The 271,275-nt window shown below is 59.2% G+C and overlaps 20 protein-coding genes across 26 annotated transcripts in view; 13 read left to right on the top strand and 7 right to left on the bottom strand.

Annotated features, from left to right (window-relative positions):
• The window catches only part of CTNNBL1 (catenin beta like 1), a 55,922-nt gene extending 2,024 nt beyond the window's left edge, over positions 1–53,898 (bottom strand). The window contains exons 1-15 of the mRNA XM_059827163.1: positions 53,869–53,898; positions 45,554–45,742; positions 43,005–43,111; positions 41,635–41,774; positions 37,452–37,549; positions 34,999–35,092; positions 34,006–34,097; positions 30,656–30,728; positions 30,314–30,372; positions 29,472–29,620; positions 23,250–23,431; positions 12,045–12,142; positions 10,852–10,932; positions 4,312–4,449; positions 3,618–3,690 (exon numbers count right to left, since the gene is read on the bottom strand). Of these exons, the coding sequence (XP_059683146.1) occupies positions 3,618–3,690; positions 4,312–4,449; positions 10,852–10,932; positions 12,045–12,142; positions 23,250–23,431; positions 29,472–29,620; positions 30,314–30,372; positions 30,656–30,728; positions 34,006–34,097; positions 34,999–35,092; positions 37,452–37,549; positions 41,635–41,774; positions 43,005–43,111; positions 45,554–45,742; positions 53,869–53,898 (1,603 nt within the window). The remainder of the gene's footprint in view (positions 1–3,617; positions 3,691–4,311; positions 4,450–10,851; positions 10,933–12,044; positions 12,143–23,249; positions 23,432–29,471; positions 29,621–30,313; positions 30,373–30,655; positions 30,729–34,005; positions 34,098–34,998; positions 35,093–37,451; positions 37,550–41,634; positions 41,775–43,004; positions 43,112–45,553; positions 45,743–53,868) is intronic.
• A 23,551-nt stretch (positions 53,899–77,449) lies between these two features.
• Positions 77,450–79,178, top strand: LOC132318787 (WAP four-disulfide core domain protein 2-like). Its single transcript, XM_059827378.1, has 3 exons — positions 77,450–77,537; positions 77,806–77,940; positions 79,027–79,178. Exons 1-3 carry the CDS (start codon positions 77,450–77,452, stop codon positions 79,176–79,178), a joined length of 375 nt encoding a protein of 124 aa, XP_059683361.1.
• A 2,182-nt stretch (positions 79,179–81,360) lies between these two features.
• Positions 81,361–83,219, top strand: LOC132318791 (WAP four-disulfide core domain protein 3-like). The gene is given in 5 exon segments (XM_059827386.1): positions 81,361–81,396; positions 81,487–81,679; positions 82,519–82,694; positions 82,696–82,732; positions 82,981–83,219. Coding segments are annotated over 5 exon segments (681 nt in total).
• Positions 83,220–109,273: 26,054 nt separating this feature from the next.
• On the top strand, positions 109,274–113,958 carry DNTTIP1 (deoxynucleotidyltransferase terminal interacting protein 1). The gene is made up of 13 exons (XM_059827050.1): positions 109,274–109,360; positions 109,430–109,500; positions 109,714–109,810; positions 110,015–110,113; positions 110,629–110,697; positions 111,067–111,123; positions 111,371–111,432; positions 111,904–111,949; positions 112,422–112,480; positions 112,665–112,725; positions 113,132–113,203; positions 113,571–113,626; positions 113,819–113,958. The coding sequence occupies exons 1-13, from the start codon at positions 109,274–109,276 to the stop codon at positions 113,955–113,957; spliced, it is 975 nt and encodes a 324-aa protein (XP_059683033.1). The 3' UTR covers position 113,958.
• Positions 113,959–114,451: 493 nt separating this feature from the next.
• Positions 114,452–115,767, top strand: UBE2C (ubiquitin conjugating enzyme E2 C). Of its 2 annotated transcripts, XM_059827051.1 has the most exons (6): positions 114,452–114,552; positions 114,639–114,666; positions 114,743–114,829; positions 114,991–115,195; positions 115,336–115,395; positions 115,559–115,767. In XM_059827051.1, the coding sequence occupies exons 1-6, from the start codon at positions 114,452–114,454 to the stop codon at positions 115,615–115,617; spliced, it is 540 nt and encodes a 179-aa protein (XP_059683034.1). In that variant the 3' UTR covers positions 115,618–115,767. The 2 variants fall into 2 exon arrangements, with proteins under 2 accessions (XP_059683034.1, XP_059683035.1); XM_059827052.1 differs by lacking the exon at positions 114,743–114,829.
• A 2,136-nt stretch (positions 115,768–117,903) lies between these two features.
• TNNC2 (troponin C2, fast skeletal type) lies at positions 117,904–118,756 on the bottom strand (the record flags this gene model as incomplete). The annotated part of the gene is made up of 5 exons (XM_059827385.1): positions 117,904–117,935; positions 118,015–118,151; positions 118,230–118,344; positions 118,425–118,568; positions 118,687–118,756. Coding segments are annotated over 5 exons (498 nt in total), but the record flags the coding sequence as incomplete, so codon positions are not given.
• A 2,994-nt stretch (positions 118,757–121,750) lies between these two features.
• SNX21 (sorting nexin family member 21) lies at positions 121,751–123,755 on the top strand. Its single transcript, XM_059827320.1, is given in 4 exon segments — positions 121,751–122,044; positions 122,047–122,107; positions 122,195–122,349; positions 122,667–123,755. Coding segments are annotated over 4 exon segments (1,182 nt in total). The 3' UTR covers positions 123,339–123,755.
• A 380-nt stretch (positions 123,756–124,135) lies between these two features.
• On the bottom strand, positions 124,136–126,765 carry ACOT8 (acyl-CoA thioesterase 8). The gene is made up of 6 exons (XM_059827274.1): positions 126,620–126,765; positions 126,403–126,539; positions 125,702–125,927; positions 125,268–125,425; positions 124,685–124,876; positions 124,136–124,555 (listed from the first exon to the last, which is right to left on the bottom strand). The coding sequence occupies exons 1-6, from the start codon at positions 126,763–126,765 to the stop codon at positions 124,437–124,439; spliced, it is 978 nt and encodes a 325-aa protein (XP_059683257.1). The 3' UTR covers positions 124,136–124,436.
• A 329-nt stretch (positions 126,766–127,094) lies between these two features.
• ZSWIM3 (zinc finger SWIM-type containing 3) lies at positions 127,095–130,409 on the top strand. Its single transcript, XM_059827384.1, has 2 exons — positions 127,095–127,249; positions 128,528–130,409. The coding sequence occupies exons 1-2, from the start codon at positions 127,095–127,097 to the stop codon at positions 130,407–130,409; spliced, it is 2,037 nt and encodes a 678-aa protein (XP_059683367.1).
• Positions 130,410–130,834: 425 nt separating this feature from the next.
• On the top strand, positions 130,835–132,946 carry ZSWIM1 (zinc finger SWIM-type containing 1). The gene is made up of 2 exons (XM_059827302.1): positions 130,835–131,764; positions 131,837–132,946. The coding sequence occupies exons 1-2, from the start codon at positions 130,835–130,837 to the stop codon at positions 132,536–132,538; spliced, it is 1,632 nt and encodes a 543-aa protein (XP_059683285.1). The 3' UTR covers positions 132,539–132,946.
• A 2,061-nt stretch (positions 132,947–135,007) lies between these two features.
• On the bottom strand, positions 135,008–138,445 carry NEURL2 (neuralized E3 ubiquitin protein ligase 2). Its single transcript, XM_059827308.1, has 2 exons — positions 137,770–138,445; positions 135,008–135,397 (listed from the first exon to the last, which is right to left on the bottom strand). The coding sequence occupies exons 1-2, from the start codon at positions 138,443–138,445 to the stop codon at positions 135,282–135,284; spliced, it is 792 nt and encodes a 263-aa protein (XP_059683291.1). The 3' UTR covers positions 135,008–135,281.
• A 1,028-nt stretch (positions 138,446–139,473) lies between these two features.
• On the top strand, positions 139,474–143,852 carry CTSA (cathepsin A). 2 transcript variants are annotated; one of them, XM_059827203.1, is made up of 14 exons: positions 139,474–139,632; positions 139,738–139,849; positions 139,962–140,012; positions 140,268–140,354; positions 140,458–140,613; positions 140,990–141,081; positions 141,437–141,521; positions 141,658–141,749; positions 141,971–142,049; positions 142,186–142,334; positions 142,408–142,483; positions 142,593–142,682; positions 142,837–142,938; positions 143,133–143,852. In XM_059827203.1, exons 1-14 carry the CDS (start codon positions 139,475–139,477, stop codon positions 143,214–143,216), a joined length of 1,413 nt encoding a protein of 470 aa, XP_059683186.1. In that variant the 5' UTR covers position 139,474; the 3' UTR covers positions 143,217–143,852. The 2 variants fall into 2 exon arrangements, with proteins under 2 accessions (XP_059683186.1, XP_059683187.1); XM_059827204.1 differs by lacking the exon at positions 139,962–140,012.
• A 523-nt stretch (positions 143,853–144,375) lies between these two features.
• Positions 144,376–147,948, bottom strand: PLTP (phospholipid transfer protein). The gene is made up of 15 exons (XM_059827265.1): positions 147,840–147,948; positions 147,530–147,629; positions 147,321–147,449; positions 147,003–147,158; positions 146,746–146,809; positions 146,549–146,612; positions 146,357–146,448; positions 146,041–146,217; positions 145,799–145,858; positions 145,537–145,698; positions 145,250–145,317; positions 145,125–145,167; positions 144,859–144,922; positions 144,693–144,769; positions 144,376–144,578 (listed from the first exon to the last, which is right to left on the bottom strand). Exons 1-15 carry the CDS (start codon positions 147,946–147,948, stop codon positions 144,438–144,440), a joined length of 1,506 nt encoding a protein of 501 aa, XP_059683248.1. The 3' UTR covers positions 144,376–144,437.
• Positions 147,949–152,034: 4,086 nt separating this feature from the next.
• PCIF1 (phosphorylated CTD interacting factor 1) lies at positions 152,035–164,539 on the top strand. Its single transcript, XM_059827121.1, has 16 exons — positions 152,035–152,053; positions 154,933–155,071; positions 155,245–155,369; positions 155,832–155,969; positions 156,391–156,521; positions 156,759–156,913; positions 157,149–157,296; positions 157,505–157,588; positions 158,462–158,561; positions 158,771–158,933; positions 160,176–160,348; positions 160,848–160,934; positions 161,433–161,617; positions 162,128–162,221; positions 162,445–162,620; positions 163,456–164,539. Exons 2-16 carry the CDS (start codon positions 154,948–154,950, stop codon positions 163,703–163,705), a joined length of 2,133 nt encoding a protein of 710 aa, XP_059683104.1. The 5' UTR covers positions 152,035–152,053; positions 154,933–154,947; the 3' UTR covers positions 163,706–164,539.
• A 3,849-nt stretch (positions 164,540–168,388) lies between these two features.
• Positions 168,389–169,114, top strand: LOC132318789 (E3 ubiquitin-protein ligase RNF182-like). Its single transcript, XM_059827383.1, has one exon. The coding sequence runs from the start codon at positions 168,389–168,391 to the stop codon at positions 169,112–169,114; it is 726 nt and encodes a 241-aa protein (XP_059683366.1).
• A 4,886-nt stretch (positions 169,115–174,000) lies between these two features.
• On the bottom strand, positions 174,001–184,022 carry ZNF335 (zinc finger protein 335). 4 transcript variants are annotated; one of them, XM_059827209.1, is made up of 27 exons: positions 183,792–184,022; positions 183,144–183,417; positions 182,626–182,703; positions 182,050–182,379; positions 181,772–181,903; positions 181,533–181,691; positions 181,158–181,419; positions 180,874–181,051; positions 180,678–180,790; positions 180,453–180,471; positions 180,131–180,247; positions 179,966–180,042; positions 179,687–179,847; positions 179,319–179,548; positions 179,132–179,240; positions 178,953–179,047; positions 178,520–178,803; positions 178,269–178,410; positions 177,808–178,197; positions 177,575–177,717; positions 177,073–177,212; positions 176,424–176,527; positions 176,213–176,290; positions 175,947–176,030; positions 175,705–175,770; positions 175,428–175,509; positions 174,001–174,837 (listed from the first exon to the last, which is right to left on the bottom strand). In XM_059827209.1, the coding sequence occupies exons 1-27, from the start codon at positions 183,990–183,992 to the stop codon at positions 174,719–174,721; spliced, it is 4,167 nt and encodes a 1,388-aa protein (XP_059683192.1). In that variant the 5' UTR covers positions 183,993–184,022; the 3' UTR covers positions 174,001–174,718. The 4 variants fall into 4 exon arrangements, with proteins under 4 accessions (XP_059683192.1, XP_059683193.1, XP_059683194.1 ...); XM_059827210.1 differs by having other exon boundaries at positions 181,158–181,416; XM_059827211.1 differs by having other exon boundaries at positions 178,269–178,407; positions 181,158–181,416.
• Positions 184,023–196,466: 12,444 nt separating this feature from the next.
• Positions 196,467–200,110, top strand: MMP9 (matrix metallopeptidase 9). The gene is given in 12 exon segments (XM_059827233.1): positions 196,467–196,633; positions 197,012–197,160; positions 197,432–197,560; positions 197,643–197,816; positions 197,893–198,066; positions 198,205–198,378; positions 198,494–198,660; positions 198,663–198,964; positions 199,101–199,240; positions 199,354–199,504; positions 199,610–199,713; positions 200,001–200,110. Coding segments are annotated over 12 exon segments (1,926 nt in total). The 5' UTR covers positions 196,467–196,481.
• Positions 200,111–201,632: 1,522 nt separating this feature from the next.
• SLC12A5 (solute carrier family 12 member 5) lies at positions 201,633–231,233 on the top strand. 2 transcript variants are annotated; one of them, XM_059827288.1, is made up of 27 exons: positions 201,633–201,741; positions 216,114–216,208; positions 216,460–216,591; positions 216,805–216,951; positions 217,599–217,653; positions 218,693–218,823; positions 219,023–219,264; positions 219,341–219,552; positions 221,899–222,066; positions 223,091–223,189; positions 223,372–223,429; positions 224,197–224,371; positions 225,262–225,380; positions 225,690–225,788; positions 225,916–226,035; positions 226,211–226,315; positions 226,402–226,570; positions 227,497–227,692; positions 227,775–227,944; positions 228,024–228,155; positions 228,522–228,629; positions 228,801–228,923; positions 229,004–229,191; positions 229,532–229,546; positions 230,142–230,275; positions 230,824–230,934; positions 231,074–231,233. In XM_059827288.1, the coding sequence occupies exons 1-26, from the start codon at positions 201,633–201,635 to the stop codon at positions 230,913–230,915; spliced, it is 3,393 nt and encodes a 1,130-aa protein (XP_059683271.1). In that variant the 3' UTR covers positions 230,916–230,934; positions 231,074–231,233. The 2 variants fall into 2 exon arrangements, with proteins under 2 accessions (XP_059683271.1, XP_059683272.1); XM_059827289.1 differs by lacking the exon at positions 201,633–201,741 and adding an exon at positions 208,753–208,804.
• Positions 231,234–236,719: 5,486 nt separating this feature from the next.
• Positions 236,720–257,047, bottom strand: NCOA5 (nuclear receptor coactivator 5). The gene is made up of 10 exons (XM_059827045.1): positions 257,016–257,047; positions 253,391–253,577; positions 252,754–252,861; positions 248,694–248,760; positions 244,769–245,146; positions 244,298–244,413; positions 244,020–244,146; positions 241,537–241,736; positions 239,146–239,469; positions 236,720–238,720 (listed from the first exon to the last, which is right to left on the bottom strand). The coding sequence occupies exons 2-10, from the start codon at positions 253,551–253,553 to the stop codon at positions 238,065–238,067; spliced, it is 2,139 nt and encodes a 712-aa protein (XP_059683028.1). The 5' UTR covers positions 253,554–253,577; positions 257,016–257,047; the 3' UTR covers positions 236,720–238,064.
• Positions 257,048–259,094: 2,047 nt separating this feature from the next.
• Positions 259,095–264,867, top strand: CD40 (CD40 molecule). Its single transcript, XM_059827257.1, has 9 exons — positions 259,095–259,142; positions 260,612–260,693; positions 261,520–261,645; positions 261,744–261,887; positions 262,122–262,221; positions 263,213–263,274; positions 263,543–263,641; positions 264,071–264,096; positions 264,399–264,867. Exons 1-9 carry the CDS (start codon positions 259,095–259,097, stop codon positions 264,534–264,536), a joined length of 825 nt encoding a protein of 274 aa, XP_059683240.1. The 3' UTR covers positions 264,537–264,867.
• Positions 264,868–271,275: the final 6,408 nt, after the last annotated feature.

Raw genomic sequence — 271,275 nt, 5'->3', positions numbered from 1 at the left:
CTCGACAGCTCAGGTCATGCACGTGAGGGACAGACATGGTCTCTGAGCCTGGCACAGCGCTGGGGCCGGCCAGGTCAGCCCCGGCTGCAGGCAGAGCTCTGTGCTCAAAGCATCCGCCTGGCAGGCAGCGGGCTCGTGGCCCAGCTCCGGTTTTGGCTTTAAGGACTGCTCAAGTACTTGAACATACAACTCAAGCAGGGAAACTGCCGAGTGCCACTAATGACACTGCCCTTCTATTGTCCCAGTGAGATCACTCAGACAAGAGCAAGCCACAAACTCCTCTAATCTGGTCCAAAAGCTCAGCGTTTTTCCTTCTAAATATTTAGGCTTCGTAAGACTAAAATCCCAGTGACTCCCAAGGCAGACTGTTTACTGGGTTACCAACAGTTGCTAATGCTAATTTGAAGAGACCAGATAAAACCCCCAGAACCAGGCTTAAAAAACCCACCCCTCCCACCAAGGTTTTATGCATTTACTTTTTCATTTAAAATTCCACCACTTCAGTGAGACAGCAAAAAAATCAAATGTAAGCTCCCCCTGCCAACAGTTAAACATAGCTTACACATTGCTGTAGCTATACAAAGGGAAAGGACCTAAGATTGGTTTCTGCTTCATTAGACAAAATACAATGGTTACAGAACAGTAAAAATCAATAGGGAAATATTGAAGCTTGTAATGGATATTGGAAGCTATAAAGCCTGCACATACTGAGGGACCACAGGCCAAATTTAGCACAGTCCTCATAACATATCTACCTTTTGTTTTTGATTACCCATGCTAACAGGTTTGGTTTATAACATTCAACAGACATTCCACCTTTCCAGCTCCCTGATGTGCCTATTACCTTCACTGAAACCAGATCTCTAACCAGGCATCGCCTGTCTGCTTCTGGGGAGGGACCTCTCCACCTCAGCTCCTGCAGGGCTCCTCTGAGAGCAGCTCCCCAAAGGCAGCAGGTACCAAAGGCTGGTCTCTCTGGATCAGTAAGGAACGGCGTGCTTTCCCATTCCAGGGCCAAGTATCGCTAGTTAGAGAGGTCTGTGCCTCACTCTATTCCCAATGAGAGAGATGGAGACCAAGAATTGCCCCAAGATACAGACACCACTTGCTGTCATGAATACCAGTCTCCATCCCAGAAACATCCCCCCAGCCAAGGCGCACACTGTTCAGTCATTTTCTTCCAAAGGATAAACTACGTGTCCCGTTGCAAGTAATGCTTCATCTTCAAGAAAAGGGAACTGTGGGAGGACTGGTCAGCCTGCAGAAGTGCATTTAATGAGCCTTCAGTTATTCCATGCCCACTCCTCCCCCCTGAAAGCCCTACCATAAGAAAACAGTCTTGCTTCCTCGCTTGCATCGTAAGTAATTCTGAGCAACCCCAAGGGATCCATCAGCTGTCAGGTTGCCAGAGAAACATGGAGAATATGTAGGCCATAAAAATCAAACTAAAAACCAAGCACCTAATTAGTATGCAAAAATAGAAAATAAAAACTGAACAAGAGCAAAACACTGAACAAAAAGCAAAAATAAACCAGCCCTCATCTGTCCTGAGAGCAAGTTGGAAAGTGGCCTGGAAACATTTCAGTAAAGGTTCAAGGCTCCCAACCTCTCAGTCATTTGGGATAGAAAGTCCTACAGTCCAGACACCAATTAAATTTCGGAAATCCCTCGCTGGTCCCCCAGCCCCCCCAGGGAGGCATGCTTCCAGGGTCCACAGCCAAACCCACTACTCCAACAGGCAAGCTGCATTCAACAAACCAACTCCTTTGGAGAGGCAGGTACTTGTCCGTGGTGTCAATTCTGTTAAAAGACGGTGAATCTACACTGACAACATATTTGGACACAGGTGTGCAACTACTGAAAAACTTAAATTTCACCAGCACAGACTGCAGATAAGCTCAGCGCTGCTCCTACCTGGGAGGAATCTTCTGGGCCCCACTGCGGTATTTCACAAGGGCCCACCAACAAATTTATTTCTAAGGTCATTGACAATTGTGATGGCAAGCATGGGGAGAGCTGAAGACAGAGCCCCAAATACTGTACCCATCACCTGTATTATTAACATGCCATGTGTGGCCTCTTCGGGCAGAGAATGCGCTACTGCTGAGAGTACTGAACCTGCTGTACAATCCGCAGCTTGCAAGACATGATAAAACCACTGAACAAGTTTCACAATGCAAGTCACTGTTTGTGAAAGAAGGAATCAGATGAAATTTTAATGCAGCTGCCCTCCAATTCAGCTTTGTATGTAAATCAACAAACCAAAGACATGAACGTGAAGTGTGTAAATGCAGTGAGATGTGCAGACAAATCCCTGAGGCACCCATGGCCCAGGTCAGGCGTGGGAATCTGAAAATGGATGTGAGCCATGCCCTATGTTGGAAATGGACAGTCTGGAGGCAGGAATTGTTGAGTATCACAATTAAAAGCAGAAAAGAGCTATCCAGTCCACCCTGTTCATCAGCAGCCATTAACTTGCACTTGCTGGCAAAGGACAAGGGCCAAAGAGATTGCCTATAGCTGCAAGTAATCTCACACTGTTAGAAAATCACTCTTAATTTTGTCATATGAGCCATCCTTCTGATTTCCTTATTTCCTGCGTATGGGAATGGAGAAAAACAACAGGATTCGCAAGAAAAAAGCTGCCTGTACCTGCCGGGGGGGGGGGGGGGGGGGGGGTGGGCACAGAGAAAGGGCCAGGAGAACATCATTGTTATTCCCAAAGAAAGCAGAGACATCAAAACAACACAGCCCACAGCCCAGTACCCCCGGAGATGCTGCCAACCTTCCTTTCTCTCCAGAAGAGAAAAAGAGAGAGAGATTCCTCACCCCTCACCGAAAACAAGGCAGCAAAAGCAGAAAACCACAGGAGCAGACACGTCCTGCACAACCCTCGGCTAAATAAAGAGGCACCTCCTGCGGGCAGCAGATTACCAGCTCTCCAGCTAAGCCTCGCAGCTCAGAGGGGGCTGTGGGGAGAGTCTGAGTCCTGTCCTCTTCCCCCGTTCAGTTGGCTGCTTCTGCTGAAGGACAGCAGGCTACAGATGAGAGCCACAGCTCAAATAAGCATTGCTCTAATTCAACATAAGCATTAAAAATAACAAGCAGTACTTTAAAACTGGGGTTGCAAATCACAACAGCTACATTTTAAAGCTACAGAGGATACTTTAATGCTATAATCCATATTAATCTGACACTAAGAACAAGACAAATACACCACGGATACTAATATGGTGCAGATGGTAAAGTGCAGGGCCATGTTAATGAACGATGAGACTCCACTATTCTTCCCTCTAGCATGCATATACACTTCCCTTAAATATTTACTCTAGCATTAATGTCAGCAGCGCCTTCCAGCCAGTCTGCAGCTGATGGCAGCACGAAGTGATGTGCTGTCCCATGACAGCAGACAACAGCAAGTGTCCTAACCCCAAGGTAAAGCATGCCTCTTATCAGGGTGATTCCAGCCCTGCCCAGATCTCAGAACACTACTCAACTGCTGCCTGAAGATGCTCATGAAGTCAAGGAGAATTACATGTGAAGGCTCACCCTAGAAAGTCATGACCAAGCTGTTGCTGGTAGAGATGAGGAACATGAATAGGAATATCTCAACTCACCCTTTAGGATGTGTCGAACAATTTTAATGGAGCTGCCTCTCATGTTCAGAATCTGATGGACTCTCTGACGAATCTGATCAGGGACAGCAAAGAGAAGAAAGTAATATCCAATACAACACAAAACCATGCACAAGCCCTTATTCCCCACTTTCTCTGACGGAAGAGCAGGAAATGCTGAGCACCACAAAACCCAACACAGCCTTGCTAGTCCACAGTCCCAGAGCACATATTCAGAAACACTCAGGAGGGCATGTGGCACAGGTACAAGTAACCACATAACATATTCACAAACCCCAATGTATTCACACCCGCAGAGATGCAGTATTTTGCATGAATCAAGAAAAGTCACCTGCTGCAGCCTGTGCCCTTGTGAGACCTCTGAGAGAACGTCTCCTTCCACTACTCTCTCAGCAGTGGCAGAAATAGGGCCTTTCCATTTCAAACTGTGACCTCGCTCATGGCAGATTGTATGAATTCAGTGACAATGATCAGCTTCTGTACCCACTAATGCCCTCCTAACTGCTGTAACTTGATGAAGCTGTATGGACACAAGTGCAATAAGCAGGAGGTTTCCTCCCAAAAAGGGAATTAAAGAGAAGATTATTCAACGAGGCAGTATTTGCAAGGATTTAGAGTCTTGTTTGTATCATGGATGGAAACACAGGTGATCTGCCAACCTTGTATACAGCTTTACCTGGGGAACATTGGCATTACAGATCTCTGCCATGATGTAACAAATGAGCTGTAGAACAAAGAGACCGGCATCCAGGCGACGAAGATAGAATTCGTCTTCCATGTCATCGTCTATTATCTCTCCCCGACGCACCATGTCCTGTAAAGCAACACAAAGAAAAGGTGTGATGGGTGTCTCTCAAAGTACTTCCCACTAGTAGTGGCAAAACGTTGATGATATTTGCGGTTTCTTAAGAAACACTTTGTTCCCCAAAACATTAACATCCATATATTTCTCGCCAAAGAAGTACTGCTTTTAATAATTCATTTAAATTCACAAAACATTTCATTCAATTTGGAACAGGTTTTGCTTTTGCTGGTTGTGAAGTGTGTCCATCTGCAAATTAAAATTTTAATTTAAACATACAAATTACATTTCTAAATTGAGCGATTAGACTGTGAATATGGAACAAACCAGTGTATCTATTATTTATATGTTCTTTGTCAAAATAGAACAAAAAACCTGCTCTTTTACTGGCCATTTGAGGGTGCTGTTAAGCAGTGCAGAACATGACTCCAGCAGACTCAAAGACCTGTCAGACTTCCAACTTTATCATCGATTGATGAATGAGAAAACAAGTCCGAAAATTCTGCACAAGTACAACATGCCCAGCTTTGCTCTTCCAGCTTTATGTTAGGGACACTGACGGGGCCAAACCCCAGGTGGGGTCTGGTAGCAGAAGACCACTGGCTTCTGCGGGAATGCCGATGGTTCATTCTTCCTCTGCACATACGGCGTTTCACTAGCGAGACCTGCCCAAACAGAGGCCAAAGGTGGAAGGCAAGAGGCCATTCCACTCGTCATGTTCAGACAGAGCACCTGCTTCAAAACACTGGGAAAAGCAGCCCGGCAGTAAGCTCAGAGCAGTTTGCCCCTGGAGAAAGACCGGCGACGTCCACCAGCTGAACCTGCCATCCATTTTCATGGAGACCGACAGGCCAAAGTAACTGATGTCACGTGTGACCTTTTGCATTCTGGGGTTTGTTTTTTGGTTTTGTTCTTAAACAGAGGAAGCAGCTTGTCAGACCCTGCTAGCTCGCCGCAGCTTGTGTGATTTATTATGCAGCCGGCTGGCAGGTGGGCACACACCAGCGGAGCAATATTTTCTCATTAGAGCCATCACCAGCGAGAGCACTGGACCTGTAATGCTCAACAAGAAGCGCTTCCTTGGGGTGCACATGCTCCAGGCAAGCACATGCAAGGTCACCAGCACCAAAGCTGATGTAGGCTACCAAATTTTCCTGTTCTGTCAAGCCAAGTCCTCGCATCTAATCGTAGGTAGAGTCTTTCAGGCATAAGAAGGTAAATTAACTCTGTGCACTTCTCACTGGAGAGAATGCAATGGATGCTTACCATACAGAAATCTGATTAAGTGACTTAGCAGTACAGCTGTTTACCACTGCCTCCCAAAAGTGATAGAGGAAAGCACAGGTAATGAAATACTTTTCCTTTCCTCCTAGAAATCTAGTTTGCCAGTGAAAGAACAAGTTAAATATAAAAAACAATGCCTAGTTACCATAAAGTCAACTGCTTTGGCTACATCCCAGGATGCTTTAGCATCAGATCCTGTAGACTCCAGCATTTGCACAACTGTAATTTACTCCAGGTTCTCAAAATCATGGGCGCAGGCATGACGGGGCAAGACTTGCATGCAAGCTCTTGCCAGTAAAAAAGAAAAATCCAATTTTGTGCAAGGAGTGACTTTCCTCACCCTAAATCCATTCCAGATTGCTTGAATCTGATCAAATCTGGTCTAAAGCTAAGCAATGTTGAGTCTGGTTAGCAAGAGATCAGAATATTGACTAAAATATCCAAAAACCCCATTCCAGAAAGGTGACAAGGCACTCATTCCCAAACTACTGTTTACCCTCCTCACCACGCACAGGCTTATTGGCTACTCTTCTCAAGAGTGCTAAATTCCTGAACAGAAAAACACGAACAGGCCAGGATTTTGAGTCTCCAGAGCAGGAAACAAAGACTGTGTCTGTTCTGTATTCTGATCCAAGCACGGAGATCACAGGAGCTGAATCCAGGCAACTGCTGTCTTGATTACACAGAGAAGGCAGCAGTTGTAACAGCCCCTCTTGACAGAGAAGCAAGATTATTTTGTGCCAGTAAATTAAGCAGATATGAATTAGAAGACAAGTACAGTTTTAAGGTGCCTTTTCACAGTCTTTTTTTTTTTAAAACCGCAACCACCCTTTAAATGCTAATCTGCCTCCCAGTACAGTACCAAATAGCCACCTTTCCACTTTGTCTCTCTTTCAAAGCTGTCAAGTCGCTAACCTCCAAATGAGCACTCAGATGCCATTTCTAATCTGCCAACAATATGTACTGAGATGCCCCTTGCTGATGGGAGAAGACAGCAATAAGATGGGCTTCTGTGAAGCTAAAATGAGCTTCTCTCACACTAATGAGGCAGGACTGACAGGCCTCGAGGTGTCAAGTAGAGACTCAAAACCTAGACACAATGGATCTGCCAGTGCTATACAAAAGATCAGATCTACTCCACATAGTCACTGGAGTAGAGCCCAAAAGATTCTCCGCATCCTCCTTACCTACCGGTCACCTTCCCCAGCACACACAGCAAGGCTGGGCAGAGCAGAAAGGATGGGCACTGATCGAGAACAAAGAACACCGCCAGGATCCCTGTTTTACTTCCTCACTGGGTGGGACGGCGAGGCCACTCCATACACCAGAAGACTCCAAATGGCCGTGCACGAAAACAACTGTCCTAACTTGTCTCCTACACCAAGTACAGATTCTCCCCCCTTACTACTTTCTGTCTGTATTACTGGGGAGGGGCAAGTGATGCAAGCCATGCTCAGGAGGTGCTTTGAGAACACAGGCTAATAGCTAAACTCAAGGTCATTGCTAAGCCCTTAGTCAAAAAGGACATGCAGGAGACAGGGACCGACACTTGCAAGAGGAGAGGAGCAAGCAGAAGCCTCAGGTGAAATCAGAGCATCATAACAAGGACTGCCCAGGACCATCTGCTTCCAGCTCACAGCTGTGACAATGATCTCCCCAGGAGCCTCTTTCACATGCAGAGGCTGCAGTCGACACGGTCTCTTCAGCAGACTGACCACCGTTTGCCTTGAAACACGGAACGGTTAGGAGTCAAGTCATGGACTCTACTGCAGCCAGGAGAGCAGGCAGGCATCCAGGTCACACCACGGTGACCAAGAAGCTCCCAGAACCACACAAGAAACCATCAGAGCCCTCTGCCGTGGGAAGAACTTCCTTCATTTCTGCCTTACAGGCAGAAACACGCTTGAATTTCTGCAAATTGAGCCAGCAATCTGCAAGAGCTGAAAAGCATACCATCACTTCTGACTCAGGAGAAACAGAGCAGCAGCTCCTGCAAAACCGTGAGCACAACTTCAGCAGCAAGAAGTGGGAACCATGTTAGGGCAGCCATGACACCTAAAGATCCACCAGTCTTGGCAAGAAAGTTCAAAGCTTACCTCAGCTTGCTGGCCATTAGCTGGAAAAGCGCGCCGTACAGACAGTGAGAACTCAGCCGCACTTCGGAAGTCGCACGCCCTCCCACGAACACAGTTGTGTTCGCACTAACCCAGCCCCTGCCAGGACGCTTCGTCCTGCCCCCAGTACAACTCCAGGCAATTCAGTCTTTCTAAACCAAACTGAAATGCTGGGCTAATACAAATTCCTGTTTCAGTTATCCAAATCTGTGGATGCTGCTCTCATGCTAGGAGTTCCACCTCTCCCTTTCAAGGATAGAATGACTTAACTGTAGCACAATTAGCATGTAATTTGTAAGTCATTATAGTGCAAAGTGTCTGGTGAGAATATTTTATCAGATAAACCTGCTGAGCATAATTTTCTGTGGAACTATAAAAATATTAAACCATCTCCTGTCTTTTCTACCATTTTTAGAGATGCTGAGGCTATTGTTGCCACCTGTAATTATGCCTCATTTTAGAGGGAGTTAAAAGCCATAGGGTTTTGCACCATTTCCTACAGAAAGTATTAAAGAATTTGAGAGGGCGACAAGATATTTTCTAGGTTTCATTAACTAAAAACTCTGAGAAAAGTGCTAAGATAGGCATCAGGTGTTGGACACAAATGCTCACATGGACTTTGTTCCTGGGTTTCACATGGCAATTAGGGTAATCACCAAGTTATCGCCTCTGATCACTTCTGAATAGATTCCACAGAAGCAAATAAGCAGGTAACACTGAGAAGAAGAGAAGCTCTCCCTCCAGACCTCATCCTGTTTCATTGTCCAGATTCAGGGTGCAGTTTCATTACAACCGATCTTCCTCAGAAACAGCTGGCTTCAGAAATTCCTCCCCTCCCTTCTGCCCTCAACTATTCCCACACCTTCACCACCACAGGCTTAAGAGCTGGGCTATAAACCAGATCACTAAAATGAACGAAGCTAAAAGAAAGAAAAAGTAAGAGAACTGCAGGAGCTTCTTATGCCAGCTGCACTGCTAAAGATAAAACATCAGGTATGATACACTCAAGTCATTCCTTGTATAATCAGGTTTTAGCTTCTTGTAATGCAAGACTTACACCAGGATACTCTGTCCATCAGACCTGAATCTCGCTCTCAGTATAGGCTGAACCTGCAAAATCTCATCAGGTATCTTTTTTTCTTTGGGGCAGGGAGAAAGGTGAGGATCTGTATTCCAGATTTTTGGGGTACTATGTCCTTTACTGCAAGAGAAAGGTCAAAAGCCCTCAAGTGACATAGCACAGTTTCTAAAGCACCAATTGTTCATACCATCCACTTCAATGATTCATGTGCCACAACTAGAAACATTAAAGTGCTCCATAAATCCTGTCACAGCCAGACAATGCCGTGATTCGACAGAGAGAATGATGGCTTTTGCCTACTTCTGCGCGGGGAAACTGCTTGAGCTGCTTCAGATCTCAGCAGACCATTTCCCACTGACCATTTGAGGACACTACAAAACAAAGCAAATGGTAATTCCAAGAGTGTTCCAGGCTAGGAATGAACCTCAACATTGTATTGCATACACATTGCGCCCAATATATTGCACATGAGATGTTTCTGCCAAATCCTGTTATCAGCTGTAACAGGAGTGAAGAATTGAGATCCATTTATTCTAGCCATTCCAGCTTACAGAGCCCGGCAGTGGGGCAAAAGCACAGTGGCCTTCTGGACACAGGAGGAAAATCTGAGATTCTTTGGTTTCTCTTCTCTTGTGCATCAATAAACATGAATGGGTTAACATTATTAATTGAAGAGCTTCTACACAAGCTGCTTCACTCTCAAATTCCCTTCACTCCTGCTTTGTGCTGGCTGCTTGCTACAGGTGTTAACATTTGCAGACTGCTTCAGGAGCTTTTTGGAGAAAGGGCATGTATACTAGCTCTGCATGTTGCATTTAAGGGCTTTATATAGGAGCTGCCCATACATCACAAGACTTCAGCCAGAAAAATCCATTCTGTTTTTTGAGTTCTAAAACCCACACACCAACACTGAAATGTAAAGAATAAATAATTTCTTGCTCTGTTCCGAAGAGGATGAATGGAGCGTGGAGGGAGAGCAGGAAAGGGTAAAGGCTGTTTTTCTTCAGGCCACTGTTCATTTGTGAAGCTGCAGCTGTCCATATGGAGCCTGAATGCTGGCAGCAAAAGCAACTTCCATTCATCACTCACCCCCGTGTCTTTTTGAGCAGCAGCAGCGTGCTGAGCTCCGATGCCCTCGGAATGTTTGCCAGCGCCCAAAGAAGCAGCCTTGGCCGTGGGCAGACAGCTGTTTGTCAGAGCCTGGCAGGGGGCTGCAGCCCATGGCACACTGAGCTCGCCCGCGTGCGGGGACGGTGGCTGCAGTGATTACTCTCCGTCAGCGCTAATCAATCTCACACCCTCCTCAGTGCTGATACAGATTATCTTGTGGGAAGCCGGCCAAGCTCGCTAACAGCTCTGCAAGCTGCTTCCTGACTCCAACAGTTGGTTCTCTTTCAAAAAGTCTGTTCCAGCTTCAGTTCCAAGAAAGTACTATGTGGTACCAAGGCTCATGTCATTCAAAACGATTCACTGCTGGTGTGCAGAGAGCTCACCAGCCTTTGGCTGCAGCCTCATCTAGCTAATCAAAATAGACGCTTTCTTGCAGCTGATCAGAACTCTAAAGACCGGGGTAGGAGGCCTTGCACATTATCATGTAATTGTCTCTCTGCATTTCACTTACTCTCCATCTGCCGAACCAAGCAAGATTTCAGCCAAGTAAAAGTGAAGGCAAACTGAAGCACAGACTTAGGCCCTCCTAGTAAAATTCACTCTAAGAAAAGGCCAGAAGCACTTGGTGTAGAGAAGTTCTCAGCCCATTTTATCTGAGGTTAACTGGAAACTGGAGAGCAGCGCAACAGGAATTAAGAGGTAACAGCATGGGTATGAAGGCATGGCTCAGAAGAGTGACCTGGCTGAGCCAGAAGTTCTGTGCAGATGACATGCCTGTGCAGAGGTATTGTAGACATGAGCTGGCAAAACTTAAGCAATACATACATGTTTCTCTCCATCAATCTTCTTATCAGCTGCCTGCATTGCATCCAGGTACTTAAAATACAGTTCCATCAGCCTATCAACCTGCAAGGGCAGAAGAGAGAGACCTAAGCAAGAAAAAAGAACAATGCAATCATCTTTAATCCTTCATGCTATGATGTTTTCCTCCCAGCTGCAGTCTTTGCAAAGTAACAGACAATTCTGTCACTCACAGGAAGGAATACATTACAGAAGGATGGTACAACCATTCGTTGGATGAGCACGCTGCGTCTGCAAGCATTTGAATGCAATCCTGTATCACAATATGGTCTCATCAGCTCCAGCTAAAAGATAGCAAATAGACACGTGTCCCTAGCTTGCTTGCTCTCCTGTGCTGTGGTTCTCCAGTTCTCCTGGTTTCTTCAATGGACCTTTCTGTGCTGTATGCAGCTGAGCTTATGTTAAATGTATCAAGACGTGTTACGGCTCTCCTGCTCTCCTCCGAACTGTATTAGGCAACTGAAAGCCTATTTAGTAATGGGAAATTTTCTGCAATTGGTAGAACAGGTTATGAAAAACACCTTTAAGACACACTAATGAGGAATCCTAAGGAATCAGTATTTCCCCAGTGGCAGAATTTACAAATCCCTTGGGAATTACTGGTTTGCAAAAGCTGCTGTTTCTGTTTTGCAGCTGTTTGATCTATCCACCACCATGTAAATATTTCAGAAAGAACTTCCCAGAGTAAACACCACTAAAGGGACACATTCTAGGAGAGGAATGGGGAACATTAAATGTATACTATAGCAATGCCTGAACTCTCTGCAGAAGAGCTTGACTAGAAAAGACCGGCACCTTTCCACACTGCCCTGGTCTCACAGAGCCAGCACAATGTAACACCACACAACACCTGTTACATGATCAGGCTTCAGCAGAGAGCCACTGCCCAGGGCTGAGAATCGCTACTACCATGTGCAAGAACACCGGATAACAAGAGCACATGTGATGTGGGAGGCCAAGCACTAAAGGTATTTCCAGTTCTCCAGTTTGTAGATAACAACATGAATGGGAGAACGATGGCCTGTGAGAGTACAAGTACAGGCAGGTACAATAATGGCTGTTCAGTAACTTAGCGAGAGCACACAGGCACCCTGCCGTTATCAAGTATCCTCCCAGCCTGGTAGCCCAGAGACTGCACACACATATTCAGCACTCACCTTCTCACTGTCATTCTCTGTGAATTTATTCAGTAACCGTGTCCTCTGCTGCCCTCTCAGGTTTCGCAGAAGAGAGGCCAGGATGGAACAGACATGTTCTGGAGATACAAAATGAAAATTGCATGCTGAGATCAGGAACAGGAGCTTATTTTCTCTGTAACATGCCATTAAATTTACTACTAGCACTCCCACATGTAGCTGTTGATAAGCAGAACCCTGGTTCCTTCCCATCACCGGTGAGCGGAGGCAGAGCGGCAGCGTGAGCAGCAAGCCGTGTTTGCAGGGAGCACAGACAGCTCCTCGCCCATCGCAGCCCAGCTAGCGAGGTCTCCTCTGGCTCTGCTGCACTACTCCTGCTAATACGGATCCTACTTTTCCTTGGTGACCTGAAAAAAGAGCCTTACATAAAGCACAAATTCTGCTCCAGTTTACCCCCCCAGGCCTTAGAGCACACACTCTTTTTGGCACCCCCATCACAGCTAAAGGCACAGCACGCTGCCTTCTCCCTTGGGGCTAAAAGGAATCCTGGCCGAAGCCAGCACTGTCACTCAAATGACCCTTAGTTTGTCAAACAGGAACGGTCACTGAAACACAAAAGCTTGAGAAAGGAATAACTGTGCCAGCATGCAGCTCCTACAGACACTTAACTGGTACTAGCTAGAGGGAAAAATCCTCAAACAAACCACTTATTTACAGAAAATCCCGTGGATTGAATATGAACATGCCACAACAAACCAGAAACGATAAAATAAATGTATTCTACAGTTTTCTCAGTTGCACTTTGGGAGTCATATTTTACAGCACAAACCTTGGAGCCAAGTAAAAAGTCAACACTGCAAGTACACAAGAGACAACATTGGTGTTAACGTCCAGCCACAACTTCACTCTGAAAGGTGACGGAACCAAGTGCCTCAAACCCCCAGCAGTGCTGGTCTGCTCCTGAGGAGCAGGACTGAGCTCTGAGGATGACTTCTGCAGGAACACAGATGTCCATCGGTGGGGGACCACCAAAGGAGGTGCCGAAGGGCCGTGTGGCGTTCACAGAACCACAGAATCATTAAGGTTGGAAAAGACCTGTAAGATCATCAAATCCAACCCTAACCCCAACCCCACCATGCCCACTAAACCATGTCCCACAGTGCCATGTCCACACGTTCCTTGAACCCCTCCAGGGATGGTGACTCCACCACCTCCCTGGGCAGCCTGTTCCAGGGCTTCACCACTCTCTCAGGAAAGACATTTTTCCTAATATCCAGCCTGAACCTCCCCTGGTGAAACTTGAGGCCATTTCCTCTTGTCCTGTCACTTGTCACTTGGGAGAAGAGACCAACACCCACCTCACCACAACCCCCTTTCAGGCAGTTGTAGAGAGCGATGAGGTCTCCCCTCAGCCTCCTCTTCTCCAGACTGAACAACCCCAGCTCCCTCAGCCGCTCCTCATCAGACTTGTGCTCCAGACCCCTCACCAGCTCCGTCGCCCTTCTCTGGACACGCTCCAGCACCTCAATGTCCTTCTTGTAGTGAGGGGCCCAAAACAGAACACATTATTTGAGGTGCGGCCTCACCAGCGCCGAGTACAGGGGCACGATCCCTTCCCTACTCCTGCTGGCCACACCATTTCTGATACAGGCCAGGATGCCGTTGGCCTCCTTGGCCACCTGGGCACACTGCTGGCTCATCTTCAGCCGGCTGTCAACCAGCACCCCCAGGTCCTTTTCCGCCGGGCAGCTTTCCAGCCACTCGTCCCCAAGCCTGTAGCGTTGCATGGGGTGGTTGTGACCCAAGTGCAGGACCCGGCACTTGGCCTTGTTGAACCTCATACCATTGACCTTGGCCCATCGATCCAGCCTGTCCAGATCCCTCTGCAGAGCCTTCCCACCCTCCAGCAGATCAACACTCCCACCCAACTTGGTGTCACCTGCAAACTTACTGAGGGTGCACTCGATCCCCTCATCCAGATCATCGATAAATACATTAAACAAGACCAGCCCCAAAACTGAGCCCTGGAGGACACTGCTTTTGTGGCATTGCTGCTTTTGTGCCTCGCACACCTTTCAGAAGCTCCTCCTGAGCACCAGCGCGGTGCACGGCCTCACTGCAGCCAGCTGCTGCAAAGCACCGGGTTCAAACGGTCTTCAAAACCACAGTGTTTCTGCATGGGGCCTTGAGCTCTTTGCTCCTTGAGGAACAGAAAGCAACATGATCTTCTCCAAAAGCCCGCCTTTTCACACAGGGTGTCTTACACTTCTTTAACCACTAACGGTTGTACCAGGCTTCAGTGAAGTACAAAAGCAAGTGCCTCCTGTGTCCCTGTTTATTCAGAAGGATTCACCAGTTTTAAGTGCAATTTATATACAATATACTTATAAAATCATGCTGGGTTTGAAACAGTTTGAGTCAAGCTCTCGTTACCGCTCTCGTGCTCTGGCTCTTTCTCATTTTGCCCATGAACACTTCCCAGGGTAGAGGAACCGACTCGTCCCTGGGAGCCCATCTGAGGTGAGGGAAGGAGCCCCGGGAGGATGTCCGCCTTTCCTTTCTTGTGCTAGGGAAGCAGAGCGGCCACACACCCCACTTCTGCGCCCCCGGTATCACAGGAGATGCAGAGATGCAAATCATTTGCAAAATGTATGCCAACACCAGAAATTATGTTGGCAATATCAAAGAGTATATGGTTTTAATATGGGGAAATAAAGCCAAGCACCAAGGCACAAAGCAAATGAGAGAGGCATGAGTTTATCTCCCTTGCCAAATCATTTGGTATTGCTTCCTGCCTACAGGTCGGCATTACACACAGACCTTACGTTTTAGATATCTCAATATATTTAAAACTGTAACTTCTTGAAGATGTCCTCACTTTAGTCTTGCTGGTTAAGACTGATGAACAATAATGGCCATAAACATTTCCTCTCCCACAGTGGTGGGGAGAGGATAAGGGCTGTCAAGAGTTGTTATTTTCAGAAAGGAAAACACAACGTGCAGAGGAAAGGGATCACCATCTTATTGCCGTCAAACCATTTTAACGTGCATTTCCACGGCGCTGCCTAGCCTGGAGCCACCAGAAGCCTTGATCAATTGCACCAGTGTACAAAGAACAAGCGACACCGTCGTGTTTGCAGGGAGCTTCTGCACTAACTGCCAGCTTACGCTTCCACGGAAAGGCGAAGTCACACAGGCTGCTTGTCCAAGTTGTGTCTGCCCTCTCCGCAGCACAGATTATCTGCATACTACACAGGGGCAGCAAACAGAAGAGGCTGTACACATGCACGCACCCACACCATTTCATTAGCTACTTATAAATGTAGCTTCCTTAGAAACAGATTTCTGCCTGAGGTGGTGTCAATTTTTCATGTACCAAAGAGATTGGGAGAGCTGCTGGCAGGAGGAGCAGGGGAGATAACAGGTTTATCGGGTAGCCAGTACTGTGTGGCTGCTCTGTCATTTTGACAGGATAACATGGGGGTGAAGGATGGCTCTGGGTATGTCAGTGCACACTCTCGCTGCAGAGAAACAGTTATTCCACAAAAAGTGACACCAAATTAAGTGTCTACATTAAAAATACTGTAAAAGCCTCCAAAGTCCTTGCAAGATTCTATTTTCTTAAGGTGAAAAAAAAAATTAAAAATGAAGATTTTTTTTTTTTTTTTTTTTTTTTTAAAACATCCCAACAGATGCTCTGCTGTTTTAGAAAGAAGCCAGCGTTCTGGATTTCACACTATTTTTTCCCCAAACCTTCTTTTTTTGGAAGTGTTTAGAGGTGTTGACACAGTATTTTAGTAGTAATATTCTCACCAATGATAGATCTTCATTGCTTTTTTCCAATACTCCTTTACTAGAAAATGTATTTTAGCCGTCATTTTTGCTTTGGTGCTCATATGCAGATATCTATCCATTTTATCAATAAAATCTTTAAAACTACTGAGAAGTCTAAAGAAGCTGACACAGGTTTTTTAAGAATGAGGTTATTCTTTCAACATATCACTCCAGAAAATCCGGGAAATATTTAGTTGCCTGGTCAAAATGTTAAAAAAAAAAAAAAAATGTACAGAAATATTTCTGAACTATGTAAACCTTTTTCTGATCAGCTTCCTGAAAAAAATGCACTAGTGTGTTTCATACTCCCATTATGCCATAATGCAGCTCCTGGCCCAATAAACACCAACATCCATGTGCAAGGACACCAGCCAAAATCGGGACAAACCATGGGGTAAGAGAAGTGCTGCGGGATAAGTGGCTGAATCCATTATTCAATGGATTAAAGCATTTACACAAGCAATCAGAAGTGAGAGGTGTTAACCCGGGAGTGAAGGTTTCTGTGGACGTGGGGGTCTCACCATCTTCCCACGGACTGCACCAACATATCTCTTCCATACACAAAATTGTAAAAGTCTGTCATCACAATATTCACTCAGGGTCGGACCTTCTTTGGAACACGATTAGTGGCTGGTGCTGTTCTGAGTCCTCAGAAAGCAAAACCTGCAGCTGCCCAGCTTTGATCTCAGCTGACAGGCAGAGGCCACAAGCTGCACATCGCCCTCGGGTGACACCTCGAGCGGCCCGCCTGCCTCTGAATATTTCGGGAACTTCTCAATAATCGTGCCAACGCTCAGCCAAAGTCCGCATCACCTGCACAAAGAGAGTTATTTTCAAGGAGGGCAACAGACAAGACCAGAGGCAGAAGTGGCTGCCTAGCCCCCATTTTGAAGAACGACTAAATGTATTTCTTTTGAAAAGCAAACGCCAGAACGAGCCAAGCCGAGCACCACCGAAGATCCCTTTAAAGGAGTAACAGTTATCAGCTGGCAGCTAGTATGCATCAATAACAACTGTTTTTCATATGAACATCCCAAAATCTCACAAATTCATGTATATGGGAAGACAGAGGCATCTTTCTTATCAGCAGATAACACCGTTTTCTGCCCCATTGGCTGGTTCACCTGCACGTACCCGTTACTCTCCACAATGCTGATGCGGCAGTGCCGCGCACCGTGCCAGCCACATCCCTGGTTCTAGGCAGGTCACATCGTGTGTGCTCACCCAGCCGCACCAGAGTCCTGCTTAGACCAGGATCACCTCGAGCTCTGGGGAGCCTTTCCCTTTCCAGACAGGCACGAAGACTTCAGAATGCAAGCAGTGTTTAAAATACCCTAATTAGATCGATCTTGACTTCAGCTGCGGCGTGTTGGAATACAGATTAATCTATTCCATGGCTGGCACTGGCAGCTGCAACAGCAGGAGGTCCTGTCAAATCAAGCTGTAACATTACACTCCTCTGCCTTTATTCCCCCCCCCCCCCCCCCTTTTTTTTTTACATTTCATTATAACGGACATCTGCCTTGCAGGGGAGGAAGCTCAAGCACGCTCCCCTGCAATACTGCTGCAGATGAGGCAAGCATCCTCCGGGAGGAAGGGGAAGGCGTGCACTTCTGGGTGCAGGGGGACAGCACCTATTCAGTGGAGGAGCAGGATATTCTGGTGCACCCAGTAGAACACATTTAAGAGCCTTCTGTCTTGTAAAGAACTCAAGATAAATTGTGGTTTCTAATTAGGAGCAGGAAAGTACCAGAAAAAAAAAAAAAAGCCAGCTCTTTCAGAAACTTCTACCCTTCCTCCACACAAAACTCTGCGGCTTCAGGTCTGTCTACCGGACAAAGCCCCCGGCACATCCTAAGGACCAGCAGCTCCCCAGCTCCGGGAGGGCGGATGCTCGCACCGAGGCCATGCTGCCAAAACACCCTGGGACCAGGCGTGTGTCCACCCCAGCCTAAATCCACAGCAGAAGAGAAGTGCCAAGAGGTGACTTCTGGAGTTTCTCCTCTGCACAGCTTTCAGATGCATACGAAATGCGTTCAGGCAGAGGTTTTACAATGCAGCTTGTCAAGTCACGGAAGACTGACCGCTCCTGCACTCCACTAGTGTTTTGGTTCGTTACAGGGTTACAGGTGGAACCAGGGACGTGCGATTCCAATGCTGTGGCATCTAATAAGCTTACCTGTTTTCACATGCATTAATACTCTGCATTTTAAAAGAGTAACCCACTCAAGTATCACAGTATTTTGCCAAGAAAAATCTTATCTTAAAATACTGACAACAGTAAGAAATACTGATTTTACTGATGGGTAAAGTGGGGCCTGGAAAGGTTGAAAAAGCTCCACGCACAATGCCCCTGGTGAGCTGGAATCCAACCATCATGCTGAAAGCAAAACAAAATTCTTTCTATCAGCTGAGAAAGTTTATTTTTGTGACGTTCTTCTAACTGATAATGCTAACTTTAATTGAGATAAATTTAACTCTGTACTCAGCATCATGGCTCATTCAAATAACAGATTCTTGTCGTATTCTAGAGAGTTGATGGTAAAATAACATTGGCATAATAAAGTTCTGTTTGAACAGCCTGATGCCTTCCCTAGGTATTCACTTCAGAAGACCACCAAATTAAAAATATTTTCTGCTGGCTGGCAGAGGGTGTTTGGTTAATAAAGATAACTCTTTATCAGGCCATTTTTCTGTTGCTGCCTTTTCACTTTTCCATGCCCAGGGAACTTAGTTCTGCAGCAGGTATGCATTCCAAGGGCTCTGCTGCATTTCAATGTATGTTACAAATAAGTAAGAGCATACTTACTAAGAAATGGGTTTTGCTGTTGTTGTTTTTTAAAGGAAGTGTATAGCTGAGCATCTCCAAAAGAGGCTTCCTTACTGCTAGAGAGCAAACAGGCAAAAAGGCACAGTGATAGGAATTCTCTTTTGGAAATTGGCTGAACTAATTCTCAGGTTATCAAATTAAGCATTCCTAAGTAAAACTGACATCTAAGTCAAGAGAAGGCATTTAAATGAAGATGAATTGGACAAACATCCTTTTATAGTTCATTAGACTCTCCAAGTGAGCAAAACTAGACTGCAAATAACTGTCCTGAGAAAGAGCAGGCGAATATACAGCTATCAAGCAACTTATGATTGCTTCACTACAGACTCTCTATTTCAGAAGGAGTTTGTGTTTTCTCCATTTTTAGCTCACTGAGACTGTTCAAGAATTTCAAGTTATCACCCAACACTTTGATTCGACTGTTGCTGCGGGAAGTCCAGTACCAAGAGCCTTGCACCCTTATGGACAGCAAAGACAAGCTGACCCTCAGCCCTGCGACGGAAGAGTTTTTGGAACACAGACACTCGTACAGCATCCCCTGCATTTCAAAATTCACAATACGGAAGCATTATTTCAAACTTTACCCTCTATTTATGCCAAGAACCACCCAGAGCCAAATTCCCGTTCATCCCCTGCAGTCACACACACTAGACACTTGCCTCTCTGCCCTTCCAGCTCAGTTCCAATGAATCCACGAGGCAGCCGGGCTCCCCTCAGCGTACCCCATCAGAACGCACGAACCCCTGTAACACAGCAGATCTCACCATTTTAGACGTATCATGTAACCCCCAGTCTCAGACTGACCAAGAGCACATTTTCTCCACAATTTGGCCTTTACCATTCTACCAACGCTCGCTATAGGTAGGCTACATTATACTACCATGTGTTACTTAGCACGTAGATAAGCCACAACAAAAGGCTACGGCCAAGCTATGCTGTACCGAACCTTGCACGCAGTGCTCAGTCTCTGACTGGACACCCACCTGGATGACACTACTAGGATCACAATCCTTAATAGAGAAGATTACAGGGAGCAGTCAATCACAAAAACAAACACTGAGCATCTAGTGGAGTTAAATGCATTTCTGCAGCAATACTTGTCATTAATTCTTCACCACCATTCAACAAACTCACAACAAACCCCTATCCAAGACACACTACTCTCCACAAGGACGGGGTATTTCTCTTTAAGGCTGGCCAACCCAGCTGGATACTCACAAGTATTTTGAACCCACAGACACAGGAAACCTCTAAGCCATTTCTGTCTTCAACTGCAAAATATTTCTGGTTTGAGTTGCTTCACTGCCTCAGAAAAAGGGAAGTTGCTTCAAATGAGACTTTTCTCCCAAATCTAATACCCTTAGAAGTATATCATGATCTGTACAAAGTCAGACAAAATTCAAGTGTAGACAATGTGTAGTCAGTTAGACACCACTAGCCCAATCTTCAGGCTCAGATCATCCACAAAGATGGTTAAGAAATTTTCTCTTTCTTTTTTCCTAATTACATATATAAAGCATAAATGTGTGCAGTTTGGATTTAAATTCTTCACGGGCTCCCTAGAGGAAAATAATTTCTAAACACTGTCAGTGTTTAAAATTTAGCTAACCAGCACTGGCACCTTTATGCTAGCTTTTAAAAAAAGAGAGAAATACATTACAGAAAAGTTATTTTTATCAAATTTAATTTGGATTATAAATTTCTGTAATAAAAAAAGCTCGCCAAGTCAGTCACACTGAGATTTTTTTTTCACCAGGGTATTTATTACTTTGTCACATTCAGAACACTGCCTTCAAGACAATAAAATAAACATTATTTTATAGACTCTCTCTTAGGTAAAAAGCAACACTACTATAAAATAAAGACAAGGGGAGTATTTTCCTACCACCAGACACATACGAAAGACTCTGTGCTCTAAAGATGGAGCATCGGATGCCCAATGAGAAGAGTGTCTCTGCCACTAGCTACAGCTAAAGCATCCTCGAGCCCCAGCTGGTGCTGGTACCTGCAGCCTGGCGGCACTTCTGCAGCTGCAGACAAAGAGACGCCCAGGACAGGCGGAGGAGGCAGAGTCTGAGCAGACAAACGCTTCTGGCAGAGGTGTTGGTACCTCACCCAGTGCTGAAGCATTTTAACAGGGTTGTCCGTTAAGCAGTTGTAATTAGGCTCCAGGGTTAATAGCCCATTAAGAATTTCGTATTTTGCAGCACGAGTGTCTGTCCCGACGCAGTCTCAATGGCATTACAGTGAACACGTTCACAGCACAGCTCCTTAGAACTGCTTTTTAATAAATACTGATGTGTCTGTCATTCTACTTAATCCTTTAAAGGAGTATGTTCCTCCATTTGACGTATACATGAACACTCTCCTAGCAGAAGAGGATCATTTTAATTAATATATTTTTTAAACAGTTTCAACACAGGATAACGTTTTTACAAGAAAAGATGACAAGAGAAGACTGAATACTGGCATTCTTTTTGATAAATAAACAGAGAGATATGCAGAAAGAAGTGTGTTCCTAGGATCAGCACAGAGGGCATCGATTCTCCATCACACTGGACTTGCACGGTTTCCTTTAAAACCAGCAGGCACCAAGGAGTCTCTGCAGTATCCCTGTGCAGCCAGTGGCTCACAGGAGCTGACCATCAACCAGCAGTGCCCCCGAACACAGAGTAATTACTGTATTGCTGGTGAAACATTTGGCAAAGTAAAAACATATACTATGCTGCTTATACATGTGTCAGGACAATGGCTGTGACAGGCTCCAGGGGAACCCTATTAAACATCTCAATTAACTCCCATCGTTAGAAATTCAGTAACTCACCTGCCCAGTGATGCAAAACAAAGAAAATTGGACTTACTACCACAGCGTTTTAGGGAGAGTTTTTTAATAAAACTGATTTCTGGACTCATCTTAATGTCCTCCATTTCTTTTGAATATTAATGAGACAGAGATGTGATACGAAGACTGTTTGCACGGATCACTCCATTTTCCTGAGGGCAGATTTGCTTTTTTTTCCTATCACAGAAATAGTTAGGAACTGACCCCTTTAGGGCTTTCCAGACTGCTACCTAATCCTCACAGTAGCCAAGATTGCACACAGATGTCATCTGCAGTCTCAAGACAAAGCAGATGAGACAGAGATTAACTCACTTTCCCAATGTGAAAAATTTAAGTCAATGACATGAGCCACAGACCCAGATCCCTCTACTCAAAAGCTCGTATTCTAGCTTGAGCTTTCGCTCAGTAAGAAGAATTAAACAACCTTATTTTCATACTGCAAATGAAGACTTCAAAACATCCCCTAAATCCATCATCTAAGCACAACTGCACTCTGCAGTTTTATTGCATAAACCCCAGAACACACGACAGCATTTCTTCCTCACCATTATCTATCCAAGACAAGCAACACAATACAAGACAGATAAGACAGCCAGAATTGGCAGCCTGTGTGTGAATCATTCCTACGGCTGGCGCTGGGCTGCAGGTAAGCCCCTTCTCTCCACCCATGCTAGGAAAGCAGCCGCCAGTGTGTGTGTCCACCCTGTCCTCAGGAAGGACGAGGCCAAGCAGATACCCACTGAGCTGCCCCCAGCTCTGCAGCTCTTCCAGAGAAAGGGGCTGCTCAGTCCCAGCCAGCGCCTCAGCCCAGGGCCCAGCAAGGTCTGCAGGAGGCAGCACCTCCCTGGCTTTGCTTTGGAGAACGTCGGGACGTCTCGTTCCACCTGAGTTGCGAGGACAGTACCAAAGCAGGGTATTTGGGTCTAGAGCTCCCATTTTGTTGCCATTTCCTTCATTTTCCCTTGGTTTGCTCCAAGAGTTAAGGATGGATACTAGGCAAGCCTGAGACCCACTCCCACCTCTTCAGCTTTTGACAATATTCACCCTTAATAAAACTGAGATGAGTAATGAACTGGCACGAAACCTCAAGCATCACTATTTGAAGTTTCTTCCAAGACACAGACAATTATTAACAAAATGGAAAAGGTAATGTCACCAGAAGCAAGAAGGACTGACCCTAGATTCAGTTCAGCATAAGGTCCTGCAGTAATACTCCACAGAAGATTTCTGTTAAAGCAGAGTTTTCCAGGGGAGAGAGGAAAAAAATAGAAAAATAAGAAAAAAAAAAAAAAAAGCAACTTCAAAAGCATGCAGTTTATTTCTGCAATGCCTGATGTTCATCGAGTCACACTTCAGTGCTCAGAGCCATGAAAACACTGCTTTTGAGGTGACATTTGTAGTTGCCTCATTACTCTTTTCAAAAGAGTTTTGCATCAAAGAGTCAGAGCCTCAAAAAACAGACCCTACAGGAGTAAAATAACTTATTAACAGCACATGAAATGGAATCGCCAGGAACTGCTGATACCAAAACAAGCAGGGCAAGTGTGTCATCAACAGCTAGCCTGCGATAGCGGGCGGGCAGGCTGCCTGGACCTGAAAGCTGCAGGAGAAGCCATTAAAAGGTGATGTGCCATTCCCTCCTCGTTGCAGGTAGTTTTCAGACACTTGCCTTCCATTCACCTCCTCCACCACAATAAGAAGGATCTGGAAGCATGCCTACCTTCGTGTTCTTTTTCAGTTGTTCCAACTTTCTTTATCTTTTTGGGTGATTTCATGAAGAGTGGAAAGATGGTCCTCAGACCAAGAATGTCAACAAACTTGTGACAGTTGTCTGTGCCCTCTGGTCCGATCATGGCATGGTCCAGTACCTTCAGGGCACTGCTGCGGGAAATCTTCTTCTCTCTGTGGAAAGAAAGCTGCAAGTTAAATTTTTCAGGGACATGAGCAGCTCTGGACCACACTACGTTAAAGAGACAGCATGAACACAGAAACGAATGTGACAAGGAAAGTATGAAGAGTCTGAGCACAAGCTCTAAGCAAGATTTTCTTCAATAAGCCCAAACATTATATCATCAAATACTCTTTTAAAAACTGTGGTTGAGAATATTCTCTTGGTTATTTATTTTTTAATGTCTTTTATTTCTTTTTATTGCATTTTATATATTTTATTGTTATGGGTTTATTTTCTTGGGTTTTATTTCTTGGCTATTGTATAAGTTATTTCTTTACCACCTTACGACAACTAGCACAAAACGGCAGGGGAGACTGGGTTGGGTACACAGGGCAAATACTGTGACACCAAAAAGATCAGGATTTAGATCTAGCAATAATTCAAGTTAATAAAGGCGAGTTTGGTACGCGGAGCGTGGTGGTCAGCTATAATGGAGAAAACCCCATCTCCAGAAATCATGTTTGGAAGGATGCAGATAGATTCTGGGCTATTCTGTTTTAATGCGAGTTCAGAACGCTGATGCTGGTAAGTCATGCTGTAACACACAGATGGTCTGAAAATGATCTCCAAGAGTCCTGTACCTCTCAAACCAGAAACAGAGAAATTTGTAATTCATCCAGGAAAAAAAGGTAAAATATCTTGTGAAACGTGAACTGAAAAAGTGGTCGCTAATACAGCCCAAAAAACCAACAGAGCAGGTAAAGGTCAGCAGGAGCTAACGTGAGCTGAAGAACGAGAGCCCCCAGTGTCCCCAAAGGCCAGTCCAGTCCAGCAGAACATTCCCCCCGGGGCAAGATGGTCACAAGCCCCACCAGCCTCCACCCCAAGGGCATGGCAATCTCCTCTGATTTTCTCTTCTCTGAGATAATTTACATAGCTACATGCACATAAAAAAAAAAAAAAACCAACCCAGAAACAAGCTGTGCTCTTCCCCTGGAGAGACGACGAGAGAACAGTTCTCCTCGAACACACACTAGTTGCTCCGCACTACCATGCGGTGCTTGGGTATTACTGTGGACCTGGAATAAGGATCTATAAAGAGCAAACCACTGAGGCAGTTCAGCCCCCTCCTCTTTTCCCCCGTGGAGGCGGCAGCACCCACACTGCCCTTGCACACCCCTGCCAAACCCAGCAGTGCGGGACCAGCCTGCCCACCTGCAAACAACACACGCTGAGCTGGCCAGCAGCTGGCCACCCGGACCTCACGGCCATCCATCAGCAGGGTCTTCTCGCCCAAGCTCCAGAGAGCTGTGGAAGACACCTGCCCTTTAGGGATCAAACTTTGTGAACCCCTAAACCCATGCAAACTGAAAAAAACTTACATTAACATCCTAGCCTAAAAAGGTGACTTTGCCCAGTGCAGCCACGGGTGCTCCCGAAGCGCACGAAGCAGTTGTTGAAAGCACCACGTGCAGCTGGGATCTGGTGCAGCAGCGAGTTCTACCCATGAGCGAAGAGCAGTGCAGGAGGGTGGCTCAGCACCCCCACCTCCCCTCTACAGGGAGCTAAAAATAAAGTACTTCTTAGGCCAGACAATATAAGAAATGTTTTCAGGGGAAGTAATTGCATATTGATCAGCATTTAGGAAGGTTGCACAGAGCTGATCTCTGGAATATTCATTGGGTTTAAGTTCAGGGTTTTAGAGATCAATAGCTGCTTGACTGGACTGTCTAGAGTTGATTTTATTTGAAATATTTATTCTGCTGGAGGGCAAGCAGTTTATCTTAGTCTCATCTGTGCTTATTGAGGTAACTTTTAGCTGAACACTAATTCAAAGACAAGCATACGTGAGTATCACCAAATAGGGAGTGACCTCAGTCTTCATAGGGAACTCTGAATTACAACTTTATTTGCTAACCATTGTTTTCCTCCTTTTAATACCTTTCCATCTGAGAGAACTCTTTTGGTACATTTATCATTTCAAAAAGAAGAGGTGCTAACATTATTTGGACTTTCCACATTAGCATAACACAATCTCTCACTTTCCAAAATACTAGCAAAAGCAGAATACTAGATTTCCCGGAAAAGTGCGCATAAAATGGTTCAGTTTAATTAACCAGAAGATTTAGTAAAGAGACAGTCTAAGTTTCCATGGGGTCATTAGGAACAGCAGGACAAGAAAACATAAAAGGACTTTAATAATCATAAAAAATATACCCTGAAATAGCTATAGTCAAGCTTTGGGGAGCCGTACAGAGTTGTCCATTTTCACCTTGTTTTTGCTGTATAGGAGCAAATGCTTTTTTGAGGGTCAAGAAAAGCCACTGAATAGCTGCAGAACAGAAAATCATGTTGCCCAAGTGATGCACGTTTCCGTAAGATCCCTTTGCTGCATTTGTCTATGTGCATACACACGTGCCTTCAATTTACAGCTGGGAAAGCCACACGTCATTTTTCCTATGCAACAGAGAATCTTCTTGACACATCCCCTGGGAACCAAGTGGCTGCATCTCCTCCAAACCTTAACACCATTTTATAGCAAAAGCAATAAGCTTCCTGTCAGTGTGCACAAGGAACTGACGTTACGAGCCTGGTTTCCCCTCTTCTGGCGTTGTAAGGTAAACTGCATTTAGGTTACCAAGGCGAGGCTGAGGGACTGTGACTAAAAAGTGCTTCCTGACCTAAAAAAAAAATTGTATTTCATTCTATGTGACATTTAGAAACTTCCCACTGGTGGCTACCACCTTGATAAACCATCTTATTTTTGGTAAAAGACACTCCATAAATAAATGAGCCTCCACTGCTGCAGAGACGCAAATCAAATAATTATATATACCCGTGCTCTCATCCTACTTCAAAACTTCCTACTTCATTTCTGCTGTCACAGGCTCTGTCCTTCTCAATCTGGCCTTCTCCCAGACCCCTCTGCTCACCTCCCACATACCTTCTCAGTGAAGCTCCACTCCCAGCGGCCAACTGCAAGTCCCCCTCAACTCTGCAAGTCCGAGACCACAACACCAAGTCCAGGACACAGCTTGCTATGGACATGCACATAAAGCGCTTCAGCCACATCATGCTCATTTTCAGGTGTAACCACTGTCTCCCCATAAACTAGTAGAAGTTTGCACAAAATGACAACATCTTTCACTGTTGGCCATATGCTTTAAGGCTCGGCATAACAGAAAGTAGTCCTGTTTTCATTACTGTCTATAGGAACCTCTCAAGCATGTTAAATGCTTAGCTGAAAGATGCTATACTTCTCTGCAGGTCTGCGTGCATGACCATTATTAACCGAACAACTTGGCTAGATGTATTGGGTAGTACCAGATACAGAATGCGATGTTCTCTAAGACAGTAATGGAGATTCAAGCCTGATATCTTTATTCTCACACAGCTTATCTATCTCACATCATGTCAATAAACTTTCAACTTTGCTTATTTGTCCTTTCATCTGCACAGACTATGGTACAATGATTAACCGCCTTCAAAGTAAAACCAAAAAATAACAGATCTCCCCCCCAGACTTCAGAGGACACTGACAGGAGAGAAAAATATTCTGCCCTGTTTGTGGGCGACGTGGTCAATCACAACTGAATAGCATTTCCTTTCTTGGTTGTTTATCATGAAAGTATCAAGAAGACACAGAAGTGTAATACTCCCGTGCAGCTCCCTAGATCACAACTATCAAGGTTCACTCCCTATTTACAATGCTAGCCTGCAGTTACTCAAAGCAGTAGTGTCCAAGAAAAACTGAGCACCTGTAAGAGCTTCTAAGCACACACCAAGAGAATTCCCAATGATAACAGAGGTTAACAGAATTAATAGCCATTTAGTATTTTCTGGATATTAAAGTATGTAAAAAACCCACGAGGAAACAAACACCAAAACATTGCAGCACCAGTTCTCAGACACTTTGCTTTGTTTGGTGGTTTGAAAGCTACAGAAACGTGCTCTGTTTTCCTCACCAAAGCGCTAAGTCCAGCAGAGCTGTCTACCTTCAATCACACCACGACCTGCAAAAGCACATACCCCACCACGGCAGCAGCTGAGCATGCCCAAAGCTTCTCCTCCTACTGTAACCACCTTCTTCCAGCATCCATTTTCATCACCACAAACCAGTGCTTTTACCTTAATCATCTCCTGTGCTCCCCATAGAGCACTGGACTCTAACGTGATTCATTCTCTTGCTACCTACTACTGACAAAACACCAAAACTTAGAACCCAGAAAGTTGGTTTTCAAGAGATGCCAAGAGATAGCAGAGCTAAGCGCCTCATTCCTGCAGTTCTGAAGATCTGAGTTAGCTACTTAAATAACACATACACAGTCACGTCTGTGTCATGCCTACCAGAAGCAAGCTTACACCACCGATAAGGAAATACCACACCTACCAAAAGCAAGAGCTTCAGGACAGCACTGCGGCTCTGACCCAGCCAGTCGGTCTGAAGCATGGAAGTAGCTTTAAGCATGTGCTGAGTATCACTGATTTCACATGTTCTCCGTCACATGCATGATTACCTGTGTCAGAATCCTGAAGTTTCATTCATTAGGAGTATTAAGACAAAAAAAGAAAATTGTGTATAGGAATGAACTGACATGTCAACAACAGGGATAGCGTGAAATACTAAGAAAAGCAGTTGACAGCTCTTCAAAAGAGGAAAAACATGAATCAGCAATAAAAGTACCGCCTTAATGCTTTCAACTCTAGTCTGAAGACATCATTAGAAGCAAGAAGTTTACTCTCTGTCCAGCTAGGTACTGCTCTCTCTAAATGAGATTTGCAGTGTAGGACAAGTCAGGGCCAGAAGGGAGCTGGTTTGGGGAGAAGACTCAGTCAACTATCAACTCATGTTATTTGCTCAAACAGCCAGTTAAGAAGAACTTCAACCTTTCTTCTATCAAAAGATTGAGGTCTTGGAAACTCCTTCCATTAGACATAGCTGCTGCTGGCAGTTAAGTCATGCTTTGTCCCTCCTAAACCCTTCACAATTACTGGAGCGGGGGTGAGGGAGCGCGGAAAATATGCATCCAGGGAGACATTTTCCCCTTGTCATAATTTTCCAGCTGGGATCCTGGTACAGAGAGTGGTAAACAGTAGAGTCCAAAAAATGGGGAAAAAGCTATTAAAAATCCAAACACTGAGTCCCACCCACATGGCACAAGAACTCCAAGTAATTAGTTCTGCAAGGCTAGCTTAGCAGCTTAGTACTCGAGGCAGAGGGAGGCTTCCCTCTCGTTCTTAGTTTTGGAGCTTTTCTTTAATTAGCCTCAAGAAGACCCAGTGTTCCTATTTGAATAATCCACGTTTGGTTATTTATTCAGTTCCCTGCTGCTGCACATTACCCAGCCATGCACTGCAGGAATACATCATTTCTTGTTGGCGTTTGCTAACCAGCCACGGCACGCAGCCTAGCACACCAGAGAAAGCCAGACAGAGCCCCGCTGCGCCCAGTCCTGAGGTCTGGAGGAAGCCAGTCAGCACAGAAGACTATTCAGTACCAGGCTGGGAAGTAAAAGTGAAGAGAGAGCAGAGAAGCCCTGGAGATTCACTGTGTGACAAAACATGTCACAAGAAGAAATGCCTACTTATGCCCATTTCAGAAAAGCAATTTTTGTATCAACATCCACAAAAATTCACCAGCTCAGAGGATACACAGCACAGTGAAACTTGAACTGGGGAACAAAAGGAAAAACGTTTTCCCTAGACACATCCAAAGGTTCTCTCTTACCCTCATAGGGATCTTTTAAATCCTTAGAGGATTAGTGGCCTGACCTACAGCATTCTTTTATCTGAGTGTCTGCCACACAGATCTGCACTGTTACTTTCCAGCAGCTATTGTAGTAACCCCAGTTCTCAGGAAACAAAGCTAAAGACAAAAAGTGGAGCTTATAGGTCTGAGAATGTCCAACTTACACACTGGAAAAAAAGAAAGAGAAGACAGACGAATATGCTAACGCAGAACTTGTTTATAAACAGAAAACCACAAATATCTAGCCAGTACGTGCATTGGTACATCAAAAGCAGGCAAGAAAATCGAAGTTATCTGGGTACCTAAGCATCAGATTCATCAGCTGCAGACCCTCGCCTTTCAGGAAGCGATCACGATTGGAACTGAGCATTAGGCAGGAGCAAAGGGAGTCAAACAGGTTCTCCATCATTTCCTGTTCTTCTGCTGTACTAGGGTTGTGTCGTTTAAACACCTGCGTGACAAAGAAAGCAAAATTACCCCAAAACGGAGGGCCCAATTTGGTCCACACTGTTGTAGAGTATAAATGAACATTTTATATCACAAGCCTGCAGCATCTGATATGCATAAGCCAGCAACCACACACATCACTGATGCATTCTCCCTTGTAACTCTGCTGCCCTTTTTACTGCCCTGTATACCAACAAATGTGCAGCAGCCTAATGCATGACTTAAAGAGAACACAGGGCCTCCAAAGGGAAAGGCAAATTCACCGACTGCACAATTTGCAAAAGTATGTGGATAAGCTTGTTACCAGAGAACTCCTAGGCACAACGCATACCGGAGGGTGCTGCAGACAGTACTACCTCAAGAAATATACCTGAACTAAGAACACATTATCTTCAGCTAGCTCAAATGTAGGTACAATGCAGCCCAGTGCTTGGAGTGGAGAATGCTGAAGATGGCCAAATTCCAACCCTGCCTATCTCCAACTTGCTATGCAATTGTAACAAAATCATTTAACTTCTGTGTACCTCAACGTTAACATCTTTAAAACAGGGATTATTGTCACTTACCATGGATGATACACTTGCGTGGAAATTATTCAGGAACTATGCCACCACTAAATATAAAGCACTGCTGTGCTTCAGTATCTACAGGTTGCTAAGACAGTACTACACCCAGAATCTCTATGTGAATTACTCACAGATAACTGCTGAAGCAGCACATCGATCCCATCCAGCTCCCCAAGCAATTCTCTGTTGTCTAGACGGAGGTGGGGGGAAGGGGGGAAAAAAGAGAGAAAAATGAAGCTAACTGTCAGATTTTACAGCCATCTAACACTGATACATCAGCAAACAAAATCAATACGGCTTGGCAGAGTACAGAAGCTGCAGAGAAAGAGAGGGCGCATGCGTACACGGGAAAGCACACGCACGGAAGAGAGAACACAAGCAAAAGGAAGCTGAAGGCAGAAGAGTGCTGTTGTGATCTGAAAGAAGCCTGGATCCTACCCTAACAGAATATCGATACCAGAGGCATGTCTCACCATCGTTATTCTGGAGCAAAATAGCCAGCACCTCACTGCAGTACAGCTTGTTGGCATCAAAAGGCATCTTAGCCTGTTGGTGAAGAAGGAACAAGAGGCTCATCAGGGCACAGCTCTCTGTGTTTCACTGATTTGAAGAACTCATTAATCAAATCACCAAATGTGTGAGCAACACTTAAGCCGAAATACAACAGCGGTAATTTTGCAGTATGCCTCAATAACAAAACAGTAGTAATTCTCTCTGATTAGGGGGTGACGGGGTGTGGACAGGGTGGGTGTGTGTCTCTGTGTTTGTGGGCTTGTGCACGCACATGTGGAAACTCAGCTCTGACCCTTCACGCTGTCCTCCATAAGTAGATTTGACCAAGGTGGCTCAAACCCCCCAAGAACAGTCTCCAATTGTTTGCAACACAGAATCTCTTTCCTGTGATAAATTTTCTGTGATGTTATATGAGTGCGTGGGCACATCCCTATTCTGAAAGTCTGAACCTGCCACCAAAACCAGAATTTCAGAGAACACATCACCGTAACATTAAAGAGCAACTGCCAGAGTTTTGTATGAGGATCACAATGTCACAATCAGAAAGACATGACATCAGTTTAGCCTGCATAGTCACATAACTTTCATTTCATACATTCCCTCCATATTCAAATATGTTTAAAAAAAAAGTCATAATGAAACCAAAATGCTGAATTTTTTTTCCCCTCAGAGGAAAAAAAATAATGAATGCCTGAAGTGGGATTCTGAACCGAATCCAATATTTTGCATGCTGCCAGGCTGCTTCATCTACAGAAACAGACTAAACATTAACCCATCAGATAATAATGCAAACTGGTTTGCTGAAGAAATTTATAAAAGAAACAAAACAATTTTAAAAATCATCAGTTACCAGCTATTTGTATTCCACTGTTCGGGGGGGCGGGGGAAGCAAGCAATGAGTACTAGGCTTAAAACATACCATTTGTCACCCACAATTTTTTTCCCCAAATGCACGACTGCCTGCAGCTTGACTGAGTGAACCTGCCTGCACAAGGCTACGCGTGGGCCAATTATCCTGACCTGCTACCAAAGAAAAGGTCATGATACACAAGCACCGTGCAACACAAAACCATGAAAAGCAGAAAGATCCCAAATGCCACAAAGTACTGGCTTTAAAAAAAGCTCTTCATTCCAGACGTTCCCCAGCCACTCTGTAGATGATGGTATTTATAGCGACCACATAACACTTCCAAGCCATCAGTGGCACGAGAGTGGGAAGGTGGCAGGCGCCCAGTGCCGTACAGCTCTGCTGGTTCCTATCACGGTGCGTACCAACTGCTGTCCTCCAGCAAGAGTTAGGAAACCACGCTCTGTTCTCTCAAGGCTGCGCACATCATCATCAAACCCTGCTTATGTTCGGAGAAGTGAGTTATTAAGCTCTCCATCTGAGCTTTCCGAGGCAGTTCTGACAGTCAAAATACAATTATGCAACCTGAAATGTAGTCAGAAAGCAGAAATTCCCACTCGATGCTGTGTGCCAGATGTCCTTACCAACGCCTAGACAGAACCCTGATTTTAAAACTCATCCCATAGACATTCTTCAGCAGCACAACACTCTACCCAGATGCTGAGATCCTGGTTTAATCCTAACCACATCTGTCAGGGCGAGAGATTCAAGACCAAGCGCTGCCAGTAGCATGCGGCGCCTGGGCGAGGGTTTCATTAGCCTGCGGCTCCCCACAATGACAGCGTGTAAGCAAGAAGAACTGCCTGATCGCACATCCCCAAACCCAGACAAAGTTAACACATGCCAGTGCAAAGGAAAGACACATTCAGCACCAAGTTTTGAACACCTTGAACATTCATTTTCTGCGGCACCAAGCAGGGGAATCCAAGTTGTGACTATTTTGCTTCCCCAAGTTTCTACGTTTGTCAGCTGCAGGAGTAATTACAAGGCAGGCAGCGGTACATACCCGCCTGGAATAAAATTAACTTCGTTTTTTGTTTTTAAGCAAAAGGAATACAATTATGTTACCACCTGTAGCGAGAAATTATAGGTTACTTCTGCTAACAAGTATATGAGGTGCACAGAGAGGTATCTGCACACTTACAAAGCTAATAGAGTATTTCTGTGATTCAGAAACCTTCTAACCATAAAGACATTTAAGTACGGAAGTGCTAAGGCATTACTAACAGGATTAGGAAAAAGCCAGAATCTGTTTGCTAAATTTCCTCCACTAGTCTGTAAGAGAGCTGAAATATCCATTCCTTTCCTACTGCATTTTCCAGGGAATGTTTAGGCATCTTTTAACACAAGACAGAGTTAAACTGTGTAACTCATTGCCACAGGATGCTAAAAGAGTATCAAAAAGTAATTTTGAATTCAAAAGGCAATTAGATGAGTTCAAAGAAAAAGCCACCACCAGCAGCAGTTAAACAAAGACACCACTTGAAACTCAAAAAAGTGTTAGAAATGTGGGAAGCAAAGGCATAAAACGGTCTTTATTAGTTTTCCCGCTCGCTGCTCAGCTTTCACATTCCTACGGGTCTCAGCCATGGACCAGGAATCCACCATACAGGAATCATACAGACAGAAAAAAAAGACACCTTCTACTGTAAGACATTTACAACATAAAGACAAGGCAGAAGTACGTCCATTTAAACTAAAACCACAGAGGATACAAACCCTGAATTCTAACTTTTTGTCCTTAACTTGGCTTCTCCAACACCCACAAATGCACAAAACTGGCTTATTTTAAGTACGAACTTAAAACATCGCTAACTGGTCTTTAGAAGGAAGGTGGGCGCTGGCAGAGCTCTAGCACTACTGATGCCTGAGCTAGGAACGTGGTGATATTGCAGCTACTGGGGACAACCACATCAGTGGCTGGAGCCCCAGTGCTGTTTTGTAGCGCTGTGAAGGGTCCAACGCTGCAGGAAAAACCATAGTTCTCACGGCAGGATTAGGGACATGTTAACAAAAAGCACTCCCATAGAAACAAGTAAAACCCAAAGACGTTCAAGAAGACTCAACATTAGATACTCCTCCAGGCAAACACTACGAAAATGCGAGTACTTCTACTCACAGACTTGCATTGCATTGTGTAGAGCTTCTTACACATAAAGCCAACTCCTTCAATTTTGCTAGGTTATAATAAAAGGGACATACTTCCCAGTTTGAGGAGAGTTTTGAATCCACTGTATTCACAGATGTTAGAACTTATCGTAAAGATAACCTGTACACACAGAAAATAGCCTTGGGCCTTTAACATTGTGCCAAACACCATCTCAAGCACACCAGCTTCCAGATCACTGGCCTGTCAGTTTTTATTGTGATATCCCCCAAATGACAAGAGGAAAACAAGCTTACCTTCAGCCTCTTGAGCAACCACTGCATTAGGCCTTGCTGCGCAGCTTCTGTGCACATCTCTGGTCGGAACTCTGCCATGTTCTCAACGATCGCTGAGAAGACAGACACAGAAAACAGATGTTTTTCCCCACCTGCAGTTCAACTCAGGCCTGTATCAACGCTGCTTTGCCAGGTCCTTCTTAGGGCTGCACTGCTCTTCTCAAAGTTACATCTTATTCACAAAACTACCTTTTTTCTTTTTTTAAGTGAGACTTAAAGCTCAGGTGTACGATACCCTCTCAGTTTTTACACTGCCCACATGGTCCATCCTCAGCATGACACCAGCTCCTGCTGGAAGAAGCCTAAGATACTTCCCTTTACTCCAGCAGCAATTCTCACAGTGCAAAACTAAACTAAAAACAACAGCGGCAGTAAAAATTCCAAAACTCAACGTTTCCAATCTCTCTCATTCTTCCAGTCTTCGGGAAGATACAATCTCAAATGACTGAAAGGAGTGGATGATGGTCTAAATGCTAATAGTGGCAACACACTGCAAAGCAGTTACTGTGCTGTGCAAAGACTGGGGAACAGAGAGGTAATGATGTACTTATATGAAACGCAAATGTTTTACTACCTGAAAGTTAAATATATTGCTAAGATATAAACAGCTCTAATGGAGTAAGTATGGCTCACAGATAAGTACACGGTAAATACACGGGCAGTGGAGCACTCACTCTCGTGCGGTGCAGTTTCGTCCATGTACCAGCACCTCCCTATGTAACCACTTTGGGAAGAGGCACCTTACCAGCAGTCAGGAGACAAACGCTGGCTCAGGGGACCAGGCTTTACCGTGAGTTAAAGTTGTGCTTGAACGAAAGCTGCACTAGGTCCTCTACCCTAGTGTTGGCAGTTCGAGAGGAAAGAAGGTAGGGAGGAAAGGCAGGGGAGGGATGACCCACCCCCCGTTTGTACAAAATACAGGAAGAAGCGAGAGGCTGTGCAACAGCCACTTACCCAGTGTGTTGTGGACACCATCAGCTTCCTCTTTCACACTTTCATCCAGGCGCTCTAAATTCTGGACCAACAAGGCCACGACCTGGCCCTCCACCTAAATCACCGGGGTCATGGGAAAGATAAAAAGATAAGAAAGACGACTGAAAAAAGATCGATGAAGGAGAAAGAACGAGGGTGGGGTGGGGGGTGTGTGTGTGTTAATAAATAATAAAAATCAAATAAGCCCTACTGAAACATCCTGCCAGACATGATCAGAAGACATTAACAATCGTGCTCTAAAATCTCAGAGGAAGTGAAGGAATCACCAAGTAAATCTGCCACTATGTTTGTCCCAATTAATTAAACAACTTTTGTGTTTCAGATTAAACAGAAAAACGTCTGGAGGAAAACATGCACCTTATCACAGTCTTATTTCCTGAACCAGCCTGACTGATTTATAATCCCTCAGAATTCTTAAGTGTGAGACACCACAAACCACCACGGATGGGCTAGCTGTCAGCTCTGCAAGCCACTCCACTTTCAACTGTTTACTCCTGTTCTGCCTACGTTTTTGTTGTATCTTCCACCTTAAAAGGTACAAAAAGCTGAAGGAACAATACTCACACAGGCAAATTCAAATCCAAAAGCTGAATTATCACCAGTCGAAGCCTTGCATTTATATTCTAGCAAGACGAATGTACCAAGTTGACTTCAGCGAGCTAACGAAACCCAGACAAATGAACAGCAGGAGCAGGAACCCATATCTGCAGGTGGAGCCTCCTAATCAAAAAGCTAACACAAGAAGTATGCTTTTAAAGCTGCAATTGGACAGAGTCCAGCTTGACTTTGGCTAACTTTCCATTGTGGACATAAGCTTGGAAGAGTTAAGCAAAATAACATTTCCAATTCAAACACTGTTAACTAGCTTTGGGCCCAGTGAACACGTGGAAAAAAATACAAGTATCAGCTGCTGTGGAAGGTAGTGCAACAATCTTCACAGATACCCTACATTATATCTACTTTCCTCCAAAAAAAAAAAAAGTAATCTAAAAAGCAGATACCTAAACATTTCTCCCAAGATATGCCTGACCTGTTTCTTTCAAAGAGGACAATAAAACCTCTAAAACTTGGCTATTATCAGTGGGCTGGTGACAAGGAAAACAGAGAAAGAACTTTGCTTGATTTACTACCTCTCTGCACATTTTATAGAAAACATCTTCTCTAGCAGTTCCTCTCTACCACTTCCTTCATCCAGCAATCTTCCCACGAAGGCAGAGTAATTAAGAACAGCCCAGAGGCCAGCTGGAGGAACTCGGCTCCGGGCCACTGTCATTAACCTTTGGAAGGTAACATTATAGTGACTGGACAAGAAGGATTGTAGGAGAAAACAGAGCAGCCAAACAAAGCAAACAAAAGAAAACCTGTAATTCCCCACCTTTCAATTTCAACATAATAGTTACAGAACAGGACACAGCCACTGTGATTCACAAACACAGCAATTCACTAGCAGAAGCTGCCCAAAGGTAGGACAGACATGTAAATCTCAAGTTTTGCTGGGCATCAGTTCTCCAGAGGGCTTCTGCTCAGTTCAGCATCCTCCTCCTGCAGCCAAGGAGCAGGAGGCATCCAGCACAAATGCCAGGAAAAGGGGAAGTCCACCACCGCGGAGGCCAAGAGGCACTCAAGAGAGTTAGCCAGGCAGGGAGCACTTAAGACCGAGCAATGCATCTTCTACTGCCGTTAGATAACTTTCTGGGGTTGTTTAATCTCTATGCCAAAAAGGATCGTTACCTCTAAACCCTCCTCCACCCTTAAAATTCATTAGCTTTGTCACATGAAAACTTTCACGCTTTTACTTCTTAAGAAAACCACGTACCCTCACTATAACAACAGATGTCCCAGTTCAAGCACAGATTTTTGGGTTCAAAGCAAGAGTTACAGGGTAGAAGACTACTGGTCTCCCGTGCAACAGGTGATCTTTCAGTCTAACAATAGTCCCGCTGTCCTTCAGATAACAATCTGAGCCCTGCCACAAACTTCGATTTTTCACGGGTGAACAGAGGTCACCCTTTCCCGCAAGAAGGAAGAAAAATGCAAATTAAGCTCCTATTTTCAATAGGACACTGTCCAAGTAACAAATATTACTTCATTCTCCCTCCCTGCACAAAAAAATCTCCCAGCCTACACAAATTTTGCAATATGAGCGTGTTCCTTCCAAGAAAGAAGTGGTAAACATGGTGCAAGAAGAACCTACTCCCCAAACTCTGGCATTCCGTTAAAAACACCCATCGTGGTCCTCAATACAGCATTTCAGCTACAAGAGAGAAGGCTCCTGACCTGGCTAACTTCATTGTGGTGTTGGCAATACGGATAACCACAGCTGCAAAAAGCGAGGTAGTCCAGAGTATTCGCTGCTGTGCTGTATAAGGTAGATGTTGCTCAGGCATTAAAATAATCTGGAGTTTACTACTTACTAGAGCGTCTATGAGGACTTCAGCTCCTTCTTCACTCTCATGGAGAGTATCTATATCAGTCAGTTCTTGAAGCAAGTCTACCACAGCTATGGAAACATGTGCTAGGTGTTAAGGACAACCAACACAGAGGCAGACACATTTAATATCAAAAGCAGATTGCTCATGACACGATCCAAAACAACTGGTACTACATTACAGCAGAGAGGCACAGGTACACCAGAGCCAAGAGCACAGAGACTACTTCAGCAGACAGCCCTCATAAGCACCAAAATCAGGGAATCCTAACAATTAAGAATGATAAAACTAAATGTGATTGTGTGCTTACTGTATCAGGCAATTTTACTGTTTCTTGATGATACTTATTTTTTAATTTTTTCAAATCAAAATTGCTACAGTTGATATAACTAGGCACCATCTTGCATTGTCAAGATTGACTATAAGCAAAGAGAAACGAGTTACAATAATCTGATTTGGGTATTCTGCTCTCAGAGATACCCCTGCTAACCTGATACAGCACACACCTAACAAGGCCACTGCAGGAAGCAGAAGCGATCACCTCCTTCTGCCTGGCCCAATTAGGACAGCATGCTCCTCTAACCGCTGACCTCGCAGGAACAGCATAGCTTCTGCCAGCCCAATTTTCACTCATTAACTCTGGGCTGCATAACACACGGTTCCCCTGACTGCTACACAGCTCTCTTGTACGGCAAGACGTATTCCACCTCATTAGACCCACTTTCCTATTCTCTCAGACACGCTGATCAATCTTGCCCAAGTCCCACTGGGGCAGAGCAGGATATGCAGTTTTCTGCATGTCCTATATAACAACTTTGTGATGTGTCTCTTTAAAATGCACAGGCTAATTTTCCAGCCTCCCAGTTCTCCTATTTGTGCATTTGCTCAGACACACAAGCAGCAGTAGGAAAAGTATTTTCATCTATCTTTTCTTAGCAAGGTTTCAGTCGTGACTTGTCCAGTCTCAGGAAAGGCTGTAAGAGAGCTGCCTGTCCCAGTTGCAAGCTAACCTGTGTCTAGGTGCTGCAGAAGACGTGTATCAGTAAGACTACCACTTTCTTTATACTCTACAGCACTCCTTAACCAAGCCAAAGCTATCTGTACGTTTTTTTGATGGGTAGATGTCACTTCCAGTTGTAGCTGCCATCAGGAACCAAACAGAAGAGTGGTTACTCCTCACTGGGCAGTCACTCGTGCTTATACAAAAATATGGTCAAAGGTGCCAGGGTACAATTTTTAAAAGCAAGTTGGAGCGCAACTCAATAAGCAAGTTAAGAGAAAATAACCTGCCTTACATTTATTCTGCAAGGAATAAACTATTAATTAACAAAAGCTGGAGGAACGGGCCAATAGGAACCTCGTGAAGTTCAGCAAATGCAAAGTCCTGTACCTGGGAGGGAACAAGCCCACGCGCTGGGGCTGACTGGAGAGGTAAGCTCTGCAGAAGAGAATCTGGAAGTTCTGGTGGACAAGTTGAAGGCGAGTCAGCAGTGTGCCACTGCAGTGACAAAGGCTAATCACAGACTGCACTGCATTAGCACGAGCAAAACCAGCAGGTCAAGAGAAGGAATTCTTACCTGCTGCTTGGCACTCATGAGGCAACACATAGAATATTTTCTTCAGTTGTGGGCTCTCCCAGTAAAAGAGAGACCTTGGCATACTGGACTCAGGATAGTGGAGGACCATTGAGATGGTCAGGGGGCTAGCACATGACGTATGAGGAAAGACTGAGGGAATGGGGTTTGATCAACCCGTAGAAGAGAAGGCTAAGGGAGGAACTAACTGAAGACTACTGCTACCTACTGGGTGGTATAAAGACAACTGAGCCAGATCTTTCTGAGAGTGCACAGCCAAGAACTCTAGCAGTCAGAAGAGTTCATCTTACAGGGCACTCCTGTCTAGGGAGCTTCTGTGGAGGTTTCTAGTGAGAGTATCAGTTGTCCCATAAAATTTGGGAGAAAAGCAAAACCTCACTTGAAGCTTTCCTGTCTTTCATTAATAAAATCTTGTCGGTGATCATCTTTCATTCACATGTTTTGTGTAAAACTGCATTCAGCAGATTATTTGCTCCCCCTGGACATTGCTTTTGTCTCCTTGCATTAGTCCCTCTAGACACTACATTTAAATCACATCTGAAGAGCCATTTGTTTAGTTCTCTCCTTGGAAGAACTCATTCTTAAAATCTTTTGCCATTTGTTTTAACAAAAAGTCATTAGAAAACTTGAGCTATATCAATTTAGTTTTACGTCTAGATGCTTCACTTAATAGCATTTCTATCCTGTACATAAGCAGCAGCAACACAGTGAAGAGGCATTACTACAGCCTGTGTCCTGCTTCCAACAGATCTGAAAACACTTCAGCAGTTTTATAACAAGTAATATACTTTTCCCAAAATTGCAATTCACAGGCCAAATTTCTACCCGTAAACTGACAGGCAAGGTGCAAACCAATTAAAAAGAGTTCACAGTGGAAATACCGACAAGTCTTTGACAGCAGCAGTGACCCTAGGACACAGCTTTTCATGGCTGAAAGGACAAAGCAAGCTTACTCCCGTGCACTCCAGCTATGAATCAGCTCTGCTATTCCAGTCAAAATCCCCATAGTTTATATTTTCCCTGTGAATGAGAAATTCAGTATAAGATTTTAATGCCATGCACATAGTACACAAAAGCCTGCAGAGTCTGGCAAAAAAAAAAAAAAAGTAATGAAACTATGGTAGCCGTGAAACTGCTTATGCACAGTAGGTGTTTCCCACTGTACAACAGTAAATTCTTAACAATCATTTACTTGAGAGTAATTTCCATTACAGATCACCGATAAGTAAAGCTGTGGTGTTTGCTGTTTTGCAGGGACCAGCATTCACCACATCAAGGTTCAGCTAGATACAAGTCAAAATAGCCAAACACGTAAGCAGTGCTTTCTAATATAAACTGGTATGCAATAAAATATTTACTTTTTGTTTTTATCTTCAGATCACTGCACCCACTTAGAAAGAATGAATTATGAATTCTTAATACATAGTACTATAAGGAAAAGCGCTAAAAAAGAAAGCCAAGATCTGTGCATCAGACCACAACATTTAGCACTAACAGTCCTTTTAACATTGCGCATTTCCAAACACCTCAGAAAAGCTGGTACACATAAAGAAAAGAAGTAAAGAATAAATTACTTCCCTAAGGTCATGAACCAATAAAAAGAGAAAAAGAAAAGCCTGCTGTAGTCCCAAGTCTAAGCCCAGTGCCCTTTCCACTGGGCTTCACTGCTCCCTCCATTCACTAATGTTTGTCAGGACACAGACACACGATCTCTCAAATCATGTCACAATTTTTCAGCTTAATCTACTGTAGAATATTTTACAAGCAATGCAGGCTGAGCTTTACTTTTAAAGACTGCACAATGGTAAGCCAGGCATAGTTCTATTTATCTGCTGAAGGCTAAGCATCAAGGTACCAAGATACTCAAAAAATGACACTGTTTTTCTTCAAAACTACCAAAATCTTTAACAGTATAGACAGAAAACTCTCTCTGAGATGTCCTCAGATCTTCAGAGGAAGAAGAGACAGATGTACATAGGGATCAGGTTCAGTGACACAAGAACTGACTGAGCGTGGAAACGTCTCTGAATATTTACGTAACCAGAGGGGCTACCCACAACCTTAAGCTCTGAGCACACCAAATTAAAGGTATGGACACACAAAGAATTTACCACATTTACAAACTAAGGTGTAGCACTGTGGTGAGCTAGTCCATGGCAAATAGCTGAAAGCGTGACAGCTCAGGTCTCAACAAAAAGGGGTAAATGGATTTCATTTTTACTGGGGGCTACTCCGGACAAAGTTTGCACACAGTTCAAGGCTATACACTGCTAAGCCCACACCTTAGCTTTTCCTGTATTGTTCATCTGTTCACACTCTAACACAGCCACTCAAACCTAGATGAAAGGGTCATAAAACAAGAAAGGAGAATAACAGCACTGAAAAAATTCAGAATCAATATTACTTGAACAAAGAAGGCTTTCACTTGGAAAAAAAAAAAAGACATAAATTCAGTGCGATGGGAAAGAAGATAAAAACACATACAGGAGCCTGTGAAAGCAGGATATAAGAGATTACAGAAAAGTCTGTAGAAAGCCTCTCACATGAGAGTTGCTTTAACAACTGAAGGATATCTGTGTTGTCGTGTCCCAGCAGCCCGAGGAGAGACTGCACAGCATTCAGCTCCACCAGCAGGTGATACAGGTCTGGCATTGTCGCAATCACATGCATTTCCTGAATGATGTCATTTAAATCCAGTTCGGACTCCATGAACCTGAGACAAGACAAAATGGTTAATAAAAAGGCAAAAAGTACATCAGTTGAGTTCAATGCACAGCCCTTTTCAAAGCATAGACCACCACTTTCCAGGAGATAGCAGGTAAGACTTGTCAGCCCAGCTGCACATGGCCCCGGCATTTCTGATCCGCTGTGGTCACGTCAACGTCACCGTGTCCAGAACTCCTAGAGGCAGTCTGTGCCTCATCCTGTCCTACGCCTGCCCCTTAGGATAAGCATTCCTACTACAGAATTTACATAGATAAATAAGCAGATTCATTCCAATTCTGTCAATCAGTTCTAGAACTTAAAATAATTTTTTTTTTTTTTAAATCAAGAGATTGTAGCTACACATGAAAAAAAACCTGCATATAAACTAAATTCTCCAGAGCAGTACACCTTCCCTAGCTACCACATATTAGTATGTGGGTTGTATTAGTCTGAAGTAAAGTCCATAAAAAGAATTTGGGTAAGGGAAAGAGAAAGAACTGCAAACTGGACAAAAAATAATGGCACTCAAGCATAGGAAGAAATTAAATTAACGTGAGTAACAAAACTCCATGAAAGGAGGAAGATGTTCACTAGAACTGCGGGTGTAGAAAGAAACACGCACAAAGTCTGGCTTTCAGACCCCATCCAGCCATCTTGCTCACCACAGCATCTGAAAGCTCCATAATATGAAACTATTTTCCTCCCACACAGACCGCTGACTGCATATGCAAGCACAACACCTTCACACAAAATGATGGCATGAAAACTTAATTCTTTGGAAAGCAAAACTCATCGATCCAGGATCTCAGTCCTTCAAGCCCACCCCTCAAACACCTACCACCCGCCTATCAGCGAGGAAGAGACCGCTGCTCAGACAGGGTGCAAAGGGGGAGCCCCCTGAAAAAGGAGAGAACTGCAGCGGGGCTGGTGACCCTCCGATGCCAGCTGCCAGGGGGACCGATGTTGGGAGAGCTCGTTAGCGCTCACTTTTGAGAGCCAAGCCACTTGCTTAGACACCTAAACCAAAACTAACGAAACCTTACCAGAGTCTCGATAATGCCATTTTTAATTAACAAAGTTAGTTTCAAATACAATTCAGAAGAACTACATGGCAATAAGGGCTGTTACATAAACCTTATGTAACTGAAAACATTTGTATATTCAAGAAATTGATTCAGGCTGACACCTAAAATCAAAGGAAAAAACAGTAACAGAAAGGGGCCGAGCATAATCTTACTTCTCTGGATTGTCAGGAAACTTGATCCGCAGCTCCTGGTTTTTGTAAGATCTCTTCTCAAAGGTGAGAATCATCTTCTTCACTGAACTTTCATCCAAAGGTTCCTCCTAACCAAATCGGAAAGGGCAGAAAACAGAGCTTTGGATAGTTGGAACAATTACCCAGCAAAATGCAGAAGAGTGAGCACAGCGACGCGGCGAGACTGCAGTCGAGCCCAGACCCTTCAGGAACAACGGCAGCCCCTGGAAGCCTCACTGCAGACAGCTGCCAAAACACTCATACACCATTGCTATTCATTTATTGACTTACTCCAACTCTGACCTGAGCAAGCTCCCCAGAGCAAAACCTTGTAAGTCAGGTTTTTATAAACCAGGGGTTTACCAATGGAAGGTTCTTTGGAAAAGAACCAGAAGAGCTTCCCTATGCTTTCCGAAACCACGTATCAATGAAAAAAAAAAAAAAACAAACCAAAACAGTTTTGCAATGGCTTATCTTCCTTGAGCTGTTCTTTTACACCTGTTATTACCTGGCACCATCAGCATGTATTGAGGCTTTTTGCTTCTGACATAGTAGAGTAAATCTGCATTAGCAGTTTACGCCCATGGACGGTTTCTTTTCAGAAGTCCATTGTGCTATTTCTTTTTGTAGGTTTACATTTAACTGCCCTGAGTTTATGTTCTTTTGTATTTTCCTCACTTGGATAAGCTTTCACTTCTATTTTAAAGTCTTTTTCTAAAGAAAGAAAAAAAAAAAATCAATATTTTGCTCTAGTACTTTCTTTTTATTTTTTAAATTCTTCTAAGGTGTTTCTCAGTTGGCATTATACATTTACTGTACAGCAGTAATATAACTTTAGCTACCTCCCTGTCACCTACAAACACGATTCTGTTATTTTTCTTGTTTCACAATTTTAATGCACTTCTTTTAATAAAACATTGATGATACAGATTTTCTTGTGCAACCTCCTCCCTCTCCTCTACTTGACTACGTTACAGTCACTATTAAAGAGACGGTCTCAAACCAAAAAACAAACCAGACCCCTTCGCATCTTAAGCCAAGTTTTGTGTCCCGTCTCCTGTTCAGGATTAAATCAAGAGTTGCTTCTAGTGTTGAAGATTGCTGCTTAGAGTTGCTAACCGAAGAATCTTGCACGAGATAGAAAATTTCTATTTCTTCAGCAAATTCCATTACAATAATAACACCAGTCCAAGTCTTCCGTTATTGGATTTCCTACATTCTCAAGCTCAACCTGTCTTAGCACCATCCCACTCATGTCACCATCCCACTCATGTAATCAATACTGCAGTGCCCAAACCATACTCTTCCTGCAATGGGATTTCACAAAGATATTGTCACACATGCTGACACTGCTTCCCTCTATTTCGTTTGATTCTTTGCTTTCTCTAACATATATCACTACCATATCTCCATCAGGAGGGGATCTGTATCTTGTATTTAATTTGCATTCAGTGTTACAGTGTCCTACAGATTAGCTTCCTTCCATCGAATTTACTGGTACAAAGCGCATTTTGATGTCGCTTACATTAACTGCATTCCAAGATAACAAACAAGAGATTTTGGTTCTAAAGAAACCTTGGACTTCCAGCCCTTAAAATGTTTGGATGGGAGAACTCCACTTGACAAAGACGAGGGACTTGTACACTGCAGGAATCCACAAGACTCTAGCCAGTCCAGAGGACTTTTGGCTACATCCATTCATCCTCACTGGAGCTCAAATGCTACAGAAATCCCGCATTTTCTTTCTCTGCTATCAGCAACAACTGTAATGGCAATAGCTCAACATCAAAAAAACGAGGGAGATTCTGTATACAACGGACAATGATATTTTACAAACCTACATGATTCTGCAGTGGTGAACATCACTTGTTTTTTTATCAAACAGGACACAGGCAGGAGGAAGGCAAATATCTTCTAGATTTATACCAATCCATGTGTCACATTTATAAAGTGATCTTTTCCCTGGCCCTTGGCAGAAAGGCCAATGCTGCATTGGATTTCTGTCTCCGAGGCTTGAAATCATTTACCCTTGACAGCTGCTACCCCCCTCCTCTGACCCAAGACCTTTCTTATATAGAAGAATGTTTGCTTATTTGCTGCTGCTGCTGCACAGCTACAAAGAGGGGGAGAGTGGGAGAAGCTGCATGGCTGGGGGTACTGATGAGAACAATAGAGTTAGGAAACTGGTTAGACTACAGAAACTATTTCCTAAAAATATATTTTAGAAGGCGATTTGGGTATTCTCAGCTTAAAACAGAAATTAGGCTTGAAAGCTTTCCCTTCTCCCTCCCTGTTGCCCCCCCCCCGCCCTTTAAACCTTCAGATGATGTCTCCGAGAAGCCCGTTTGAAATTAATGAAAACCCTGTGGGACAGGAAAGTAAAACCATAACCTTAAGCTGTACGAGGCATGTGAAAAATCACCAGTTAGTCTCATCATCTAGATGGTAAGAAATGGAAATCACAGAGAAGTGATTTATTGTTTGCTTATTTCCCACTGCCTCCCCTTTCCCACAGGACACTAGTGATTTACCTCCTCCTCTTCCTCTTCTCCATCCCTCTCAATTATCTGAAGAAGTTTCTTCTTCTCATCATCGGTTTCTTCCAGCGCAACAGACTCCTCTTCCCTGTGACGACTGTGCTCTCGTGCACTAGCTTGTTTCCGACGTGCTTTGATTTCTTCTTCCTCTTCATCACGGGGCCTTTTTGTCCCTCTGTTAGGCTAAAGTCAGAGAAATAAGGTGAATGAATACAAGTCTTTTGTGACCCCTGCAAACCAGAACACCAATGTTACAAGACTTACTGAGGAAATTCTTACAAGTTGTTTAAAACATTTGCTTACACAACGCTTAACAATTCTGAAAACTGGAAAGGAAATTAATTTAGTGAAGTGGAACATCACATGAGTAGATGAATGGCTCTGCCAAGAGCTATGTCAACATCCTACCTTGTTTCATCTATGAACATGATTCACGGGAAAATATCTTCATAGGCAGCAAAGACTAGTGTTTCAAAGACAAGAAGTGGCCAAACTGAACTGCTCAGTGGCTGTACAGCTGACCATCTTAAGAATCTGGAGTCAGCTAAGTCAGCTGAGACAACCTCAGGTTTTACAGACAGAAGACCAATGTGCTCAAACAGCACTGAAAGATAAATTCTTACCCACCTAGTATATGAGATTATATTGAATTCTTGTGTGCATCCTAACTCACCTTGACTTCCCCCTATCACTAGAATGCAGAATCAAAGCCTAATTTAGAGTACGCAGGACAGGAGTATTGTTGCTTGCTGCAATTCTGCAGGGGCTTGGCACCAGATTAAGCGGTGCCCACACCTTTATGTTTTGCTTGGAACAACTTATTATTTTATTCCACATTTTATATTTAATTGTCAAAATGAAAGGAAATTTGCCAGGGACCCGAAAAAGTCCATTAACCCTAATCCCATGTTTTAATTTAGGCAAAAAGGGATGAAAGCATTTGCAAGAGAAGGAGAAACTCTCTCCCTTCAAAAACTACAAGGATATCAAATTTGGTCTCTCATATTTTTCTGAAGGACAACTGAGCTGGAACAGGAGTACTCCATGCTCTGTAACTACAGGAAAACAAAGCTTAATTCTTTACTATTTAAAAGGAGCCTGTGTGCTAAGAACAATGAAAACAATAAGAAAAATATTTTTACTTTCTATCAGCTGCTCAAGTTGCCTGGGAGATGATTTCGTAATCCCATTAGGTCTAGCGTTTGTCCAGCCTATTTCATAAAGCTTTATCTGGCAGGAAGACCCCGCTCTTCTGCTTTGTGGGACTCTTTGTCTAAAATCATAAAAGTCACACCATGCTTTCATGAACACGAGGCCTGCTTTTTAACTGAGATTTGGATTCTCCTCGGTTTTGATTCAAAGAAAGAAAGAAAGATGCAGAGGGAACAGGTGACGGTATCATTCTCCTGGCAGGTCCAGCACGAGTGTGGGTGTCAAGGGGGGAACTTCCAGCTCCCCAGCAGGTTGGGAGCTTTTGGTCCCCTGAGGCCAATAAATCTTTCAGGCTCATAAGGCAATCCCGCTGTGATTCGATTACGATGCACATGCTGCAGACCAGCTACAACCGCTTCTCTGCACAACCCAGAGAGCATTTACGTATTTATTTATTTCAATATCAATGAAAAGCTAGCAAATTAAAGCTCTGCTCTCAAGAAAACTCTGCTTTCAGGAGAGATGTGAAAAAAAAAAAAACAAACCACCAAACCCAAACCAAAAAGAGACACCCCCCCGAAAAGCACTTGAAATGATAAGTTTAATGAGAAGCAAACTGGACAGCAGACTGACCACGACCACGTTGTTTTCAGGGTTACCATGTTGTAAACACTTTGAGGAAGATGCAGAATCAAGTTTCCCAGACAACATATTAGCACAAATCAAAGCTCTAGATGCTTGCTCCCAGCTAGACCTCTTCAAACTCGGTTAGCTATCTCCTTTCTGCCTACATCTCCTCTGCTGTTTCCATTATGGATGGTACATTCCTGACTTCAAACTCTTCTAAAGTGCTCCCATGCACTTTTAAAGCAGTTACTCAGCTCATAATTCAATAGCCGTGAAGTAGAAGCATACCCAGAGATTCTCTGAAATGAAAGATTTATTTGCTTGGAGGGTTTTGTGGGTTGTTTTTTTTTTGTTGTCGGGGTTTTTTTAAAAGCAGATTCCTATTACTTATCTTCTAGGTACATTAAAATACAATTTCACATAGATCCATTCGGAAACAAATGTGTCATTGTCAACAACCAGTAATTCAAACCCTCCCCAAGCAATCAGCAACCCAATAAAGGAAAGAAAAAGAAAAAAGGTGCTCTTCTAAATGACATCATCTAAGGAAGAAACTTTGCTAAATACATATTCCTTACTCGGTGCCCTTGATGGCACACGGGTCTCTGTCTTTCCTATGTCCTTCCACTCACTCCTCGATAATACCCAATTCATCCTAAATCACCTTTGACAGATTAATGTTACCAACACAGATATAGAAATTAGTGACATAAGAAGTCCTGAAATTTACAGCAAAAAGCCCTACAAGATCTGCCTTGGATGTTCCTAATTTAGGGAGTCAGAATCTCATTCCTCACTCATTTCTAAACATTAAAAAAGGAACAGAAGCCTCAAGGAGACTGCAGCTGTAACGAGGGACCAAGGGAGCTGGTGGTTTGTCAGATGCAAAGTAATGTACCGTGGGAAGGGACTATATCACCAGAACAAAATCTAAATTAAAACTCCATCATGAAACCAACCCCATTTCCTCTGAGTACACAATCCTTAGTATCAGAATTTACACTCTGTTTCAATCTCAATTATTTTATCCTTTTTTGTATTTATGCATTGTTGGGGGGGGGAGGAATCTTCTGTAATACATAACAGAAATCATTATGATAAATTATGGAAGTGCCCCGTGTGCAATTATTAATGCTGCCAACATATTGGCAATAGACAGTAATTGAATTCCCAGGCAAACGCTATTAAGCAGGCATTAAGGTTTTTCCTTTCGTTATTGATGTTATGCAAAACCTTACTAAGGATATTGCAGTTTTCCAACCAGCACTATTAAAACTAAGAAATCAAGGCGTAAGTGAAACACCTGGGCTTCTGCTCATTTCACAAGAGATGCACAGTCATGAACAACTGATTTAAGGCAAGCATTATCTTCTGTTCATTGATTTTCATCTTTGGCTTGCATTTGTATTTGCTGAAGGACTGTTACCAACTAACAAGAATTAAGCACATACATTGTTGCACTGAGACTGGTGCATTTTGCTAAGCAAACACACACATTGTGTCTAAACACATTTATTGAAATAATTTCATAGCTTCACACACATCTACACAAGTTTTGCCTTTCTAGTAGAAAAGGGAAAGTTAATCATTTGATAAATAAAATGTGGGGTTTTTTGCTCAGTTGTGCTAAGGTGCATTTGGCAAGAAGATGGAATTCATTACAAAATGCACAAGAAAAGCATTTTTAAATTGTTCTGTTAGTTAAGCTTAATTTTGTTCCTGTTGAGTGCAATGCATTCATGGTAATTTATTCAGAAGACATTTTCATTTAAATCTAACACTGATATCACCACACAAAAACCCAACAATATAAAAGGGTTTAAAAAAAGCTGACATTTATAAAATACAATAACGTAAACAAAAGCTAGTGATTGGTAAAGGGAGAAATATCTTCCTGTTTCTCTTCTAGCCTTCCGCTGTACTTGCCTTGGATGTTAACTGACATATCCTAACCTGTTACAGCCTGGGTCCCAGGCTTCGGGCGGCAGACCCCCTCAAGAAATACACACGGACAGAGGTCCTCATCTGTGCACGGACACGTCACGCACAGCCTGCCCTTGGTCCGGGCAGCGGAAACAACAGCACCCGCCCTGCACGCGGTGAAGGTGAGAGACGATACGTCCTAAATCAGAGAACAATGGTCTGCCCAGGGCCCCTGCCTGGTCTCCCTCAAAGCAGTGATTGCACATTAATACCAGGATTAAATATCCCATAAAATCTGAAAACATATTGTTTAGGCCCTTGATTGCTTCCAACCCTCTGCAAACATCAGGAAGGTTTAGAGAAGTCTCAGTAATGGAGTTGCATATTACTAAGACATCTGCTTTGTAAGTAACCTTGTTACTGTGAAGCTCAGAAATTATTTGTTAATGAAATCTGAAATAAATCTTCATAAGAGATGCAGCTTCTTTTGTGACCACATCTCAGCCGGCTGCTGCCTGCTCAGAAGAGCCACTGCAAAAAGCTATGCATTAGCTGTCAATTTAGGACTCCTGAAAGCAAGCCCCAAATCTCCAGCGCTACTATCAATCTTACTTTCCGTTGTTTTTTCTTCCTGAAGCATGACACTTCTAGACAGTGCAGGATCTGAGCATTAAAAACTGGTACCAGGAAAATCCAGAAATCTCAGGAAGTCCCGAGAGCTCCAGAATCACACAAACTGAGGCAAATGAAATGAAAGATGTGCACAGTACCTACCCGGATACAGATTCTTACTTTCAGAGAGAACGAACCCCTGTCCTCTCCAGGCTCGCTCAGGAGGCTCCAGATCGCCCCGAGGAGCGTGGCCATGGGCACCCCTGCCGGGAGGTGCGCAGGGCACGGATCTGCCTTGACAGACTTTGACACACTCCGGTTTGGTGGCCAAAAGTAACACACCGAAAAGTAAACTACAGATTCGCTTGCAACCCCATTAGCGTACCAACACAAGTTACATAGCGTGGGGTCTCTACTCCGCAGGAGCTGAGCTGAGCGCTGCGGGCTGGTGGCTGAGCCGGTGACGGCTCCTCGTTTTAACCCGCAGGCAGGACAAGAGCTACCAGGGTAATAAGGCTGTAAGTAGTCAATAACCTGCTCAGCTGAGCTGCCTCTGCCATCAGATGCATCCATTACATTGCAAATTTACAGCAAATTACCTGTACCAGCAGCAGAAATTATGATGTGCCTCCACCGATACGCGGAAATCCAGCCCACTACAAGCTGCACTCAACCCATTCAAACGAGGAGATCGCCCAGCTTGGTGAAGTCAGACCTTATCCCATTATTTACTGCTTCTTTTGTTATTTGATTTTACTAATATTCCATTAAAAATTGGCACTTTGTAATGATCACTCACAGTGGTGAAATCTGCACTTAATGAGAATTAAAATAATCTCCCTTATTCCCTCCCAAGACAATTGAAAGAGATCTCTGAAAAGAACCAGAGTTGGCTTTGTCCCCTTAATTACCCTCTGTCATCAGAGACCAGGCACAGAGGCTCTGGGCACAGTCCTTCTGGGCAGAACAGCAGCAATATTTAATCATCACTTTAGACCATCTGCAACTGTTTTGCAGCAACACATAAAGTTTATGGATTCCTGAGCTTTGTATAAACTGCCAGGTGCTGTTTAATCGTATTTTTTGTTGCAAGAGGTTCCTTTTCCCACTCTGACAGACACTTGGTGCTGAATTGGTGGCACAGTGCCTGCAATCTTCCATGCCAAGTCTGGCACTGAGGGAGAACACCTTCTTGATTAAGCAAGGGCACAGATTAGGCATTTAGAGGAGACAAATTCAAAACAACGTAAGAGAAAAGCAATTATTTTGGGTTGTGCTGAGGGAAGCTGAGAAGACCGGCTCATTTGCAGCAAGAGATTAAAATCAGAGAGTAGAGGTGCACACCACCCATCATCCAGCCCACCCGCCTGACAGCCGGTGCCACCCCTGCACCCAGGATGGATGAGGAGACCTCAAGCCAGCCCGCCCCTCAGCCCAGCGCAGGAAAGCACCCAGATCTGCGCTCAAGTTAACCTTACAGCACCGGACAGAAAACTGGAGCCCAGAAAACTGGAGCCGTTGTATGAGCCACCGAGCCGTCCTCCTCCCAGAAGCAGCAGCCCGCCAGCTGGCTACAGCAGGCACCTGGAGCAACGCTCGCTTCATTTACCTGCCACGCACAAGTCAGCACCCTCTCTGTGGCACAGGCAGAACAGAAGTCTGATTACTCTGAATTTTACTCATTCAGTGGACAAGAACGTACCTTTCTAAAAACGATATAGGAGGGCACCTGCTTCGCCTGTCTCCGAGAGCTGTGGCAAACACCTGACCCGTGCAGGATGGGAGGCAGCGAAACCTCTTCTTCCCAACTTTTGTTTCTATCTTTCAGCCAGAAGCGCCCTCACAGAAGGGAATCTCATTTTCTTAGAATCTGAGCTATTTATCTGCCTTTTGCTCCTCCACTCCTTTCACCTGAATTCACTATTTTACCTAGTTCTGGAGGTCTGAACTCAGTGACACTGAAATCCAACACTTACTCCGAAGCATTATCTCATCTACTAACACAGGAACCATTTGTATTTGGTGAGAGACCAGAAGAGCACAGAGCCAGGACAAACCCCTCAGGAACAATTTCAGTAGTCGGTTGAAAGCTGCTGAATGTTTTGTCCCGCAGCTAAGAATAATTTCAGCAGCAAGAAAAGACATTAAAATTGTAATACTCAGCAGCTAAGCAGCACTTCTTTCCCTCTAGCCTCATCGCAGTATAGAAAGCTCATCCAACGGAAAGCTGTACAAAATCAAAGTGATCAAAGCAAAGTGGATGCGCACTTTCCTTCAGAGCAGAGGGAATCCTGCAGACTTCATGTTTGCAGAGCAAGAGAAAAACCAAGAAACAAAAACCCAAACTAGAGCCTCGTTAAAAAATGACAACAAACAGAAGTTCAACACAGGTTTACCTTTCTGCACCTTAAGTATAAATTGCATCACAGGACAAGTAAAGGACAGCGTCATTAACCATAACTGAGGCAGAGAAGACCAAAGAATTAAAGGAACACGAGAAATTATCATTCTAGTTTGCTATTGAAAAATCACAGAAAAAAAATGGTAGGTAGAGAAATACAGAAGTAGAGCAGATCTCAGAACGGCAGGACCACGCTGGCAGCACCACACAAAAGGATGAAGTAGGAAGGATGTTAGACAGAGCAATCCACAGAAGAAAACCTCCTGGAGCTGAATCAAGTAGGAATCTAGTGGAGTGCTCAAAGAAAGACTATTCTTACAGCCAATCTCCAGAGTATTTTGATACCACTGGGAAAAGAAGATGGGAAATTTCTCAAACCCAAAGGTAACTTCCCCTCTTTCCCTGTGCCTCTCAAAATTACACACTCTGAAAGTACAGACATGTCCTGTACAGTAGGATGCTCTTCTCACCTCTGAACACACACGGTGCCCCCACAGAATAACGCGTACCAGGATGGCACACAGGAGTTCCATAAAGAATCTTGTATTCTGAATTAAAATGCAGTAATTAAGAAGCCACGTAACTCCCCTACTCAATCACTTACAAGGTAAATAATGTCTTAGAGTGCCTTTCTTACCCACTGATTCGGCAGGGAAAGGCCACTGCTGCAGTTTATCCAAGAACTGAAATACAAGTCAACACTGTCGTGTGCAGAAGTCACAGCAAAGTATCAAAACACTATTGCAAATCAGTGCTCGTGTTCCCCAACCCACAGGGGAACACGCTAAATCCACTCACGTTACAATAAATACGCAATTCACCACATTTGCTTATAAACTGACCTCCAAACACCTAGTAGGCAATGACCAGACACCGAGAGGAGAGAAACGCTCAGCAGACAAAGGGAAACTTTTAGAAGAAGGAAAACTCTTTCAAAGGACTTTAGTAAAAATCAAATTAAATGGGTTTTGTCATAAAACAGGTAGGAAAAAAAGAACGAGAACGCAAGCCACGAAACAAGCGCAGGCTTTGCTTCAGGAACAGGCGCAGGCCAGCAGAACATCGAACCGTGGCCGTCTGTGGATGAAGCAGCGTCAGCAGAGCCACGCTCCCGAAGAGCCCCCGGTAACCGGGTCCCACTGGGGCGCCGCTTCTCCGAAGGCGGGGAGAGACCCCGAAAGTTCGCGACACCGTAACCGGGTCCCGTGAGAGCACACCGAGAGCGGCTGGGCAGGCTCTGCCCAGCGGCCCGCCCCAGGCCCGCGGCCGCACTCGGAGCTGGAGCGGCCCCGGGCCGGGCGCTGCCGCCCCAGCGGGGCTACGGGCGAGGGCACCTCCGCGCTCCCGGCCGGGGCGCTGGGGGACAGCGGCCTCCGCCACCCCCAGCATGGCCCAGCCAGGGCCGCGCTCGTCCCTCCCCAGCGGGGCGGCAGGAAGGGCCGGGGCTGGCCCGGGGCTGTTCCCCGCGCACCGAGCGCGGGGGCCGGCCCAGGCCCCGCGGAAGCAGCCGGGCCCCGCCGCCCTGAACGGCTCGCCACCGCCGGCCCCGCTCGGCGCCCCCCAGCGCCCCGGGAGCCGCCGCGGGGCCGCTCACCTGGTAGCTGAGCAGCTCCCCCACGTCCATGGCACCGACCGGGCCCCGCCACCGGGAAACTGTCGCCAACAACCGGGGCCGCGCGACACCGTGCCGTAAAGCAGGGAGCGCAGGCGAGCCGGGAGGGCGCCACTCCGCCGGAAAGCGAGGCGGGAGGGCCGCTGCCGGAAAGCGAGAGGCGAGGCCGTACCACACTGCCGCAAAGCAGCCCCGGGATGCCTGCGGCCGGGAGAGGGCAGAGGGCAAAGGCCAGAGGGTCAGGCAGCCCTGGCGCGGCGAGGGTGAGGAGTGGGCGGTAGCCGCGTCCCACGGGCCGTGCCGATCCCCGGGGGCCACCCCACAGCCCCACGGCTGGGGCGGCGGCTCAGGGGTCCCAGGGCTGGACCCTGCTTTGCCCCCGGCCCGGCCACCGCGGCCCTGGGCCGGCCCCGAGACCTCCCGCCCGTCCCACGCAGGCTGGGCCTGCAGCAGCGGCCTGGTCAGGGGAGCCGCTGGGCCCCAGCTGAACGTGGCTGACATGTACCGAGGGAGTCGGGGGGAGAGCGGCAAACGGTGCAACCTGCTGCAGAACAGGGAGAGGGCAAGTCCCCTCCCGGGTGGCAGGGGCCCCCCGAGCCCTTGGGGACCCTCCCTGCCCCGAGCTGCTGCCCCGCGGGGCGGCCGGGCCCTGGAGGGAGCAGCGCGAGCGCCTGGTGCCATGGGCGAAGCAGGGAGCTTGGGTCCCGTCTGCAGCGGTGCCACCGGAGCTGGGCGCTGCGTGGGGCCGGGGCTGCCGTCACCCAAGGTGGGGGAGCGCAGCGCCCCAGCAAAGCCCCCCGGGAGCTGACCCTTCACCGCTGCGAAGCGGAGGCACCGCAAATCAGTGGTTTCTTTTGACACGTTTTCCGTAACGACCTGCGAGGGGCTGAGGCAGGCTTGGAAATGCAGAAGGCTGTTGCCAGCGTTTATTGACAACACACTTCTATTTATATACAGCGTCATTAACCGCTGTCACCTTGAAAAGAGGCCAATAACTGAGCACGGAATGCAGCAGGAGGGGACTTGACGATCCCTCTGTTTGCTGAGGTCGTGACGAATAGTTCTGTAATTCAACAAGATGCAGAACCACAGAGCGAGAGAGCCATTTTTCAATTTAACAAATACGAATAATTAGAAGAGACTCAACTTGGCCAAAATCTTACTGAATTTGTTTCAACTATGCTTTAAAAAACAGCTTTGAGCTAAAATAATTTTTCATAACATAATGATCATAGCTATTATGCAGTTATCTCAGTAGGAGTCTGGTTTGAGAACACTCATGAAATTAAAAATATATATAATGTTTTCAAAGAAGTCCCTTGCATCCCCCGTTGTTTCAATAAAATACAGGAGAGATCAGTCATGACAAAATTAACTCAACAAATCTGCATGTTAAAGATGAGATAAATAGAAGATAATTATTGGATCATCTGGCTTTCCTTTATTGAGTGTTCAGATAATTCACCAGCTGTGAAACCAGAACATCGCAGTCACTCGGGAAGTATTGACACACATGTGCGAACATGGTACAGCTATTGGGAAGCCTGAGAAGCAATGGCAATAAACACAACAAGCAGTTGTAAAACACGTGAAGTGCAGCGGGAGATAAGAGCTGACCCTCCATCTACAGACAGAAACACCAGGCGTGGCGACCTTCGCCTGCTCCGAGGTTTCTCCTCCCTGTTCCCTTCCCTCGCCATTGTTCCTGCGGAACGATGTGATCTCCCTAAAATTGTGTTTTTCCTTTCCCTTCATAACAGCACTTTCAACCTGTATCTTCCCCACCTCTCAAGGCGGTTGATGCACAGAATGAAGCGAGCCTTGCGACCCCCACGCAGGGCAGGGCACAGGCTGCCCGGCCACAAACCCCAACAGCTCCGGGAGTAAACGGGACCCTCGGCATGGGGCCAGGAGACACAGCGGCAGGACCTGGCATGCGGCGCTGGCACGGGGAGGGGTGAGGCATGGCACAACCACGCCGCCAGCTCACGAGCTGCAAACACCCCTTTGTCGGGCCTTTGACTCGTACGGGGCTGCTGGCCTCGGCCCAGGAATGCCGAGGGTTTGCTGACAGCATCAGTCTGCAAACGCAGATGGGAAAACACGCACGGCGCTGGGGAGGGGAGTTGGGGGACAGCAAAGGGAATAATCTTAAAATTGGAGAAAAGAAACCTGAACACAGCTAGCGAGGCCAGCACCTCCTACCTGAAGCTTCTCCTCATTAAACAAAAGGACAGAAAATGGTCGATTCGCTTCGCTGGCAGGACTGTGAGGCCAGGGGAGGCATTCAGAAAAACAAAGCCAGGAATTTGAGAAGTGGCTGCTGCATTAACTGACTTAAATAAAACTTGGTAAGCCAGGAATCTATAGCCTCATGGGAAAGACACAAAAGCTCAGGTGCCATTTCTCACACAGACAGCTGGAAACTGGCAGAGGCAGAGACCATCACCCCACGCCTGCAAAATCACATTAATTGTGAAAACACCAGGACTGAAAGGAATGAATGCAAACCAGACAGTGGGCGCCAGCACCTCCATCCCTTTGACCCCTCCCTTCCACCTCCCCTGGAACATGGCTGGGGACGGAGCCAGAGCACCGGCTGCGGCAGGGCTCGGCAGGCAGCAGCATTGGGAGGCCAATGGCGGCAGAGGGTGGGTGGGAGCCCCACAGATCTGCTGAGCCGTCGTGCTGCCGTGGGAAGGGTCCCAGCCCACACGCGCCCGGTCCCCAGGTCATCTTAAAGACCCTCTGTATCTCCAAACGGCATCTAGAAGTAACGTGCAAAGGCTTTCCTTTTGCTGTGATGTTTTTGCCCAGCGCTGTGAGCCCTCGGGGTGCTGGGCAAGAGGGAGGCAGCGTGGGGAAGTGCAGAGCACAGCACAGTGCAGTTGTTACTGAAAGAGCCACCAGCTCCGCCAGCTCCTTCCGTACCCCCTCCCATCCCTGCTCCGAAACAGCCGTGCTGCTGCCCGGGAAACCCAATTCTCACCAAGCTGCTGCAGGGCAGGATTCAATAACGGAGAGGTTTTATCCAATAAGGGGAGTTGGACCACAGGGACAAAATATTGAATTAAAATCAAAACCAGGAGCAAAATCAAAGTATAAAGAAAGCTCTCAAGGAAATGAAAGGATGGGGACAAGCCGGCTGCCCTGGGCTCTGCGTGGGGGCCACACCAGCCTCTCCTGGGGAGCTGCGGGAAGGTGCTGGAGGCTCTGGACAGGCTGGAGCAAACCCTCTGACTTAGCTGGGTCAGGAGAGCAAGGACCCCAGTGGAAGGCTGGTTCCACGTCCCCAGGCACCCACCCTCCGCAGGGGCCGGGGCATCACTGACCGTGTCCCTGCAGCCCCAGGACTGCCTGACCAGAGGCGATGGGACCTACAGCGTCTTCCCCCGCTTCCTCGGGGACACCCGCAAGACTCCGGGGTGTCTTGGGACAGCCCAAACCAGACCTTTACCGAACCCCTTCCCCTAACCGCACCAGCACAAACGGGCAGCGATGGGCTGCCAGCTGGCACCACGGCCTCCCCAGCTGCGGCTCCGGCCCTGGGGACGGGCTCAGAGGAGCCAGGACCCGACAGCCATCAGTGATGGGGAGAAGCCTCAGCCGCTGCGACAGTCCCAGCAGTGCAGCACGAGTGCTGTTACGGAAACAACGGTTCCTCGGCTCGGCATGGCAGGGCCGCAGGGTGATGCTTAGCACCACAGCTGGGAGCAGCGGTGGGAGGAGGGAGCGAGGAGGAGAATCCCGGTTTAATTTTATTCCGAGTTCAGGTTTCAATCCAGATGCCTCGAGATCTAATTCCGAATAAATAATTGTACTGAGTAACCCAGGTCCCCCGGTGATTAACTAAACACACTGAGGCTCGCTGAAATTGAATTAGTGGTGTGCACTCAGCCATTATTACCCTCCCCACATCATGAATATTAATGAGGGGTTATTAAGAAATGTAAATGATGCCTCAGGGGGTTGGGAGCACGGGGGTGCAGGGCGGTGTGGGCTGATATGACAAACCATTAGGAAAACAGCCTGATTGAAGCCACTTTTTAATTATGTCAGATCTTGCTCTTTCTTGGGTGCAGCAGTGTTTCCGGATGCTTTCATTTTTATTAAAATGAGAAAAAGAGAACAAGTTATAGCTGGAATGTAAAATGAGCATTTGCAAAGCCAAAAAGCTGCAGCCACTAAGCACCCTGGCCACAGAGCGTGGCAGTAGGGCCATGCCCGCGGCTGCCTGCACCCCACAGGCTCCCACCGCCACCAGCCTGGGCCAGCTCCCAGCCGGGCTCCCCCAGAGAGGGGGACACTGGCACCCCCACGGCACCCGCACCCCAGCCTCGGGGGTCCCCGCAGCCCACGACACCCACACCACAGCCCACAGCTCCCTACAGCCCCTTCCCTGCAGCCCCTTCCTTCCCAGTTCAGCATCGCTGGCCAGGAAGGAGCGGCTGTGATAAAACTCATGCATTTTAACAGGTTCTTGCAGGCGCTCCCTGCGCCGCTGAATAAAAGCTGACAGGTGCAGCTGAGTTAATCAGAGTGGATAATGGAGGGAAAGAAAGAAATCTCAGACCAAATTGCTGCAGAAATCATGAGCTGGGGCTCAAAACTATCCAATTAAACGGGGATGAAGCTTAAAGGGGAAGATAGCCATTCTCCAAGCCCGGCGTCCCACCAAAGAGGAAGAAGGGGAACAGTCCCGGGGTGTCCGCAGAGCCCCCGTGTCCCCTTGGGAGGGCAGGGGGCTGCTGAGCGCATTGGAGCCACCGTCCTGCAGGAGGGGTGTCCCGCCGGGGCCATGCCGGCCGACTCGGTCCAGCCAGCACTGCCACAATGGCTGTTTGCTTGTAAAAGAGACAAAGCGAGCCTGGGGCTCCTCTTCCGGAGGGCAACACCAAACGCTTTGCTTTGCCAGGGTGCGAGGCAATGTACGGCACCCGCACAGCCCCAGTTCTGCCACGGCCACCATCCTGCCGCACCAACACCCGCTCCCCTCCATGGCCGTCTGTGCCGTGCCCGCAGCGAGCACTGAACCCATCGTCTGAATGGCTTGGGGAGGGCTGGGCTATCAGGCAAGTTAAAAAATGTGCATTTAACGTAGTCGAGGCCCATTACTGTGGCCGGTGGAAATCCGCTGGCATTACCGTGGTGTTATCACGGAGAGATCAGATGGCCCGGGATGGGAATGCACACGGCAGTTTGTTAGTATTCAGGTCTCTCTGCGCTGATAGCTTCATAACGCCAGGCTTGCCTCTTAATTGCACCCGTAAGTGTTGAAATTACTGAAGGGTAAAATGCAAATGGGCTCTAACCTTTCCGGAGCTCACCCCAGCACCGCCGCGCCAGCTCTGCACCGAAAGGGAGGCACCTGCCTTTCCTCCCCTTTTTCTTAATTGCTAATGGAGCTGCCAGGCGATTCCCTCCCAAGGCCCCATTACGGAGAGGAGAGGCCCCTTTCTGGGGTCACACACCAGTTCCACCAAGCTGGAGGCACTGGAGGTGGTGGGGCAGCCCGGGGAGCTGCCCCCCGTCCCGGGCTGGCTGCGACGCCTGCTCCCAGCCCCACGGCACCGCGGCCAGCCGAGCCGGGGCTGCGAGGGCTGGGCACCCTGGTGACAGAGCAGAGCACGGAGCAAAACTTGCAGGCTTTGCCTTCCCTCTCTGGTGCTGCCTTCCCAGCCCGAAGGGTTTTGGTGTAGTGCCTGCCGCGGCTCCTGGCCAGGGTCCCGGGGTGCTCTGTGCTGGGTCCTGGCGTGCCAGGGTCCCAGGGTGCGGAGTGCCGGGGCAGAGTGCTCGCCGAGTTGGCCAGCACCGCGGGGGCTAGGAGGTGCGGGTGCTGGCAGAAGCCAGCTGTGGGATTAAGATTAATGAGATTTTCATGAACCTGCCAATTTGTTTGGCAGGCGGGGGGGGTCGGGGAACAGGGGGGACGGGTCCCAGCTAATTAAAGGGAGCTGGCCTGTGAAATCAGGCTGCGAGCAGAGGGGAGGGTGGGCAGGGGGGAAGAGATGCAAGGGGAGAGGGCAGCCAGTGCCCACGAGTCCCGGTGGGGTGGCCATGGCCATGGCCGTGGCTGTGGCTGTGGTCGTGGCTGTGGTCGTGGCTGTGGCTGTGGCTGTGGCCAGACTGCTCCCTCCTTCCCACCTGCGCCAGTGCCACTTGCTGGCTGGGCACAGCTGGAGCCTCGGTGCCAGAGCAGCACCTTATTTATGGCTCTGCTTCCTCGAGTTAAACTCCACAAAGTGTGACAATCAAAATTAAAGATTTCTCCAGAAAGCCAGCCTGGGGGGAAATCACTGCTGAGGCCGACAGAGATTTCCCAACGGTGACTTTTAAATTAAAGGGGAAAAAAATTTCTTTAATTTGGCAGCATGCTTGGGATGCAGCTCACTGGGCACGTTATTATCCAGCTCAGCAAATGCTCCCAGAATTCACTCGTGCTCCAAATTACCAATCTCTCCACAAGGCAGCACGTCCCCACCTGCGACGGTGTCCACCGGCACCGGGGGCCTGCGGCACAGCCCTGCGGGTGGCGAGCAGGGCCGGGGCCAGGCTGCGTCCCGCCACCCTGGAGGGTGCCCCCTCCCCACGCCCTGTCCCAGCTCCTGGAGGGTGGAGAATGTCCGGATCCTGCTCCTGTGCAGGACGAGGCCAGCCCCAGCTGGCACAGCCGCGGTCCGGGACCCCCATACCAGCGCAGCTGATTCCCATTCCCGCTCCCAGCCCCTCCTGGCATTTAGTGCTGCAAACCCAGATCGATCAGGGCTGGGCGTATCGGCACCGCCGGGCGCGCGTGTCTGCCTGCCTGCGGCTCACCCACTAAATATGCACCAGCACCGTTGGCCCCGAACAAGGAGCTGGGGGGATCGGGGGGAGACTCGATGTTTTAAGACTTTCTTTCCAAGCAGAGCGCGAGCTCTTCCATGCTGCCGAGAGCCCCGGCCCAGGTGCCGGCTCTGCTGGGGCCTCCTGCGCTCTGTGGTGAGGACGGTGGCTGCTCCAGCATCACCGTGACACTGCCATGCACAATGTGCCCAACCATTGGGGCAGCCGACACGGTCCCTTCCCAAATGTAGGGCTGACTCGAGTGCTTGCCCCAGAGCCCCAGGAGCCTCTGCAGACCCACCATGTCGGCACGTCCACGAGGCCGCGGGTGCACAGCTTAGCCAGATGGATTGCACACTGGACCCAAAGCACCAGCAGAGATCATCACCGTCAAAGCCTCCTCGTTAGGATTGGAGGCACCCGTGCACCCGAGACATCACACCTTGCTTCCACGCTGCACGGTAGCACGGTGAGCACCACAGCACAGCAGGGCACGACAGCACAGCGAAGCACTGGGGCACGACGAGCACCAGGACACAGCAAAGCACCATGGCACAGCAAAGCACCGTGGTGCCACACCACCGCTGTGCTACTCCAGGATGTTGCAGGGACATGACAGTGTCCTGTGTCCCCACGGGGATGCCCCGAGGCCTTTCCCGTGCCCCACGGGTGGTGACGCAGGTCCTGCCACCCTCCTTGCCCCCGGGCATGTGCCAGCAGCTCCTGCCAGGCTTGGGCATGGGGCACGGCAACAGGGTTTTACTGCCTGAGCCAGAGAAGCTGCTGCTTGTCCCCGGTGTAGGAGCTGCCCAAGGCCACGGGCAACGATGGCACGGGGCTGGCCCTGCCCCACCAGGGCGCGGAGATGCGGGGGGCGCAGGCAGCACCAGACCTGCCTGCCCTGTCACAGCTTTTCCCCTTCCTTTGCCCCCGCCCCTTCAAGATGAAGCAATGAAATTATTTTTCTACTTGAGTAGTTTTCAATTTAGATTAAGAAAAATCTGTGCTCCGTTAGCGCCGTTGCAGTAAATCACAAGCGAGCGGCACTCCGCAGCTGACAGCCCGATCGCTTATCGGCTGCAAACCTTTTTTCACGTTGACAGGCTCCAAGTGTGACATTGAGCGAGGGCAGCAGCAGCCTGGTGGGGACACTATGTGGGGAGGCGGACCCCCGCCCGGCACACGCCCCGGGGCACCGCAGCTGGCTGCGGGCAGCACCCAAAGCGGGCAGGCAGTCCCAGGCAGGATCAGGCCCTGGGCATCACAAGCTGGGACAGGCCTGGAGACGCAGAGGGCAGCACCGGCCCCTGCCCGGCTGCAGCACCAGCTCTCCCGGGGCCGCACGCGGGAGCTGTGGAGGGGGGACGTGCTGGCTCGCTGCCATCCCATCCAACACCTGCCTGCACCGTCACACCTCATTTGCACGCCAGGGCTGCATCGAGCACCTGCCACCAGGGCCACTTGGTGCTCCAGCGTCTCGCCGAGCCCTCGCTCTCGCCCATCTGTCACCACCAGCAACACGGGGCACCCAACGCGGCTGTGACGGTGCCCATCACAGGCTGCCCCGCGGTGCACCAGGAGCAGATCCCCATCCTCGCGCCCGTCTCCGTGCTGCTGCCGTCCTCATGCCAGCACCATCAAAAGGAACATGTGACAGAAAACAAACCTTTTTTTTCCCTCTGGTTCTTCCAGCTCGTTTATCGCTTGCACGGGGCAGGCAGAGCTGTCAGTGCCTGAACCTCAGTCATCCATTTAACCTTGGGGGAAGAAACACATTTGTGCCGGATAACGTGCATCAGATGGTGGCACGGGGAGCGCCTGTAGCTGCTGTGCCTGATGGATGGGCTACACGGGCCTCGCCTGACCTGTGCTTGTATGTTATCTGCATTGCTGCGGGAGGCTTTTCATCACGCCGACAGCTCCAGCATCACCTGCCTGGCAGGAGCTCCTCGCCAGGGATGGCTGCCGGCGGCAGCGGCCAGGAGGGGCCCGGCCACACGGCTGTGGCTGGCACCACGGGAGGCGGCGAGTCACCGTGCCAGGGGAGGGGAGAGGCCGCTGTGCCAGGGGGTTTTCAGGCTGTGCCCGTGCCACGTGCCCGACTGCGGCAGGGCTTGGAGGGATGGGGACAGCCCCTCTGGGAGCGGAGCTGCTGCCCGCAGTGCCCAGGGGGATGAGGACGCCCTCACCGCCGGCAGAGCCGCCAGCCCGGGCGGAAGGGAGAGGCCAAGCTGTTGCATCCGTCCTTTGGGTGACATTTTGCCAACAAGGGGTCCTGTGACAGTGACAGAGAGGGTACAGAGCTGGGCAGCCCAGAGCCCCGGTGACGGATGAGCGCTGCCAAGTGCCGACACAAAAGCCATTTGGTGTGGGGAAATGATAGATGCTAACACTAATTTTAAGCACAGGCAGCCGAATTCCTCCAGACAGTCGCGGCACTCAGGATTTAGGGCACAGCTGCTGGGTTCAGATAAGGTGTGAAATCAGCCCGGCGTGCAGGGTGTTACTTAATAATGAACGTCTCGTGATGGATGGGGGTAGCTCAGCGATATAACCTCCACATTTGGAGCCTTTCAAATCTCTTGCCATCAATCCTGGTCCCTGCTGGGCGACGGGAGGGGGAGCCGGCAGTCGGCAGCGGGCGCACGCCCCGCGGGGCTGGCACCGTGGCTTGGTCTGTGCGACTCCCTCCCGCACCACGGGTACCTTCGTGGCTGGCAGCAGTGCCGGAGGGGGCAGCAGTGCCGGAGGGGGTCTGGGGCCGGATCCTGCCCGGGCTGGGGTGGCCATGGCTGGTCCCTCTGGCAGCACGGCCCCGCACACCTCCTCTCCTCTCCTCCCTCTTCACCCGAGGAGCATTGCTGGCTGCTCCCACATGCCAGCGGAGAGCTGGGCTGTCACGTGAAGAAGGGGACAGAGAGATGTCATGCCCTCCCTGGGGACGTCCCTGCTTGCCCAGCGCCGCGCTGCACCGCACCTGGAGCAGCTCTCGCCCCGCCAGGGCGAACGGGCTCTGACCCACGTGGGCAGCGCAGGGACGTGGCGCCAGCCCAAAATATTTATGGTAAAAGCAATACTGGAAACGGCAAGTGCTGTGCTTGTCTGTAGCATTTAATCTTTCTTTTGACCTTATAAAAAAAATCTATTTGTGTTGAGGTTTTAAATTCGCTTCCTAAATCACCCACTACAGGCTTCACACCATATTAATTTCTCCTCAAGCAAATGAGTTTGGTATTTGCTCTTTTCCAGTACCACCAACGCCAGAGACTGGGGAGGACCTGCGCCTCGTCCACCCCCCACTCAGACCTGCAGCCTGCGCCCTCACCGTGCGCTCGCTCACCCCGTGCATGCTCCTGTGTGCACGCTCACCCTTGCACACGCTCACCCCCATGCACACTCACACCCCCCATGTGCACACGCAAGCACCTTTGAAGGGATCCTCTCTCCTCCAGCTCAGGGGGGAAGGTCTGAGCAGGACAGCCACTGCCGCCACCTGAGGAGGACTCAGTTGGGGATGAAGGCTGGAGGAGGCTGGCATGGGGCAGGAGCACCCAGCTGGGCTCCACGGAGGCGGCAGTGAGCTCACTTGGGCACACGGCTCCTGCGCACACCAGCCCCTGGCTGCCCCCAGCACCCCCCGGCAGGTCCCTGCAGCCGCGCAGCCCCTGCGGCACGTGCCCCTTTCCGCGCTGCGGTCTGGGGGGTACAGGCATGCCGGGGTGGCCGGGGCAGAGCAGCGCCGGGGATGCATGGCACCACTGCAGCTGGAGCAAACAAGCTTTCAGATGAGCTCGCTGGCACAGTGCCATCGATCCGGAGGCGGTCGCTGCCAGGGTGAGGCATGGTCAGCTCACCTCGTTATTGTGCAAATTGCTGGGAATGCAAATCTGGGTGCACCTCGGGAAAAATGTATGGGTAATATTACTCCTGATTAAGATCGCAGGGCACTTTCTGCTTGTTCAGTGAAGCCCAGGCTTCCTGTCCTCTTTTGAATCTAATGGTTGGTTTATTTTTATCTCTGTGACTGGGGGGTCCTTGGGAGATATTTTATCAGGCACTTTCAAACAGCGCTCTTGCAGTCACTCAAGATCCCGCTGGCAGCACCGGCTGCCCTCCTCGGGGTGTGGGATCAGAGACGGTGCTGGAGCCCGCCAGGGTGTTGGCTGAGCCCCAGGGTTTACCCTGAAAACGGCCCGGCCGCGCCGTGCCGCGGGAGGAGCTGTGGGGACCACCCTGCCAGGCAGCCCCCTTGGGAGGGGACGGAGCTCGGCCCCCCAGCTCCGCTGGCGCGGGAGGAAGGGGCCGCTGGAGCTGAGGACCGATGTCGCGTGGCAGCTCCTGGCACGGGCTGGGGCAGCCCTCGTCCATGTTGGGAAATCACCACGATGGACACCGGCACCCCTCCTGGCATGAGAGAGCTCGCGGCTCCTCCAGCCCTGAAACCCACCTGCCTTTCCCCATCCCGAAGCTTGAAACTCCTGAAGTGGTAGCACCGCCGGCCAAGCACTGCCAGCCCTTATATCAGCACAGCACGGCATGGCACGGCACGGCATGGCCCCAGGCTGCCGCGGGTCCCGTCCTCTGGCAGGCAGGGACTGGCCACGGGGCAGGCAGGGAGAGCTCGTGATCTGCTTAATGGGTGTGAGCAGGGTGCCAAACCGACTCTGATTGATTGCCGAGGAAACGCTTAATTTAGGCAATGTATTTAAAGGAACTAATCAGAATTGTATTAATATTTATAGGCCTTATGGAGAAGTTGATAGTCGCTATTTGAGGGTATTAACTGTTATCTTATACTGGGCAGGACCATGGTGTTTGGAGGCAACTTTAATTGTGTTGAAAGCAGTCGAGATCTCACCAGAAACCGGTGACAGCAGCCCGCCCGACGCTGCACATCCAAACCACGTTCACAGCATTAATGAATATCCCCTGGAATGAATAACCCTGCCCACGTGATCCTCCCCCCGCGAGCGGCCAAGCATCCCCCCCGAGCATCCCTCCAACGAGGAATGGGTGCAGCCGCCCACTCAGGGCCGTGCTGCGGGCGATGGGGGGCTGCGGAAGCCAGACCCTCCCCGTCCTCCAGCCCCATGGAGCAGCAGCATGGTCCCCACGCTGGACGCGGTGCTCCCGGTCCCACTGCTGCCAGTGTCCCCATCCATCTGGCCTGGAGAAGGGGGCTGGGAGGGCCTGGGGGCAGGCGGGTCCAGCAGCCCCCGGCGCATCCATAACCAGCTCCCTGCCTGCGCCTGACCTCTCGCTATAGCAAAGTTCACATCAATTTTCCTTCCCCTCATTTGTCTGTAAACCATGAAGAAAAATCACCGCCGTCTGCCCACATCAGGCCGCCGCGGTGATGTATGGCTGTAATAAAAACCCCATTTTGGGAGGCTGCCTTCCCCGTGCCGCCAGCCGGCGCGCCATGCGTGGCCGTGCCGCCAGCCGGGCTGTGCCGCATGGCTCAGGGCCGGGGCTGCCGCCTGCCTACAGGCAGCCATCGCCATCCCAGCCCTGGACCCCCTGCGCCTCCATCCCAGTCTCACCACAGCCAGCGGCCAGCGGTTATGGATAGGAGCTATTGGAGCAATTAGAGCTGTTATGGAGCAGCAGCCTCTGTGCCGCATTCAGGCGGATGGTGCCATTAACCCCTGAGAGCCAGATCCTGGGGGATGGCCCGAAGGGGGGCTGAGCGGGGGGCTGGAGCAGGCAGCACCCTGCCTGGGCTGGGCACCCTCCTCGCCCCGAGCTGGGGGACAGCCCCAGGGCCATGCGCCATGGCCTTGCCTGAGCTCCCGGTGCAGCTGCTGCAGCCCCCACCAGCTCCGGGGACAGGGTGCTGAGGATGGGGTGCTGGGGACAGGGGGACGGGGTGCTGGGGACAGGGTGCTGGGGATGAGGTGCCACACCCCCCTGCCTGCCCCACACGGGGACTTTCATCTCGGCAGCCAGCAGCAGCCATGGTGCTAGCTTGGGTCCAAGCAGAGCAGGTGGGGAGGGAGATGAATAATAAATCGGCACTTTCAGGAGGTTTTCACCTTTTCTGTTTCAAGTTCCTCGCTGTCTCTGCCTGCAGAGATCGCCAGCAGCCATGGCCAACAGCCACGGCCAGCAGCACCTGGGGAGGGAGCGTGCACCGCACTGTCCGGCTGCTGCAGGTTTGACACAAAAAACTGCTTTCCCGGAGCAAATGCCGCCCCTGCGGCACCCCTGCCCGCCCCCCCAGACCTGTCCCCAAGGCGCTGGGGCAGTGAGGCATTGCCAGAGCGGGTGGGCATCACCAGCCAGTTCAGCACCAGCTCCCCATGACGCCCGGAGCGATGCCCGGAGCGAGGGCTGTCCTGCGGCCGCTCCATGATTCATCACACCCGTGCCTGGCAGCTGCCACACCGGACGCAGCGGAGGGAGGCAGTGCCAAACTCGGACCCAGTGCACCCCCCCTGCTCCATCCACCCCTGAGCCCAGCCCGAGGGTCCCCACGGTGGCAGGCAGAGGCTGGGGTATCACCGCTGCGGCACAGCGATGGAGGTGCCGCTGCCCCGGAGTACACCAGGGTGCTCTGCGCCCTCACTCAGCCTTCCCAGGAACGTCCCCAGCATCTGCAGGCAGCGCACTCATCCACAGCCCGCTCCCCTCTCTGGGCTCTCGTTAATTAGCAAATTAATAAGACAGTATGAGCACTGACGGGAGGTGTTTCTGGGGAAGACCTGCAGGTCCCTGGCTTGCAGGTGGCGGTGCCTGACAGGGACGGTGCCACCCCCATGGGAGCTGCTCCTGTGCCTGCCCTGGCCGCACCCTGCGCCCACTGCCTGCACCAAGACCAGGCTGAGCTCCGGGCAGCAGCGGGAACACGGCAGCTTCCAGGACGGGCACCAGGCTCAGGTCGATGCCGAGCAGGGAAGGACATGAGCCCTCGGCCCCAGCCCAGAGGCCAGCTGGCGGCAGGAGCGGAGGCTGGCACAGGGATGGGCACCTGTGCCCCATCCCACCCCCGGCACAGCAGCGGGACCTGCAGCCCCCCGGCCATGCCCTCCTCAGGGACCAAGCTGGGAGCGAGTGGCTGTGGGTGCTTGGCCAGGGCAGCACCGCGGGGCCATGCCCGCAGGGCCCCCACGGACCAGGGAAGGGGCTGTGTCTGGGAGGAACGTTTCACACCAGGGCCAGCACTGCCCGGCTCTGCGCAGCCATGCGAGGTGTCAGGGGCCCCACACCGGCTGCCTGCTGGGGGGGTCCGGGCTGAGAGCCAGGAACGAGGGGCTGGCTGGGGCCGCCTGCCACCGCGAGCAAGCCGGTACCCCGCATGCTGGGTACGGGGTTCCTGGGCTCAGCCAGGGTCTGGGCTCGCAGCTCCAGCGCAGGTGGATGTGGCCAGGAAGGGAAGCGGGAAGGTGCTGGGCAGCATGTGGAGCCGCTGGCACCGCGGAGGCGCCGGGCAGGAGAGACAGTGGAGACTGGGCTGCTGCAAGCCAGGCATCCTGGCGGCTTTATTGCGTGGGACAGAGCGCAGCAGCCAGCACCGCCACAGACCCCGGCCCCTGCGCTGCCGGCCCCGCAGAGGGGGCCAGGTCCCGCTGCCGCCTTCTCCTCGGGGTCACTCCTTGGCTCTCCCTGGGGGACAAAAGGGGATGGTGAGGAGGAGGGTGCAGGCAGGGTGGGGGAGTGGGGGGAGGCAGCAGGATGCTGGCGCTGGGGAGCAGAGCTGGTCCCGGACCAACTGCTGCACTCACCCCCAGTGCATTCACCCCCCCAGCATCTGACCCCCAGCCCCGGGCATGTGCTGCCTCCCCTGACCCGCACCCACAGGGACGTGGCACAGCCGGGAGCAGCTCTTGTGGTTTCAGTGTTGCATGGAGATGGAACCACCATGCCAGGGAAACCGAGCAGCCTTGGCGGCTATTCAACCGCCAACGGCCCCAACCGCCCGTGGCTCCGCTCAGAAACGAGTGTCACAACTGCATGAGTGTCACAACTGGGTGAGTGCCCACACAGTGCCAGGGCCCCCCCACCCCACGGGGGCCACTGCGGCTCCAACAGCCACCTGCTCTCCCAAGGCACAGCCTGCGCCAAACACACTTGGCAGAGACGTGGGAAAGCAAATTGCAAAAGCAGGCTTTTCCCCTGCCCGTGCAGGCAGAGCGCCTCAGTGGTCAGGTTTCCTACTTTGATAATCAGGCTGCAAAATTGTGATTACTAACACTATCGCCTGGTTCTGACCAAAGATGACGCCACCTCCCAGGATGGAGCTGCAAGCTGGTGGAAATCACCCAGCATAAACTCCCGGAGGCCCCCATGCCACGTGCTGAGGCCCAGGAACGCTGCACGCCCGGGCAATGTGGGATGCTGCCACTCTCCCTGCTGCAGGGAGACCACCCTTGCTCCGCGGGGAAGGTAGAGCAGACCCTCCGGGTCCGGCCGCCTGGCCCCTGCCTCCACCCGGGCAGGGGCAGCCCAGTCCAGCCCCTCCTCTCACCCGGTTGCTGGCAGACCCGCTGGCACTCCTCCACTGTCCCGAAGTTGTTGGGGTTCCCCCCGCAGCCGCTGTAGGTGAATGGCTGGCAGGTCCCCGTGGCAGGGTTGTAGGCATAGTGATGGAAGCGTCCCCTGCACGGGCCAGGCACGGGCGGGAGGTGACAGATGTCACCCGAGGACACGGGGCTGTTGGAGGCAGCAGGACCCAGCTGGTGGCCCCAGCCACTGGGCAGGAGCTGGGCTGCGGTACCTCTATCCGGAGGCAGGCAGCCGCGGCCGCAGCCCGTGAAGCAGCACTTCTCGTGGCGGGGACAGTCGGTGTCGTCGCTGCAGGAGCTGTTGCAGGGGGCGAAGGTCTGCAGCACCCTTCTCTTGGGGCAGACGCCCGGTTTGGCTGCAGGTGAGAGAGGAGACCGGCTCACACCTGGGGTCTGCCCTGGCTGTGGCCCCCCTCGCACCGAGCCCCCCGGCTGCCCTTACCTGGCACCGGCTGCGTGCAGCGCACGTGGCAGCCCATGCTGCAGCACTTCCCGCTGCCTCGGCACTCGCTGTCGCTGGCGCACTCCACCAGGCAGATGGTCACCAGGCCGGGCTCCGGCCGCGGGCAGAAGCCCCTCTTGGCTGGGGGTGCCCAGCAGGGTCAGAGCCCCACCAGCCCCTGCCCACTCCCACCGCCCGGCCCACCCCGGGGTGCCCACCCCCGGGTCCTGCGGGCAGGGAGCAACGGGCACCCCTGTGCCCTACCCCAGAGGGGCTGAGAGCGGGGGGATGGGGTGCAGGGGCCACCCACACCGGCCCCCGCGGGTGATGCACCCCGCAGGCGGCGGCTGTGCTCGGGGGCGCCCGGACTCGCGCACCCCGTCCACGTGCCAGGACGGGGCGCGGGCAGGGCCCGAGGGCCCCCTCCCCGAGGTGGCTGCAGTCACCCCCCCGGGGAGAGAGCACGGGCTCGTTCAGGGCTGCTGGGGGAAGGGACCCCTCACCTCCCGTGGGGAGCCGGCACTCCCGTCCGCAGCCGGTGCTGCAGCAGCGCTCGCTGCCCGGGCAGTCCCCGTCCGAGGAGCAGAAGTTGCCGCAGGACTTCAGGGGGCTCCTGCTGGGCGGGGGGCACTCGCCGTGCTTCCCTGGGAGGGCGGGCAGGGCGTTACGGCGGGCGGGCAGGGCCCCCCCGCCTGGGCAGGGCCCCCTCGGCGGGGTCGGCACTGCCGGCGCCTGCTCTGCCCTGGCGGGGCCGCCCGGGGGGACCCCTCCCCGGGCCCCGCGCTCTTCCCGGGGCGTCCAGCCCCGCCGGCTGCGGGCTCTGCAGCAGCGGGGACGCGGGGCTGAGCAGGCTGTCCCGGCGGGGTGCCCCAGCTCGGAGCCCGCCCCCTCCCCCGCGCACCGCACGGCGGGGCGGGGGGACTCACGCCGGGGACACCGGGGCCGAGCTCGGAGCGCACCCCCGGGCCGGGGCTCACCTGGCAGGCGGCGCCCCGAGGCCGGCCGGCAGAGGCCGGGGGGGCCCGGCGGGGCCAGCAGCAGCAGCAGCAGGAGCAGCCCCGGCTTCATGGCTCTGCCCCCGCGCCGCCCGCGGCCGCTTAAGTAGAGCCCGGGAGCCGCGGCCCCGGCCCGGGCTGGCGCAGCGCCCCGCGCCGGTCCCCGCCTTCGGGGCCGGGGGGCCGCTCCCCGGCCCGGCCCGCTCCGACGGAGCAACAGCCTCCTCTGCCGGCCGCCGCCCGGGATGCTGCGCCGGGATCGGGCCCGCAGCCCACGGAGCCCACGGAGCCCACGGAGCCCGCGGAGCCGCGGGACACCGCAGGCGGGGGCACAGGCGGAGCTGCGCAGCGCCAGCCCCGGCACCGGCGCGGCACAGCGGGGAGGGGGCTGCAGGCAGGAGAGGGTGCAGGCAGGGAGGGGGCTGCAGGCAGGAGGGTCTGCAGGCAGGAGGGGTCTGCAGGCAGGAGGGGTCTGCAGGCAGGAGGGTCTGCAGGCAGGGAGGGGGCTGCAGGCAGGGAGGGGGCTGCAGGCAGGAGGGGGTGCAGGCAGGGAGGGGGCTGCAGGCAGGGAGGGGGCTGCAGGCAAGAGGGGGCTGCAGGCAGGAGGGGCTGCAGGCAGGAGGGGGCTGCAAGCAGGAGGGTCTGCAGGCAGGGAGGGGGCTGCAGGCAGGAGGGTCTGCAGGCAGGGAGGGGGCTGCAGGCAGGAGGGGGCTGCAGGCAGGAGGGTCTGCAGGCAGAGTGAGAGCTGCAGGCAGGGCGGGGGGAGGCTGCAGGCAGAGTGGGGGCTGCACAGGAAGGGAGGGGGCTGCACAGGCCAGAGGGACCATTCCCCAAGGCCAGAGCACGGCGTCGGGAGGACACACCAGGTTCACACAGCCGTGTGCCAGCAGGACTCGAACACGCCGTCATTAATGGCGCGCAGCTATGCGCTGTAACACGCAACAGGCGTGCGGCAGCCAGGGCAGGAAGGGTGCGAGGCCAAAGCCCCGCAGAGCGAGGAGCCACCAGTGCCAGCAGAAGGACCAGGCGCTTCTCTGGAGAGGCTGGCGACTCTCCACATCGTCACCACGGCACTGTGGCAGGTGCCCCATAGAGGCAAAAGTGTCACTCAGAGGGGCCCCGTGCACATAAACGAGGGACGGGACTGCTTTCACAGCCCCTGGTTTTCTTGCTAAAGGCTCCCTCTGTGTCGGACCCGGAGTTTCTGTAGCAACAAGCGCATTTGGCCACTTGGAGCCGAGATGACGCAAACAGGAATTTCCAAGCGGGGAAATACGATCGTTGAGCTGTAAAACCCCGTATGAGACCGCAGAGGTCACGTCGGCCTCAGCACAAAGACGCCTGCTTCCAGCCGGTCTGGCCTTGTGACAACCCCCCCAGGCAGGGAGCGTCCCTCCCGCACACCGGGCCTCTGGCCGAGGCTTTTCTCCCCATCTCCAGCCCTGGCAGAGGACCAGCCCCTTCCACCAGTCCCTCGAAAACCCAGGTCTGGCCCCTCTCTGCCCACCGCGGCCACGGGCTGCCCGCCCCGTGCCTTGCTGCCGCCCTGCCAGCCCTGCCCTGTGCCCAGCAAGCCAGGCTGCCTCTGCCCGACCTGCCGGCAGCGCCTGCCCATGCCCTTCGCCATTCAGCGGGGCACAGCCAGCTGTGCTGGCATGGCCCCAATTAAGCAGCGAGAGGTGCCACAGTGCAGACCCTCGGCAGGGACGTGCACAGCCCGGCTGTGCCCCCGCATGGTGTGGGATGGGGAGCAGGGAGCAAAGGTCCCGCTCGACGCAGCCGAGAGGCACGTCAGCGGCAGTGCCGCAGGGTCCCCATGGGCATGGAGCACACCTCGCCCTTGGCATGGTCACCCTTCACACGCTTGGCTGTGCTGGGCTGTCTGCGACCGCCCCGCACCATTAACCTTGGGCTTCCCCACCCCGTCCAGGGCTGCCTCTCACCGGTCCTGGTGCACGGAGAGGTGAAAGGCAGCCCCGGTGCTGACCCTGCCGGAGCACCTGTCTGCCGGGACACATCTGAAAGCCGGCTGACGTGACAGCACCCAGCTGCCCGCCTGTCCCTGCAGAGGAATGGTGCTCGGTGCACGGCGCGGGGCAGCGGGTGCGCCCAGCCTGGCACGTCACACAGGCTTCCCATGCTCTGCTCACCCTGAGGCCACACTCGCCCGCAGGGACCCGGCTGGCTGTCACCCGTGGCTCCGCAGGCAGCCACAGCGAGACGTGGGATTGGGCCAGGGCAGGCAGGTGCCGTGTCTTCACAGTGGGCATGGCTGGGGACAGACCCCCAGCTCTCCGTCCCACAACGACCCCGTGCCGTGCTGCCAGGATGGCCACCACCCCGGGGGAGCACGCTCCTGCTCAGTCCCCCCTGGGTTCCTGTCCCATAAATCCATCTAATCGCTTGTAACACCTGGGCAGTGCATTAACGAGTCTGCATTAACGAGTCCCACAGCTTGGTGAGGGGACCACCCGCCCTCTGCCCCTCACCTGCGGGTCCCCCCCGGCACCCCCAGCTCCTGCGGCCACAGGAATAAAGTCCCATCCACATCCTCTGGGCCACTGTGGATGTACCAGCCTCCCTCCTGTCCCCTCTGTTCCCTCTTTCCCAATGCGGAAAGCTCCAGCCCCTTCCTCTGGGCTCCCGGTGCCACAGGGGAGACCCCGGCCCATGGCCATGTCTCCCTTTCCCCCGGGGAGGGTGCTGCTGGTTGCTGACGTCCCCACCCTGGCTGCAGCCTGGCTGCTGGGACTGGGACAGGGCCGTGGTAAATGATTTCTCAGGCAATAACATGTTGTGGGGCTCTCGCTGCCTCGGGCACAAATGTGAAATGCAGCGAGAGTTTCGGCACCCGAAGGTTATGTGCGTGGCAGCCCCTCCCCGGCCCCACATGGATATAAACCCCTGCCGACCCACGCTAGCCATCCGCCACCCGCCAGGAGCACCATGAAGACCGCTGGCATTTTGCTCGTAGGCATCTTTGCCCTGTGTGCCCAGCTGCAGCCGGCTGCCGCAGCTGCCAGGGACACGGGTGAGTGCTCAAGGGAGGGTAGGGGGTGGCTGCATCCCCCCGGCTCTCGGGGCGTTGTGGGACTGTCTTGGGCTGGGGGTCCTGCATGGGACGAGCAGCTAAGACCGATCTCACCAGCACAGAGCCAGGCGCTTCCCCGGCTCTGGGGCACCTCACGCAGCACCACCGAGCCGTGAGGCTCTGGCTCTGCAGCGTGGAGAGGGGCTGCCGAGGTCTGCGCCGTGCAGGCAGCGCGGGCAGGCGGGGGGACTTGGTGGCAGCAGCAGGACACAGCAGTGCGGCAGGAGCCCTCCTGCCCATGGGGTGCACCAGCCTTTGGCTGCCAGCTGGTTGCACGACTGGGCCCCAAAGGGGTCAGATAATTCCCCACGCGTCAGCCCGTGCACACAGCACGGGGACCCTGAGCTGCTGTCTGCCGGGGCCCGATGTCTCCTAGAGCAAGGGGCTTCCCTCTCTATCACTGTCCCCTGCTTTTCCCACTCCGTGCTGTCAGCAGGAGGCTGGCTAGCCTCCCAGGGGCACCTTGCCTGGCCCAGCAATGCTCCCCTTTTAATCATTGACCGCCCTCCCTCAGCGGGCAGGGAGACGCAGACGTGACTCCAGCACCTTCCCTGCTGCCATGAAGGAGCCACGGTCACCCGCGGGGCTTGGGCAGAGCCAGTGTGACCGGACTCAGTGGCAGCGGGCACTGCCACCCAGGGATGCTGCAGGGAAAAGCCTTTGGGGTTGGGCTTGGGGCTGCTGATCCCGCGTCCTCAGCCAGGATCCTCCCCTGGGACATGCCTTGGCACAGGGACAGCTGCCTGCAGCCATGCTGGCAGACCCCCACGCTCCCCACAGCCATTCTCGGCCTCTGTCGAGGAAGCACCTGGCAGAGCCGGAGCGGGGACAGCAGCATCCCAAATGCCACACATTGGGATCGGGAGCCAAAGCATTTCTGTCTCCTGGAAAAGCGATACCGACTGCACGGGCTGGAGCCTGGCAGGGCTGCTGGCTCTGCCAGCAGCATGTTCAGTCCCCCTCTAGCTGCTCCGGCTGGCTGGGGGCAGCTCCAGCTGGATCAGCCGCTCGGCAGCCTGCCGGGCATGCCAGGGCCAAGGCATAACCTTGGGCAAACCCACCGACACCCACACTGCTCCCCGCAGCTCTCGCCTTCCTCCTCGGTTTCCCCCTTGTCTCCTGCCACAAGCCTGTTTCTGGGCTTCCGTCGGCTCCCGCCTGCTCCCGTCCAGCTGCTCCGGTGCAGCCCGGCTGCTGGCATCCACGCTCACAGCCTCCCAGCTCCGGCTGTTCACCACCAGCACCAAGGACATCCCACACGCTGGGGCAGAACTATTACAGGGTCAGACCAGGGCAATAACTCTCAAAGGCAAGCGCCGCTGGCAGCGCCGGCACAGGAGCAGCAGCTCAGTCACGGCGGGACACCGGGGCAGCCCCCTGCCCTGGCAGCGGGGACAGGACTGCTGGGTGGGCAGCGTCAGACCGGCAGCAGCACTGCTGCTCCAGGAAAGCTGCCGCTGGGTCCGGGTGGGCTCTGTCCCTGCGCTGCACAGGCAGGGACAGCACAGGTCCCTCGCCTCCATCCTGGAGGGCAGTGCTCACACCACCCAGCCAACGCTCATGACTGCAGCGGCCACGCTATCACCCCCACCCTGCCCTGGCTGCCGGAGCAGCGTGCCCCGGCCCTGGCACGGGGGCCACCGGGCTGCAACACAGCCGTCTTTATTCAGGGAGTCCTGGCATTAGCCCTGGACTAGAAACACTAGTCCAACCCAGTTCCCTGAAGTCCTGTCCCCAGTGGGGCCGGCCACACAGGCAAAGCAGGAGCATCCTGGGCAGCCTGAGCGTGGCCACGTCCTGGCAGTCTCACTGGCAGCTCCCCGGCACCCAGCCGCTGCGCACCCCAGCCCAGAGGGTGCAGGGACAAGGACTGCCCTGCCACTCTCCCCACCGCCCCGTGCCTGTCCCCTGTCCCCACGTGTCGGCTCCCACTGTCCCACTGCCGACGGCGGTGAAGCGCGGAGCAGCAGCTGGGCAGGCAGCTGGGCCATCCGTGCCGGCTCCTGTTACTGCATAAACACCCGCGCCGGGGAGGGGACCGCAGGCAAAGGCAAACAGTTACTGATTTACTGCCGCTCCACTCCGTGCTGCATTGTTGACTGTGGGGTTAAATTACCTGGAGACAGACCCTGGCAGAGCGGACACCAGCTCATGACACGGGGCAGGGACCGTGTCCCCTGCCCCACATACCCTTGGACCACACAGGGCTGCGGGATGCTCCAGCCCAGAGCTGGGGCTGCCCCTGGAGCCTCTGCCAGCGATGAGGGCACATCATCACTGGAGACGGGGCAGGTTTCACCCTCCTCCCCACACAGGAGAGGCTCAGCCTGCGACCGTGCCCAGGATGGGGCCCAGAGAGCCGGGATGCTTTGGGATTGCCTCCCAGCAGAGGGGCCCAGCCCGTGCCCCCCAGCCAGGCAGCACCGGCACTGCGCACAGGGACCCATGTCGCGATGGCAACCGAACGACCCAACGTGTTGAGCCAAAATCGGGAGCCGCGAGCAAAGGGGCTGGTGTCCTCGGGGCCTCCCCAGCGCAGTGCTGGGCTGCTCCCCTTCCGTCAGCAGCCCTGGAGGAATTGAAGCCACTGCCAACAGTGCCTGTGGAGGAGACGGGAACTGACGGAGCGGCAAACACTTATGGGAGCAGGGCAGCCACTGGGCCGGGGATCTGAGCTGCTTGGCTAGCTGGGCCTATCCAAACAAACCCCAGCTCGCTGCTGCCAGGCGCCGCAAAGCATCCTGGCCTGCCGGAGGGCAGTGCCCGTGCCGCGGGAGGGGCATCCCGGACAGCCGCCAGGCCGAGGGGGTCTGGAGTTGTATGGCCCCCGGCACCACCATGCCCCGGAGCACTGGGCGCGCAGCCGGAGCATGCCGGTGACTTGCTCCCCACTGGCCACTCGCCCGACCAGCGCTGCCGGCTGGTCCGGGCCACATCCCCGTGGCTGTTGGAGGCTGTGAGGACAGCGGGGGCCACGGGATGAGGCTGCAGCCAGGCAGAAGGAGCTCCCGAGGCTGCCAGGGAGGCGTGGGGGAGCCCCGGGGCGGGCGCCTGCCCGGAGGCGCAGGCAGCCTGGAGGGCCCTTCAGTCGAGGAGCAAAAGCTGGAGGAGAACAAGTGGCTGGAGCAGAAGCCGGGTGAGCGGCAGCTGCAGTCGAGCCGCAGCTCTTGGCTGCACCGCCGGCTGATCCCGGCCTCTGGGCACCAGCGGCTCAGGCCGGGGGCTCCGTTTGAGCTTGCAGCCATGGCTGGGGACGTGGCCGGGATGGATCGTGCCCCGTCCCTGGCACACCCATGCCTGCCGTGCTCCCCGCTGGCGGTACCAGCCGCATGCCCACGACCTCCAGCAACCGAGCCCCGCACGGGGCCGCGACAGCCCTGCGCCCCAGCTGCCTCGGGGGCCGGGGCCAGCCGGGGTCCCGTGTGCGGCGCACAGGGGCCATGGCTTGTGGCGCTTGGCTGCTGTTCCTGCCGGGCAAGTTTTCGGCGTGGCCGCCCGGTCTCCTCGAGGCTCCCCCTCCCTGGTCGGCAGCCAGAAGCGGCAGATACCTGATACTAGGGTTGTGCAAGCGCGAAGGGGGAGCCTGGCCCTGCCCGGCCCTTGGGAGCCACCCGGAAGACCGAGCCCTCCCACCCACCAGCCCCACCTGGAGAGGAGTTAAAGGCCGGCCGGGCGGCCCCGCACGCGCAGCGCCGTCTCCCGCACCATGCCCAAGGCCCACAGCGTGCTCGTCCTGGCGGGGCTCCTGGCTCTCTGGGCAGAGCTGCCTCCAGCATCCGCCCAGAATGTCACCAGTGAGTATGAGCGCACGGCACAGCACGGAACGGCACGGCTCGGCACACCCCGGGCGAGCAGCCAGCATCACTCCCAGCCCCAGGGCCTGCCGGGCTGGGGGCCGGGGCCGAGAGCCAGCCGGTGCCTGGCGCGGTTGGGCTCAGCAGCATCCCTGGACCCCGCCCTGGGGCTGGCGGCAGCATCTCCCGCCTTGGGACGGCAGCCCTCGCCTTGCCGCGGAGCCGGCAGCCCCAGCGCCCACCCACGCCCTCCGCCTTTGCCTTGCAGTGAAAGCCGGTGTGTGCCCGGACCCAGCGACGGAAGCAGTGAACTGCACGGTGGGGTGCCAGTCCGATGGCGACTGCGAGAGCACCCTCAAGTGCTGCCCGGCGGCCTGCGGCAAGGCCTGCCAGAAGCCCGACGGTAACGCTCCCTCCTGCTCCTGGCCCCACTGCCCGGAGCCGGCCGCGCTGCCGCGAGCTGACAGCCCATCCCAGCCAACGGCACCGGTGCTCCAGGGCGTGGTAGCAGCCGTGGGCCCCTTGCGCGTCTGGCTGCAGCACGGTTATCAGGGGCTGCGTGGGGAGGCCGGCGGTGTCAGGGTGTGCTCCCGCGGGGTGGCCTCCTGGCACGGTGCACCCTCGGCCCGGGCTCACCAGGGCTGCGCTCACCCCTTCCTCCTCCCAGTGACATGAGGGTTGAGCAGATGCCTCCAAATGACGCTGGGGCGGGTGCAGAGGGCCCGACCCCGTGCCTGGGAAGAGTCTCCCAACAGCGTCATCCCCAGCCCTGCGCCCGACACGGCCCCACAGCCACCTGGCTGAGTACACTCACCATGCCAGTCCTGCTGCAGAGCAGCCCCAGTAGATGGGCGCAGGATTTGGGATCTCCAGCCGCAAACACGTGGATCTGCAACAGAGGGTCCCGTACCTCCATCGCCGCCTGCAAGGACAGAGCTGGCCTGGCTGTGCCGCAGTGGAGGACGGCACAGTGCCGAGCCAGGAGCCCAGTGCTGGCGGCAGACAGCAGCAGGCAGCCGGAGAGCAGGGCAGGGGCCCGGACAGCAGGGCAGGACCCCCCACAGCCCGGGCACAGGCTGCCTGGGGGGCACGTGCCCCGCACCAAGGCCTGAGCTGAGCCCATGCGCCACAAGCGCACAGCCGGGGCTGTCCACGGCAGCTCTGGGGAAAAGTGGGGCTGAGGCTGCCACTGGGGCCGTGGCTGCGTGTCCTGTGCCGGCCATGCACCCCTGAGTGGGAGGCTGAGCACAGGGACCACGGGGGACCACCATGCCATGTGGCCTCCCCAACATGTCCCCATCGGATCAGGCTGGCGGGAGTGCCAATGGGCAGAGCCGTGGGGTGGGGGAGCCGCCAGCCGGCACAGGGGTCCCTCCTCCACAGAAGCCAGGGGCCAGGGCCATGCCTGCGGCTCCGGGAGCTGCAGAGCCGGCCCTGCCCCTTGTGCCGGGGCTGACGGGTCTCAGGCCATGTCCCTTCGCCTTTGCAGAGAAGCCCGGCACCTGCCCGCCCGTCAGTCCGGGGATCCCCATGCTGGGCGTCTGCACGAACCAGTGCAAGACAGACTCCAACTGCTCCGGGAGCCAGAAGTGCTGCAGGAACGGCTGTGGCAAGGTCTCCTGCGTGACGCCCCTCCACTGAGGTCAGTCGGGCACCCGCCGACCCCGGGGATCCCGCAGCACCCGCGGCGCAGCACCCGCACGCCTGTCCCGCTCACTGCCCTCTGCTCCCTTTGCAGGCGCAGCCACCTCCTGCCAGCCCGGCCACAGGGAAGCTGCTGCCCGACATGAGTCCCGCACGCCCAGGCCCCGGCCCCACACTGTCCCCCCTGGCCTGGCCGTGCTCCCAGCTTGGAGCCTTCAGCCTCAGCTTCCTCTCCGGGGTCCCCTTCTTGGGGTGCGCCGCAGCCCCCCACACTCTCACCAATAAAGCAGCCTCTCCCTGCCACGCTGGTGGCCGCCTCTCCGTCCCGCTGCGCTCCCGGCTGGGCAGCCACTCTGCCCGCTCCCAGCTGCATCCTGCCCACCACAGCTGCCGCTGAGCACTGATGCCGGTGCTGGGGCCACCTCGAAGGGCTGCACATGACAAGTGCTGGCACCGACGGGATGCACTGTGTCTCTAAGGGTCCCAAGCCTGTGCCCCTGCCCGAGGCTGCCCCATGACCCCATGGCTCGGGCTGCCCCATGGCCCCATGGCCTGGACTTCCCTGGCACACCGGCTCCTCCACCTTTGCCCAGATGTGCTCAGGGTGGGACCATCGCAGCACAGCAGCATCCATGTCCCATGGGAGCAGAGCTGCTCTCTGCTCTGCAACGGCCAGGGGACGGGGAGGCTGCTGGCATGTGCCGTTGCACAAGCATCACCCAAGTGCCCTCCTGCCCCACGCGCTCCCAGCCCAGCAGTGGCACGTCACCCACGGTAGGAGCCCGAAGGGGCCGTGGGCAGTGAAGCCCATATGCCCCTGCCCCATGACTGCCCCATGCCTGCCCCTGCCCCGTCCCCCCTCTGCCTGCTCAGAGCTGGGCCCCACTCTTGCTCCTGCCCCACTCTCCCTGGCACCTCCTGCTCCCCGCAGGGCTCCTGGCGCCCCGGCCCTCCTACATCTGCCCCACTCCCACCCCCAGCCCCCAGGACCAGAGCAAGCAGTCCCACGTGCCTTCAAGGGGCCGGCACCCCCAGGGCCCCCACCTTTGCAGGGGACAGAGCACAGCTGTCCCCCCAGGTAGAGTGAGCCCTGCACCCTGCCCAGCACAGCCCGGTGCCCGGTCCCCGGTGCCTGTTCCCCTTCTCCATGCAGTGCGGGTGCAGGCTGGTGCGCCCTGGCTCAGCACTACGGCTCTCCGCAGCAGCGCTTCCCACTCCGTGTGTGCCGGCAGGCAACCGGTGACGCTCCCGGGCAGGACCGGGTGGACGCTGAGGACCAGGGACAGGACACTGCTCCCCTCTGTCCCATCCCTGCTCGCCGTCGGGGAGCGCAGGCAGTGGGGCTCCCGGAGCACTGCCTGTCCCCCCAGCCCAGCTGCTTGCGGGTCACTGGTGACCTGGAAAGGCCGCACTGCGGAGGATGCGTCAGCCACGGGCCTCGAGCCCAGCGCTGCCCCAGGAGTCTCCCCCGAGCTGGATTGTTTGTGCCTGGCACTCCCACGGTCTCGATACGGTGCTGCCGTGGGAAGAAGCAGCCCGGTTCGGCCAGCCCCCGCCCCAGGAGGGTTTAAATCCCGGCCGGCAGGCCCAGCAGCACGGCCCCCCAACAGCAGCACGATGCCCTGGGAGCGCACCCTCCTCCTGATGCTCCTGGCACTATTTGTGGAGCTGCCGCCCACCCTGGCCCACCAGAACCACACCGGGGACCAAGGCGCTGCCCCCGCGGTCACCCCGGCACCACGCCGGGCCCCACGGGGACGCTGGCCCCCCGCTGCCCTGCCTGCCCCCGGCAAAGCGGGCGAGTGCCCAGCGGCGGGGAGCAGAGCCCCACGCCCCCCCAGGCTGTACTGCCTCTCCGACCACGGCTGCCCCGGCGCCGAGAAGTGCTGCCAGAGCGGGCAGGTCAAGACCTGCCTCCTCCCCACCACAGGTACCACTGGCTCCCCCCGAGAGATGCCAGCGCGGAGACCGGGCGACGGGTGGGATGTGGGCGGGTGCCGGTGCCCGGGGTGGGTGCCCCTGGTGCGAGCCCCGCTCCCTGGGCACCCGGCGGCAAGGAGCATCTCCTCTGCAGAGAGCCCGGGCTACTGCCCCCGCGCCGGCAGCGCCAGCGGGGCAAGCTGCAGGACGAGCTGCCACAATGACACCACGTGCAGCCCGGGGGAGAAGTGCTGCGCCCATGGCTGCTGTGCCCGCTGCGTACGCGCCGAGCCAGGTAAGGCAGCCTGGGAGTCCCCATGCCGGGCTGAGGATGCCATGGGACAGCCCTACGGGTCCACAGCCCCCCCATCGCTCTGTGGGGCAGCCACAGGCACTGTGGGGCCAGGCCGGCTGCAGCCTCCCCACCCCTCCAGCCAAACCCAGCCTCTGCCCACGGAAGCGCGCCCAGAGGAGCACTGCTGCCTGCCCCAACCGCTGCGCCGATGACCGGGACTGCCCCGGGGACCACAAATGCTGCTTCTCCGGCTGCGGGCTGGCCTGCAGCCCCCCGGACACAGGTACAGCCCCGCCATCCCTCCTCCCGGGACTGGGCGCCCACAGGCTCCGCTGCCCCCAGGGCTGGGTCTCACCAGACCCACATCCCTCCACCCAAGTGTGTGCACCCCTGGCACTGCCCATGGCTGCCCCACGTCTGCCCTGCGGCCGCCCTGCATCCCTCCCACATCCGCCCCGCATCCACGCCGCAGCCGCACTGGTGGTAGCACGGCTCCTCCTCCGCCGCAAAGCCCGGCGTGTGCCCGACTGTGCCGCCAGACAAGCCCCAGCGGCCGCACCCAGTCAAGTGTGCAGCCGGTGGCAGCCGTCCAGGCCCTGGGGAGCGTGTGCCGCCGGCTGTGGCTCCCAGTGCCGCACACCCACCCCGGGCACAGCCCCAGCCCTTGTGAGCCCCTGGGCAGGAGCAGGCCCTCGGGACACTGCGGGAAGGGGTCCCCGTGACCAGCTCTTCCATGATGGGTGGGCGATGGCCCCAAGCACGCACGGGGCTGCACCCCATCCTGCACCCCCTCCTGACACCCCCATCCTGCACCCCACGTGGGCTGGGTGCTGGCAAGGACTGCAGCCAGGGTTGTCCCTCACCCCTCCAGCTGCCAGCTGGCATCCCATATTGAGCAGTGACTGGTCTCACTGGGTCAGACTGGTGTGGGTGTGAGGCTGGTGGCTGAGGGCAGCACGGGGCTCTGGGAGGGAGGATGGGGGCAGGACGGGAGGCAGGACTTGGGTGGGAGGGGGTGCAGGATGAGTGCAGGATGGGGGCAGGATGGAGACCGAGGCCGTGCCAGGAGCAGGGCTGGGGGAAGCAGGGTCCCGGCACAGCTGCCATCCCTGTCGTCACCAGGGAGCCGCCGTGCTGCAGCGAAGCCTGGCGCTTGCCCTGTGGTGCTGCGGGGCTCGCTGGGACCCTGCCTGGAGCTGTGTGACACCGACGGCGACTGCCCCGGGTCTGCCAAGTGCTGCACCACCGGTTGCGGCCGCATCTGCAAACCACCCACTGAGGGTAAAGCCACCGGTGCCCTGTGGGGCTGAGACCCCCCGCATCCCCTCCCTGCCCTGTCCCAGGCTGAGCCCCCCCAGGCAGGGCCAACACCCACTTGGCTGTACCCGCCCTCCCCAGGGGCTGCCCCTTGCCATGACCCACCCAGGTGGCGATGGGAGCGTGGGGACCCAGCTGCTGTCCCCATGGGGCAGGAGCCGGGTGAGGGGCTCAGCCCCTGCGGGCAGGGCAGCTCCCCCACCCCAGAGAGGTGCCCTGCCCGCGGGAGGTGAGCCCCTCACCCCTCCCTCTCTCCGCATGTGCCAGCGCGGCCCGGGCTCTGTCCCCCCGCGGCTGATGGTGACCGGGTGGCGGAGTGCCTCCTCCTGTGCCTGCAGGACAAGGATTGCCCCCCTGGCCAGAAGTGCTGCCTGCGGGGCTGCGGCCGAGCATGCGTCCCCCCGCTGTGGGGTAAGGCCCCCCCAGGCTGCCACCGCCTGGGTCCCAGCAGCCCGGGGCACCGCCGGCTCTCGCCCCTGCAGTGGGTCCAGCCTGGCAGGGACTGAGGGGGGCCCTGGGTGGGGGTACCTCAGGGCCCCCCATCCCTCGGCGCAGGAGCACCCTCCCTGCACTGACCGCCTTATCCATCTCTTCCCCGCACAGCCTAGCCCTGGCCGGGAAGGGCTGCACCAGGAGCTGCCAGTTCAGGGCTGCTCCCCACCCTGCTGCCATCACAGCCCTGTGGGTGAGCAAAGAGATGATGCTGCCAGCGGCGCCCGCCACACCCCACGCCTGTCCCTGTGCCGGACCCCCTGCACTGCTGGCAAGATGGCACCGGCATTGCTCTCGTGGGTCCTGGCTGGGGTCCCCAGCACCCCCAGCCCCTCCCAGCCGTGCCGCTGAGGGCTGTGCACTGCCTGCACCACCCTACGCCAGGGCAAGTCTCCCTGCAGCCCAGGCACGGGGGCAAGCCCCTGCAGCCCTGTCAGCCCCAGCCGCTTCACAGCACCGAAACAGAATAAACTGGCCCATGGCCGCCTTCTGCTCTGGGTCGCCATCCCTGTGCTCTGCTCTGGGTTCCCAGGAGGCGCAGGCAGCCCTGGGCCGCGCACAGGCAGGGAGGTGCAGGCAGGCGCCCGGCAGCTGTTCCTGCGGGCAGGGGCTGCCCTGGGGCAGGGAGAGGTTCCTGTTTCCATGCGGGTGCCCTCCAGCCACCATCGTCCCATGGTGACTGTCCCTCTGGGTCCAGGGGCCGCACCAATGTCCCCTCGGCAGTCACGGACTGGAGTGCAGAAACCAGTTCCCTCGGATTCCTTGCACCAAGGAAGGGCTCATTTGCATCCCAAAGTGTGAAAATCTGTTTGGAAAAGCAGTCACGGGTCGGGGTAGATGAAGCACCCAGACAGGGAAGGGGGTAGGGAGCAGCACCCACGTGCCGGGGCCACGGCAGGACCCGCTCGCTCCCCAGTCCCAGCCCAGCCCCATCACCGTGCTGGGACACCGAGCTGGCCCAGGACACCTCTCCCACCTCGTGGTGCCGGGTCCCGAGCGGTCCTATGCCCGGAGGCTACACCTGGCTGAGCCAAGCCACAGCTGCAGGACAGCACCGTGGTGGCAGAGCTGTCAGAGCCCCTCTGGCTGCTCCCGCTGCCGTGCCGGGGCTAAGCCGTAGGGTCTGTCCGCAGCCCCCACCCCGGGGAGGCGAAGGGCAAGTGGGGCTAGAGGGAAACCCAGGCAGGGGGTCACAGCCGGCTGTGGCAGGGACGGGGCTGTGCACCGCAGGGGTCAGCAGCCACCTGACCCCAGCTGCCCTCCCCAGCCCCACAGGTCGCCCTGACCCAAAAGCATGGCATCAGCCAGAGATAAGCGGGATGGCTGGCGGGGCGCCGGTGGGTTCTGGGAACTGCCCCTCCTCCTGCCCCTCCTGCCCGCGGCATGGCCAACTTGCCACAGCCAGCAGTCCGGCTTCAGCTGCCGCGTCACCCTGGGCACCCCCGCCCGAGACTTTAAACCCGGCCCTGGCTCAGCTCTGGACACGCACGACATCCCAGGCAGCACCATGAGGTTGGGGGTTTTCCTTCTCCTGGGGCTCCTCGTCCTCAGGGCAGAGCCGGGCACTGCACCAGAGGAGAAAGGTGGTGAGTACTGGCAGGCAAACCCAGCAGCTGCCAGGCACAGGCATCCTGGGGCCAGCTCCTTGTGCCTCGGCCCCCCATGCCCCTGCCATGGCCCCTCTGTCCCTGCCTGGCACATGCTGCCACTACCCGGCACATGCTGGCGGGGACCATGTCCCAGCCGGCTGCAGCGCCTGCGCCGCAGCCCCGCTGCCTCAGAGAGCCTGCTCCCACCCTGGGCTGCACAGGCATGCGTGCATACCCTGCACCCCCACGTGCACCCCCTGCACCCTGCGTGCACAGCAGCTGTCAGCACCCAGGGGTGCCGTGCGCGGCAGGGGCCCTCCCAGCCTCCCTGGGCACCCCTGCACCGACACTGGCAGACCTGGATTTGGGACGTCTGTGCCCGCAGAGCCCAGAGCCTGCCCCGGCACCGAGGAGGGGTCTCTGGGCAGAGCGGGAGCTGCATGGCGAAGGCGGGAGCGAGGAGGGTGCCGGCAGGGGCAGGCAGGGGCTGGGCGGGGGTCTGGGCTGCATGGACCCCCACACTTGTGGCCCTGTGGTGTCCAGGCTCTGCTCCTTGCACCTCCCATCCCTTCCCCACCCCTGTGTGCAGCCCCTGACCACGCAGATGGACCCAAACCCTGGTGGAGGGGTCTGGGCTGTGGGTGCCGCTTCCTGGGCACAGACCCCCGCTGCCGGGGCCCCCCTGCCATGGGGGCGATGCTGGGGGCGGTTGTGCCCAGCTGCAGCGCTGCTCTGCCCACCGCAAGACAGCGGCCGGGTTCCTTTGTTTTAACCAAACAGCTGCTGTTTGGAGTGAAACCTCCCGGCAGCATCTCTGTTTGCAGCCCAAACAGCGCGGCCCTGCCAGGAGCCGGCAAGGGGTGTTTGCAGAAACTGCTGCTCCCCCGGCATCTCCCAGCTGGCGGGCAGGAGCCGGGCACAGGCGCCAGCTGGAGCTTGCCTGCGCCTGTGCCAAAGGCAGGGCTGTCCCGATTTTCCCAGTGCGACTGAGAGGAGCGCAGGGTGCCAGGAGGAGGAAGAAGAGGAAGATGAGGAGGAGGACGCGGCAGCGGCAAGGAGTGTGCTGCTTGCAGTGAGGATGCACTGAGCAGAACGATGCTCAGGGACGGATCCTGACCTCCAGCCGGTGCTGGCTCGGTGCTGGCTTCCCCCAGCAGGGCTAGCGGCAATCCCTGCAGCACTCGTTGCCTTGTGAGGGTGCACACAGCCCCGTGCGGCGCCGTGCTTTGCAGGTCTCATTGTGGGGGTACGGCAGCCCCCGGGGCCATGCCGCAGGGCAGTCTCCAGCCCCGCTCCAACCAGTCCCTCTCCTGCCACGACAGCAGGGCTGCCTGCACCCCTGGCTCTGCCCAGCAGCCCCGAGCGTTGTCATCGGCCGGGCACTGCAGTGCCAGCGAGGGAGGGTCAGCGTGAGCCAGGGCCCTGGCCCGGGACCCCAAGAGGCAGACCCTGCTCCCCCGGGCTGCGCTCCCCTCTCCAGTCCCCTGTCCCCCACGGGGGGGACCCATGCCCCGCTGCCCGGGGATGGAGGGTGAGGAGCTCTGCCACCCAGAGCAGCCCTGACACCGCTGTCCCACCACAGGGGAGCCCCAGAAGCCGGGGAGGTGCCCACGGGACTTCACGCGTTGCCTGCGCCTGGAGCCCCCGCTCTGTGCCAACGACTCCAGCTGCCCCGGCTGGCACAAGTGCTGCCCCCGGGAGTGCCGGCTCCGCTGCACCCCGCTGGCAGAAGGTACGGCACTGCGGCACGGCCACCAGCACCACCTCTGTCCCAGGGCAGCCGGCACCCTTCTCCCCCGTCCCTGTCCCCATCCTTGTGCTGTCCCCATTGCCACGGAGCAGCTCTCTGTGCGCTGCTGGCAGCCTCCTGCCCACGGCTCCCAAGGCTGGCATGCGGAGGGGTCCAGGACAGGGCACGTGGCGGGGTCCATCCAGGGGCAGGCAGAGGGGTCCGGCAGGGGCAGGTTTCCCAGTGCTGCCCTGGGATGCCACTGGTGCAGCATCACCTCTTGGCCCCATGCCACTCGGCGTTGCAGAGAAACCCGGCGCCTGCCCAGCAACAGCGCCCGAGGGGCTCTTTTACCCCTGCTCCTTCCCCTGCCTGGAGGACAAGGACTGCCTGGGAGCGCAGAAGTGCTGCCCGCTGGGCTGCGGCCCTGCCTGCCTGGAGCCGGTGCAGGGTAAGGCCTCCGCAGGGGCTGGCTAGGAGCATGGCAGCGGGAAAGCCCCCGCTCACTGCAGGGCGGCTGCGGGGCCCCTCCATGCTGTAGACATCTGTCACCTCCCCACCGCCATGGGCCCCTGCGGCAGCTGCACAACGCTTCCCCTACACTGGCAGCTCCTGGCAGCTGCCAGGGAAACCCAGTGCCAGGATGTGGCTGCTGGGCGCCGGGCATGTGTGGACCACGGCGAGGGGCTGGGAAGCCCCAGGGCGGGCAGGGCAACCAGTTGGGGATGCTGAAGCCTCACACCCGCTCTGCTCCGCCAGACCAACCCAAACCCGGGGAGTGTCCTGCGGCGCAGCCAGGGCCAGCGGGGACGTGCCGGGAGCAGTGCCGAGGCGACAGCGACTGCCCTGACGTGCAGAAATGCTGCAACAGCAGCTGTGGCCACCAGTGCCTGCCTGCAGCCCCGGCCGGTGAGATGGGATGGGACAGGCAGTGCGAGCAGGGCCATGGCTCACGTACCAGCGGTGATGCCGTGGGGCCGCAGCTGCCCCAAGGCAGAGAGATGTGGCACAACGGGGGCCCCCTTGTCCTGTGCTCCCCATGGTGGGCTCTGCTGGGGCTGCCGGGGCTGGCAGCAGAGCCGCTGCCTGTCCCCAACCTCTTGCTGCTGTCCCCAGTGAAACCTGGCGCCTGCCCCGCCAGTCCCCCGCCGGGCACCAACCCACTGTGCCGGGACGCCTGTGCCCAGGACACCGACTGCCCCGGCAGCGCCAAGTGCTGCCCCCTCGCCTGCGGGCTCGCCTGCCTGGCCCCGCTGCATGGTGAGCCTGGCTGTGCCAGGGGCCAGTGCCACCCCCGCCCCACACCCTTCCTGCACCGGGGCCTCCTGGTGCCACAGGAGGCAAGCGCTGCCGGCAAGGCTGCAGCTTCGGCCATGCACCAGCATCGCCGGACACGTACACAGGGGGACACAGTGCTTGGGGCCACAGTGCCACCGGCACATTACCCATGACAGGCAGAGAGGGGCCGGGGTGGGAACCCACCGCGCGGCTCCCAGGTGGGTGCTGGGGCGGGGAGGGGAGGGGACAGCAAGGCCACCCTCTAGCAAGGCCACCATCTCGCTCTCACCTGCTCCCTGCCGGCACCGCCGGCCGGGCCCTGCTCCGCGGCACAGAGGACACCAGCTCTGCCCCAGCCACCCCACAGCTGCACCACCAGCAGAGGTGCCACCAGGATCAGGACTGTCCCCCATCCGAGGTGTGCTGTCACCAACAGTGCAGCCGGCAGTGCCATGCACATGGCCGAGGTGAGGGGGGTGGGAACTGTCCCAGAGCTTCAACAGCTCTGCCCGCCCTGGTCCCCACGGCTCTGCGTCCAAGCAGTGCCAGGAACCAAGGGGACGGGGACCCTGGTGAAGCAGAAGAGAAGCGCTGCGGGGACCCACCCGGGCTGGGACCCCTGGGGACCTGCACTGCAGCTGCCTCAGGGTCCCCAGCGCCAAGCTGTCCCATGCCGCGGATGGGACCCCTCGGCACGTGCGGGGCAGACGCTGCCCCAGCCCCGCTGCTGCCTGCATTGCAGAGTGGCACCTGGGGAAGAGCTGCCGCGGGGATGGGGACTGCCCACGCCCGGAGAGGTGCTGCCAGCACCGGTGCAGCCCAGAATGCCGTGCCGAGGCAGCAGGTGAGTGCCGCAGCCGGGGCAGGAGCTGGGCATTGCCACGCTGACTCCTCGGTTGCTGTCCCAGTGAGGGCCAGGGTGGGAGGGTGCGGAGCGGGGCTGGGTGGGAGCCTGGGACTGACGGAGGGGACAGATGTGTCCTGGTCCCCGCTGGAACCCCAGCCCTACATGCAGCCGCAAGCCGTCTGCCTCACAGGGGCCCCCACGGCCGCACCAGCCTGGCAGGAAGGCGCAAGGTGCTGGAGCAACGGAGACTGCGGCAGCGGGGAGACGTGCTGCGGCGGCCGGTGCGCAGGGTTGTGCAGTGCTGAGCACCAAGGTGGGACATGGCGGGTGGCTGAATCTGGCAAGGCACGGGGGCAAGGGCAGCTCCTCTCTGCAGTCCCTGTGCCCCCTGGCAGAGGGGTCTGTTTCCAGCCCCATGGTTCCCGCAGGAGGACATGCCGCAGCATTGCTGCGGGGCAGAGCCATGCTGCAGTGCCTGGTACACCTGGGGCTGCAGTGCCGAGGGGGCCGTGTTCCCCATAGGGGTGGCCGGGCTGCCGTGCAGGTCCGTGCAGCCGTCCTGGGGGCACCGCAGTCACCCCACATCATGCCCTGCAGGGAAGGCCGGCTTCTGCCCAGCCCGTGCCGGGCTGTTCCCCAGTTACGACTGCAGAGCCTGGTGCTGGCGCGATGCTGAGTGCCCCGGCGAGGAGAAGTGCTGCCTGCATGGTTGCGACTACGTCTGCCTGCCCCCGTCGCGAGGTGTGAGCCACTCAGCCCTGCACTGGGCAGCGCAGGGCAGGGAAGCAGCGGGCAGGTGTCCCCCACCAGCTCCGGGGGCTGCGGGTCTGGGTGGGAGAGACCTGCCATCACCCCCCGCGCCCCCAGCCCCGCTGCCTCCTGCCCCCCAGAGAAACCGGGCATCTGCCCCCTGGCCAAGGAGGTGCCGACGACCGCGGCCCCGTGCGGCGCTGCCTGCACTGGGGACTGGCAGTGCCCAGGAGCTGAGAAGTGCTGCAGCAGCAGATGTGGCCATGTGTGTTTGGCCCCCGAACGAGGTGAGGAGACAGTCACCAGGACAGCAGTGCCACACACCATCTGGCACACTGGCAAACCTTCTGTGGGGCAGTGCTGCTGCAGGGCAGGTGCTCAGACCCCCTGGGGTGCAGCTGTTAGGGTGCCCTGAGGCTCCAGAAAGGCGGGTGCATGCAGCGTGGGGGGTGCTTGCCCCTGCTGCCCCTTTCTGCTTCTCTCAGACAAACCCGGCGAGTGCCCGAAGGTGAGGCCACAGCAGACGCCGGAGCCATGTGCAGATGAGAACTCCTGCGCCCACGACAGGGACTGTCCCCGGCAGGAGAAGTGCTGCTTCTCTGGCTGCGCCATGCACTGTGCTCGCCCTGCCCGAGGTGAGCGTGGGCAGCCCGGCCACTGGCATCGGGCAGCAGCACGTGAGCGGGGCTGGGACCCCACGTCCTCGCCTGGGTCCCCTCCTCCCGCAGAGCACCCTGGGGAGTGCCCCCGGGCAGAGCCGTGCTGGGACCCCCGGCGCAGGCATGGGAACCAGTGCCTGGATGACAGCATCTGCCAGCAAGAGGAGAAGTGCTGCAACACCGGCTGCGGCTGGGAGTGCACCGCTGTGCCCAAAGGTAGCGGGAGCAGCCTGTTCGGGGGAGCCGGCAGCAGCCCCCCGAGGGCAGCCAGGTGACAGCAGGTTGGCATGCCTCTGCAGAGAGCCGGGACAGGGCTGGTGGCCGGTGCGTGGAGGAGTGCGAGGCTGACTCACAGTGTCCCCGGGGACAGAGGTGCACCAGCACCGGCTGTGGCCGCATCTGCATGGACATCCCTGGAGGTGAGAGCCAGCCAGGCCCCCCGGGAGCCATATGGGGCCACGCTGGGGTGCCCTGAGCCGGGTGCCACCCAGCCGGGTGCTTGCCTTGCAGGCAGAGTGGGAGCATGCCCCATCCCCAGAGAGGGAGGGACGTGCCTGGACCTGTGCAGCTTCGACGAGGAGTGTCCCTGGGGCCACAAGTGCTGCAGCAACGGCTGTGGCCACGTCTGCATGCCAGCCTCTCTGCAAGGTCAGCCCCTTGCACTGGGCACTGGTCCCCGAACCCGGCTGAGCCCAGCAGGGATGGAGTCCGGGGTCCCCTCGGTACCAACCCTGCAGGGGCATCCTGGCCCTCGCTCCCCAGTGAGGACGCTGTGCCATCACAGTGCTGGAGCCCTGTGCCGAGGGCTGCCAAGACAGCTGTGCCCGCAGGGTCCCGCACCCTCCCCACTCCAGGGACACGAACTGACCCCATCCTTCTTTCCCTGCCTCCCCCTCTTTCTGTGCAAGTGATGAGCACACACAGCCTCAGCTCAGAGCCACCACATTACTGACTTCTCCTGCCCGCAGAGCGCGACACCGCGGTTGTGCCGCAGCACGATGCCAAGCAGTGCAGGGAGGAGTGCGAGGCAGACTCACAGTGTCCCTGGGGACAGAGGTGCACCCACACCAGCTGTGGCCGCGTCTGCATGGACACCCCCCAAGGTGAGATGCGGCTCAGCCAGCCAGGACCCAGGCGTTGCCCCATGGGGCGGGAGCCATGGGGTGCTCTCCAGCCAGGTGCCCCACTGTGGGGTGCTGTGCCTTGCAGGCAGAGAAGGAGTGTGCCCTGTCCCCAGGGGCCGCGGGACTTGCCTGGACCTGTGCAGCCTCGACGAGGAGTGTCCCTGGGGCCACAAGTGCTGCAGCAACGGCTGCGGCCACATCTGCATGCGGGTGCCTGGTGGTAAGGGGGCCCAGAGCTACCGAGCCAGGGCCGGCACCAGGGCTGGCACCGGGGCACGCGGTATGCCAGCCAGACCTGCATGAAGGTCACAGCCCTCAGCATGGTCCTGGCTCGGCATCACCGCAGGGCCAGTTCCTGCTGCTGCTCCCAGCAGAGATGCGCTTTTGGGACGGGGGGACCCAAAGGGACGTGGAGTGGGATGAAGCTCTCGCCAGAGCAAGCCATGCTTAGCTGCAACCGTGGCCACCAGTCCCTCACCCCCACAGCCTCGGGGCTCCCTAAAAGCACATCCCTCTTTTCAGATGCTGCGTGACAGGAGAGCAGCAGCTCCATGGCAGGAAGACACCTTCACACCTTCGTTAGGGGACATGGGGCGGTCACAGGCCACAGCTGGCCTGTCCCCTCCCACCACCTCCAGCAATAAAGCGCATGTGTGGCCGCCTCCAGCCACCCCTGACTCTCTGCAGCACCGGACTGGCCCCCCCAGGCCCTGGGATGGCCCCTCGTGCTCCCGGAGCAGCCCCAGCATCGCCTGGGGCTCTCCAGGGAAGGGATGGTCCCACCAGGGCTGGGGCCAGGGGGCTCAGCCCACAGTGGGGTCGGTGCCACCAGGCCAGCGATGCAGTGCAGGCACAGCCCCGGGTCTGGGGCAGGCTGCGGGATGGGCACCACCCCAGGCATCCATCGAGGCGGGGGCCGTTTCTCCTCCATTATGTTGCTTTAGCTCCCAGCCAGGTCACGCCAGCAGCTTGAGGGCAGAGCTGGGATCCCATCCAGGGGCGGCGGGAGCTGTGGGGTGGTGGCCGGGGCGAGCCCTGGGGCCACCATGGGGTGCTGCTTAGGGCACCCATCGATGGGTTCCAGCAAGGGGGGGGTGGCCCAGAGGGAGGGGCACTGCCTGCTCCTCCCGACACGGGCAGGAAGAACAAGACCCAGGTGTGCTCATCTAAGGACCCGTCCTTGTATTGAAGTGTCACAGCCCCAGGGGAGGGCCGGGCTCCTCTGGCCAGGCACCATGGCACAGGAGGGGGACACCGCACTGCCACGGGCGCATATCCCTGCCCCTGGGCCAGAGAGCATCCCTGGGAGAGCCGCAGCCCCTGCCACGGCCTCCCTGGGCAGCAGTGCTGGTCGTCGCCAGCCCTGCAGGGAACAGCTCCCTGCGGGGACGGGGACGTGGCCGCCAGCAGCAGCTTCCCCGGGGAAGGGGCCGTGCAGAGGCCGCTGCGCTCCCCGGGCTGGAGCTATCGGGCACCTGGAACTGAGAGATGGAGAGTCAGGAGCGGGGCTGGGCCGGGCATCACCGGGGGCAGGAGCAGCTGCCAGCCGCGGCACGCAGCACACGGCTACTTACTGATGTGGGAGCAGGCCTGGAAGCACTCGCCCTTGGTCTTGAAGTTGTTCCTGTTGCCGCCGCAGCCACCGTAGATGAACTCCTCGCACTGCTGGCTGGAGGCGTTGAAGAAGAAGCGGCGGAAGAGCGCCTTGCAGCTCCCGCAGACGGAGGGCAGGTAGCAGAGATCTGCACAGTCCGAGGGGAATGGGCTGAGCCGGGGATCGGACAGGGACGCTGCCAGGCTTGCTGCACCCGGGGCCCTTGGAGAAGTCTGCACAGCCCTTGTCCCCTCTTGCCACCAAACCCTTCCCGCTGGCAGCCAGCTCTGCGCCTGCCTGCCCCACGCACCAGCAGCCCAGGTGCCCCCCCAGGGTCTGCAGGACCCAGCAAGAGCTCAGGGGCACCCCAGGGAACCCCCTTCCCAGTTTGCTTGGCTCAACCCTCCTGTTGCCTGCCCCTGTGCTTGCCACGCCGCCGCTCCAGAGCCCCACTGCCGCAGCACTGAGCGCTCACCCAGCACCGGCTCCTGGCACGTGTAGCCGCACTTGCTGGGGCAGCACTTGGTGGCACCGGGGCAGCCAGCGTCACCAGCGCAGCGGGAGCAGGAGGCGTCCCGGCGGCAGGTGCCACAGTCCTCGTCCAGCAGGTCCTCCACCTCTGGGATGTGGTAGCAGTACCCGGGCTTCACTGCGGGACACAGCAGCCAGGACACACTGGAGAGGGCCTCAGAGCAGGGGGCTGAGCAGCCCCCCCAGTGCCCCAGGGCCACACCCCGGCTGCCTGCAGCCCCGTGCCCCCATGGATGCCCAGCACCATGCAGAGCAGTGGGGAGCATCAAGCGGCAGCAGCACCCAGAGCATCCCTGTCCCCAGGACGTGCCCCAGATGCACTCACCCATCCCTGGCTCCTCTCTTCCAGCCGTGTGCAGGGCTGGACCAGACCGTGAGGCAAGGGGGAGCAGGGCTGCGAGGAGGAGGAGAAGAAGGTGGCCAGGCGGCAGCTCCATGGTGCCCTGGGCAGCCAGGTCTGGGCCCTGGGTGCGGCAGGCTGGGATTTAAGGTGTGCCGGCGGGGCGGAGGGAGCAGGGCTGGAGCCCGAGCCCAGCTAATTCCTGCCATGTGGGTAACGAGCCGCACCCAGGCAGGGCCCAGCCTCCCCGGCGGCATCCCGGCCACAGCCCTCGAGCTGGGGGGACCGGTAGGACGGGGCGGCTGCTCCAGCGCAGCCCATGAGGAGCCCGGCCGGGCAGCAGTGGTGTTCCCGGGCTGGGCTGGGGGCATTGCTGGCGCCCACCCGCAGCCCCCTGGGGATGAGCCAGTGATGGGGACGGGCAGGGGGAGGATGGCACTGGCCTCTCTACTACCAGCGAGTGTGGTGGTGCCATGCCAGGGCACGGAAAGCCGCTGGCTCTGGCGCAGCTGTCAGCCAGGGAAGGGTCTGGGGCACCGCACACCGCGACACTGCTCTCCCTGCAGTGCAGGTCCTCGGGGAAAGGCTGCGCGAGAGTCGTGCAGGGGACGTGCCCCTTCTCCCCTTCTCCTCCCTGGTTTGATGAGGGCATCCCAGGTGGGACAGTCCCACCCGCTGGGCTGAGCCCACGGGTACCACCTTGCCTGCCAACCATCAGTGCTGCGGAAGGGAGGTCCCGCGGGATGGTGATGCTCCTGTCCCCTTCCCACCCTGCAGGCACCATTGGCCCTTTGCAACCCACCTCATCACCCTCTTCCATTTTGGGACCATCCCCTTCACCCGCTCCCCTCCTGGGGGACTGCCTGTGCAGAGCCGTGCCCTGTCCCCCCTGGCAGCCCCCTGCTCCCAGCAGCGGGTCGGAGTCCGACGGCTGCATTGCGTCGGTGCGAGGGGCATCCCCAAGGGACGGGACACAGCTCACAGCCTGCACCGCTCGCAGCCGGGGGTCGGACCCACACCAGCGCAGGGCTCCCGGCACTGGGCTGGGTGGCAGGCGGGTCCCCGGCATCCCGCCAGCACCCGTGGGTGGGCGTGGGGTGAAACCTGCCAAAAGGAGGGAGAAACAGATTAAGCTGTTCCCATTCAGCAGGAATGATTGTCTTCCTAATTACTGCTGTAATTACTGTCCCAAGGGGGAAGCGGAGGGCGAGGAAAGCTCTGTGGGGAGAGGCCCGGAAAGTCGGACCCAGGGTGGGGTTTGGAGGGAGGCGCAGTGACCCACCCGTGCCCCAGCGCAGCTTTTCCCCGCCTCTCCTCCAAAGCCCCAGAATGGAGACCCCGGCAGTGTCCCCGGAGCAGGACACGGGGACGTGGCAAAGCCTGAGCGAGGTGGGAGCAAAGCTGGCAGGACGTGCCGGTGGCAGCTGGGGAGTGCAGGGTCAGGGCGGGCAGCGGGAAAGGGACCCTTGCGAAGCCGCCCTCAGCACATCTCCCACAGCCTTGAGCTGTCCGGGACATTCCCGCTGGCACAGAGACTCCCAGCCCCGCACCCCGCAGGAGGGCAGGGCCACAGCACCAAAATCCACCGGGGCTACATTTTTCCCCCCACTATCTCTCCGCGGTATCTCAGCCGCCCGGGTGATCACTGTAATGACTGACATCATCTTCCAGAGCAGTCCCTGCTGCTCCTGCACCGGCAGTAACGCCGTGGCCAAGCTGGGCAGACACCGCTGCAGACGTGGAGCAGGTCCCGGGGGTGCTGGGGTTTGGGGCACCGCAGGGGGCAAGGGGGGGGCTGCTTCCAGGTAGATGTTGGGGTTGCACCAACAGAAAATGGCACCGTGTGGGGGACCCGTGTCGGTGACCCCTACCCTGCGCTACCGCTGTGTCCAGCTCACGTGGCCAGGGACACGCGGTGTGAGTAATGGGCGCAGCCGCGCGGGGCAGAGCCACCGGCCAGACCTCCGCCGTGGCGGAAATGGCGACCAGGGCAGCCCGGCCCAGGGAGCACCCAGGAATGTGGCACCTCCCAGGGCGGGCACCAAGCGGGGATGGGGACAGAGACGGCGCTGTGCCACCAGGACGATGCTCCTGGCCAGACCAGGGTGCATGACAGGAGAGGCGCTGGGGGAGCCAAGGGGCAGAGCGGGTCTCCCTGGCCACAGCACGTCCTGGCTGGCCTCACACGGAGACCACTGGCCCGTCGGTACCGATGCTCCCCAGGGCTGACACAAGGCAGGCACTGTCCCTCCTGGGGAGCAGGGACACCCCGGCATAGTGGAGCCAGCGCTCCCCACTGCTCCTCTTCTCGTGGCTCCATGTGCTGCCGGGATGGGTCATCCCACCTGCGTGTGTCACCTCCGTCCTGCACACGGGGGGACACACCGATGGGAGACGGTCCCCATGCAGCTGGCTGCTGGCAAGCACGTGGTGCCACCCAGCCAGCCTGGATTGCGGACGGGCACACACAGTTTAGATGGCACATGCAGCGTGGACTGTGCATGCACATACACACGGAGCGTGGACTGCACACGCACGCACACGCACGCACACACACGTGTCCACACCTGGCCGGCTTGTATTGCACGTGTGCACACACACGCACACACACGTGCAGGCAGCCTGCCCAGCTGAGCGTGCCAGAGCCCTCCTGCCTCTCCCAGGGACGGGCGCTCCCGGAAGAGAGCCGGCAGGGAAAGCCCCGATGGCTCTGGTGCCTCCATCCTTGCGACACGCCACGCCAGCAGACCCACCTGCAGCCCCATGCGGCACTGGCACGGTGCAGCCCCAAGGACAGGCAGCAGCTCCCGGGACAGCCCCTGCCACCAGTGCAGCCTGTGACATGCTTGCAGATAGCCCTACTCAGCACGGTGTTGGGGGCGGCTTTGGGGCCCACAGGAGAGCCAGGGCACAAGCGATTGCTGTGGGGCTCCTGGCACGGGCAGAGCCCTGGGTGGGAAATGCAGCCAGACCCCAGGAAGGGCTGTGTCCCTCCGAGTGATGGTGCTGGTGCAGATCTGTGCCTGCGCCCAGAGCCCCCGGCAGCGGGCAGCCGCCGGGGCCAGGGTGGCCGGACCCACCAGCCCCATAGAAGGGAGTGGGAGGTGAGAGGCAGCTCCAGCACTGCGTGACACGGATGCAGGCACCCACTCCAGCTCCGGCAAGGACATGGGACCTGGTGCTTCCACCCCACAGTCCCGGTGCCTGGGCAGAGCCCCCACACAGCCTCCAGCTCCCTGACCCCAGCACCGGGGCCCCGCACCCCCTGGCCGGTCCTGGTCCCCAGCTGTCGCCCCACGGCGTGAGGCCAGGTGGGCACGGGCTGGCTGGGAGGTGTGGCGCTGAGGGGCTGGTGGCAGCGCGGGGCTGTGGACCGTGCCCGGTCACAGGACGTCCCTTGGGAGCCAGCGATTGTTCCCGGAGGCAGAACAATGCCCGGAGAGCTGCCAGGGCACCATGGCCGCTCCACAGTGCGGGGCTGGGGAGCCACCTCCACTGCCTTGGCAGGGCCAGCCCCACGCCGGGGTCCCCTGGCCCCTTGCTGCTGCCTGGCCCGTACCTGTCCCCAGCAGTGGGAAGCTGCGCTGGCTGCTCTTGTCTTGTGGCACAGCGCGGCACAGCACAGCACGGCATGGCTCCTTCAGGGCTGCACAGAGCCCAGCGCAGAGCAGCAGCAGCTTCGTGCCTCCCTGCATGGTGTCCAGCAGCAGCAGCCCGCAGGAGGGAGGGGACAGGGGGGTTCATGCTTGGATGGAGCATGCCGGGCACTCGGGCATGGACCAGGTCACTGGGACCAACCTCCAGCCCTGGGAGGATTTAAACCCCTGCCTGCGCCCGGACAGGCAGCCCTCACGCTGCCCACCCCACACCATGCGGCTGCTGTCGCTGCTCCTGCTCCTGGGGCTGTGCTGCCTCTGGGCCCGCCTGGTGTCTGCAGGTGAGTGCGGGGCCGGCGCAGGGTGGGCGTGGGGTGGGCACGGGGAGCCGGCCGGAGGATGCGCGGCCACATGCACAGGGACGAGCACAGCCATGGCCGGGGTGCCGTGTCCCGCACAGCAGTGCCATCTCCCCGCACATCCTTGCACACTGCAGAAGTGACCGGCAAACCCCCTGACAGCTGCCCTGGGAGGGATGCTTGGGGTCTTGGGAGCTTTGCTGCCAGGGCCCTGCTGCGGGGACAACGGCTGTGCCCTGGCATGCTCTGAAGCAAGGGCTTGGGACATGGATGCTCCCATCTCTCCCCAGGATTCACCTAGCCCCCGCCTGGACCCAGACCCAGCCCATGCAGCTACCCTGCACCTGACAGCCGGACAGACAGACAGCCGGCCATGGAAGGATCCATCAGCTGCTGGATAAGCACCCGTGCCCTGATCCCATCTCCACCCCCTCACCCTCAGCTCCATACTGAGCACAGGAGCCCCCGTGCCCCCCCACCCCCCAGTAAACCCAGTCTGCAATGAACACTGGCTGGCTCCTGCTGTGTCAGTCTCCTGGCGAGCCCTCGCTGGCCTCCGTGGGACCTTTGGCCCCTGCGGGAGGGATGGGGGGTCCCAGGCAGGGGCTTGTGCCACCACAGCCAGCGGGTTCCTGGGGACCTGCACACGAGTCCTGCCCAAACTCCGTGGGTGCACACATCCCTGCCAAGACTGGCCTTGTTCCTATTCCCAGAGACCTGCCTGGGAGCAGGCACCTGGCGGGACCCCATCGTGCCCCCAGAGAGGACCTGGGCTTGCCCCAGGGCCACGGCGGCACAGCCAGCCCCGACCTCGCCTTGGTGCAGCTCCGCAGCGGGAGCATGTCGGGGCTGCCCTGAGGTCTCGGGGGTCAGCTGGGGGTGCCCCTCACATCCTGCATTGGCAGTGGTGCCCCAGCTCCTGAGCCTGCTGCCAGCACGGCACGGCACAGCACAGTGGGCACAGGTGAGGTTCCAAGGGGTGCATGAGCTCCCAGCACCCCGGCACACTGCCTATGCAAAACCACCAGCTGCGGGACCTGTGGGTGTCCCTGCCCGCATGGCTCCTGGCCAAGCCCTGCCACGGCAGCTGCTTTCGGAGGATGCTGGGGGGCCTCAGCCATGGAGCTGCTCACCCCAGGGAGCCCTAGGGAGCTTGGGGGGACAGACCCCACAGGGAGGTTTCTCCTGGCCCAGAGATGCTCTGCTGGTCCTGGGCAGGTGCCCGGTTGGGGCCATCCCTGTGGCTCTCCCACGGGGGACAGAGTCACGTCACTGTGCAAAGGGCCCTGCCAAGCCCACGCCAGGCAGGAGCAGGCACGGGAGCTCCCCGTGCCCGGGGCAGGGCTGGGGCAGCCACGATGGCCTGGCTGTGCCAGGCACTGACCAGGGACACCTTGTCATGCCAAGCCAGTGGCCCAATGTGGGGTTTATTAGGAAAGAGAAAGTCCTGCCCAAAACGCTGTTGGTGCCCGGGACCGGCCCTGGCAGAGTGAGGCAGAGGAGGAGGCCAGGGGCGGCCACTCCTGCAACCACCCACCGCGGGCTCTCCTCGCCCCACACGCTCCTCGCACACCCTGTGTGCCAAGTCACCAAGCGTCACCGCCATCACCACCACCATCATCATCACTGTCATCGTCATCATCACCATCGTCATCATCATCTCCATAGTCATCATCGTCATCATAGTCGTCATCGTCATCATCGTCATCGTCATCGTCATCATCGTCATCATCGTCGTCATCATCATCACCATTGTCGTCGCCATCGTCATCACCATCATCGTCTCCATTGGCATCATCATCACCATCATCGTCTCCATTGGCGTCGCCATCACCATGCTCATTTTTCTCATCATCACCATCATCATCAGCAGCATCATCATCATCGTCATCGTCACTGTCATCATCCTCCCCACTGTCACCCTGGTCAGACTCAGGCTTCTCTCCTGCCTCGGGCTTCCCTTCACTTTCCGGCTTCCCCCCAGTCTCCGGCTTCTCCCCCAGCACAGGTTTCTCCCCGTTCTCTGGCTTCCCCCCAGCCGCTGGCTTCCCACCCGACTCTGGCTTCCCTGCAGTCTCCGGCTTCCCACCGGTGTCTGGCTTCCTTCCAGTCTCCGGCTTCACTCCAGTCTCCGGCTTTGCTACGACCTCTGGCTTTTCCCTAGTCTCAGTCTTCCCCCCACATGCTGGTTTTTTCCCTGAACTGGGTTTCTTCCCAGTGTCCGGCTTCCCAGCCTGCATGGGCTTGTTCCCTGCCACAGGCTCCCCCCCGGTCACCGGCTTCTTCCCTGACGCGGGTGTTGCAGCAGCCACCGGCTCAGACCCGGGCAGACGCTGGTCCTTACCCACCCGCTCTGCACCCAACTCCCGCTTCCCATCTGGGGTGACCCTGCAGGGCTGCGGACCGGGCACCACTCTGGGCTCTTCCCCAGGCAAAGGGCTCTTCCCTGGCAGAGCGTTTCCGGGCTGCCCTGGCTGTGGCCACCTGGCCCGGACTGCTCCCGGGAGCCCTGGAAGGGAGCAGAAAGCAGCAGCGTCAGCCCTGGTGTGGTAGCCCTGCGCTGCCCTCCCACCCGCAGCTCCCACCCGCAGCTCCCACCTGCAGCTCCCACCTGCAGCTCCCACCCGTGGCTCCCACCCGCCAGCGCCCTGCGTCACACACAGGGCTCCCAGACGGGCAAAGCCCACAGGGATCTGCCCCTTCACGGCTCAGGGTCTCAGACTTGGCACTTCGATGCCGAGCCAGGGCATTGAGGGCAGGACGCTCCCTGCACTCACAGCAGACGGGTTTGCTGCGGCGCTGCGCAGCTGCCTTCTCCCCTGTGGCTTTTCCCGGTGGGTGTTCAGGGCCCTGCCTGACTGCTGCTGCCCGCACGGCCGGGGCGACACAGCCCCCGGGGGCCATGCCAGTGCCTCCCGGCGCATGGCAGTGTCGTGGTGGGGCCAGTGCCCGAGGGGCCCTCGCCGCCGGCCGCAGCAGGGCTGCGGAGGAGCCACCACGGGAGCCGCAGCACGCCTGCCCGCCTGAGCCCTCCTGAGTGTCTCTGCACCGGTGCCAGCACCCGCCCAGGACTCCCGCTGTGCCCGAGAGCCGGGGAGAGATGGCACCATGCCACGCCGCAGCCCACCCCAACACACGGAGTGAGCCCTGTGTTGCCCGGGCTCATCCCCACCCTGCTCTCCCCACGGCTTCCCCGACCCTCACAGGCAGCAACCCCGGCAGCTGCCAGCACCCCCAAAGCACTGCCCTCCCCACCGGCCGCTCCCGTGGCACCCTGAATCCCACCCACCGGCAGACAGCCACTGGGCTGATTGCGGGTGCAGAGCTTGAAGAGATGGGCCAGAACTTGGAGAGGAAAAGGAAGAAAATGTGTCTGTGTCTGTGCCTGTGCGTGTCTGTGTGTCTGTGTCTGTGTGTGTGTGTGAGATTGCAGCAACTTCTTAGCAAAACAAACACAAATACAGCACGTGCTGTTTAACCAGGGCATAAATATATTGCTAAGCGTATTTAGGAAGTCAGTCTGCATGCTCTCCTGTTGAGCAGCAGCAGATCCCGCTCAGCAGCAGAGTGGTGCAGCACAAGGCTCCCCATGGGCAGTGCTGGCCCTTGACATCGCTCTGAGACATGGAACAGGACCAACACGTTAGCAACGGAGGCACCAGCACCGCCGGCTTGCTGGCAAAAGGTGGGTTGTATCGTAAGGCTTAAAACCAGCCTGTAAACTGAGACCAAAAGAAACTCAAGTTTCTAGAGAAGAGCATTTGGAAAGTGATGACATTTCTGCCGACACATTTTCATCAGTGTGCGGTGGTCCCAGTGTCTCGTTACAGAGCAACAGCAAACCTGGCTCCCGCTGCACAGGAGCCGTTGCTGCCTTGGAGTTTGAGCTTTAGAATAAAACATCCCAGCTGGCAACACGTGCAGGAGCATTTGGAAAGATGGGGTTCCATAACATTGTAAACACTGCTCTCAAAATCATTTCACGGCTCATTCAAAAGAAATGCCATTTTCACTTCTTTGAAATTTGGCCATTTTTCCCAAGAAAAAAAATATGAGAAGGAAAAATACACTTCTTTGAGAATGTCCCTTCTCCCAGAGCAGCACCTGCCCAGCGGGGCTGGTGCTTTCAGAGGGCTCACGGCGGGGAGACACCCTGAACCTGCCACGAAGCAAAGCGCAGGGGCAGCTGCCAGCCCCGGCGAAGCGTGTGCTGCGCCCTGGTCCGAGGCAGGCACAGGCGGTGGGCAGCAGAGCTCTAACAACCAGCACGTTCTCATTTTGGTTGGAGGTGACCGAGCAGGGCTGTCAGGGGTGGGGGTCCCCACTCACCCCAGGGGGGTCCCAGCCCCGTGGATGGAAGCTGCTCTGCCCAGCCAGGATGGACCATCCCGGCCCCCCTGGGCAGCCCAGTCTGGGTCCGGTCCAGCCCATCTCGGTCCCGTCCGCAGCACCCCGGGGCTCTGGCCAGGCTGGTGTTTCCACCCGTCCCTGCCCTGGTCACTCGTTCGACTGACAAACCCCCTCCTGAGCATCCCTACGCCTGTGCGCTGGCATTGCCGATGTCTCCATCCCCAGCAGGCGTTTTGCAGAACTCAAGGATTATAAAATTTAAGCAAGGGCTAAACCTCACAAGGGTTACAACTCTTCACAGGAAGCTTTCATAAATACAAGGATGAAAACAGACATTTAAACACATCACTGAACACCGTCATCAACACTGATCTATTTGAAGATGTCCCTGCTCATTGCAGGGGGATTGGACTAGATGATCTTCAAAGGTCCCTTCCAACTTCCAACCCAAACTATTCTATGATTCTATGATTCTATGAAAATACGGAAATTACTCTTAACATCTAGAGAGGCTGGGTGTTTCCAGCGCGCCCATACTTGCCTGCGGTGGGTGCTGCCTGCAGCTCTGCCCACAGGGCGAGGAGCCCCAGCAGGAAGATGCCTCTTGCCGTCATGCTGCCGGAGCCAGTGGCCGCGGCTGAGCCAGGCGGCAATTTAAAGTTCCTTCCCAGCAGCCCGGGTCCAGGAATGGGAGGAAGCAGCTCACAGGTGACTTGTAGGAACCTCCCACGTTTTACTGTAATTCTGTTTTCTAAAGAGCCACTCCAGCTGCCTTTCTCCACCCACAACCAAGGCAGGAGCAGGATCCAGAGTCGGCTGCACGCCACGGGGAGGACAACATGGGGATGGGGAGGAGGGAAGGGGGAACCCCGGCTGCACAGAGGTGGATTCTTCACCGCTGCTCTTGACAGGAATCCCCACCACCTTGCTGAAGGCTGTGACCAACCCCTCCACCACTGCCGCCCAGCAGTGCCCGGCGACAAACCAACCTCCCCGAGCCCGACAAACCAACCTCCCCGAGCCCCAGCGCGCAGGCCGCTGCCGGTGCCTCCGGGTGGGAAAAGGCAGGGCTGCCCACGCCTGCTCCTGATCAGCTCCATTCCTGCCAGTCCCTTTGGTCCCCACCCCAGGGTCTGGGGTCCTTCAGATGGTGCTGGTCCTGCCACCAGCCCTGCCTCTGCCGGGGCATCTCCCACTTCCCGAGAGCGTTCTGGGAGGTGCGTGAAGGAACGGGTCTCCAGCGCCATTGCTTTATTAAATGGGATTTGCAAAGACAGTCCAAGTTAGCTGCAGGGAAGGAAAGCGCCAGCCCAGAGGCATCCCCGTCTGGAACGGCACCGTCTGCCACCATTCCGCAAGAGCACAGAGCTCGCTGCGCAGGTCTTGTACTGTCACTTTGGTGAATTGCTGTATTTAAAAACCAGCAGGAATAAACATCTCCTGGCAGACAGACAGACCACTCCTTGTACTGCAGCACCACCGGTTTCTTTTCTTCATGTCACTGCTGTGTTAAAACCCTGAGGGAGAGTATGGTGGGAAGCACTTACACACAAAACCTGGTGCAGATTTAAAGACGAGAGCTCTCGACCGAGGCAGGGCGTCTCCTGGCAGACAGCAGCAGCCGTGCCGCTGCTCAGAAAGATGTTTGGGAAACTGTGAGTGAGCTTTATCACCACCAGCAGCCACCTGCACTGCCCCAACGCGGGGCTCTGCCCCAACGCTGGGCTCTGCCCCGCAGTCCCAGCCAATACAGGGGATGAGCACCCACCCAGGCAGCACTGCTGGGGAGCTCCCTCCTTCCACATTCAAATGACCTTCATTCCCAAGGCTGCTGTTTCGCATATGAGACACTATTTACAGATTTTTGCAGGCCAAGGCTTCATTTCAATATCTGTCTCTAAATCCAGTATTTCATTTGCTTGTTCCGTTCACGAGCAGTGTGCTCCAGCTCTTTCAATGTTGCTAATGTAAATTGCCAGGTTTTGGCATCCAAATGAGCGAGCTCCAAGTCTCCTCAGCAAATTAACACTGTCCCCCAGCCCCACAGGGTCCTTCTCCTTTGTGGCCTGCCCAAATCCCGTTACTGCGGGGCAGCCCCACGCGGACCTGGGCACGCACCGGGAGCCAACCAGAGAGTCCATCAAAGCGCCCTCAGAGCTGCTTCCTGGGACCTCTTGAGCATAAATTGCAGGGTTTAGTGTCCACACGAGTGCCCAATTCATTTATACATGAGCATTGAATAATTGCATGCATGAGCACCGAATGAGTTCACGCAGGAGCGCACAGTTATCACATGCACGAACACCAAATCATTTCCCATAGGAGCACCCAAACAGCACATCATGAGGACTCAGGGGAGCACACGGTATCCGTAGGCAGCATCAGCACCCAGCTAGTTCACGCGTGAGCACCCCATCCGTTCATGCCTGAGGGCTGTTTTGGGCACAAATTGCCTGGTTGAGGCAGCAGTGCCTGTGCAGGAGGGGGTCACGGACAGCCCTGAGCTGCAGCCAGTGAATGCATCTGTTATCTCTAATCAGTGAGCAGAAGTTTGTGTTAACCAGCAATAGATTAAATTAATTAAAAATTCCCTTGAGTTGAGACTATTTTGCCTGCGGCCGAGACTCCCCAGCCTAAGGACAAGGCTGAGCAGCCCCTTACCAGGTCGAGTGCCCACAGTCCCTGGAAAACCGTAAGCAGAGGAACCGTTTCCCCCAGCAGCCGGGGTCTGGAGCTCAGGCCGCTCCCCCTGCTGTGAATCCAGCAGAAGGGTCTATGAAACGGTGCTCCAAAGAATGGAGCTCTCTGGAGGGAGAAGCCTTGGGATTTCAAGGACAAGAGCTCACACAAGGTTAGGAGAGCACGGGAATCTGCCTTCAAACCCCAGGTCCAAACTGCCAGCCTTCACCGGAGACCCACATTAAGAGCAAATGAAAAATTAAATGCACTTCCACATTTACTGCGCTTTTCTCTGCATCTGATTTCAGGGTGAAGACTTATTTAATATGTTTGAGGTAACAGATTAAGTAGTACCTTCAATTATGGGAGTGCTAACCCATTTAAATTAAGTTATTCTCAAGTCACACAGGAGTGCTAGTCGGAATCTGATTTTGCAATATTTTCCTTCCCTATTTAATTATTTCTTCCTGAATGATACACAAACCAAAGTGCAATCAATATTATAGGAGAACTTAAGGATTACTCTGGTCGGGACTCTGGTCGGGACACATCAGCACCAGGCAAGAATGGGTCGGACTTGCTGGATCAAAAGACACAGTTTAAATCTGCTACTGTGGAGCAAGTGAAATTAATTGGTTTGAGCTCGACATTATTTCTACAATTCTAAGCAAGTGCGTGCGCCTTGACACAAACACTGAAAAGGCAAAGTTCCTGCTCAGAGACCTTTCCATCAGCGTCACGTTGAAGCGATGCAGGGGCAGTGCAAGGGACACGGCTCAGGAGTGGGAAGGTGCAGGGCTCCGTGCTGCCAAACCTGTGTGGGAAGAGGGCTCATTGCAAGAAATAGTCTTTAAGTACAGGTTTAGTCTTCTCCTCAGGGCCGTGACTCAATTTGGATGCAATTTCTACGTGAACCACCCGTGTCTGTTGAAGATCCAGTGTTCCACACCTTGCAGCTCCATGGCTTAACCCGACAGCCCGGTGCTTATCGTACTTTGCTGTCGCTGTTAATCACCGTCAAGCAGGACGCCCCACGGAGAAACCTGTGCCATCCTGCCGGTGTCAGTGGCGTCGACTCCCTTCCACGCACCCGGCAAACCATCTGGAACAACTTGTGGGACTGCAGGGCTCCTTCCAACCCCAGGACTCCCATGGGGAGAGCTCTGCCTCTGCCCCTGCCCCTGCCTCTGCCCCCACACTCACCCAGCGGCTCCTCCTCTTGGGAACAACGCCATCGTTTTGGCACATTTCCGTTTTAGCAGACCATAATCTTGGTCAACATTTAGGGAACTAATGACGGAGAATGCCTTACAAGCACATTTCTCTACTGAAATAAACGCCTTGGAGAGATGAACCCTGCAGGTCCTGCTCCAACTCCACGGCTCAGATCCCACATAGCAGGATTGCGCCTGCACCCATCACACACAGCAGCACAGGTCCATGGAGAGCGAGATGTGCACCAGAGCCCTCTGGCTCGCTCTCGGGAGCAAGTAGTGATCACTGTGTGCCCACCAGCAACATTATTTGGGTCTCCGAATGCTTTTTGGTTATGTTTCCCCTCTCCTCATCAGTTTCCTGACTCTCATTGATTACCTGCAGTGCAGCACCAGTCTCATGAGAGGTCAGAGGGTGAATAGAGAAAAGCAAACCAAAAAAATCATGTCTCCTGCTGTGGCAGGATGCGGCAGGCATGTGTGGCCCCTCACCGGGATCTTGCAGACACTGGTGCCGCAGTCGTTTGCAAAAGAAGAAGCCAGAAGAAAGAGCAATGCCCGTGGTGACGAGCAGCACTGCTCCTGCACCCAGATCCTCCCGGGGACGGCTGGGCTGTGGCCAGGGCAGGTCACTGCTAAAGTGACGCAGAGTTTGCAGCATCCACATAAATCCCGCTTCCACGGGGAGGCAGGAGCTCTGTTTCTTTCCCTCTTCTGTTCCCCTTCCTACCCACCCCAACCCACTGAAACACAGACTCTTCTGTGATGTCCTGCCAGCTGTCCTTCTGTGAAGGCTGGTATAATTTTACAGCGTTTGATTCTAAGAAGTAATGTTATACAGGTAAAGTTTACAAGCTACGACCCCATTCCTCCTTCCTGACCCTCTGTGCTGCTCGTCCTCTTGCGCCGCAGCCCTGCAGTTGCCTGCAAGGGCAGACCCAACACTGTCATGAGGATCCAGCGGGATAACGAAGCTTTGCCTGCAAGAGTCTCGCTGCCAAACCAGGATGTGGGATTGGGTTCAACAGGCTTTCCGCTGCCACCAAAAGCCTGCCCACCCCGCAGGCCTGCCCGCACTGAGGACATGAGGGACAGACAGGACTTGTCCAAAGTCTCTCTGTGAATCCAAAAAGAACTCAGGTAACCTCAGCTGTGAAACGGCTGTTCCTCTCTGGCAGACGCTCACAGGCTGGCGTGTTTTGTCATGTGCACCTACCGCACAGATCCACGGAAAAATTACCATTAAAAACTGGGGACTGGAGGAGATCCAAAGAAGTCATCTCATCATTTACATCTAGGTGATCCCTGACAGACATTGTTCTGACGTGCTCTTAAAAAGGCATCCCTATGCCTGCAAAGACAGGGACTCTTTACTGAGGATTTGTTCCAGGATTTAAGTCTTCTTGTAATGGGAAAGTTTTTCCGAAGACCTGATCCAAGTCTCACTTGATTCAAACCAACACAAGGACTTCTTGTCTGCTCACGGTGGGTACAGAGAGCAACTGATCGCTGTCCTCTCTGCAGCACACGTACAGAGGCGAGCCCTCTCTCCATCGAGCTTTCGCAGGTTAAACGGAACCATTCTTGTCACCTTTCCCCATGAGTTTCTACAGCCATAGTTATTTTTCCTCGCCTCTGGACAATGTCCAATTTTTGTTGCTAACGATTTGGAGCAACCATAATAAGCACATAAAAAGCCCAGTGCTGATGCTAACAAAGTTATGGCAACACTGATGGTGACTCGATTGGCCCCACATCCGCAGGTCAGGTTTGTGTAACAGCCTGATCTCATCCCGGGCTGATGCAGCCCTGGCCAAAGCGGCAGGAAGGCGACAACAAGGGCAGGAGCCTCTTCCAGCGCGTGAGCCCGTGAGTCACCCAGACTCTCCTCCTGCAGCCGGCACCGGTGTTCCGTGAGTGCCGAGCGTGGTGACTGACGGACCAACAGCTCCGATGAAGAATCACACTGGTTACACTGGGGGGATGCAGCCACAGGCTGGAGCGACAAACACTGAGAGACACCAACAGATCATCCTCTGGAGGCACCACCACCGTGCCCACACCGCAGGCGCTGGTCTGGAGTGTCCAGCAAACCTGGCAGGGAAGAAGAATCTGCTTTCCCTCTCCGCAGCACGGTGAAGTGCTTCCCCGCTCGCACAGAGAGCGTGTGAGGACAGTGAACTGGGAACGACTGCTCATTGGCACAGCTCCACCATCCTCCACACCGGCCACTCTGAACGCGAGACGCTGAACGGCCTCAACATCGTGTGCTTTGGCAAATCCCGTTTGTTTTTATCTTACAGTCGTCTTGGAAGTACCAAGGAAAAACATTACCAGCAAAACAGCAAATGCTTTTTTACGTTACATTGTTATCCAGCTGATGCAACAGCAAAGCTTCTTGTGGATCACAACACATGGTAAGGTGGTCTAGAAAATGACGGACAAGTTGTTTTGACTATTCTGCACACATTAGACGATGAGGAAATGCTAGTTTGGAGTGTTTCCTCAGATAAACAGTAAGATTCCAGAAAGACGAGAGACTTGCAGAAAAAACTCAATTGGAACTGCAACGAGTTTATTTTTCTATTTCAGGCGCAGGAAATGATACAACAAAGAAGACACAGATTGTGGAAGGACACAGCCCCATTTCTGCAGCTGCAGTTCCGCCAGTCTCACGGGCCGGGCCAATACACCACCAGGTTCATGGGGGCCAGGCCCGTTCCTCGGCGGGACAGGGTGGAAGAGCGTGACTTTCTAAGGCTTTGGGACTTAGGATTATTTTAGAGCTGACTGCCCATCACCGCGTTCATCCACGAAGCTGCACTTCTTTAGAACTAAGGATTTCTTGGTTGCTGTGTGTTCGTACACGACCTCACCCCCGCATCCGCCCGAGAGGGACGACGCAAACCCAGGGATGAGGTTTAAAATAAGCCATGAGGGGAAAACAATGGTGGCGGGGTGGAGGGAAGCAAACGTGGATGTGTTAGATGGACAGCGGCGAGCTCAGCCCGCCTCGCCCCCTCGGGCTGTCCGCATTGGGCTCGCGGCTCTGCCCCGCCGCCCCCGACCGCCTCCGCCGCGGGGGGACCCGGGCGGACCCGGGGGGAGGCTGCAGCGCCCGGCGGCCCGCGGACTCTGCCTGCGTCCCCCAGGCCAGGCCGCAGCCCAGCCGGCAGGACCGAGGCCGCTCGCCCCGCGGCCGCCTCCTCGGAAACCGCCCCGCGGCCCCGCGTTCCCGTCCGCTCCGCCGGGCCTCCCCGCGCACCCCGCACTGGGCCGGGCCCCCCCCCCCGCCGCCGTTGCCATGGCAGCGCATTACTTCCGGCGCGCGGCCGGGGCGTCGCGGGCGGATGACGCGCGTGCGGCCCGGCGCTTCCCGTCGCGCGGGCCGGGAGCGGGTCCGTGTCCGGGGTCGCCGCCGCCGCCGCCATGGGCGCCGCCCGCGACGCGGAGCAGCAGCCGGGGCAGCCGGGCGAGGAGGGCCCGGGCGGCGCCGAGGAGCAGCTGGTCAGCACGGTGAGGCGGGGGGCCGGGGCCGGGGCGGCGGGCGGCGGGCGGGCGGCGGCTGACGCGTGTGTCCCGCAGAGCCCCTGGAACATCATGATCAAGCACCGGCAGGTGCAGCGGCGCGGCCGGCGCTCCCAGATGACCACCAGGTACGGAGGGACCGGGCCGGTGGGGAGCGGGGTGGGCTGGGGGTGGCGGTGGGGGAGGCCGGGCCGGACGGACCCGAGCGGGAGGGCTGAAGAGAGGGACTGGGCTGGACCGGACTGGTTGAACTGGGCAGCAGGCCGGAGGGGAGGAGCTGGGTTAGACTAGACTGGGGCGGGGGGGGTCCCGCGCCCCCCACCTGACTCCTCCCCCTTCAGCTTCACGGACCCGACCGTGTCCATGGACCTGCTGCGAGCTGTCCTGCAGCCCAGCATCAACGAGGAAATCCGGGGCGTCTTCAACAAGTACATGAAGGTGAGAGCTGCGGGGACAGGCCCCGCCACCCCCTCCCGTTGCAGGCTGCATAGAGGGAGCTCGGCTCCAGGCGCCACGCGAGGCCGTCGCACCCGTCTCGTGGCCACTGGTGCGTGGGTACAGCGTGGGAGCTGGGCCCGCAGGCCTGCCCCGACACTGCCTGCGTGCTCAGGCTCTAACCCTCTCCTGCCACCTCCTCTCCAGTTTTTCCAGAAGGCAGCAATCAACGTGCGCGATAACGTTGGGGAGGAGGTAGACCCGGAGCAGCTCATCCAGGAGACGTGTCGGAGCTGCCTGGAGCAGGTGGGTGCTAGCGAGGGGCTCCGCTCCCTCCACAGAGCCTGGACCCTGGCCGAGCAGAGGAGCCCAGCTAGGACACATCCCTCTTAATGGCTTTGCCATTAGCCGGGGGAGGCACCCACAGCCCTGCTGTGGTTGCTGTGCTTGGCTTCGTTCTCACCGGGAAGAGGAGAGCGGTCAGGGCCAGGCAGCTCATGCTACTGCTTTCCACTGCTGCTCTGTCAGCACGTATCACACAGCTGGAGCTTCCACAGAGACCGGTCCGCTGGCACCCGTTGGAGAGTCCTGGGGGGTGGGACGGGATCCTTTTCTTTCACATCTTGCTTTTGTGCCAGTTGCCCAGACTTTATCAGGCTCAGATTGTGCTTTTGCATCTCGCCATCTCTGAAAGCGCTGCATAGCAGCATGTCGAAAGCAGAGCTGTTACAGGGCTTTCGGTCAGATACAGGGAAGTGGGGGTTGCTGGAAGATCCCTCTCTGGGCCCAGAATCGGGTAACCCTTCCTTCTTTTTCTGCAGGCCAAACTGCTGTTCTCTGATGGCAAAAAGGTTGTTCCCAGGTTGCCTCATGAGCCGGCAGTACCAAAGGTAAAAGTTATTATTGTTTCCAGAGGCTTAAATGACTTGTAAGAGCTGGGAGAAGGAGGAAAGGGATTGGAATTGCTTTGATCTCTGCCTCTTCTTGTCTGTCAGTGCACTAGCAAGGAGGCAGAGCTGGGAGACGTTAGGTTAGGAGGGAGTGATACCTACAGGGCAGCAAAAATCCCAGGCGCAGTCACTGCTTGTTGCAGGTCGGTGCTTCTCACCGAGACAGGGTGGGGTCGGCATTTCCCTGCGCGCTGGTGCTCTCTGCCTCGAGCATGGCAAAGGAGAGAGCGGCTGGCTGGATGTGTGGGGCTCTGCCCACCTGGCAGGGAGGAGGGTCCTGCTCTCATCCCACTGCCATTCCTCTTCCAGCGTGCCCGACAGATGGATGAGGAGCTGAGTCGTCGAGGGAGCCCCGTTCCCAAAAAGGTAGGAGGGTTTTCCACACAATGGATTTTATGTTTCAGGAAGCCTGCTCCTCGTTCCTGGCCATTCCCACAGTATGAGCACGTGCAAGTGCACAGGCAGCTTTTGGGGTGCCTCGGAGGTGCTCGCTCTCATGCCAGCCAGCATTTCTGCTCGTGACAAAAAGAGCAGCTTCCCTGGGAGGGGGTGGGTAGCGAGAGGGTTCTCTCAGCACGTGCAGCTGAGTCACTGAGGGATTTCTTCCATGCAGAGGAAGGGGCGGCCTCCAGGACAGAGCCTGTCGAACGATCGTGGGGCCTCAGGCATGGCTGCGTGAGTATGGGTCCTGAGCTGGAGCCCCTGTTTTGGGAGGGCAGGGGAGAAATGAGGCTGCCTGAATGGGGGAGTACAGAAACCCTGCGGTCTCCTTCCCCTCCTGCAGAAAGGAGAGGTGCAGGGGCATGCCAGAGGGAGGGCAGGAGGGGTTTAGGTTGAGGTGTTCCCCTCTGGAGGCAAAGACCTCCAAGGAGGCAGTTTTAAACAGGCCTGAAGGGGTGAAAAGATCCGGATGGGCCATTCAGAGTGAGCGGTGTGAGACACGGGTGGTGGTGGGATCTTGGCAGCTGGGCAGAGGAGAACGTGCAGCAAAGATGAGGGTCCAGAGCTGGGCACCGCAGGGGAACAGAGGGTGTGAATGAAGGTGGGTCTGGAAGGGCTGGGGCTCAATCCCTGCTGCCGGTGCCGCGGTGGTGACTGTGCTGGTCCTGCAGGGACTCGTTCTTACTGCATTTTCCTTCCCCTCAGGTGGAAGCTCAAAGTCTCTGAGCCTGTGAGAAGGGATGGACCAAAGGTATTGGCTGGCCGACGCTGCTGGGCTCACCCTCTCCTCCCCTTTGCTTCCGCTGGCAGAGCCCTACTGCTGTGGGAGCAGAGGACAGCGCCGAGCTGTGCTGTGCCGTGATGGGCCCCTGCAGTGCAGGAGAGAAGCAACAAGAGGAGCGAAGTGCCTGGAGGCCTTTGCTAGTCTCCCCCAGGCACTGTAACCTGTAGCTCTGCGGTGTGGTGCCGCTGTTTGGAGACCTGGGGAGAGCCGTAGTAGCCAGGAGGATCCCACAAGTGTTTCCCGTGAGGGAAACCGCTTAGATCTGCCCAGAGGGAATGTAGCTTCCCTCCTCTGTGGAAGTCCGGAGGTCTGTGGCCAGCTCCCTCCCTCCCAGGCCAGGGGTGGTTCTGAGGTTCCCTGTCAGAGAGCTGAGGCTCGTGGAGCATGGGCCTGCACCAGCTTCGTTTCTAATGTTGCCCCTTTTCCAATTGCTCTGTAGTGGGATCCATCCCGACTGACTGAAACCACAACCTTTGTGCTGGGATCTCGAGCAAACAAGTAAGGAATGGCCCTGTCGATGGAGGGCGGTGTCTCCAAGGCAGGAGCCCGTAAGACTCCTCCCGTCACTTCGCTTCTCTGCCTCGAAAGCAGTAGGAAGGGCTTGGGGAGGAGAGGAGGTGTCCCCGTACCGCCGCGGCTGCCCTCCGCACAGGTGTAACACCCCCTCGTGTTCCTCTTTCAGAGCTCTCGGGATGGGAGGAACAAGAGGGCGACTCTACATCAAGCATCCCCACCTCTTTAAGGTCAGATGCCGCAGCAGGACGCTTCCTCCTTCGGGGTTTGCTCAGAAACAGTTTCCGATGGGAATCGGGAGCATGTGCTTTGGCTCGCTTGTTTTCTTCCTCCCACACGCCCTTGTTTGTTAACTGAGAGCACGTACACAGACGGTCTGGCTAGCACACTGGAACATAAGTTAACGGCTTAGCGCAGCCTCCGAGGCGGTGGGTTTGCCCGGAGCCAGGGCTTGAGGTTGGAGAAACAGCAGGCAGAGCTGCGCCCTCCCCCCCGGCAGCCCCCCGCTGGGCAGCACCACGGGGGGCAACACGCTTGAGGGAGCGCTGGAGTGGGGCGCAGCGTCCCCGCAGGAGGGTGGTCAGAGCGGAAGGTCTGTTGCCTGTGTTCAGCTAGGTCCTTGCTGCTTTATTGCAGTACGCAGCCGACCCGCAAGATAAGCACTGGCTGGCAGAGCAGCAGCACATGAGGGCCACTGGGGGCAAGATGGTGAGTACGCCCGGGCTCGCGGCTCCTGCAGCCGGCGGGAACCGCGCAGAAACCCACCGCAGGGCTAGGACGGGCGGAGGAGCAGCGAGCGTCGTGCTGCGGGAAAGGCGGCTTGGCAGGAGGCTAGGCAGGGCGCGCGGAGGCAGAGGCGCTTCCGGGGCGCTGCGGAGGTCCGTCCGCTGCCCCTCGGGATTCAGGCGCAGGCGAGGGCGAGTAGCGCAGGCCAGGAGGCGCAGCCGGCTCCCGCGGGGAGCAGCAGCTCTGCGCTGGCCGGGGACGGGGGATGCGGCGCTGCCCTTGCTGTCCCTCGCGGGTGCCGGAGCAGGTGCGTGGCAGCCCTGAGGTGTCCCCCCGCCTTGTGCCGCAGGCCTATCTCCTCATCGAAGAGGACATTCGGGATTTGGCTGCCAGTGACGATTACAGGTGAGGACCCGAGCAGAGGCGCCGTGTGTGCCGCCACGCCTGGGGCCGCTGCCCTGGGGGCCTCCGCCCTGCCCACCCCGCTGCAGGGGCGCCCTGCTCGGTGCTGGCTGGGGGGGTGCCGGGGTCAGTGGGCTTGGTGCTGGCTGGGGGCCCGGGGCGGGGGTCCCTCCGTCTCACGCCGCCTCTCCCCAGGGACTCCGTCGACCTGCGGCTGGAGGAGCTGAAGCCCTTCGTCCCGCCGGCGTGGATGACGGAGAAGATGCAGAAGCACATGGAGACGCTTCGCCGCGGGGGGGACGTGCCGCCCCCCGAGGGCCCTCCCGAGCCCTGAGGCCCCGCCCCCCGACGGCCCCCCGGGCCCCCAATAAAGCCGCTTCGCACCCGCCTCGGCCGCCTCCTGGGGAAGGGGGGGTCTGGCCCTTTAAGGGCCCGCGGCGCCGCCTCGCGGGGCAGCGGCCAATCGCGACGTTTCCGCGGCGGCGGCCGCCGGCAGTTGCCGTGGCAGCCGCATCCCCGGCGAGCGGCGATTGGCCGGCTCGAACGGGGCGGCGCGCTGATTGGCGGAGGGGCCGCACGTTGGGAGCATTCAAACGCGGCGCGGGAGCGGGGCGGGACCGCCGCAGCGGAGAGCGCACGGCGCCGGGAGAGCCGCAGCGGGGGCCGGGTCCTGGGTCCTGCGCCGAGCGCGGCCGCGGGCGGGCGGGCGGGCGGGAGGCAGCGGAGCCTGGTGCGGCGCCGCCGCCCGGGAGCGGGAGCCGCGTCCAGCGCTCGTGAACCGCCGGGCAGCGGCGGCCGGAGGCGGGTGCGGCGCCCCCGGGAGCCGCCATGGCTTCGCAGAACGCCGACCCCGCCGCCGTGCCCAGCGCGGCCGCCCGCAAAGCGGCTGAGGCGGGGGCCACGGCGGCCCGCGGCTCGGTGGGGAAGAGGTGAGCTGGGGCCGGGGCCGGGGCGGGGGCTGGGGGCTGGGGGCTGCCCCGCCGGGCCGGGCCGGTAACGTGTGCTTCCCCCGCAGGCTGCAGCAGGAGCTGATGGCGCTCATGGTGAGTGGGGGTCCCGTGGGGGCGGTCCGGGGCCCGGCCGGGGGTCCCGGGCCGCCCTGACGCGCTGCCCCCGCAGATGTCCGGGGACAAAGGCATCTCCGCCTTCCCCGAGTCCGACAACCTCTTCAAGTGGATCGGGACCATCGACGGCGCGGCCGGCACGGTGAGCGGCCGGGACCCCAGGCTGGGGGGGGGGTGCCCGGGTCCGCCCTGCTCCCCCCGCGCTGGGGCTGGTCTCGGTCCTCCCCGTGCTCCCGCCCCCCCGGGGCTGGGGCTGCCCGCCCCCCCGGGGCCGTGGCCCCCGCCCCTGACTGCTGCCCCCAGGCCTACGAGGAGCTGCGGTACAAGCTGTCGCTGGAGTTCCCCAGCGGGTACCCCTACACCGCGCCCACCGTGCGCTTCCTGACGCCCTGCTACCACCCCAACGTCGACACCCAGGGCAACATCTGCCTCGACATCCTCAAGGACAAGTGGTCGGCCCTCTACGACGTCCGCACCATCCTGCTCTCCATCCAGAGCCTGCTGGCAGGTGGGTGCCTCAACCACGCTGCAGTGGGGTGCCGGGGGGGCGGGGAACAGTGGTGGGGCTCCCCCCCACCAGCGCAGCGCTGGGTGGTGGGGCTCGGGGGTCCAGGCCACCCTGCCCGCTGACCCAGCCGCTGTCCCCAGAGCCGAACATCGAGAGCCCCCTGAACACGCACGCCGCCGAGCTCTGGAAGAACCAAGCCGGTGAGTGCCTGCGTCAGGCGCCCCCCCCACGCTTCCTCCCTCCGGGGTGGGCGGCAGCGCAGCCCCCCGACCCTGCTGCGTCCCACCGCCTGCCCGGCCCCACAGCTGCTCCCACGGCTGCCTCGGGACCCTCAGCCCCCTGCTCCCCCCCCTCTCTCCTCAGCCTACAAGAAGTACGTGCGGGAAACGTACGCCAAGCAGGCCAAGAGCCAGGAAACCTGACCTGCACCGCCTCTCCTCGTCGTACCCGGGTCTCTGCCCGCTCCCTGTCCGGCCACTCCCCCCGGCTTTCTGTATCATAGGCTGTTTTTAAATTAATTTTGTAGTCCGAGCCACGGTTAATGTATAAATAAATGCATGTTTATAACTTTCTTTTGGGGGTTTTGTTGCAGCCTGGCACCCCATGAGTGCCTGGAGACACCTTCTCTTGGTCAGCCCAGCCCCGGGGTCCGACGGCCCTTCTGCGGGCGTGACCAGGAAGGGAGGGACACCGACCCCCCTGGGGTAACAGGGGCTTTATTAACACTTGGGGTGCCCAGAGCTGGCTCTGTTCCCTCCTCAGGGTGGGGACAGCCCCCACCATCGCCTGTCCAGGCAGGGGGCTGGAAGCTGTGGGGGTACGCAGGGCCGCCATCCCCTGCTCTATGATGCCTGAGTGTGCACGGGGGGTGCCAGCCCTGCCAGCTGCCTCCGCTCCTTCCGCCTGGTCAGAGCACCCTGCAGCTGTGCCCAGTGCGAGGCCCCGCCCCAGCCGCAGGGGCTGCGCTGCTGCCCGTCCCTGCTGGCTGCGTGGCCTCCACCGTCCACAGCGGGATGTTGGCCCCGCTCTCCATCTCCGCCAGCATGGCCCTCACCTGCTCGATCTCCTCCTCCAGGCGCAGGGTGGCCGGGGGCTGCGTGGGACCCCTCCCTCGCCGGCCCCCCAGCCCAGTGTGCAGCAGGGCCGTGCTGCTCCCCTGCCCAGAGAAGCTCTGGCAGAGGTGGTGGGCTTTGTGCAGGTCCTGCAGGAAGAGTTCTAAGGCGGAGAGGAAGAGCACCCACAACCGCTCCAGCTCCCGCCGCTCCTCGGGGCTAACCGGTGCCTGCCGCAGCCCCGCCAGCAGTGTGCATCGCAGCCCTGCGGGACGGGGGACACTGAGCCACGGCGGCCCTGGAGCCCCTCCAACAGCCCCGGTGTGGGTGCAGAGGGGGGGGCACCATGGCTGCTGCCCTAGACCCCCACCTCTCCCCTTCCTGGAGCAGCAGCCCCCTCCTTACCAGTGCTGAGCTCGCGGGCTTCCGCACTCCTCCTGCGACGTTCCTCCCGCAGCTGGGGGCTGTCGGCGCTGCCCCCGAGCTGCAGCACCAGCTGCCGGTGCCCGGCCATGGCCTTGCAGAGGGCAGCCTGGGTGGCCACGCACATCCCCGCAGCCCCCCGCGTGCCGCACGCATCCCCTCTCCCCGGCGCCATCGTGCCCTGCAAAGATGGGGCAGGGCTGGTCCCCTCCACAGCGGTCCCCAGCTCTCCGGGGGGCTCAGCTCCCCTGTGCTGCAGTGCTGCACTGCAGGGACGTGACGGGCTCAGAGCTGTGTCCCTGCGTCCTGCCAGCTGCGTGGTGCCTGTCCCACTGTCTGCACGTGTGCCGGGTGCTCCCTGGCCCCCACTCACGCCCGCCCGGGGAGCATGCCCCCCTCATCCCCCCTGCTGCGCTCTTCCCTGGCCCGAGAGGCTGTGTGGAGCCGCTGTGAGTGCGGAGGGAAGAGCGGGGCCCTGGGGAGCAGTGATGCACAGCAGGCTGGCACAGGCTGTCCCGGCACAGAGGCTCCAGCATCGCCTTGACCCCACAGGGAGGGGGCTGCTACTGCCCCCCCTACCTTATAGCCAGTCCCCTGTGCCCTTCCTGGTGGGACAGGGGGGTCCTGGTGCTGAGCAGGTGGTGGTGGCTCCCTGGATCCCCTATGGTCCCGCACCCCTGCCCCAGAGCGGGCAGGAGCAGCCCCCCCCAGGGCTCTCGGAGCTTTGCTGCACGCTGGGACCCCTCAGCGCCAGGGCTGTGCTCCCGCGCCTGCTGGCGTGTGAACCGGCCGCTTCGCATGGAAAGTCTGAGCTCAGCGCTGGCGCCAGCCCAGCAGCCCGTGGGAACCGCTGCCCCCGCGCCCCGCCAGCACGGCCCCATGAGGTGAGCCTGACCAGCGTGGGGTGTGGGGCACCCACCCGGATGTGTCCCCCTCCCTGGGGAGTGGCGCAGGGGACATGGTGCTGCAGCCCCCTCCCCGCACGAAGCCGGTGAAATCCTGTACCAGCAGCTCAAGCCTTTCCCCTTTTAATGAGGCTCAGACCGAAACCACATGTGACAGACTGGAGGAAAAGTTCGGCCGCCGGCAGTGGGGTGAGACCAGGGCCCCGGTGTGGGGCAGGATCCCAGCCGGTGCAGGCGGCTGGGGGCCAGGTGCTGCGGAGCAGCTGCTCCCCAGGCGGCGGTGGAGCAGGGCTGGACGCAGCGGCCGGCCCGAGGAATGTCTGGTCCCTTACTGCACACCCTCCATCATCTTCAGGAACTCTGCAAGAGAGCAGCACCCTCAGCCTGCAGCTGTGCCCAGGGCGGGCAGCACGGGCACTCGGCTGGGACAGCTGCTCACCATCGAAGTCGATGCGGCCATCGTTGTTCTTGTCCGAGTCCTTCATCAGGTCCTCTATGTCCTCCTCGGTGACGTGCTCCCCGGTGGCCCTCAGGATCTCACCCAGCTCCTCGATGTCAATGAACCCATCCGCGTTCCTGCAGGAGGGTGAGGCAGGATGCGGCCCCGCTCACCCCCATGGGGCAGGGGCAGGCAGGCATCGCCCCCCCACTCACCGGTCGAAGATGCGGAAGCAGTTGGCCAGCTCCTCCTCAGACTTGCCCTTGGCGTCCTCCTTCATCTGGCGCACCATCATCACCAGGAACTCCTCGAAGTCGATGGTGCCGCTGCCTGTGGGGAGGAAGCCGAGCACGGGTCAAGCTGCCCAGCCGGCACCCACCACCTGCCGCCCGCTGCTGAAGGCCGCTCACCGTCCTCGTCCACCTCCTCTATGATGGCGTCCAGCTCCTCCTTGGTCGGGTTCTGGCCCAGCATCCTCATCACCGTCCCCAGCTCCTTGGTGCTGATGTCCCCGCCGCCATCCGCATCAAACATGTCAAAGGCGGCCTTGAACTCTGCGGGGAAGGGGGGTCAGGGCCGGACAATGTGCAGGATGAGGCCACAGCAGCAGGACAGACCCTGGCCCCGCGCCTTGGCCAGCTCTGGCCCCTCTCCCCGCCACCCCGCACTCACCCGCAATCATCTCCTCGCTGAGGAAGGCGCGGGCTTCGGCCTGCTGGTCCGTCTGCAAGGCGAGGGAGAGCGGTCACCACGGCCACCCACCGCGCGCCTGGGAGCCCCTTGCATGGGTGCGGGGAGAGCCCGTGCCCAGCTGGAGTACGGGACCATGCTGGAGTGAGCCGCAGCACCCGGCAGTCCCCGCAGCTCCGGTGCCACCCGGGCACCTGCGAGGCAGTGGGCTATGGGGAGCTGCCTGCCTGGGGGCCCCTGTCAGCCGGGGGGGGCTCCATGGCGCAGGGGCCGCGGTCCCTGGGTGCAGCCTTGGCATCCCAGGCACGCAGCGCTATTTTTGGGATCTCCTCAGCTCCCCTTATAGGGATCAGGGGGGCCACGGCCCCGGGCACCTGTCAGCCCCGATCAAGTTTCTCCTGGAGGCGCGGACCGGCTGCAAAGCCGGCGGTGACGCCGTGTCGCATGACCCAGCGCTCTGCTTTCAGCCACCCCCTGCCACCGCCACCTCCATGCAGCCCTGAGCTCCAGCCGGGGCTGAGTGAGCGTCCCCAGGCACCAGCGCCCCTTGGGCAGCCGAGCGGTCCCTCCCCGGGGCACGTCCCGCAGGGACTCTGCACCGCTCCGACGCCTCCCTGCCCTCGCCTGCCACGGTCAGCCTGGCCCCGGGGACCATCTCCCCTTCACCATCCATGGAGGCACCTCGGCAGCCCAGATCCCCCCGGGCACAGCCGTGCCCAGCGCCTCCCGTCCTGCCGCGTCTCACCCCGGCCCACAGCACATGGCATGCAGCACGCAGCACACGGCACACAGCACGCAGATCGTGGCAGCATGGGGGTTCTTACCATTGAAGCCATTTCTGCTGTTGCTCTCCCCCAGGGAGTCACCACCTCCTGCAACAGAAGCCCCCAGAAGCTCCCTGGTGCCCCTGGCACCCCAATTTGTAGCGTTCCCGCCACGCAGCGTGCCCCCAGCCACTGGCCCCCTGGCCCCGGCAGCCTATCAGCTCCCCGGTGGCAATCCAGCCCCGCTCATTGGCAATGGGTGCATTTTACCTAATTTAGCCAAAGCGTTATTGGCCAAGAGCTGGGGATTAAACGTGGGTCTGAAGCCGGGATAGAAATTCAAGCCCTCCGGGGAGGGACACCGGAGCCTTGGCAGGAGGGCGGCTCTGCCTGCCCTCCACAGCACCCCCCCGCCCGGGGCAGCTCAGCAAGGAGGGGGTTAAAAATAGCCCCAGAGCGGCCAGCATCACCCAAACAAGGGGGCCAGGGCTTCTCCCTGCTTCCAGCTGGCTGCCCCAGCACGGCAGGCAGGGACCATCGCCCGCTCCCCTCCTGAACCCACAGCCCTGCCTGGGGCAGGCTCCCACCACAGGCCGGGCTCCCCTGGGGCAGCGTCCCCTCCCTCACCCCCCCAAACCCCCGGGGCCTCCAGCCTTGCCCCGCCACCTCCAGCCCCCTCCCTTCACCCCCATTTTCTGCTTGGGTGGGCCGGGGCAGACCCACGCTGCAGCACCCCACCCCAGACGAGGAAGGAGGCCCCGGCAGGGCCTGGGGCGCAAAGCCCCGGAGGGGGTGCGGAACGTGCCCCCCTGAGGTACGGGGTCCCCATCGGCACCATCGGCACCCGGCTCCTGGGTCCAGAAAAGGCCCCGTCTTTCCGTGCTGCCGGGGGAGTGGGAAATCTGCCCGCGCACCTCCTCGAAGGCTCTGCCGTCGCACGCCACAGCCCATGCCAGCCACCTTTGCCAAGGCCCAGCCGGGGCTAGTGGCTTTGGGGACGCGCTGGCCAAGTCGCCCGTGCGCCACGGTGCTCCGAGGGGGTTGCACCGGCACTCGGGGCTGCAGCAGGGTCAGGCTGACAGCACCCTGTCCCACAGGCTCCCGGCGCTGGGGACATCCAGGAGGTTCCCCGGCTCCTGATTTTGCCGGGACCCCCATTCCCCAGATGGGAGCTGGGGATGCCACCAGCCCAGTCCCCCGCGCGCCCCGCCCTGACCCGCAGCCAGGAGAGGAGGGGCTGGGGAGGCTTTGGGGCCCCCCGGGCACTGGGTGCAGAAGCCCCCCCAGACCCGCCCGCGCCGGGGGAGCACAGGGATCCCCGTCCCAGCCTGGGCAGGGCGCGGGGTGCCGGAGCAGGGCGCGGGGTGCCGGAGCAGGGCGCAGCGGGCGAGCAGAGGCAGAGCGATGGCAGCAGCTGGGCTGGTTCCTCGATATTAATAGACATTCCCAAGAAAGCAGCGGGGAGGGAGCGGGCGCGGCGCTAAGTAAGGCAGGGCGAGTGCCGGGGTGCAGCCCGGGCGCACGGGGCGCGTGGCAAGGCCGGCTGGGGTGAGGGTGGCGGGGTGCCAGGGCAGCCCAGGGGACGTCCCGCGAGGGCTGCGGCACAGCGGGACCGGGAGCCTGGGTGCGGGGTGGCGGGGTACCAGGGTGTCGGGGCGCCGGGACATGGGGGCACGGGTGTATCGGGACCCCGCAGCGCCAGGCGCCGGGGTGGGGGGCTCCTGCGGCCCCAGGCGGGGGGACCCGGGGCCCTGCCAGGACGGCCCGGGCAGGGGACAACGGAGCGGCGACCGGGTGGGGTCGGGCAGGGTCTGGCAGCGGAGGGCGGGGACCGCGGGCAGCGCCGGGCAGACCCGCCCGTGCCGGGCCGTGCCGGGCCGTGCCGATCCGATCCCGGCCGTGCCGGCCCCGCCGCGATCCGGGTTCCCGGCGGAGGCGGAGCCGCGCAGGGAGGATCCCGGGAGGAGCCGCGGCGGAGGAGCCATCGCTCGGCACGGCCCGGCACGGCACGGCACTGCCCGGCACGGTACGGAGCGGGCCGGCACGGGGCGCGGCGGGGCCGGGGCCGGGGGGGCTCGGGGTGCCCGGGCCGGCGCCGGGGAGGGGTGTCCCGGGGCCGGGCTGTCCCGGCCCAGGCCCGTGCGGTGCCCTCGGCTGCCAGCGCTGCGCCGGGCCGTGGTGGGCAGCTCAGAGCGGCAGCGGCGGGCGGCCCCGGGCCCTGCCCGTCCCGCCGTGCTGGGGCAACCGGGCCTGACCCCTCTCGGGCAGCCGGGCCGGACGGGATGGCCGCCCGCATCCTGCACCGCCTGCGGCACGCGCTGGCCGGCGAAGGCGGCCGGGAGGAGCGGGCGCGTGGCAGCTCCGAGGCCGAGGACTTCCCGGAGAGCTCGGAGCTGGAGGACGACACGGAGGGGCTGTCGACGCGCCTCAGCGGCACCCTGAGCTTCACCAGCCACGAGGAGGAGGAGGAGGAGGAGGAGGAGGAGGAGGAGGGTGCTGGAGAGGAGCTGGGGGAGCCGCAGCAGCCGACGGGAGCGGCAGCGGGTGCTGAGGACGGAGGCAGGTGCTGGGGCCGGTGTGCCAGGGAGGGCCGGGGCGGCCCCCGGGACAGCAGCACCCTGGGGGGGACCCACGCGATGGTGGGGGCCAGCAGCCCGGAGACTTTGGGGCGCTGGGAGAGCCCCGTCGCCGCGGCGGGTGGGCTGACACCCCTCTCCCCACCGCAGAGTGTGGCCCTGCGGCAGAGCGTCCCGGCGGCAGCCTGCTGACCCGGCAGCTGCAGGAGCTGTGGAGGAAGTCGCGGGGCAGCCTGGCACCGCAGCGGCTGCTCTTTGAGGTCACCAGTGCCAGCGTGGTCAGCGAGCGCTCCTCTAAGTACGTGGTGAGTGAGCCTTGTGGGGCTGGGCAGGTGCGGGGTGGGCGCAGGGGTGGGCGCGGGTCCTGCTCCTCCCGGGGCAGGGCTGCCACGGGGCTGGCGCTTATTTCTCTCTGTCTTTCCCCGTGCTGCTCGGACGGTGCTGGCGGCTCAGATGAGCCTCAGGTAACTATCACTGACGGGTGCTGCGGCTGCAGCAGTGGCAGCCCAGCCTGCTCCCTCCTGCCTGGGCAAACCCCTCTGCGGCCGCACACCCGGCTCTGCCTGGCCCTGCAGGAGCAGCACGCCCGCAGCACCGCCCTGACGCCCGGCTCCCCCCGCAGCTCTACACCATCTACCTGATCCGCTCTGGCCGGTTTGACAAGGCCCCCGCCGCCATCGCCAGGCGCTACTCGGACTTCGAGCGGCTGAACCGCCGCCTGCGCTGCCGCTTTGGCTGCGACATGGCCGGCATCACCTTCCCCAGGAAGAGGCTGCGCCGGAACTTCACTGCCGAGACCATCGCCAAGCGGAGCCGAGCCTTTGAGCAGTTCCTGTCCCACCTGCACTCCATTGCCGAGATCCGCCGCTCCCCCGAGTTCCTCGAGTTCTTCTTCCTGCAGGACCTGCGGGCCGCACAGCGCCTGACCTGCACCGGCATGTACCGCGAGGCCCTGGCCACCTGGGCCAATGCCTACCGGCTGCAGGACCGGCTGGGGGTCTGCGGCTCCGGCCGCTTCCTCCTGACGCTGGCTGGGCTGGCCGTCTGCCACCAGGAGCTGGACGAGCTGGGCGAGGCCCACGGCTGCTGCGAGCAGGCGCTGCAGCTGCTGGAGGCCCAAGGCAGCCACCCGCTGCTGGGGCCCTTCCTGCAGGCCCACGTCCACCTGGCCTGGAAGGTGGGCAAGGACAAGCGGCGCTCAGAGGCCCGGCTGCAGGACCTGCGGGAGGCCGGGCCGCCCCTGCAGCAGCAGCCCACCCTGAAGGAGTGCCTGATCAAGGAGCCGCTGGAGTGAGCGTCCTGCCACGCTGGCGCCCACACTGGCAGGAGGCCGCGTGGGGCTCGTGCCTGGGGCAGCCGAGAGCAGCGAGGGCGATGCCACAGGTGGGGATGGGGCAGGGAGGCAGCGCTGTGCTCCGGTGCGCAGCATGGCCCATGCCCAGGAGCTGCCTTGAAAATGCACTTTCTCTGTGGTTAGTCTGTCCCGTGGGGCTGGGTGCTCACGGGTGCTTGCCACCCGCACCGGCACTGCCGGGAGCCAGCTCCCTCACTGCGGTGGGCTTCTAGAGTGGACGGGACTTTAGCTGGGACATACTGGCACTGCATAAAGGAATGGGACTGCTTCTGGCAGGATCCGTGGCTCTTGCCAGGAACTTCCCATAAAACTTATATAATATAATAAAAAGGACTTTATTTAATGAAGTCTTGGTAGGAATAAGAGCAAGGCGTCTGCTGTGTGTGTTCAGCTTCACTTCCCCCAGGGCACCATCAATGGGAAGCCTCAAGGCCCCCACCCTGAGGTGGGAGCTGACTTGTCCCCTTTCCCTGGCTCCCAGCGGCTGGGCCCCTTAGGAGGCTGACCCTGGGGAGGAGACCCAGGGTGAGCAGAAGCAGCGACTGATGCCCCGGGGCACGAGGAGGGCAGGAGAAGTGAGAATGGGAAGCCACTAGCCGCAATAGCGCTTTCCCCTCCTGTGACCCAGCATGCTGCGGGGGCAGAGCCGGCCCACTTGCCCCTGGCGCTGCACGCCCTCGACCTGCCAGGAGAGGCTCCCACGGGTGAGCACGATCATGGGGGCCAAGGGGACAAACTCCAGGGGACGGAACCCAGCTGTTCACCTGATGGCTTTATTTAAGGCAGGTGAAGGGTGGCTGACCGTAGTGTGTGGTTTCGTGCTGTGCAGCTGGCAGTTGGTCACAGCAGATGCCTCTGCAGGTCCCCATCCGTCACAGAGGGCCTCTGGCACCAGCACTCTCCACAGTGCTGGATCCAGCCCGGTCTCCTCCGAGGCTCCTTCCCGGGGCCGCCCAGGTCCTGCCTTGCCCACATCTGTTTTGGTCCTGGCGTCCCTCCCTCAGCGTGCCTGGGCCCCAGCCCGCAGGGGTTCCTCAGCTAGAGCTTGCTCTGGGTTGGTGGTTGCTCCACCCTGATGACTCCTTCCTGTGCGCAGGTGACAGCCAGGACCCCGTCCCTGCGCCAGAGCCGTCCCTGCACCAGTCCCCGGCACCCGCCTGGAGAGAGGGCCTGTCAGACCACCGCAGGGCTGGGCTTTGCCACGTGGGCTTTGCCTGCCCGCAGGTTGGGCAGCGCTGGCCTTTGCCTGCCCACGTGGGTCCCCGGGGAACGTGGTGAGGACTCACCAGCCCAGGGGCTCTCGCACTCGTACAGCATCCAGTGGTCCGCTCGGAAGGGCGCATGGAACCACATGGAATGGTCGAGGGACACCATGAACTTGATGCGGTACTGCCGGTGCGGGAGCAGGGCTGTGCCCAGGAAGGCATAGTCGGAGATGTAGGCGGCCACGCAGCAGTGCACCTTCATGTCAGTCTCTCCTGCAAAGCAACCGGCACTGCCCGTCCCACGTGGGGTGGCCATGGGACAAGCCTGGGCGCGTAGCATGAGGCAAAGCCCCAAGAGCTCTGTTTCCCCGAGGGCTAGCTGCTGGCAGAGCTGAGATGCTCTTTCAGAACCACTCCCCTGGTTGTGCCCCCGGCAAAGCGTACTGTGGCTGAGCACGGTACATGGGCATTGCTTCATGCTCTGGCACCCACACCCGTATTTCAGCCTTGAAATCCCCAGGCTTCCCCACAGACTCAGGGCGCAGGCAGCCTCTGAATCGTGACCCTCTCGGCCCACTCTGTCATGAGCGTGCTCTACAGTGTATGCTTGAGCCCAAGCCCTTGGCTCGTGAGACAGCTGGACCACCCTCCTGGCGGGACCCACCTATGTAGCCTCGTGCTCGCACCCAGAAGAGCTGCTTCGGCTCCTGTGGCTCCGAGCAGAATATATCTGGTGGGTTCACAGGTTTGATCTCAATCGGCACATCTTCGGCTTGAATCTTGTTGAGATGCTTTCTGTATCTCTCCGCCAAGTTAGGATTCCTGTAGACCAATGCGGAGAAGTGAGATTAATGCCAGGCAGGCCAGGGGCACATCCTGCTGGCAGCGGCTTCAGCCCAGGGACTCAGGGCCACATAGAAAGGCAGGAGGGGCACAGCTCCTGCACTGTCCTGCATCTCTACTCCCCTCCCAGGTGTATTTGGGAACTCCTCATGTGGTCGCCCCAATCCTCCTCTCCCGCCTGCTTTTGCCCTGCGCCTCCCTAAGTCCCAGCCAAAGAGAAGGGCAGCCCCAGCGTGCCCCTTCCACCCCACTCACTGCAGAAACTTCTGGATGAGCTCCTCTTGCGTCAGCAGTTCCTCCGGGGGCGGCACAGTAGGCATGGTGAACTGGTGCTGCACTGGGCTCCCCTGGGAGAGCTGGAAGGAGGCCTGGCAGGTGAAGATCGGCTTTCCGTGCTGGATGGCCTTTACGGAACGAACAGAGAAGCTCTTCCCTGTACGGGTCCGCTCCACCTCGTACAGCACTGGCACCTTGGGGTCCCCTGGGACAGAAAAGGGACATTCTGCCGTTGGGCCACCACACACCACAGAGGGGACGTGACCTACAGAGACCAAGCACTGGGGCCAGGCGGGCTGAGCCCGCTGTGCCCTGAGCTGGCAGTGCCACCCATACTCTCTCTCTGCGGTGCTGGAGCCAGGATGGCGGCACCTGCTCACCCCTGTGCGCCTCAGCCCCGGCTTCCCCAGCCCCTCAGCCGCTGGATTCACTGCCCGGCCCCAGTCCCGCCGTAAGCCCCAGCCTCCCCGACCCCCTGCAGCCTGTCCCCCGCCCCACCCTCCACAATCACCCGTCCGCCCCACTGCTGTCTCTCGGGGCCGGCCCCCCCCGCCTCTGGGATCGGCAGCCCGCCCCGGTCCCTGACTGCTCCTCCCACCCCGGCCCCCCAGCCGCCGGGGCTCACCCCCAGGCGGCCCCGGTTCCCGCAGCCCGGTCCCCCTGGGCCCGGCCCGGCCCACCTGCCCGCACGAAGTAGCAGTGCAGCGAGTGGACCTGCTCGTCGCGGCTAACGGCGCGGGCGGCCGCCACCAGGGCCTGGCCCACGATCTGCCCGCCGAAGAGGCGCTGCGTAGCGGGCACCCAGTGGTGCTGGCCCCTGCGGGGGAGAAGGCGGCGGCGGTGAGGGCGGCGGCGGGGGGGGCGGTCCGGGCCCGGCGGCCCGGCGGTGCCGCGTACCTGAAGAGGTCGAGCTCCAGCCGCTCCAGGTTCAGCACGCTCGTGATCAGCACGCTCCGCAGGTCCCCGGGCGGCGGCGGCCGCTCCGCCACCGGCCCCGGCCCCGGCCCCGCACCAGGCTCCCCGGCGTCGCCCGGAGCCGCCATCTCCTCAGCGACGCGGAGCCGGCGCCACTGACAGCGGCAACATCCGGCCGCCGCGCGGCAGAGCGAGAGGTACCGCCCACCCGTGGGGGCGGGCACCGCCAGCTGATTGGGTTGTCGAGACGTCAAGTCACGGGGGCGGTGGCAGAAAGCGCTGGCTGGTTGGCTCGCCTCCTGCCAATCCGAAGAGAACGCCTCTGATTGGCCAGGTCCCGGGTGTGGGCGGAGCCCCAGAGGGTTTAATACAGGCGGCGGGGGCAGCATGCTTCTTCCCGGGGTCGTTCCTGGGGGAGCGGGGGCCGCGGGGCCGCGCCGGGGTCCCGGCGCCCGCCATGGAGCTGGGAGCCCGCTTCAGGAGCTACGAGGACTTCAGGGAGCGCTTCCGCGCTTACAAGCTGGCGCAGGGGTGCCGCTACGGCCTGCGGAGCTGCGTCTCCGTCCGCTGCCACAACCGGCAGCACGGCACCGCCGTCCGCGAGGATGTCATGTAAGGCTGCCCCGCCGCCGCGGGCCCCCGGTGCGGGGCCGGGCCGGCTCGATGCCCCGCAGCAGCAGCCCCCGAGGCTGGGCCGTGCGCCCAGCGCCGTTCCCGGGGGGTTCTGGTGCTCCCCGGAGGAGGCCCCAGGCCGGCTCGGGGGGCGGGCGGGCGCCCTGCCCGCAGCGGAGCAGGCCGCAGGCAGAGCCGTCGGCCAGCTCCCGAACCCCGAACCAGGGGGTTCCGCAGGGCGCAAGCGCTTGTCTGTACCTGGCTGAATGCTTTTATGACCAGGCTACGGGCGACTTCAGAAGGGTTGATCCTGATACACCGACAGAGAAGCATACTCTTGGCTACGTCACGCACTTGCTGTTTCACAGTCTCTGTTGTCACTCTTACCTCCCCCTCGCTGTGTCCCAGCCCTCTCACTCTGCCCTTGCTCCCCCGCTAGCATGCTGCTGTCCCGTCTCTGCTGCTTAGCTCTGCTTTACTCTGCCTTTCAGTTCGACAGTTCTCTCTGCCTCTTGTAGCAAAACCTTGTAGCTTTGATCTTTGAAGCCATCCTTCTGGGACGTTGCTGGCTAACTACAGCTCCCGCCTTTTTCTCCTCAAGTAGCAAGGTGTTAAATATTGGCATCTGTTTGCATTCCCTAGCTTTCTTTACCTCACTACAATGGAAAGCTGTTGTCAGGTTTCCCTCTCGCAGTACTCAATTCCGCAGCCTTTGCTTATCTGAAGGGGTCTAGTGATGCCGTGACACGGTCTTGTTCCCATCCAAGTCGGTGGATCTGCTTGTGTGTGCAAAGACTGCAAGGTCATTCTCCAGTTACACAACTGCTCCCCTTGCCTTCTTAAAATACAATTTAATCTCCTGCCTTGAAGCCTTTCTTGCTATGTTCTAGTCTGCTCCTCCAGATGCAGATGAGCTGCCCAAATGATACATGCTTTAAAAGGGTAAGACACAAACATGCAGGTATCAAGTTTTCGTTGAGGGATTTTCTGTTTCTGGAAAGCAGAAATAGAGGTGCCATTGGGAACAAGAGCTGGGGCTGCTTTGTAGTGTCTGGTCGTGGCTGTTGTAACTCAATTCCTTCATTTCTCCTGTGTTTGAGCTTTCTTACCCCAGGCTTTGATGAGCAGAAAGCCAGCCCGCGTGTCTGACTGGCATATGTGGGGGGTTTTGTGCTCACTAGTTGAATATAGAGTTGGCATGCAAGAAAAGTCAAAACTAAATGCTGGCAGCCTACACCACCATTGCTTCTCCTGTTAACGCTTTCTCAATGCTTGCAGGTTCATGCAGGTGAAGTTTGGCTGTGGCCGGGCCCAAAAATACAGCAAGAAGAGAAAGCAGCAGCCTAGTTTGTGTCCGGCTTATTTTGTATTGCAATATAAGGAGGACATAGACCAGCTTGTGATCAGCGAACTGAACAGCGACCACATCCATGCGGACCCAGTGTTTTCCGTGACCAGAGCCACTGCTGCAACGGCAAGCACAGCGGCATGCAGCAGCCCCGCAACAAAACTACGTGAGCAGCAGCAGGTGGGTGGGACTGACAGCAGTGCTGCGGCAGATGAGGACTCATATGCGGTCGCTGGACAATTGATAAATGAGGCGCCTGCTCTGTACAGGGCTCCTGCACTCCCTGAAGCAGTAAAGGAAAATGCCTCGGCCTCAGCGCTAGTCCGAGTTGCTGAGGTCATGAAAACCTTCCTGAGGGCGGATAGGGGCTCGCTGGCCTCAATTAGTGCCGACAGTGACCACGGCCTGGACAGACTCAGCTTCCAGACCAGCAAGATGAAGAGCTCGTTTATGCAGTTCCCCGAGAGCCTCCTGCTGCACAGGGCGCGGAGCGAGGGGGGACACGTTCTCTACGCTTTCCTTGTAGAGAGTAAGGAGCGAGTGGGGAAAGTGGTGCACTTGTCACTGCTGAAGGATGACACAGGACACAGCGTCAGGAAAATGCTGACCGTCTTCAAGGAGTTCAACCCTGAGTGGCAAAAGGTCCAGGCTGTTTTCGTGGACATGTCCTTCTTTCACAAAGCTATCCTCCATGAGCTCTTTCCCTCTGCCCAGGTGCTCCTTTCTGTCTATCACACCGTCCGACTGCTTGAACAGAACGTGAAGGAAGCAGAAATCTCCTCTTCCCTCAAGCAGAACTCGATGCTGGCCTTGCAGAAGGCCGTGTTTTCCCCTTCGGCTGTAAGTCTGGATGCCCTGTCCCAGCTGGTGAAGTGCGTGGTCAGCCCGGAGCTGTATGACTACCTGCGAGCCAACTGGTTCTCCTGCGAGCTGCTGTGGTGCATGCACACAGAGAAAGGTCTCCACTCCTGCGGCACGCACATGGACAGCCTGGACCTCATCACACACCGAATATCCGATCTCTTTGGCCAGCAGCCGTCCTTGGAGGCGAGCGTTCTTTGTTTTCTGGAGCGTGCGGACTGCCTTGATTCCAGAGGCTTGGAAGGCCTGAACTGGGGTTTCTCAAGCACCAAGGAAGACAGTCAGAGCAGCCTCTGGGAGAAGCCTGATGTGCGCACTGGTGCTGCAGCGGAACCAGGCCCTGTTCCTGGCTCTCCGGCTCTTGCCGAGCGCCCTGAGCCCACCGGGCCGGCTGTCGCAGCAGGGTCGGGCTGCATGCTGGCCGCGCTCCGGGAGAGCTGCACGGACCTGGGCTACTGGCTGTGCCTGAAGGAGTGGGAGGTGGTGCAGACGTCCACCCAGCTGCTCAGCCCCGCGCCGGGCAGCCTCGCCGTTCGGCTGCTGGAGGACGCGCACCGGGTGAGCCGGGACTGCCGGAGCTGCAGCTGCGGCTTCCACCGCCGCTACCGGCTGCCCTGCAGGCACGTCCTGGCCGTGCTGCAGGCGCACCGGGGCCGCGTGGAGGAAGGCATGGTGTGCAGGCGCTGGCAGAGGAGGTACCGGCAGCTCCCGGCCGCCGGGACCGGCCTCCCGGGCTGGGGCGGGGGCTCGGCGGGCAGCAGGCCGGAGGGCAGGGGGGAGAGAGTCCGGTCCCTCAGCCTAGAGCTGGCCAACCTGCTGATGCAGTGCGAGGGGGAGGAGCTGGAGGAGCGCAGCTCCGCGCTGGCAGCGGTCCTGGCTGCCTGGACTCGGTCACCGGGGCCGCGGGAGGTGGCCGGGAAGGAGCCGCTGACCCCGCACTGCTCTGGGTAACGGGGACACCGAGCAGACGTGTGGGGGCGGAGGGGAGCTCCCGGCGGTCCCCGGCCCTGTGTGCTGCGCAGCGGCTGCTCCGGGCAGCGCCCGAGCCCCCCCGCCGCCCTGGCAGCGACGGGCCGCGCCCGGTACCGGCGGGCGGTGCGGGGGCGCGCCCAGCCGGCAGAGGGCCCCGAGCGCTGCCTGACGTCATGGCGCACCCCACGGCGATTGGTGGCGAGCCCGGCAGGGAGCGGGGCATGCCGGGATACACTCCCCCGGAAAGGAGCGGGGCATGCCGGGATGCACTCCCCTCAGGAGGCGCTGGAGCGGGGCATGCCGGGATATGTCCCCCCGGTAGCGGCGGCCGCGGGGCGGGAGCGTGCCGCTGCAGCGCCGCGGCCGAGCACGCCCGGCCCGGCCCGGCCCTGGCACGGCTGGCGATGGCGCAGACCCCGCCGGGCCTGGGCCGCGGCTCCCTGGTGGCCTACGAGCTGAGCGCGGGCGGCGGCATGGCCTCCGTCAGCTTCCAGAGCGCCGCCATGGGCAGCGCCTTCGCCCGCTTCCCCCGGGCGCTGCTGGTGCACCGGGCTGGCGGGTCGGCGGGCCGGGCGCTCTATGTCTTCCTGGTGGCCGGGCCGGCCCCGGCACTGCGGGGCGGCATGGCCAGGGTGGTGCATCTCGCTGTCCCGCGGGACGAGTCGGCAGGAAGCCTGGCCCGCATGTACGGGGCGTTCAGGGCCTTCAACCCCGCCTGGGCCGAGACCCGGCTCCTCCTGGTGGGCCCCGGCCTCCCCCAGCCGCCAGCGCTCGCCCAGGCCTTTCCTGCAGCGGAGGTGCAGCTCTCCGTCTTCCACCTCTGCAAGCGCCTGCAGCAGCAGATCCAGCGGCTGGCCTTGGAGGGCCGCGTCGAGCGCCTGATCCTGGCCGCCCTGCGCGACACCGTGTGCGCAGCCACCGGGAGCAGCCGCGGGAAGATGCACGCCCTCCTGAGGGACCTCGTGACGCCAGACTTGCTGCCTCAGCTCCATATTCACTGGCTGCTCGATGATGAGATCTGGGCCGTGCACAGGGAGAGGACTTGTGGGGAGAGCAGTAACTACTTTAGGGACCTGGAGATTGTCACCCAGGGGTTAAGCCAGGTTTTCAGTGCTGGGCTCTCTCTTGAGAGCTGCATCACCTCCTTAGCCCAGTACTACCAGAAGTGTGTTTCTAAGAGCCCTCCAGATACCGCGATATGCTCTGCTCCCCATCCTGATCGCTGTGCTGCTCAGGCAGTTCCCCAAAGCCTGCCTGCCTCACGTCCGCCTCTCGCCCCTCTGGCGTGCCAGGGTAAGCCATCTCAGAGCTCCATCCAGGCCTCTCCCACCACAGCAGCAGCTCAGCCGCAGCAGCCTGTGGCAGCCTCTCTCACAACTGCTAAGATTCCTGTGATTGTTCTCCAGAGTTCACTGGCAGCTCCTCGGCTCCCTGCGGCTCTTCAGCATCAGCCTGAAATCCCCCAGACTCTCCTCCAGAGCGAGCCTGCGAGCCCTCAGTCCTCATTAGATCCTTCATCTCCTGCGGCTAAGCTGGAGGCCACAGAAAACCCAGAGGGTGACAGCGAGGAGGAGATTAACCGAAGGACTGAAGAACACATCAAGCAGTCTTTGAGTGATATTTGCATGGAGCCCGCTGCCAGGCTGTGCCTGAGTGAGTTTGCGGTGGTTCAGAAGTCGGTGCAGCTGATAGGCACCGGGGAGGACGCTCTCAGCATACAGGTCCTGGAGGATGCCCACAGGGTGGACCTGAAAGGCCTGAGCAGCTGCACTTGCCACTTCAACCAAGTCTTCCAGCTGCCCTGCCGGCACATCCTGGCCATGCTGAATTCAGAGAGGAAGACCTTACAGCCGGAGATGCTCAGCAGACAGTGGCAGAAGGGATGCGATGCCCGTCAGGCTGGGCAAGACAGTGCTGATGGCCTCTTGGAGGTCCTGAAGAGCTCCTGGAATGAGTCGTTGGATAAATCCCTGGTGGTGTCCTTTCTCACGGCAGAGATCAGCCGGCTTCTCACCCACTGCAGTGGGGAGGAGTTTGAGCGCAGGTACAGGACCCTCCGGGAGCTGGCTGACAGCTGGATCGGGCCCTATGTCAAGGTGAAGCTCTAACACCGAGCGGGAGCCGAGCTGGCCACTCCATGTGCAGGCCCTCGGGAGCAGTGGGGCAGCAGATGTGCAGGAGGCCTGTTCATCACTCCATCAGTGTCCCGGCTTCCCCCTTTGCTCCCCTCAGCCCATCACTCCCTCAGGGCTCGGCATGGAAAGGGCAGTTTGTGTCCTTTATCTGCAAAGTGAATGTCGCCTCTTGCATGGGGCAGCTGAGGAACCGGATTGGGAACTCCAGATCACGCTGGAATGGGTAACCATCCGCTGACCTGGCTAACAGGAGATGTGGCTGGGAGCCAACCACGGGTGGTGCGGCGTGGGAAGTGATGGTATAATAACGTGACAAAATTATTTGATCCGTGGCCAGCGCCTGAAGGTCCGTCCAGCATCCAGCTGTGATGTGTTGTGCAACAAAGCCAATAAATCAGCCTTGTTTCGCTCGGGACCTGCGTCTGTCTCTGTGCCAGCTGTGGCCGCCCCTCCCTGCTGTCAGGACGGGACAGCGGGGCTCACTTAGCCCATAAGATCAGGCAGGGCTTTGAACGGCACTTCTTGGTGGTCTTGCCTCATCGTGGTGCCCTCCAGTTAGTGGAGCGAGCCTGCTTGTTAGAAGGCAACAGATCCAGAGGGTGGCTATCTGCTGCCAGCAGCGCAGCCCGCGGTCTGGGGCAGAGGAGTTGTTTGTCTGGTTACGGCAGCTGCTCTCAATTCCTCAGAAAGGGGAATCCGCCCTCCCTTGTCAACAGCTCGTGTGCGGGGGGGGAGGCGGGAGGGATGCTGGGGGTCACAGCAGTGCAAACAAAGCTGCGGTGAGGCGGAGAGCAAAGGCTCTAAACGCATGGGGTGGGGGAGGAAAAAAACACTGCGAAGAGCTATCAAGCCCTGGCCCTTGGGCGTTGCTCTCGGGCTGGGTGAGCTCCCTGTCCGCACTTGTCAGCAAGAACAACTCCAGCACAGGCAGCTCCAAAGCCCATCGTGTTGGGATGTGGCAGGGGGGCGCCGGGAGACCTCACTCATCGCTGTGGTTCAGTCACCATCAGCGTTTTCCCTGATCAGCGCTTCCTTCATTAACACTTTGGTTTCAGTAGCGTTAGCCCGTTGCAGGAGTAGGGCTGCTGCGTGGTTGGGGATTTCCTCTTGATCGAGGGTTTTGTAACATTATCTGATACTATCGGATCTCTCTGACTAAATACAGTGTAGTGTTTCCTAAAACACCTTTCTGTAAACTTGGAGCTGCTTGTTCCACCCCTCAGCTGTGCTCTAGAAGAGGCCTGGCAGGCTCTGCCTGCTGGCCCCCCCACCATCTCTCTTCCTGGCACCTGTGGGCACCCCTCTGATTTTTCCGAGGGCTCTTCCTTCTGCCTTTTGCCCTGTGCAGCTCCAACCCTGCCTCCCCTCTGAGCCCAGCACAGGCACTGCGGGAATGCCAGCGGCCATCCCCACCAGCTGGAGGACGAGGGGTCTGGAGGAGGGCCCAGTGCTGGCTCCTGGAGCTGGGGAGTGCTGGGTTGCCCTCCCCAGCCGGCGAGGCAGGGTAGCTGGACCCTGCGCCGGGTCACCATGACCGGCTCTGTGGCCACAGGCACGTGCCTGAGCAACGGCTGCTGCCAGCGTGGCTCCCTGGGCGCTGCGGGTTTCCCTCCCGCGTCCGCCCTGTCCACCTCCCTGCTGGGAGCACAGGAAATAACTCATCCCCACTCTCGGGGTAAACATCTTTCCCAAGAGTGAAACTGCCCGGCTGTAATCTACCCTCTGCGTGAGTGTTGTGCCGTGCCCTCCCACGCTCCACCCGGCCCGGCCCTTGCTCTGATCCGCCCAGGCGATCCCAGCTTTGTTCCCGGGCCATGGACAGGTCCTGAGCCCAGCAGGGTCGAGGGCCGTGCTCACAGGCTCCTGGGCCGGGCTTCGCTCCTCACTGGAGGGGGAACTGCTCCCGCGAGTGGCTGCTGAAGCATGGGGGGGGTCCCAGCCCCCCAAGTGCTCCTTCCACAGGACTCTTCCCACCTTACTGGAAGGCAGCTCCCCTGCAGCCACACGGAATGCCCTGACATGGAAGGGGAGGAAAGTCCCTGTGGCTGGAGACTAAAAAAACCAAAGCCACAGTTTCTTCCCTCAGATGGGAGCTGGGCAGCACGTCAGCCCCCAGAGCTGCCCAGTGCTGGCCTTGCCCCGTCGAGGACCGGCCTGGTGCCAGGCACGTGCCAGGGCATCATCCCGCAGGGTGCCGATCCCACCGGTGGGGCTGGGTCTCCTGGCTGCGGGGGCTCTGCAGGTCCTTTGGTGCCTGCCCCAGCCAGGCCAGCTCCGCCAGCGTCCTGGTGCGCAGGGCCTCCTGCTGCAGGCAGCGCCAGCGGTTAGCACTGCCCTGACGGCAGCGGGCTTGGCCTGGGTCGGGCAGCAATCCCCGCTCCCTGTGTTGCCCCGTGCACCAACACTCCCCACAGCACTCTCGCTTTCTGGCTGGAAGCGCTTTATTGCTCGCTCTGCCCTGCGCCACCCTCCTGCCCGCGCACCGGCCCTGTCGCACCCGTCTTCGTGGAGGAAAGTCGCTCTGCCATGCTGCTCGTGCTCTCGCATCGGCCCTTTGGCAGCACGTGCCATGTGGGCAGGCACCCTCGGGGCGAAGGGGACCACGTGCCGGTGGGCCCCAGGAGGTGGAGGGGGCAGCTGGGGGCACAGATCCTGCCTGGGCAGCCTGTCGGCCAGCGCTGGTGGAGCTGTTGGTGCGGTGAACACCCTCAACTCCTCACTCGTGTTTGCAGAAGCTCTTCAGCGGCGGGGGCAGGTCCAGGCCGTCGATGGCCAGGCGGTGGACGACGTGCTTCTGGATGACCAGCCGGCAGAGGGTCTGCAGGGAGGGAACTGGAAGAGAACAGAAAGAAGCAGCTGAGCTGGCCAAGTCACTGGCGAGGCCGAGAGCAGAGGGGTGCGGAGGAGGTGGGCTCCGAGACTCCCTGGAGGCACCGTGCTTTAGGGCAGCGGTGGGTGAGCTTGCTTTGTGGCGCGAGCAGGCATCATCCTGCCCCGGGCTTGAGCCAGCTGTGCGGGAGAGCCAGTGCCAAGGTGCTCCGGCTGGGACGGGAGCCTGAGGGCCCCAGGCTGTGAAGCTCTTCCCGTTACCGGGAGGAAGGTTGGGAGGACAGTTATGTGCCCAAGCCGTGCGTTATTGTGGCTGGTTTGCATGTTTTTTCTGGGGGCTGTCGAGCAGCTCTCCAGGGTCTCACATGCCCACAATGTGCTTTCCTTTCATCCTGCTCGCTTGGTCTGCTTCCACCGGCGCCAGTGCCAGGCTGCCGGGTGGGTGCCCACAGGCCAGGGCTGTGCTGCCTGCAGAGGCAGGTCCAGCGATGCCTTTGAGACCATCATTTTCTCAGCCATTCCTGTGGCCGCCTGCACAGGCCCCCCCATTCCTGCTCCTGTGACACGCGTGCCTGTGGGATTCCTCTTTCTGCAGCCCTTGGTGGCTCAGCGGCACGGGTGCAACTAGCCGCGGCCAGCGCTCTCCTCAGATTTTAAACGAGAGCTGACTCAGGCACAGCCTGTGGGCCACGGTTCATCCGCTGCCTCCAGGAGCCAAACCAGAGCAGAGCACCCCAGGGCGTTGCACTCAGCTGGAGTGGAGCCGCGGGTGGGACCCGGCTGTTTTGCCCGCACATGGCTGAGCTCCTCTCTGGCTGCAGGGCCGGCGCCTCTGGGGGCTCATGCCGGCGCTGGGCAGAGCAGAGCTCTGCCGAGCACGACCGCGCTGTGCCCAGCCGGCTCCTGACCTTGGGGCTGTTTTCGGAAGGCTGGAACACTTATCTCCGCCTCGGCGGCGCAGGGCTGCGTCGTGCTGAGTGCTGGGTGACGAGTGGCAGATGCCCTTTGCTTCTCCTGTCCCCCACCCCCCTGTGCTGCATCCTGTGTCACCAGCGGCTCAGTGCTCACTTCTGGTTTTCACTTCACCAGCCTGACCCCCCCCCGGAAGAGAACCACACCAAGACTGATTTTTAAACCCTACAGAAACGTTGCAGAAACCGGAGCTACTGAAATCTTTGTCGAGGGCAGGAAGCCAGATTGCGCCTCTGCAGCAGTGCCTGCGCCAGCCACAGTGCTCGCAGGGACCCACGGCCCATGGCACGGCGGGAGGGGGCAGCTCTCCCAGAGGTACGTGCTGCCAGCGTGAGTCCCTCGTGAGCGGCTGGAGAAAGGCCCTCCGAGGCGGCTCAGCGGCCTCCTGCAGCGTGCTCCGGCCGGTCGCCCTCAGCACGCTCCCGGGGCAGGGGGGCCTGGGTGGCCGGGCACATTCACCTCCCTGTGTGGATAATCCGGCTCAGAGCAGCTGGCAGGGAGAATCCCGGATTTCAGCTTTGAGACAGAAGCGGCTGAACTTTGCACCAGCGAGAGACGCGGTGGCTCCCGGCGGTGGGGGGCAGCTGGCAGCCAGGTGCTGGCTCTCCTCCTGGCTCTCCTCTCACCTAAGCCTCAGCATCTGCTGATTTTTCCAGTAGGTGCTAATTAGCACTTATTAGCCCGACTCCGCACAAGAGCCAGCAACCAGCACCAGCCTTCCCGGCCCCTCCCTAATCGGCCGAGGGACGCCGGATATTGCCCAATCTCCGGCGGCATCATGGGGTGTCTGCCTAGGGCACCCCGCAGCCGGGGCACGCGGCAGGCGTGGGAGAAAGGCATGCGTGCCAGGGCGGGCAGCGGGGCGCAGCCGGATGTTTTGGTGCCAAGGCAGGACGTTGCTCGGCTGCAGGCTGCCCGTGGGCCGAGGCTGGGCACGGCGAGGGCTCGCCAGCCCCCGAGGAGCAGCTCCATGAGCACCAGCGGTGGGCTCTGGTCAGGGGTGTCCATCTGGCTGGGGATGAGCGCGGCGCTGTGGGGGCACAACTCTGCGCTCCAGCAGCCCCCAGTCCAGGGCAGCCCAGAGCACCCACCCCCATTGCTCCGCTCGGGAAGGGGAGACCAGGCTGGGCTCTGCCCCGACCGCCGCCGCTGGGAGCTGGTGCAAGCTCTCCCCCGGCCCCGGCGCAGCCCTGCGCGGCAGAGCTTTCGGGAGATGCTGCCCGTCAGTGGCAGCGTGGGGTCTCGCCCGTGCTTTGCAGGGGCTGGGGGCCCTCCTGTGCCCTCTACCCCATGTCCCTCTGCCCCGGGGGATGCTCTGATGCTCCCACCATTGGGGACCGTGGGGTGACCCCACCAGAGCTCCCCTCCAAGGGGCGTGCCCTGGAGGGGTGTTAGATACCTACAGCCGTATTCCACCGGGATGACCCGGACGCTCTTGGTGGAGGCGAAGACATCGACCACGGCGTAGAGCGGGCGGGCGGCAGGCAGGCGCCTGGCGCTCGGCCCCATGTCCTCTCCATTGATGACGATGTGCATGTCAGCGGTGCCATCGGGCTGTGGGGCGTACAGCACACCAATCCGGCTGCGCCGGGCGGTTGCGGGCAGCACGTTCATCTTGTACAGGTCGTCCAGGATGTGGCTGTAGCGCCCGGGCCTGCTGCGCCCCACCAGCGTGTCGCGGGGGATCCTCACCTGCTCGATCAGCAGGAAGGGCTCCCAGGGGGGGCTCTGTGCCCGCGCCTCCTCCCTGTCCACCGCGACACGGTTGTGGCTCCGCGTGATGGCAAACACCCAGGTGTCCCCCATGTTGACCAGGTCCGGCAGCGAGTACTCGGGCACCACCTCCAGGCTCTGGGGGTCGTGGGCCGTCAGCCCCACGCGCAGGTGCCCGCACCAGCCCAGCTCCTTCTCCTCGATCTCCACCAGGAAGATCTGCCCGGGTGCCAGCGGCTCCTGGCTGAAGCAGAGCCCGTTGGCGAAGCTCTCCACGCGGGTGGCTCGCGTGCGCGAGGCGTCCAGGCGGACATTGGCGCCGTGGACGCGGTGGAAGCGCGCGGCGAGGCGGCACCGGGCAGCCATCGCTGCCACCGCTATTTTTAACCGTCGCCGTCACAGCTGCTGCGAAGCGACGACAGCCCCTCCAGCGGGGACAGCGGGGGTGGCCCGGAGGGGTCCTAGTGCCGCGGCGGAGGGCGGGAGGGGCCCCCGCCGCTGCCGGGGCACCGCCGGCCCCCACCGGGCTCTCTGGGCCCGCAGTGGCTCACGCAGCCCCTGCCTGGCGCTGCCCACCTGTGCCCCGGTGCGCGGTGCTGCCTGGTGCCGCTGGCCGGTGCCCGGCTGGGCCCGGTGGCGCCCGGTGGCACCCGGTTGGGCCCGGCTGGGCCCGGTGGCGCCCGGTGGCACCCGGTTGGGCCCGGTGGCACCTGGCTGGGCCCGGTGGGGCCCGGCGGCACCCGGCAGTGCCCATCTGTGCCCGGCCGTGCCCATCGGGCGCCGCACCCCGCGGCCGGCCGACGCCGTCGTGCCCGCAGGGGGCCGAGCGCTCCCGCCGGGGCCGGCTCCCCGCTCCCTCCCGTGCCGGGGCTCCCCGCGCCGCGGGCACCGTGGGGGCTCCTGCGTGGTGGCCCGGGGCAGGGCACCGCCTGGCGCCGGGAGCGAGGGCCGCCGCCCCCCGCCGTGGCCCCCCCGGGGGCGCCGGTGCCGCGGGTCGGGGCCGGAGCCGCTCCCACGTGCGCGCGCGGGACCGGGAGAGGGGCCGGCCGCCCCCGGGGCGCTGATTGGCCGCCGCCAGGCCCTGCCCCGGTCACGTGAGCAACGGAGGTCATATGGGCGGGTGTCATGTGCCTGCCCGGATCGCCGCCTGCGGGAGCCGTGCCGGGAGCGGCCGGGGTCAGCGGGACGGGACGGGACGGGACGGGACGGGACAGGGACGGGACAGGGGCGGGGGGGGGGGGCGGCAGCCAGCCGGGACCCGGGGTCTGGGAGGGACCCGGAGCGGGGGAGCGGGGCTGGCGTCGGGGATCGGGCCGGGGGCAGCCGTTGGGCGCTGCTGGGGCCGCGGCCGTTCCCGGCCGGCAGCGCCCCGACCTCCCCTCCCGCCCCCCGCAGATGGGGCCGGTGCTGCTGTGCGCGCTGCTGCTGGGGCTGAGCCGGGCCGCCCCCCCGGGCCACGAGGTGACCTTCCTGCCGGGGCTGGCCAAGCAGCCCTCCTTCCGGCACTTCTCGGGCTACCTCTGCGCCGGGCCGGGCAAGCACCTGCACTACTGGTACGTGGGGCCGCGCCGGTACCGGGGCTGGTGCCGGGCTGCGCCCCGAGCAGGCGGGGTGGGGCCCTGGCCGGGCAGCGGGCGCTGACGGCTCTGCGACCGCAGGTTTGTGGAGGCCCAGAGCAACCCCCAGAGCAGCCCCCTGGTGCTGTGGCTGAACGGGGGCCCCGGCTGCAGCTCCATGGAAGGCTTCCTGAAGGAGCACGGCCCCTTCCTGGTCAGTAGTCACAGCCGTCCCGGGGCTCGGGGCTGGCAGGCTGTGTGGCACGAGCTGTCCCGCTGGGGCCAGCCCGCTTGTGCCCGTCGGTCACTGCCTTCTGCTTCCCCAGATCCAGCCCGACGGGGTCACGCTGAAGTACAACGACTTCGCCTGGAACAAGGTACGGGCCCTCCACGGCTGTGGGGAGAGGGTGGCCCGGAGCCAGTTCTTCCTGTCCTCTCCATGGAGCCGAGCCTCCTGCAGGCCCCACTGCCCAACACACCCTCCTCTCAAGTCTGCTGTTGAGCAGGGCAGGAATGTGCCCCCCCCCCAGCACACTCCACGGGTGCCGCCACCAGCGAGGCCAGCAGCCCTCTGCCTCGCCGAGCTGGGAGGGGGCCTCCCCTGATCTCCAGCTCCTCTGCTGTCCCTGCAGATTGCCAATGTGCTCTACGTGGAGTCCCCCGCTGGCGTCGGCTTCTCCTACTCTGAGGACAAGAAGTACACCACAAACGACACCGAGGCAAGTGACCCGGGCTGCTGGGAGGGACCTGCCTCCTGCCTGCCCCAGTCTGGGCACTGGGGTCCTGCCTTGCCGCCTGACCTCTGTTTCCTCCTGCCTCCAGGTCGCTCACAACAACTACCTGGCGCTGAAGGATTTCCTCCGTCTCTTCCCCGAGTACTCTAAGAATGATCTCTTCCTCACAGGGGAAAGCTATGGGGGGGTCTACATCCCCACGCTGGCGGAGTGGGTGATGCAGGACCCCAGCCTCAACCTGAAGGTGAGCGGCCGCGCTCTGCCACCGGCCTGGGCTGAGCCAGGGAGCGCAGGGCTTGGCACAGCCTTGCTGGGGCTCTCAAGCAGTACCGGAGTGGGGACCAGCTGCGCAACCGGCGTGCGAGGCCCCCTCTGGGACGTAGGGCGGGTCTGGCCCCGCAGCCTTTCATCTTCTCCTGGGGCGCTGGCAACAGCTGCTGGCGGACGTGTCCACCCCTGTCAAGTGGGACCAGGGGAGTGTTCTCAGGCACCCCCGACCCTTCTTGTTCCCTCCATGAAGTAAACAGTGCCGCATCTGCTTCCTGCCCGCCGCTGCTGCCGCTGCAGCTGCCCTGTGGGGAGCTGGAACACAACAGAGTTGTTTTCTTCTTGCCTCGCAGGGAATCGCTGTGGGAAATGGCCTCTCCTCCTATGAGATCAATGACAACTCCCTGGTTTACTTTGCCTATTACCACGGCCTGCTGGGGACCGAGTAAGAGAAGGGGGAGAGTGGCTGGAGGAGGGAGTGCTGCTGCTGGACGTGCTGTCCCTGTGCGAGCAGGACGGGGGCATGGCGTGGGATGGGGCTGCCTGGGTCAGTGGTGTGCAGGACAAGGGAAGCTCCTGGCCTGACTTGAGCCAGCAGCCAGGCTGTGGAGACGGCCCCTCGTCCTGGGCAGCTCCCATGGGCACGTTTGTTCCTGGGGCGTGCAGGGCACCAGGCCAAGCCGCATGCTGTGTGGCCGCTGGGCAGGGAGCCTGCAGCATGGCTGTGGCCACGGCTGCTGGCTTTGTGTCAGCGTTGCTGTCTGGGCAGTGTGGTCCAATCCCCTGGTCTCTGCCCACAGGCTGTGGAGAGACTTGCAGGCCTTCTGCTGCTCCCAAGGGAAGTGCAACTTCCACGACAACTCCAACCTGAACTGCACGCTCAAGGTGAGGGGAGCCGGAGCCCCCGAGCGTGTGCCCAATGCTGGTGTCTGTGAGCAACACCCACCCGCCTGGCTTGGATGGCCCCATGGTCCCTCAAGTGTCCTGTTGAGTCCCAAACCTTTCTTGCGGCTCATTGCAGATGGAGGAGATGATTCAGATCGTAGAGGAGTCCGGCCTCAACATCTACAACCTCTACGCCCCGTGTGATGGCGGTGTCCCTGGGAGCATGAGGTGAGAGTAGCCCCAGGGGAGATGGGTCTCTGGGCACTGGCTTGCTTTGGTTTGCAGTGTGTGGGGTCCCAGCTGGCAGAGGGACATGGTGGGCTGGGCAGGGGGTCCCTCTGGGACAGGTGGACTGTGTCTGGCTGCTGTGGAGGACTCCCCCAGGGAGGACCCTGAGCCCTTGTTCCTCCGGAGGTTTCAGCCTGTCCCTGTGCTCGTTCCGGCTGCAGGTACGAGGGTGACTATCTCATCACACATGACCTGGGCAACTCCTTTGTCCGGATGCCGATGAGGTTCTCCTGGCGACAGGTGAGCCCAGGCACCCGTGCCACCAGGCTGCGAGCCAGCGGTGCTGCCTGGGGGTAGGAGGGGGCAGAAGAGCCGCTGTTCCCCTGGGGCAGCACCAGGTGCTGCTGTGGCAGGGACTCTCCCAACTCTCTCCCAGAACCTGTTCCGGATGCCAGTAGCCCGGAAGAAGGTGCGGATGGACCCTCCCTGCACGAACTCCACGGCCCCCAGCATGTATCTGAACTCCCCGGAGGTGAGGAAGGCTCTCCACATCTCCCCTGACGCCCCGGAGTGGCAGGTGTGCAGGTGAGCAAGCTCTGGGCAGGGAGGGACTGCCGCGAGCCTGAGCAGCTGCGTAATGCCAATGCTTCCTCCGCAGCTTTGAGGTGAACCGCAGCTACAAGCGCCTGTACATGCAGATGAACGACCAGTACCTGAAGCTGCTTGGAGCCACGGTGCGTGCAGGGAAACCCACTGGGCCCTCGGACTGACTCTGCCAAACCGGCCTCCTGCCTGGCTGGGGCTGCTGCCCTGCAAAATGCTCACCCTCCTTTTGCTCTGCAGAAATACCGGATCCTGGTGTACAACGGGGACGTCGACATGGCCTGCAACTTCCTTGGGGACGAGTGGTTTGTGGACTCCCTGTGCCAGAAGGTAAATGGGCAGGGCTGCGCCTGGGCCAGGCCGGTCACCAGCTCCGGGCTGTGCAGTGGACTGCGTGCTGGGGCTGGCTGCGGTGAAAGCGTGGGCAGGGCTGGCCGCCTGCCTCGGGCAGTCAGGGCACTGAGGGCGCTGCCGCTGGTCCCAGGTGCAGGTGGCTCGCCGGCCCTGGCTCTACACTGAAGGAGGTGAGAACCAGATCGGGGGCTTCGTGAAGGAATTTACCAACATCGCCTTCCTCACCGTCAAGGTAGGACTGAGGGGGCTCTGGGAGACAGGGACAGGGCTACTGGCTGCGGCGCAGGCGGGCATGCCAGACACCACTGCTGCAGTCAGAGCGGGGTGGTGCTGGCTGGCCTGCAGGCAGCCTGGGGCTGGAGGTGCTCGCAAGGGCAGCGGCAGCCCCATGGCCGGCACTGATCTACTGCCGCCTGTTTCCCACAGGGAGCCGGCCACATGGTGCCCATGGACCGGCCGCTCGCTGCCTTCACCATGTTCAGCCGCTTCATTAAGAACGAGCCTTACTAGGAGCTGTGGAGGCAGCACCTGGCACCCCGGCTGCCCTCACCACCTGGCACCTCCTGCACAGCCCGTCCTCGGTGGTGCTCAGCTGCGCCTGGGCTCTCTGTGCCATGAAACAAGTCAGTCCTGCAGCCGCTGGGGCTCCCCGCTCCAGCCCAGGGGCTCTACCCAGCCCTGCACGACAGTGCCCAGCTGGACAGGGTGGAGGATGGCGCTGCCTGCGGTGGGTGGGGGGCGAGGAGTCCCAGGGGCTCTGTCCTTGCTGGGTGAGGAGTTGCGCCCCTGCTGCAGCCACCGCCTTGCTTGTGGCTTCCTGTCTCGCCTCCTCCCTGTCTGGGGAGGTAGCTACTTCCCTCCTGGGAAGGGAGCAGTCCCCACCACTTCCCCTCTGCCCTGCGGCCCCTGCACGCACACAGCCCTGGGCAGGCTCCGAGGCAGCTGCCCCCTGCTAGGAAAGCACAGTTCACGTGGCGGCTGCGGGCAGCTGGGCGCTGTTCCTGCAGAGACTTTCCGCTCCCTTCCAAACCACTCCCACATCTGATCCCGGGGAAGGAGGCTTACCATGAAGACAATCCCACCGCCCACTCACTGCCTGAGGCACGCAGTGTTTCTGGGAACTCGCAATAAACTCTGAACAAGGTGGTTCTGCTCCTCATTGCCCAGCTCCTCGCACCACTCTGCTACCCCCCTCTTTGCTTTCCTTTGCTCTCTGAGGAGTACCACTATGTGCCAAGGATCCAGCAGAGGTGAGTGCTGACGTGCTGTGCTGGGGACCCAGGGCCTGTGGTCTGTACCCCCCCTCTCTGCAGGGGGTCACTAAGGCCTGGAAACAAGCCACCCGCAAGAGCAGGGGAAGTGCAGTTCCTCTGAGCCCCTCTGCCACTGTTCTGAGCTGTGTCTGCCTCCAGAGTACCTGAACCGAGAGAGCAGCGCTGTCTGCCTCCTTCCCCATCTCTCCCCACGTGCTGGCAGCCGTGCGGTCCGGCGCGGGCACATCCTCCAAGCAACGAGGCCGCGCGGGTGGGAGTCGAGTGGTTTATTAGTGTAATGAGAAGGGGTGCAGCAGGGGTTCCCAGAGCGGCCGTCTCCACCTTGCTGCTACCCACCAGGGCACGGGTCCCTGCAGGATGTCAGTGGTACCAAGGAAGCTGCTTCCTACCTACAGTCTACGGGTCCAGCCCGGGATCTGCCCTCAGTCCAGGGTGAAGGAGTGAGCGGGGAGAAGAGCTAGAGCTGGCGGGGGTCCACGCTGGGCTCTGCAGGCCTTGAGCTGGGGTAGGTGGGGACGGTAGGGGCTGGGCGGTATTTCTCAATCACTTCCCGCAGCCCCTTGGAGAAGTGGAGATCAGCTCCCACGGTGAGGAATCCCTGCGAAGGGGAAGAGGATTAGCGCAAGGCTGGGTGTGACAGTACCCTGCCCCAGCAGGACATGGTCCCCGCGCCTGCTGCGGGGGCCTGGGCTGTCCCCATCCTGCCGCATACCGCATGGTTGGTGACCACCTCCTTGGTAAAGTCCATGCCTTCCGGCAGTGGGATCTGCACCCCCTTTTTAGTCCTCTCTGCAGGGAGAGAGAGAGATGCAGTGAAGCCGAGTCCCACCGTGCCCCTGCCCCAAGCCTGGCTGTGTGTGGGCAGTGGTGGTGCCTACCGTTAATGATGGGCATGATCGTCAGCTGCAGCAAGGTCTTCAGTGGGGCCTGCAGTGAGAACAGCTGGGGAGAGAGGAGTGTGGGTGAGCCTGCGAGCAGCAGCAGCAGCAGACCTGCCTGCCTGGGCAGGGCATGCCTGCACTTAACACTGGGTGGGCTAGAAGGAGTGTCCTGCGATGCACAGCCCCTCCCTGAGTTGCCCCATGCTGTGTCTGGGGGCTGGCAATGGAGGCCGGACCCCCCGGGCTGGCACAGGTCCGCTCACCGCTAGTGACTCCAGCGCGGACTGCTTGGAGTAGATGCGAAACCTGCAGGGGAGAAAGCAGCCGTGAGCGGGGTGTGGAGAGGACCTTCCCCGCAACCTCTGCAGGACCCCAGCACGGGCCGTACCGTCGCAGGTCCAGCTGCATGCGCAGTGCCTTCCCTTGCAGAAACACCTTGGCACTCAGCTTTGTTTCCTAGGGAGAGAGAAGGCTGAATCGCAGCCCTGCTGTGCCCATTGCAAGCTGGCAGCTGGCCGGGCTGGCTGCTCCTCTTGCTCCACAGGCCCAGCTGTCCTGCTTTGGGACACCAGAGCCTTCCCATGTCGGGGGGGAAATGCTCTTCCCCTGTGCGCTGGGGTGGCTGCACAGGGAGCCCTGGCCATGCGCATCCCTCCCAGCCAGCCCCCCACTCACCATGGCCATGCTGGAGAGCTGGACGGCAGGGCGGCCTGGGAGCACCAGCGAGATGTTGAGGAAGGCGGAGACGGAGACAGAGGTGCCCGAGGGTTTGATGATGCAGCGGGGGGGAGCTGACACCTGCAGCACCAGCCGCAGGGGAGCGTCCACCGTGGGGCTCTGGGGAGGGCAAGTGAGCCGGAGGCACAGAGCTGGGCAGGGCTGTGCTCTGCCCCAGGGGTCCCCTGTGCCTCCCACCCTGGCCGGGTGTTCCTCTCACCAGCATGAAGATGGTCCCGAAGAAGGTGGCTCTCAGCAAAACCTCCAGGTCCTTGGGCACCTGCAGGGAGGACAAACCACTGGAGGGTAAACGAGGAGTTGCTGTTGGTCCCAGCAGAGCTGCTCCCTGGATGGCACCTCCTCTGCTCTGCGGGCAGAGCCCAGCCCTCCCTCCTGCCTGGCAGCAGGCCCCTGCCCACAGAGAGCTGCCTGTGCATAGCTGGGTGACCCGGCACTGCTTACCTTCTCTCCCTGGAGCTCTATGGCCAGCACCCCTGCCTGGAAGTATGCGTGCATGGCCGAGTCAAAGAAGTACTCGGAGAAGGCGACGTAGACCATGCGCTCAGTCTCCTTGATCACCGGCTCCACTGCACGGTTCTCCAGTTCCTGGTTCTCTCTTGCACGGGGGAAGAACATGCCCTGGACCAAGAACAAGGAGACGTTTCTGCAGCCGTAGCACAGCCCACCTTGCTTGCTCCGCAGTGCCCAGCATGCAGGCTGGCACAGCCGCTCCCACAGGGACTGTGGGAGGGTCAGCAGGGCAGGATCCAGTGTTCACCTTGAAGTCTAGGTCGAGGGTGTCCGTGGAGACAGCCGGATCCCGCAGGAGGGAGTAGTCGATCCCGATGTGCTCATCCACATAGTTCCTCACTGCCAGGGCAGATGTGCTGTTGTGGCCAAGCCTGTGGGCCGCCCGGCAGCCCGATGCCCTGCTCTGCAGTCTGGTCCCTTCCCCCAGGGCAACACTCACCTGGCACAGTGTCCAGCACGGAGTTCAGCAGCACCAGGCTGGCGTGCTCCAGGGATGGGCAGATCTGAAAAGCAAGGGACTGGGCTAAGAGCGGAATCGCTCCAGGTGTGGATGAGGACCTGGACCTTTCTCCTGCTGCAGGGCAGGGCAAGGCCTGGCTCTCCCGGGCTCCGTTGCCTGTCTCCACTTAGTCATACCTGCTGACTGAGGAGGAAGCGCATCCCTGTGATTATGAAGGTGCTCAGGAACTCGTAGACCTTCCTGCAGGACAGAACAGCAGCTCTGCAGCTGCCTGACTTACCCTGCAGCCCCAGCCCTGCCCCTCCATCCCCGTGTGAGTACATAGCCTGGGCTGGGGAAGTCCCGAGGGTTCAGAAAGGGGGGCTGGGGAGCCAGGCACAGGCGGAACTGGCCCAGCAGAGGGATAGGGCTGCTGCAGTGGGGTTGGGTGTACCTGAGTGTGCCAGAGAAGCCTGCATGCATTCTGGCAATGGAGGCATTGCAGGTGATGTTAGAGATCTTCAGGCGCCCAGCCTCATCCTTGGCCAGCCGCAGCACTGTGTGGATGTGGACGCCATCCGCAGAGGCATTGACGGACCCAATGTCGTAGCTGGAAGCAAGGAGAGCAGTTGAGAGGAGCACACAGCTCCTACCAGCTGCAGGGCAGCAAGGCACCCATTTCACCCAGCAGGCACGGCCAAGTAGCGGCTGTGGCCGGCCCAGCTGTGGGGTAGGCTGGTGCCTGGGGGAGCAGGAGGGGGAGGTAGCTCACAAGAACCAGTAGAGCAGCTGCCTCCGGAAGCGCAGGCTGATGGAGGCATTGTTGATGTTGAAGACGAGGTGCTGCTGAGGCTGGAAGTGCAGGTCGGAAAATGCCAGCTGCAGGTCCATCACCTTGACCCTGCAGAGGAGGGGACAGAGATGGTTGGATGGACAGATGGATGCAGGGAGCTGCGTGCTTGGGGAGCAGGCAGCACTCACTGGCTGATGTTGTAGTGGAACTGCCCCTCCTTCCCGTGCAGGTCCGACACCGTGATGTTCTGCAGCTCCTGCTCCACAAAGCGCAGCCCCTCCTGCTCCACTGCAAAGCAAAGCAGGCCTGGGCTGGCCACAGCCAGACTGTGCCGCCCTCCTGGCAGCATCACCCCCCAGCCAGTCCCCCAGCTCCCCTCCAGCCGCCCTATCTGCAGGCAGTGCAGGCATAACCTTACCCAGGTGCAGACCCCAGGAGCAGCGTCCCAACCTGCCTCTTACCAAGGCCCCAGGAGCAAAGTCCCATCCAGCCCCTTACCCAGATCCAGCCCCTTGGAGGTAATCCGGATCTTGCAGCCGGGTGGGCTGTGTGAGCTCGTGACCAGCCAGGGCAGGAGGAGGAGGAGGCGGCAGCTGCCGGCAGCCATCTCTCACCTGGAGGCAGAGAGCAGGGTCAGCATGGGCTGGCCCAGTGGGGCACATGGGGGACACCCAGCCATCCTGGGAAGGAGGTGGCTGCTGCCCAACCTGCTTGCAGCCCCAGGGCAGGGGATGGCCCCGAGGAACACCCCACGCTCTGCTGCTCCCCCCCAAACCCCCCCAGTTCTGCCCAGGTCCCCGTTGCCTGAATCCCCATGGACAAGCAGCCCATGAGTGGCACAGCCCCCACCCTAGGGTGCTGTGCACACGCCCTCAGCAGGGACCCTGCGAGGCCCACAGGGTCTCATGTCCCCTGGGAATACTCGCTCCAGTTGGCTCCTGCTGGCACCAGCAGTGTGCCACCCTGCCCTGAACGCACCCAGCTCCCAAAACTGCATGGTGAGGCACGAGCCCAGCATGTGCTGCTGCAGCAGGGAATCCCAGCACCCCACAGAGAAGGGAGCCCTCTCCTTTGGGGCTGCCCCACAGCCCTCCCAGCCCTGCGGGGCAGCCCTGGCTGCCCACCCCCGGAGGTGTGTTCCCTGCCCACACACCCCACACACTCCAGGTGCCGGGCTGAGATGGGAGCTGGAGCCTGTCCATCCAGCAGCAACAGGCAGCGCTCCCTGCAAGACTGTGGGAACGGTCCAGGTCTCCCCCCACAGCATTTTCCCCCATTTCTCTGCAAGGGAGAGGACAGGAGACCCTCCTGCCCAGGGCCGCCATCCTTCCCTGAGCCTGTGCAACCTACACAATTGACCTACACAATGTCAGCTCAGTTCGGGTACTTACAGTGAGGCTTGTCCTCGGCTCCCCTGGTGTGGGGAAGCTGAATCACATGAAGGGAGGGAGGGAGAACACCAGTAGCTCCAGGAGTTTCTTTTGAGCTGGCTGAGGTTCCCCTGTGTTTATATATCCCACCAGCTGCCACTCCTTGCAAGCCCACAGCTGGGAGGAGACAGCGGGACGGGGAGGATGCAGGTCTCCCGCACGCTCAGCCCCGGCTGCCTGCCAGCGCAGGCAGAAAGACAGCGGGTTGCTCAGACACCCAGGCTCTGGGTTGAGAGCACAGCCTTCCTCCCCCACCGCAAACACAGCTCCCTGTGTCCCACACATGCAGCCACGCACCACGTCCCTGGGCCTCCCCAGCAGCGCTAAGCCCTGCGCGGGGCACACATGCAAATGGGGCCCGAGGGGTTCGTCATGTTGGGGCAGCAACCCCCTCCCCGCGCCAAGTCTGCATTACGAAGCCTCCACCCATGCCAAGCTCCCTCAGCCGCCCTCAGCCAGCTCCAGCCCTGCCCAGTGGGGTCTGTGCCAGGGACAGAGCCCAACACAGGCCCTGTGGCCCCAGGCTGGGGGTGCCGATGGAGGCTGGTTTGTGCCCATCTGTGATGTCAGCCCCAGGAGGAGAAGATGCCGAGGCTGCCGGATCCTCAGCGCTGCTCTGACAGCCGCTGCCCAGGCCCCTGGCATGAACCGGGCAGCTCAGTGTCTGCAGGATGTGCCTCTGCCTGGATTTGCCCAGCTTGTTGCCGGCAGCCTGGCAGGCACCAGGGCTTGTAGCACCATGAAGGGTGCTGCCAAAATGGCCCCAGCAGCAGCCACGCTGCTGTCCTGCTCCATCCCGCCCCTGCAAGCACCTGTCATGGAGAGGATGGGCAGCTCCTCAGGCCAGGGCTTCCTCCCCAGGCCCCCAAGGGCCCTGCCTGAGTCAGCTGCAGGGGCACAGCCAAAGGGCTGCCCCTGCCCTCACCACCCCTTCAGCCGCTTGAGCCTCCTCACTCCAGGATCAAGGCTTCACGCTGTCCCTCCGCAGAGTCCCCTCTCTCCCCCAGGCCGTGCAACAAGGGGTTGGTCTGAGCCAGCACTTTGCACTCCAGGGGATTATCTGTGCTGCAGGGCAGCAGAGCCGGGCTGTGCTGGGCTCGTGTGCCCAACGCAGGGAGACTTGGGAGACTTAGTGCTTACACAGCACTTATCCCTCCAGAACTGCTTTGCCAGCATTAACTCATTAAACTGACCCCGGTGCTCTCAGAGCAGAGGGCAAGACTTCTGGGAGAGCAAGCAGGTCAGGCTGCTGCCCAGGAAGACGGAGAGCCCCTTGGAAAGCTGGGCAGTGGGGACGCTCCAGAGGCAAAGGGCAGGAAAGGGCCCCACAGCTGCCCCCTGCCCATCTCCACGGGGGCTGTGAGCCAGCGCTGGCCATCGTCTGCCCAGCAAGCCGAGCCGGTGGGCCGGTGGCAGGAGAGGGGCGGCTGAGCCCCTGCGTGCAGAACAGCTGTTCTGCTGGGTGGGTGTGCCCCGGGGCTCCACTCGCAGAGGATGGTGCTGGGCAGGCAGTGCCACAGCCTGCGAGGGGACGATGGAGGTTCCTGCAGCCCCCTCCAGAAACTGGCCCAGCCTGGCAGGAGGCAGGACCCAGTAACTGCCGTGTCCCCCTTCCCCACCCCACATCATCCTCCAGCACACACTGCGCTGAACGCAGACTGCTCCTGTCATGCTGCGAGTACCACACTCTCTGGCGCGGTCTGAGCTTCTGTGCCACAGGTGGCAGAGGTATATCTGTCCCCACGAGAATGCAGCCCCGGGGCTCCGGGAGGACGCAACCAGCGGGCACAGAGGAACCAGCGAGGTGGGCCTGTGGGAGCTCCAGCCACGCCGGGCAGCACGGCTGGGCACGCACCCCAACAGGCCACACGTGAAGGCAGCCATGTTGCAGCTCCTGCAGCAGCAGCTACTGGTCTCAGGGCAAGGGAGCGATCTCAAGGGCCAGTGGAGTAGCATGGTCGCCTGTCTTGATGCCAGCGTCCAGCTGCACCCGCAAAGCGACACACCAGGCGCGGGGCAGGCACTCAGCTGGGCGCACACCCGCACAACCACCCCATCGCACACCGCCACCACCCGACACCGGCCACGGCAGCCGAGGCGAGCGCACCACCGCAGCCTTTCTGAAACCCGACCTTGCGGGCCAAATTAACAACTACACAAGCGGGTGTGTAGGCAGAAACGTGTAAATATGCTCCTGGACACAGGGATTCCCGTCAGCAGGCGCACGGGCACGAACGGCGTTCGGGGCAGCCAGCTGCCAGGGGCCGGCCCGCGGGCTGAGGCGGTGGCAGGGAGCAGCCGCTGGGCCCCGCCGGGCGGCGGAAGCCCCGCTGCGGGCACCCAGCTGGGCCGCTGCCGCCGGCGGCCGCCCGCGCCGGCACATCAATGCGCTGTCGCCGCCCTCGGGCCCGGCCGCCCGCTCCGCCCCGGCGCCGCCGCCCTTCAAAGGCCCTGTGGTGGCGACCGCTTGCGGCCTCTCCCTGCCTGTGACAGGAACCGCCCGCGGCGGGCGGGCAGGGCCGCCCCGCAGCGGCCACAATGACAGGCTGCGCGGCCCGAAATAGCGACGGCGGCGCGGCCGTGCCCACAACGGGGCGGGCCGCCGCCGCGCCACACCAAAGATGGCGCCGGGGCAGGCGGTGCCGCCGCCCGCCCCCCGCGCATGCGCCCGCCCGCCCGCCAAAGCGCGGGCCGGGGGCCGCGCAGGCGCTCTGCCGCCGGGCCGGGGCGCGGGGGGAGCGCGCATGCGCCGGGCCGGGGCCGGGCGGCAGCGCCTGCGCAGTGCCGAGGGCGGGGCGGCCCCGCGCCTGCGCACCGGCGGCCCGCGGTCCCGGCGCAAGATGGTGGCGGTGGGGCGGGCGAGGCGGAGGTGGGGCGGTGGCGGGAGACGCAGCGGTGCCCGGTGCCTACAGCCCCCGACCTCACGCCCAGGTAAGCGGTGCTCCCGCGCGACCGGGGCCTGCCCGGAAGGAGAGGGGGGCGGGTGGTGACGGGCGGGCGGCAGAGGGGAGGCTGCCCAGGCCCGCGGCCGCCATCTTAGAGCGCGGCCGCCGCCGCTGCTGCTCCCGCCCCGGCTGCGCTGGGCGCCGCGCTCCCGCCGCTGCCGCCGCGCCTGCGCGCGTTCCGGTGGCTCCTCCCCCGCGGCGCGCCGTAACGGCCTCCTGTCTCCGCAGCGGCCCCCGCGGGCCAGGCGCGGGACGCCCGGCTATGAGGATGCGGCCCCGGCGCGCCAGCGGCGAGCACGGAGCGACGGCCACGCGTCCCGCCAGGCAGCCCGCCACTGTAAGTACTCGCCTGCCCGGGCGCGGGGCCGCCCGGCCTCTGCCCCGCTTAGACCGTGCCCCCGGACTCCTCCCGTCCAGCCTGCAGAGTTGTCGCCGCCGCCGCCTCCGCTCCGCACTCGCTGGGCACCGGCGCCTGTGGTTGCCCGCCGGTCCCGGCCCGCCGCGCCGAGGAGCTCCGTCCCTTCACCGCCTCCGGGAGGGCAGCCCCGGGACCTGCCTCCGCGCTGCCCAGCAGCATGTTTTCCCTCGGCAGACACGGTGCCTTGGTGCCCAGCGTGCTCGCCACACGTGTGCGTGCCGCCTCGGGAGCTCTGTGTTCTGCTCAGCTCCTGTCCTGCCTAGCTAGGCGCAAGGGCTGGCTCTCAGGAAGGGGAGAAGTACTGATGGAAGGAGGCAGTGGTCTGGCTTCCAGCCTACTGAAGCAGCTGTGGTTCTGGGATGAGGGAGAACCTTGCTGTGTGCCAGGGGGCTGTCGCTGCTCTCCTTTGTCTGCATTTGCTGTTGTCTTGTGTAAAATCCTACCTCGGTGAAATGGAAACAAATAATGATCCTGTTTGCTGTACTTCTTTACTTTGTGTCTTCTTCCACCTTGCTGTGGTCTCTCTGGTTGTGCTGCTGCTCCTAGGTTGTAAGCTCTCTGGGCAGGGACAGCGTTCTACTGTGTCTGTGAAGTACTGTATGCATTGCCATGGTGTATAAAAACAATACCGTAATCACCATAAAATGCTTACTCTGGATCCCTTTCACTGTCTTAAGTCCCAATACTAGTTACATAAAAGCAGAGTTCCTTCTGTCAGGATTCCTGTTAGTTTGCTTTTTTCCTTTTCCCAGACCCAGGTACTTGGATTTAATACTCATCAACACTGATCAAGTGACAAAGCTTCTTGTCTGCTTCCACCATTCTATTTTCTCCACAAACGGGAGAAGGCAAAAACAGTGAACCCTATTTGACAGCTGTTTTGAGTGGTCAGTGGTGAAAAACACTGGCGAGTTGCTGCAGCTGGTGTGTGCTATCCAGTCTAGGAAGATCTTTATACCCAGCACTATCTGTAACTTCTTGAAATACAGCCGTGGCTCACTTTGGGAGGTCTGGTCCCATCAGTACATACCAGTTCATTATAACATGTTGTCTGTGTAATGTGCAGGACACATCAGCAACTGCATGTGCAAATATGTTTTTAGTTTAAGGAGGAGGGGCTGAACACATCCTTCAAAAGTTACTGCATGTGCAGTACTGCCTGATGAGGCATGTGCCTTGCAGCCCTAGGGCCCCTTCGGCTCCAGCGTGCTTCTTTGCACTGACGGCCCTGACGCGAGTCTGAGCTCCTGCCATGTCTCTTCAAGATGGCTGGGCTAACCTTGCCACCTTTCTGGCAGCTAGCTGAAGTGAAGTGACTGTAGAGGGCACGGTGGGGTTGGAGTTCAGGAGGAAGTGTGAGTAAAGAAATATTGCACAACACTCACCTGCTGAGGCAATTAAATGCCCATGATTGCATTGGTACGCTCTGTAGCAGATGCTTTCGCCTGTGGGCTTGGTTACTGTTATCTGCTTGGTTCTGAGCAGAGACCGAAACTCTAGGTTTCTGCAGTGTCCCATGCCTTTCCTTGCTTACCCTTGCTGGAAGAATGGAAACATCTTCCGAGATGCTGGAAGGGTCAAGTGTTCCTCAGCCTTGGCCTGCATCACACTGATCCCACAACCGGTACTATAGACAACTTAGCTAGTGCCTGCTAATTCTTGATTGTTGTCAGCTCCTATCATTCTGCTCTTCTGAAATAGCCAGCACAGTTTTTATGGATAGGAAGGGGAGCAAGGGTGAATAAATCCAAAATAACAGCGTTAAAACCAAAACAGAGTTTTTATTTAAGAGATGATATACAAGGGAGCCTACTGCTGGGGCTGCTATGGTGGTCAGTTCAAAAACACACTTCTGTATACAAGATTGTGCTACTGCAGCCCTAACTTTGGTGTTGTGTAGGGTGTCTCAAAGGCCTGAATAGAGTTAAGTAACTGAGGTAAATGGTAATTATTTAAAATGCCTTGTTTCTCCCTAGTTCATTGCCACTGTATTTAGGGCTGCCAGAGAGGAGCAGTAAGCAGTGCTGTTTCAGAAGCTTCCCCAGGGGGAAGAATGGTGACGAAGAGAGGAAAAGCTTGGCTGTTTCTCTCCAGCTGGCAGCATTAAATTATGATTAAGATGAGCTTTATTGTTTCAACAGACCTTTTTTTGCATAACTGTTGTTATGAAGATGAAAAAGTACCAAAGGCTAAAACAGCGTGGCTGAGGCCTTACAGCTAGTCTGGGCCTGGGACATACTGAGGAAAATAATACAGGAGTTCCTGACTCCTAGCCTGCGGTTCTCTGAACCACAAAAGTTGTTATTAGTGAAGCACTAGTGCTATTTCATATAGCAGAAGTTTTTTAATAAAAGCCTTTTGTTTAAATTATGTGCAGTTATGTGTGTGTAAATGTTGATTTAAACTGTCTCTAGGATAACAGATCAGATACGGCTAGTAGTATTAGCATGGCAGAAGGTGGTATGTGTTCACAGAGGAGTGTATTTTATTTTTTATGCTCTCAGTCCTGATGTATGGGACCAGGCGCTGCGCTCTTAGGAGAGATCTAGCTGAAAAGTGAGTATTTTGAATGCTGGCCTTAAGAACTCCCTCGTTGACACCATTTAAAGCTCAGCATTCTTCATACCTAGTTGTGTCTAGGATAACAGCTATTTTTCAAGACTTAGGTGCTGTTTTGTGTGTACTGGTTCAAACCCTGTTTTATTGTCAGAATGAACTTGCCGTGCTACAGCTGAGTGGGTCAAGTGGATCTGGGATGTTTCCTGCTGTAACGCGGATTTTCTGTGTATTTTTACTAGTGCAGTTGCTGAGAAATGGCCAATGAGAATCACGGAAGCCCTGCGGAGGAAGCATCTCTCATGAGTCACTCACCTGGCACCTCCAACCAAAACCAGCCCAGCTCCCCCAAACCTATGCGACTGGTACAGGATCTGCCAGGTACTGACTCTGCTTTTGGGAAGGCCCAGCATGGAGTTCTGCAGGGGACAGAAGGTTAAGGGAGGTTAGGAATGATGCATATTTCAGAGCGTGCTGTGACAGTAATGGGGACCTGAAGGGCAGGGCTGTTATTCAGGACTGCTCCTCTCCTGACTCTCTCACTGTCTTCTCAGATGAGCTGGTGCAGGCTGGCTGGGAGAAGTGCTGGAGCAAGCGTGAGAATCGCCCTTACTACTTCAATCGCTTCACTAACCAGTCTCTGTGGGAAATGCCTGTTCTGGGACAGCATGATGTCATTGTAAGTAAGCACTCATCTTGCGGGGCTGTGCCAATACTGGGATGTTCCACAGGGGCAGGTGCTGTGGTCTTGTGGACTTCAGATTGCATGTGTGGGAGGGTCTTCTCTACCTTCAGAACTCCTTGCTGAGTCCAGCATCTGGCTTGGTTCTGATGAAACGTTCCTCCTTCAGGTGCACACTCAGGTAGTGCTGTTCCAGGTGGTAGTGCACTGCTCAACACTCAACCTGGGGGAGTTGTGTTGCATTTTTCTCATCTAAGTCTTAAAGCGTATGGACACAGGTCTCGAAGAGATTTTTTTTTTTAGCTTTCTGCAGGTGTGAGTATCGGTGTCCTTATTTCCATCCATGTGGGAGCCTGGGGCAGTGAGATGGGAAATTAAGAGGGCTTATTGCCTTTGTTTAGGACTCTGAAGTGGCAACTGATGAACTAACGTGTGCTGTTGTTGTTTGGACGCTCACAGTCAGACCCTCTGGGATTGAATGCGGCTCCGATGCCACTGGAAGGTGGGATGATAGATACCTCTGTGGAGGGCAAGCAAAGGAAGAGGAGATTCTCTGAGGAGGTTCCACCGAGTGGCAACAGTGTGAAGAAGCCCAAGGTGGGTCTGGTGCTGTGAAACAAACAGGCTTAAGGCTGTTGTTCAAACTGAAACCTAGGGGGTCTGGAGCTTGGATCTGGTTTTTTTGAACTGTGCAAGGTCAGGCCACCCTAGTACAAGTCAAGCTGTGACAGCTGACACTCAGAAAGTACAAAAGTGGAAGCAGATTCGGGTCCTGCCAAGTTGCCATTTTCTCTTACACTCTGAGGTGGAGTATGGGAGTTGGGAGGTAACACATTATGGCTGAGAAACATGGTAGCTTCCATGTCCACGTTAAGTTATGCCAACAGCAGGCAAAATGGGCTGTAGCAATTCAAGGGGGTATCCAGAGTGGTGTACTGGTGCAGGATTGTTAGGTGTACTGGGCTGCTTCCCCTTTTCCTGTCTCTGTGGGGCAGTAATTCATCTTTTACACGCCCAGGCGGACGTCCCAGGGAACCCAGCTGCTCAGCCAGTCCCCAGCTCTCCCAGTATTCCAGGAACCTCTGTTTTGAAGGCATGGTGTGTTTCACCTGAAGATAAACAGCAGGCAGCTCTTTTACGACCAACTGAGTGAGTTGTCTCCATTTGTCTTCTGTTCTTTTCTCGGTGGTAGATTAGAGACACCTGGTTTTCCAGACATCTTTGAAGAAGAACCTGAGGGACGTAACACCTCCCTGTATCTTTGCAAGGAATCTTGATAGTTCAATTTCCTGGCTGGTGAAACAGCCCAAGGAAGCATCTTTAGAAGTAATATTTGATAATTAGCCAATGATCTGGCCATCCTGATGACATTTGCTTCTGCCATAGAGTATATTGGGACCTGGATATTCAGACAAATGCAGTGATTAAGCAAAGAACACCATCTGAAGTGCTTTCTCCACACCCTGAGGTGGAGCTACTTCGATCCCAGCTCATTCTCAAGCTGCGGCAACATTATCGTGAGCTCTGCCAGCAGCGGGAAGGTAAGTTTCTGTTGGGGTCCCCTTGTTTGTCTTCTTAATCCTGCAGTACTGTGGCGTTCTTTCTTCTGGTTTATGTCTGTCTTGTCCTTGTGATCTCTTTTTGTGATTGTTGTACTCTCTGTGATGTTGTTGGTTGGTGAACTCATTAGGCAGAACTCCAATGTGATGATCCTTACCAGAGCTTCTGGACACCTCTTTATCATATTGATTAGACTCTTTTTCTGTGCTTCTCCAGGGATTGATCCCCCAAGGGAGTCCTTTAATCGCTGGATGTTGGAGAGGAAGGTAGTTGATAAAGGGACAGATCCTCTTTTACCGAGTGACTGCGAGCCAGTAGTGTCTCCTTCCATGTTCAGAGAGATCATGAATGACATTCCCATCAGGTACTGTTCAAAGACAGGGCACCTTGCTGGGATGTTTTTGTATTGGTCTGGTCCAGTGATTTAGCTGGTGTGGTTCTGTGCTTTTGTGTTTTACTTTTGCTGATTAAGTGTTGGGGTGCTGGTGATGTAAAGCTTGGGAGCTGGACCTGGCCTCCATGCCTTCGTGGCAGCTGTGGAACTGATGCATGTGAATATATACTTACCTCAGGTTATCCAGAATCAAGTTCCGTGAGGAAGCCAAGAGACTGCTCTTCAAGTATGCCGAGGCTGCGAAACGGCTGATTGAATCCAGGTGGGAGTTCCTCTTACAGTACTGTCATGTTCAGAAAAGAGAAAAAGGTTATAGGGACTTTTAGAAGGGGCTGCTGCATCCCACCTTATTCAGTGCTGGTCGTCGTCTTGCTGAGGAAAAGCAAGATTAGGAACGTACAGAAAAAAAGCAATCGTGCTGGAGGCATCTTTTGATAGTAATGTTACAGTAAAATCTAATGTTGGGAAGCTGAATGTATGCAGAGACAAGTGAGAATCTGTGAAATACTGTACATGGAATGCCTTCTGTCATTTATCCCTGAGGAAAAAACAAGAATGTTTGGGCACTCACTGCTATTAAAGAGCAACAAGCTTAGAGTGGTATTTTATTACGCCATGTATGATTTTTCTGACAACAAGCTTAGAGTGGTATTTTATTACGCCACGTATGATTTTTCTGACAACAAGCTTAGAGTGGTATTTTATTACGCCATGTGTGATTTTTCTGACAAGTTCTGCCATAGGACAGAATTGAGGAAGATAGCCTTGGGGGAAAATAAAAAGCTTGTTAACAGGATAGTTTTCTCAGAGTCACAAGCTCCTAGCAGTGGCTGCATTTGCAAATGAGAGGCAAGATCAAAATGGGCTATTTCCATGATAGATAAATGCTTTATCTGCCTCTCCTGTTGCAGAGAGGACAGCAGACAGCTACACTGTGTTTTGGAGAGAGCATGGCAGTCCCTAGTCATACAAATGTCTGCAAGCACTTTCCGGAGGCCTGGAGGGGAGTGACAGGGTAGGGCCCCGAGGAAGTGTCAGCAGCTGTGTTCCCCCGCTGACAGAAGGCGTTTGTGGGTGGGATGGAATATATTGCCGTGCAGCTGTGGGTTAAATTTTGCGTCTCTGTTTTGTGCAGGAGTGCTTCACCAGACAGCAGGAAGGTGGTGAAGTGGAACGTGGAGGACACCTTCAGCTGGCTACGACGGGACCATTCTGCCTCTAAGGAGGACTACATGGTCAGTATCCCTCTGCTCGTGCAGCTGAGCACAGGGAGCCTGGGCAAGGATGGTGGGCATGTTTGGGGCCAGATAAAGATCCTCCTGGAGAAGGCTGCGATTGCTTTCCTTTGCTTTGTGAAATGGGAGTGACAGCAGCATGGAGACTCTGCGTACCTCTGGGGAGCCCAGTGAGTTGTGTAAGGGACTCTGGTTCTTTGGTTCTGCAGGACCGCCTGGAGCACTTACGCAAACAATGTGGGCCCCATGTGTCTGCTGCAGCAAAGGACTCCGTTGAAGGCATCTGCAGTAAGATTTACTACATATCCCTTGAATACGTCAAGCGGATCCGGGAGAAGCATCTTGCCATCCTCAAAGAGAACAATATATCTGGTATGCAGTCAGTTCCGAAAAGTTATAAGGCTACAGCACTGCAACATAAAGGCAATGCACTCTGGCCTGTCCCCATTCAAATAGCATTATCTGTTGGGAGGGCTGCTCTGAGTCCATGGGGTTGAATTTAATAGTCAGAAATAGCCAGTCCAGCGTAGATCTTAGCTGACAGGGTCATACAATGCCTGTGCAGTGGCAAGGTGTCTTCCATCAGGTACTGTTACTGGCTGTAATATCAAATATGCTAAATTTATGATTTGTCAGGATTAAGTAGCTTGTTAGGAGCTGCGCTGAACAGGGCATTAGTTCATTTCCCTGGACCATGCTTTTTCGCTCTGCTTCTTCATGAATTCCTGGGGACAACTGACACTCCCCTTCCTAATGCTGAGCGCTCTCTCCTCTATATTTTCCTCTGCCACGTTTCTTGAGTTCTGAGCACCTTCTGCACTCCTCTGCCTCCCAGCACGTCACTGTGCACCCTTCTTCCTTTCCCAGCAGAGGATTCATGTTCCTTGATCTTTTCTCTGTTCTTTCTTCCTAGTTTATGTCTGTACTTCTGCCTCTTGTCATGTTTTCCTTCTTCCATGGTCCCTGCTTCTTTCATCACCACTGTTCTGTAGTCCTTCTCCTTTCTGGGTCCTAGCTCTCCTCAGACTCCCTTCGGATCCCAGTGTCTGCCTTTTGCTGCTTGTTTTAGCTGCTTGTTTTCCCACCTGATTGAATCGGGATTCCTTCTGACTGATCTTTCCCATGAGCTCTTTCTTTTCCTGCTGAAGCCGAGGCTAAGCTGCTGTCTGCGATGGGTAACCACAAGGTGGCAGGAAGATTCCTTTGCCTCCTGCACTTGACAGCCTGGGAATATTTACTGCGCTTTGGATGAGTTTGGGGCAAACTGAAATAACAGTAATGACAAGGAAAGTGTTTTACTACTCATCTGGACCATGCCTCACGATGCTGGAATGGGTGTGCACAGTCTACAGGTCTGCCGTGTTAGAGATGGAAAAGTACTGTGAAATGGCTTCTCTCTATGCTCTGGCAGCGGGTGTTGGAACTAATTTGGGGAATCAGCTCTGAACCTAGGTTGCTGCCTACAAGATCTATGAAGGACCACCACGGTGTTTTTGGGCTGGCCAGTCTGCTCTTCAGCCCTTTTCCTATTGCTGCCTGTTTTGAGGTGGAAGGAAGGTCTGTCCCAGACGTCCTTGGGTTCTAACGAGCTGCCTTTCTCTTTATTCTCCATAGCTGAGATAGAAGCTCCTGAACTCCAGGACAGGCTCGTATACTGTTACCCAGTGAGACTGGCCATCCCCTCCCCACCACTCCCCAGTGTGGAAATGCACATGGAAAACAATGTGGCATGTGTACGGTACAAGGGGGAGATGGTGAAAGTGAGCCGCAACTACTTCAGCAAGCTGGTAAGGGCTGACTGCCAGTCCTGCGTGACTTGTCACAAACTGCTCTTTGGTGAGAGGTTTCATTTCTCCTTGTCCTCCAAGAGGAGGGACTGTGCAGAGGGGTGGAGCGCTGACCTGACGGAGGCTGTCAGACACTGCCCTAATAGTAGCAGAAATGAGGACAGCTACTTTCACCTTAGTCAGGGTCAGGCTTCTGCTGGGAATACTTACAAGGTGTTGCGTGTATGCTTGGGATATGTACTGTGCTGCAAGAATGGTCATACTCGCAGCAAGGCAGCCCTTGCTGAGAGACGCTTGCTGATGTGGTACGTTCATTCATGCTAGTAAAGAGCTTGTGGTTCACTCACACGGTAAAAGCAGATGTGCTGACAAGCCTCCATGCAGAGCCCCACCTGCTCCTCTTGTTCATCAGTGTCCCTCTCCCTGTCATGGTATGTTTGTGTACTGTCTTAGCTTTGTTGATTCTGCTTGTGTGTAATGTCTGGGCTTTCTCTTCCAGTGGCTTCTCTATCGGTACAGTTGCATTGACGACTCTGGCTTTGAAAAGTTTCTGCCCAGGGTTTGGTGCCTTCTCCGTCGGTATCAGGTACTGTCTCATCACAGTTGTTGCACATCAGAAAGCCTTAGTGGGGAACTGAACTTGTCTTTGCTCTGGAGGAGGTCCACAGCTCTAAGAGCTTGATGCGAAATAGGGCTTAAACTGGGTCCATTGTCTGCTCCCATTGTTTTGAGATAGGACTGCAGTCTGGGGAGCAATTGTGATCTTGACAGGAGACCTCAGGGGTGGTAAAGATAAATTTTTATGAAAGAAACCTTCAGTAGTTCTTGACTCTGAGGGCCAGCTGAAGGTTCATGGGGGATATATGTGAAAATTGACAGTTTGTGGGGGTTGAGTTGGATGAAATATCTAAAGAGCATTCTTGGGTACATGCAGGGGACCTACACGAATTTGAGAAAGGACGAGGGGGCCCTGCATACCTAGAGGAGTGGGTGCATGGACGTGTGGCCCTGGGTCCGTGGTCAGTGAAGGGAGCAGCAGGAACAGCGAGTGCAGGCATGGCTCACCAGGGTTTGCTCTCCTCAGATGATGTTCGGTGTGGGTCTGTACGAAGGAACTGGTCTGCAGGGGGCACTTCCTGTGCACGTCTTCGAAGCCCTCCATAAGCTCTTTGGAGTGAGTTTTGAATGCTTTGCCTCGCCCCTGAATTGCTATTTTAAACAGTACTGTTCGGCCTTCTTGGATACAGACGGGTATTTTGGATCCAGGGGGTGAGTCTTACGTTCCGGTGCCCTTGCTGTGTTTCTTTGTGGGTGCGTGCATGTGCGATGACTCAAGACAGGCTGACGTGTCTGTGCGTTCAGGGCGGTAGCTGGTTGTGTGATGTCTGCTCAGAAGGATGTGTACTTCAGGCCTGCCTAAAGGCAGTGAGTGGACACAGACTGGCTGTGAAACCATCAGGAGTGTGCCGTTCGTCTAGTTAGGGCTCTGGTCCCTGAAATAACGCAGTTTGTAGGTCTGCCAGCGCTTGCCCTTGTTCTGAAGAATGGGAGACTTGGGCCCTCGAGCAGTCAGCTTGAATCAGCAGCCACCTTCAGTGACTGCAGGTGGAGTGTGTGCCCAGTGACCAGTCCTGCTGTTAGAAGTGACAGGCCCTGTGCTGCTGGGAGTTCAGGCTTTCTGAGAGTATGACTGCCTTTTCTGAGGAAACGGATGCTTTTTAAGGTGTGAAAATTAGAATTTTAGCCTCTCTGATACGGATCTTTGCCTTTTTCCTCCAGCCCGTGCCTGGATTTCTTCCCTATAAGTGGCTCTTTTGAGGCAAATCCTCCGTTCTGTGAGGAGCTGATGGATGCCATGGTCTCTCACTTTGAGGTATGTTCGCTCACCTGTGGAGTTGTCTTGAGTGGAGCTGTGCAGTCAGTCCTCTTCTCCCCACTGCTCCTGCACCCTCACAGCAGGGCTGTAATGCAGAATGCAAAGGACGGTGACTGCTGCAGCACCGCTCTAGAAGCAGGAATGTTTCCTTTCAGTAGAACTCATTAGACATGTCATTGCTCAGCCACCGCTGAGATTGTTCGTTTTCTTGTTGAACTAGAAACTGCTGGAGAACTCCAGTGAGCCTCTCTCCTTTATCGTCTTCATCCCCGAGTGGCGGGACCCTCCTACACCAGCCCTGACCCGCATGGAGCAGAGCAAGTTCAAGCGGCACCAGCTCATCCTTCCAGCCTTTGATCACGAATACCGCAGCGGGTCTCAGCACGTCTGCAAAAAGTAGGCCTTTTTTCTCAGGTCCTTCTGGGAATGCGTTTCTGAAGCCGTATGACAGAAATACCCTATCCCAGGTTGAAATCAGTGGGAAGCAGGGAGCAGGCAAGGAAAAACGCAGTGCATAATCACGCCGGATTTTTAAGATAGGCATACAGAGCATTGTGAATTTCACATTCGTTTAACGACTACTGAGGTATTTCACTAACAAAAAGCTTGTGAGTGGTGTATTCCTTGGGTACGCATCCAGTCTGAAGAGGTTGTACATGTGGTGCTGTGATGATCATCTGTGCTCCTCTGCCAGCCCTCTGGTCTGGTGAGCCAGCTGAGCAGCGTTTCCTGGGCTGCCAAATGCCGCAGCAATTCGGTGTCCCTCGGGGGGAAGCAGAGGCAAGGGGCAGGTAGGACCTTGGTCCTCAGCAGAGCAAGCCGGCCGTTGGTCTGCTGTTTAAGCAGCAAGTTGAAGCTAAGCAACAAGTGCTTAAACACTAAGTACTCTGTACCTGGTTACGACTGAAGCCTTACCGTGATGAGTCTCCTGCAGGTACAGCGATGTCCCGGTGCACATGCTGGTAGAGAGCTACGTGGGTGTGCAGCATCAGTGCTGCTCCTCTGAAAGTTTGCGAGCCTCCACCTTTACAAAGAAATGCCCAACACTGCATTCTGCCTGCTTTTTTCCTCAGAATAATGAGAGAAAAGGACAGAGATGAATACGTGTCCTAAACATGACATGCAGGAAGAGGAATGGCAGGTGCTAGGAGGTGGATCTGGGTGGCAGTTGTGCGACTTCTGGGCGGGTGGGCCAGGGGACGTGCTGAGTGCCTGTTGCCTTCCCTTGCAGAGAGGAGATGTACTACAAGGCCGTGCACAACACAGCCGTCCTCTTCCTGCAGAACAGTGCGGGCTTTGCCAAGTGGGAGCCCACGCCGGAGCGGCTGCAGGAGCTTGTTGCAGCCTACAAGCATTCAGGCCGGACCCTCAGCTCCTCATCCTCCTCCTCCTCGTCATCCTCCTCCTCCTCCTCCACAGCAGACAAAGAGCGGGAGCTGGGCCGAGAGCAAAGCAGCAGTCGGGAGACTAACCCTAATTAAGGTGCAGAGGTGCGAGGCAGCAGGGGAGGTGCCGGCGTCCCCAAGGAGGCTTGCCGGGGCAGTGGAGAGACTGCTGGCTTCATAGCACCGGCCCAGGGGACTCTTGCGCAGCAGCTCCACGGCACCTGCTTTCCTCTGCGAACTGCACACCGCCCCCGCCCAGGAGCGCTGGGGAGCACCCGGCTGCCGGCCGGGAGAGGGGGCTCAGCTGCAGCCCTCGCCGGAGGGCAAGGGAACCCAGCGTGGCACGGGAGGAGGAGCAGGCAGCCCCTCCGACGCCGGAGCGCCGAGGGAGGGGGCAGCCAGAGCTGGGTCGCACGCACGGGCGGAAGGACGGCGGGACAGATGGAGGGACGGATGGCAAGCGCGAGTGCTCGGCACCTAGCGCCGTGGCTGGAGGGGTCCCGGCAGCTGGCCGCAGCCCGGCGCCAACAGGAGAAGGGCGGGCAGAGCCCGGGGGCTCCTGCGGCCGGACTGGCACCAGCACAGCTCCATGTCCATAGTGTAAATAGTTCTGTCCGTGGCGCCCGTGCTCCTCGCAGGGCTGCTCCCATCGCATCCGTGTTTCTTTCCCACATGTGTGAGTCCCGTGTTCGCTGACGCTGTGTACCGTAAAGGGGAGGAGCGGAGGAGAGGAGTTTCTTTGGTGTGTAAAGACGTCTTTGCAGCTGTTTTGTAGTCGTTGTGGTTTTTATGCGGAGCCTCCGGGCTTTATTTAACCTCCTTGGGTTTTGTTTTGTAAGGATTAATTTAACACCGCTAACCATTTTATTACTTTTATCAAGAAGAGCAAAGTCTATTTTTGATTTCTGTTTCCTAGTTCTTAGGAACATTAAAAACCAGCATACAGCTCTGCCCCGTGTCCTTGCCTTTCCTTCTCTGTGGTCACCCCCTGCCCTCGCCTCTGTCTCACTCTGGCTGAAAGGTAGAAGAATGTTGGGGGGTTTTTTTCAGAACAATCTGGCATCTGACCCATTCCATGCTGCAGTGCCCTCACAGTGAATTTGTTTTCCTAACAACAACGTGAACCCTCTACAGCAACTTGACCACCACCCTCTTGGTTCATTGTCTGCTGCTATTGTGAAGAGTTTGGCTTTCTTTTCCCTGTAATGGCCCTCCAAGAAGTGCAGGCAGCTGTAATCGCCCTCAGCCTCTTCAGGGCAGAGCTGCCCAGCTTCTCAGCCTCTCCTCACGAGGTCTCTGCTCCGGGGCTCTCGGCGCTGTGGTAGCCCTTCGCGCCCCCATCGGGGAGGCCCAGGCTGAGCCGTGTTGCAGGCGCAGCCTCATCGGTGTGGAGCAGCGACTGGTGCGGTGCTGAGACAGCTCGGCTGGGCTTTCCTGTGGGCAGTCCCTAACACTGGCCTGGGGGGGGAATGTCCACGGTGAGTGGGGAGATTTCCTGGATGGAGCAGCCTGGGGGTTGATGCACCACGCTCCCGAAGTGCAGACCTTCCCTGGCTGGACTGCTCTTGCTTCAGCTTCCAGCCATCGATCTCATCCAGTCCCTGGCTGTTGGATTGAAGAATCGTTTACTACTACCACTTTCTTGCGGCCTAATGAGGTGAGGGCGGCTCTGGGGGTTAAAAGGAGTGGTAGTTCTCTGACCCAGCTTTTCGGGGGTTTGGGGATTTCCCGGCTTTACCTCTAGAGCCCCCGCTGCCTCTGGATGGGCTGCAGGCACTGTGGAAGCCTGTCCTCCCAACTGGGTTTTGCTCTTCCAAAGGAAAATGGCTCTGGCGTGGGTTAGCACTGCTTGGAAGTCTGTAATCCTGCAGCCTTGTGGGGCTGCATTTCTCAGCACAGATCAAACAGGTCGCAAGGTTTATTAGTTAAAAGCCAGGAGATGAGGAAGTGCCATGAATCCTGGGTCCGTGTTGTGCACATGGCGCTTAGCAGCCAGCAGCACCGGTGCTGTGGCAGTGCCGTTGCTGCTCTGCGGTGGGCAGGAACAGCCCAGCCCCACGTGCTGCCTGCTCAGCCTGCTCCCAGTATCTCTGCAGCTCTCCAGGGATGCTTTCAACAACAGAAGGGAGGAGATCATTGACCTCCTTTAATGACACTTGGGACAGTTGGGAACTCCGGCAGTGAAAGCAGCCGTTTGTAAAGCCTTTTTTTCCTTTTATTCATTATTTTGAGCCAAGACAGGCTGCTTCCGAAGTGCAGGTGACCAGAGACGTGCACACTGGTGCTAGGAAGGGTCAGCAAACCTACTCCTTGGTCAGTCCTCACCGAGTCCTTTGTTTTGCTTGCTCGGGTGATGGCCCATTACCTTGTTACATATTTAATTGCAGAGAGCTGAGCCCCAGCTGCGGAGGTTGGTGGGCTCTGGCTCTGGAGGAGCGCAGGGACGAAGCGACAGCTGGAGGAGGGTCCAGTCAGGGTGGAGGGGCTGGGGGTGCATGGCCGGGACAAGGAGCAGGTTCTGCTTGCAAGGACTGAGCCGCCCGACCCTCGAGGCAGCAAGGCTGGCTGCCACGGGGCAACCCCATCAGCCCAATGCCCAGACAGGACGTGACACTTCCCACCGAAACAGTCGGTGGTGGCCATCCTGCAGTGCTCGGGGCTGCTCGCTGCCCAGCGGAGCCGTACCAAGGGTGAAGCCGAGGGCAGGTGACCGAGGGCAGGCCAGCAAGGGCTGTGCGACGGGCTGTGGTGGTGCGGGCAGCCCGGCGATGCAGCTGGGAACGGTGAAGGGTATGAGCAGGACTGGGGGGACAAGGTCAGCGGTCACACTGGGAGCTGGACGTTGCCTGGTCACCTGGACTAAATCCTTTCAGACTGCCAAACCTTGACAGTTTGAACTAAAGGGCCCCCCGCTAACGCTGCCCTGGGCAGCTCCAGCCCAAGTGGCTGCTCTGGCACGGGCCAGAGCTGCAGCCCAGCACTGCGCTCGTCAGGGTGTGGACAGTAATTACCTGGGCAGTTCGCAGAGCTGAGTGAACCGGGTAGAGCCCTGCGTGGAGGAAAAAAAAGTGTAATTTTCCTCTTAAATTACCTAGACATCCTGTCCTGTGCCCTGAGGGGGCTGAGAGCAGCAAGGTGTGACCCTGTCACTGACGAGGGGCTGGAAACCCCTGGCAGCGCCTGGGCTCAGGTGTGTCCCTGGGTCAGCTGTCGCTGCGTAGGGTCCCCACTGACACCCCCACAAGTGCTGCTGCCGGTGGTGGGTGGTTGCTGCTGCTCTCCTGGCCGGCAGCGCAGCAGGAGGGAGGTTTGTCCTGCCTGTGCTGGGTAGGAATCAGTGCTGCCAACCTCGCTGTCAGCCCTGGGCAGCGGCGGTGGGTCTCTCACGGCTGCTGCCCCTCGGGGCTGCTGGAAACACCCCTGCAGGGCCTGCAGCCGGGGCGGGGGGGATTTGGGACGGGCTGGGGAGACCCAGCCATGGAGAGGGCTGTGTCAAGGGCTTGGCGTGCCCAGCCTGGCCCTGGCAAATGCCGGAGCCCCCAGGAGCCCCCAGCCCTGGCTCCCTAGGTCGCAGGAGTGGGGCAAGGTGGCGGGGCACGCGCTGGCGGCACCGAGCGTTTCTCTGCACCGCGGGACTCCCCGTCCTGCGGGCGACACGCTGGGCCCCGGGACGGGCGTGCAGAGCCCTCCCCGCCGGACACCTCGTGCCTGAAGCCGCTTCTCTCCCTGGAGTCGAGCGGGAGCCGCCCGTTCCCGGGCCCGGGAAGGGCAGAGGGTCTGCCCGTGCTGCGGAAGCCCTCGGGACCCCGTTCTGCAGCCGCCTGCAGCCCCCCCCCCCCCCCCGGCCAGGGAAGGAGCGTTCTCGGGGCTGCCCGGGAGCGAAGGGGCTGCGGGGCTGCAGGGAGCCGCACCGACCACCCGCACCCACCCGCGCCCAGGGCGCAGCGGGGGCCCGGGGCTGTGCCCTGGGCGCGGGGGGGGCCTGATCCCGCCCGAGCGGGGCCCCGCACGCCACCGGCCCCGGCCGGCCGAGCATCCGCCTCCCGCGCCGCGTTGCCAGGCCAACGCCGCGGAGGATGCTGGCGGCCCCCGCGCCGGGGCTGCCTCCGCAGCGTGGCGGGCAGCGCGCCCCACGCCTCTCCATGGGGCGCACGCCGCCGCCGGCACCCTGCCCGGCACCCTGCCTGCCTCCGCGGACAGGCCGGCAGCCGGGGCCGCGGGGCCGGGAACCGACCCACGGCCGCGTCCCACCCAGGAGCCCCGGCGCGGACCGCAGGTACGGGGGGGCGCGGGCTGGGAGCCTGCCCGCCCCGCTGCCCGGGGCTGTGGGCGGGGGGCTGCAGGGCAGGGGGGTCCCCGCAGCCAGCGGAGCCCGGTGTCCCGAGCCGGCCCTGCCCCGGGGCCCCGCGGACCTGCGCGCATGGGGAGGGAGAAGCTGCACCCGGGGCCGGGCCCCCCCCCTGCAGCCGGCCCCGGCCCCTGGGAAAGCTCTCTCCCTCCCACCCAGACACGGAGGCCAGGACGGGGGTGAGTCCCGGCGCTGGCGGCACCAGCCGGTGGTTGGAGCCAGGCTGTGCCGGCCCTGGGAGGGGGGCTGCTGCCGGCGCCCCGCTTCCCCGGCCCCGCTCTGCCATGGAGCCCCAAGGGCTGGCCAGGACCCTGCCCATGGGATGCAGCAGGGCCCAGGAACCTGCCCCCCGAGCTCTCTCTCACAGTGGCTTCCCTCTCCCCCCGCCGCCCCACCCAGCCTGGACAGCCCCCAGCCAGCCTTCTGGAAGCATGGCCCAGCAGGACGGCGAGCGGGGGCCTCAGCCGCCAGCGCTCGTGGCCCCCGAGCTGGAGTGCAAGATCTGCTACAGCCGCTACGATGCCCGTGCCCGCAGACCCAAGCTGCTCCGTTGTGGCCACCGCCTCTGTGCCAAGTGCCTGCACAAGATGGTGGCGCTGGGGGACACGTCGCCCCGGCAGCTCCGCTGCCCCTTCTGCCGCCGGCACAGCCCGGTGCCCGGTGGGGATGTGCAGCAGCTGCAGGACGACGGTGAGGCACTGGCACTGCTGACAGGCCGTGACCGGGCCAAGAAGCGGGGTCCTTCCCGGTCCCCTGAGGTCCTCCTCTGCCCCAGCGTGCTGGAGCCTGCTCCCGGCCCGGACTGCCTGGTGGTCACCATCCTGGAGGTGCCAGAGGACGTGGCCCCACCGGAGGGCCTGGGAGGGCTGGAGGTGGTGCGGCTGTACCGCCCTGCCAGCCTGGGCACGCTGCCCTGCCACGGCCCCGGGCAGAAGTGCCGCTCCTGGGGGTGGCGAGCCGTTCCCCGCTTCATCCTGGGTGTCCTCTGCCTCCTCTACTTCAGCTCCCTGCCCTTCGGCATCTACCTCCTGCTCATCGAGCACCACAGCCTGGGCATCGTCCTGGTCAGCCTCGTGCCCTCCACCCTCCTCCTCTGCATTGTCTACAGCCTCTGCCAGTGTCTGTGCCGGGAGGTCTTCGGGTTCCCTCACTCCTGACCCTGCGCGGCTGAGCCCTGTGCCCACGCCAGAGAGGCTTTGGGCACCTTGGAGCATTGTCCCTTGGGGTATGGGTGTTCCCTGACCCACAGCGTGGCAGTGTGCCTGGACCACAGGGAGATGCTCAGCGCCTGTTGCCTCCCTTGCAGAACAGTGCAGGCTTTGCCAAGTGGGAGCTCACACCCGAGCGGCTGCAGGAGCTCATTGCAGCCTATAAGCATTCAGGCCAGACCATCAGTTCCTCGTCCTCCTCCTCTACAGCGGACAAAGAGCAGGAACTGGGCCAAAAGCAAAGCAGCAGCCGGGACACTAACCCCAACTAAGGAAACGCGAGTGCTCGGCGCCCAGCGCCGTGGCTGGAGGGGTCCCGGCAGCTGGCCGCAGCCCGGCGCCAACAGGAGAAGGGCGGGCAGAGCCCGGGGGCTCCTGCGGCCGGACTGGCACCAGCACAGCTCCATGTCCATAGTGTAAATAGTTCTGTCCGTGGCGCCCGTGCTCCTCGCAGGGCTGCTCCCATCGCATCCGTGTTTCTTTCCCACATGTGTGAGTCCCGTGTTCACTGACGCTGTGTACCGTAAAGGGGAGGAGCGGAGGAGAGGAGTTTCTTTGGTGTGTAAAGACGTCTTTGCAGCTGTTTTGTAGTCGTTGTGGTTTTTATGCGGAGCCTCCGGGCTTTATTTAACCTCCTTGGGTTTTGTTTTGTAAGGATTAATTTAACACCGCTAACCATTTTATTACTTTTATCAAGAAGAGCAAAGTCTATTTTTGATTTCTGTTTCCTAGTTCTTAGGAACATTAAAAACCAGCATACAGCTCTATCCCATGTCTGTGCCTTCCTGGGGCTCCTGCTCCCCTCTCCCCTCCCCAGCCAGCACCCCTGGCCCCGCTTGTCACCCTAGAGCTGTGTGGAGCTGCCTGCCAGCGCCCAGCCCTGGGGGAGGGATGGTGGGGAGCCTGGCGAGTCTGACGGGTACTGCTGCTCCCCCCCCCAACACGCCCTTTGTGTGCGGTGCCTCCTGCATGTCCCTGTCCCTGCGTGTCCCTCCCTGTGCTGCCCCATGGCGCAGATGGTGGTGACGGCCACCCCAGCCCTGCGCCCCAAGCGTGAGCCCACCCCATGGGTGACCCCGAAACGTCCGGGGATGGGAAAGGGGAGGAGGCATCAGGAAGGCACCGAATCACCTGGAAATGCTGCATCTCTCTTCCTCTGCTGAACGGCGGGAGCCCCCTCGGGGAGCCCAGCCAGCAATGGGGCCAGCGAATCCCCGTCAGCTTGGCCGGATGCGCAGGAGAGTCCCGATTCAGGCAGCGCGGGGATGTCATCAGGCAGAGGGGGACTGGGCAAGGGGCAGCCGGAGGGGGTCAGGGCAGGATCTGCCCTGCTCTCCAGGGGCAGTGAAACTGTTTGCAGCAGCACTGGCAGTGGAGATGCCTGCATCCCTGCGGGCATCCATGCATCCCCGTTGGCATCCCCACTACAGATAGGCAACACAAGGAGGCCCAAGACAGAGTCACATTTATTAGTGCTCCATGTCCCTCCCTGCCCACACCTCCCGCTCTCCTTGGCCGGGCAGCTGCTGGGTCCTGTGGCCTTCTGTCCTGCCCTGCCCAGCCATGGGGCCGTCCCCTCCCCACAGCCGCAGCCCTGGCCCCAACCTGACCCTCGGGGACAGGGCACGACCACCCCAGCCCTAGCCCTGCTCCAGCACCGCCGGCATCCCCGGGGGGCACCCGCTTTCGCCAGGAGGAGATGCCAGCATCGCCGCCACACTCCAGATCTTGGGTTTCTGGGGCTGCTTCCCCTGCCCAGGACCTGGCCCCCCCTCGGGGCTGCCCCCGCACCCATCCTGCACGGGGCTGGAGCTGGGGCCAGGGCCAGGGGAGGCACCTGGTGGGGCCCTCTCGCCCTCGCTGTCCTCACTGTCCGAGGCACCGTGCGGTGCCCAGCCTGCCTTGTTCTCCTTCTTGAGGCGCCGGCGGGCGTTGGCGAACCACGTGGAGACCTGGGTGAGGCTCATCCGGCTGACCACGGCCAGCATCACCTTCTCCCCCTTGCTGGGGTAGGGGTTCCTGGGGTGCTGCGCCAGCCAGGCCTTCAGCGCCCCAGTGCTCTCCCGCGCCGATGCTGCCTTCCCCCGCCCCGGCTCTGCAGGCAGCCCCAGCGGCACCTCATAGGCTGGTGAGACCTGGAGGGTCTGGAGGGGGCAGAGGGGTGTCAGTGCAGGATGGGGTGGGGGACACCCGCACCCGGAGAGGGTCTGGGGGACGTGGGGTCTCAGCCCTTTGCTGATGGTCCTGCCCATCCTCACCCCCCTCCCGTGCCTGGCACTGCGCACCCCAAAGTGCCGGGGTGCAGGAGGGTGCAGGGGGATGCCAGGGGAGGGGGGATATGTGCAGGGGCCCTGGGACAGCAGCTCCCCAACCCCCACCCCAACCACCCCAACCAGCCCTGTCCCGGTCCTGAGAGGGGTCCCATATCCCAGCCCCCCGGGAGCTGCTGTGCGGCACTTACCGAGGGTGCCAGGAGGCTTAGGGGGGGTGGCAGCAGGCTGTAGCTGGCCAGCACGGGGCAGGGGCAGGGCAGTAGGGCTTGGGGGGGTCCCCGCAGGGCTCCCCATGACCCCCCCAAGCCCCCCAGCTCTCGGCCTGGGCTCCCCTCGCCCCGAGGAGCTGCCATGCTGCAGGGAGAGCAGCCAGGGAGCTGCTCCCGGGTGTTTTATAGCTGCCGGGGTCCGCGATGACTGACAGCTGATTAGGGGGTATTAGCACCCACGAGAGCGGCAGCAGGGATCTGGGGCAGCCGATACCTCCCCCTCCTCAGCTCTTGTCGGGCAGGGACTGGCAGGGAGCATCCTCCCCGCCTGCCCACCACCAGGCAGGACATGTCCAGGACCCACGCCAGGACCCCGGCCCCCCCTGGCCCCCCAACCCTGCATGGCCCCAGCACAGCCTGCACAGCCCCCAGGGATGGGGTGCAGAGGCACTGGGGCCTGGTGCATGGGGCCCACGTGAGCCCCACGGACACCCGTGGCCATGGGTGCGCAGCGCACACGGGGTCACACACGGGGTCACACACGGGACACAGCACACCCAGGGCTTCATTGCAGTGCCAAGAGCTGTCAGTCCCCGTCCTTGGCCTCAGCCCTGACCTGGCCCCGGGGCAGGGGTGGGCAGAGCCCCCCACACTGCAGCACGCCGGGTTAGAGGGCTGGGGGCTGGCGGGAGAACTTGTGCACAGACTGGTAGGACGCAGGTGGCGCAAAGTGCTGCCCCGGAGCCCACTCCTCAGGCTTGGCCTGGTCCTCGCCCAAGCCCCAGTGCCACCATGCCTGCAGCTGGATTCCCAGCTGGAGAGGGGCAAAGGGGAAGGGGCCCCACAGCCCCAGGGACGGCCGGGGACGCTTTGCTTAGCTGGGGACCCAGCCCTGCCGGCACCGGTGTGTTCCCGTCTGCTGGCAGAGCGGGGGCAGTAGGCAGGCAGGGCAGCAGCGGGCAGATGTGCGAGGGGCCCTGAGAGCCCGCGACCCCCCGAGCTGCCCAGCTCCTGCCGCTGCACCTCCCCGCTCAGACTGGGATTATCCCACAGGTTGTATCCGTCATTAAATACAGACTAATAATGCTCTCAGGATATTAAATATGTAACAAACCCGCTTAACGCTGGCTGGGGACAAGAAGGGGAAGGTCACTGGTGCTAATGAGCCCCGCTGCATCCCTAGGCTCCCCACGGGCCCCTGGTGACAGCAGAAGGTCCTGGGGCTGAGGTGCCAGCACTGAGGGGCCCCAAGTCCCCACAGCCCTGCTGTGCCCCATGGCCAGAGCCCCAGCAGCACCCAGAGCTCCCCACGTGCAGCAGCTGGGAGCTCTGGTCCCACCCATCCCAGCCCCATCACCACCTCGGGCTGGTCCTGTGCTCTTGGCAGACCCAGGAATGGAAGCTGCAGGGCAGCCAGGACGCCTGTGCTGCCGGCTGGCAGGGGACGGCTGGACCAGGTGGCTGGGACCAGCCCTGGCCACAGCCCCGCAGCAGCCCCATAACCTTGTCCCCACGGGACTCCTCCAGCCCTAATCAGTGCTGCCAGCAGCGCCGCAGATCTGCTTTATTAGATAATGGGGCTGTAATCTAGGAAAGCGCCTGCGGATTGCTGCAGCGTGCCTTAACCCTGAGCGGCACAGCTGGAGAGGGAGGGCCACGGCCAGCCACTGACATGGCAGACACAGCTGGATGCCGACCGAGCCACGGTGGGATAGGCACAGCCACACACCAGCACGACTGGGCACGGACAAGGCACCAGGCAGACGTGAAGGCAGGGGGACACAGCCACAGCTGGGACAGAGCCACAACCAGCTGCAGCCGAGGCTGCCGAGAGCCTGGCGATCACACGGCACCAGTCCTGCAGCCACAGGGCTCCGGCCTCACAGAAGCTCTTGGTGAAGTTGGGTGGTTCCAGGCCTTTTTCCCCTCCGCAGATAATCAGTTTAATGCAAAAGCACAGAACTAAAACTCTGAGATTAGCTGTTATAATCACATGTAAATACTTCCAGACAATCCGCTCAGGGAGGGGTGGTGTGTGTAGTTTGGGACAGAGTTACACGGGATTTAGGCTGTTTACCACTCGATTAATTTCATGACTCCAGCCCCAAACCCACCATTGCACCAGATGCCCGGCTCGCTTCCCAGAAGTCAAGGTCACTCAGGCGGAAGGAAGCCAACAGCACAAGGCAGCGGCACCCGCCAGCGGGGACCTGCTCACCCCAGGACCAGGCTCTGGGACCCTTGCGCCCCAGCGGGACACGCTGGAGGAGGCAGCAGGAAGGCTAGTCCTGCCCATCGCCGCTGGCCCGGTGCTGGGCGGGGGCAGTACCACAGACCCTCCAGACAGGTACACTCACAGGTTTCAATCCCTTTTTATTCATAAGCATAGTCAAAGCTTGAGAATGTCAGAATCGAACCCCTCCCACAACCACCTACGAACCAACTCCAGAGTCTATCCCTCCTCAGAAGAAAAATAGAGTATCTTCCACCTATGCCTCTTCCTACTCTGGGTTCCTCCAGTCCAAAGCCCTACTGCTGCCTGCCCGCAGGCCGGAGAAGTCAAGGGAGGGATGGCTGCCCTCACATCAGGACTGCACGCCCCACAGCCGCGGAGCGCGGAGCATATGGCTGTGGCTGCACACACCTCACCTCTCACACCATACCGCGCCGCTGTGCTCGGCCCCACGGCGCTCTCCCCGGATCCTCGTGTGCCGGGCAGATGCCAAGCCGAGTTTGGCCCACACAGACATGATTCAGGAAAAGGGATTTCAGACCATCAAGTGCAACAGGCAAAAAGACCGTCCACACGAGAGCGCTGCCACCGCGCAGCCTGCCTCGGTGCCTCGGCTGCAGAACAGTCTCTGTTGGAGACAGCTGCCTGTGCTGGAGAGGATGTGCAGGCCCCTCCCGGTGCACGGCCGAGCGGCAGCATGCCACTGCTGCGGCATGCTCAGGCACGTCCCTCGTAGCCCCGAAGCAATAAGGCAACTGCTGGCTGAGGAGGTTCCTGCCTGGTGCAGCTGTCCTGCTCAGCACGGGTGTCCCAGCGCCAGCCGGGCCTGGCCCCGGTGCTAGTCCGCCAGCGTGATGACATCGTAGTGGATCCCCTGCTGCAGCTGCTGGATTTGCTCGGCTGTCGCCTCGGTGGTGAACACGCCCTGCGCCTGGGCCATCGCAGCATCCGCCACTGCTGCAGAGGAGAGGGGGGTCAGTGCCTCCTCCTCCTCGGGCAGGGGAGAGCAGGCAGCTGCCCAGGGCCCCCCTCCACGTTCGCCACCTGCCTCCAGGGGAACGGGCAGGTGTACGACGTGAGCACAAGGGCCACCATGCTCATGCGGGGCTCCAGCGGGGAGTCTGGCTCCAGTTAACTCCGCAAACACACATTTAGGGTGCTTCGACCCTGTGGAAGCTGCTGCACAGCAACTCATCTCCAGGGGAAGGCAGCTGGTACTGTTTCAGAACTGACACACTGGGACCAGCGAAGACCTCCCCTGAGACACCAAGGCTGTCCGCTTCCCAGAATTACAGGGACGCAGGCAGCAAGGTGGCAACCTAGCCTCGCCTACCCCAGCCCTTCCGCCAAGGGCCGCTGCATGGCTGCCCTGCTAGCCCCTGCTGGCTACAGCAAACGAGCAGCCTCTGCAGGCAGAGCTGGGCTGAGACCATGGCGTCTCGGCGGCTGCTAACAGGCGTCGCAAACTGCCTGGCAGAACTGGCAACCCGGGACCTGCAGGGAGACGGGACTGCCAGAGCTAGGCCAGAGCTCGGCCCTGGTCCTACCTGAGACTGCTGAGTGTGCAGCTGCTTCCAGCTGTGCCTGGGTGACAAGCTGCTGCTCAGGCGAGACAGGCATGTACTGGATCTGCAGGGAGGAGAGAGCAGGAGAGTCAGGGACTGGGGAGAATCCCTCCCGGAGTGCTGCTCCAGCCACAGCTGCTGCAGCGAGTCACCAACCCATACGCACCTTCTATTTCACATCCCTCCCTCCCCAGCTGTGTGCTCAGAGCCCATCTCAGAGCAGCTCCATCAGCTCCAGCCATCATGCCTGGTCCCTTACCTGCGGCTCCTGGAGGAACTGGCTGCCCTGCTCATACTGGATGTGGGTGATCTGACCATCCTGTACCTGGGGACAAGAGCCGCAGTGAGGCTGCATTAGGGCTAGCAGGCATCCCTGCCCCTGAACAAAGCTGTGACTCGAACAGAGCAAGCCACGAGGAGCAGGAGGAGGCCCAGCCCCACACACGGCACCCTCATGAGCCCCATCCACCGCACAAAGGGAGCAGACAGCCTGAAGCTTACCTGGATGTGATGTCCCTCTGGGACAACAACATACTCATGGGGAAGCAAGTGCTGTACACCATCCTGGGCAATGATGTACTGAACCTGCAAACACAGGGGTTCAGACCCAAGAAAGGTCACCACCACCCACACCCCACACCACAAGAAGGCTGGTTCTTGTCCGTCTTCTGTGCCTGTTTCCACCTCACCTCTCCCCACTGCCCCCAGCTCTCCCCACTCCAGCTGTGCAGAATCTTTTGGTTCCGGGATGTGCCCCCCCCCCTCACCTGGTTGTCAGAAGTCACTAAGTGCTGTACCGTCTGTCCATCGGCAGTTGTGATCTCCTGGATGTACGCAGCCTCCTCCTGCAGGTCAGCAAGAGCCCAGCGCTGTCAGTGGCGGCGGGCCTGACTGCAAGCCCTCCGAGGAGGGAACCTGCACAGCTCATGGGGAGCCGCCGCACAGACTGGGAGGATGAGACCAATGGGCCCGACTCACCTGGCTCGTGACACTCTGCTCCTGCGCTACGATGATGTGTTCCTGCCCCAGGGCCTGCTGCAGCCGCTCCGGAGCCAGCACCGCCTGGCCGGACTGCAGAGCCGCTGGAATGCAGAGAAAGCTGGTGCCGACACTGCTAGGGCTGCCGGCTGGCCCTGCTCCCAAGCGGCCCCTGCCAGGTGCCCACCCCAACGAGAAGCACAGGACAGTCTCTTAGCTCTGCTCACAGAAGGTCAGAAGCTAAAGCAAACTCTCCCAAACATGAAGGAAACTAGAGGTCACTGTGAGCAAAACGCAACTTCCACATCAGACCGCAAACTCTGCTTCCCATTTCAGCTCTAAGCTGCTCACAGCGCCGCTGCTCCTGCAACGCACTGATCTATTGGGACCCGAATGGAGGAAACACTGGACCCCCAGTTCTGCACAGAACCACGACAGTCGGCACCTCACCAGGAGAGGTCCCTGCGCCCAGCCCCCTTGTCTCTGCACTGAGTCCTGCTGCCACTGGCTTCACCCTAAGCTTCAGCAGGAATCTCCCGGCCCTGAGCCATCTCAGCCCTGCTTGGCCCACAGGTTGGGTGAATCCCTTCACGGGGCTCTGGCCACAGGAAACCCCCAGGTCACCCCTGGTCACAGGGACACATCTTACTCTGCAGGGTGGCCAGCGTGTCCTCGTCACTGTTCAGTATGATGGTCTGCTGGGCAGCAGCTGCAGGCGCTCCCGGCCTCTTCCCCTCTGAGCTGTGCAAACGCTGCATGTGGAATTTGAGGTGCCCATTACGGTTGAACCTATGGGAGAAACAGAGTGAGGTGGAGTTTGCCATGGGCAGCACAGGGCCTCTGTGCTCTCTGCAGAGACCCAGGACATGGGCACCACGAGCACATCCTACGGCATGGCCTGTCTCAACTCCCAAAACATTTCCATCAGTGCCCAAGTACTGAACCTCCCCGTACAGAAGTTCCTTGGAGACGACGCTGGGTCCACCTGCAGCAGGCACTGTTCTCAAGGGCAGAGTCCCCTCTAACAGGAGACTGCTCCTGGGGGTAGGGTCGGAACAGCCAGTTCTTTGCCAATATCCTATCTCCTCTTAAGCCTTAGAGAGCTCTACAGGATCTTTCAAAGCAGCAACAACCTAGCAGGCTTCACTCACCTCTGCCCACAGATCTGGCAGGCAAAGGGCTTCTCGTTGGTGTGCGTCAGCATGTGCCTGCGCAGGTCCTTCTTGTTCTTGGAGGCAAAGCTGCAGTGGGTGCACTTGTGCGGCCGAAGGCTGGCATGCTGGACCATGTGGCTCTGGGGGCAGAAGGACAAGCGCCAGGGTCAGAAAGCCCCCGTTTACCCAAACCTCTTGTTCTCAGGGCTGCTCTGTGCCAGGGAACCTACCCGAACCTCCGGCCAGAGGGCTGCAGTGAACGGACAGTCAGGACACTTGAAGGTGCTGGGCCCAATGTGGGCTCTCTTGTGACTCTCCATTTCTGCTCTCCCTGTGAACATGGCTGTGCAAATCTTGCATGAAAACTTTTTGGCTGTGGAAATCTTGCACGAGAGCTTCTTGGCTGTGGAAACCTTGCATGAGAGCTTCTTGGCCACACCTTGGAGTGCAGGCCACTTGACCTTTGGGGATGAGACTTCCTGCCCCTCGGAGGCTGGGGATAAAGACGAGTCCTTCTGGAGCTGCCTGGTGACACACTGCACCAGGGGCCACTTGACGCCGGCGGGCTGTGCCTCCTGGCCTTCCGCAGGCGAGGGAAAGGCAGCGTCCCCGCTGAGGGGCTGAGAGAGAAACACCCAGTCACACCTGCTCACACTGCTGCCCAAGACAGGGAGAAAACTCAGCTTCTTACCTCAATGTGATGGAACTGGCTCCCCGGGACGCCAGATGACATGATATAGTGATTGTTATGGTCCTTCAGGGCCTCCTCTGTCATCACAGCTTCGCTCACCACAACCGCCTGGGAGGTCTCCACAGGGCTCTCCTCCTCACTGCTGGAGAGGACAGCATCAGGGAGGATCTGCCTCACCCTCCTCACCACTAAAGCCTCCTCACTTGAGGTCAGAAGTGCCTCTGCCTCCCTGCTCCTTCCTTAGAGCTGACCTGTACAGCGTGCCTGGAGTCTGAATCTCCTCACTGATGGGTGTGATGATGCTGTACTCTGTCGTCCCGCCAAAGGGGATAGTGATCTGCTGCAACTCTGAGCCACCCAGGGTTGCCTCCTCATAAGCCTCCTGCACCAACGTCTCCCCAGGGTCTGCCATGTGCAGTGTCACCAACTTCTGCTGCTGCTGCTCCTCAGAGTCCATCTCTGCCCCCTCCTCCTGTGCCTGCGGCTCACAGGGGCCCTGCGCCCCTCCTGCATCACCCGGCTTCACCACTGCCACCTGCAGGGGGGAACAGCAGCTCAGCTGGAGGAAGGCAAGGCTCTTGCAAGACACCCCCTGAACCGGAACAGGGCTGGGCACTATGGAGAAACTGTATAGGGCTGGGAAGCCTCCCCCTGCCACCGCCCCGCCGGCACAGCCCCCCTCACCTGCAGCGAGCCCGTGGCCAGCTCTCGCTGCGTGCTCATGTTCAGCAGAAGATCTAGGGCGGTCTGCGTGGCCAGTTCTGCTGATCCAGCCACGTCTGTCGGGGTCAGAAGGAGGTGGTCAGGCACATGCTCGCCCACCTCCTCCCCATCCTCGCCCCCTTCTGTGGGAGCTCACTCGCCTTGTTCATAAATGATAGTGGCCCCTCCCAGGGAATCCTGCGAAAGGACGGGGGGCTCTGCTCCTGGGACAGCCTGGACCGCGTGGTAGGTGACGGGGCCAAGAGGTGCCTGCATGAGAGAGAGCTGACAGCGTGGCCAGGGCTGGTGAGCACCAGGAGGAGCTGGGGCATGGGCAACGGCACTCACCGGCGGACTGGCCTCTGGCTCAGCTGGGGTTTGCACCTGGCTGTGCTGCTGCTTCAGCTCCTCAATCTGCTGCAGGGTGAAGAAGGGACGGCGGCGGCAGGGCGGTTCCTCGGGGTGCCTCTGTGCCCACTCCTCGAAGGAGTCAGCATGGCGGCAGTGCACGTGGAGGCGCAGGTTTTTCTTGTGCTTGGTGGTGAAGTGACAGAACTCGCAAGCGAACGGCTTCCCTCCTGCGGGACACGGGAGGCAGGAGTCAAGCAGGGGGTCCCCGAGGGACAGCAGGGAGAACAGACAGGCTTTGACAGCCTCCTGGAGAAGCAAAGGTGTAGGGATGTCGGAGCATGGGGCAGGCAGGCAGCTCCTCTCACCTGTATGCTTGACAGCCACGTGGGAGACCAGGAAGTCCTCCCGGAAGGTGGAGTATTTGCAAAAACTGCACTTATAGGGCTTGTCGTTCATGTGTGACAGCTGGTGGTTCAGCAGGACCTTTTTGTCCTCGCAGACATAGTCACAGAACTCACACTTGAACCTGCCACGACAACGCCGCCTGTCACACGGGCAGCAGGGACCTTCTGTCCTCCCCACTGAGGGGAAGCCATGACACGGGCTCTACCAGGGCACGCCGCAGGCTGTTGCTGGGCTCCTACCTGCGGTTGGCAATGGCCTGGATGTGTGTCAGCAGGTGCATCTTGAAGGTGTAGCGCTTCTTAAAGGACTTTCCGCACTGCAGCAGAACAAAGCAAAGCAGTATTCACCTCCCGTCCAGTCTCACTCAGTACCAGCCCTTCCCCAGGCTGTGTCCCCCCCCTCACCTTGTCACACATGTGTGGCTTCTCTGTGCTGTGTGTTTTCATGTGCTGCGTAAGCCTCTTCTGCATGGGGTAGATGCGGTTGCATACGGGGCACGGGAAGGAGTTCAGCTTTGGGGGCTGGAGGGAGAGCATAAAGATGAGCTCACCTGGGAGGGGCTCACCGGTTTCCTTACCCTCTCCCCACTGCAGGACCTGGGCTGCCTTTCCTCAGGCGATCCAGAAACATTGCCTTCAACAAGGCACCAAGAATTTGTGGAAGACCCACGTGCCTCTTCCCATATAACAGTGCTGAGAGACAAGCCAACAGGGTATTCAAACTCACCGGATCAGCTCTCTTTTTCCTGAAAAAGAAACAAGAAAACCCCCCTGTATCAGCCACATCCCAAGTCTAAGCTCCCTTTTACCCAGACACCAAAACTATCCGTTTTGGAAAGGGCCAGAGGTCAGGGGAAGGGGCAGCCATGGCTGCCCTCCCAGGGCAGGAGGAACACTGTTAGTGCTGTTCAGCCAGGCTGCAAGACAGTCTCCAGGACTGCACTTCCCTTACCTGTCCCGGCTGTGCACTGTGGAGTGCCGGATGACGTCCTTCTTGTACACGCTGGTGTAATTGCACTCCTCACACTTGTAGGGCTTGCTGCCCACGTGGTTGAACATGTGTTCCTGCAAGAAGCAGAGTAAGGGCCGTGAGACCGAGGGCTACCAGCCACTCTTGTGGGTATGGGAGCAGGACAGACGGTGCTCACCTTGAGAGAGGACCAGCGCCGGGAGCGGTAGCTGCACTGAAGACACTTGAAGAGCTGTGGGTCATTGGCCTCGTGCGAGTTGACGTGGAAACGCAGATCATCGTGCGTGAGGAAACGTGAGCCACAGATCCGACACAGGTAGGGCCTCATCAGGGGCTTGGGTGACTTGTAGTAGTACCTGCGGAAACAGGACCGGGGCTCAGAGCTGTGGTGGCAAACAGGGGCTGGACCAGCCCTGGGCACAGGCCAGAGGGCCCAGCGCTGGCTTGGCACACACCCCTCACCTGCGCCCCATGTACTTGCGGTATTTCTTGCCCAGGAAGCGGCGGGAGGGCCGCCCTCGCCTCCTGGGGATGACGTCTGCCTCCTCGGGGCCCGTGTTGGAGGAAGGGTCCTTGTTCTCAGAGTCAGACTGGCTGATGCTGGGCTCCGCCAGGCTCTCACTGGTCCCGTTCTCCAGACCAGAGGAACTGGCTGCTTCCAAGTTCTGCAGCTCACGGCTCGGTGTGCTTTGGGACGTCACCAAGGGCTCCACCTCCCCCCCTGCTTGACAGAACACAGCATAGCTCTGTCACATGCCTCCCTATGGGCTCCCGGGAGTTTACGTACCGCTCCCTGCTCGAGCCTCGCATGGGGCTGCGGCCTCCCGCTTCCCTCACCTTCAGGCGTGTCCTGGGGCATGTCCTCCAGACGAGGAAACTTGCGGGGTCTCCCCGGGCGTCGACGCGGCCTCTCTTCACTGGATGTGGGGACAGTGCGGCTGTACTTGGGCTGTCGCCCACGGGGCTCATCCTCAGCTGGGTTATAGTCACTGTCCTCTGGAGGTAAGCGACCCAAAAGTCAGACAGAGACTGGGAAAAGACTAAGCTATGCAAGATGTGGGGAGCACGAGTCCTACCTTCAGGGTCATCAATAGCACCAGCATCCATGATATCGTCATCTTCTTCTTCTTCTGGGACCTCCTCCTCTGTCTTTGGAGCAGATCCCCCCTTTCGTGGACGTCCTTTCTTCAAAGCCAGAGCTGAACCCACTGCCACAGAGAACAGAAAGAAAACTCTTCGCCAGACTGTATGGTGGAACAGGTCCTTACACTCATACTGCTTCCCTTGTTTCTTCCTGGGAAAGAGAAGAGCCTGTCTGCATTAAGATGAATTTTCCTCAGCTCTTAGCACACACCTGGCTGGAAGTGCCGCTCTTTCATGTGGTTAATTAGCGTTTTCTTGGAGATGCTCTTGTACTGACACATCTTGCACTTGAACTGCTGCACCACCACCACCTCCATCATCTCTTCCAGGGTCTCCATGTCCGGCTGGTCCAGGTCCTCCCCACCATCTGCCTCTCTGGCCTGATCTGGCCGTGCGGCCAGCTCCAGCACTCCTAACTGCTCAGAAGGGTCTGAAGGGCCAGGCTGGTCAAGGCATGTGGATGTAGGTCCATCAGCAACAGCTTCTATCGCCAAGCTATTGGCCAGAGCAGAGGTGGCCATCTGGGATACCATGGGGGCACCTGAAACACCAAAACCAGCTCAGTCAAGAAGCAGACCCTGACCTGCATCCAGGCTGCACCCACACCTGGGGCACAGGGCTGAATGTGAGCTGAGCAACAAGCTCCCAACAGTCAGCACATCCACGGGGACTCTAGTACAGGCACTGTGGCCGACGTAGCTGGGATACCTGTTCCAGTCCCCACTCTTGTGGAGCAGGCTCAGAAGCAGAGACAGCCACCATCAGACGCCCCAGGATGCACCCTTACCATCATCAGGGCCTTGCAGAATAAGGTACTGCGTAGTCTCTGCCCCGCCATCCTCCGCACTGGTCACAGCAATGCAGCCTGGGAGGAAGAGGAGAGCAGAATGGTAACTGTCAGGTGCAGGGGCTGTAGAGTTACTGGGGCTCACTGGGGTTCTCCCAGGTTCAGACACAAGTGGGAAGGGGTGAGGAAGGTCCGGCTCCAGGGACAGAGCCTGCCCTGGGCTGCTGGCACTGCAGCTGAAGGAGCAGCCGGACAGAGGGAGGGCTGTCCAGCAGCCGCAGCAGCCACAAGCTGCTTGTCAAACCCTCCAGCTACCGCAGCAAGGCAAGAAGAGAAACCCCCGCTGATCGAGGTGCATACATATACATGTACATATTTCCCCCTCACCTCCTAAGGGCTGGCACAGCAGCAGCTCCCTTCCCCAGCCCCAGCACCCTGAGCCGTTTGCATGCGGGGCTCTCCAGAGGGAGAGCAGACAGGTCTGCCATGCGTGTGAGCAGCTGGGAGCATGCACTCACTCTGGATGATGTCAGGCCCAATCGTGGACTCGATGATTTTATCGATGGCAGAACCTAGGTCTGAGGAAGTGGACGCAGTGGAGTCTGACACAATCGTGGCTCCGTCAGTGATGACGCTGGAGTGGACCAGGACTTGTGGGGACTCTGACACCATGATGGACTGGCTCACAGTGGAGACACTGGAGACCAAGGTGGACTGGGCGATGGAGGATGAATCTGGCAGGTAGATCCGGGGAATGGCATCTGTGCTGGAGCTGCTCTCCGACACCTCTTCCTGGTGGAAAACAAGAGGCTAGAAGAGCTCAGCTGAGAGATCTTTGCCGGGCCAGGCCCTTGGGGGAGCCAGCGTATGCAAATGACACTGGTGTATCACTGTAGAACTGCCAGGAAAGACATCAGAGCAATTTCTTTGCTACTGCCAAGGACCCTAAACCTCCAGAGCTGCTCCTGCTACCAAGGAGAGTTCTCCTCAGACCGGCAAGCACACACCTGACTAGGTAACAGCGTCTGCTGAGACTGCTGAGCTACAGAGCTTGCTCCTAAGCTCAGTATGCCAGAAACGTCTAGAGAAATTCTCAGGAACCAGAACTGCGGTTGCTCTCCCTTCCCCAAGCTGACTGCCACCCCATCTTCCCCGTTAGCTCCTACCAAGGAGACCCCGCTGCTGTCGGAGCTCTGGCCCACGCCGGAGTCATCCGCTCGGGAGAGGGGGCCGGGGGCCGAGGCGGCGTCGCTGCTGTCCGCCGACACGGCCTCCGAGGTCCCGATGCCCAGGCCGCTCTCGGAGGGCTCCTCCCGCGCCGCCTGCGGGGCCGCGTCGCTGCTGCTCTCCACCGCATTCTCCTCCATGCCCGCCCTGCCGGGGCCGCCTAGGCTCGACCTGAGGGAGGAGGCCGCCGCCGTCAGCACCGCAGCCCGCCGCCCGCTCCCCGCCGCTCCGGACGACCGCGGCCGCTGCGGGGGTCCCGGCCCGCGGGGTCGCGGCTCCGCGCAACCCGGCTCGCCCGGCCCGGGGGCCCGGGCCGCCCCTCGGGGCGGCCGCGGAGGAGCCGGAGCCGCCCCGGCGCCATGCGCGGGGGCCGCGGCCGCCCTCACGGGGGGCCCCGGGGCCGCCCGGCGCCCCCGGTCCCGTCATGCCCCGCGGCCCTGCCCGGCCCCCGGCCGCCATCTTGCCGCGGGGTCCCCCCCGCCGCCTCCGCGCGCGCGCACACGGCGGGGCGGCCCCGGTGCGCCGGGGCGGGGGAGCCGCCGCCGCGGCGGGGGGAGGGGGCCTGCCGACGCCGCCCGCCCGCCGGCCCGCGCCCTCACCTGGCCCGCCGCGGCCCCGCCACGCCTCCGCCGGAGCCGGCATCACGGCGGCCGCCATGCCCCCCCGCCCTCGCGCCGCGCAGCGGTACGGCCGCGCGGGCCCCGCGCCGGCACTACTTACCCCGACCCCCGCCCCGCCCGGGGCGCTCGCCGCCGCGGGGACGCGCTCCTCGCTCCGGCGGCCGCCGCCGCCGAGCGGCGCCGAGCGGCGCCGCCCGCCGCCCGCGGTCTGGGGGAGGCCTTGGCGCCCCGCGCGGGACTACTTTATCCGCGGAAGGATCAGGGAGAAGGTGTGGCGCCCCTGCGTCATGGCGTCACGAAGCGGCGCCCGGGCCCTGAGCGTCGGCGTCGCGCCGGGTTGCGCCCGTCACGTGACGAGAAGGCGGAAGCGGAAGTGGTCGCGGCAGCGGCGGGACGGGGCCGGGGGGTCTTGGGCTCTCGGCCCGGCCGCTCCGCTCCGCTCCGCTCCTGGCCCGGCCGCGCTGGCGGTGCTCAGCGACCCCCTCGCAGCCCCCAGTCGGAGCCCCATCCCGCCGTGGGCGGAGTGGGGGCTCTGCGGTAACCACGGGCACCGCGGCCCGCGACGGGCCCGGACCTGGCCCGGCGGCGCGTCCCCCCCGCCGCTGGCCGCGTTTCGGACGGTGCCGTGCGGCCCCGGCGCTCAGGCCTCCCTTTCTGTAGCCCGCGGTGGGCACGGAGCCCAGCGCCGCTCGTGGTCGCTTCTGCAGACCCAGCCGGGGCTGCCTTTCCCTGGAGCGACCCTAAGCCAAGCTGCGGGGGCCTCTGCCGTGCCCTTCCCTGCAGGGGCCTGGGGCCCGTACCGTCTCAGACTGTTAAGCACGTTTCCCTTCGTTCCCTGGTGCAGGAATGGTGCCTGGCAGGTGCTGTAGGTTTGCTCTGTCTTACAGAAGCCAGACTTGCCTCTTCTGATGGCAGCTCTGCAGCTGAACAATAGCCATCCTCCTCTGTTCTCTTGCTAACCAAACTGTCATTTGGGTTGGTTTACCTCCTACCGCAGATGGCAATGGGCACCGGGTTTCGCAGGCTTGGCTTGGCTGTGCTGGCTGCTGGCAGCACCTCCAGCGCTCGTGACACGCGGGCTGGGGGGCTGCTCTGGGCTGGCCGGGGGCTCCCAGCACGTCACGGGCAGTGGGACTTTGCTGGCACCTCCTGATGCTGCAGCATCCCTGCAGGGATGTGCTTGGGAGCCTGCTGCTGCCCCAGCTCTCCAGCAGCGCAGTCGAGCGTGGTGGCGTGCCGTCTCCTCCAGCTGAGTTCAGCTGTGGATGGAAAGCCTGGGCTCAGCCTCTTCTGGCTGAGGCCCCTGGCCCAGCCAGCAGCCTGCTCCACGCTGATGTCTTTAACAAACCCCTGGCTTGGGTTGCTCCTTGCTCTCACCGATGTTTTCTCATGTTGCAGCTGTGTTGTGCCTGCACTCTTCCAAGGCTGGGACATGTTTGGGCTGAATCTGGCTGCTCAGTCCCTGTGGAAGGGACGTGCTCGCTGAGTGAGAGGGGCCAAGGCTCCGCATCCTGGGTCCTGGGGCCGCTAGGACTGAGTCAGCCCGCAGTGCGGCTCCGGCCAGAGCAGGCCTGGGCGGGCAGTTGCATTGTCTCACTGGCCGGAACGGCCAGTACAGAGCTGGTGCTGACGTGGTGCCAGCTGCAGAAGGACAGACAGTGTCTCATCTGGCACAGCCTGCGAGTGCGGAGTTAGCCTGCCAGAAATCCGAGTGGACGGTGGTTGGACGAGCAGGGTGGGCTGGATCGGCACTCTGCGTCATTCGGCGGTGGTGCTTCTGGTCGAGGGCAAGGAGGGCCATGGCTGGATTCAGCCCCCCTCAGCCCGGGGCTCCTCCATGGGGCTCTGCGGGTCCCTCCAGCACCTCCTGCCCTGGGCGAGGCTCCCTGGAGGCGCTGTGTGCCTGGTAGAGGCAGCAGAGGAGCTGCCACTGAACCGCCAGCCTGGTGCATGTGCATCTTCCAGCTCTTTTTCAAGCTAATTAAATACATCCTTAAAAGGTTTATGCCCTCGTCTATCACGGTGACAGCATCGGTGAAGCCCATACCCGCGCTGGCCGCACAAGCGCTCCTGCTGCAGCAGTGCTGCCTGCCAGTGACTCGGGTGCCGAGTCCCTGAGCGCAGCCAGCTGCTGCGATCACTGTCCTGCCAGAAGCTGAGAGAGACCAAGGGGTTGGGGTTTTTTTTCCCATTGTTCCTCTTTAAAGCAGCCCTGCATAGCTCTGCTGTTGCTGGGAGGGAAGTGGAGCTGGGGAGGACGTGGGGGGCTCCTGTGGACAATGTCCCCTCTCTTATGTCCTCTCTCCGTAGCTCATGCTGGAGGAGCCTGGTGCTGTCTGTGACCGGCCGTGGGGCCAGCTCCATCTGTGGGCTTGGGGCATCCCTGTGCTCCCTGTTGGGGGAAGCTCCATGTTTCTGTCAGGGGGGTGGGTCTGAGGAACCCCTGGCAAAAGCTGCCTCACAGGTAAAGGAAATAAGGTCGATTTGTGTTGGTCTAGGACATTTCCCCTCTTTTTGCCTTCACTCAGCTGCTGTCTGAGACAAGTGAAGGGTTTTCCCAACGGATGATGGTTCCAGGACAAAGCAGCCCGCCCTCTGGGAGCCTCAGGGGCTAGTGCGGACCCTCCTGATGCTAGCTCGACTGATGGAAAGTTTCTTAAAGCTTCCCCGTTACCCTGCAGAGATACCCCATGTCTTCTTTCTCAAATGATTGTACCAGCAGGAGCTTTGCTGAGATGGGTAACCTGCTATTTTTAAAAATGCTGCGTGCCCCCGAGCAGGGGTGAGCGGGGAATTTCCAAGCCAGGCAAAGCATAGCTCCCGTGCTCTGCTCTGGAGGCACAGCTCCTGTCTGATAATGCTCTGCTATTGCGGCTCCCGTGCCTGAAATAATTTCAGGGCCAAAGAAAACACAAAGACATCTCAGCAAGAGGCTTAAGAGAATCCAAAAATGGATGTGGTACGCATTGGATGTCTGTCCAAATACCTTAGCAGGGGGAGCGCCAGGTTAAAGGCCTTTTGGGAATAGGCTGAGAAGACAACACAAACGTTTGTGCCTGGAGAATAAAGCGATAAGACTCAAGTGGGCTATGAAGCTGATTTTTAACACACTGGTTGATCAGCTGCAGTGACAGGCTGTCCCAGGAGGTGGAAGGTTTCCCAGCTCCATGCTCTCCAGCTTGGATACGGCGCTTGGAAGGAGCTACAGCCAGACAAGCTGCCACTTGAGGCAGGCCGAGAGCGCGCTGACAGAGCGACTCTGGTCAGGGTCCTGCTCTCATCAGCACCCCTTGGCTGCGCTGGTCTGCCCCATCCCCAGCAGCAGTTTGTTCACCGCGCTGACCTGCCTCGCGGGCTTGCCCTGCTCCCACAATAGCTTCTCCATGAGCTAATGGCTTCGGTCAGTATCCCAGAATATGTGGTGGCTTGTGCTGAGCATGGTGCCCAGGGCTGTGCCCCTCCAGCCTCCCTGCAACCCGAGCCCCCGGACTTCCACAGTCAGTGCTTTTGTCGTCCATGCTGTTTGTTCCTCCTTGTTTCCTTTTCTCTTTTTAAAGAAAACATAGCTGGCGATGTTTGTGTAGCTGCAGGGCATTAAATCCACATCAACCAGTCTCGTATTTATATCCCACCTGGGAAGGGCAGTTGCATCAGCACATTTTGTAAAACGTTGAGCAAAACAGCCCTTGCTGCAGGAAATGGGTTTTTCTTCACACCAGATTGCTTCACCACTCAGCTCATTCCCAGCAACAGTGGCTCCTGAAGAAGGCGCCTGGGGCTCTCCCAGGGGATTGCTCCGTGCTGGGGTGGCAGCAAGCAGGGACAGCTTCCTGCCGGGCACTGCTCCGGCACCTCTGCTGTGTGCCTAGGGCTTGCTGGGCTACTGGCGCTTCTGCGGGGAGCAGCCTCCCTCCAGTGCTGGCTGTTCCTGCTGGGATCTCCACTTTCCAGGGCGCTGGAACGGGTGGGAGTGTCGTAGGATAACGCCCTGTTTTCTGTGGCTGACGAGGCTGCAGCTGAACCCGTGGCCTCAGCCGTAATGCCACCCTTGGGCTCAGGCAGGGCGCTCCCAAGGCAGGCAGGAGCCGCTCCCAGCTGCTCCCCAGGGGCTCGGAGGAGCCGATGAAAGCCTGTGGCAAGGACACTTATATCCTCGCAAGGTCTCCTTGGCAGGAGGCAGCTCACTGGCCCTGGCCCTGCCCAGCTCAGCCAGGCTGGGAGGTGCCGCCGGCGGCTGCGGCGTGGGCATGGAGGGGCTTTCCTCGGGGCGAGGCGCCGCTGCGTGGCTGGGCAAGCTCCAGATGGAGCAGGCAGCCCAGCTCCCTGCTGGTGCCCCTGCTACTGCTCTGCTGGGTGCTCCTGCCTGCTGGCAGGGGCCGCGGTGCCCTCCTCGTGTCCTGCTGCCTCCTGGGCCGTTGGTGCCCACCGTCCTGCACGCAGGCTGGAGCAATGGTAGCACTGAGCAGTGCCGTACGCTGCTTGTCCTGTGTGTCTTGTCTTGCACCTCGGTCATAGCAACGGCTGCCGCTCCCGCAAGGCTTCGGGACCATCGATGGCCTTTCCAGGATGTGTTTGGAGCTGCTGAAACGCAGCCACGGCTGTGGTCCTGCCCGGCCCCTCCTCGCCTGCCAGAAGTGCTGCTGCTGGTTGTTTTTTTTTCTCTTCTGGAGGGATCCTGTGGCTTCCTTCCCAGAACCTGAGACCTCAGAGCCACGGTCCAAGGCCGCCGGCTTCCACCCTCTCCTGCGCTGCTGATTCATCACTGCTGGTTAGTTAAAAAAGGGTAATCAGCAAATTACTGAAATATAAGTAAAATAAACAAGGTGGGCAGGAGAACTGTGTCTGCAGCAGGGCCCCAGAGGCTTTAAACGCATGCTGTGCTGGACCGTTCCCATCGCCTGCACTCATCGCCTGCGCAGGGCTTTGCCCTGCCGAGCACCCATGGACTCAGGGAGCTTGGTATCCTGGCGCTGCCGCAGGGGGACCCAGCCTGCGCTGGCTCCGCAGCCCTGCCCGCAGCCGGACCCCCTCGGAGGGTAGAGGGGCCCTGCGGCTGTCGCACGGCAGCGGTCCTGAGCCCCACGGGTTCAACCTGGTGCGGTGTTGGTCTGGTCGGTCCCTCCCACCCCTGACCCATAGAAGGGGGTCGCCAGACCCTGGGGCTGAGTGGACAGGCTCCAGGGCTGCTCTCTGCCACATGGTGTTCGGAGGTGCCCGCAGGGCTCAGGGCACGGCAACTCCCAAAGGGCTGGTGGCTGTTGCCTGGGTGCTCTCCAGCCCTTCTCCTCCCCTGGCAGCATGGAAGCCTTCTCTGTCCCCAGTGCTCCCGCAGCCCCGGTGGCTGCCTTCCTCCCCTCCTGCAGCACCCACGCCTGCAGAAGAGGTTTTAAAAGGCCCCAAGGGTCATGCAGCCCCGGCAGCTCCCCGGCTGACGGCCAGGCCGTTTGCCATTCCCTGGGCTGCCTGGGTTTTGTCCATATGCCTGTGTTGACAACTGAGCTGCTCTGAATTAATTTGGCAGCAAGCATTAGAACAGTTGTCAAATGTTTTACTGAAATCTGAGCATGTTGCATCTACCACTCTTCCTTCTGCTTCTTGTAGTTTACAATTAAATACAACCAGTTTTGCCCATATTTCACCTTCTATAAACCCCCACTTCTTATTCCTGAGCTGTTTCATCGCTGACAGCCGACGGATTCCTGGCGCCGTGTTGTCCCTTTCGCGTGCCGGACAGGCAGGCAGGTTCGCCGTCATTGTCACAATTGCTGCTCTTCCCGTTTTAGCAGGCAGCTGCTGTGCCCGTCTCACCGCCGGGGAACAAAGCCCTGCCCACCCGTGCCATGCCATGCCGTGCCGGCAGACAGTCTGACGCAGCAGCTGTGCCTCGAGGAGCCTGTGGCTGCCCAGCCCCATCCTGCCCTGCTCCCCTCCCGGCCCCTGCCTTACCTCTGTGGGGCGCAGGAGGTGACCTCTGCGGGCCTGATCTGGCAGGTCACCCCAGAGGGGATGGCCCCAGGTGGCTGATGGGATGACAGCATCGGAGCTGCCTGTGGACACCCCTTCCCAAAGCCACCACAGGTGACAAAGTCTCAGTGCTGTCGCGTGCAGCCCACGGCAGCTGGGGCAGCCCTGGGCACTGTGCCCCTCTCACGTGCCTGAACGCACCGTGCTCCCGCTCCTGGCAGGTGGGGAAAGTTTGGTAAACCAAAAATTGGTCAAAGCCAGAGCCAAAAACTGAGACAGGACGAGGTTTAAGGGATGGGGAATGAGTTTACAGCAAAGCAAGTCATGAAACACAAGAGCCCCATGGCATTTGGAGCTCTTTCACACCTTTCCTACGGCCCCGGGGCCACTTGGGGCTGCCAGGTTCTTCACACCGCTCTCCGACACATGGGATGGTGTGGGCTGTTTTCACTCTGGATCGAATACCCAGGTGATTTCAGAGGCCTCTGCCAGAGGCTGACTTGTTTCTTCAAACCCTCGGGGTTTCCCAGCAGATGGGAACGTGGTTTCCTCTCCATCCCATGGTGCCGGTGAGTGCAGGGGTTGTGCTGCACGGCGAGGGCTCTGCGCAGGGGTCTGCGAGGCACTGGGTCCCCTCCCAGCATCATCATGGCTGTGTCTGGCTGGGAGGCTGCCCGGCTGCCTTGGCACAGGCTGTGCTGCTGTGCCTGCCGCCAGCGCCAGTGCCCAGAGGTGCAGAGTGCTGGGTGGGAGATTCCTACTCCAGCGTCCCTGTGGGACCCGAACAGATGGGGGGTTCCCAGGGTGTGAAGGTGCTGGGGAAGGCGTGGAGGGGGGATGTCCCAGCCCAATGCGGGGAGGTGACTGTGCCACCCACCTGGGTGCCTGGAGCCTGTGTGACGGCCAGGGGGATCTGTCATGTGCGGTTTGCAGCTGGGATTGGTGCTGCCAAGTGATGAAACTGGAGTGCTGGTTTCAGCGCCTGCAGGGCAGAGGTGATCCGCCTGGCTGACACCAGCTGTGTCATCCTCGCCCAGACAGAGGCTGCGGAGAGCAGCAGCACTGGGGTTGCGGGGGCAGCAGGGCTGGGGGGCAGGATGCTTCCTCCTGCCTGGGCAAACAGGGGCGAAGGATTTGCAAGAGCTGGTGTCGAGGGGGTGGGGAGTTCCCCAGGTGAGGCAAGGGACAAGCAGGGTCTGGCAGGGATGGGCAGGGAGATGAGCAGGTGCACCCGCAGAGCATTGGGCAGGCGGGGAAGGCACATGGGGCCAGGGACCGGCAGTGCCGGGAGCGCTGCAGGGCTGTGGCATGCGGCGTGGTTTGCCAAGAAGGGTCCTGGGCCCAGCTGGAGGATGTGATCCCAGCCCACGCATGGCCCAGCGTCGGGGCAGCAGATACAGGAAGCGTGTGCAGGAATGTTGTTTCTGTCTGGAGCCCCTAAGCAGGAGCAATGGGTCTTCCAAGCCTCTGACGCAGAGCTGTTCCCTGCGCCTTCGGTTTCACTCCTGCGCCAAGCGCCCCCGTGCCCGGGACACTGTGCCGTACAGCGGGCTGGTGCTGGCTGGGGCAGCCGGCGCACAGGCAGCAGCCCTGCTCCCTGGGCACGGGGTGCTGCAGAGCCTGTGGGATGGGAGCAGGGCTGGACTCGGGGCACTGTGGCTCAGGGCAGCGGGGCTGGCAGCTGCGGCTGCACGGCTTGGCTGGGGGCATGCACTGGTGCCCTGCCCACCGTCCAGGGAATCCAGTTCTGCTGCAGTGGCCATGGTGCTGGCACTGTGTGGCGGCTGACAGGACCGAGCAGCTCCCTCCCCTCCACACGGGCCATGCTTCCCTGCGGCGACTGGTGCCGTGCTTTCCCCGACCCGGTGCTGTCTCACCCGCACAAGATGCTGACTCCCTCCTGTCCTGCTTCCCCTCTGCCGTGCTCTGCCACACTCCTGCCCGGCCCCTTGTGCCGGGAGGGTGTCCGATGCTGTCCACACGCCTGGGCCTGCCCTTCACTCCTGCATTCCCCCTGTCCCCTGCCCAGATCTTTGGGTTCCCAGGTGTGAGCCAGGTGTCCCCTTGCCCCCCAGCTCCTTGGCTCTCCCGCCATCGTTGCCATGCTGGTGCACCCCATGGTCGTGGCTGTCGGACCTCTCCCCTGGCCGGCTGGTGCTGCGCTCCCTCTCCAGCTGGCCACCATGCCACTCGCCTACACTGGGGGAACAGAGCTGGGGAGGGTCCGGGCCCAGCTCTGTGGGTCCCTGGCTCCATCTAGACCGCCCAAACCTCACTGCTGGCCCAGCCAGCACCTCCTGGCTGGAGACCTGCAGCCTGGCCGAGGTGCTGCTGTGTCCCGTCACCCTCTGCCCCGGGTAGGGCTGCTGCCTACCCTCTGGCAGGGATCCAGGCAGGCATCCGGCCCCAGTCGGGATCCTGGACCTGTTTCTCACAAGGGTCTCCCCGTGGTGCCTGCCTGCATGAGGGTGGCTGTGAGTAAGGGCGTGGGAAGGGGCTGTGGTGGCTGTTCCTTCCCCTTTTGGTGGCAGCAGTGGTGACAGGCAGCCTCGTGGCTTGGGCAGCCGGCTGGGATGGAGGACATCCGCATGGGTTTTTCCATATCATTCGTCCTTCTGGGGGCTCTGGGTGTAAACGGTGGCCCTGAGCAGACGTGGGCTGGGCACAGCACCCAGATGCTCTTGGGGTCCCTGGCAGCCAAAAGCCCTCTCCTGCCTACTGCGCTGCCCATTTTCACCACCACCCTCCTCTCCCACCAGCAGCAGCGGCTGCCCTGAGCATCCCTCTGCATGTGCCTGTGCCGGGAGGCCCATACCTTGCCCCAGCTCCCCGGGCTCGCTCCGCACAGGGCCGGGGCTGCCTGCAGGGTTCGTGCTGGCAGCGCCGAGCCTGTCCCCGTGGAGTTCCCCTGCCCAGCTCTGAGGCTGCCGCTGCTGCCAGACATGGGGGTTTCCCTGCTGCCCTGGCCCTGCCCCTACTCCCTGCGGAGCCTCCAGAGAGTCACCAGAAAATCCCCCAGGCTGGTGCCAGGAGGAAGCTGGCGAATGGGGCCGTGAGTCAGTGGGAGAGGCCGGGCCGGGGGGCAGAGCTGCGGCCGGCAGCCCCCTGCCAGGACACCAGCCACCCAGCTCAAGGATCCTCGGGGCCATTGGCCACAGACCCACTGGTGCACCCCGGAGCCGGCCGGGCCCGGGCAAGCGTGGGCTTGCCAGGACGGGCTGCATGGCATGCGGGGCCTTGGCTCTCTGCTCCTCCCGCCATCACTCTCCTCTGAGCCCCGTCCCAGTGAGCGCTGCTCTGCTTGGCCATGGCTCTGCCCTCAGGGGTGCTGCAGGCGGTGTGGTGCGGTGCTGTGCGGTGCAGGCAGTGCCGTGGCAGTGTGCCCAGGCTGTGGGAGCTGCGGCTCCTGCATGTGGCGGAAACAGGGGATGGGAATAGCATGGGAAAGGCCCAGGGATTTGCCACAGCACTGGGGAGGCCAGAGCCGGATCTGGCCTCCCTGGCTGCTCCCCGGAGTCAGTGTCAGACGTCCCCTTGCCTGGGCTGTCCTGGGGGTGCATCCTCCCAGCGCTGCTTTTGCATCCAGCTCCAGCACCGGCTCCATGCGCTGTGGGCTGAAGTTCTGTCATCCTGGAGAGCAGAGGACATGTAGCGGTGCCTGCTCCCTGTGCACCCCAGGAGCCATCGTCTGCAGCGGGGGCTTCGGGGCACCCTGGCAGAGCCCCGTCCTCGTCCTGGCTGCTGGCCAAGCAGGGAGCATGGGGAGCCACTGCCTCCTGCCTTGCAGAGAGCTGGACCATGCACAGGGGTGAGGGGCAGCAGGCTGGACCCCGCAGGGAGGGGAGGGGAGATGGTGGGGGTGGCCTGGCTGTGTGGGTCCCTGGCCTGTGTCCTGCCAGGAAGGGGATGCGTGCAGGCACCGTGGTCTGGATGCGTTTGTCATGCCGCGGCACAGGACGGCGTCTGCTTGTGGAGCAACTTCCTCCACCCGGGAAATGGGGCTGCTCTTGCAGGTCTGCGGCGGGGAGTGAGGCAACCCCGCGATTTCTCAGCGCCGCTTCCTCCCGATGAAGCTCACGCTGCCTGTGAGCTCCCGGTGCTCAGCTGACCACGGCCCCAGTGCTGTGTCCGGCTGGCACTGGGCGCCCACTGCTCAGCAGCTCCCCTGTGTGTGGCCGGGCTGGGAGCGGGGCTGTGGGAGCCTGGCTGGGTGGAGAGGGGGTCCAGGGCAGAGCCCACACCCAGGGTGAACCCGCTCAGTGAGCCCGTCTGCCCCATGTGAGCGATGCTCCCCCAGGGATGTGCCCTCCCTCGGGCATCAGGGCTCCCCTGCAAGGGCACAGGGGAGCACGGCCTCTCTCCTCTCGCTGTCCACCAGCCTTGGTGGACCCCAGCATAACTCAGCCAGAGCCCAGGGCAATGCAGAGCCCGGGGTGGCTGCAAGGGCGCAGCCCAGGTTTAGCAAGAGCTGGGGAAGGGTGACCCATCCTGGGACCTGTGTCTCAGGCAGCCATTGCTGGGCTGCACCGGCCCTCCCACCTCCCCCAGCTGACGCTGCTCCTTTCTCTCTGCTCTGCCATGTTTTCCTCTTGCTCCTCATCCCTGTTTGCTTTCGCCTTCACCGCTCCTGTTCCCACAAGCGTCGGCACTTTGGGAGAAACAGGAAAACACCAGCCCATGGCGAGGTTTGTGCTGTGCCGGGTGGGAACCTGAGTCAGCAGCGCCCTGCGGAGCAGCCAGCTGTGAGGATGGGGCACCCCCATGTCCCCTGGGCCCCACCAGAGTGTCCCCGGGCACAGAGCTGCTCCTGGGCAGGCCCTGTCCCTGGTCCCACAGGGCTCTGCTGGGTGGCTGCCAGCAACTGGGCTTAGAGGCACCTGTGGGGTGATAAGACACGAGGACCTCCTATGCTGGGAACGTTCTGCCCCAGCGGGGTGACGCAGCTGCAGCTGCGGTGGGGGACACGGGGACGGAAACTGCGCCCTGGTGAGGGTCTGAGCTCCGGCCTCTGGCTCCTGGGCAGGCGGGCTGCAGGCGCCAGGACTCTGGGCAGAGGCTCTCCTGCCAGCTCTGCCCAGGCAGCCCCAGTGCCCACCCAGGCCCCTGCGGGTCTGGCTCTGAAGACATCAGCCCTCGGCCGGCCTAGCTGAGCGTTGGCCAGTGCAGCAGCGTGGCTGCAGGGTCCCAAGCACCCAGCTGGCCCCCCAGCCTCCGTGACCCCCTGCTCTCCCGGCTGCCACCACGGCCTTGAGGCCAACAGGACAATGCCCCTCATTGCGTGGCAGCCCCAGGGCAGCCAGGCTGTGCCGTGCCCCAGCACAGCCACCCGGTCGCTCTCCCTGGCACCCATCCTCGCGCCTTGTGTAGTCGAGGGACCGAGTGTGTTTAGTAAACAAGGTGATGAAACAGTTAAGGCAGGGAACAGAGGAGCCTGAGTGTGCATTTCGTCACTGTGGGAAGGGAGCGTGAGTCGGCGGCTGAGGGGTCTGAGGGTGACTCACTGCCCTCCCCGACACATAAATAGGAGCCGGAGCCCTGGCAGCACCCAGAGCAGAGTGGCAGGGACCCGGCACAGCCACAGCCCTCCTGTCACCGCTGTGCCATGGCACTCGTCCTCCTGGTCCCGCTCGCCATGGGGCTGCTGGCCCTCTCCTGCTGCGCGGCCCCTCTCCAGAGCAAGCCGCAGGCAGTTATCACCTTCCCGGGGGAGCTGGTCAGCACCCTGTCCGACCTGGAGCTGGCAGAGGTGAGGGGAGAGCGGTCCCACGGCCCCCTCCCGGCACCCAGGACCCTGAGGGGCTCCCGGGGCTGAGGGCCGAACTCGGGGGCTGCCTGTCTCCCTGCGCCCCAGGAGGTGCCCGGGCTGGGATGGGGCACCGGGGGTGTGCGGTGCCCAGGACTGCCCAAGCCCCCTCCCTCCCGCCTCACTCAGGCCCTCCGGCTGCCTTTCCTCCCCAGAGCTACCTGGTGCGGTTCGGCTATGCCACGGAGGCGGAGGCGAGAACAGGCAGCAAGCACGTGTCCCTGGCCAAGGCACTGCGCAAGATGCAGAAGCAGCTGGGCCTGGAGGAGACGGGGGAGCTGGACACTGGCACGCTGGAGGCCATGCGAGCCCCCCGCTGTGGCGTCCCCGATGTGGGAGCCTTCCTCACCTTCGAGGGGGACCTCAAGTGGGACCACATGGACCTGACCTACCGGTGAGTCTCTGCCCCAGGAGATGGAGCCTTGTGCCCACAGGGCGACGGTCAACCGGGGAATGGAGATGGGCACGAGGGCCCAGGTGGGGCGGCAGCCTCAGCTCAGCCCGCTGGACATGCCTTGGCGCTGCCGGCACAGCTGGGTCTTGGTGCAGCCAGGGCCAAGTGGGCACAGCCGTAGCATCTGCTCCCCGGCGCCTGGGAGAGCATCTGAGCCCTGGCCTGAGGATGATGGCCAGCTGCTCCGCCCAGCCGTGCCAGCGCTGCTTTCCCCTCCCAGGGCAGGGGCATGTCCCTGCCATGCGCCTGGAGCAGGGTCACTCCTGCGGCACGAGCTGGGACCTGGCAGCGCTGACCCCCCCACTTCCCCTCCGGCAGGGTGATGAACTACTCCCCCGACCTGGACCGTGCCGTTATTGATGACGCCTTCAAGCGGGCGTTCAAAGTGTGGAGCGATGTGACCCCCCTCACCTTCACCCAGATATACAGTGGCGAGGCGGACATCATGATCATGTTTGGCAGCCAAGGTGATGTCTCGCGGACAGGCAGCGAGCTGGGAGCCAGCTCAGCTGTGGGGAGAGGGCTGGTGATGTGCTCTGCCTGTGGGACCATCACTCCGCGTCTCCCTGGGCCATGTCCCCGCATGCCTGGGGTCCCTCTGCCCCTGCGTGTGCCAACAGGCACGTGCATGTGTGGGCACGCAGGGGGTGTGCAGGGGCCTGCTCGGGGTCCGTGCACGCGCCAGGGGTGCAGGGGCTCCTCTGGCAGGGCCGGCTCTGAGGGTGCTTGTCCTTGCAGAGCACGGGGATGGGTACCCCTTCGACGGCAAGGATGGGCTCTTGGCCCATGCCTTTCCCCCAGGTCGGGGGATCCAGGGCGATGCCCACTTCGACGACGACGAGCTCTGGACACTGGGAACTGGCTTAGGTAAGGGCAGGGCCCGGTGGGTCAGGGGGCGTCGACGGCGCCTGCCCCAGCCCTGTCACTGAGCCGCTCCTCTCCCGAGCAGTGGTGAAGACCCGCCATGGGAATGCCAACGGGGCCGATTGCCACTTCCCCTTTGTCTTCGAGGGCCGCTCCTACTCCCGGTGCATCACGGAGGGGCGCACAGACGGGCTGCCCTGGTGCGCCACCACCGCCAGCTATGACCGGGACAAGAAATATGGCTTCTGCCCCAGCGAACGTGAGTAGCGGCAGCTGTAGCCCCTGCTCAGCTCCATGGGTGCCGGGGGCCGTCCTCACCCTTCCTCGCCCTGCAGTCCTCTACACCAATGGCGGCAACAGTGATGGGTCCCCCTGTGTCTTCCCCTTCGTCTTCGACGGCACCTCCTACAACACCTGCACCACGGATGGGCGCTCCGACGGCTACCGCTGGTGTGCCACCACCGCCAACTTTGACCAGGACAAGAAATATGGCTTCTGCCCCAATCGAGGTGTGAGCGAGGAGGGGGCACGCGGGGAGGGGGCGTGCGGGGTGGCCGGTCCCCAGCCATGGTTTACAGGGTGGGCTCCTGAGGGGTCTCAGTGCTGTCCAGGGGGCTGGTGCCAGCCCCACTGACATTGCGCTCCAGACACGGCGGTGATCGGCGGCAACTCCCAGGGGGACCCGTGTGTCTTCCCCTTCACTTTCCTGGGGCAGTCCTACAGCGCCTGCACCAGCCAGGGCCGGCAGGATGGCAAGCTTTGGTGCGCCACCACCAGCAACTACGACACCGACAAGAAGTGGGGCTTCTGCCCGGACAGAGGTACCAGCCCCCCTGCCTGCGCCCTCTGGCCCCACACCGTGCTGCCGCATGGGGGTCACGGTCCCCGGCCGGCATGTCCCATCCCACCAGGCGCTGAGTCCAGTGCTTTCCCCAGGTTACAGCATCTTCCTGGTGGCTGCCCATGAGTTCGGGCACTCGCTGGGGCTGGACCACTCCAGCGTGCGTGAGGCCCTGATGTACCCGATGTACAGCTACGTCCAGGACTTCCAGCTGGACCCCGATGACGTCCGGGGCATCCAGTACCTCTACGGTGAGCAGCTGTGCCACAGCCAGGCATGCCAGGGATGCCACAGTGCTGGGCTGGCCCCCAGCCTCACATCCTCCCCTGTATTTGCTCAGGTCGTGGCTCTGGCCCTGAGCCCACCGCCCCTGCACCCGTGCCCACTGAGGAGCCCCAGCCCCTGCCCACGGAGGCTGGCAGCACCTCCACCACTGAGGAGGAGGAGGAGACGCCAGAGCCCACGGCCGAGTCCGTTCCTGTGGACCCCAGCCGGGACGCCTGCGTGGAGAAGAACTTCGATGCCATCACAGAGATCAATGGGGAGCTGCATTTCTTCAAGGATGGGTGAGTGGCAGCACTTGGCACCTCCTGCCCTGGTGAGTGCCGGGGCATGGGGGGACACGGGGCTGTGCTGGGGGCGTGGGGGGACACGGGGCTGTGACAGGCCAAGGTTACCAGGATGGCTGACCTTCCCCACCAGGAAATACTGGACCCGCTCGTCCTTCTGGAATTCGGGCACCCAGGGCGCCTTCTCCATCGCAGACACCTGGCCTGGCCTCCCGGCTGTCATCGACGCCGCTTTCCAGGACGTGCTCACCAAGAGGGTCTTCTTCTTCGCTGGTGAGCTCTGCCCCTGCCGTCCTCGGCCCTGGTGCCGCCAGTGTCACGAGGAGCCCGCTCTTGCTCTGGCATTCTCGGGACCGGCTGACGCCCGTGCTGTCTCCTGGCTGCAGGTCGGCAGTTCTGGGTGTTTTCTGGCAAGAGCGTGCTGGGCCCCCGGGGGATCGAGAAGCTCGGCATCGGGAAGGAAGCCGGCCGCATCTCAGGGGCCCTGCAGCGGGGCCGCGGCAAAGTGCTACTCTTCAGCGGGGAGAGCTACTGGAGGTGAGCGGGTCTGGATGGCTGTGGTGGCGCCTGCCAGCTCCCCTTGCGAGGGGCTGGGACTGGGGGGTTCCGGCAGCACTCAGCACGGCTCTGCTCTCCCTGCAGGCTGGACGTGAAGGTCCAGAGGGTGGACAAGGGCTACCCCCGTGCCACCGACGATGTCTTCACTGGCGTCCCCCTTGACGCGCGCAATGTCTTCCTCTACCAAGGTGAGTGGGGACCTGGCAGGTGGGGGCTGTGCCCTCACCCCCGGGCTGCCCGAGCCTCCCACGGGCAGGGGCTGCATCACCCCGGTGCTGCGCTCCCGATGCTCACGGGCACGGGAACGGCGCCGGGGGAGGGCACGCCGCCAGCCCCGGTGGGGCCCTGCGGTGGGGCTGGCTGGGCCCTGGCAAGGGCCGTCTGCCGGGGCCGGATCTCCCCGCTCGGTCCTCGCACGGCTGCGCTCCCGCTGACCCTCCGTTCCCTCCGCCCCCCCCCCCCCCCCCCCCCCCAGACAAGTACCACTTCTGCCGGGGCAGCTTCTACTGGAGAATGACGCCGCGCTACCAGGTGGACCGGGTGGGCTACGTCAAGTACGACATCCTGCAGTGCCCCCAGCACTGAGGACCCGACCGGCCGCCCGGCCCTGGCCGGCGCGCTGCTCCCTGCCCGCCGCCCCCAGCCCCCGGGCTGCCCCCGGGCTGCCCCCGGGCTCCCGGCTCGCAGCCTGACCCCCCGGTGCCGGGGGCCGCGCAGCCTCGCGGCCGTGGGGCAGCCCCCGCCGCGGTGGGGGCCTTGCCGGCTCCCCGGCGGGAAGGGGCAGGGAGTCCCGCGGTGGCCCCTCGGGAGCCGCCCAGCCCCGGAGCCCCGGCGGGGGAGCGGGACTCTCGCTGCGGCCGGCACCGTGCGGCCCGCGGCCAGCGCCGGCTCCGCCGCGCAGAGGCGTTCGCCCGGTGCAGACCGCCCAGGGGGTTGTAGCAGCTTTGTCTTTCTCCTGAGCCGGCCGGGCCGGGCCGGGCCGGGCCGGGCCGCGCTCCGCGGGGAGCCGGCGCCCGGGGACCCGCCGGGGCGGGGACGCGGGGCGCTGCCCCGCCGCTGCCGGCCGCCCGCCCTGCCCGCCTCCGCCTGCCCGTTTGTAATAAAGAGAATCCTTTGGACGCGGCCTCCGAGTGCTCCCTCCGCCGGACGGGCCGCAGCGCGGCCGGGCCCCGGGGTGCCGGGCCGGGGCCATCGCCCCCCCGGGCTGTGGGGTGCCAGCATCGGCGGGGAGGGGGGCCATGATCGGGGACTGCAGCCAAGGCCCCCTTCTGCTGAGGGCTCTGGGACCCCTAAAGGACACCGGGTCCCACCGGGGAGGATGTCCTTCGGTCTCAACATCCCACGCCACCAGCCCCACGACAAGCGCAGCCCCCCGTGCCCCTCCACCCTCCAGAGCCCGCCCAGGCCCCGGCCCCCCCGTACCCCGCCAGCCCCCGGCCCTCCCTTGCGTCCCCGGCTCTCCACTGGCGGTGAGGGACGGGCGTTTGTCACAGGCTGGGACACGGCGTGTGGCCGCCCCCCCCCCCCCCCCCCGCTGCTGCCTGGACCCCCCCGCTGCGGGCTGGTCCCGCAGAGCCGCCCTGCCCCGGGCCACCCCGGCCTGTCCCAGCGCGGCCCGCGGAGCCCAGCGGCGGGGCCGGGGCCGTGTCCGGGGGCTGCCCGGGGCCGTGGCAGGGTGGAGCGGCCGCAGCCCCGGGACTGTAATTAGCTGTAATTAGCGGCCGCGGCTCCGCGCAGGGCGGGGGCAGAGCGCGGCGGAGCGCGGACCCGGACCGACCCGTCCCGTCCCGTCCCGTCCCGTCGCCGGGGTCCGGTCCCAGCACCCTCCGTGCAGCGGCGGCTGCGGGGCGGCGTGGGGCCGGGCCGGGCGGGGCGGAGCGACCCGCGGTCCGTCCCGTCGAGCCGAGCCGTGCCGAGCCGAGCTTAGCCAAGCCGAACCACGCTGGGCCAGCCCAGCCCCCCGTGCCGAGCCGAGCCGTGCCAGCCCTGCAGCCGCGGGGGCGGCGCGGCGGGCGGTGCCGCGGGCACTAGGACCCCGGTCAGCGCCCGGCGGGACCGCGCTCGGCGGCCGCCGGGGCCCGGAGCCACTTGTGGAGGCGGCGGGGCCATGAGCCGGCGGTTCACCGTCACCGCGCTGCCCCGCCACGGCCCCACGGCCGCCCGCGGACCCGACCGCAGCGCGGGGGACGGCCGCCTGCCCGGCCGCGACGGCAGAGGTGAGCGTCCGGGCACGGCCGGGGGGGCTCTGTGGGGCAGGGTCCGTGGGGCAGGGTCCGTGGGGAGGGGTCTTTCGGGCAAAGCCGGTAGGGCAGAACCGGTGGAGCAGGGTCCGTGGGCAGGACAGGGTCCGTGGGGAGGGTCCACGGGGCAGGGCAGGGTCCACGGGGCAGGGTTCCCAGGGCAGGGTCCGTGGGGAGGGTCCACGGCACAGGGCAGGGCAGGGCCGTCGGGGCGCCGTGGGGGGGGTGTGGAGTCACCGCGGGCCAGCAGTTGGTCGGCCGGGCCCCTCAGGGTTGGCGGGGACCCCCGGAGTAGTGCTGGTGTGGGGCTGCAGGACCCAGGGGACGGGGGTGCGGAGCAGGGCTGGGCCACCCAGGCAGGACCCCTCATCCCCAGGCTGTCCCGCGGGGCTGCCCCTGCTCCCCGGGGAGCTCCCCTGCCCTGCCCCTATCCCGGAGGTCTGTTGAAGCAAAGCCTGGCTCCCGCGGGATCACAGCTGCCGCACAGGGGGATGGCTGCGGGGTGCGAGGCCGCCCGCTGCTCCTCGGGGAGCCGCAGAGGAGGGTGGGCTGCAGGGCTGCGGCCGGGCTGGCGCGAGGGCATGGGGCAGGCAGGCTGTGGCAGCAGTGGCCCACTGGGCTGCGGTGGGCACGGGCATTGGGGCCGGCAGGCCGTCGCCTCGCAGTGCCCAGGGGACGTGGTGGCAGGGCTGTGCTGTCACCGGAGCTGTATTGATCCCAGAAACCCAGCCGACAGCAGCACCGTGCTGTGCGGAGCTGTGACCTTGCGCCCTCGGCGAAGGGCGCTGGTGGGAGGCGGCGAGCAGCTGGATGGGCAACGCAACGGCCAGGCCAGGCTGTGCCCCTGCGAGTGGGCTCTGGTCCCTGGGGCCCCCTGCCCAGGATCCCGGCTCTAGTGGGGTGGCGTGGAGCAGGACCTAGTGGCGAGTGGGTGCAGGGCTACTTGTCACCCCACGGCATCCCGGGGCGGCTGGGCCTGGTCCATGGGCTGCGCCACAGGCAGAGCAGCCGGTGCTGAGCCAGAGTCGTGGCCGGAGCCTGCGGCCCTCCAGGAATGGCTTATCGGCTCGGCGGCTGATCTACTCACGGGGGGCCGGGCGGGCCAGGCCGGGGGGGAGCCAGGGTGGGCATGCCGCAGGGGCCGCGGCAGGGGAGGTGCAGGGATGGCGTCCCTCCCCGGCTGAGCTGTGACCTTGCGCCCTCGCAGAGGACAGCCAGCGGCCTGGCCCTGCCGGCAGGCGCCCTGGGACTAACCCTGCGCCGTGGGTCGGCCGCAGCCGTGGCAGGATGTGTGCCGAGGGGTTGGGGCAGCGTGCCGGAGAGCCCCCGGGCTGCCCCAATTCACGCCTTGCATTGCTCCACGGCCCGGGGGCTGTGGCTGCAGCCTCCCGGGGGGATGGATGGGAGGGGGTGCCGTGGGGCTGGGTGCCCGTGGGGCTGCGGGCAGCAGAGCTGCCGGCGCTGCGCCGGGGAGGGACCGGGTCCCAGGCGGGTGCTCGGTGCTGCCGGGCCCTTCCCAGCGTCACGCGCGGCGCTGGCAGCGGTGCGGGGTGAGGGAGGCCCGGGGCCTCGGAGCAGCTCCCGGGGCGGGAGCAGGTGGGGGCTGCAGCCGGCCGTGCCGCGCGGTGCCGGGGCGGCGTGGGGACCCTCGGGGTGGCGGGAGGACCCTCTGCCCCGGCACAGACCCCGGCGCTGCGGGACCACCCGGCCCCCGCGGGTCCTCGCTCTCAGCCGGCCCGGCGGGCGGGTGCCGCGCTCCCTGCGCCGTGCCGCGGCGTGGGGCCGCTTCGCTGCCGCCCCTCCCGGCCGGCTCTGCCCGTGGGCGGCCCCACGCGGCCGGCGCCGGGGGTGGTGCCGGGGAGGGGTTCCAGCCCCGGGCGGGGGCTGCCGGGGCGGCGGCGGGGAGGGACTTCCCGGGGCCGGGCGCAGGTTGCTGCTGCGGCGCGGCCGGAGCCGGGGCTGGGCGCGGGGCGTCGGGACGGGGCGGCCGCTCCGGCGCGGGGTGTGTGCGGGGCCCGGGGGTGTCGGCCGGCGGCGGCCGGGGCTGCGCCGCGCCTCTCTGCCGCCAGGTGGCGCTGCCGGGACGGCCTCCCACGGCGGGGTGCGCCCCGCCCCGCCCCGCCCCGCCCCGCCGCCCTCCGCGGGACGCGGCCGCTGCGGCCGCCCCCGGGGGAGGTCTCCCCCAGCACCGCGGCGTGGGGAGCCGGGCCTCCCGCGAGGCCGGGGATGGCGTGGGCCTCCCCTGGGACCCAGCCGTGCGGGGCTGGCCGCCCCCGGGACGCTGGCCGTGGGGCTGGGCTGCCCCCCCGGGACGCTGGCCGTGGGGCAGCTGCCTTGGCTCGGGGAGGCAGCGGGGCACCCCTGGAGCGGAGCCCCCCCCCCCCGTATCCCGGGCAGCCGGGCTCGGCGGCAGTCGCCATGGCGACCAACCGGTTAAGGAGCCTTTCGTTGCCATGGAAACCGGGCCTGGTGTCATCCCTGCCGGCGGCTCCTGGTGCTGGGGGGGGGCAGCCGCTCGCCCAGACCCCCCGGGGGAGGGCGGGGCCGTGGGGCCGTGGGGCAGTGGGGCCGTGGGCAGGGCTGTGTGGGGCAGCCGTGCTGGGGGCTGGCCCCGGGCGGGGTTGGGCAGCCGAGGGGGGGTGGGCTTCGGCGGCGTGCGGTGTCCCCCCACAGCCCCGGCTGCGTCCCGGCCCTGCTGCCCGCAGAGATGCCCCACTGCGTGGCCGCTGCCCTGGGGGGGCCGGGGAGCGAGGTCGGGGCAGGGGCCCCGCAGCCCCCGCTCGAGGCACCAGGTGCGGGGCACGGAGGGGTGCGTGCGAGGGGCAGGCTCTGCGGGGGCTGCGCAGGCAGGGGGCCCGGCCTCCCCCCCCCCCCCCACTGCCCCCCTCTTCCACCGCCCCCCGGCTCCCCCAGCCCAGAGCCGCACAGGGCAGGTTCGTGGGAGACGGGGTGCTCTTGGGAGGTGTTAAAAGCACCGACGGGCTGTGCCGTGGAGGGGCCATGGGGCACGGGGGGTGTGGGACTGCTCCCCGGCGGGGCTGGGGCAGCTCAAGCCCCAGCTGCCACCTGCAGCACCTTCCCGGGGCCTCTCCGTGCTGCCGAGCCCGCTGCGCGGTGCTCCGGAGGGGTGCCGGGGGCTGGAGGTGCGTGCAGAGGCTGTGGGGCTGGGCAGGGGGTGCCGTGCGAGATGCAGTGCACCCCGGAGCCCCAGCCAGCTGCGCGTCCGTGCCCGACCCTTCCGGGAGCAGCCGGCGCTGGCTGTGCCGCCGCTGCTCGGCCGGCACCGAGCCCTCCAGCCCCCGCTCCGCTGCGGCAGCCCGGCGTCCCCGGGGCGCTGCAGCCAGCGCGGGGCCGCTCGGGGCTCCCCAGCTGCGCCGCTCGGGAGCGGGGCCCGGCGGGAGGAGGTCGCTGCCGCGGCTGATCCCCGTGCCGGGCTCCCCCGCCGCGCTCTGCCGCGGCCCCGCGGCCGGCGAGACATCTGGGCCGGGCGGCTGGGGACACCGCACCGGGCTCCCGCCCTGCCCCGCTGCTGCCCCGCTGCTCTCGGCCTTGGGCAGCTGCGTCGGCTCCCGGCGCCCTCTGGCTCCGCTCCCCGGGACACCGGCCCTCCCTCCTCATCCTGCCCCACAGCCGGAGCTGGCGGCAGGTCCCAGCTGGCACCCGTGTCACCTCCAGGCTCTGTTTTTGCGCTGGTGGCAGGGCCCTGATGTCTCTGGGTGGGGACGAGCAAGGCCCCTCCGTCCTGCCCCCGGGCTCACGGGGCCAGCAGGTCAGAGCAGTGTGTGGCACAGCGTGATGCAAATCCTCCGGCATGGCCCCCGGCCGTGTGTGTGTGTGCATCGCTGCCCCCCGTGCCCCACTGTGCCCCTGGGCTCCCCCCACCCCCGGTTCTCTTGGGGTCTCTCCTGCCCCAGCTCCTCTTTCTCCCAGGGGCTGCCTGGCCTCATGCCCTTAAGCCCTCGGTGCTGCGAGGAGCACCCTGCGAGCTGGGACTGCAGGGCCTCCCATGCAGGCAGGGTGTGGGTCAGGCAGGATGCCGATGGTGCCCGGGGATTGCTGCAGGCAGCGCAGTGTGCCAGCCGGCATCTCCGCAGCATGGCCGCCCTCGCCTCCCAGGCAGGCTGTTGCCAGGCTGCCCGCTCCATGCCCTCAGGAGGTTTCCCAGCGCCTCTGGCACGTGTGTCTTGCTCCTGGGAGGTTTGACCGTGTCCAGTGACAGGATAGGCAAGGGCTGTGTGGCCGGCTGCAGGGATGCGTGCCCTGGGAAGGCCTGCAGGGATGTTCCCCCCCTTCAGAGTCGGCGTGATGTGGTGGGTGCAGGGGGTCTGGGGGCAGGGACGTGCTCAGGGGGCTCAGCGGGGTCTGCAGTGGCACAGGGCAGTTTGCAGGGGTGCTGAGCGTCCCGGACTGGCTCTGGCTCTTGGGGATCTTGCACAGCTCAGCAGTCACCATGCTGGGGGGGGTGTGCAGAGGCGACGTGGGGGGTGGTCTGGCCGTGCTGTGCCAACCCCTTGGCCTGGCAGAGGAGCTACGCAGCTCTCCCTCGTCATTCCCAGGCAGCCTCTTGCAGTTAAGTGGGGCACTGATGCCATGCCTGGCCCCATGCCAGGATCCTGCCAGCACCCAGGCTTGGGGGCCACTTGCAGCTGATTCCCCCCCCCCGCCATGCCCGGGGAAAGCCGCCTTCCTCTCTCCATCCCCAGCTCCTCTGCCCATGCCCTTGCACTGCCTGCAGCCCCCATGCTGAGGGTGCTTCCCAAGCCGTGCCAAACCTCTCCGCTCCTGGCACGCTGGGGCCACATACTCCAGCCCCAGGGCGTCATGCTCATGGGCCAGGGTTAGGTGAGTGCTGTGCTGGGGGGTCAAGCTCCCTCAGTCTGACTCTGCCCAGAGGACACCCCCAGTGTGCCCCCCATGCCAGCGGAACCCTATGTACAGGCTAAGTGAATGCAGTCGATAGCGTAGCCCCCCTGCGCTGCTGGCAAATCCCAGTCCCTGAAATGGAGCCGTAATCCAGGGATTAGGGGATTAGTGGTCTTTCACGTGCTCCCTCCCCCCCATCTGTTTTAGCAGGAAAATCCCTCTTGTGCCGAGCCCACACGCTGCGGCCTCCTGTGCGCAACCACCCTCTCAGCGCTTGGAACTCGCCGTGGCTGGCTGGCCCCCACACAGCCCCCAGCCTGCTGCCCCTCTGCCCAGCCACGGCCTCCCTGCGTGGGTGGGTTCTGCAAACCCCCCCGGGCCAGCCAGGGAGAGCAGCTCTGCCCACTGCGTCCCGCCTGCAGCCCTGGCTGTGCGGGCAGCACGTAGGGGCCAGTCCCATCCCTTGGGAGCAGGCCAGCCCCTAGCTCCAGCGCTGGCTCCCACTCAAGGCAGAGGGACGCTGGGGCGAGGGGACAGTGCTGCTGCGGCTGGGCAGGGGCAGCCCCACGCCGCAAGCGGTGTGCAGGGTCCTGGGCAGGGAGGGGAGGGTGGCAGTGCTCTGCCCACGCTGGGGCAGCCCCTGAGCTGCCCACTCTGCTGGTGGGCCATCCTGCACCGTTTGCTGTGGAGCTGGGGCTGTGCCGCTGTGGCTCCCGAGGGACGCCGGGTCCCGGGGGTCCTGGCTGCAGCGGACAGGGCAGGGGCTGGGGCAGCTGGCGGGGCCAGTGCAAGGGGTCCAAGCCCTCCTGCCCCGCAAGGCGAGGGCCGGGGAACCTCTGCGCTGCAGAGTAGCTGGCCCCATACCAGGAGAAAGTAAACAATTAATTACAGCCGTCAAGAAGTAACTAACGCCAGCGGGCTGTCATGATCTCAGCCTGCTCCGGAGGAAATGCTGGGAGCTGCAGCCAGCTCCAGCTCTGGGATCCTCCCGGATTAACTGGGTGAGAGAAGGGAGCGCTGCGAGCGGCCCTGCGGGGTCAGCACAGGGTCCTGTCAGCAGCCCCCAGCCCAAAGGCGGCCCTGAACCCCGCGGCTCTGCCGGGGGACGGGTGGTGAGGGCCGGGGGCTTCGGAGGAGGCAGCAGGGCCCGGGGGGGTCGGCCCCTTCGCAGCCCTTCTCCGGGGTCAGCCCCGGACCTGGCCTGCCGCGCTGCGAGTCTGAGGGGGGACTGTGCCCGGGTCTTCCTGGGCGCGGTGTGACCCCGGCCCCCCCGGAGACCCGGGGGGTCGGGCCAAGCCCGCTCCCATCTGCAGGCAGCGTTCCCCGCTCTGCAGGGCTGCTGCAGCCCGGCCGGGCAGAGCGGGGCCGGCAGCCTCTGCGGGACCTCTGGCTCCGCTGCTGGGTGGTCCGGCCGTCCCCCTCCTCCCCGGGGTGCCCTTGGATGACGGTGTCTGCGGGCCGGTCCCGCTGCTGGGGCGGGGGGGCGTCGCCCCCGGCCGGGGCCCTGCTGCCTGCAGAGGGGTGCTCAGCGGGGCTGCGCTGTCCCACCCGGGAGCCGCCCCCGCCCGGGAGCTGCCCCGTCTGGCCTCAGGGCTGCCCAGGCAGGGGCTCGCCCTGACCCCAGGCCTCAGCGTCCCCCGGGGACGCGTCGGTCCCGCAGGTGCGGGGGCTGCGCCGCTGCATGCCCCGAGCCGGGTGCCCAGCCCCGGGGCTGCGCCGGGGGCCGGTGCGGGGGTGGCGGCGGGGTGCGGGGGCCGGTGCGGGGCGCGGGGCCGTCCCGCCCGCGCCAGCCGGGCCCCGCAGCGCTGCCGTGCCCTAGTTCCTCCCCCCGCCTGGCTCAGCCGGGAGGCGGCGTGCGCTCCGCTCCGCGCCCTCCCCCGCCTCGCCCCTGCCTGCCGCTGCTCCCCTCCCCACGGCGGCGGGGGCAATGCCTCCTGCATACGTGATGAAGTGAGCGGCCGGGCTGGGCTCCGCCGGCAGCAGCGAGCCGTGAGCCCGGGCGCCTCCGCACTGCAGCCCCCTCCCACCGGCGGCGGCGGGGGGCGGCGCGGGGACGCGGCTGGCTGCGGAGCGCGGCGCTCGCAGCTCCCGGGCAGCAGCGTGCGGCCCCGGGCAGACGGCGCCATGCTGAACAACCTGGCCGACTGCGAGGACGGCGACGGCGGCGCCAGCCAAGGTGAGGGACCGGGACCGGGACACCGGGGGAGCCCGGGGCGGCCGCCCCTGCCGGGCTGGGGGCCGGGGCTCGGCGCCGAGCGGGTGGCGGAGGCGGCGCGGAGCCGGTGGCCGCGGAGGCTGGCGGTGCCGCGGCCGCCGGACCCCGCCGCGGGGCAGGCGGGCAGCACCGGCACCGACAGCGGCCGCGACGGCGGCTCTTGGTCCGCGGCCCCGCGGGGCTGCGGCGGGCGGTGCGGGGCTGCTCCCGCTGCCGCTGCCGGCGCCTCCGCGCAGCCCCGGCCCCGCTCCCGCCGCTGCGGCAGCCCCGCGAAACGGCGGCGCGGCTGGAGCAGCGGCCGCGGTGGGGCCGAGCCGTGCCCGGGGCTTGCCGGGGAGCCTCCTCCCGGGCGGGGGCTGCGGGCTGCGCTCCGGGCGATCCCGCCGGGCGCCGGCCCCTGCCCTCTCCCGGGCAGCCCCCGCAGCAGCTGCAGCGACCCGCTCCCGCCTGCCCGGGACCCCCGCAGGGGTCCCCGCGCTCGGCTGCCGCCCCCCCATCCCTCGCTACCTCCTCCCCATCCCTCCCTACCGCCTCCCCCCTCCGGCTGCCGCCCCCCCATCCCTGGCTACCTCCTCCCCATCCCTCCCTGCCGCCTCCCCCATCCGCGCTGCCGCCCCCCATCCCCTCCTACTGCCGCCCCCCATCTCCGGCTGCCGCCCCCCATCCCTCCCTACCGCCTCCCTTGCCCCCGCTGCCGCCCCCCATCCCGTTCCTCCCGGCAGCCCCCCCCGTCCCCGCCGACCTCCCCCGCATCCGCCGCCCCCGGGGCCGCGCGGGGGCTCTGCCGCCGAGTGCCGCCGCCGCTGTCCGCGGTGCTGAAGCGGCCGCCTGGGCCCTGCGCCGGGGACGGCAAGAGCCGCTCGGCCCGGGGCCGCTGCGCTCTGCAGCGCCGAGCCGTGCTGTGCCGAGCCGTGCTGTGCCGAGCCGTGCTGTGCCGAGCCGAGCCGTGCCGTACCGAGCCGTGCCAAGCGAAGCCGAGCCGAGCTGGTCCGCTCGGTCTGGCTCGTGCCGTGACCTGCCGGTCCGGACCAAGCTGTGCGATTCCCTGCCAATCCATGCCATGCCGGGCATGCTGCAGCCCCGGTGCAGTGCAGGCAAGGGGCTGGGGCTGCAGCCCCGCAGGCGGCGGGGCCACCAGGCCCTGGCAGAAGCCACACGACTGCTGGTGCTTTGGCCTGAGCTCTCTCTCTGGGGCACCCACCAACAGCCGAGTTGCTGCAAAGGGTCCTCGGGCCCCTGCGGGGCCGTATCCAGCCCCAGGCAGCTGGGCCAGTGCAGCAACCTCTCCTGCAGGTGTTTCTGTCAGGCACAGGGATGGGTTGGAGCCAGGGAAATGCAGCGGTGTGCCCAAGGGGACCTGCAGTGCCTCTCTGACTCCCCCCAGCCCCCCACCAGGTGCCCTCACCGGGTCCCCTCGTAGGGTCTGCTGAAAGCCCCAGGCAGGAGGGGACAGCCGGCTCTGGCAGCTGCTGCAGAAGTTGCCGGCTGCCTGCAGTGAGGCTCTGGGCACAGCCGCGACAAGGCTTTTGGTGTTCGTTCTGCTCCGCCGAACTGAGCCTGTTTATTTGGTTGTTTATTCATGGCTCCACTCAAGGTCAGGCCTGGCAGGAGTCTTCTGGGGGCACCTTGCCGGGCTGGGGGGCAGCCACGCTGGACCCTGGCGGTGCCCTTCCCTGGGCTCTCGCCCTCCTCTTGCCCTCTGCAGCACCAGGATCTATCTCACTCGCTGCATTTCCATCACAGCAGTGCCGGCGGCACGGCAGCAAGCCTTTCTGCCTTGCTGGGGTCTGGCGGGAGGGCTGGACATGGTGTCACTACAGATGGACCAGGCAAACTGTCCCTGGAACCAGGCCTGGCGAGATGGTGTCCCGTGGGCTGGCGGGCACGAGGCTGGAGGTGGTGGGGGCCCTGGGGGGCTTGGGAGCATCGGGGGGGGGGGCACAGCAGGGCCCTCCACACCCGTGCTGAGAGCGGCTGTTGCAGGGGGGTGGGATTGCCCCCCTTGCTGAGGGTCACACTGAGCTCCCTGTGCGGGGTCTGTTGGCGGGGACCGTGGATGACCCTGGGGGGGTGGGGGGTGGCAGAGCTGTTGCATGCCAGCACGCCCCCCCCCCCCCCCGTGTCCCAGCGGCTCAAGCACTGGCTGGCTGGTGACTTGCTGAGCCCAGTGGAGCTGCTGAAGCCCTGGATGCCACCTAGGCCATTTCTGTTGGAAAGGCCGACCAGCGTCCCTGCTCAGGTCTCTGCTCTGGACAGCCTGTGAGAGCCTCATGACAAGGGCTGGAAGGGCTCCAGCCCTGGCAGCCTGGCAAGGGATGGGCCGGTGGCAGACCCTCTGGGGAGGTGGTGGGGAGTGGGGGAGCAGGCAGGGCTGCTGCCTGCAGTGTCCAGGCTGGCAGCTTGCACTGCTCTGTTTGGGGTGTGGAAATGTCAGATGCAGCCCCGCTGCAGGCTGCCGTGCCGGTGCTCCAGCCTGGAGGCACCGGGCTGCCCAAGGAAGGGACACCCGGGGCTGGGAGCTTTGCTGGAGCTTGTGTCCACGGCCATTTCCAAGGCAGGGCTCGGGCTGTCGGAGAATCTGGGAAGCTGTTTAAACGCAGCCAGCCAAAGCGCCTGTGCTGGAAATCCTGCGCCTGCAGGGCTGGCTGATCAAAGGGAGGATAATCCTGGGTTTAGGAAGGAAGAGGATAGGTCTGAAGTAGCAGTTGGTCCAATTTGGGTCAGGCAGTGAAAGAATCCAGCCCAAAAGGCCACTTGGTGTGCCTGCCAGCTAGAGGGGCAAAGCGCAGCCCTGGAGCGGGGGGACAATCCCACCCCCCCACCCCACCCACCATCGCGCTGCAGTCAGGAGCCAGCACTGCTGTGCATGCTGCCAGCATGAGCCCCATGCTGCTCCGGCCACTGGTGGCCTCTGTCTCAGCTGGGGCTGTGGGGGCTCCCGTGGCCTCTCTGAGGGTTACCTTACCCGGGGCAGCTGGCAGATACCCTTGCTCAGGGGAGAAGGAAGCCTGGGTGGGAGCAGAAGTGCCAGCCACCATAAGGGTCCCTTGGCCATCCCCATCTGCCTTAGACACCCCTAAGCCAGTGGACGTGCGGCCAAGTCCCCTTGCTAGCCGGGGGTGACAGAACAGCACTGTGGCCTCCCTGGCCAGCAGTGCCTGCAAAACTGCAGCAGCTGGGGACATCAGCCAGGGCCATGTGCCCACCCATGTGCTCGCCAGGCTGCTGGGGTCACCCTGGGGTGTCCCTTGCTGCTGGCCGTGGGCAGAGCCCTGGGGAGCGGGAGGAGGCTGCTCGCCAGCTGGTACCGCCGAATGCTCTGGCAAAAGTCAAGGTGCCCTATGTGCCTCCAGGGGAGCCCCGGGGTGTCCCTGGGCACCCTGAGCAGCCGCAGCACTGCTGCTGCCCCTGGGGCTGGCAGGACTGGTGCGGGGGGGGTGGCGCAGGAGGGCCCAGTGGCCAGGCCCGCACAGGGGGTCCCTGAGCTGTCAGCACCCCTGTGCCAGCACCCGGCAGGCCCTGGGGTGCTGCAGGAGCACAGAGGCACAGGAGGAGTGTGGGGCCTGGGCTGCCCCTGCCATGTCCCCCCTCGCCTGCTGCTCTTCCCGGCCGGCACTGCAGCCCCAGCGCCTGATATCTCTGGCCAGGGCTCACCATGCGCGGTGGCCGCGAGGGAGCCGGCCCTCACAGTGTGCCGTGGAGGGAGGGGACGGGCTGGCCACGGCCAGGCAGAGCAGGCAGCAGCCCCGGCAGCAGTTCTGGTTAATTAGCCCGTAGGGTTTTTGGCTGCCTGGTCTCCCCCCCAGCCAGTGCTTAGTGCCCTGCGCCATGCAAAGCAATTAGGGAGGACTTGGGATAAGGGACATGACGCTTCCTAACCCAATTTAGGGCTGAGTAAAAAGCCATTAGATCACATTGTGGCTAGTGCTGCAGTCCCAGTGCTGCACTGTGGGGCAGGCAACCTCCCAGGGCCGCAGGGATGGTCCCTCGGCTCCGGGGGCGCCGGGCTGCTGGGGCAGGCAGTGGGGTCGGCTTTGGGATGCCCTGGGCAGGCAGGGTTGGCGGTAACCCGTGCCACGAGCGGGACAGTGCAGCGCCCACAGCAGGGCTGCGGGTTCCTGCCAGCAAATCCCGCCGTGAGCCCTTCCAGCCGCCGCAGCAAATTAAAAGGCCGATTCATGTTGAGTGATCCCTGGGGAGGGGGGCGGCTGAGCGCCGGGATCGAAGCCTGGCATGGCTTGGCTCTGCTCCGCTCACGCCTCCTCTCCCATGCCGGGCTGCCCAGCCTTGGTGCTGCCCAGCCCCGTCCCGCACTCCTGCCCTGGTGCCGTTCATCCCCGGGCTGTGCTGGGGGAGCAGGGCACAGGCAGGCTCGGCAGGCCCCGGGGGGACCTGGGACTCCATGCTTGGTGGTGGCCCGCGTGTCCCTGCAGCTGGGAGGTGTCACCCCCGTGGAGCCACCGGGCAGGGACGGGCCATAGTGCCCCTGCCTGGGACAGGCTGTGGTGCCCCCGCCTGCCTCTGCCCGCACAGACCACAAATCCTGTGGCAGCTGCCGGGGAGAGGCTGCACCAGCCCCTCTGCGGCAAAATGGTCTCCGGCAGGAGCAGGGAACACATGGTCACCTGGGACCCCGTGGCCCTGGCACTTAACTCCTTCCAGCCTGCGGGGCCAGGGGCGAGGCAGGTGGCCGCGTGCACATCCCCGTGTCCCCACCTCCCGCCAGCCTGGGGCCTCTCCCAGCGCCAGTCCTCCTGGCAGCACCACCAGGCGAGGGGCTCCTGTACCCCAGGCCAGCCCTGGCAGCCTGGGCGATGCCAGCATGGGGCCGCGGTCCCTGCGGTGCCAGAGAGGGGCAGTGCCCCAGGCCGGGGGACGGAGGGACTGGGAGGTTTGGATGCTGTTGTGGTGCTGGCACGTTGGGGCATGGGCACCCCGGGGTGCTGCTGGCATCTGTCGTGTGGAGCCGGGCAGTGCCAGCCCCATGGGGTCGGGGCAGAATGGGGCCAGGGGGGACCGGCCACGCTGTCCGGCAGGTGCTGGTGGGCCAGGGCACGGGTGCCGTCCGGGGCCAGCGTCCGGCTGCCTGCGCCGTTACATAAGAGCGGGAGCTGAGGCGGCTGTGGCTCGCCGTTGCCATGGAAACCAGCATGGTGATGTCGTCGGCTGGGTACCAGGCGGTGAGGCGAGGCCCCCGTGGGCTCCACTCTCCCGGTGGGGACCCAGGGCCTCACCAGGCTGCGAGCATGTCCCCCCTGCCAGGCTGTCCCCGCCCCTGTGTCCCCAAGGCACCACCCAGCCCTGCTTGGTCCCGAGGCGGGGGAGGCGGGCTCCAGACATCCCTGCTCCTGTGTCCTCGCGCCCCTGTGCTGGGGACAGGCCGCACCGTCGGCCTGGAGGGTCTCCCCGTTGGTGTGGTGGACGTCTCACATCCATGCGGTCCCCGGAGCCGGTGCGGGTGGGTGGGAGCCGTGGCGAGCGGGTGGGTGCCAGCTCGTGTCGCTGCTGTTACCTAACGAGCACTGGGTGCATCGCTTTAGACCAAACCCGGAGCAAGGAGCGTGTTGGGGCCATGCCGAGAACACCCTGCACACCCTTCGGTGGGGGACACAGGGCAGGGCATGTGTTGGCGGTGCAGCGCGCGGCGCCGGGCATGCGTCTGAGGGGGATCTGGAGTGAGGCCGCCAGACCTGTGGGCCAGGGTGTCCTGGTGCTGCTGCCATGGCCATTCCTGCACAGGAGAAGCCTGCGGGCTCTGCCCTGCAGTTTGGCCGCACCGTCAGGGACACTGCCACCCTGCTGCCGCACGCCGGAGGAGCCTGGGGACCGGTGGGGGGCCAGCCCACAGGTCAGCGTCACCTGTGGCGCTCAGGGCTTCACCTCCCGGTCAGCCAGGAGCGCCGTGTCTGCCAGGGAAATTGCAGATGGTGAATCACCACCGCACACAGGCAAACTGGCTCCCAGGATCCCGAATATGAGTCAACTGACAGGAGGCAGGCGGTCTTCAAAGGACCAGGCTGCTCCAAATGGTCGTGGGGTCTGTCCCGGGGCTGCTGCGGTGCCCACGGGCGGCCCCTGCGATACTCCTGCGCCCCCGGGCGCTCCCAAGGTCCGCCCTCAAGGCCAGCGGAGGGGACGGCTCTCGCTCCGGGCCTGGGGTGCCGAGCAGGTCTGTAACCCTGCCCATGCAGGCAGCCTGCTTGGCAGCTGCTGCTGCTGGCAGTGCGATTGCCCTGGCTGTGGGGCCATGGTGGTGGGATGGGTGTGTGGCGGGGAGGCCCTCTTCTCCCGCCCAGGGCCGGGGACCAGGCCCAGCTGCTCGGGTTTCCCTGTGCCACAGGGGCCGTTGCCTGCCGAGCCTCTCTGCCCAGCACCATGTCCTTTGGCTCCCCGGCCCCATGCGACCCCTGCCTCCCTCCCCTCTGGGCCTCCGCTCAGGGCTGCGCTGCTCCAGCGGCACCGTCCTCGCTGACGCTCCATTTCCAGCCTGATTTATTTCTGCTGCTCTGCAGCTCCGCTGTTTTCCTTGCTATTAAGCCAACTCCAAATTTCTTCTGCACGAGGTTGTTAATGCAGCGAGCAGCCGCGGCCCTGTCCCAGCAGCTCTGCGGCCTCTGGGTCGCTGCAGGCGGTTCTGCTGCCCCGGGCAGAGCAGCAGCGCCCGCCCTCGGTGGCGGCACTGCTGGACGCCTCCCCGCCTTGCAGTGCAGCCAGTGAGGCCACGGCCCCTGCTCCTGTGGTGCATGTCAGGGAGCAGGACCAGACATCCGGCCGCTCACCCCACTCCCAGGCACTGCGCTGGGATGGTCCCCCTCCGTGGTGGCATGCTGAGCAGCCGGATGGATCCTGCTCTTGCAGACACGGTGCTGCGGGCAGACACAGCGCGCTTACCCGCGGGCACCCCATGCTGTGAGTTATTGCTGCCAGCCATCCTGCTGGGAGGGTTCCCCCTGGATCCACACCGCTCACCTCACTGCGTGGATGCGCTCCGGCGGGTCCGTGCACCGGCCTGGCCAGGCAGGGCAGCGTGTGGCTCTTGGGGAAGGGTGGCCCCTGCCCATGCGTGGTTTGGGAGGCGATGCTGGCGCCTGGGACGCAGGGGCTGCCTGCACGGAGTGGGTGCAAGCATGGTGCCTACGGCCCTGGCAGCCCTCCCGTGGGAGCTGGGGTGCAGCCGCAACCCCTCTCAGTGGCAGCCCCGCAGGGCAGATGCTCTCCCAGCATGGGCTGGGGCGGGGGCTGCCTGGCTGACCCAGTGGTGTCTCTGCAGGCGATGGCAACCCCAAGGAGAGCAGCCCCTTCATCAACAGCACGGACCTGGAGAAGGGCAAAGAGTATGATGGCAAGAACATGGCCCTCTTCGAGGTAGGGCACGTGGGTGGCAGGGCAGGGAGGGTCCCTGGGGAGGGGGCCGAGTTCGGCAGCTGTCCCACAGCACCCCAACACGCACCCTGAGCACTGGGACATGCTGGAGCCCCAGACCAGGGTCCCCCAGCTGCCACAGCTGTGCCCAGCAGGGCGGGTGGTGGGGTGGCATCTGGCAAAGTCCCCGAGTCCCGGGGCTGGCCAGGGTCCCGAGGGACTGTCCTCACAGCTCGGGGCTCTGCTCTCTGCAGGAGGAGATGGACACCAGCCCCATGGTCTCGTCCCTGCTGAGCGGGCTGGCCAACTACACCAACCTGCCGCAGGGCAGCCGGGAGCACGAGGAGGCTGAGAACAATGACGGGGGCAAGAAGAAGCCGGTGCAGGTGAGGGACACAGGAGGGACGCAGCCCCTTCACCCAGCCCCTGCCTGTGCAGTGCAAGGCCCTGGGCTGCCCTGGAGACAGCCGGGTCCCTCGGCCCCTGCAGGGGGGCGGTTTCACCCCAGGGTCCCTGGCTGCGTTGCAGGAGGAGCAGCACCCCTCGCTCCTCTGCCAGCCAGGCCCGTGAGCCCTGATGGTTGCCTGCTCTCTTGGCAGGCCCCACGGATGGGCACCTTCATGGGCGTCTATCTGCCCTGCCTTCAGAACATCTTTGGGGTCATTCTCTTCCTGCGCCTCACCTGGGTGGTGGGGATCGCCGGCATCATGGAGTCCTTCTGCATGGTCTTCCTCTGCTGCTCCTGCGTGAGTGATGGAACTGGCCGGGCCCCCGCTGGCATTGCCCAGGGTCTGGGGGTCACCAGCTGGGCTATCTGGGCTGTGGAGAGGTGCACTAGCTGCTGCCCCTGCCCCTACCCCTGCCCCTGCCCCTGCCCCTGCCCCTGCCCCTGCCCCTGCCCCACTTACAGCAAGGAGAAGCCTCCAGATTCCCAAAGGAATCAGCAGGAGAATGGCGCTCAAATGGTGACCCAGATCTTAGCTGCCATGAGTGGGGGATGTGGCGGGGGGTCCCCCTGCCCTGGCCCTGCACACTGTGCTTGCAGTGAGCCATCCTGCCAGGACAGTGACCCCAGGGCAGAGGCTGGGGGGGCTGAACACGGGCAGCGTCCTGGGCAGCCCAGGGACCCCTGCTCCTCGCGGCACTGGTGGTCCCTCCAAGGGGCTCAGCCCCACAGCTGCACTGTCAGCCAGCAACCCTGTTTGCCCATCCATCCATCTGTCCATCCATCTGGCTCTCCTGCGGGCATTCCGGCCCTGTGGCAGATCTCAGCGTGGCCTCGGGGAGCCCCATGTCCCAGCATGGCCCCAGCCCTCCCTTCCCGCTCCCCTGTCCCTCTGCCCCAGTGAGGAGGGAGCTCTGGCAGGTGCTGACACTGTGTTTCTTCCTGCAGACAATGCTGACGGCCATTTCCATGAGCGCGATTGCCACCAATGGTGTGGTGCCAGGTAGAGCCGAGCCCATGTCCGTGTCCGCTGGGGGCGAGGGGATCTGGCTCCCTGCTGGGTCGGGTGCCAGCGGGAGCCCCTGTGCCCCAGAAGGGCCGGGACGAGTGTGGCAAAGGGCTTTTCCCAGAGAGCATCCCCCGAGGCCATCCTGCTCCCTGGGCTGAGCTCTGGGGCTGCCCCGCGCCATGCGCGGGAGGGCAGACATCGCTGCCAGCCGCTCCCCGACCCTCTGCCACCAGCCCGCACAGGTTCCCCGTGGCCCAGGGGGAGCGGGAGCTGGAGCCGCCACCCGTCCCCAGAGCTGCGAGGTGCAGATGGCAGCAAGAGCCGCCAGCCACGGCTCCTCCCTCTGCCAGACTGGCGAGGCCGTGGGGGAGCCAGGGAGACATGCCAGCAGGAGGCTGGGGAGCCGGGCGTGCTGGGCGCCACGGGCTGGGCGGTGGGGCGGCCTCTCCCGCCGGCCTCCCTGAGCCGTGCCAGGCGCGCTGCCGCTGCTGTGTGCCATCTCCACCCCCGGGGAGGCGCTGGTGGGGTCTGGCTGTGTGGGTGCCCTTGGGCTGCCTCCCCCAGAGCATGCCCAGCCCCATAGAGCCCCAGGGAGCTGGGAGCGGGCGAGCTGTGCTGGCCCGGCTGGTCTGCTGGGCTGGGCACGGCACTGACAGCCCAAGCACAGGCTGTAATTAAAACTATTTATCATCCTGCTGCCACGGCGGGACCATCGATCCTGGCAGCCTAGCTCTAAGGGCTCCTCTGGGAGGATGGAGCAGGGCATGGCCCATGTCCCTGGGGCTCCAGTGCCTGTCTGGCGGTCCCAGGGGACACATGTCCCCGTGGTCTTCACACCTGGCTGCTGGGATCCCAGGGAATGGCTCTGCCAGTGTGGTCGCTCCTGCTGCTCCGGGGCTTGGGGAATGCGTCCTGCTCTGTGCTGGAGAGGGTTCCAGGGCTGCCCGGGCTCCATCCTGCCCTCCGGGACACCTGGCAGGGCTGGGGGTGCTGCTGGGGTCTGGCTGGGACTCACCTTTGCTCTCTCCGACAGCGGGTGGCTCGTACTACATGATCTCGCGTTCCTTGGGACCCGAGTTTGGTGGGGCCGTGGGGCTCTGCTTCTACCTGGGCACCACCTTTGCCGGCGCCATGTACATCCTGGGCACCATCGAAATCCTGCTGGTACGTGCCTGGTCCTTTCCCTTGCGTGGTGCCGAGGGCTCAGGTCCTGGTAGGACAGCTCTGCCCTCGCCTGCCCGTGCTGCCTGCTCCTCGTGGCTCATCAGGGAGCTGAGGCTTTGCAGTGGGGCCAAGGGACCCTTCCTCAGGGTCCCCTCCACGGGGCCATTAGCTGGGTGGTGATGCCATGACTCTCTCCCAGGCCTACATCTTCCCAGCCATGGCCATCTTCAAGGCAGAGGATGCCAGTGGGGAGGCGGCCGCGATGCTCAACAACATGCGTGTGTACGGCACCTGCGTGCTGACCTGCATGGCCACCGTGGTGTTCGTGGGGGTCAAGTATGTCAACAAGTTTGCTCTCGTCTTCTTGGGCTGTGTCATCCTCTCCATCCTCGCCATCTACGCTGGCGTCATCAAGTCGGCCTTTGACCCGCCAAGCTTCCCGTGAGTATTGCGTCCCGCGGGGCTGCGGCGGGGCAGGGGCATGCAGTTGCATGGCTGAGTGCCTGCCCCGCCCCAGGATTTGCCTCCTGGGCAACAGGACCCTCTCGCGCCACGGCTTCGACCTCTGCACCAAGATGGTTGTGGAGGGGAACGAGACAGTGGGCTCCAAGCTCTGGGAGCTCTTCTGCACCTCCCGCTTCCTCAATGCCACCTGTGATGAGTACTTCACCATGAACAATGTGACGGAGATCGAGGGCATCCCTGGTGCCGCCAGCGGCCTCATCCAAGGTGGGCACGGCATGGGAATGAAGGCACAGGGACGGAGGCACAGGGATGGAGGAGTGGTGATGGAGGTGTGGGGATGTGGGTGCAGGTACAGAGGTGCAGGACAAGCCGCGAGGAGCCATGATGAGGCAGCAGCCGTGCTTGCCGGGCAGCTCCGCTGGCAGGGCTGGTGGAGGGGCTGGTGCTGGGGGGGGGGGGCATCATGGGTGTGGGGGGCCATCCCCTCAGGCGTGCCAGGCAGGTGGTGTGGGGCTGGGCGGGCAGTGCCAGGTCCACGTGAGGGGACGTGTGGGCGATCCCTGCCGTGGGCTGCTCTGACCCTCGGGCGCAGCGAGCCACGCTTGCACTGTCCTGGGCAGCAGGACGGACTCCTGCACTGTGTGACTGAGCTGGGCACTGCAGCCGTCCGTGCGTGGTCTGTGCCAGCCAGACCGCAGCAGGACGGCTCCGAAGCATGCCCAAAGGCTGGGGAAGAATAAAGCCTCCCTCTGCTGCTTCTTGGCCTTTGGAAAGGCTGGTATCGATCTGAGGTTTCGCGATCGCCCCTTGGGGGCACTTTGCTGCTGCAGCTGCAGCCGTGCTGGGCGAGTGGCCAGGGCTACAGAAAAACTCGTGAATTTGCTGGGAGGAGCCACTTTTGACCTGTTTTTCCGGAGGTGGTACATTTGCCAGGTGCTCACACTCCACAGTGGGCAGTGGAGGCCGATGCTCAGTGCCACACTCAGAGGGCATTTGCGGACCCCTGCTCTGCGGGGCCGTGCTGGTAGGACCTGCTCTGGGCGCTCCCGCACCGGTGCAGGTGTTGGGGCTCAGGAGTGCAGCACCCCGTCGGGCTTCCCTGCCCGCAGAGCCACGAGCAGGATCAGCCCTTCCCCGGTGCAGCAGCCAGGCCCAGCGCTCCTGTGGTGCTGGGCTGGGTGTCGGGACAGCGGCTGTGCTGCCCATGCAGCACGCTGGGTGCACCCAGTGAGCTGGTGGTGGCTCCGTCTCTGGTGGGTCCCACACAGCAGAGCAGGGGTTGGGGCACCCGAGCACGGCTGACGGTTGCCACAGGGCAGCCCCGGCTGCATCTCCTCCAGATGCCAAGGCTGAGACTGTGCCAGTGCGGCTGCAGGGCCGCTCCAGCCCGTCCCTGCCGCAGTGGCTGCGTGGACCCAGGCACGGGAGCGTGGACTTTGCTAAGCGTGTGGCACTTGGGGCTATGGCTGCCAGGCTGCGTCACGGCGATGTGGTGGAGCATGTTCGCTGTGTGTTTGGGAGGGTCCCGATGGCATCCCATGCTGAGGTCTCGTGGGGCGGATAAGGAGTCCCTGGCTGCTGGGTACAGCCTGCTCCTGCTGGGGACCCTCCTGCTGGGGAGGGGACATGGACCCCTCACTTGGCCTGACCAGTCTTTGTCAGGGCAGCAGACAGCAAATACTCCTGCATCTGTGGCACACAGGGCAGAGCCAGGACCCGGCTCCGGGGTGGCTGGTGGCGAGGGTGACTGGGCTGGCAGTGTCTTGAGACAGGGTGTCCCTGTGTGGCCCTGGCAGAGGTGGCTGGGGATGGCTGTGCCTCAGGCGCTGGGTCTCTCTCCAGGGAGAAATTTGCTTTTCCGGGAGGATGAGCCAGGCAGGGCTGTGTCGGTTGGGGTTGCCAGCCCTGACTGTCACCTGAGAGTGGTTGGGGAGATCATGTGGCTGGGGAGGGGTACTAGGTGCCGGGTGCTGAGGGCTGGTCCCTGTGGGGCCCCTTTGGACCCACTCAGCAGCCCCTTTGCAATGCCACGCCAAGGGCTGTCGGCCTCTCCCTGCCATGCCCAGGCGCTGGCTGCTCTCTGCTCCAGTTTCTCACCACGATCTGCGGCCAAGGCAGCACGCGGAGGGACACTAAGCCTGTTACATCAGCCCCGCACTCGTAATCCCATCAAAAACATTATCAAGTTACTTTGACACGATCCACTTTCCTTAAACCTGTGTTGATCAGCATTAATTATATTACCCTCTTAATTATTTGCTACTGCAATCCCATGTCATCTGCTCCAGTATCGTGCAGGGACGATGCCAGCAGCAGGACAGACCTGCTCTGGCCGCCCACCCGTGCTGCCAGGCCTGTTCCCAGGCCGGGTGTTTCTGCACATCCGTGACAGGCTGAGGATGCCCCATCCCTCGCCCGCTGGATGCCAGCGGCCCTGGCTGCTGGCCGTGCTGGCTGCTTACTGAGGCCGGGGCAGGGGGAGGCAGCGCTGAACGCCCCTGTACTCCATCCCTTGGGGCTGCGGGGCGGGAAGGAGCTGTGCCGGCTGCGGGCGGCTCTCCGGCACCTCCTTATGCCAGCCGCGCTGCCTGGCCTCCTGCCTCCTCACAGAGAACCTCTGGAGCTCATACCTGACCAAGGGCGTGATCGTGGAGAAGCGGGGGCTGCCCTCCGTGAGCCCCCCCGACACCCCGGTGGACATGGACCAGCCCTACGTCTTCAGTGACATGACCTCCTACTTCACCCTGCTTGTTGGCATCTACTTCCCCTCGGTCACAGGTGGGAGCCGCCGGCGGCCCCGCTCGCGTGCCACGGGGTACCCGCTGGCGCACATGCCACCGGGCGTGCTCCTGCGGAGCCCCACGTGCGCCTGCCCCCCATGCTGGGTGCGGCAGCAGCGGCGTGGGGGTGGATCGCAGCCTGCGCCTCCCACGCAGCCGCCCGCGCTCCAGATCTGGCGGTGCCGCCCGGCGCTGCATTGACGTCCCGAGGCTCCGGTATTTATAGATCCCCGGGGGCGGAGGAGCCCCCCCCCCCGCCCCAGTCCCACTGCGGAGCTGCCGCAGGGTGCAGCTGCCGGGTCACGCCTGCAGCTGCACTGGTGCTGGAGCCGGTGAGACCCCCCAGGGCTGCCCCGGGCACGGTGGTGGCTGGAGGTGGCTGGCGCTGCGGGGGTCCCGGCAGTTGGACGGGTCCTGCAGTGCCACTCGGCACACAGACCCTGGGGCCCTCCTGCCCAGTGCCCACTTGCCGGCAGGTCCTGGTTTTTGCGTGGCATGTGTCCCCCCAGTGCCATGGGCTGAGCTACAGGTGGCCACGTCCCAGCTGCGGGGTGCTGCCCTGCTGCGCGCGGTGGGACGGCCGCCCTGGCCACTGCCACAGCAGGGGTGCAGGTCATCCCTCGGGCCAGCCGCATCCCAGCCTGGCCTCCTGCTTTCCCAGAGCAGCGCCGGGGCTGGACCTTGTCCCTGTCACTGCTGCAGTCACCGTCCCTGCTTGAGCTAATTAAGGGCTAATGAGACAAGTCACTGAAGAGTGTTTCGAGCCTAATCCTTGACTGGCCTCAGCCTGCGGCTCGGGGGGAAGTGCTGGAGGGGACGGGGGGAATGGGCTGGGGGCCCCAAGCCATGGCAGTGCCTGCTCTGTTGCCAGCTGTGTGCACGCTCCCCATCCTGGCACACCACCGAGCTGGTGCCCTGCCGCACCCAGGATTCACACAGTGCCCAGTGTGAGCTGTCCTGTCGGCTGGGATGGGCAAGGGCTGCGGCTCTGCCTACCATGGCACCATCCCCTCTTTTCCCAGGCATCATGGCTGGTTCCAACCGCTCTGGAGACCTGCGGGACGCCCAGAAGTCCATCCCCACGGGCACCATCCTGGCCATTGCCACCACCTCTGCAGTCTGTATCCTTCAGGGCTTGCCTGAGCCTGGGCCATGGGGCTGAGAGTGGGTGGGCTTGCTGTGCGGGGCCGACCTGCTTGGGTACCCCGCCGGGCTGGGACGGGGGTCCTGACACCCCGCTGGTGGGGGGCGGGCAGGCAGACGGGACTCCGTATCCTCCTGGCTCTCCTTGACCACCCGGCAGATATCAGCTCTGTCGTCCTGTTCGGGGCATGCATCGAGGGGGTCGTCCTGCGTGACAAGTGAGCGTAGGGCAGGCGTGGGGGGAGCCCAGCAGCCCCCCGGGAGCAGCCCCCGGGAGCAGCCCCCGGGAATGGGCTGTGGCAGGGGCAGCTCCAGGGGGAGGTGGGGGCGTGGGCTGCATCTGGGACACACTGGGAGGACGGGGTGGCACTGGAGGGTCCGCGGGGGTCCTGGGGTGACAGTGCCATGTTGGGGGGGTTCCTGGGGGGGGGCCTGTGCTTGTAACAGGCGCTGGGGGCTTGTGTGTGTCCTGACACCCCCCCCATGTTTTGCTGCACATCCGCAGCCCTTCCTCCCGCTCCAGGGCTGCAGGCGGCATGCTTGTTTGTCAACAGGCAGGGCTGCCTGCACTGCCTGCGTATCTGGGGCAGCCCAGCTCGCCGCACGTGGCAGGTGACACTTCTGGGTCGCCAGCACCAACACAAATGGGACCCAACCACACGCAGCCTTAAACGGCCTTCTCCCAGCACCGGGGCTGGGGAGCCCCCTCCCACACCTCCCCCTTGTCCCCTGACACGGTCACGGGTGGGGGGGATGGGGACAGACCCCCAGCTACCTGAGACCCCAGTCCCTTGCTCACCCCCCACAGGGGGTGGGGGCCATCAGCAGCCGGGGCAGGACCCTTCCCCAGTCCAGTCCTGTCCCCCCCACGGTGGTGGTCCCTCGGTGGCCGACCTGCTGGGGGGTTGGGTTGTGCCACCACAGTGCTGGCGCTCTCGGGGCTCGGCCATGGGACGGAGCCATAGGTGATGCTGGTGCCCCGCAGGTTTGGTGAAGCCGTCAACGGGAACCTGGTGGTTGGCACTCTGGCGTGGCCGTCCCCGTGGGTCATTGTCATCGGCTCCTTCTTCTCCACATGTGGGGCCGGGCTGCAGAGCCTCACCGGAGCCCCCCGCCTCCTGCAAGCCATCTCCAGGGATGGGATCGTGCCCTTCCTCAGGGTAGGTGTCCCCTGAGCCCAGCACTGCCAGCCCCGAGCGCCCACCGTGGCCGCGGCTCCCACCAGCATGGGAGACCGGCGGGAACCCATGCTGCCCGCACTGCCTCCTCCTGGCACCACTGCCTGTCAGAGCAGCCCGGCTGCCCTGCCCTTGTCCCGCTGGCACGGGTGCGGCAGCGGGTGGCCGTGGTGGGTTTGGCTGCCATGTCGGTGGGAGGAGAGTGTTGGGAAAGGTCAGGATTCCCTTCCCCCGCTGCCGTGCCGCTTCATATTTATCTGCTCTCTGAAGACGCGTTCTCACAACCTCATCTCTCCAAATCCAACCCGACAGCTCCCCCCAGGGAAGAGCGGGCTAATTTTATCCTCCCTCCTTCAACCTGCCAGCCCCAGCCTGAGCTCTCGCTTGCTTGCACCGCCCGCACCCTCTAATCCGTCCAGACACACGCCCCCGACCCCCGCCCTCACGCTCGGACCCCCTCCGTGTCCCCACAGCCGCAGGAGGAGCTGCTCTCCACCAGCAGCATGTCTGGCTCCACGCTGGCTGTGGCCAGGCTGAGCTGGGGCTTGTCCCTGGGTGGGGGTCCCGGGGGGACAGGGCCTGCTCTGGGTGCGGGGAGGGCTGCAGGGTCTGCCAGGAACAGGGTTGTACTGGCAGTGGAAGCCAGTCCCACCAGCCCTGGGACCGCTCCCCCAGTGGGACCCGGCTTGGGACATGGGCCAGCTCATGGTGGTGCTTGTGCAGCCCTGGTGCACCCGATCCCTGCTCCCGGCCAGGGCTGGGCACATGGGAGGGTCTGGTCCCATTGGGCTGTGCCAGGGACCCTTGCTCAGGGCCGTGTGGCGCTGGCGCCGCAGACCCATAACATATTCCTCTCCTCCCGCCACTCCCAGGTCTTCGGCCACGGCAAAGCCAACGGGGAGCCGACGTGGGCCCTGCTGCTCACAGCCTGCATCTGCGAGATCGGGATCCTGATCGCCTCCCTGGACGAGGTGGCTCCCATCCTCTCCATGTAGGCAGCATGCTCTGTCCACCTGCACCTTTGCAAGCTGCAGACAGGCCTGCACCCCCTCGCCCCGGCCAGGCGGGTGGGGTGTGCGGGGCTCTGCTTCTCGGCTCCCACCGCCTGGGAAGGGGGGAGCCCCACAGGGAGCCCAGGGCCCCTCCTCGGCCGGCGTTGCTCCGTGGCCCTGGCTCCCCTGCCTGTCAGCAGGGCCCACTCCAGCGCTGGCCACGCCGGGGCTGGGAGGTGTGGCGGGGCCTGGCTGCAGCCCCAGTCCGGTCCGGTGTGCCCGGCTCAGCCCCATGCTCTCTCCTGCAGGTTTTTCCTCATGTGCTACATGTTCGTCAACCTGGCGTGTGCAGTGCAGACACTGCTGAGGACGCCCAACTGGCGGCCCCGCTTCCGCTACTACCACTGGTGAGCTGGGACGGGATGGGAACGGAGGGGATGGGGTGTCCGGCCACCCGCCTGGGCCACCCCCAGCCAGGGATCCCGGCACCGCTGAGGGGGCCGGGGCATGCTGACGGTGCAGTGCTCTCCGCAGGACCCTGTCCTTCCTGGGCATGAGCCTCTGCCTGGCGCTGATGTTCATCTGCTCCTGGTACTATGCGCTGGTCGCCATGCTGATCGCCGGCCTCATCTACAAATACATTGAGTACCGCGGGTAAGGGGGGCCATGGAGCCGCAGCACCTGCCCAGCACCAACAGGCGCGCCTCAGCCCTTTGGTGTGGGCTGCTCAGGTCCCCCGGGCTGCTCCTCCTGGGATGCTCTGGGGTGCCGGCGCGGTGCTCCGTGACTGGAGCCGTGGGCATCCCTTATGTGCTGCTGGTTCCCGCAGGGCGGAGAAGGAGTGGGGCGACGGGATCCGGGGGCTGTCCCTGAGTGCAGCCCGCTACGCCCTGCTGCGGCTGGAGGAGGGTCCCCCACACACCAAGAACTGGAGGTGAGGCTGGGCTGGGGGGGGCACCAGGAGGGCCGGGGCGGGGGCCGGCCGGGCTGCGGGTACTGACTGCAGAACCATCCTTCCAGGCCACAGCTGCTGGTCCTGGTCCGGGGGGATCAGGAGCAGAACGTGGTACACCCGCAGCTCCTATCCTTCACGTCGCAGCTCAAGGCCGGCAAGGGCCTCACCATCGTGGCCTCCGTGCTGGAAGGGACCTTCCTGGACAACCACCCGCAGGCGCAGAGGGCAGAGGAGGTGAGAGCTTCCTGTGCTGGGGCCGCTGCCTGCACCGGGCTGGGTTCTGCCAGCAGCTGGTGCCCACGGCCATCCCCAGGAGCCCGGCGGCATTTCTGCCCCGCAGCCAGGGCTGGCGGCCCGGGATGGCTGGGAGAGCACGGGGGCGGCATGCTTCCCTGGTGCTTGGGGCACTGCGGGGACCTATGGTCCCTTGCCCCCCTCGCCAGATGCCAGAGGCACCGGCACCAGCCGGGCGCTGTTCCCAGTCTTGGCTAGCTGCTGCAGGGCTTGGCACGGCACGGCATGGCATGGCACGGCACGGCACGGCACGGCACGGCACGCACCGTGCTCGGCCAGGGGCTGCTGTGCTGCTGGGCTGAGCAGCCCCTCAGCTGCCCCATGGCCGCTGCAGCCTGACCCTCCCCACGGCCCCCCGCGGCCCCTGCGGCCTCGGTGCCAGGCAGGGTGGGAGACGGGAGCCTTTCCCTGCCGGAATGAGAGCCCTCCCCACCCCCCCACACCTCTGCACCAGCCGGGCGGCCATTAATGAGATTAAGCCCTCGGAAGCAAACAGTTTCTCTCCCAAGCAGACATGTTATAATTTCTCTGAGTAAATAACTCTAATTGCCACTCCGCCGCCCATCAGAGCCCTGGCACAGGGACACCCTCCGCTCGGCACGGCGCAGAGCGATACGCCAGCTCTGCTCACGGCCAGGCCTCACCCCTCCGAGCCCAAAGCTGCCAGCCTGCCATGGGGCACGGGGACCTGCACCCCACACCCTGCTCCCCTCACCCCACACCCTGTGCCCAGCGCCCAGTACCCCACACCCTGCACCCCGTACCCTGCCTGGCCGGGGTGCCACTGCCGGGGCTGGCATCCGCTCTGCCCGCAGCAGGCGCCCGTCCCTGGGCCCTGCGGTCTGACCCCCCTCTCCCATTGCCAGTCCATCCGCCGCCTGATGGAAGCGGAGAAGGTGAAGGGCTTTTGCCAGGTGGTGATCTCCTCCAACCTGCGGGACGGCATGTCCCACCTCATCCAGTCCAGCGGGCTGGGGGGGCTGCAGCACAACACGGTGCTGGTGGGCTGGCCCCGCAGCTGGCGCCAGAAGGAAGACCACCAGACCTGGAGGAACTTCATCGGTAGGCACTGTGGAGGGCGGGTGCTGCCAGGCTGGGCGGGGGCTGCGAGCTGCCCCAGCTGACATGGCCCTTCCCCTCCCAGAGCTGGTGCGAGAGACCACGGCCGGGCACCTGGCCTTGCTGGTGGCCAAGAATGTCGCCATGTTCCCGGGCAACCAAGAGCGGTTCTCAGAGGGCCACATCGACGTCTGGTGGATTGTCCACGATGGGGGGATGCTCATGCTGCTGCCCTTCCTCCTGCGGCATCACAAGGTAGCTTGGGCCTCACGGTGTGGGGCAGGGGGCTGGGGCCGTCCCTGCCGAGCCATGCCGATGCCTCCCTCCCTCGCAGGTCTGGCGCAAGTGCAAGATGCGTATCTTCACGGTGGCGCAGATGGACGACAACAGCATCCAGATGAAGAAGGACCTGACCACGTTCCTGTACCACCTGCGCATCACCGCGGAGGTGGAGGTGGTGGAGATGGTGAGCGCTGGGACGGGGGTGTGTGCCACAGTCTGGGATGCTGCGCGTGGGAGAGCCAGACAGACCCTGCCACAGGGGGACACAGCACCATGGGGACACACACAGCTCCACAGGGGGACACAGCACCACAGGGGGACACACCACCATAGGGACATGCAGCACCATGGGGACACAGAGCACCACAGGGGGACACAGCACCATGGGGACATGCAGCACCATGGGGACACAGCACCATGGGGACACAGAGCACCACAGGGGGACACAGCACCATGGGGACAAGTAGGTCCACAGGGACATGCAGAGCCAGGCTGGGAGCAGTGGGTGCAGATCACCCTGCCCCACAATTTCTTCTGTCCCCCCCCACAGCATGAAAGTGATATCTCTGCCTACACCTACGAGAAGACTCTAGTGATGGAGCAGCGCTCCCAGATCCTCAAGCAAATGCACCTCACCAAGAACGAGCGGGAGCGGGAGGTGAGAATGCAGGACAGTCTGGGTGGGATCTGGCCCCTGTGGTGGCTGTGCTGCCGGCCGAGCTGCAGCTCTGCACGCTCAGTCCTGCTGGGGAGCTGGGGCTGCAGTCTGGGGTCTGCTTGGCCAAGCCCTGTTCTGACCCACTCCCCTGGCTGTCCCTGTCCTGCACAGATCCAGAGCATCACAGACGAGTCCCGCGGCTCCATCCGGCGCAAGAACCCAGCCAACACACGCCTGCGCCTGAGTGTCCCTGAGGAGCAGGTGGGCGATGGCGAGGAGAAGCCAGAAGAAGAGGTGAGGGGCTGTGCCAGGAGGGGGCCCGGGCAGGCGGCTGGCCCCGGCCCCTGCCCACCGTTCCCCTCTCCTTTCTGCAGGTCCAGCTCATCCACGACAAAAACGCTACCACCTTCTCCAGCAGCTCCCAGTCCCCTGGCGACGAGGTGGAGACAGCCCCCGAGAAGGTGCATCTCACCTGGACCAAAGAGAAGTCTGTTGCTGAGAAGAACAAGACCAAGAGCCCCGTCAGCCCTGAGGGCATCAAAGACTTCTTCAACATGAAGCCGTATGGCCTCGCATGCTGCCACCCTGTCCCACCCGCACCCTGCGGCCCTGGCCATCCCTGCCTGCCCCAGCCAGGCGGGTGCAGGGAGGGCCCCGGCAGCACCGACTCGGTCCTTGCTCTGAGGGGGGGGTCCGGCAGCCTGGGTGCCCTGAGCTCACCCCTGTGGAGGGGCTGGGTGGGATGTGGGGTGGGGTCCCCGCGCAGACCTGCGCTGATGAGGAACGGGGTGCCTGGGCAGTGTGTGCTGCAAGGACTCGGGGTGCACACCCGCCGCTCACCTCTTCTCTCTCTCTCTCTCTCTGTCTCCCCCCGCCCCCCGGCCCGGTGGTGCTCCTGGCAGGGAGTGGGAGAACCTGTAAGTCTGGGTTTGGCTGGGTGCCGGGTCCCAGGGCGGGGGGGAGAGCTGGGCCACGGCTTGTGGGGCAACATGCCCGGAGCCATCGGGGTTGCCCCCGTGCAAGAGGGCAGCTCGGTGCATCGTGACAGCTGCTGCTGGCGTGGTGCTAGACGGCTCACCCAGGCGGCGTGCGGGGGCTGCGGCTGCCAGCCCCTGCACAGACTCCGCGTGCCGCGCAGTGCCCACAACGCGTGCTCCCCATCTGCCCCGCTACGCTGCCGGCAGCTTCCTGCAAGCCTAGGCTCAGGCACCTGTGGTGACGCTTGCACCGTCTGCTCCTGCTTGCTCCCACACGGTGTGGCCCCAAGCAGCCGTGGCATGCTGCTGCCCACGGGCACTGTACATGGCCCTGCAGCTCATGGCCACTGGTGCAGGCTCAGAGTTGCCAGTGGCCACACTGGGCAAGGCTTGTTGCTCCTTGAGCTCGTGCTGCAGCCCAGCCCTGGACCCCTCTGGGGCTGGAGGCCAGCCTGCCCCATGGCCCCTTGAGTCTGGTGTGGGGCTGGAGGCCAGCTATGCCTATCCCTGTGCCCACCCATGCTGTCGCCCTCAGGAACCAGTCCAATGTGCGGAGGATGCACACGGCTGTGAAGCTCAATGAGGTGATCGTGAAGAAGTCCCAGGATGCCAAGCTGGTCCTGTTGAACATGCCGGGGCCCCCGCGCAACCGGAAAGGGGATGAGAACTGTATCCTTCCCGCAGGGCTGCTGCCTTGGGGCTGGCACCAAGACCCCTCTCCACAGGGGCGGCCAGGGGCCAGCGGGCCATGACTCCCCCAAGGCTGGTGGTTCTTGCAGGTGAGCGTCGGGGCACAGGTCCAGTGCCAGAGCCCGGATGCCCCCCCACGCCTCCTGCACCCCGCTGGGTCCGACAGCAGTTGTTGGCACCAGCCTGCCTGTCCAGCAGAGGTGACGCATGCGGGACGGGTGGTGAGGCACATGATGTTGCAGCCGCGTGTGTGAGTGCAACGAACAGCACGTCGTGAGGGTGCAGGCAGAGATCTGCCGGGCTCAGCTGCCTGCTGGGATGGGCTCAGGCACAATCCCCGTCGTGTGGTGTCAGTGCGGGCGGGCTCCCCCGGCCAATTGGCTTGGGCCTGACCCCACCAGCTCCTGGCTCTGGTGCAGGGGTGTTGTGCCGCAGGCTCGGCTCCCTGGGCGCGGGGCCGGGCAGGGAGGGCACAGGGCTGTCCCCGTGCTCCATCATGGCGTTGGTCCTCCTTGACAGCCGTGCAGACATGGAGTTCCTGGAGGTGCTGACGGAGCACCTGGACCGAGTGCTCCTGGTGCGCGGTGGGGGCCGGGAGGTCATCACCATCTACTCCTGAAACACGGCGCGCAAGAGAGGTTTGTCTGCACGCTGAGAGCCCCATCACCCCTTTGCACCGTGCTCCTGGAGGGGAGGAGGGAAGGCCTGATGGCAGCCGGTGTGCAGAAACTTCACCTGGCTTTGGCCGTGCCCCTGATCTCTCCATTCGAACTGCAGCACCAGATCTTCCGGGAGCATCCAGCACCAGAGCAGCTGTTCCTCATTGCAACATCACAGCACTGCTGTCCTTGTTTATATATAAATATATACACTGTACTGTGGACTGAGCACCAGAGCCCAGCGCTGCCACCACCGCCCAGCCCCGGCAGGGCCAGCCCCGCTGCCGGCCCCAGCACTGCTGCTTGCAGCCCCTCGCCGGGCAGGAGGGTGGCTGTGCCGAGACGGGCGCCCAGCCCCGCCGTGCCGCTACCCCTGTGCGGAGCTTGGCTGGACGTGCCTGTGCCCTGTGCCGTGTGACTGCCCACCGCTTGCCACTCGTGCCCTGCCTCCCGCAGAGGCGCAGGGAGAAGAGAGAGGCCACCAGCATGCTTTCCTCGCCGGACGCTCCTCTCCCCACCTCTGGCAGCGCCTGGGGCTGCCTCCCACGGCATTGCCTCCCGGCCGCACCTCGCCAGGATGGGCCCGGACAGCCCCACCTTGCTGCTGCCTCGGTGCCGCCCGTCTCTGGAGGCTGTGGGCCAAGCTTGCGGAGATGCAGCATGATGGTTTGGAGGGGGCAGAGGGTGGGGGGCAGCTGCGGGGGGTTGGGTGCTGGAGCGCAGCAATCCCACGACAGCACGAGCCCCGGCCTGGGGTGGGTGGGGGGTGCTCCCTGTCCCCCTCCCCACTGACTCCAGGCTCTCTCTGTCCTGGTGCTCTCCTGGTGCTTGTGCAGTGGTTGCTGCATGGAGCTGCGGTGTCCAGAGCTGAGCAGAGACCCCACCATGTGCAGCGTGAGCCAGAGCCGCTCTCTGGCCGCTGGAGCTGCGTGGGTGCTGCTGAACCCTTGAGGCACCAACGCCTGCTCTTGGCCCAGGTGCAGAGGCGTCCTGTCCCGTCCCCCACCTCGCTCCTCTGCCACACTGCACCGGGAGCTCCCAGGCCTCCAGCAGCAGCCAGTCCAGCTGGTCCCAGCACCTGCACATGCATCTGGGTCCCTCCATGCCCCACTGTGCTCTGTGCTGCTCCCCAGGGCTTCACTGCTAACCCGGCCCCAGCCCCAGGCAGTCACAGACGCTGCTGTGGGGCTGTAGGAAAGTCCGGATCTGTGCGTAGTTTTAACATTATGCAAAGTCCGTTTGCCTGGTCTGACAGGGCCAGACCCTGCAGCGAGGGGTGGCTGTAGGGTCCCACTGCCCCCCAGCATCACGGCACTCCCTCACCCAGCTGGCCAGGGTGGCCCAGGCACTGGCCATGCAACCGCTGCAGCCCGAAGCCTGTCCCCTCATGCCAGCTGGTGCCGCAGCAGGCAGCCCCCGCGCGCAGGCAGCAGGGCACCCCGGGGCCGTTCAAACATGTCTTACCTTTGGCAGCAGCTGCAGGGTCGCCCCCCCGTCGTCGTGCCCCCCCCAGCATCTCTCACACCAGAGAAACTGAGGAGCTTTTAACAAATGTGAACGGTTCCAGGAACCACGCAGGAAGCGGTGCCGAGGGCAGCCAGGGCGCCCACCGGCGCCCGCCCTGGCCCCATGTACATAATGTACATAATACAGTACGTGTATTTTTAAAGTGATCATATTTATGTTAATAGAACCAGATGAAGTCTATATATAGAGATCTATATCTATTCTGAGAGATGCAGGGCTCTGCTAGCACCAGGCCGCGGGGACGGAGAGCCAAGACGGGCTGCTCCTGCACGAAACGGGCACCCATCCGTCACACCGAGTGCTCTGGAGCGGTGGTGAAGGTTACAGCCTTCCCCGGCCACTGGCAGCCCCTGGGAAAGGGCCAGGTCGCAGGTTCATTCTCTTCTCAATTTAGCTTCTTAAGAGTTTTCAGGGAAAAGAAGTCACAGACTTTTCTGAACTTGTTTCACAGCAGATTTGAGCTTCCACTCGAAGTGCAGCCTGCTAAGAGTTGCCCTCTCCCAGCAGCGCTGGCTGCTTTGCACCAGCCTGGCCCAAAGTGGCAGCGCTTTGTCCCCCAGGCAGAGCTGAGCCCCTGCGCTGGAGCGCTTGCCTCCTCGGCCCCCCCCACCCCCCCCGAAACTGCTCCCCAACGCCACCCCACACCCCAGCAGCCTCTCGGCTGGCGCAGAGGGAGTGGGTGCTGCCACAGCATTCGCACGGGTGGCCTGGCATCGGCTGCCTCCTGCGCAGCATGGCTGGTCGCAGCACCCAGCCCCTGCCTGCCCATCCCTCCTGCCCACTGAGAGCAGCTGCAGCCCGCGGCTCCTGCCTCACTGAGGGCAGGGAACTCCCTCTGCACTGGGTGACGCCAGTCCCTGTTCCCTCTGCAGAGCTCCTCTACTCCTCCAGGTCCAGGCCAAAGCTATTTGGGGCTGCTTGGATAAAAAGCAGTGGGGTTTTTTCATGTTGGTTTTTTTTCTTTTTTTTGCTCTAAGATACTACTTGGAGACATTCCCAGACCAAAACCAAGCCCCAGCTGCACATCTGTGCCTGCTCATACCTTGCTCCTACATTTCCATCACTCCCAAAGTGCCTCCCTTCTCTCCAGCAGCAGCCACAGCCAGACTTTCTGCCACGGTTGCTCAGCTATGTGCACGGCTGCATCGGTCTGTGTTGCAGACTCTGGTGTGGAAGCTAGTCCCAAGGGCATGGGGCGCTCAGCGTTTCCAGGAGGTGACCGCCAGGGTAAGCTGGGACCTGGTTTCAGTGCAGGAGCTCCAGGCTGATGACTGCTGCAGACACATAGGGCAGCACTTGCTGGTCCTGCCACCTCAGCCGCTCAGGAGCTGTTGAAGGAGCGCAGGCGTCTGCAAGTGAAAAGTTCCTTTAGCTTTGGGAAGGGCAGCCCCATGGGAACTAGGATTTGCCAGTGTCTAGCTGTTCTGCCCCTTGGAGCTGGTCCTACGCCACCACACACACGCTCACATGCTGTTTCCAGCCTCCCAAAATTATCTGAGGCACTTCTGCAGCAATGGGGGAGGCACGCACAGCAACCTGCCCACTCATCTCATGTGCTAGCACCATGCTCGTTGGGCCTAGAATGCTTGCCAGCCGCTCTGCCTCTTCAGAAGATGTCACCCTGTAATTACAGCTTGGCTACTGCCCCGCTATGCCACTGGGCCTGCAGCTGTGGGCACTGTCCTGCAGCAGCAAACCTGGTCCCCTCCTGCCCCGGCGCATGGGGCAGGTCAGCACTGAGGGCCCAAGTGCAGAGGCAGGTTACGCGCAGCAGCAGCAGCAGCCGCCAGCGCCTGCTTTTGCTGAGGTCACAGACAGCATCCACCCTCGGCAGCATCAGGGCAAAGAGCTCTTCCGTCAGCCACAGGTACATGGTACCAGGGAATGACACTGTCTGCAGAGCAGTGGTGAGACGGCAGGCCAGGGCATGCTTTTCCACTGAGAGGTTTGCTTCATCACCTCCCCAGCATCACCAGCGGATCCCATTCCCCCTCAGCACCACTTCAACCCCCAACGGTAAAGCTGCGGTCCTAACTCCCCCAGGGAGCAGGAAGGCGAGCCCTTTCCATCACTACCACTGAAAAAACGGTGTTCCCCTTCCTCATCCTCCAGCGAGAGCAGGGGCACAGCTCTAGACAGAGCCAGGGCTGCCTCAACACCTTTGCCAGGCAAAATTTGGCTGTGGCAAGAAAGGTGCTGGTTTCTGCAGCGAGTTCTCACTCACCGTTGGCTGGAGAGGGCCAGTTTTAGCAGACAGCACTGCATGTTAGTTTACAAACCCAGCCCTGCACGTTTGGCCTCTGTGAGTGTTCAGTTTCCCCATGGAGCACCCTTCTGCCGTTCCACCTTGGTGAAGACAGTGTCCTCCTCTGGTAGACATGCAAGTTCCTCCTTGGCACATGCGCAGACACGTTTCGTTTTTTGTTCCAGACAGGAAGGTCTTGACCCCCAAGTTTGTTTCACAGGCAGGCTGCTGCTGGGAGCAGCGCTGAGCAGACACGACCCACCAGGACGCTGGGATGGCAGCGTGGCCCACAGAGGGTGGAGAGCACTCGTACCCACAGCCGTGTTCGGCCAGCACACAGTGCTGGGCCGGCAATGGCGCACGCTCCAGTTCCCGAGTGAGTGGGGAGCTGCCCTATCCCTGTCAGCTGGGCAGGCCCCTGCACACAGCAGCAGCAGCAGCAGCAGCAGCAGCAGCAGCAGCAGCAGCAGCAGCAGCAGCAGCAGGCGGCAGCTCACGTCGCTGCAGCCACCCCACGGTACAGGCAACAAGCCACAAGCCAGCACTTACAGGAGGCACAGGCAGCGTCTAGCCTGGGTCGGTGTTGGTCCGTGGCTAGGTGAGAGGAAGGACTAGATACTGCACAAGGGGTAAGAGTTGCACTAAAAGAGTCAAGACCCTCCTCTGTGTAGCAGGACTGAAAACTAGCAGAAAGACCAAAAGGTCTGAGATTTGCTGGTGACAACACTTTCTGTGCTACATGTGCAATATATTTGTTATGAATGTTATCACAAAGTCAGTTCATTCAATAATCTTTTAATCACTGTAGCTAGATGTTCTACGTCCATTCAAGTGACTTTTATTCGAGTGCAATATTTTAATAGACATGTAGTGACCTAGTATGCTTTGTGTTTTAGAGAATCTGTGTGCAGAGCAATGCAATTAAGTTTAAAACCTTGTAAATAAAACAGGTTGCAAACCAAAAAAAAAAAAGAGAATTAGGCTTGCATTTAATTTCTGTGAGTGTTTCAGTATTGTGCATTAGGCCACCTCAGTACAGACCCTGTGTTCTCTGTGCAGGTATTAATGGAGGAGTGGCTCCTCAGCTGTTGAATGCTCCCTGTTAATGCTTTACTGCTTTAACTGTATTCATTTTTCTAGACTCCTGTCTGCACAAAATGCAATAAATGATTTTATTACACCCTTTGCTGCTTGTACGGGGAGTTTTCACTGGCTTCCAGGGCCTCCACAGCTATTTTGCCCTCGGCTGTTACCACTTCCATAACAAAGAGCAAGCCCCGACAGGGAGCAGCAGATTGCAGAGGAAGCAAAACATCAGGAGAGGAACAGCCTCTCCCAAGTACCACAGTTCCCACGTTTAAGCTCACGCAAATTTCTGACCGCCCCAGCAAAGATGCTTCACCTGTCTGCGGGGTTGTAGAGACGGAGAAAGGGATCTAACAAAGAGAGACTGGCGGAGGAAAGATGGAAGACAGACAGACTTCCATCCCATTTCAGGTTGGGTAGTAACAGCAGCACGAAGCCAAGGAAGGCCAGTGCTAAATGCACAGGGACTTGTAGCCCTAACTTCATGTAGCAGCCATACAATTAACAGCACCTGCGGCACAGCCACTGGACCAGCTCGCTGCTGGCCCGAGCACACCCCTCCCCTCCCACCACCAGCGGCCGGAGAGGCTTTGGACCTCTCACGCTGGTCCCTGCCACACACTGCTCCAGCGCGTGTGTCCCTCAATGGGCACATGGGCTGCTCTGCCCGAGACCGTCCGAGTCCACTGTGTGAGAGTAAGTATCTCTGAGGTGCCTCAAAACCAAAGTGTTACAAACAGAGACAGACTACAATATTCTCATAGAATGTCACAGTAAGGTTCGTATGCTTTCCGTTTAGCATCCAGCGCCGGGCAGCGTCTGACACAGCTTATCTGGAAGAACAGACTAATGGCAAACGCAATGGAATAATGTATCCCAGTAGTACTCAAGCTGTCAAGTGTCAAAAATGCAACAAAACGTTTTTCCTGCCTTTTTATTAAAAAGTAATGTCCTCTTGTTAACAGCACAGAGAGAAAAAAAATGCTACAACACAAACCACCTGGGACAAAGAAAATCCTCTGCTCCAAGAACACTGCTTTCTTAGTTTCTTTCGGTTCTCTGCAGGAAGCCTACAGACTCTAAGAAGGCCGTGATGGGGAGGACCACATAGTTAAGAGATGTTTTGTGTTCTGGTATCAAAATATGTTACTGGTTAAAAACACGGTGAAGAATCACTGCCCCATTTTCCACTCAACTGTCTGCTGCAGCTACCGAAGTGTTGAAAAAAATGTGTAAAATTATGGTATTGCATCTTGGCACTGCCTCTCCACCTTAGATGGACAAAACACCCATCAACAGTGAGATGAAGTTTCAGAGAGCAGACATTCACCACCTGGTAACTGGCTGCAGGTATTCCCAAGGGAGGGCCAGCAGCACATCAGCGTGGCTGCAGCTGAACTGTTGGGCTACAGTAACCAACCATCCCAAAGCAGATTATAAGAAAAGGAAATTCATATGCCAAATTTAACATACTGATCTTAATACTGACTACTTGGTGTAGGAAAATTGACAGACCATTTGAAATCTCTGCCTTGGCTGGAAGCTCTTGTGTTTCAGATCTGCCACAGTACTCAGACCAAAGCTGCCAGTTTCCATGAGCTGGGCGAAGTGAGGAGCGTTTCGCTACGGAAGGACCAAACGGCGTGGTCCTGGATTACTGAGTAGTGGTCAGGTGTGTGCTTCATGAGTTCAGCTGCTAGCGCTACCACTGTACTTTCCAACTTGCTTATATGCCTTTAAAAAAAGAAATAAAAAAAGAAATCCAGAGAAAAATAGTGCCCATTCCAAAAAGGTGGGTCTCCAAGAAGGCGCCATCAGCATACCGCCCTGTTCAGTCCCCTATTTCTTCAAAACCACTGTCCCAAAACTATACCAAGACCACTCAGCGAGACCAGACTGCACCGCAATGTGAAGATGCACCAGCTACTGCGAGTGAGGAAAATGAAGAAGGACTGTCATTGCAGCAGCTTCTGGGACTGGACAAAACAACCGATTATCCAAAGCGGCTCTTAGCACATCGTGCCGCTGAGAAAATACAGCATACTTCTCCAAACACTGCTAACCAGACCAAGGTGAGGAAGGGCAGCGCTAGCAACGGTCAGCAGCAATGCCACTGGGGGTACACTCTCGCCAAAGTGGAGAGGACATGCATATCCAGGGGCATTAGTCCCGTGTCAAGGACAGGAGACTCTTTAAACAGCTATAAGTATGGAATGGCAAAGGGAAGGGGAAAGGGCCTGACAGCTCAGCTTTAATAGTGTCGCTGATAGGAGCCCATAGGTTGCTGGGCTGAGGACCCTGCTCGCCCCTGGGCCACGGTTTGGCTCACTAGGTGGGAGAGTGCAGGACCACTCTGGATAAGGGTGTCCAAGGCTTTCTGTACACTAGGGTTGTCAAAGTTGATACCAGAAGATACTGGCCTTTGAGCAGGTACGTTGCCAGGTGCAGGGAGGCGATTTTGGTGCTGACCATAGAGTGACTGAGCTTGTGGAGGAGCTCCAGGTCTTGGACCTGCATTTCTTGAAGGGCCTTGGAGAGCAGGAAGCTGCGTGCTTGGAGTCTGCAATCTCTGCTGAGCCTGGTTTAAATTTCCAGCACTCATCTGTGCTGACCGGGCCTGACCGCTGGCCATGTTAGCAAAGTTCTGGTTCGGGGTGCCGCCCGAAGCGCCCACAGAGGCTGCTGAACTGCTGTTTGCTACAGCAGCTGCTGCCGCTGCCGCCCCGCTGTTGAAGAGACTGAGGATTTTTGCTTGAAGCTCCTGCTGAGGATTAGAAGAGGACACTGGAACAGAAGGAGCAGAGACCAGAGGCTGTGAACCCTGATGAGCCTGAGAGCTTGGAAGGCTGGACTGACTACCCAGAGATGATCCTGAAGGTGCCCCCAAAGACTGTCTTGACATGGATGCTGGGAAAGAAAGGAAAGAGGGTTAAAGTTCTGCAAATGCCCTTGAAGGGGCACCTAAAGAAAACTAGTGAAACAGCTACCAAAGACACAAGCATCAATGAATACCCACCCTCTGAACAGGAGACCTGCACAGCTCTGGGGAACCCAAACCACTCAGCAGAACTGCTGCCCTTCGTGTAGCTGCCAGACCAGTTATGGCAGTCCTGTGGTTTCCCTGAGAGAATCCAATATAAAAGTTCTTTCACATGGAAGATCTGAATTGTCTCAGGACTCCCAAGAACACATCCATCTCAATAAAATGAGGCGCTGTGTGGGAAGTTACGACACTAGGACTCCTCTGCAGTTGCAGGACTGTTTTTTGGTCCCAGCCCAGAGGACCCACAAACCATATGATTAATAGCCTTGTCTGGGACTGAGAAACTTACCCTGCAGAGAATCCGTGCTTCCTCTCAGTAACCGTTCCTTCCGGTCTCTCAAGTAATTAATTACTTTATCAGTCTCCTCAGCAGTTAGATAGCGATTGTCTGCCAGCAGGTTCAAGAGAGTCTGAATCCCTGGAGGGTGACCTCCTCTGACACCCTCCTCCATGGGGGGTGGGCGCTCCCTCTCCTGCAGAACAGCTTCATCTGCCATCTTGGCAGCCTGCCGGGCGATTTCCTCACGCTCCTTCTCCCGTGACTCTGTTTTGTAGCGCTCATAATTCCTTGCCACCAGCACCATGGCATCAGCTTGGGGCATGTTGCGGTGTTCTGCACAAGGAAAAGAAACATTTTAAGTAAACCAAAGTGATGTTAACAGTAGGTGCCTTGCCTCACACACACCAGCACATCTCATTCAGAAGGCAGGCACCGCTTTGGGATTGCGAGCGTAGACTTGGGAAGCTTCCTAGGTACACAGTAACAGTTCAATTTCCTAAGCCAACAGAAGCCTCAAGGCTATCACCCAGCAAGGCCATCCTTTTCTTCCATAGCTGAGGGTTCTGAGAAGATACCATGTCAGCCCAAGAAATGCCTTTCTTGCTTCTCACCCAATTAAAAGGGAAAGCAGCTCCCTCTACCTCTCACATAAATTCTCCGCACTCCAAGAGGAGATAGTTCCAGCCATTCTAATGCTAAAGCCTTGGACAGATCCCAAACTTGCCCTCTGAAGGCTGCTAAAGCTTCCCAGAGCAGGACAGTGATGGCAATACTTTTTGGTTCTGTACTGCCAATGCCTTAACATAGCGTGTGCACATGCAGGAGATGGGGAGGAAAGGAGCACTGGCTCCATGTCACATTGCTGCTTATGTTTACTACTCTGGGGCAATAAACAGCAATCAAGTTCTTCTGTAATACAACCAATAATGGTCAATTCCAACTTTGGGGTTTTTTTGCACTTGCCTTTTAAAGTTTTTGAGGTCACTGTTTCCACCTCAGAAAGCACACAAGCAAATATTCCCCTGAACACAGATTTAAGCAGGGAGATCAAAAGAGAAGGCCTTTACCTTCAAAAAAGTACCCAAAGCTCTGGGCACTTCTCACACCTGCAGATCATCGAATCCTGCCACCCTTTTCCTCATAACAGAAAACTGGGGTTCATTGTGGGACATGGTTTAGTGGGCATGGTGGTGTTTTTTGGTTGATGGTTGGACTTGATGATCTTACAGGTCTTTTTCAACCTTAGTGATTCTGTGATTTTAACATTACGCTTTGCACAAGTTGTGAAAGAGTTCCCTGAAACTAATGTGAACGGAAAGGTGGCCACATGCAGTTCAAGTGAGCATACTTAATCTCTAAAAAGAGCTGTGGGTGAGCTAATGACTGGGGTTCTTACCAGATTTAATACACCGTTAGATCCAGTGAAGAAGAAAAGAAGCTTTGGTGGGAGGACAGGTGTTAAACCAAAGGAGTTAGAGTTAAAACCAAGGGCAGTGGAAAGCCCAGTGAAAGTGTGTGTGAGCTGTATTTGTGCAGGAAATGAGAAAACCCTCCCCTATCACATCTGCATCCAATGTTAAAAGAAACCAGGCTTCTTCAGTCAGTAAGTACACAGAAACCAGTGACTGTGCATTCAGAAGTTTACTCTCCCAGATGAACCTCACAAAACATTACTTGAGAACACCGTAACAGATCAGAGCAAAAGGCTGCTTTCCAAGATCGCATTCTGACAAGATGGTTTTTTAATACCCACACCCACCCTCATGCTCACAACAACGAAGTCACACCCTGAGATGGAAAGTGATGCGACAAGTGTAAACGACGCTAAAATGCTAAAAAGGTGAAGCACGTACACCAAATCACTTTATAATTGTATCTTTTTATAACTCCTCCCAGTTTCACAGTCAGAGCTTTACCTTGACCGAATACGCTATCCTTATTCTGTTTTCCTTAAATCACATTTGGTTTTAAAATCTGTCCTGTAATTTGTCACATTCCAAAAATGCTCTCTTTGAGAGCAACAAGTGATAAACTGAGGTATTACTGACTGGTATTACTCAGAAATCTACAAAGGCAATGCAGTCATTTCTAGAGCTGGGGTTCATGACCTGCCCTAAGATGCAAAGGCTGGTGATGTTAGGTGCTAAGAACGCAGCCAAGATTTTCTCTTGGCAGAAATTAGACAGTCCTTTTGACAAGGGACAAATAAAGTATTATGGAAACTTGTAAATAATGGTATTCACATTTATGACATGGTGTCAAGTCATTAGTAACCACTTCTGTCACAGCAAGGATGAACTTTGTCCTGTGTGATTCTGCTTGAAAGGAAGTGTTCTAAAGCAGCATTTTGAGTGGTTCAGAGTGACCACAGAGCTACACAGCCTACTGAGACCTCAGTACCTTGTGGGGTGCCAAACATGATGTTAACAGTGCAAGAGCGGTGAACTTGATGCTGCTGGGTGATGACAATGGCAAAAGGAGACCCTCCTCTGCTCACATCGTCCAGGGCTTGCGTCAGTGACATCTCTGTGTTGAGGAAGATCAGGTCCACTACCATGCCCAGATCCCGCACCTTCCGCCCCACTGACTCCGCGTACTCCCTACCACAAAGCAAAGCCAGCAGAGTTTAACAAGTCAGTCACATACAGAAACAGAAACCCTGGCACATTCTCACCCTCTCCGTCATCTCAGATTTGCTTTTCTGATGGCTTGCCAAACTTCACAATGTTTTAACAGGACAGTATTAAAGCAATCTCATTACAATAATATAAAAGCCCATATCCTACCCTTATTTTGATCTGAATCAGTCATTTCAGTTTAACTGAAATAGATTACACATCAAGCCTCAACTTAGCTGAGAAACAGAATGTTTGCAAAGGGGTTTACACTATTATAAATTTCCTTACATATAAATGTGTTTAAACTGAACTCACTAAGTGAGGCAATTTATGCCTGCAGAGATCTAAGGGGTACACAGCAGAGCAGCTAACCTACAGAAATCAGTTATTTGGGCTACGTTCAGTATCTTAACTGTTCAAATGCGCCTTATCATAATTCACTGTAGCACAGACCAGCTTCTGCACTTGAAGATTAATTTTCGGAGCATAACTACCCATCCATAAACATTCACTTGCGTTCCAAATACGTTTTTTCTCTTGCTCTTTTGCTCTACTAGCTGCTTGCTGTTCTAACCCAGTGTCAACACAGCATCTACGGATCCACTGTTCCTGTATCCACTATCCTGCAGGCTTCCCATTCCAAACACAAACCATAGCTCACATGGCTGAGCTTGAAGTTTTCAAGTCTTTTTTTAAGTTTACTATACTCAGTACTAAAACTGCAATACTGACTGCATAGGCATTCTGAGAAATTTAATCTGCATGCACCCACACCTTTTGAAAAAGGTTCAATTTATCATCTCTGGATATGAACGTTGTAATGGTGACTAAAACTGTTGTGTGTCCCCCCCCCCGCCAACTATCTTTTTAAGGATTTCTGAGTTACACCAATTGTGTATCTAAGTTATTCGGGAGTCGTCTTTCAACAGGTCTATAGTAGGTGACATCAATGCTTCAATACCCAAAATTTATTAACATGCTCCAGCTCTTAAGGTTTGTAGCTGTTACAGACCAAAATTCTCCCTGTATCAAGTACAGTAACTGGTGGTCTATTACAATATCTTCCAAAGACTTTTAGTCACCAAGAATTGAAAATTTTCTTTCAAGATCTGTTCTGATAGGTAATCAACTCCATTAAAAGCAAACCACAGAAATGTATTTCTAGTTTCACGGCTTCCCTTGTTCCGATTTCCTTTTCTGTCTTCTACCACCAGGTCAGGCAAGTGCCAGCTCTTTCTTTCTGCCTCACAGATATCACAAAGTTAAATAAAAACAACTCTTCATCTTTTTTCTGAAGGGCTAAGGAGACAGAGCTTTAAATTTCCCCTTGACAAACATTTTCCTCAAATCCCAACCCAGATCTATGATTTATTTACATCTTTGCTATTCTTCAATATATTTATTTGTAAAGGTATAGATATCAGACTGGTGCCACCATTACAGCTCTGCTCCCACTGTACCAGGCATAGGTGTACCCCTCTGTACCCAACACAGCTCTCCGAACTAAGGACATACTAACATTTTTGACACAAATCCCTTTGACTCCTGAAATTGTTTTAAGATGTTATATTCCAAGAGAAAGCACACCGTTCTGCAGGGATGGCCTGCGTTTTTGTTTCTAGATAAACAATCCTGCATTTTAAACAATCCTGCATTTAGCACAATAAAAAGACACACTGTGTTTGAGCGGGGACACCTCACTAAGTGTTCAGACTGCCACATGAGATCATCCTGGTTACTACTTACACATGCTTTTGATATTGTTCATGATTACTTTCAGCAGTGATTTTATACTTCTTGCACGTTGGATTAATGGTATTGACTAGTATCTGATCTAGTAACCAATCTGAAAGGAACTCTGAAATGAACACCCCCACAACTCCACCCTGACAACTGCTCTGTACTATCTGCTGGTTGGCATATATATTAATAAGTTCCATATCATTCAACCCATGAATAACAAGTACAGGCCACTATAACCTGTCACGACAGTAGGCTGATATGAAGAGCAGGTAGAAAAGTATCAGGGGAAGGTATAGTGATAGGTGACAAGAAGGAAATAAAAGTAAAGCACAAGATACAACATTTCTCCATCTCATCAACATATATTCTCAGAACAGCAACAGGAACTGTAGCTTTCTGAGGGCTCCAAAGCCATGCTCCTCAGGAGCAACCTGTAAGACAAACAGCCTCAAGGCAGGACTAAGTTTAATTCCATTTTCTTCTACCATGCAATAATAAAATTGGTCATAACTATTTTCTTACTTTGTCTGTTTATTCACCACTATCACAGAACAATCCACAGGTCTCTCTGCATCAAAACGTCTCTTGATTTCCTCGTAGTACTGACGGTACAGCTCCTCTCGGCGCCGCTCCTCACGCTTCAGACGGTCTGAAAGCAAGCCACAGGGACAGAACAAATAATGCCCGTTGGACCTGCTCGGAGCGTCACAGAACACAACACACTTGGCGCTGCGGGCATCTCCCACATCCTCCCAGAGGGAGAATGTGAATCTGCCCATTACAATGTTACAGGTACTCACCTTCTGAATTCACTGGTGCTCTATCAAAATGCTCTTTGTAACGGTCGTAGTAAGAGTCATCCTTCCGCCGATAGTAGTCTTCAAGGCGAAGGTAACGGTCATAAGCTTCATCTCGTCTGCAACATTTACAGAAGAAGTGAGGGTCTCCATGCTCCAGCACAATCTCAGGCAGTAACTTTTGCCAATACATCACACGCAGACCTTCCTCAAGTTTAATTTCTGAAGTACCCACCTGCTCCCCACAAGACACAAAGCAGGCACCCAGCTGTCCCCAGCCAGAGCAATTTCCTTATCTTAAACACCTGACACCACTCAAACCAGTGCAGCCATTGAGGCAGGATCGCCATAAAAATGTGTTAGCAAATACAATCCTGTGGTTCTCTAGGTGAACCTGCTCTGGCAGGGGTTTAGAGTAGATGATCTCCAGAAGTCCCTTCCAACCCCTATCATTCTGTGATTCTGTGAAATTACCTGTACAAAGGGTCCCGAGGGTCCCTCATATCCCGTGGATCCCTCATATCCCGTGGATCCCTCACATCTCTTGGATTCCTCATATCCCGTGGATCCCTGTATCGATCATACAGCGGCTCCCGTGGGTCACGAAGATCTCTAACATCACGAGGGTCCCGCAAGTCTCTTGGGTCCCTGATATCCCGGGGGTCTCGCAGGTCCCGTGGGTCCCTGTGGTCTCTGGCATCACGCATGTCTCTAGCTCGGAGGTCTCGAGTGTCTCTGGAATCTCGCCCGTTTCTACCATCCCTGCCATCTCTGGGGTCTCTCCGTGGGCTCCCCCGAAGAGGGGAGCGGTCGCGTCTGGCATCTCGGCCATCCCCGTAGGCGTATGGCTCTCTGAGGAAAACACCAGGGAAATTCCATGAGACTGCTAATGACACTAGTACTGTTACCCCTAGATCTCTTACCTGAGCTGCCAAAGTGACCCTTCTCTCAGCAGCTGAATCCTCCCTCCTATCCCACAACAGCAAGAATTGCCCAAAAAACATATTTGTTGAAGCAGCCTGGAGAAGCTTCTTATTTCCAATGTTTATCACGGGCAAACAGAACCCAGAAAGTCCTTAATGGAGCATCACTAAAAGTGTAGAGCACCTGTGGAAGAAGTGAACAGGCACCTCAGAAACCACCATTTCAAGGCCTCTGGCCTCCAATGTCAGCCACAGATCATCTACCAAACATGTTTTTGCAAATTCTTTGAGAGAATTCAAGGTGCTGGAGCCTAATACCCACAAATATGCAACGGCCAGGAGCATTCAAGGGATCCATTAAATTCACTAGTCAATGACAGCAGAATACCTGAAATAATTTGTTATTGGCATATGATTAAAAAAGGAGCTTGTTGGACCAAAGACACTGTAGGTTCCATGTTGTGGTTGGGTTTGTGCTGCTAGCAGAAAGCAATGATAGCTACCGCCGTGTCCTGGATTTGAAGGGATAGTTTCTGTAGAAAACCAGTCTTATGTTGACAATGCCTCGTGTTAAGAGGGTACTAAACCCAACCAGCATGGCATCCTCAGCAGCAACAGGCTTCTCTGTCACATCTGAATGATCCAGCTCATTCAGACTTTGTACTGCATTGTCTTCAGAGGCAAGGAAGAATAACGTTCCAGTCTTCATCTTTTCCCAAAACAGTAGGGTTTTTTCCAGGTCCTATTTTGTCTTCCAGAAAAAAAACCCCATAACTTTCACTGTAGTCTAAGCCAAACATAAAAAAAATCTTGCAGAGAAACTACTGAGCTTCACATGCTTGGAATGTTCTTTCCCCGCGATACTGACAACCATTGGAAAAAACCACAGCTTTTTGAATCTTTTTATTTCCAAAACTTGACAGACTTTCAGAGTCCTCTATGAGCCTAATCTAGTTTATGAAAGACAAGCAGAACGTAAGTCTGCTTCCACTACAGTGCATTCACGTAGCAGTCACCTGGAGAGAACAGTGAGACTGGCAGGTCAGATGTGCCCAAGTTCAGTTTCAGGCAGAGCAGACACTAACGAGATGCATGTGCAGAGTCTGTGCATGGACTTTGGTGGTCAGACCCCAAGTTGTGCTGGGGAATACACAGGAGCACTGGCATTCTCTATTTTTATGTCAGATACAAAACATACCTTGGGACAAACTACAGTGTTGCCACCAAGAGCATATATAGCCTCTTCCTGTAAAAGAAACATTTTTGCACACAAACAAGTGTAAACTCCTTCAGCCTCTTGGACACAAATCCACTTTTTTTTCTGTGATCTGTATTGAAACCACATCCCATGAGAGATACACATGATTGCCCGCCTTCCCCCCAACCTACAATGAATGATGGCAGAAGCTCAGGGGAAACTTCTGATTTGCTCTAATGGATATTGAGTAACTGATCTTTCTGTAGCTGTGAGACTATATAGCAAAACAGCCAGATTCAGTGTAATTGTTTGGCAAATTACATTTATTCCAGCTGGAGTGGGGGTGACCAGAACAGGCCATATTCATTATCCGCAGAGACAAAAAGGTCCAGAACGAACAATGCACAACTACAACAGAAGTACAGACGTGGTGCAGGTCTCCTCTGCTCTTGCACCTGCATCGCTGCTCTGCTGCTTGCAGAAAGGCAGCAGCATGAAGGCACAGCAGCCTTCTGCTTCTGCACCTCGGTCACCACGGTCCGACTCCTGCAGCATCAGCACCACTGCTTGGGACTCAGTACCACTGGCCCAGCACCGCCACCTGCGGCGCAGCATGGGACTCCACACCCCGGCATCAGCAGTTGTCGTTCACATGCCTGCAGCATGGTCGTGGTCCAGAGTCCATCATCCGCTGTCTCTGCGCCTGCAGCCATGCCCAGGGCTCAATGACCTTATTGCCACCTGTGTCCATGGTGCTGCTTGGGACCTGGTGCTAGCGACACGGGATGGTCATGGTGTCTGCAGTACCAGATAGAATCCAGTGCCTGTCAGTGGCACCAAAGCTGTGGCGGTAGTCCACTCCACAGCCCAGCGCCCACAGCTCACACACCTCCAGTGCTCCTTAGGGCCCATGACATGGGCATCTGCTCTTGCATGTATGCAGGATGACACAGGTCCCAACGCTCTTGGCATCAGTGCCTGCTGCTTGACCCTTTGCAATGTGGTCCGAGGACCAATGCTCACGGCATAGGTATCTGCCTCTCACACCTGCAGTGCTGCCCGGCACCTTCAGCATTACACACCTGCAGTGCCACTGAGGCCAAAAATGTGCCATTAGCGCCTGCTACTCATGTACTTGCGGTATTCTTGGGGGCCTTGTGCCAGCACTGAGTACACCTGACACTGCCCAGGCCCAAGGCTTGCCACATCTGTAATGAGAACCCCCAGCTGCGTGCCCAAAGCACTTCCCAGGCGATGCCCACACTCTGGCCTCTGCAAGCACATTTGGCCCTGTGCAGGGTAAGTGCACAACGTACAAAAGACCTAGATGATGCCAAGATCTGCAGCTACTCATTTTCTGATTTTTTGGTGGTAGATGTCTTGCTAGTTTCCCCATTTTTGGTAATTTAACAGGTCAAGTTAGTAAAGCACACCAGACACACGAGAGCGTGATTACCTTCAAGTCCAACACACAACAGTCCTTTGTGTGGAAAGCTTTACAGTATAGGCATAGAAGATGCACGTCTTATACCAAACTGTAACCACAGCACGTCTTCATGCACTCTCTAGTAATGCCATGGAAAGGAAACTGAAGTCGTCTTCCTGTAACAGGACAGTCCATGTCTTCTCCACCTGCCTGTAACTTCACACACAGAGGATGTGCAGGAGCTGCACACGCTGCGCCTACCGAGGGGTGGGAAACCAGGAGAAGCTGGCAGGTACACATCAGTAACTGCACAGAAGGGGACTGGTTCCAGGTACTGACAACGCAAGCACACATGCAGATGGGACAGTGCAATAGAGATGTTTGCTCTGTCTTGTGCTTCGCTCACGTGCTCTTTTCCAGTCTCATTTCAGCACTGGAAGCTTTCGACATCAGAAGAGGCAAGATCCCGAAGTCCACTGCAGCATGGCACAGTGAATGCTACAGCCCGTTGGCGTTCTCTATATATGCCTTGGCTTCTCTGGTACTTGAGGCAGGAACAAGCATCAAGTGTATTCTTCCTCACAAGTCTCTTATAGCCTGTGCTGCAAAACATAGTGCTTAGCTGTAGTAACAGCAGCAGGCATGAGGTTTCCCTCGTGCCTCCTGAGGTGTCAGCGCCAGAAGGGCTCTTAGAGGTGGAGCAGCCATGTCCCGACTGTCTCGCTTGAGCATCTCCATTTGACTGGGGAGGTGGTGGTAAGGAAGAGACACAGACATTTAGCACAGGCCACTGGGCTCATGCCCTAAAAGCCTGACCTTCCTAGTATAACTCACTGCTTCCAGGTACTTTACCTTCGTGCCGGACTGGACCTTGATGAAGCCTTATTCATATTTCTTCTTTCCGCTGCTTTATTAATATCTGTAAAGAATAATCAACCCATCTGTTCAATGCTATGGAACAAAAAAAATATCATCAGCACAATTCAAACGAAAGCAACTTAAGCTCAACAACCAGATGGTGCAAGAAAATCCATTCAGCAGAGAGACATTGTCACTTTGACAATTTTTTATTAAGTTTAGGTAGTACAATGTAATGAAATTTTCATGGATTTCTCTGACTTCAAAATAGGGTGGACAGCTTGGGTGAAGTTTTAACGCTTTACGTTCAGGCCTACATCCAGACTCTTCATTCCATAAGAGAACCTCTTTCTTCTGCAGTCTATGAGCAAGCAGAAAGCAACTCATGGACTCTAGGAGAAAAAGCAGAGTCTGAAAACCTCCGAGAAAGGAAGCTGATGGCCAGCACAGTCTTAAGTTCACAGCCAGTCCTGTTCAATGGAGCATGCTGCTACCCTTGTTGAAAATAATCCAAGGGTTCTCGAGTGGCACATGCAACTGCCTTCCAAGGGACTGCTGCAGCGTTAAGTTGTACAGCCTCCACCACTGAGGAAACGCGATCCAGAGAGCCTGAAGCACAAGCTCCTTATGAAGTCAACATGGTGCGTTCAAAACACCACTGTTAACATGATGCAAGCTGATGCAACAGATCAGAAATTTGAAAATTGGTTGGCTTCTGAGCATCTCCATGAAAAACAGCATGAAGTGAAATACAAAGAAGTAAGAGAGCTGAAGAAACAGAGTCTTGTCCTCAACCAGAAAAAGTGAAGTTGCCCAGAACTGGCAGGGACCCATAATGTTCTACTGTGAGGAAATAAAGCCTTCCGTTAACAGCTGATTGAAGATGAAATAATGTACTGGAGGGGGGCAAGAACAAACAGAAATGACTTCAGACATTTTACTCTGAGAGCCTTTTAAGGAAAAAGAAAACAAAGCTAGGTCCTATCTACTCCATGAGAATCTATTGACAATTAAAATTTCTTATTAGTTATTTACACTAACTACTCTCAAAGCTCTTGCAAGACAATAAACATGCCACAGTGTCTTTAGGCAGACTCAGTCTTAACATCTTCTGTGACTTCCCAAACTATCCATTACTTTCAAGATTAAAATTAGAATTAAGGGATTAGTTCTAATTTTTGCTCTTGTTGTCAATCAAGAAGCAGCGTGTTCTCTTTTTGTGGGGGGACAGAGGCAAGTGCAATCTGAACATTAACTACAGATGCAGCACAACAACATTCACAGGACCACAAAGCAGTCTCTCCAGGATCAAATACAGCTGCACTGTCTGCTGTCACAAACTACATTTGATGGACATTTACTCCCTACATAGTTTTACTCATTAAAGGTATGAAAACACTTCTATGCATTTGTGGAAGTATTAGTATAACGCAACACTGGTGTTAAACTCTCCCAAAGCCTTTTACCTTATTGTGTTATTAGCAATTATATTTAATACTCAGACTGCATAACTAAAGCAACTGTTCTCCTTGCATTTAATTTTTAGTTGAGAATTTTTTTCCCCTTGAAGTGTTATCTTTAAGCAAGACACTATCTGCTTTCTTTGGTTTAAGATTATTTTTATTTTCTGTTTTAAGATGCCATTGCAGAAGCCTATTATGATTTTTACACTCAATACCGTACATTTTCTTCAATTTTAAAAAAAGTATTTAAATCTGAACAAAAATATTCTAATAGAAGAAAAAACACCTTTGACAGGGATCCTTCTCTTGTGCAAAACGAAGAGATTTAATAACATTTTATTTAATGCCAACAGCATTTACAGGTTAAGTATTTGAACATTGACAAAACTTCAGAGAAAAAAATAGTCTTCTGTCTTGTACAATTGAGATGACAGGGCCACTGTAACCATACAGTGTAACCTTCTGAATAAACACAGGTGACAACAGTTTCTTGAATCTCATTCCTGTCTCAAGTGCAGCAGTGGCATTGAACTAGAGTTTATCTTTTAGCAAAACATCCAGTTCCAATTTAAAAGTCTTCAGAGCACAGAAACCACCAAAGCTCCAATAAGTTATTCCAGAAGTAAATTACTTTGCTGTTAAAGAAAACTATTTATTTCCATTTAAGGACTTGTCATACCTATGCCTACTAGATTAAAACTCACTTATCTCCAGGTCTGTCTGTAACACAGATCACATCACTCCTTTATCTTGAGGCTTTTGCTAGGGCTTGTTCTTCAACTCTTTAAGCCTTCTTCAGATTTTTCTGAGGCTTCTCCAATTTAGCATTATCCTTTTTGAACCAGACGTACCAGAACTGAACACAGCATTCCAGCAGCAAAACCCCACAGGTACCAAAGCCTCCCTACTTACAAATCTGTTTTGTAAAGCTAAGGATGACAAAAGCACTCCTGCTAGGTGCAGATCTTCCCTTTCAGCTTTACTGAAAGCTTAGTTCTGCCTGCATCCAGCTTAGGAAGAAGTCCAGGTCATTTCACCACCAGTGACTCAATCTTCATTATTTCATTCTCTCTTTTTAAAACATGATTGCGTGTTTTCTTTCTAAGTCACTTAAAAGCACTGTATGGCCAGGAATACATTTTTCCAGAACACCACTCAAAGCACTGAGCAATTCCATCTATGTTACACTGAGATTTATTTGAAATCCGTTTAACCCTATGTTGTTTTTAATTGTTCTAGTTTCTTAATCAAATCAAACATCTTACAGAAGTCTTTTACATCAACGCTGCTACTTTCAGCCATAAAACTTGCAGTATCACAAGTTAGTTTGACAGGATTTATTTTGATTGGCATTAATGAATTCACTCCTCACTGAGAGTCAGGTGAAGGAACCCCTTTGTTATCAGGGGCTGATGCCGGGCTCATCCCATTTACACTGCCTATTGGCACATCCGCAGCACTCTGCTAGGTCCCTGGAAACTCCCTAGTTTTCCAAGGCTTGTGGAAAAACAACATTAACAGCCTAGGCAGGTCTTGATTTCACTAAGCCTCATAGATGTTAGTTAGATTTAATTTTTTGGAGAAGTCTAGTTTTGGTAGCTGCTGCTTTACCTTTTTTAGTTTGCTACTGAAATGGAAACTATCAAAGCCAACACCTTCTGCCTCTTCAAAAATAGACAGGAGAAACATTAACTGAAAACTAGGTGGTCCTTTCCAGTGAGAAATTTTATCATTTCCAGACAGTTACAGCTCAGCTTCTAAAACAGCCACAGTTGTTCCTATTTAAGCTTCTAGACTTCAACAATGCTGGCCATAATTTCTTCATATATCCTTCTACCCTCCTTGTCTATTTGCCTCCATTTCCATCTTCAGGCTTGTGTTTGCTACTGTACACAGAGGCTTCCCACAAGTCTTATTTACTGCTCCTTTCATTCCTTCCTAAGTCAAATTGTTTTTCTTTAAATCAGCATAGGTTCACTTTGAAAGTAAATTTTTTGCTTGCATTTAATAGCTTACTCTTAGATTTCTAACCATTCATTTCTGTTTAAGTTTGCTCCCAGCATATCTAGCAGAATTATTTTCATCTTTATCAAAATGGCCTTTTTAAAGCACCTAGTATTTATAGCACTACTTACAGACTGATTTCACATGTGCAAAAAAATCCAAGTTAAGATTACTTATCTAAGAAGCCGCTAAGCACTGTGACCAATTCCTCTGAACCTGTCAAGATGAAGCCCAATATCAGTTTACAAATGTTTTTAAAATTACGTGTATGAGGTTTCAATGACTGCTTTCCAGGGCTTACATGTTGAACAGTTTCTTACACAGGGTAATAGAGCTTTTCAAATACTAACACATAAAAATAAGTTCAGAGTAAGACCTACGTAGCAAGAGAAAACACTGCATATGAACCACACAGCACTTACAGCAAATAACCCAGAAGTCAAATACATACCTAGTAAAAGTGATTTTAGACTAGCGCCAGGCAAGTTTCACATAGTGATCTTCCCAAAGAGCTTTAAAACAAAAGCACTCTTTCTACCAGAACGCATGCTAGGGTCAGTAGGAGAGCACGGATCAGTTTTCCTTACCTAATCTATACCCTTTATAAAGGCGACCCTTCTCACCGTCCAGAGCGGCCTGGACATCTTCTAGACGGTCATACTGCACGAACCCATAGCCATGGTACATGCTGAGGGCTGGAAAAGTTAACAGCAGGGCAAGACCGGTTACAACTAAGGGACAGTACTGACCCGCACCCAGGCCATCACGTAACCCCACCAGATGAACAAGCAAAGGGGCTCTACCCAGAAACCACTATGCAAGTTTCCTGGGAAAATCAAATCTACCAGGATCAAAATGCAAAGCTTAAAGACTCCGAAATATATTTCGTAGATCAACTTCCTTCTGAAAAGGCAGTGACCAAAATACAGCCCATGAAGTGACCAAGAGTTGATTAAGAGACTATGAAGTCACTTGAAAGACTACTGTAATATCACAATGCAACCCCAAAAGCTAAAACTTAGCTGATATATACGCATTACGTTTCAGCTGTACTGAAGGAATCACTTTTTCAGAGAAAATGCAGGCAGAGAAAATTATCATTAAAAGGTCACTTTTTAGGAACAACATTAGTCACTCCTCTCATCAAACAGCATTTGACAAGCATCAAAGTTATATTTCTCACTGAATTCCCAGCCACAAAAAGGCATAAGATAATATACTAACCCCTGATTTTGCCATATTTTGAAAATATCTCTTCCATTTCTTCACGAGTCATGTGGTCTGTGGGCAAATTGCCGACAAAAAGTCTTCTCTCTAAATCCTGAGGATTGGTGCTGTTAGTGAAGTCGCTCTGTTTGATGCTATTGCTCTTGCGTCCTCGAGCCATTTTGCTTTCGTTCCAAATCCAACTCTTCGCAAAAAAGAAAAATGGCCATGCATATAATTTCAATCCATGACATTAAAATTAAACTGGAACAAGATTAAACTTAACAGCTTTGCAGACTAGAAGCCAACTGGGTCTGCTTGATGCAAACTTCACTCCAGAGAAATCTTAATACAAGGGATACAGAGGTCTGGCAAAAACATATACCGCAGCATTTTGGTTGAGCTTTTCTGTACTACTGAAAGGTAGTAAACCTAATTATTTTGCAGATAAGTTTTAATGGTTTAACTCCAGACTAAGATATAAATAAAACTCATTTTCCACTAAAACATCTTAACTTTAAGCTTTTCAATACACCTGTTGTCATATCTGCTTCTTCAGTACACTGGTAAGAAGTGTTGAAATTTATGCAATATTTTAATAAGCAGAAAGAAAACACTCATCGCAACATTGCATAACAGAACTCAAATATTTCAATACAGGCTTTGAATGAGATATCAGGAAGTAATGTTTAAATGCTCTTAAGCGACCATGCTTGGATCACTTTGCTAAACGTGAAATCTTAGCTTTCCAATACCAGAAAACACAGTTTCTCATTCATACTCCTATTAAACAGCATATACTTATCCCCATAGAGATGTCAGCTCCCACAGAAGGCGGGTCCACAGCTGGGAATTTAACCACCCCCATGTAAATGCTGTACCACTACCTCATCTCCCCCAGTTCAGCAAAAGTACGCTTCGTTAACCCACACTATTGCAGACAAAGCTGGAGCAGTCAGCAACATACACTGCACAAACTCACCCAAAGAATTACAGCAAAAACCCCAACGAACAAAAAACAACATAACAAACTCTACCAAACCAACACCCCCGCCCCCCCAAATTCCACCCAGGATTCATTCTTTCTGGTTTAAAAGTCACCATTACATAAAGCTTAAAAAAAAGGAAAAACACTGAAATTTTCAAGATGAACTTGAAAGTTTAAGAACTATTTAATAAAGTTGTCATACTTCCTAAACATTCATCTATAGGAATGCAGGATGGAGTTTTCTGCTTATAACATGCAAGAAACATGGAAAAAGAAAGCTGATGAAATTGAGTATATCAACAGAAACTTCTACTGTTAATCATGAGATGCCTACAACTAACACACTCCCTAACAGCAACCTGTATGTGTTACAATTTAAAAGTAGCCTCTAAAGAAACAAGTCAAACATCCAAAAATATAAACCAGTTTTACATAAATACTTTTACAATGCTTAACTGGCATGAAAAATACATCTACTCCAGATTTGAGACATAAAACTTTGGGTTTTTTTTTTTAAGTTCAATCAACTTTACACTTATATCACTTTTCTCCTTCTTTCAGGAAACCCTGCATGGACAGGAAGAAAAGAACACCTTCCAGTCTAACAAACTTTTTAAAATTAACTGAACTGCCAGAACAGGGAGGAGGAAAAAACCCCAACACTGATAAACTAAAAAAGTCATTTCTTCTACGATATTTGCCTCAATTCTCCTATAAGTTTGTCCATACACACAGAGTTTTCCCTTCCCTGTCAGAAGTACCAAATCTTGTCCCGTTTTTCTGTACAGAAGCACTAGATTTCTCTTCTATTCTACTACTGCAGCTCAGGTTCTCATCGGTTAAGGGGAAAGAAGTTTTCAAAATTCTCCCAAAATTATTATGTGGCTATAAAACATGGAAAGACCCATCTAGTCCAAGTTCCCATTCAGAGCGGGGTGATGTCCAAGTTGGATCCAGTTGTCACAGCCTTCTCCAGCCAGGCTCAGAGCACTACCAGGGATGGGGACTTGGAGCCCCTACAAGCACCTGCTCAGGCAGCATGGCCTGTGCATACGGTCTGGGGACATCACGTACGCACACAGCAAACAGGCGTCAACAAGCCCTGTAACTGCTCCTGGCAGGACATTTCACTTTCAGTATAAAAAGCAGTAAGAAATTCCCTTTCATTTTTCTTCAGGGTGGGGATAGCAGGGGGTGGCTGGGAAAGAGGGTGCAAGAGCTTTCCATATGAAGAAAAACAGGGAGCTATTTTTGCACTCGCAAGTCACTTTCAAAACAAAGCAATAAATCCCAAACACTCAGACAGGCTGAATTACTAGAGAACTTTCATATAAGAGCATTTACTGCCTCTTACCATTTTCCACTTGGTAGATTACATAGTTAAGGGCCATTTAGTAATCATAAGACCAGAATAAATGAATGTTGTCCCAGCTTTAGGCATGCTACACTAGGTCAACAACTAATTTCCACATTAAGTCTTTGTCTACAAATGCAGCAGGAGAGGCCAACTACGCACCTGGGCAGCTTAAAGGTGCCAATCCACCGCCCCCCCCGAAACAGAGCACCAGGCTGAGCATTTTCCTACAACAGGACAGCCCACACCCGCTCACGTGCCAATAAATCCTCTGGAAGTTAATTAAAGCCACATTTCCCTAAAAATCTTATATTTAAACCCAAAGTTATTTATTAATAGTGCTACAGCTTCAGAAAGCAAGACGCAGCTGAAGTGGGACATTGAGACTAATTTGACACAAGTGAAACATTACACAAAAGTCTGCAAGAAGTTCCTGGGCAAGGAAAAAAAATAAAGCCAGCCACCACAGAAAGGAACGATGCTGAGCAGCAGTAAGCTTCCCACCCAGCTCCAGCTAGCGGCTCTCAGCACCTCGGAGCCAAGCCCCACCAGGCTGCCACCCCCTGCCACCCCCCCAGACGCCAGGCCTAGGGGCAGGAGGACCGTTCTCGGGCAGCACTAGCGCCCACCCGCCTTGGTCCTCTGCACCCAGGACAGCAGGCAGACGCAGAGCTGCCCACAAGGAAAACGTTAACACAGAGAGCGCGTTCATCTTCCTTCCCGAGGACCCTGCTGCTGCTGTGAGAACGCAAGCCAGGCTTCTCAAAGCACAGCTGCCCAGGGCCCTCCTCACCTGCTCTGGTCAGCACCCTTGCCTTGGACGCCACTCACAGCTTCCTCAAGCAGCGGTGAGGAAAACAGCGCGCCCGACGCTTCGCCGATGGCCGCAGTTCTCAGACCAGGCCGCAGGTGCTCCTGGGGGCTGCGCTCCCCGCTGCACCCCTTGACTGGGAAGAGGCGCCTTTCAGCTGCGATAACCCTGCGTACCGACCGGCCCCAGGCCGCCGCGGAAAGCAACCTGCCGCCCGCGGCCGGTGCCGCCGCCGCCGCCGGGGGAGCGGAGGAGCTCCAGCGAGCCCGCGCTCCCCGCTGCCACTTCCCGGACGCGCCGGGCAGCGCGGCGGAGCACGGCCCAGCCGCAGGCCGCGGGGCACGCCCGGCCCGGCCCGGCCCAGCGGCCGGGAAGGAGTCAGCCCTCCGCGAGGTTTGCTGTGGTACGCCTTTCATTCGAGCGCTCCGCGTAAAGCCGCGCCGCCGCCCGGAGCCGCGGGGCCCTGCCGCCCGCCCGCCCGCAGACTTACCGCCGCGCCGGGCCCGGTCCGCCTCAGGCCGCCGCCCGCCAGGACAAAGGCGCCAACCGCCACTGCCGCACGGCGCCGTCGCAAAGCAGAGAGGGAACACCGCTGGCATGGCGACGCCTCGCGCTTTACGGCGCGGCGCGCTGACGTACCGCCCGTCGCCATGCCTGCCGAGGCAAGGGCGCGGCGCGCGGGGCTGCACGCCTTACCTGGCTCCCGGCATGCCCCGCGAGCCGCCGCCGCAAGGCGCGCTGGGACTTGTAGTCCCGCGGAGGGCGGCGGGATGAGGCCGCTGGGTGGCGCCACCAGACCCTGCGCGAGGCGAGGAAGGGCGGGGCGGGGCGGGGGGCGGTGCCTGGGACTCCGGCGGGCGGGCCCCGGTGCCGGCGGTGCCAGCGGCCTGGGACCCGCGGGCCAGGGCCTGCCCGCGGAGAGCGGGGCCCCGGGCTGCCGGCCCCGGCCGCGGGGGCCGCGCCGAGCAGCAGCGCCAGCACCGGCCCGCCCCGCTGCGCGGGTCCCGGGACCGGGGCAGGCCGCGCGGGCCGGGGGCTCCCATCGGGGCTCCCACCGGCGCAGGCCCTGCCGGGTGCGGAGCACCGGGTCTCGGGGCTGTCTCGGGGCCGGGGACGGGGAGCGCTCGCAGCCCGGGGCCGCAAACGCATCCTCCTGCGCGGCTGGTGCCCGGGGCTGTGGGGACTTCCCAGGCCGGGCCCGTGGGAGCCGGGCCCAGAAATCCCCTCCCCACCTTTGCCTCCTCGTCTCTGCCTCGAGACTCCCCTGGGACCCTTTGCGCTCTCGAGTGAGTCAATTTTGGGAAGTGACGGCAGGCTGGGGAATCCAGAGCACACGGCTCCGGGGGCTGCCCGCCCCGCCGTCGCCCTTGGGGAAGCACGCTGCCTGACCCTTCCGCCGGCCGTCACACGGGAGCGGGGCTGACCTGGTGAAGGCCACGGGCGGCCGGCGGCGCACGGCTGACTGCTTCCGAGACGGGGCTGAGGCAGTGACCGTGGCCGGGAAGGCTGTCCCTGCAGCGCGGCCATGCAGGCATCACTGCAGGACGGGTGCATCGTGGCCGTGGAGGGACAGGGCAGCAGCGTGGTGTGTGACCAGGGCGCAGAGGGACGCCGAGAAGCCACAGCTCCCTGCCCAGCCACGCACCGCGCTGGAAAGGGGAGCCCAGGGAAAGTCTCCAGCGCGGGCAGGGGAGGCTGGAACTTCCCTGGGGACCGCTCGGGGACTCCTCTGAGGGAACTGAGCCAGAGGTGGGGCAGAGGCACAGTCAGGCCTCCAGCACTTTTGCCCCTTCCCGTTTCCAGGCTGGCGTATTTGTGGGGACTCCATGCGGAGGCCAGGGCCTTCGGGCAGTGATGAGGGGCTCTCCAGGGCCACAGCTCTGAGTTACTGTTGGGAAAATGAAGTGAAACTTCAAACTTCTGCCTCAGGAATGAGCTGGCGGGGCCAGCATGAACGCTTTCCTCGCCACGGCCCACAGCTGACTCCTGACCCTGCCTGCACCGTGGTCACCCTGGGAAGGTACAGGCAGGGCAGCGGCTCTACGGGCCTGGCAGGGAGCTGGCAAGAGCTCGCTGCCCACCTCCAGCGGCAGCGAGACATTCCCGTAGAGCCACCGCGCAAGGACCCCCAGCCCCAGGGGCTCTGCTGAGACCCCAGGCGGCAGGTGGGGGGCCGGGGCACGGGTGTCCCGGCAGGGACGGCTGCTCCCCCGCCAGGACGGCGGCAGGAGAGGCTGGGGCGGGCGCCCTGCCCGCGGCCCCCAGCCGAGTTGCCCCCGGGCGGGCCAAGCGGGGGCCGGGCTGCGGGCTCGGCCGCCGTCGGGCGGGCCCCGCGGGGCTCGGGTGGGCCCGAGAGGCGGGAGGGCTGGCGGGGAACTGCTCCCCCGCCCGGCCCCGCGGGCTCGGACCCCCGCCCCGCTCTCGCCCCCCGCCCGGGCGCTGGCGGGGCTCCCCGGGCGCGGCGCGGGGAAGCCCCGGGGGCGGTGGCGGGCGGCCCAACGCCCCCTTCCTGGGCGGGAACGGGCCGCGGCGTTATAGGGCGGTCGGCCGCGGCGCGGGGTGCAGCGCCATGAAGCGGCTCGGGCTGTGGGGGCTCCTCGGCGCAGCGCTGCTGGGCGTGAGTGGGGCTGGGGCTGGGGCTGGGGCTGGGGCTGGGGCTGGGGCTGGGGCTGGGGCTGGGGCTGGGGCTGGGGCTGGGGCTGGGGCTGGGGCTGGGGCTGGGGCTGGGGCTGGGGCTGGGGCTGGGGCTGGGGCGCTGGGGCTGGGCTTTCCGGGAAGGGGCACGGTCTGGCCGCTCTGGCCCGTCCCCTCGGCGCGGCCCGCCCCCGCGGGAGGCCCACGGCCGTGCCCGGGGCGGCGGCGGAGGAAGCCGTTCCGAGCCAGTCGGGTCCGGCCTCCCCTGGGACCCCCCGCCGGGGGGTCTCTCAGCCCGCGGGCCCCTCAGCCCGGCCTCGCGTTCGCTTGCCGCCGGGGGGAGCGGGGCCCGGCGGGGTCCCCCGCCCTGCCCTGCCCCAGGCCGCGGGTGGAGCGCGGGGCCCCGCGGGCGGGGAGCGGCGGTGCCAGGCCCTGGGGCTCCGCAGCCCCGGGCACAGCCCGGGCCCCCGGCTGGGGCCTGCCGGTCCGGGGCGCGGGTCGGGGGCTGGGGCGCTGCAGGGACAGGCCTGCCTGCGCCCCTTTCACTTCCCTTTCTGCCCAGCGTCAAACACGCGTGACGACGAGGCCGGTTCCCCTCTGCTCTGTCGGGCGTCCCCAGGTCGGACCTCAGGGTGCCCCACAGCCCCGTTGCGGCCCTGTGGAGCCAGGGCTGCCCGAGGGGCCCCGTGGGCGTCGGCAGCGCCCGGCCGCGCTGGGCTGCGGCACCCCCTGCGCCCAGCCCTCCCCCACCTGCCAGCCCGCAGCCCTGCGGCCGTCTCACTCCAGGGCTCTGCCGGAGCCCCGTCCCACTCCCCGGGACAGCCAGGCTCGGGCGGCTCTGCTGGGAACTGCCAGGCTACTGGGGACAAGCAGTGCGGGGCTTGCTCTGTGCGAGGGTGCGGTGCTGTGGGTGGCTTCCTGCACCCAGACTGGCCCGAGATCCGCTTCCCTGCCTCCTCTCCCTCCTTCCTGCACGCACAGTCTCCTGCTAGGAGGAGCAAGGAAGGGCCCTGGCTGATCTTGCATGGATGATATGCTTGCCTGGGGCTTTCCTGCCCCTCAGGGCTGGTGCATCAGCCTCAGGAAGGGGCTGGCGGTGCTCTGGGTGTGGGAGGCTCAGTTAACACTGCTCCCCCTGCCCAGGACCGCAGCCTAGTCAACAGGGGCACAGGGCAATGTGCGATCACCATCTGGTACGAAATCTAGGGAAACTTGGGGCCACCCTGCCAGAATCACTGCCACCCCACTTCAAAGAGAGCACTGGTGGCATCAGGCAGCGCAGGCGGCTCTGCTGCGGTCTGTGGTTAGCGCAGGCATGGGAAGAGTGGTGTGAGGAAGCCCTCACCTCAGGACGTGGGTTAGCACACAGGCTAGCACATGCGTGCTTGCAGAAGCAAGGCGGTGCCGAAGTGCTGGGAGGTGGTATGAATTCACAGGTATTCTTTCTTCCAGTGCTGGGAGCCTGGTGATGCTGTAAGATGCTTTGATAAGCAGTACGAACACAAGGGCAGGTGCTGCAACCGGTGTCAGCCAGGTATGGAGACCCCTTCACCTTCCTGGGCCCCCAAGGCCCAGCGGTGCCAGGGCCCACTGCCCAGCCATAGCGAAGCAAGCCCAGCTCAGTGCAACTGAGCACCCCCTCACCCCGTTGCCAGAAGTGCTGACAGCTTCACTTCCCTGTGTCACCTCAGTGCTAGAGCAACTGGGGACCTCATGGGTGTCCTGGGAGACCCCCTGGACCTCACTGAATCTGCCACGGCTCTCTTGGGACTGTCTGTGCTCCTGCAGCTGCAGGACTCCATGGCACGGGCAGCTTGCGGGGGAGAGTGCTGCCACTGGCACTACCAGGATTGTGATGGTATTTGCCAGCTCCCACTGTCACTGCCAGACCATTTCCCAGTCCTTAGAGTGCTGGAGGCACTGAATGCCCGCTCCCCTCCCCCCCGCCCCGACCGCCAAAGCACCCAGCAGCCCTTCCCACCTGGCCCTGTGCAGCGTGCGCAGCCTCCAGATGAGCTGGCCCCTGCAGCCCTGGCTGCTGGAGTGGCATCAGGCTACCAATCACAGAATCACTAAAAGACCTGTAAGATCATCAAGTCAAACCATTACAAAAAAAAAAACAAAACCACAACACCACACAAACAAAAAAAAGCCACACCACACACCACCATGCCCATCAAGCCACGTCCCACAATGCCACGTCCACATGCTCCTTGAATACCTCCAGGGAGGGTGACTCCAAGCAGCATGCTGCAGCAGCCCTGGCATCCACGGCTGCCAGTGCTCCCCTGTCCTGGCAGAGCTGCTGCCTGGAGGCGGGGGGAGCCCCCTTGCCCCCTCCTCACCAGCCTCTATTGCAGGGGAAAAGCTGGTCTCCGAATGCGATGGCACAGAAGACTCTGTCTGCACCCACTGTGAGAGTGGACACTATCAGCAGGGCTGGACCAAGGAGAGGCACTGTACCCCCCATGCTATCTGTGAAGACAGTAAGTGCTCCCTGTGCCCATCAGCCCCAGCCTGCAGGGGCTGCAGGGACAGGCTCACCCGCCCGGTGCCTCACCTCGCCCATGCTCTCTTTGCCTAGACGCTGGCTTCATTCTGAAAACGCAAGGAAACGCAACGCACAACACGGTGTGCCAGTGCCAGGCTGGCATGCACTGCTCTGACACCAGCTGCCAGACCTGCGTGGAGAACCAGCCCTGCCAGCACGGCTTCGGCTTCGTGGAAGGTGAGTCTGACCAGCTCCTCCCTCTCAGTGGGACCGATGCCCTGAGAGCATTGACCTCAGGTCCTCCAGGGAAAGGGGGACTTGCCCAGCAAGGTGCCCCGGCAGGGCTTTGGGAGAGTTATGCCTGCCACTGTGCTTGGCAGCATTGCCACAGGGAGGCTGCTCGCCTGACCCCACAGCCCCTCACCGCCTGCAACCCGTACTGACCTTCCTGCAACCTCTGCTCCTTTCCAGCCAAGGCTGTGGCCCGCATGTCATCCCCCTGCGAGCCCTGTGCAGAAGGCACCTTCTCCAATGTCTCTTCTAAAACAGAGCCGTGTCATCCCTGGACAAGGTATTGTCTGAGTGCTGACTGCATACTTCACCCATCCCCAGCTGTGTCAAGTCCCTGTGAGCACGTCCTCTACTGCCAGCCTCCTCAGGGGCCTTGGGGACCGGGTGGCCAGGATGGTCTCTGAGGGACACAGCATCAGGGTGGCATAGGGCAGGAGGGAGAGGAGCAGAGCTATGAGGGCAGAGATGTCCAGTGTGGCATGGCTGAGCTCAAGGCAGACATCCAGGCCTTTGTGACTGTCCCTCAGCACGTGCAGAGTGCTGGCCCCTCCGGGGACAACCATGCTGTTGTCTGCATTGGGGAGCAAGGGATGAGGGGCTACAGGCACCCCCTATGCCCTGTCCAGGCTCTCGCTCCCAGCACACTCCTTGGCTGTAGTCATCAGCCAAGGCACCAGCCTTCTCCGTGGGGAGTCTGGCTTTGAGGATGCCATGGGCTGGCAGGTCATCCCTGTCTTTAGAAAGCTGCTTGAGGGTTAATTGCACTCCCTGGTAGAAATGTGAGCCTTATTTCCAGGCTGAATTAGTCTCGCTTCAGCTGCCAGCTACTGGATTTCGCTTTGCTTTTATCTGTGCCCAGAAATTACCTCCCCACAGAGCCACTTGTAGCCTGTCATCGAGTTATCTCTGAGCTGTTCTGCAATAGCTGCAGTGCCTAAGCCCCAGGGTCTCCCTGAGTGGACAGGTCTCAACTATCCGCACCCTCTTGTGCCTTGTCCCCAAACTTGTCCCCATCTTCAGCAGTTTCAGCAACTCCAGACCAGGACCCCAGGGTGGGGTCCTGCTATGTACCTGGTATCCCTATCACACAGCACAGGCCCAGGCATTGGCCGGAGTCCCTGGCCACTTGCCCCTCTAGAGCCTGCCAGGCTCAGCGCAGGACACTTTCTCATGCGGCTCTGGTGGCTGCTCAGCCCCAACTGTTCCTCCTCGGGGGCTTTCTGTGTGCCTAGGCTGCTGCTGTGATTACATGGTCTTGTTCTTCCCTGTAGCTGCGAGGAAAAGGGTCTGGTGGTGAAGGTGAAAGGGACGAACACCTCAGATGTGATCTGCGGTAAGTGCCCAGTGCCCCAGGCTGGGCTGGTGCAGAGCTGCAATCTCCTAGTGCTCTGGCTCCCGCAGCATTCAGAGGAGCTGGCCTGGCCTGTGGGTGTTCTTGGGAGAGAAGGATCTGACCACACTGCTGGCATGATGCCTTCCTGCTCCCCTCTGTCTCTGTGAGGGATCCCTGTGGGACTGGGCCTGGAGCAGAGGCAGCTTGGGGCTCTCAGCGTCTCGGTGGGAGTGTCATGTGGGTGCCTCACTGACCCCATCTCTCACAGAGTCGGGCAGGCGCTCCTCACTGTCGGTGCTGATCCCCATCATGGCTGTGGTCGTCACGTGCCTCGTGGGCATTGGCATCTACTGCCTGGTCCACACAGGTAAGGAGCTGGGACACGGGGAGCGATGCTGTGGCCAGAGAGGCCATACGGGGCTGAGGAGCTGAGCAGGGAGGATGGCAGCAGCTCTGCTGAGAGTGGGGCAGCACTTCTGAGGACACTGCCAGGGCATGGGTCCCCAAGACCATTGCCCCGTCGGGTCAGTGGGCTCTGTCCTTGGGAGCAGGCATGTTTGCACTGCTGCAGCCCAAGCTGGGCCAGCTCTTGGAGGAAAGTGCTGGTGGCCTATGGGTCTAGCCTGGCTCCCCTAACGTGGCCCCCGGCCTCTCCAGCCTGGTAGCAGCAGCAGGCACAACGTGAGCCGCAGGACCTGCGGTGCAGCAGCACCAGCCGTGGCTCTGACCCCTGAGACCTCAATGCAGGGCAGGAGCAATTCTGTGACTCTTGCCTTCTGTCCCTCTTTCCATCCAGATCCCAGGCGACGGGTGCAGAAGCAGGTGAGTCTGCCCAGAGCCCTCCTCCAGCAGCGGGTTGGGGTCCCTCCAGGGCACAGCCGGGGATGTGCTAGCAGCAGAGAGCAACAGAGCAGGGGGCTGTGGCTCTGCAGGGCAGGAGGGGTGGGGGCTGTCCTAGTGCTGCCCAGCTGGGGCAACCCTGGGATGCTGCTGGCAAATGCTGAGACAGGAAGGACCTGCACAGGGTGAGGCCCTGCACAGGAGCGTAGCCAGAGCCTGTGGAAAGATGTGGCTGCGGAGGTGGAGGATGTAGCTGCCTGCCCCTGACCCCTGCTCCTGTGCAGGTAGAGGCTGGGAAGCCCATAGAGATCGTGGAGGCCCAGCAGCCCAGGAGCCCTGTGCAGAAGACCCTGCTTGGGGGCCAGCCTGTGACCCAAGAGGATGGCAAGGAGAGCCGCATGTCGGAGCAGGAGAGACTGTGAGGGTGAGGGGCACTGCCTCTGACAGGAGCACAGACCAGGGCCAGCACAGTCTTCTGTCCCCTCTCCAGCTGGGGAGGAAATTAATATCTGGCCTGGCTGCAAATGATGTGATGCTGCAATGGACCATGGCACAACCACCCCCAGGAGGATAGCGCAGCAGCACCTGGTCTGTCTGCCTGCCCAGGGCTGCCACAGCGGAGCAAAGCTCAGCTTCCCGCACGGGGATGCAGGAGCAGAGCCTGGTCCCAGCGCCTGCCCCGCGTGCTGTGGCAGAGCGCAGTGTGACCCCCTGGCCGAGCCTGGTGCAGCCACTGGGCTGGGGCTGCCGCAGCGGAGCAGAGCGTGGCTGCTCTTACAGAGATGCCGTGGCAGACCCCAGTCTGCCTGACTGCTGGGGACGCCGGGGCAGAGAGTGTGGGCTGCTGGTGTGGGACCATCGTGGCAGAGCACAGTTCAGCCACCTGCCCAGAGGCTGCGTGGTGGCACCTGCCGGGGCCACCTGCACACAGGGGCCCCGCGCGGGAGCTGCTGGGCCCGGTGACTGCGGCGGCTGCTGGCGATGGAGGGCGGGCGGCTGCTGGTGCCGTGGCAGCCTGGGGCAGGGGAGCAGCCCCCGGGCCACCCAGCACAGACGGGCTCCCCGGGCACAAATAAAGGCGGGACTCGCTGTCGCGACTGCCTGCAGCCCTCTTCTCTCGGCCGGGGCGCGGCGGGGAGGGGACGGGGGACGGGGACTGGAGCCCGACGCGCGGTGGCCGGGAGATGGTGCTGCGGGACCGGCGCGGAGCTACGCGGGGCGGCACCGCCCGCGACCGCCTCCAGCGCGGGCGGACAGCGGCCCCGCCCCGCGTGGGGGTCCGGGCTCCTCGGCCGCCGGCCGGTTCCGCGGAGCGGGGCAGCCCGGGGAGGGGGGGCTCGGGGGCGGGGAAGGGCTGCCTAGCGCGGCCCCCCCCACCCGAGCCCGCCCGCGCGCGCACCCGGCGGCACGTGCGCAGGCGAGGCCGCGCAGCCCGGCCCTGCTGCTGCAGCCGTCCGCGGGGGTGGCTGCCGCACTCGGGCTGCGAGGGGGGACGGCTGGCAGCGATTATTCTCCGCTGCACCGCTGACAAAGAGCTGTCATTAGACTTTGTTACTCCCAGTGTGCATGAGCAGCACGGCCCGCAGCCCCTGCCAGCCCCTCCTCAGGCCTCCCCGCTTCACTGATGCCTACCAGCACTCCTGGGACCGATGCTCCTGGGAGGGATGCTCAGGGGACGGGTGCTACCAGGACAGATGCTCCCACCAGAGGAGGGAAGCGACACCATCAGCTGTGCTTGATCTCTGCCGTGGCCCTGTACCCTCCCGACACAGTCCCCCAGCCTCCAGCACGCCCTGACCGCGGGCATGCTCCCACTGCATCCGCAGTCAGCGTCCCCCGAGGCTGCCAGGCAATGCGGCAGCTCCCACCCCTGACCCCTGCCTGCGAGGAGAGAGCACATGGGCTCCACTCCAACACAACCCCACCGCCCATGCCCTGACCTCAACCCTGCGTCGCAGGGGGCTGAGTGTACAGGCAGGGCTGCCTGCAGCAGGCAGGCTCAGTGCACCTCGCTTTGCCAGTCCATCACCACCCCACCGCGTGTGGCCCGTCTCACTTGCAGGCCTGTGCTGTGGGGTGCTGCGGGGGGTCAGCAGCAGAGCTGCTGTGGGCCCTGACTCGCTGGCATGACTAGACTGCGGAGGCACCAAGCCCAGCACAGGCGCCAGGTACAGAGAGCAGCTGCAGCCCAGGACCTGCCACCACCCATGCGCATGCAGCATGGCATAAGAAAGGCCATAAATCCCGGAGCCAGGAGCAGCTGAACACCAAGCGACTTTTACTGTAAAGGCAGTGGCACATTATTTAAAGCTCCTCTTAAAACCTATTGTTAGGTTTAATAAGGGAGATAAAAGCATGTCACCAGCTCTCCCTCTCAGGGCTCAGCGCTCCTGGCAGTGCCAGCAGGATGGTCCCAGGGCCGGGCAGCATCCCCTCAGCACCAGCCCAGTGAACACCCTGCCCTGGGGACAGACATGACCCCGATTCCTGCTGGTCCTGCCAGTCCTGCCCACGGAGAGGACTGGCATCACATGGGCCACAGAGGTCTAGCCTTTGGCCCCAAACGGCCCCCCCCAAGGACCGTCTCCCCACAGCTGCCCCATGGCAGCGGGCTGGCCCGTCTGGCTCCCTGCCTCCTCCGGTGCCAACCTCTCCCTGCTGGCACGCAGCGTGTTTAATGCCTGCTCCTGCATGTCAGACATGTGCCATCTCATTAGCATGTCTGTCCCCCAAAGTGAGAAGGGAGAGTGTGTGAGACCTAATTGAATGTAACTAATTATTCACTCTGCAAATGCTCTGTTTAAATGGGATTGTGAGGGACAAAATTACTCATTCTGAAAAGGGGAGAGAAAGAGAGAAAGACAGAGCGAAAACAAATAGAGGCGGATGCTGGAGCTGCAGGTCCCTCTCTCCCCAGAATACCAATTACTGGATGAAGTGATTGTATAAATCTTTACTGAGTGAACGAACTGTACTAGTCACTTACTCCTGTCCTCTTATTATGAGGAAGCAATGAAAAATCATCCTGCTCTCCAGTCCAGTTAAGGGCTCCCAGTAGCTGCCTCAGATGCTGTCTGCAGCTGGAGAGCTTGTCCCAGTGCTTTCCTCGAGCGGAGGTCCTACAGAGGCAAGGCTGAGTGCTTGGTAGGGATGCACACAACTCCCACACCCCTGGACCCGGGGAGGAGCAGCGGCTGCGTGCGCCCTGGGGAGCTGCAGGGCTCCTGCCCCAGCCGGAGCCAGGCGATGCCGTGCAGCACCCTGGGACACAGGGAGACTCAGGCTGATGAAGGGCCCCAATGCCACACAAATGACAGCTCCTCATCGGGACCCCAGTGCCCAGCGCAGAGGCACCCTGGGCCTTGTGCCTGCAACTTTCCCGCCCTCCTCTTTGGTGGGTCCAGCCCTGCCAGGCCCCCAGCCCCTCTCTGCAGGCTCCCACAGAGCTCAGAGACCTGCTGAGTGCTCACCGAATGGGGTGAGCACAGCGTTTCCCAACCCCTTCCAGTGTTTCTCACTCCCTGGCATCTCCACTCCACCGGCTGGAGAAACGTGCTCATTAGCAGCAATCTTCATCGCTCTTCCCTGCCACATTGTTTAATCCCAGATCCCTCACATGGTTTCCTTCAAAGGCACTCATTTCTGTCCTCAACTGTGGTATGGGATGGGAGAGGAGGTCCTGGTTGCCCGGAGCGGGGAAAGCCAACAGGCTTGCCCCCGCACCTTTCCCAGTGGTGGGGAGCACCCACACCCTGGGGTCTTGCTGCATGAGCTGGTGAGTACCCAGCCAGTCCCACACTCCCCACAAGGAACACTGGGACCCCCCTCACTGCAAGGCACTCGGCACCCTGGGGGCTGGTTTACCGGGATGAAGGCTGCCTGGTCTCCACGTCTTGCTGCCACCAGGAACAGAAATGCAGCAGCCCCAGGGTGAGGGACTGTGCTGCTGCGTGGGCACCCCAGGACCCTGTGGCACTCTGGCTGCTGTGGCTCCCTGGCTCGGCTGGGGGTGAGAAGCCACTGGAGGAGTTGTGCAGTTGGATCACTGGGGGGGAAAACAGACAGGCAGCAAGTCAGCAAGGAGAGGGCAAAACCTCCAGCCTGTCCTGCCTTGTACGGGATGGGGATTTGATTGTTGCCAGCAGCGAGTTTCCATGCACTGGAGATGTGTGTGTGTGTGTGTGTGTGTGAGGGAGCGATAACATCATCATCATAACAAATGCAGCTGTGCAGCTCCATTCTGTGCTTATTGGCTTTCTTCTGTTTATCTATAAATAATTGCGGGGACACAATAGACTTTTAAGACTGCCAAAGAGTTTGTCTCCCTCCAGCAACCGTATTGCCACAGTGCTGCCACCTTATCTGCTTATAGAAAGATGAGGGTGGGAAAAATATTTACTGTCGGGGATATTTGTCATCTGCAAATTACCTCTGCCAACAATCAACAGCAGGGATAGGACTGACAGTGCTGATCTGTATTGCAGGCATGTGAGCCCTGGGGTTCTCCATGCTGCCCTAGACCCACCTGAGCCTCCACCCTGTTAGCTGGCAGGGCAGGCAGCACTGTGCTGCGAAATCCACTGTGCATGCAAATCCACCCATGCAACGGCAGCCCAAAGAGATGAGGGAAGTGGCAGACAATGCTGAACTAGGTACCCAGCAAGTGGCTTGACACAGAGGAGCACCATGACGGGACAACTGGGGCATTGTGGAGCTCAGAGGTTTGCAACGTTGGCAGCACCTCCCAGAGTGCACACCTGCACCCCCATGCTGCGCAGCCAGGCAGTGCCCCCCCCCCAGCACAGCAGCCCCAGGCACGGACGACCTCGAGAGCCCAGGGCCTCACCACTCTCCTGCAAAGGACAAATGTGCCATGTACCCCTGCCAGTCTTTCAGCACTTGACATCCCCGCCAGCCCCACTCTGCCCGCTGTCACCAGCCCCACCAGCCTCGCTCTCCATTGGGATTCCTCATATCCTGCAGCCTAGAGGCTTTTGCACAGCACTTATCACTGCAGTATCCAAGAACTGATCTAATTGATGTGACACCAATTATTCAAGTATCACTAAATGCAGAACTAATGCATCTGTGTGTACAAACCTCCTAGACCTTGACCGTGAAATTATAACTCTGACATGAAAGGAGCCAGAGCGGGAGCACAAGCTCTCAGCTGAGCCCCTGTCACCACAGTGCCGGCCAGCCCTGCCAGGACACCTCTTCGAGAGCCGCACAGAGAGGCAGCATCGCACCAGATGCCTGCAGCAAGGTCTGCATCCAGCTTGCTGCACGGAGAGTCAGGGTCTGTGGCTCCCTGAAGACCAGGCTGCAGCCGCAGTGGGTCCCTCACAGCTGAGCAGACCTGGGAAGCATCAGCCATGTGAGTGCTGGTAGGGCTGCCACGGCCATTGTAACAGCGGGCCTGGGGAGCAGGGAAAGTAGGGCAGGGAAAGAGGCATTTCTGGGCTGCTCAGCGCAGCCCATGCAGCTAGCAAAGCTCTTGGCTTGGACATGGACTGGTGCTGGGAAAAGCCATTCATTGCATTTGAAATTTTACTGTGAAATTAAGCTATGCCTGGACACGCAGAGCTTGGCATAGGCAGCGGTTTGTATTTTGTAAATTGCTTTCTACAATCAATTAAAAAGAGATGGCTGGTGGCCTGACGGGGCACATGGGGTGGCTCCTCTTTGGGCTGGCTCCAGGTCCCTGCTGTGCAGCCCAGAGGAGCAGTCCTGGCCCCCAAGGGAGCAGCCTCTGCACAGGGAGACCACGGGGCTGGGGAGAGCCTGCACCCAGCAGAAAAGGACGTGGGCTGCTGCCCTCTGCCGCTGTGCCACGAGGGGGGAGAACGGCCCCATCAGGGGCTGCTCCGCTGCCCCCATGCCCACACCGATTACCTGGGTAAGGGGCTCTTGCCCTCCCACCGCTGGGCACCTGCTCCCCTCTGCACCCCACTTGTCACTGCGATCACTGCTGCACGCCCCAGCCCGGGATGGAGCAGCTGCCGCCAGAGACGTGCCTCACTGCCGCTCTGCACACCCTCCTCACGCCGCTGGCATCGCCGCAGCAGGGGTTTGCAGGGCATGGCCCCGCAGCATTTGCCACACAGCTGCTGGGCGAGGCCGCTCTGGGCTCCCAGCTTCATGGGACATAGCACAAACCCACAGGCTGGCCCCAGGTGTTGGCACAGCACTGGCCGGTGGCAGCTCGAGCTGGAGCCCTCCTTGAGATGAACTTCCACCCCCTCCCAGCCTCGCACTGGCTCCGGCACCCCTGTCTCCCGGCAAGGACTGTGGACTGCAGAGCCAGCAGCACACCATGGTCCCAGCACTGCTCCAGGGCAGTGAAGCAGAGATGTCCGATGTGAACGGGGGACGCAGAGAGGCACAGCTGACATGGCAAAGCTCTGGCACCATGTCCCTTTGGGCAGCGAGCATGGCAAGCGCGGCACAAGTGTCGGGCTGCTTGGATGGCCAAGGGCTTGCCCTGGTTCTGGTTTGCTCAATGTTTTCATTAAGGTCCTGGATGATGGAATAGAGAAAGCACTTATTAAATTTGCAGATGACACAAAGCTGGGAGGGACTACAAGTATCTTGGAGGACAGGATTAGAATTCAAAATGATCTTGACAAATTGGAGAAATGGACTGGAAAAAATAGGATGAAATTCAACAGGGACAAGTGCAAGGCAGTACGCTGAGCCAGGAACAATCAGCTGTACAAACATAGGCTGGGGATGGCAAGGCTGGCGGTGCAGAGCCCAGCCGGGCATGAGACCGCGCAGGTGCTCGGGCAGGAACAGGGCAGGCAGAAGGCACGCTGCCTGCTCAGCCTGGTGGTCCTATGGGATCTAGAGGAGCAGTGCCCATGGGGAGGCAGGAGGAATGGATAGAGGGAGTGAGAGGCTCTGTGGAGAGGAGAGGAACCTCCTCTGTCCTTGAGCACAGACTGACCCCTCAGAGCTGTGCCGCGGGCTCTCCTGGGGACCCACCCTCTCCCATGGGGGCCAGGAACCATGGTGAGGTCCAGCTGGACCCCAGCCGCTGTGCACACTGAGAGCGGGGCCGAGCAGGGGTCCTCCACAGGGCTCTGCCATCCCCCTGCCTTTGCCAGTTGAGAGCCAGGGCAGCTGCTGCTCTGTGGTGCCCCAGGGAGATGCCCCTGA

Source organism: Gavia stellata, chromosome 20 (assembly GCF_030936135.1).
Source record: "Gavia stellata isolate bGavSte3 chromosome 20, bGavSte3.hap2, whole genome shotgun sequence".
NCBI classification, from domain to species: Eukaryota; Metazoa; Chordata; class Aves; order Gaviiformes; family Gaviidae; genus Gavia; species Gavia stellata.
This window is presented reverse-complemented; position numbering and strand designations above follow the sequence as displayed.

Bases quoted from the DNA above. Each gene is read 5' to 3' on its own strand.
- UBE2C (XM_059827051.1), top strand. From the start codon at position 114,452: ATGGCTTCGCAGAACGCCGACCCCGCCGCCGTGCCCAGCGCGGCCGCC. The intron at 114,553-114,638 runs GTGAGCTGGGGC...CTTCCCCCGCAG, and splicing joins CGCGGCTCGGTGGGGAAGAG to GCTGCAGCAGGAGCTGATGG. The intron at 115,196-115,335 runs GTGGGTGCCTCA...CGCTGTCCCCAG, and splicing joins CATCCAGAGCCTGCTGGCAG to AGCCGAACATCGAGAGCCCC.
- ZNF335 (XM_059827209.1), bottom strand. From the start codon at position 183,992: ATGGAGGAGAATGCGGTGGAGAGCAGCAGCGACGCGGCCCCGCAGGCG. The intron at 179,848-179,965 runs GTAGGAGCCCAG...TTGTCGTGGCAG, and splicing joins CAGGCCATTGCCAACCGCAG to GTTCAAGTGTGAGTTCTGTG. The intron at 178,804-178,952 runs GTGAGGGGGGCT...TCCCCCCTGCAG, and splicing joins TGGCCACGGGCTCGCTGCAG to GTGGCAGTGGTGAAGCCGGG.
- PCIF1 (XM_059827121.1), top strand. From the start codon at position 154,948: ATGGCCAATGAGAATCACGGAAGCCCTGCGGAGGAAGCATCTCTCATG. The intron at 157,297-157,504 runs GTACTGTTCAAA...TACTTACCTCAG, and splicing joins ATGAATGACATTCCCATCAG to GTTATCCAGAATCAAGTTCC. The intron at 158,934-160,175 runs GTATGCAGTCAG...TATTCTCCATAG, and splicing joins CAAAGAGAACAATATATCTG to CTGAGATAGAAGCTCCTGAA.
- NCOA5 (XM_059827045.1), bottom strand. From the start codon at position 253,553: ATGGCTCGAGGACGCAAGAGCAATAGCATCAAACAGAGCGACTTCACT. The intron at 248,761-252,753 runs GTAAGGAAAACT...TATTCTTTACAG, and splicing joins TTATAAAGGGTATAGATTAG to ATATTAATAAAGCAGCGGAA. The intron at 244,147-244,297 runs GTGAGTACCTGT...GCTTGCTTTCAG, and splicing joins AGCACCAGTGAATTCAGAAG to ACCGTCTGAAGCGTGAGGAG.
- LOC132318789 (XM_059827383.1), top strand. From the start codon at position 168,389: ATGGCCCAGCAGGACGGCGAGCGGGGGCCTCAGCCGCCAGCGCTCGTG.
- ACOT8 (XM_059827274.1), bottom strand. From the start codon at position 126,765: ATGGCGGCTCCGGGCGACGCCGGGGAGCCTGGTGCGGGGCCGGGGCCG. The intron at 124,877-125,267 runs GTGGGTCCCGCC...GTTGCTTTGCAG, and splicing joins GCGAGCACGAGGCTACATAG to GAGAGACTGACATGAAGGTG. The intron at 124,556-124,684 runs GTGAGTCCTCAC...CCCTCTCTCCAG, and splicing joins GTGCGAGAGCCCCTGGGCTG to GCGGGTGCCGGGGACTGGTG.
- CTSA (XM_059827203.1), top strand. From the start codon at position 139,475: ATGGGGCCGGTGCTGCTGTGCGCGCTGCTGCTGGGGCTGAGCCGGGCC. The intron at 139,850-139,961 runs GTCAGTAGTCAC...CTGCTTCCCCAG, and splicing joins AGGAGCACGGCCCCTTCCTG to ATCCAGCCCGACGGGGTCAC. The intron at 142,939-143,132 runs GTAGGACTGAGG...TGTTTCCCACAG, and splicing joins TCGCCTTCCTCACCGTCAAG to GGAGCCGGCCACATGGTGCC.
- NEURL2 (XM_059827308.1), bottom strand. From the start codon at position 138,445: ATGGCTGCCCGGTGCCGCCTCGCCGCGCGCTTCCACCGCGTCCACGGC. The intron at 135,398-137,769 runs GTAGGTATCTAA...GTTCTCTTCCAG, and splicing joins CATCCCGGTGGAATACGGCT to TTCCCTCCCTGCAGACCCTC.
- PLTP (XM_059827265.1), bottom strand. From the start codon at position 147,948: ATGGCTGCCGGCAGCTGCCGCCTCCTCCTCCTCCTGCCCTGGCTGGTC. The intron at 146,613-146,745 runs GTATGACTAAGT...CTTGCTTTTCAG, and splicing joins GCTTCCTCCTCAGTCAGCAG to ATCTGCCCATCCCTGGAGCA. The intron at 145,699-145,798 runs GTGAGAGGAACA...TGCCCTCCCCAG, and splicing joins TCGGGACCATCTTCATGCTG to AGCCCCACGGTGGACGCTCC.
- ZSWIM3 (XM_059827384.1), top strand. From the start codon at position 127,095: ATGGAGCTGGGAGCCCGCTTCAGGAGCTACGAGGACTTCAGGGAGCGC. The intron at 127,250-128,527 runs GTAAGGCTGCCC...CAATGCTTGCAG, and splicing joins GCCGTCCGCGAGGATGTCAT to GTTCATGCAGGTGAAGTTTG.
- DNTTIP1 (XM_059827050.1), top strand. From the start codon at position 109,274: ATGGGCGCCGCCCGCGACGCGGAGCAGCAGCCGGGGCAGCCGGGCGAG. The intron at 111,124-111,370 runs GTAGGAGGGTTT...TCTTCCATGCAG, and splicing joins GGAGCCCCGTTCCCAAAAAG to AGGAAGGGGCGGCCTCCAGG. The intron at 113,204-113,570 runs GTGAGTACGCCC...CTTGTGCCGCAG, and splicing joins GGGCCACTGGGGGCAAGATG to GCCTATCTCCTCATCGAAGA.
- SLC12A5 (XM_059827288.1), top strand. From the start codon at position 201,633: ATGAGCCGGCGGTTCACCGTCACCGCGCTGCCCCGCCACGGCCCCACG. The intron at 225,789-225,915 runs GTGAGCTGGGAC...TGCTCTCCGCAG, and splicing joins CGCTTCCGCTACTACCACTG to GACCCTGTCCTTCCTGGGCA. The intron at 227,945-228,023 runs GTAGCTTGGGCC...CCTCCCTCGCAG, and splicing joins TCCTCCTGCGGCATCACAAG to GTCTGGCGCAAGTGCAAGAT.
- LOC132318787 (XM_059827378.1), top strand. From the start codon at position 77,450: ATGCCCAAGGCCCACAGCGTGCTCGTCCTGGCGGGGCTCCTGGCTCTC. The intron at 77,538-77,805 runs GTGAGTATGAGC...TTTGCCTTGCAG, and splicing joins ATCCGCCCAGAATGTCACCA to TGAAAGCCGGTGTGTGCCCG. The intron at 77,941-79,026 runs GTAACGCTCCCT...TCGCCTTTGCAG, and splicing joins GGCCTGCCAGAAGCCCGACG to AGAAGCCCGGCACCTGCCCG.
- CD40 (XM_059827257.1), top strand. From the start codon at position 259,095: ATGAAGCGGCTCGGGCTGTGGGGGCTCCTCGGCGCAGCGCTGCTGGGC. The intron at 259,143-260,611 runs GTGAGTGGGGCT...TCTTTCTTCCAG, and splicing joins TCGGCGCAGCGCTGCTGGGC to TGCTGGGAGCCTGGTGATGC. The intron at 260,694-261,519 runs GTATGGAGACCC...CCTCTATTGCAG, and splicing joins CTGCAACCGGTGTCAGCCAG to GGGAAAAGCTGGTCTCCGAA.
- ZSWIM1 (XM_059827302.1), top strand. From the start codon at position 130,835: ATGGCGCAGACCCCGCCGGGCCTGGGCCGCGGCTCCCTGGTGGCCTAC. The intron at 131,765-131,836 runs GCAGCAGCTCAG...ATTGTTCTCCAG, and splicing joins TCCAGGCCTCTCCCACCACA to AGTTCACTGGCAGCTCCTCG.